Here is a 288,358-nt window from a genome sequence, read left to right on the forward strand (position 1 = left end):
CGACAGCGGTCGCTGTGGCGTTGGGTCAGGACAGCTGTGGCGCAGTCGGCAAGGACTGTGCAATAGAGCTGAAAAGGGCGATCGTATAAGGGTCGACCAAGGGCAGGGGCCTGGAGGAGGGCCGCCTTGAGACGGTCAAAGGCCAGTACGGCCTCCGGGGAAAGGGTAAAAGTATCGGGTTCATTGGTGTAAGGGGTAAGGAGGCGGGAATCCAAAGTGATATTCGGGATCCACTGACGGCAATAATTGACCATGCCCAGCCACTGACGGAGCTGCTTGGCAGTCGTCGGAGGTGGGAAATCGCAGATAGGGCGGATCCGATCTGGGTCTAAGGAACGAGAGGTGGCAGATATCCTAACACCAAGGAACTTAACAGTAGGTTGAGCAATCATAACTTTCGAGGGAGAGACAACGTAACCAAGGGAGGCCAGAAAATTGAGTAAAAGTTGAGTATCGGCCCGACATCCCTCCTCAGTAGGGTTAGCGATCAAGAGATCGTCGACGTACTGAACAAGAGTGGAGCCTTGGGAGAAGGAGAGGGATTGTAGTTGGTGTTGGAGACAGCGGGAGAAAAGAGTGGGAGAGTGAATAAACCCTTGAGGCAAACGTGTCCAAGTATACTGTTGGCCATTATAAGTGAATGCAAAAAGATATTGGCATGAGTGATCGAGTGGCAGAGCGAAAAAGGCATGTTGGAGGTCTACAAGGGAGAAAAATAGTGCATCTGCAGGAACCTGGGCTAGAATATCTAATTGTTCTCCCAACTGTTCCTTCAACTGGACCAATTGCATGAATGGTCCCCCTCCTCCCCTTGTTCTCGACCTTGTACTCATGACCGGGGGTTTATATGCTGGTTGGGGTGGCGGTGGTGCATAAGGTGGTGGATTCTGACTTGGGAGGGGTATAATAAATTGGATAGGTGCATTAGGGAGGGGTGGTAGAGGCGGTGGCTGTGGTGGCTGTGGGGGCTGTGGTGGCTGTGGGGGCTGTGGTGGGTGTGGTGGCTTTCGATGTCCCCCATAATTGAACAGATGTTCCCCGTCCCCATCGTCCCCGTCCTCCCAACCTTGCTTCACATTGCTGACCGGCGCCTGGGTAGGAGTAGCATTCTTTCGATCTTTACATTCCTTTTTTAAGACCTCTACTGTTTTAACAATTCCCCCTTTGGTGAGGCCAATGCCCAATTTCGAGGCATTAGCCTGCCAGCTAGCCAGTGTAGATGCATCTTTCAATGACTGACAGTATTCCCTCCATAAAGCAATTAATTTCTTTGCGGTGGAACCGCGATTGTTTTTCCAGATCACCTGTTGGGCCTCTAGGACAGGACCCAAGTCTTTAGGTCCCCCCAGAGGCCATTTATCCTTGCCTAGGTTTTTATGGAGGGCCCCCGACAATTGTCGGAGTTGCTTTGAGTGTTTGGGGTATTGTTCACAGAGAGTCCGGAGAGCACTGCCCGGGTCATCACAAATATCTACGGTATTACCCATGGTGGAATTCTAATTCCACTCTCGTTTCCTAGTAGTCCAGAGAGCACTGCCCAGAAATTACCTAGTAGTCCAGAGAACACTGCCTGGAATTACGGCGGCAGTCCCAGACCGCCCCAGTGACGATTACTGTAGGGGTCACTCACCCTCCCTTAAACGGGTTCGCTGGACTGACCTGGATCTCGCAGAGGCTTCTCGGTAAACCAACGGCAAGGCTGAGCAACGATCAAACTAGTAGTAGGCGAATACCAAGGTGGAAAATTTTTTTTTTACTCACGTTGGTGGCCAAATTCGTCCTCTACCTTGAAAGAGCTCAGTCGATTATGCCGGTTGGGTAGCGCAGACACCTCTGAAGATCCCACCGCTGCCACCAAATGTGAATTGCGCTTTCACATAAACGTTCGTCAGTCCAGAAGTAAAACACTCGAACACGTCAGTAGCGAATATTCGTTTATTCACGGCCGGGACAAATCTCTAAGCAGTGGGGGAACCACCTTCGAGAAGTGCCAAAATCCGAGAGGGCGGGCTGTCCCTATATACAATTACAACTTAGAGGTGGTCCCCTTGAATCCCTGAATACACCAATGATTTGGAAAACATGTACTTATATGGAGTGGTTATATCTCGAGGTATGGCAGTTATTCTTCGTAATCTTTAACACAGTTTGTTGCTACTCCTGCTGCTGAGGGTTGCCCTATCCCTATTCGGCCATCTGGTCCAATTTCCTTATCTCCTTCTCTCCCATGCTCCTGAGTCAGCTTTTTCACCTTCCAATGCCCATTGTCTCGGTTGACAAGGTTTTACACACTCATCTTTGCTGTCTCTGCACTAACAGATACAGAGATCTGTTCTCATTCCATTCCCTTAACCCTTTAACATCCTTTTACTTGACTATCACAGATATATTTCAGAACCTTAATATTAAGTACAGACAGCAAGGTTAAAACAAGACAATAAATGTAATCCACTTCCACAGATGGGCTGGACTAGAAGTGGAGCGACCAGAAAATCAACTTTGCAGCAGAAGAAGGTGCGAGGCAGAAAGGACAAGATGGCAGCAGGTGGGGAACCGGCAGCGTGGCAGCAGTGGGCCAGGGTGCAGCAGGAGCTGCTGCTGTGCTCCTTTCAGGAACTAAAGGCTGAGATCCTGGAGCCGTTGAGGGCATCGCTGGACAGGCTCTGGGCGACTCAGACGGCTCAGGCTGCGGAGATTCGGGAGCTGCAGCAGGAGGCTTCGGAGAACGAGGACAAACTCCTGGGCCTGGCGGTGAAGGTGGAGTCGCACGAGGCGCTTCACAAGAAATGGTTGGCAAGGATGGAGGAGATGGAGAATCGCTCCTGCCGGAAGAACCTGCAGATTTTGGGCCTCCCGGAGGGGCTGGAAGGTTCAGATTTGGGGGCCTATGTGGTCCTGATGCTGAACTCGCTGATGGGCGTGGGGTCGTTCCGGGGACCCCTGGAGCAGGAGGGTGCCCATCGGGTGCTGCTGCGGAAGCCCAGGCCGAACGAGCCACCCAGGGCGGTGCTGGTCCGCTTTCAACGCTTGGTCGACCGTGAGTGTGTGCTTCGTTGGGTGAAGAGGGAGAGGAGTAGCAAGTGGGAGAATACGGAGATCAGGATCTACCAGGACTGGAGTGCGGAGGTGGTGAAGAGAAGGGCTGAGTTTAACCGGGAAGCAGGGTAGCATGGTGGTTAGCATAAATGCTTCACAGCTCCAGGGTCCCAGGTTCGATTCCCGGCTGGGTCACTGTCTGTGTGGAGTCTGCACGTCCTCCCCCTGTGTGCGTGGGTTTCCTCCGGGTGCTCCGGTTTCCTCCCACAGTCCAAAGATGTGCGGGTTAGGTGGATTGGCCATGCTAAATTGCCCGTAGTGTCCTAATAAAAAGTAAGGTTAAGGGGTGGGTTGTTGGGTTACGGGTATAGGGTGGATACGTGGGTTTGAGTGGGGTGATCATGGCTTGGCACAACATTGAGGGCCGAAGGGCCTGTTCTGTGCTGTACTGTTCTATGTTCTATGTTCTATGAAGGCAGTGCTCCACAAGAAGGGGGTCAGGTTTAGCCTGTTGCAGCCGGCACGTCTGTGGGTCACTTATAAAGACCGCCAACTTTACTTTGACTCCCCGGGGGAGGCCTGGACTTTTGTCAAGGCAGAGAAGCTGGACTTGAGAAGCTGGACTTGAACTGAAGACTAGGGCTGGGGAACGTTGTACGCAGCCCGGAAGCTTTGCCCTCCTTGATATCCTTTCGCTTTTTTTGGTTCTATTGGACAATGTTTTTTTGCCGTTCTGTTTTTTCTTTTCTGCTTTTCGGGACTGTTATCTGTGTACTTGGGTGTTTTATCAAAAACAAACCTTCCTCTCTTCTGGCCCATCTACTCTTCCTGGGCATGGTTCTATTGACAGGCTGAAGGATTCCCCATAACGTGGCATTAATGTTATTGGCTTCACAGTGTTTGAATACTAATTAGGTCCCCAAATGCCTTTAGCTTCATTTATGGCACGTGTCACCATCATAGAAATCATAGTGGCCAAGAACTACTATAGCAGGTTGGAGCTGAGAAATTTCAAATGTGAACCTCTCCCACTTGCCATTCACATTGGGCCAGTTGATTGTTTCTTGAACTAATTTCTTCTCTGTTTACTTACGTCATTACTTTATTGTTGAGAGGGTCCTTCTTACCTTTTCTTTACCTGAGACGTCCCCTTGACGTCCCCTGAGGTTAGAACCATTCACCACAGGGAAGAATCCGTTTGGAATTGAATCATTTTTTTGTCAACCCTTTCAGAATTTTTCAGAGCCTTTCCCCGAGAAAATTTCTTAATCTTCTCTTCTAAATTGTCGTTATGTTAGGAGCCCCTATAGAGCCGTGATGGCATGATGCTGAGTATTATTAAGCATATTCAGTGTTCTTCAGACCAGATTTAAATTGGGTCAGATTCACTAATATCTCAACCCAGGATATCATGGCAATTCATCCTGTCAAATATAAACCGAGGAATTATTCACAGATCATCTATTTCAGTATGAGCTGCAAAGAGAGAGAGTGAATAACACCAGGAGAATTAATTCCAGGTTAACAGTGAAGATTGTTGATAAGGTTTCCTCACAGTTACAGGTACAAGTAGATAAATTTAAAACAAATCACTGAATATTTAAGACATCAGTATTTCCAGTTCCGTTCCATTCAATCCACCGAAGAGCTCCAAGAGATTCCACCTTCTCTCCTGCAGGTATTACTTCATGCAGTGTTACTCCGACACCTGAGCTGGCAATATCCTGGACCAAAAGCCCATTGGCCATGCTCCTATTATTTTTTTAAAATATTTTTATCAAAGACGTTTTGCCTATAAACATAGAAATATCAGAAAATATCAAGCCCTCAGCTCTCCCTGCCCCCTTAGTTTTGCCCACCTCATCTCTACCCCCACCCCCAAAACAGCAACAGAATCAGAAACAAACATCTAACCACGACCACCCCCCCCCCCCCCCCTCTCCTGCTGATGTCTTTATTCATCTTAGAGAAATCAATATACGGCTTCCACTTCCGGGTGAACCCCTCCTCCACTCCCCGTAACGTGAACATGACCTTCTCTAAGTGCATGACTTCTGCCAGGTTTCTCACCCACACCCCCATCTTTGGGAGTTCCGAGTCCCACTAGCTCACCAAAGCTTTGGCCTATTCGAGAGGCAAAGGCCAGGACATCGGCCCCTCTCCCCACCTGGACTCATCAATCTTCCGACACTTCAAATATCGCCACCTCTGGTCTCGGGGCCACCCCTATACCCAGAATCTCGGACATGACATCCGAGAACCTCTGCCAGAACCCTCTCAGCTTTGGACATGCCCAGAACATGTGAGTGTGATTTGCGGGCCTCCCCATACATTGCCCACACTTATCCTCCACCCCTACAAAGAACCGGCTCATCCTCGCAACTGCCATGTGTGTCCAATGCACCACCTTAAACTGGATGAGGCTTTAACTCGCACACAATGAGGATGCGTTCACTCTCCGCAGAACTTCCAACCACGTCCCAGCTCTCACCTCTCCACTCAGCTCCTCCTCCCACTTGCACTTGATGTCCTCCCCCAGAGCACCCTCCCTCTCCATCAATTCTCTATAAATGTCTGACACTCTACCCAAAGTGTTGCCTGCACTAGTTTCGAACTCACAACACTGAGACCACCATCGGACACATGGAATACGGCAAGAAGGAGCGCCAATAAAAGTGCCCTCAAACTCATCCCCCTACACGATGCAACTTCCATCCACTCCCACACCAAAACCTCCACCACCACCCATTTCCTAACCATTCGATAGTCACTGCCCTGTAACAGTTAACCAAACTCGGCAATGCCAGAGCCTCCCATTGCCGCCTTTCCAGAAACATCCTCCTCACCCGTAGGGTCTTCCCTGCCCACACAAACCTTGAAATTATCCCTTTGACATTTCTAATAAAGGAATTGGGAACAAAGATGGTGATGTTCTAGAACTCGAACAAAAACCTGGATAGCTCCATCATTTTAACTGCCTGCAAATGCCCAGCCAGTGACAGTGGCAACACATCCCAACTCTTAATGTCCACCTTCATTCCCTCTGTCAGTCATGCCAAATTCAATTTATTCAGCTGTGCCCAGCTCTGTGCCCCCTATAACCTGAGATAACCTGGCCCACCATCTGGAATGGCAACCCTCCTAGCCTCCTCTCTTGCCCTCTAGCATTAATCAGGAACACCTCGCTTTTCCCCCATGTTCAATTTTACTCTGAAAAATGGCCATATTCCCTCAAGGTCTCCATGATCCTATCAAAGCTGCCCATCTGGCCCGAAATGTCTTTATCAGAAGATCGTACACATATAATGAGACTGTGTTCCCCACCCCGCCCCGCTCAATCCCTCTCCAACCTCTCGACCCCTAAGCGTCGTCCCCACCGGCTCTATCGGCAGAGTAAAAAGCAACTGGGAGAGCGGGCGCCCCTGCCTCATCCCCCAATTTAGCCCGAAGTATACCAAACTCATTCTATTCACCCGGACACTAGCCATCGGTCCCCTATACAGCAGCTGGCCTAACCCGAACCGACCCAGCACCTCCAACAAATACGCCCACTCCCTCCGAGGGCATCATAATGGCATTGAGCAACCTGCGCACATTTATCAACTGCAGCTGCCCCTTTACAAGCCCCACCTGGTCCTCTCCCATCACCCCCTGCACACAGTCCTCCTGAAAATCAATCTGGGAGTACACCTGGTGCATATGTGGGAAGATAACACCTTCACAAACAACTTTGCATCCACATTTAGCAGTGAAATCGAGCGATACGACCAACACTGCTCCGGGTCCTTAGCTTTCTTTAAGGTCAGCAAAATGGACGCCTGCAACAAGTTGGGGGGGGAGGGGCTCACCCGTTCCTCTCGCCTCATTAGATATCCCCACAGGGGCCCCAACTCCATCCCAAATGTCTATCCATGGCTGTGCTGCCCTGTCCCGTGTTCTGACTGCAAGACGCGTTCTCATCAGAGGAGTGGAACTCAGGGGAGTTGGTGGCCACAATCCCCACTCCATGGGACGGTCCGGGTTGGCATCCAGCGCCTTCTCCTCCCATTCGGTGCTAATGGGACCCTGGGGTTCACATCGGGATGAAGGGATAGCTGGTTTGAGCTCCAACTACCCCTGTGTCACCTGCCTCTGCCAACCCTAGCGGTTCCCCAGTGTCTGCACTATTGTGTCGAGACCCTCGACGATGCTCCTCAGTGACTGGAGACACAGAGAGGGCATCGTTAGCCACAGGTGTGGTTCACAGTGGTGGGGAGGGTGGGTGGAAGAAGGTTGGGTGGGGTTGAAGGGAGGGGGGTATGAAGTTAGGTGTGGGGGCGGAGAATCAATTTTCACACCGGAATCGGGCCCTGCGCCGGTCCAGCGATTCTCCAGGACCCGGGAATCGGTGTGTTCGCGGTATACTCCGCGGCTGACGGGCCCATTGTCAGAGGCCCGCCCAGCGGTCCTCTCACCCAACCAGCCGAGTCCCCAACACCGTGGAACAAACCACCTATTGCCGTTCAGGACACTCGCGTGGTGGCTCCGAACTCAGGGGGCGGGAGGATCTGGCACCGGGGGGGGGGGGGGGGGGGGGGCCCTATGGGTGGTGAGGGGACAGATTCGCGTGCACGGCCAATGGGGGGCGGGCCTACATTCTGCAGATGCCTCCGCGGTCTGAGTCTGCCATGGCGCTCGGTGCGGCTGCTGGAGGCCGCCACCACGCGCATGCGCAAACCTGGAACCGGAAGTGCGGGGGCCCGTATCCGCCGCTAAAGCTGCGTGAATCACTCTGGGTCGCTGCTAGCCCCCTGAAGGTGAGAGAATTATCTGATCTATTTTATCGGTGATGCACCATCAATTGGACTCGAGTCGTAGTAAAGTTCCAAACAACAGGCTTTAATACGCTAGATGTGAGCCCGGTAGTGTTCGTACAGAGAAAGGCCGACTACCAGCCAGTACGAGCTCTTATACCCCGCCTTGTAGGCGGAGCTACCAACCTCTCAGCCAATCGGCGGGGAGTCACATGACCAGCCACAACCAATTGGCCGAGAGGCACGTGACTTGCCTGGGCCAATGGGCAGCGAGGCTGCTGTACCAATGGCAGCTTGGTTCTTTGGTAATAAGGTCTCTCTAGCCATACTACCACATTCACCCCTTGTTGAGAAAGAAGCGAGGTGGGGGGTGAAAAGGAGTGGCGGGAGAAACGGGGGGGGGGGGGGGCTGTAAAACTGGTAGTATGACTAGAGACCTTCTCGGGTAGTACTGAGGTAACTATGGCTGCCCACTGGCCCGCGACGAACGTGTAAGAAAACCATGCTGTATACAGTGTACAAGAGAAAACAACAATAACCATCGTAATAACAATGAGAACAAAACAAAAAGACACAGCCAAGGAACATATGCAGAACGTGAAAAAAAGTCCATTACGTCCATCAAATTGACTCGATCAGCCGGATGGGTGCCTTCGGTGTCCTGCCGGACCTGCGCAGCAGCGTCGGTGACGTTGGAGCGGTGGTCGTCCGTGACTCCGGGAGCTGTGGTCGTGGTCCTGTTTCCGTATCCCTGGTCGGAGCTGGTGGTAGCCAGGCCGGGGGGAGGGGTTCCTGTGCGCTGGGTTGTGGGGGTGCTGGGGGCGGTCGGGAGTGGGGGAAGGGTGTTGGTGTTGGGGGGTGTGGCCGCACTCCGGCCACGTCCCGAAGGGAGACCGTGTCCCGTTGTCGGTCGGGATACTCCACGTACGCGTACTGCGGGTTCGCGTGGAGTAACTGGACTCTTTCAACCAACGGATCAGTCTTGTGCATCTGCACATGCTTCCGGATCAGGATGGGCCCGGGGGTGGCCAGCCAGGTCGGGAGTGGGGTCCCAGAGGAAGTCTTCCTGGGGAAAACAAGAAGACGTTCATGAGGTGTTTGATTCGTGGTAGTACAGAGGAGAGACCGAATAGAGTGGAGGGCGTCTGGGAGAACCTCTTGCCAGTGGGAGACTGGGAGACACCTGGACCGTAGGGCCAGTAGGACGATCTTCCAGACTGTACCGTTCTCCCTCTCGATCTGACCGTTACCCCGGGGGTTATAACTGGTCATCCTGCTAGAGGCGATGCCCCTGCCGAGCAGGAATTGACGCAGTTCGTCACTCATAAAGGAGGACCCCCGGTCGCTGTGGATGTACGCGGGATAACCGAACAGGGAGAAAATGGAGTGTAGGGCCTTGATGATAGTTGAAGTGGTCATTTCGGGGCAGGGGATAGCGAACGGGAAGCGGGAGTACTCGTCAATCACATTTAAGAAATATGTGTTGCGGTTGTTGGGGGGAGGGGACCCTTGAAGTCCATGCTAAGACGTTCGAAAGGGCGGGACGCCTTTATCAGATGTGCCTGCTCAGGGCGGTAGAAGTGTGGCTTGCACTCCGCGCAAATGTGGTATTCCCTGGTTACAGTCCTGACCTCCTCGATGGAGTAGGGCAGGTTGCGGGTCTTGATAAAATGAAAAAAACGGGTGACCCCTGGATGGCCAAGGTCTGCGTGGAGGGAGCGGAGGCGGTCCACCTGCGCATTAGCGCAGGTACCGCGGGACAGGGCATCAGGAGGCTCGTTGAGCTTCCCAGGACGATACAAGATATCGTAGTTGTACGCGGACAACTCGATCCGCCACCGCAAGAACTTGTCGTTCTTGATCTTGTCCGTCTGTGCATTATCGAACATGAAGGCTACTGACCGTTGGTCTGAGAGGAGGGTAAACCTCCTGCCGGCCAGATAGTGCCTCCAATGTTGCACAGCTTCGACAATAGCCTGTGCCTCCTTTTCCACCGACGCATGGCGGATTTCGGAAGCGTGTAGGGTCCGGGAGAAAAAGGCCACGGGTCTGCCCGCTTGGTTGAGGGTGGCCGCCAGAGCTACATCGGACGCATCGCTCTCGACCTGGAATGGGAGGGACTCGTCGATAGCACGCATCGTGGCCTTTGCAATGTCAGTTTTGATGCGGCTAAAGGCCTGGCGGGCCTCCATGGACAGGGGGAATGTGGTGGATTGGATTAGGGGGCGGGCTTTGTCGGCGTAGTTAGGGACTCACTGGGCATAATAAGAAAAGAAGCCCAGTCAGCGTTTGAGGGCTTTGAGGGAGTTGGGAAGGGGGAGTTCCATTCGGGGGCGCATGATCGGGGCCTATCACTCCGTTACGCACTACGTAACCGGGGATGGCTAGACGGTCGGTGCTAAACACGCACTTATCCTTATTATACATGAGGTTAAGGAGTTTTGCGGTTCGGAGGAATTTACGGAGGTTGGTGTCGTGGTCCTGCTGGTCATGGCCGCAGATGGTGACATTGTCGAGATACTTGTAAATCGTATTGGTCAACCATTCGGTCCATCTCCCTTTGGAAGACCGAGACCCCATTCGTGACACCAAAGGGAACCCTTAAAAAGTGGTAGAGTCGCCCATCCGCTTCGAACGCAGTGTACCTTTGGTCACTCGTGCGGATGGTGAGCTGGTGGTAGGCGGACTTAAGGTCCACCGTGGAAAAAACTTTGTACTGCGCGATCCTGTTAACCAGGTTGGAGATACGGGGGAGAGGATACGTGTCCAGTTGCGTAAACCTGTTGATGGTCTGACTGTAATCGATGACCATACGGTTTTTCTCCCCAGTCTTAACCACCAGCACTTGTGCTCGCCAGGGGCTGTTGCTAGCCGCTATGACCCCTTCCTTCTGGAGCCTTTGGACCTCGGACCTGATGAAGGCCCGGTCCTGGGCACTGTACCGTCTGCTCCTGGTGGCGACGGGTTTGCAATCCGGGGTGAGGTTCGCAAGCAAGGAAGTGGGGTCGACCTTGAGGGGCGCGAGGCTGCAGACAGTAAGGGGGGGAATAGGGCCGCCAAATTTAAATGTTAGGCTCTGCAGGTTTCACTGAAAATCCAGTCCAAGAAGTGCCAGTGCGTGGAGGCGGGGAGGATGAGGAATTTATAATTTTTTAAAACCCTCCCCTGGACCGTGAGGTCCGCTACGCAGCACCCGGTGATTTGGACGGAGAGCGAACCAGATGCCAGAGCGATTTTGTGCTTTACGGGGTGAACGGGGAGCGCGCAGCGTCTTACTGTGTCGGGGTGGGCGAAACTCTCTGTGCTCCCGGAGTCCAGTAGGCAGCTTGTTTCGCGACCATTGAGGTGGATCTGTGTGGTCGCCGTGGAAAGTGTGCGGGGCCGTGTCTGGTCCAGTGTCACAGAGGCGAGTCGTGGCAGGAACGCAGAGTCGTCATCCAGGACGGAGTAATCGCTTGCGGGATCCTCCGTGCTGATCCAAGATGGCGGCGCCCGTCGGCCGCACATGGTGGGGGTTGAACAAGATGGCGGCGCCCTGGGGTCACACGTGGAGTCGGGGGCCTACAATGGTGGCGCCCGGGGCTCGCACGTGGCGTCGGGGGCCCAAAATGGCGGCTGTGGATCACTCGTGGCGGTGGGGGGTGGAGGCAGCGAGGTCTGCGGGCGCACGGGGCCCCAGAGGAGTGCGGGGGGGCCCCGCGGTCGCTGTCTGGAACGGCAGCGACCGACTTGGAGAGGCAGACAGCCGCGAAATGGCCCTTGTTGCCGCAGATCTTGCAGACTGCGGTGCGAGCCGGGCAGTGCGGGTGCTTGGCCTGCCGGCAGAAATAACAGCGAGGGCCCGTGGGCTTGTCTGGGCGTCCTGCAGCGCAGGTCTGGGGGTCCGAGTCGGCGGGGGTGAGGGGGCTGTGCCACGCTGCCCAAGGGGCTGCCGCGCGGCTGGGGGCATACACGCGCGCGTTGCGGTCAGCGACCTCCAAAGAGGATGCAAGGGTCCGTGCCTCAGCGAGGCTGAGAGCATCCTTCTCTAAAAGTCTCTACCGTATTTGGGGTGACTGCATGCCTGCCACGAAGGCGTCCCTAATCAAGAGTTCGGTGTGCTCCGCAGCAGTGACCTGCGGGCAGGCGCAGTTTCTCCCTAGGACAATGAGGGCCCAATAGAATTCATCGAGGGACTCACCGGGGAATTGTTGCCTTGTTGCCAGGAGGTGCCGTGCGTAAACTTGGTTTACTGGCCTGATGAAGTGTCCTTTTAGGAGATCCATGGTGACATCATAGTCCAGTTCGTCCTCTATCATCGAGTAAACGGCGGTGCCCACACACGAGTGGAGGATGTGGAGTTTTTGCTCCTTTGTTGGTCAATTTTCTGTAGTAGTGAGATAGCTGTTGAAGCACGCCAGCCAATGTTTAAAAGTTGCTGACTCGTTTGCAGCATGCGGGCTGATCCGGAGGCATTCTGGCTTAATCCGTAGTTCCATTTTCAAAGTCTAGCATATTAAATTGATGCACCATCAATTGGACTCGAGTCGTAGTGAAGTTCCAAACAACAGGCTTTAATACGCTAGATGTGAGCCCGGCAGTGATCGTACAGAGAAAGGCCGACCGTCAGCCAGTACGAGCTCTTATACCCCGCCTTGCAGGCGGAGCTACCAACCTCTCAGCCAATCGGCGGAGAGTCACATGACCAGCCACAACCAATTGGCAGAGAGGCACATGACTTGCCTGGGCCAATGGGCAGCGAGGCTGCTGTATCAGTGGCAGCTTGGTTCATTGGTAATATGATCTCTCTAGCCATACTACCACAATCGGAAACTCGGGAGTGAAATGCCAGCATTTTTACACCGGCGTGGGAACATAGTCCCATATTGGGAGAATCCAGCTTTTACAATCTATATTCATGATTTGATGAAAAGACAAAGGGCAGAATTCCCCGTTAACCAATGCCGAAATGAGGCGTGCAATCGGGTGGAGAATAGCTCCCAATGACAAAATCACAGCAGGCGTTGGTTAGACGCCGAATTGCAATGCTCCGTCACCTCGGAAACGGCATCAATGAGATGCACGCCACATGTATTCTAATCACTGTTTGCATGTCATTGATGGGCCCATCGCGATTCTCCGTTTCCGATGGACTGAGTTCCCAATAGTGCAGTCCACGTGTGCTCTCAAACATCGTGAACCTGGTGTGATGGCTGCTGAAAGAGAGAGGGGACATACAGACAGTGTCCAGCACCACCATTCTTCGCCGACAGTCGTGCCGCTGGCCGGGGGGGGGGGGCTTCTGCCAGGACCGTGAAGTGTCGTGGGGGGTGGCCAGGAGGTCGGCTATGGGGTCGGTGTGGACGGGTATGCAACACCATTACCGCAACCAGCAAGGCAGCCATGCAGCTGCGCATGCTGCTGACATCCCGCTTTAGACATGGTGCTCTGGATCGTATAGGTGCCCTCTGGCCCCAGCCGACCCATCAGCTGACTGGGCATTCCAGCACAACCTGTCCCATGTTTCTGACCGTGATCAGTGTGCGTGTGTGTGGGGGTGTATCTGTATGGGCGGCTGCAACTTGTCAGCCATGCGAGTGTCCATCACCGACCTGCCGCACCGTATTTCATGAGATTCGATGGTGCTATCCCCTGACCGGTGGGCGGAATTGGTGCAGGTGTGGCGCCGATTTTCCATGGACTCTCAGTTGGTGTCAACATTGAATCGCAGAAACGGAGAATCCGGCCCAATGTATTCAGATTTGCTGTTCATACAAAGCCAGCTGGGAATAAGGAGGACAAAAACAAAGTTGCGAAGAGATACACATAGATTAAGTGAAACAAAAGCAGAAACTACTGGACAATTTCAGAAGGTCTGACAGCATCTGTGGAGATAAAAGGGAGATAATGGGTTGGATTCTCCGTTGCCCGACGCCGATATCATAAACAGCGGTCGGGCGGAGAATCCCTTTTGACGCCGAAATCGGGGGGCGCCTGTTTTCGGATGCTTCGTCCTCTCCAAAATCGCAACATCGGTGAGTACGCCGCACGCCGTTGGGACGGATTCAGGACGTCACCTGAACGCCTTCCCCCGATGGCTCCACCCCCGATAGGCCGAGTTCCCGACGGCGTTGGTCATGTGTGCTCTGAGTTTTTGTCAACCTGGCTTGTTGGCGCCGCCACAGTCGGTGGGGAGGGGTAGCCGTTTCACTGGCCAGGGGGGCTTTGGCGGATGCTGGGGGACTGGTGGGGGGTGGTCTGGGGGTGGCAAGGGAGACTAAAGGGGGGGTACTATCTGGCAGGCCGGGTCCACGTGTGGCCGGCGCCGTGTTGTACGACACGACCGCAGCAGGTCATCACCGTGCGCATGCGCGGCCACGGACCCGGCAATTTTCCAGCTGTTTATGTATGGATTGGCAGGTATTTAAGTTGCGTGGCTGCTAGGCCCCCCCCCCCCCCCCCCCCCCCCACTGGGCAGAGCATCGGTGCGGGGACGCCACCGAGTTTTTCATTGTAAAACTGGACACTTCCTCCAGCCATAGCCTCAAAATCGGAGAATCCAGTCCAATGTTTCAAGTCTGGATGACTCTTTGTTAAAACTAGGAGAGAACTAGAAATGGCACAATTAAGTGAATGTGGAAGAAGGTGAGTTTTATGTTGGGAAGTGCGAGTTTATTCAATTTGGTAGCAGAAAAACAAAAGCAGAATATTTTTTAAAGATGTGAAACTTATAAATGTTGATGTTCAAAGGGACTTGAATGCACAATGAACACAAAGTTATCATGCTGCTACCTCAAGGTATTAGGAAGGCAAATAGCATGTTGCCCTTTATTGTAAGGGATTATAACAAGATTGAGGCAGTTTTTGTTACGATTGTACAGGGCCAGGGTTTTCCGTGATGGGTCCTGCCATGGGGGACTTGGCGGGCCAGCTAAAAATCCATTAACTTTCAGGATGACTGGTCACTCCCAGGCACGGTAGCACAGTGGCTAGCACTGTTGCTTCACAGCTCCAGGGTCCCAGGTTCAATTCCCGGCTTGGGTCACTGTCTGTGTGGAGTTTGCACTTTCCGTGTCTGTGTGGGTTTTCTCCGGGTGCTCCAGTTTCCTCCCACAGTCAAAAGACGTGCAGGTTAGGCGGATTGGCCATGCTAAATTGCCCTTAGTGTTGTAAAAGGTTAGGTGAGGTTACGCGGATAGGGTGGAGGTGTGTGCTTAAGTGGGTGCTCTTTCCAAGGGCTGGTGCAGACACGATGGGTTGAATGGCCTCCTTCTGCACTGTAAATTCTATGATTGTATGATCCCAGCGGTGGTTGGGATTGGAAACTCCCACCCCAGCTCTTTGGTGAGACCACACCTGGAATACCTTGTGCATTTTGGTCTCCAAAGCCAAGAAAGGATTGCATTGGAGGCGTTACAGCGAGGATTCACTCGATTGGCCCCTGGGATGAGAGGAAACATTCCTAGAATGGGAGGCTGAGCAAATTGGGCCTGTGCACTTTGGAGTTTAATCGAATGAGAGCAGATTTCTTTGAAACACAAAATACTCTGAAAGGGCCTTACGGAATAGACACTGAAGATGTTGGGCACAATCTAACCAAATGAGAACAGAGTCCCGTAATGAGCGCATTTGGTCGGGTGTTATGAATCTTTGGAATTACAAACCTCAGAGGGGTGTGCGTGCTCCACCATTAAATTTATTTAAGGCTGAGATAGGCAGATTTTTAGCCTCTCTAGAAATCAGCAGGCAGCAATTGGATTGCAGGTAGAGGATCAACCATGATTGTATTGAATGACAGAACGTGCTCCAGAGGCCCTATGGTCTGCTCTTGCTCCTTTTCTTAAGTTATTGAGTAGGTGATGAATGCTTATTTAAGTCTTAAAGGTATTTCTGAAAAGTGTGATTTAAATCCCAAACTTCGGATGGTTCTGACTGGGTTACATCAAGAGTTACTCAGAAAAGATTAGAAGAATTAAAACCTCTTCTAACTTCTGGGTAACTATGGTACAAACCCATGGGACTCTGCCTCCCCCCCCCCCCCCCCCCCCCCACCCCCCCACCCACACCCATAGAAACATAGAAAATTGAAGCAGGAGGAGGCCATTCAGCTCCTCTTCGAGCCTGCTCCTCCATTCATTATGATCATGGTTAATTATCAAGTTCAAACCCGGATGCTGCCTCCCCCCCCCCCCCTCGCAATATCCCTTGATCACTTTAGCCCCAAGAGCTATATCTAATTTCTTCTTCAAATTATACAACGTTTCGGCCTCAACTACTTTCTGTGGTAGCAAATTCCACAGATTCACCACTCTCTGCCCGAAGAAATTTCTCCTCACCTCAGTCCTAAACTTCAAACTATGACCCCTAGTTCTGGACTCATCCACAATCAGGAACATTCTTTCTGAATCTACCCTGTCTAATCCTGTTGGAATGTTGTAAGTTTCTATGAGATCTCCTCTCACTCTTCCAAACGCCATATGAATATAATCCGAACTGACTTAGTCTCTCCTCATATGACCTGGTAAACCTTTGCTGCACTCCCTCCATAGCAAGAACATCCTTCCTCAGATAAGGGCATCAAATCTGCACACAATACTGCAGGTGTGGCTTCACCAGTGCCCTATACAATTGCAGAAAAACATTTGTATTCCTATGCGCAAAAGCCCCTGTCTCTCTCCTCTCCCCCCCCCCCCCGGGGTCTGGCCAGCACATCATACGCGATTCTCCCAATGGCATATAAGCTCATTTGATCTTTGTTATCTTTACTCACAAGTCTTGACATTTTCTCTTTGCCCATGCTGTTTGGTTCTCTAGTTGCTGGGCTGCCCTTGTTATTTGATCAACTTTGCACTGTTTCTGGGTTTCACATGAGGCTGCTGCCATTTCTACTATTTATCTGTGGGTGTAGTCATCGCTGCCACCATCTGTTATCATGGGTTCAACTTGTAATTTGTTGGCTTCTTACTCTACAAGAGGTCTTGTTGGAGGCAATGGTCTTTTGTTCAAAAACTTTTATTTACATGTTAACTATTTACAAAAGTTAAATGAGAGCAGGGCATCATCCGGAAATAATCTCTGAAATGTTTCACACTCATCGCCTTTCAGTGAATGACATCGTCAAGACATAGTTCCATACATGCTCGGTAGTTATCATTAGAATTAATCACTTTGCTGATGATCAAGAGTAGACATGTGTTGAAAGCACATCGTGTTTAACTAATTTGATTGAGTTTTTTGATAAGGTTACATGAGGTTGATGAGAGTAATGTGATTGATGTAGTCTACACAAGCTGCTTGATAAAGTGCCAGATAACAGGCTTACCCGCAAAGTTGAAGTCTATGGAATAAAAGGAAAAAAATGGCAGCATGGGTACAAAGTTGTCTGAGTGACTGAGTTAGTAGTGAAAGGTTGATTTTAGGGCTGGTGAAAAGTATACAACGGTGTTCCCGAGGGCCCAGCACTAGGCCCTTTAAATTTATAGATGTATTATAAAGACTTAGGCTAGAATTTTACATGGCTTTGAGAACCTTGTCCCCTGGATGAAAAGTTGGAGGTGAGTAGATCTTTGCTTGACAGGGTCATACTGCATCAATTTAATGGCTATTGTGCCTTTTATTAGCTTGGGATAAGACTGCCACTCCTTTTTTGGGAGGAAATCTCACCTCAGCGAGCTGCCAGCCAACCAAGTGGCTGGCTGCAGTCTCCGCAGAGTCACCGAGCACCTGAAGATGGGATGCCATGGATCTGATCTTAAAGGTAAGTTTGGGGTTGTGCCAGAGTCAGGTTGGCAGGCCGCAGTGGGGTGGCCAGAGAATCCGGTTCACCAAGACAGGGAGAGGGGGGAGATGCAGGTTTGGTAACTACTTTGGAGGGGGCAGCCTCAATTGGGCACAGGTGCCAAACAGGAGGTACCATTCTGCTGCTCGCAACAAGGCCTCTTGACCATGGCATCTGCTACTGTGGGTAAATTTCCTGTGGTAGCAGGAGGAGGCCCTTAAGTAGCCATTAATTCTCCCTTTAAGATCCTCACTTGGCTCACGGGCAAGCTGGCTGCTTGATGCCTTCCCCACTGTAGGTAAAATCCCAGCAGGCGGTGGGTACGCATCAAACACATCCATTAGGGTGCTCAATTTTACACCCTACCTTGCCTGCCAGGCAGTCCCCATTTCCAATGTGTCCCCAGGGTGCAGGGGGTGCCTGGGTGGGTGAGTGTGTGAGGCAAGAGTATGAGTAAAACTTAGACTTGGGTGTTTAAGGCACCATTTCAACATGTATGGATAACACACAGCTGAGTAGCATTATAAAATGTGAGGAGTATAGTGTTAGGCCTGATGGCAGGATGACCAAAGAAGAGTGGAATAGACAGACACATAGCAGATGGAAATTAATGCAGAGACGTGTGAAATGATATATTTTGGAGGTAGAACGCAGAGAGATAAAACAACGGATACAACTCCAAAATAAGTGCACGGACATAAGGTATGCATGCCACAAATTATTGAAAGTGGCAGGACAGGTTGAACTTTATCAATAGAAGTGTAAACAAGGAAGGTGTGGTGAATCTTTATAAAACTCTGATTTATCCTCAACTAGAGCATTGTGTCCAATTCTGGGTACCAGACTTTAGGAATGATGTGAAGGCTTCAGAGGGGATGCAGAAGAGATTTATGAGACTGGTTCCCGGGATGATGAAGATGAGGCTTTCAAGGGGATCAGCCATGATCATAATGAATAGAGGAGCAGGCTTGAAGCTACTCTTGCCCCTATTTTCTATGTTTCTAAAAGATAATTGGATTAGCACCTGAAGAGAGAAATATTGTAGGTATATTGGGAACGAGCAACAAGACTGGGACTGAATTAATTGCTCTTTCAGAGAGATAGCACAGACCAGGGCCGGGATTCTCCCCTACCCGACGGGGCGGGGTTCCCGGCGTGATGGAGTGGCGTGAACCACTCCGGCGTCGGGCCGCCCCAATATCCCCTCACCTTGAGGGGCTAGGCCCGCGCCGGAGTGGTTGGCGCTCCGCTGGCTGGCATGGACGGCCTTTGGCGCCACGCCAGCCGGTGCCGAAGGGACTTCAGCGGCCGGCATAGGTCCGCGCATGCGCCGGAGCGCCAGTGGCTGCTGACGTCGGGGATGGGGTCACTTCCACCTCTGCCATGGTGATGACCATGGCGAAAGCGAAAGGAAAAGAGTGCCCCCACGGCACAGGCCCGCCCGCTGATTGGTGGGCCCCGATCGCCGGCCAGGCCACCATGGGGGCACCCCCCCGGGGCCAGATTGCCCCATGCCCCCCCCCCCCTCCAGCCAGGACCCCGGAGACGGCCCACGCCACCTGCTCCCGCCGGTAAGGTAGGTGGTTTGATCCACGCCGGCAGGAAAGGATTGACAGCGGCGGGACTTCGGCCCATCGCGGGCCGGAGAATCGCCGGGGGTGGGGGTGGGGGGGGGGGGGGGGTGGGGCGCCGAACCGCATGGCGCGATTCCCGTCCCCGCCGAATCTCTGGTGGCGGAGAATTCGGGACACGGCGGGTGCGGGATTGACGCCGGCCCCCGGCGATTCTCCGACCCGGCCGGGTGTCGGAGAATCCCGCCCCAGATGCGCAAAATGGCCTCCTTCTGTCCTATAGCCATTCTATGATACTATTCTATCATTCATTCACACAATCACATTGTATGTCTTGCAAGCTAATTTCACTTGGGCAAAATATAGACCAGAGTGGAGAGAACAGGAACCTTTTATTAAAAAATACATTACAAAAACAACTCGGTATGCTCCGATTGAAATCTCTAGTTCCAAAAGTGCTATATTCCTGGCCAGTATAGCGTGAAGCCTGCACGATTTTTCTTGAAGTCTGGCACTGTTTGTTCAATTCTCTCCTCCACTACCACTGTACGTTTTTTGCCGCGCATGTGACAATGGATCGAGTTGCTGACGTTGACCTGCAGGGGAAGGCTTTTCCTGGAAGGATAAAAAAATGAATAGCAAATGGTTAGAAAGAACTTCCATGATTATTATATTTTGGAAGGCAAGTTAAGGTGAAGTTTGAGTTCCCAGTGCCATATGTGGGGAAGAAAGGGTGAGGAAGATGCAAAAGGGCTGCAGATGTACATAGACAGGTTTCTGGGCAAGAACATGGCAGATGGAATACAATGTGGGAAAGTGTGAAGTTGTCCATTTTGGTGGGAAAAATAATAAAACAGAACATTTTTTGAATGTTGGAGAGACAGGGAAATGGATGCAGTTAGAGGGACCTGAATGTCCTTGTACATGAATCACAGAAAATTAACAGGAAAGTACAGCAGGAGCCTCAGAGAGCTATGTAAAATATCTCATGGAATAGAAAAGGTTCATGCCAGGTGCGACTTGAAATCAGACCATGATTTGAGTGCAAAGGGACAACAGGGGTATATGTTGATAAAAGGTGGGCTTCTCAAACAGAAAGGTGGTAATTTTCACTGATTTCACTTCATGCTAATTACCTCAAAATAGTGTCATAGACCTTTTTATTCTTCAGTTCTCTTCCTGAAGACATGGTCCTTGGTGATTATTTGTCAAACAACAGCCAAAATTCCATGATTTGTTTCCCTACAGATAGGGCTAGGAGGCTGGCCCCAAGCCTACGCAGCCAGAATGGGGATCAAACTCCATGCTGTCAACATCAATATAATCCACACGCTAATTGTCTAAGAAACTGAGTCAATCCCGTCGGTAGACGTATAATTCAATTAGCACTGGCGATGCGGCTGGCTCGATCTTGAAAGAGGCCTACTGTGGGTATTCAAAGAGACTTCATGTTTTATCAGAGAGACCCTCTTTAATATGGAAATTAATCTCAGACTGCTCCTTTGGGTACCGCTAAAATCTAACGGGTAACTGCCGTCCCAAGATCCTTACTCTACATTATGTTAATGCTCCCTGTGACATTATCTTGTTGGCAGTGACAAGCTCAGTCCTATCTTGAGGCTTCCATTTAGCAAGCCACATCAGAGGCACCTGTTTGGCAACCTGCAGTTAGTCTGCCAAATTTGAAGGAAGCCAGGGCCTCAAATTCACAGCGACCTCTTCACTGATGTAACAGGCAGCCGAGCTCGTATGCTTGTCAGTCGGTCACCTAAAAGTCCAAATCAAACCGAGCTGACAAATAACTGGAACTAGATTCAGTTAGAGGAGCGAAGTTACGGATTCTGAAGCCAAGGATTTGAGAACATAATTTTGAAGGGCATTGTTATAGCCTGCCTGCTTGCCACTGGCTGGGGACTAATGACAATCCCACAATCCTATGGGAGAATGAGCTTCCCCAATGAGTGGGGCGGAGAAATCATTAGCAGACTCCCTGCATAAATGCAGCTGGCCAGCTTGGAACCAGCAGAGAGAGAGAGGAGTGAGCAGCAAGCAGCAAGGGAAGCAGCTGCTGCTGCTGCTGCTGCTGCTGCTGCTGCTGCTGCTGCTGCTGCTGCTGCTGCTGCTGCTGCTGCTGCTGCTGCTGCTGCTATATGTTATTGTAAATAAATGTTATTTCTTTGTATCCTGAAAACTCGTGCTGGATTCTTCGTGGCCCTCACAAAAGGGATCATAGGTGTCTACTGAAGGAGGAGCTGGAGGGGCCGAATGATCTCCCTCATCTCCACATAGCTCTATGAAAATATGAGTTTGAAAGCAACAGCAGCTAAGGGCAGAAACAGAGAAAGAGTCAAAGACCTGGCTGTTTTCCTGCTAGAATGTGCCGGAGAATAGGTTCATTCAAACATTCGCCAAGCCTCTTGATCAAATTATCCACTGGGTTCACCCAAGGCTGCCTTTGCACAATAGGAGTGCTGTGGCATTCTGACTCTTCCACTACAGTGCACCCAGCCTGCTTCTGTTTGTCTGAGAAAAATACTTTGCTTCTGTGTGGTCATGCTGAGGCGTGATCGGACGCTACTGCCACAGACAACTCTTGACTTCAACAGGATCCTAGTATCTGCAGGGGCTTTGGTTAATGCATCATTGCAGAATGTGTCCCAAGGTTCACAGCCTGGCTGGATCTTTGCCTGACTACAGGAGCAACAATCAACATTAAAGATACCGGGCAGAGAATGGGTCCTTTTGTGCCTGTTTTAGTCACTGATCGCTCAGTTCTATATTGTAAGCATAACCTCACAAAAGAAACTCCCCAAATTTCTCTAATTTTCTCTTGAAGGCAGTGAGTCTTGTCAACGTGTTGTTCCACTCGCACTGGTTCAAACAAGCTAACACTGACAACAAATTCTGGGTGGGGGAGGGGGCGCACAGTTAATGTGTCAGTGTTTCTAATGAGAATCAGCTCAGACCAGGTTTCCCTACAAAAATGTTAGGAAAACAAAGTTCATTTTAAGGGAATTAGATTTTATAGTATTTCCTGTTGACTATTTAGATGAATAACAACAGCAAAGTTTATTTACAGATAATTACATGGCAGAGCTTTGCAGCGTTGTGGCTTCAAGTCAGCATCCAGGATTGAACTGATACAGAAACCCAGGCTTCCTGGAGTGATCCCCCCACCCTCGTCCCTGACTGGCTTCTCGGGCCATGTGACCCTCTCGGCAGATCGCCTCATAAAGGGGACAAATACACAGATTATTTACTGGTAAACCTTAGAAATAAGACAGAGCTTTAAGTGTGTTTAATTTAATATTTTTATGCCTGGAATGGAAAATCTACAGTTAGTTTCATACTGGACAAAGGTGTTGTATGTGTGAGGGTTTGTTAACTTCCAACTGTGTTTCTATTGTGTTTAAAGAGGCCTATGCCTTGAATAATAAATAAAAAAACATAAACGTGCGGATGATGCTGAACAACTGAGGCATTGTAAGGTCGAGAAGCTTTTACATTTTAATTTAGCTAATTTGATTGCAGTTGAAGAAAGGCAGTGAGAGAAAGAGCAGCTCTAACAGCACTGCTGGAAGCAGTTGATTTAGAAGGCTAGAGAGGGAACATCTCTCTCTCGGCTTTGTCAGAAGAAAAGCCATACCATGGAATAATGGATAAGAATACAAGTGCAGGGATCTGATGAATAGATAGTTAAGAAAACTAGAGAAATTAAGGGACATTGCCAGGAAATCTGAGGTTAAAGGTACTAGAACTAGAACAGAGTAAGTTCAGTAAGGGCAGACCAAGCTGTGAAGAAGGCTGGGACACCAGAAAGATATCTAAGTAGTTTTTAGGATTGTGGGATTTTCCTACAGACCCTTGGAATGCAAATTGAAATAACTATGGAAATCCGTGGCTGGATCTCAGAGTTTGTATAAAAACAATTAGATAAGGGCAGCACGGTAGCCTTGTGGATAGCACAATTGCTTCACAGCTCCTGGGTCCCAGGTTCGATTCCGGCTTGGGTCACTGTCTGTGTGGAGTCTGCACATCCTCCCCATGTGTGCGTGGGTTTCCTCCAGGTGCTCCGGTTTCCTCCCACAGTCCAAAGATGTGCAGGTTAGGTGGATTGGCCATGATAAATTGCCCTTAGTGTCCAAAATTGCCCATAGTGTTGGGTGGGGTTATTGGGTTATGGGGATAAGGTGGAGGTGTTCACCTTGGGTAGGGTGCTCTTTCCAAGAGCCGGTGCAGACTCGATGGGCCGAATGGCCTCCTTCTGATCTGCAAATTCTATGATATCTATGACAAAGGAAACCTAAAGGGATTGAAGTAAAATCCTGGAGTGGATTTTCTGTTAAAAGTGGAGCAGGAGCTTTGTTTAAAATTCTCATTTGGAAAACCTGGTCTGGATTTCAGAATGCAAACTGCCAAGGGAAAGCGTACTTATGATAGACGAGTTTAAAACACGATTTTGGGAGTGGTGTTTGGAAACTCTCACGTGACAATCATCTGGGGGGATTTCTGAGGAGACATCGACAAACATTTATTTGGAGTTCAGAATGTATTTGCCCACAGTCATCTTGTGTGCTTAAAAAGGACTTTGTGTGAATGAGACCATTGTAGGTGAAGATAAAAGCAAATTACTTCAGGTGCTGGAATCTGAAACAAATACAGAAAATACTGGACAATCTCAGGTCTGAAAGCAGCATCTGTGGAGAGAGAAGGGAGCAAACATTTCAAGTCTGGATGACTCTTTGCAAAGCTTTGCTGTTCAGTATTTTCTGTTTTTGTTATTGTAAATTGATGTACTTTATAATCTGTGTTCATCCTAAAACCTGTGCGTGATTATTCAAATAAAAGGAAGAGGAGTGGCACGGTGGTAGTGGTGGTGGGGGGTGGCATTGCTGCCTCAGGGCACCGAGGACCTGACTTCGATCACTGTCCGTGAGGAGTTGCACATTCTCCGGGTGTCTGTGTGGGCCTCACCCCCACAACCCAAAGATATGCAGGGTAGTGGATTGGCCATGTTAAATTGCCCCTTAATTGGAAAAAAAATAAGGGGGAAGCAAAGGCACATTGTATCATAATCCAATATTTTTGAGAAATGTTTTTTCTTATTGTTGAAACTAACCAATCTGTTCCTCCACATTTCATTTAAAAAAGTAAATGTTACGGCCTTTTCAGCAGGGATTCCATTTTTGATCTTCCTGTCCAGTTAATAACATCAACTGGGATTGTAACACAAGACAAAGTCTCAGGGCATGATCTACCGGCTGCGTTGCACTCTTGCTTGAACGCAAATTGGCAAGTAGATGCCCAATGAGGCCTCTCGCTGGCTTCCCTTGCATGACCTCCATGAAAGAATATCTTATTGAAACACCTTATTGAACTCTGGAACTCACGTGATCCAATATTTATTTTTCTCTGTGGTCTCCATACTATAAAACATTCTATTCTCTATCCCTCTCTTTACTGAGTGCGGAAGTTAACATTGTGAACTCTCCTTCCTGTGTTTTGAGTGTGTGCAAATAAACTAACCCTTTGAGTTCATCCTATCTTGAGTTATTAACAGAAAATCAGATCACACTAAAAACCGAGGGATTGGGAAATATGCCACTGCTTATAAAGAGAGAGACAAATCAAAAATCTTTTCCCTTTACAGACGGGCATTTAAGATGAGGAATTAACGTTGGCTAAATTAAAGCCTCTTCTGTCTCTAATAGTGGGCAAGATCCAGAACAAGGTGGCATAATCAAAGAATGTAGCCAGGAGCAAAATCTGGAAGCACTTCTTCCCCCAAAGGTCATAGAAATTTGGCACATTCTCCTCAAAAGACAGCCGCTGCTGGATCATGATCCATATGAAGATCGATAAATTGTGTGAGGGTATTGAAAGATTTAAGTAAGTGGAATTAAGGTACAGATCAGCCAAGGAGAGTTGAACATCCTTCAAGGCCTTAATTTCTTTCTCCTTTTCTTTTGTCCAATCCCTATCATTAGTGCTGGGACACGTGCTGAACAGAGGGATTCAGGTAGAAGTGGTTGTGGAGAAGGGAAGTGAAAGGGTAAAATATTCCACAGGATTTACACCCAATGAGATTAATTAACCAAGCCAAATGAATTGAAGCTGTGACACGTCAGCCTTCTGTTGTAACCTGCCTGATTACTACTGGCTGGGGACTATTTCCTAACCCACAATCCATAATGGGATGAGCTCCCCCAATGAGGAGGGCGGAGAAATCATTAGCAGAGTCACCTGCATAAACAGAGCTGGCCAATGTGGAACCAGCTAGAGAGGAGAGAGAAGTGGTGGAGTACTGCTGCTGTTGTATATATGTAATTGTTGATAAAGTTATTTATTTGATTCTACAAACTCGTGCTGGATTCTTTGTGGCCCTCACAAAACCTTCCATATTGAGGAGCGCACTCACTAATTGACCAATGGGAAAGCCCATGGTTTTCCCATTTATATCGGGCAAAGAGAAAAAAAAAAATCTTGCATTCGTACAGTGCCTTTCAAAATCTCAGAATGCAAGTGCTTTATAGTCAATGAAGTGATTCAGAATAGTCACTGCTGTAAGCCAGTTTATCTCACGACAAAGTCTCAAAAGGTCAGCAATCAGATAATGACCCTTGAGAATGTTTATTAAAGAATAAACATTGGCCAAGACACTGGAGAGATCTTTCAAAGAGTTTTGCAAAATGTTTCCTGCCAAGAGTCGGGGTAAATTTCCTTTACTTTGGCCTTCTGGATTTGTCACCCAACCTGGTTTTTGGTCCATTGAAAATAAATGGACTGAAACTCTTGGGAGCAGTTAACAGGGCCTGTGAATTGTCAACATATCAAAACTTGATTCTAGTGCACCGACCTCTGTGCTGGCAGGTTGCAGGAGAAAATTAAATGGCTCAGTAGCTCTTTGAATTATCACATTCTCGGGGGAATTGGATGGTGAATTGTGTGTGCATACCTTTGTTTTGCCACTGGGCTCTGGGTCCAAATCCATTGATTGTAAGAGCATCGTGCAAGTTAAGTTTGGCAAATTTCACTCTGAGCCAACAGAAGAAGATCTCTGTTACCTTGGCAGTAATTGGAATGCTCACTCAGCAGGGTATCTAAAAAATGCTAAACGTCGCTAGGAAAATTCGATAGGACAGTTTAAAGGGAGATTTGCTCTGTACATTGTTCCTGTTGTACCTACCCTGGGACTGTTGGGTGGGACAGTCTGGAGGGATTGAGGTGACTTGATCAAAATCTTGAGGATTTTGAGCACTATTTGACAGTGTGGATGTAGCGAGAATGTTTCCTCTTGCTGGAGAATCTAGAACTATGGCTTACTGTTTAAAAGTAAACAGATGTGGCAAATATACGTTCTCTGAGGATCACAAGTCGCTGAAACTCATCCTCAGAAGGCTGTGGAGTCTTTCAAGACAGATCTACATACGTTCTTGATTAGCAAGGGGTGAAAGGTTATCCGGGTTAGGCAGGAATGTGGGTTACAAACAGATTAGCCATGGAGCAGGATTCTCCCATTCGGCGGCAGAGTGTCCACGCCGTCAGAAATGCCGTCGTGTTTCACGATGGCATGAACGGACCCCTAGGAGTACCGATTCTGGCCCCTACAGGGGGCCAGCCCGCGCTGGAGCGGTTCATGCTGCTCCAGCCTCCCATCCCGGTGCGAACTATGCACCGTGCCAACCCGTGCGTGCGCGGTGGCCTCCCTCACAGTGCCGTCCCCCCCCCCCTCCCCCACCCTGCGCGCAGAGTTCCTGCTGGCTGCGACTGGGTGTGGACAGCGCCAGTGGGACTTTTTAGATAGGCCGCTCGGCCCATCCTGGCCGGAGAATCGGCAGCCCGGCCGCGGAGAGCGGCCCGTGACAGGCGCCGTGCCAAACGCCGATTGAATCGCGTGCCGGCATGAGGGCGGAGTGGCGCGGTTGCAGGGATTCTCCGGCCCGGCGCGGGGCTGGGAGAATCCCGCCCTCAGTCTAATTGAATGGGCGAGCATGTATGAGGGCTGAATGGCCTAATCTAGCTCCTAATTCATATGAATTTGCTTTGCTCTGTACCTAATGTGTTTGCCTTGAGTGTGTTTAATTGGTCACTGTAAATGGAGCTTTTCTCTGTAACTAACTTATTCAGTACTTGATGGTAATCATTGATTATACAGTAAGTGCTGCGAGTAGGAATGCATCCCATTGCCAAGCGCTAACACCTTGACATGCACCAAGGAAATACATTTAATTAATAAATAAATAAATTAATTAATTGGTGAAGTTGTGGAACTCGCTACCCCATAGTGCGGTGGAATCTGAGTCATTAAATGTTTTAAAGTGTGGGTTTCACCCCCACAACCCAAAGACGTGCAGGTTAGGTGGATTGGCCACACTAAATTGCCCCTTAATTGGAAATAAAAATTGGGTACTCTAAATATTTAAAAATAAATGTTTCAATGAATGAGATCCGCCCCCCACGACGGGTCGGAGAATAGCGGGAGGGCCTTCCCGACATTTTTCCCGCCCTCCCGCTATTCTCCCCCCCCGCCCAACTCCCGACACGAATCGCTGCCGCCGTTTTTTTACGGCCGGCAGCGATTCACAGCTGATAGATGGGCCGAAGTCCCAGCCCTTTACGCTGTTTTTACGAACGGCAAACAGACCTGGTCTGGCCGTTTGTAAAAACGGCGGGAACAACTCGCTTTTTATAACCATGGCACTGATTGGCACGGCAGTACCACGGCCGTGCCAAGGGTGCCATGGGCCCGCGATCGATGGGCACCGATCGCGGGCAGCGGGCCCGATGCCCGCGCACTATTTCTCCTTCCGCCGCCCCGCAGTATCCATTCGCGGGGCGGCTGAGGGGCATCCCGGCCCGCGCATGCGCGGGTTTCGCGCAAATACGCAATGACGTCATCCGCGCATGCGCGGGTTGGAGTCTTCCAATCCGCGCATGCGCGGCTGATGTCATATGATGCGTCAGCCGGTGCTAACTCCGGCAAGCGGGCTTAACGAAATTCGTTAAGCCCGTGATGCCGGAGCTTACGGCGTCGGGCTGCTAGCCCCGACCGGGGACCAGAATCGGTTCCCGGTCGGGAAGGGGCGCGCTGGCGTCAAACCCGCCCGAGTTTGACGCCAGCCTTACGATTTCTCCCGTTTTGGGAGAATCGCGCCCATAGATTTCTGATTTTAAAAAATGGGTTCAAGGGATATGGGCAACTGGTGGGCAACAGGATTTGAGACCAGGAAGAGATCAGCCACGATCTTGATTGAATGGCGGAGCAGACTCGAAGGACTGAATTGCCTACTTCTGCTCCTAATTCCTATGTTCCTATTAAGGAAATTGCTATGTATCCTGGATACTTAAATAAGCATGAATAAATTAAAAGGGATGCTGGGCCATTACGACGTTCCCTCACAAATGTCTCTCTATGTCTCAAATGAGTTATTGGTTTATTTAAACAGCTTATTAAAGAAGATCGATCCTGTTCAACAGGAAACTTTTCAATACAACACGCTGGTTTTGGCAATAAAGGGATGAACAAATTGCAGTTCCCACCCAATTATTCTCCAGTCTGGATGTGGTAATATGGTAGTAACCAATCAAGCAAGATGTGAGTTTGAATTTTGGTCTGGGAAATCTGCCCATTTCTAGACAAATGGCAGGAAATTACCACAACGGCTGCTAGATTTCTTCAAAAACAAAATCGTGGATCACAAAAGTTCTTGAGCGAAGTCAAGATGTTATTACCTATTGCTGTGGACTGTTTATGAACACAACCTGTGACAATGTGTTTGAGTTCTTGGGGCAACATGGAACATTGACATGGTTTCCTATATCTCAAGAACCAATAAAAAAGAATCACTGTTGTTACGCAGGAGGCAGTTTTTGCGCACTTGAGATCCCATTAACAGCAAAATAACCTTTATTTTTGTTTGCAAATGTTGGCTGAAGGAAAAATTTGGGACAGGTTAGGGTTCTGTTTCTTGAAAATTGTTTACAACTAATGACCTTAACCTGAAAAGAGAGATTGCCTCTTGGGTCTGGACTTTCATCTTGAGTCAGGAATTGTGAGTTGGGCCAATTCTGAGTGTTGTGATCCCGTATGCCCAGCATTGTGCATCTACACTATTTTCATGGCAGGGTGGAGGGGACCGTCTGGAATCGGGGCCGCCACCTCCCAAAGCAGGTTGAGGTGGAAATGGAGGCAGGTGATGACAAGGTGGGCAGGTTAGAAGACCAGCCTCTGTTCCCTAGGACATCGGAACAGTTCTGTAAATGAGTGCTGGCACGTTACGCTTCAGATCCTCAACCCCAACCCACCCACATGTTCCTTCCATAGTCTCCTTCATGAAAGACCTCATGAGCCGTATAATAATGTTTATATGTTTTTGAGATACTCATAAAACTGTCAAAATATACAGCCATTCAAAAACCTCTTGAAAATGTTCTCATAGAATTGTCAACAAAAGCAAAGCACACAGTTCCCTTGCAGAACTGAATCCATTCGTGGAGTTTAAAGCTGAGTCAAGTATTCATAATGGGATTACAAAGCGCAGCTATGTCAATAAAGCCTCTAGAGCTGAATACATTTTTAAAAATTGTGTTAGTAGAATGTATGGCGATCTACTCCACTACTTTAAAAGACTGAACAGATGACTAGACTGTGAATAAAAGATTAAACCATGGTGTACATTGTCATATTAAAATCTTAATCTCAATAATCCTGAATACAGAAAAGCATTTTATCCACTGGATCAAGTATTCAAATGAATCTGAAGACTTTCACAATGCAGGTCAAGTTAATGGTTGCTTACCTTTTCTTAATAAAGTCCTGTCACCAATCATTGTATTGAAAATAAAATCAACTTATCATACACCATTACATTATGACATGTGAAGTTGACAACAACCTTTGAACTTAACTGTTTAAAGGTACACAACTCGAGATCAGTGGTTCCCCATAGTTAACAATTTATGTGAGGTGCTGTAAACCATATTCTTCTAACAAAGTTGACCCAACTCCATGGAAATAATAAGGGGGTCTAAAATGCCCACCCTCTGAAATAGATTGCTGTGTGCAGGCTTGCTTCCTGTACCCATATCTGGGGTTATAAAAATCCCACATATCAGAAATGAGAGTGGGAATCCTGGAATCAGGTCTCCCCCAACATTTTTAAATCACACTTATTCTGACACAGATCGAGGCAAGAAAATCTAGGCCTTGGTTTAATGGCTCATCTAAAAGACAGATTCTCCTGCAACCCAAAATTTCTTTAAATGTCAGTGTATGTGTTCAAGTCAGTACTGTGACTTGAATCCATTAACTACTGACACAGAAGTGAGTGTATTGCCAACAAAGCCGACCCAGGGTACTATAACACTTGATAAGCTACCAGGAGAAGTTCAACGTCTGCCCAAATCAGGCAGCAAGTCAGTGGAGTGATTTTCTGTGTACCAGTCCATGCTAGCCTTAGGCCTGAGCTACTTGAATAAAAGTAGCAGGCCAGAGAACTGAACAGGCGTCATAATGAAGCTAGCTAGTCACGGCCTGGCAAATTTTGGTTGGTGCTGATGCCAAGCCATTCTGCAGGTAGGTCCTGGGGATATTGGGAGCAGTTGAAACCAAGGTGCAGAGATAAGCTGTGCCAAGCCGGGATACATGGTCTGGAGCCACGTCAAGCACAATTGCTGTTAGTTTCCTCCTGTGTGTGTGAAATCCTTTAAAAGCGTGACATGAATGTGGTTGTTATTCAACGTTGGTGTTGTTGCTGGTGAGTGAAGCTGTCACCTAAGGTTTAATACACCCCATACAATCCCATACACCCCACATCAACCCCCCCCCCCCACCCCCCACCCCCAATCTAACCACCAATTCCATAATGGTGAACGTGATTTTCCTCAATTGATTTTCAATACCTGAGAGGTTTGGAGAAGGATTGTTTTCCCCTATTATCTCTGGGGTTATATCTCATTCTTTTTCCTCTCCCCAGGAGATTACATGGCTGTGGCAATGGGTGGGTTGGGAGGTGGTTATGAAGTGGATAATCATGATACTCCAGGCATCATGAACAGGCTTGAGGCATCCAACTGGTCTTTCTGTGCCAATCACACTCGGATATTTAAAAAAAACCCTCATTCAGCCTGTTGGCTGCAATCTTTCTCTAAAAATATGGCAGTGAAAGTACGATTTTAATATTTGGAAGGCTTTGGAAAAGGGGCCTAAGGTTTTCATATCTTCAGAATGAGATAGAGGAGTGAGTGAGAATGAGAGACTGAGGTGCCAGCACTTCTACACACAAGCCCCTATCTCTTGAAACCCTCTCCGTACGCCTCACTTGAACCAAGTCTATTGCTTCAGCTTTTTAAATGAGCTTACCTCTGTTGCCTAGCAACTGTTGCCTAGGTGCGGAGAAAGGAGACAACCTCGTCCCTGACAGGCTGCTGATGTTGAATAAAATTTGCAGCTATCTGTGAGAGACCCAGAAGTGGGAAAAATGTATTTTCGACTATGAGGAGGAGAGAAGTGATGGACTAGGAAAATCACAGTCCTACTCTTGCAGTTGCCGTTATTTTTCTCCAGTCACTTTCCTGAAGGGGCAGGGGGCTCTCAAGTGTGATCCCAGATTGTGGTACTGATGGGGAACTCAACTACATGGGGCATCACAAATGAACAAACATGCAAAAAAAAAAAATGGACAGAGAAGACCAGCTGTCCCATTCAACAAATTTGCAACCAGCCAAATAATGTCCACTGCTCCCCGCAAACCAGCGGTTTTGTAATTTAGGAGAGGCAAAATTAATAGATTTTTAAAAAATCTAGGCCACAGCTGCAGCCCTCACCTGGAGCCTGCCTATGCACAGATAGAGTCTGCAGCCAGTGATTGACAGAGGAAGTTCCGGCTAAGTTAATTCCTCCTTAATTCAGGGGCATAAAGTCAACTGAAACATTCTTAGTGGCTGAGATTGTCTAACTTAGCTTCAATGCATTGGGACTTCAAGGGAGTTCTAAGGATATATATATTCTTGGGAATTAGGCATCATTTATTCTGCCGGCATTTATTCCCTGTCTTTATTAATAGTCCTGAACAGGTGGCGGGGTCTTCTCCTTGAACTGTAACTGTCCTCAATGGGAAGGGGGTCTACCAACAGTGCCCTTAGGTTGGGAATTGCAGCAACATAGTCCATTCAATTTTATTTTTGGTAATCTTTGTAATGGACTGGAGCCACAGAGTCCACACTGCACAAGATTTTTAAAATAATTCCAGTTTTCTAAAGTTTGATTCAAATATCATGTTGAGATTTGAACAAATTTTATGCTCTCTCAGCTAAGCCAGGCACCTAAGCTGTATATAGTGCATTTGTATTATAATGGAGTGACTTCTCACTGACCTCACAAAGTCAGCAGGAGGCTGGCTGGATGTCAGCATGATTTGCCAGGATTGCTGCCCGAAGGAATTTCTGACTGAGAGTAATATCTTCGTTGCCATCTTTCCCTGCATCATGCATCACTCTTGTCAATCACATTGCTAGATTCTTTGTCAATCATAATGATAGCTATGTGTAACTTTTGTGAATGGAGGTCAGTCATACAAGGCTCCTGTTAACTTCCCATCACTTAACAGCTGAACAGAGTGGAGTCAAAAGTATTAATTACCTGGACCCTCCAGTTGGAAGCCTAACTAGTCAATTGCTAGTTCCTATAAGCCTTCCATCACCACTGTTCTATAATTGCCTAAAAACTGGTGATCTGGTCATTATTTCATTGTATTTGCGGGCTCTTGCTCTGCACAAACAAGGTGCTGTGTTTCAGTCTGAAAATGTCTGATCTCAGAAGCTAAGCAGACTCAAGACTTGGTTAATACTTCTATCAGTTTGGTTGATTAATGGCTTTAATCAAAGCACCATTGAGAAAGATGCCCTTGTATGAGCAATGTTTCCCGTCACAACAACAGTGACCATGTGTCCAAAATTATTCATTTCTCTGTGAGACACTCTGGGATGTCACAGAGGCTGATTATGAGTGTAAGTTTGTTCATCATTTCTCCTGGAGTCCTGTTCAACATTCCTCCTTCATCTAAAACAGCCAAGAAAAAAACATAAGGAACAGTCAATGATCGGGGCAGAATTTGGTGTTTTGATGCAGTACGGGTTAAATGTGGGTCCCGACCCTGCACTGTGTCGGGAGCAGTCACCCTGATGTGACCAGCAATTCACTAGAGACACGATTGGAAGTAAACTGTGGTTTTAATAGTCTTACAACTGAGCCAGCCTGCGACCAGAGGAACTGAGAGCAGGGCTTATGGCTGCAGCACTTTATGCTTCCGGTGGTGGGAGGGGCCATGGGCGGAGCCAACGGTGGAGCCCTGTACAAGCTCCTCATCTCCCTCTATGGGCAGAGCCGCACAACGGCTCACATACAGAGCCCACAAGGACATAATACAATGCAATGCAATACAGTGTGAATTACAATACAGTATAATTCACCACACACCCGACATGGATTTTGTCTGCATTGGCAAATGGACAGAGGGCAAGCTCGTCGTCAAATTAAGGAGAGTGGGCATGGTCAATGACAGACCCTCCAACATGAGTAAGATATACCCTGCTATTGACAGAGAGAGAGGGAGCCTCCATTTTGGGTCTCAGCAACTTTAAAACATTTTTCATAAAAAAAAGTAGTTGCAGCTACCTGGCCACCATTGTGGGCCAGAGAGGGGGTGGGGGGGGGACCTCAAAGGCATCATGGGATGGTGACCCCACACCGCCATCAGCCTCTGACAGTTGGTCTTAACTGGCCTTTAAACCATCTTGACAAATGACCAGCCACTTAGCCATACTGCCCCTGGGTTGGCCTCTTGAAAAATGGCTCGGGGAAGAGGATGGGGTGAGGGTGGGGGAGTGGGATGGCATAGGCAAGCTGACATACCAACCAGTGGCATGATACTATGTGCCAGCCTGCCTCCATTCCTGCCCCCCATATTGGAGCGAAGACCCTGCCTGGGGTTTGTACTTGTGGATCCACATTGGTGCAAAATGTCTGCCGTCCCCTTCCCAGCAATTACCACTGCACTTCCAAAAGTAATTCATTGTGTGAAATTCTCTGGCATGTTCTTCAAGATGATACTATTTTGCTGGCAGTTGGCTAAACCAAGGGAAACCTGCGCTCTACGCCTTTGTTGGGCCGATGATTGTAGTCATCCTCCCTCCCGGCCCTCACAATGAGATTGAGGAATACTCTGCTTGTGCCCATTTAAGTAACCAGAAGCTTTCATTGTGTTTTTATTTCTGATTATTAGAGTGAGTTTTGATGGGAGCTCCTACCTCTAGGCTTGTCTGGAATGTCGTCTCACACTCTTGATGTTTGCCTCGCCACACTGACAGTACAATTCATGTCTGACTCAGGAGGACCATGAACTGCAATAAAAACAGGCATTCGCTGTCCGCAGGCTCATTTAACCCTTAGACTGTCCGTGATTCACCACCCTGCGCACTATGGGCTGACCTACAATGACTCCTGGAGTCAGCAAGAGTGGTGATATTCGGATGCCGATGTTTCCTGCCCTGTCACTTGAAGAGTTGGTGAGGTGTTAATTGACCTAAGGGCAAGACTTCCACTCCCATCCGGGAAGGAGTCCTGCCTAAGAGAGTTGCTGGCCTATCGGATGTCTGGCAGCTCTGTTGCCCCTGCAGTGCCAGATTCAAGCAGTGGCCACTGCTGGATCTACAGACAATCCCCAAAGAAGAGGAGGAGATGAATTCTCCGCTTCCCCAACAGAATGTTTCTCAGCGGCAAGCCATCACTAGCAGCAGGATTCTCCATTCCGCCTGCTGGCCATTGGGATTTCCCATTGTAGCCACCCCATGCCGCCAAGAAACCTGCAGGCGGAGTGCATTGCTGGTGGAATGGAGAATCCCGCCAGCGAATAATTCACCCCAAGATTATGGAGATTGGATTGAAGCTAAATCTTGGGTATAGGTGGGGCCTGGCAGGCCCCAGCAAGGAGAGTGAGAGTGTTGGAGAGCTCGGTTTGGAGTTGGGGGAGAGGGTTAAAAGGGCCTGTGACTTTTGCCGATTGCCTCCAATCGGCACAGGGGACCCCCCAAATGAAGTATTCATTTGACACCAGCCAACCCAGTAAACGCTATGTGACTACTCGCATAGCCTGAGCCTCACTAATCAGGCATATTTTATCATGAGGTGCGTTTGGAGACAGGGGAGTGAACAATCTCATAGAGAAATGTATTGTGCAGGTTCCCTGATGTGGTTCCCCTTCCTTCTGGTTTTACTGGTGATAACTCCTGTGTAACCCACCTGGCAGTGGTAGGAAGCCAACCAAGCTGATTAAATGGGTAATTGGCACCAATTTTCCAACAGCAATGCAACTTGGATAACATCACACAGGCCCCATGCTATGTCAGAACCTTGATGACTCAGAGGTGGTGGCTATTCAACAGAAGGTCAGGGAGACATGAAAACACAATGCAATTTGACCATTCAATTCTGCAAGTGGCAAACCTGATGTTATTTTTAAAAATTCATTTTGCGGGATGTGGGTTTTGCTGGCTAGGTCAACATTTATTACTCGTCTGCAGCCAGAAGCTTGCCATTGAAAAAGCAGCTCCTGTTAATTTCGTTCATAGACAACGCTCAGGATGCAGAGATGGCGACTGGGTTCCCTCAATCTTTTCTCACAGCCAATCTGTTCTCAGTTCCTTTTGTGAAGGCTGCCTACGCATTGATTGGCTCTCCCTCCCCTTAACCCACCCGATTATGGACGCATAAATGATCCAGAAGTCAAAAACAACTCAACGTCCAGCAAACCCAGTCCTGTTCGTCCCTGGAGAGGCAGGATACTACACTGTAATATTCAAATCACGTTCCCACAGTGTTGCTGGGATGCAACTAGCAGAATAAAATGAAGCATCTGCCCTGTTTGCAATGGCTGTCCCACGTGGGAACAGTGCAGTCTTGGCCACGCGAGAGTAACGCAGCCTTAGCCATGAGGTAGCAGTGCAGTCTTGACCATGACGGAGCAGTGCAGTCTTGGCCACGTGGGAGTAATGCAGCCTTGGCCATGAGGGAGCAGTGCAGTCTTGGTCACATGGGAGTAATGCAGCCTCGGCCATGAGGGAGCAGTGCAGTCTTGGCCACGTGGGAGTAATGCAGCCTTGGCCATGAGGGAGCAGTGCAGACTTGGCCATGAGGGAGCAGTGCAGCCTTGGCCATGAGGGAGGTGTGCAGTCTTGGCCATGAGAGAGCAGTGTAGCCTTGGCCACGAGGGAGCAGAGCAGCCTTGGCCATGAGGGACCAAAGCAGCCTTGGTCATGAGGGAGCAGAGCAGCCTTGGCCATGAGGGAGCAGTGCAGCATTGGCCATGAGGGAGCAGTGCATCCTTGGTCATGAAGGAGCAGTGCATCCTTGGTCATGAGGCAGCAGTGCAGCCTTGGCCATGAGGGAGCAGTGCATCCTTGGTCATGAAGGAGCAGTGCAGTCTTGGGCATGAGGGAGCAGTGCAGCCTTGGCCATGAGGGAGCAGTGCATCCTTGGTCATGAAGGAGCAGTGCATCCTTGGTCATGAAGGAGCAGTGCAGTCTTGGCCATGAGGGAGCAGTGCAGCCTTGGCCATGAAGGAGCAGTGCAGCCTTGGTCATGAAGGAGCAGTGCATCCTTGGTCATGAAGGAGCAGTGCAGTCTTGGCCATGAGGGAGCAGTGCGGCCTTGGCCATGAGGGAGCAGTGCAGCCTTGGTCATGAGGGAGCAGTGCAGTCTTGGCAATGAGGGAGCAGTGCAGCCTTGGTCATGAGGGAGCAGTGCAGCCTTGGCCATGAGGGAGCAGTGCAGCCTTGGCCATGAGGGAGCAGTGCAGCCTTGGCCATGAGGGAGCAGTGTAGCCTTGGTCATGAGGGAGCAGTAAAGTCTTGGCCATGAGGGAGCAGTGTAGCCTTAGCCATGAGGGAGTTGTTCAGCCTTGGTCATGAGGGAGCAGTGCAGTATTGGCCATGAGGGAGCAGTGCAGCCTTGGTCATGAGGGAGGAGTGCAGTCTTGGCCATGAGGGAGTAGTGCAGCCTTGGCCATGAGGGAGTTGTTCAGCCCTGGCCATGAGGGAGCAGTGCGGCCTTGGCCATGAGGGAGTAGTGCAGTCTTGGCAATGAGGGAGCAGTGCAGTCTAGGGGATGAGAGAGGTGTGCAGCCTTGGCCATGAGGGAGCAGTGCAGCCTTGGCCATGAGGGAGCAGTGCAGCCTTGGTCATGAGGGAGCAGTGCAGCCTTGGCCATGAGAGAGCAGTGCAGTTTTTGGCCACGAGACAGCAGTGTAGCCTTGGACATGAGGGAGATATGCAGCCTTGGCCATGAGGGAGTAGTGCAGCCATGGCCAGATGGGAGTAGTGAAGCCTTGGTCAGGTGGGAGCAGTGCAGTATTGGCCATGAGGGAGTAGTGCAGCCTTGGCCATGAGGGAGTTGTTCAGCCTTGGTCATGAGGGAGCAGTGCAGTCTTGGCCATGAGGGAGCAGAGCAGCATTGGCCATGAGGGAGCAGTGCAGCCTTGGCCATCAGAGAGCAGTGTAGCCTTGGCCATGAGGGAGCAGTGCAGCCTTGGCCATCAGAGAGCAGTGTAGCCTTGGCCATGAGGGAGCAGTGTAGCCTTGGCCATGAGGGAGCAGTGCAGCCTTGGCCATGAGGGAGCAGTGCAGACTTGGCCATGAGGGAGCAGTGCAGCCTTGGCCATGAGGGAGCAGAGGAGCTTTGGCCATGAGGGAGCAGTGCAGTCTTGGCCATGAATGAGCAGTACAGCCTTGGCCATGAGGGAGCAGTGCAGCCTTGGCCATGAGGGACTAGTGCAGCCTTGGCCATGAGGGAGCAGTGCAGCCTTGGCCATGAGGGACTAGTGCAGCCTTGGCCATGAGGGAGTAGTGCAGCCATGGCCAGATGGGAGTAGTGAAGCCTTGGTCAGGTGGGAGCAGTGCAGCCTTGGCCAGGAAGGAGTTGTTCAGCCTTGGCCATGAGGGAGCAGTGCAGCCTTGGCCATGAGGGAGCAGTGCAGTCTTGGTCATGAAGGAGCAGTGCAGTCTTGGCCATGAGGGAGCAGTGCAGCTTTGGCCATGAGTGAGCAGAGCAGCCTCGGCCATGAGGGAGCAGTGCAGCCTTTGCCATGAGGGAGCAGTGCAGTCTTGGCCATGAGGGAGCAGTGTAGCCTTGGCCATGAGGGAGCAGTGCAGCCTTGGTCATGAGGTAGCAGTGCAGTCTTGACCATGAGGGAGCAGTGCAGTCTTGGCCATGAGGGAGCAATGCAGTCTTGGCCATGAGGGAGCAGTGCAGTCTTGGCCATGAGGGAGCAGTGCAGCCTTGGTCATGAGTGAGCAGAGCAGTCTTGGCAATGAGGGAGCAGTGCAGCCTTGGTCATGAGGGAGCACTGCAGCCTTGGCAATGAGGGAGCAGTGCAGTCTTGGCCATGAGGGAGCAGTGCAGTCTTTGCCATGAGAGAGCAGTGCGGCCTTGGCCATGAGGCAGCAGCGCAGCCTTGGCCATGAAGGAGCAGTGCAGCCTTGGCCATGAGGGAGCAGTGCAGTCTTGGCCATGAGGGAGCAGTGCAGCCTTGGCCATGAGGCAGCAGTGCAGCCTTGGCCATGAAGGAGCAGTGCAGCCTTGGCCATGAGGGAGCAGTGCAGTCTTGGCCATGAGGGAGCAGTGCAGCCTTGGCCATGAAGGAGCAGAGCAGCCTTGGCCATGAAGGAGCAGTGCAGCCTTGGCCATGAGGGAGCACTGCAGCCTTGGCAATGAGGGAGCAGTGCAGTCTTGGCCATGAGGGAGCAGTGCAGTCTTGGCAATGAGGGAGCAGTGCAGCCTTGGCCATGAAGGAGCAGTGCAGTCATGGCCATGAAGGAGCAGTGCAGCCTTGGCCATGAAGGAGCAGTGCAGTTTTGGCCACGAGACAGCAGTGCAGCTTTGGCCATGAGGGAGCAGTGCAGCCTTGTCCATGAGGGAGATATGCAGCCTTGGCCATGAGGGAGCAGTGCAGTCTTGGCCATGAAGGAGTAGTGCAGTCATGGCCATGAGGGAGCAGTGCAGCCTTGGCCATGAGTGAGCAGAGCTGCCTTGGCCATGAGGGAGCATTGCAGCCTTAGCAATGAGGGAGCAGTGCGGCCTTGGCCATGAGGGAGCAGTGCAGCCTTGGCCATGAGGGAGCAGTGCAGTCTTGGCCATGAGGGAGCAGTGCAGCCTTGGTCATGAGGGAGCAGTGCAGTCTTGGCCATGAGGGAGCAGTGCAGTCTTGGCCATGAGGGAGCAGTGCAGTCTTGGTCATGAGGGAGCAGTGCAGCCTTGGCCATGAGGGAGCAGTGCAGTCTTGGTCATGAGGGAGCAGTGCAGTCTTGGCCATGAGGGAGCAGTGCAGACTTGGCCATGAGGAGGAGAGCAGCCTTGGCCATGAGGGAGCAGTGCAGTCTTGGCCATGTGAGAGCAGTGCAGCCTTGGCCGTGAGGGAGCAGAGCAGCCTTGGCCATGTGAGAGCAGTGCATCCTTGGCCATGAGGCAGCAGAGCAGCCTTGGCCATGAGGGAGCAGTGCAGCCTTGGCCGTGAGGGAGCAGAGCAGCCTTGGCCACAAGTGAGCAGTGCAGCCTTGGCCATGAGGGAGCAGTGCAGTCTTGGCCATGAATGAGCAGTGCAGCCTTGGCCATGAGGGAGTAGTGCAGCCTTGGCCATGAGGGAGTAGTGCAGCCTTGGCCATGAGGGAGCAGTGCAGTCTTGGCCACGAGGGAGCAGTGCAGCTTTGCCCATGATGGAGTAGTGCAGGTTTGGCCATGAGGGAGCATTGCAGCCTTAGATATGAGGTACAGAGCAGTTTTGGCTATGAGGGAGCAGTGCAGTCTTGGCCATGAGGGAGCAGTGCAACCTTGGCCATGGGGCAGGAGCGCAGCCTTGGCCATGAGGGAGTAGTGCAGCCTTGGCCATGAGGGAGCAGTGCAGCCTTGGCCATGAGGGAGCAGTGCAGCCTTGGCCATGAAGGAGCAGTGCAGTCTTGGCCATGAGGGAGCAGTGCAGTCTTGGCCATGAGGGAGCAGTGCAGTCTTGGCCATGAAGGAGCAGTGCAGCCTTGGCCATGAGAGAGCAGTGCAGCCTTGGCCATGAGGGAGTAGTGCAGCCTTGGCCATGAGGGAGCAGTGCAGCCTTGGCCATGAAGGAGCAGTGCAGTCTTGGCCATGAGGGAGCAGTGCAGCCTTGGCCATGAGGGAGCAGTGCAGCCTTGGCCATGAAGGAGCAGTGCAGTCTTGGCCATGTGGGAGCAGTGCAGTCTTGGCCATGAGGGAGCAGTGCAGTCTTGGCCATGAGGGAGCAGTGCAGCCTTGGCCATGAAGGAGCAGAGCAGCCTTGGCCATGAGGGAGCAGTGCAGCCTTGGCCATGAAGGAGCAGTGCAGTCTTGGCCATGAGGGAGCAGTGCAGTCTTGGCCATGAGTGAGCAGAGCAGCCTTGGCCATGAGAGAGCAGTGCAGCCTTGGCCATGAGAGAGCAGTGCAGCCTTGGCCATGAGGGAGTAGTGCAGCCTTGGCCATGAGGGAGCAGCGCAGTCTTGGCCAAGTGAGAGCAGTGTAGCTTTGGCCATAAGGGAGCAGAGGAGCTTTGGCCATGAAGGAACAGTGCAGCCTTGGCCATAAGGGAGCAGAGGAGCTTTGGCCATGAAGGAGCAGTGCAGTCTTGGCCATGAGGGAGCAGCGCAGCCTTGGCCATGAGGGAGCAGCGCAGTCTTGGCCATGGGGGAGCAGTGCAGCCTTGGCCATAAGGGAGCAGAGCAGCTTTGACCATGAGTGAGCAGTGCAGCCTTGGCCATAAGGGAGCAGAGCAGCTTTGACCATGAGTGAGCAGTGCAGTCTTGTCCATGAGCGAGCAGAGGAGCCTTGGCTATGAGGGAGCAGTGCAGTCTTGGCCATCAATGAGTAGAGCAGCCTTGGCCATGAAGGAGCAGTGCAGCATTGGCCATGAGGGAGCAGTGCAGCCTTGGCCATCAATGAGCAGAGCAGCCTTGGCCATGAAGGAGCAGTGCAGCATTGGCCATGAGGGAGTAGTGCAGCCTTGGCCATGATGGAGTAGTGCAGCGTTGAGCATGAAGGAGCAGTGGCGCCTTGGCCATGAGAGAGCAGTGCAGGCTTGGCCATGAGGGAGTAGTGCAGCCTTGGCCATGAGGAAGCAGTCCAGTCTTGGCCACGTGGTAGTAGTGCAGTCTTGGCCACGGGGGAGTAGTGCAGTCTTGGCCATGAGGGAGCAGTGCAGTCTTGGCCATGAAGGAGTAGTGCAGTCTTGGCCAGTGCAGCCACGGCCATGAGGGAGCAGTGCAGCCTTGGCCATGACCGAGTAGTCCAGCCTTGGCCATGAAGGAGCAGTGCCACCTTTGCCATGAGGGAGCAGTGCAGTCTTGGCCATGAGGCAGCAGTGCAGCCTTGGCCATGAATGAGCAGTGCAGCCATGGCCATGAGGGAGCAGTGCAGCCTTGGCCATGAGGCAGTAGTGCAGCCTTGGCCATGAGGGAGCAGTGCAGTCTTGGCCATGAGGCAGCAGTGCAGCCTTGGCCATGAATGAGCAGTGCAGTCTTGGCCATGAGGGAGCAGTGCAGCCTTGGCCATGAGAGAGCAGTGCAGCCTTGGCCATGAGGGAGCAGTGCAGCCTTGTACATGAGAGAGGAGAACAGTCTTTACCATGAAGGAGCAGTGCAGCCTTGGCCATGAGGGAGCAGTGCAGCCTTGACAATGAGGGAGCAGTGCAGCCTTGGCCATGAAGGAGCAGTGCAGCCTTGGCCATGAGGGAGTACTGCAGTTTTGACCATGAGGGAGCAGTGCAGCCTTGGCCATGAGGGAGTTGTGCAGTCTTGGCCATGATGGAGTAGTGCAGCCTTGGCCATGGGGGAGCAGTGCAGTCTTGGCCATGAAGGAGCAGTGCAGCCTTGGCCATGAGGGAGTTGTGCAGTCTTGCCCATGGGGAGTAGTGCAGCCATGGCCATGAGGGAGCAGAGCAGCCTTGGCCACGTGGGAGCAGTGCAGTCTTGACCATGGGGGAGTAGTGCAGCCTTGGCCATGAGGGAGCAGAGCAGCCTTGGCCACATGGGAGCAGTGCAGTCTTGACCATGGGGGAGTAGTGCAGCCATGGCCACGTGGGAGCAGTGCAGTCTTGTCCCCGTGGGAGCAGTGCAGTCTTGGCCATGAGGGAGCAGTGCAGTCTTGGCCACGTGGGAGTAATGCATTCTTGGCCATGTGGGAGTAATGCAGTATTGGCCTTGAGGGAGCAGTACAGTCTTGACCATGAGGGCGCAGTGCAGACTTGGCCATGAGGGAGTAGTGCAGTCTTGGCCATGAGGGAGTAGTGCAGTCTTGGCCATGAGGGAGTAGTGCAGTCTTGGCCATGAGGGAGTAGTGCAGTCTTGGCCATGAGGGAGTAGTGCAGCCTTGGCCATGAAGGAGCATTGCAGCCTTAGCCATGAGGGAGCAGAGCTGCCTTGGCCATGAGGGAGTAGTGCAGCCTTGGCCATGAGGAAGCAGTCCAGTCTTGGCCACGTGGTAGTAGTGCAGTCTTGGCCACGGGGGTGTAGTGCAGTCTTGGCCATGAGGGAACAGTGTAGCCTTGGCTAAGAAGCAGAGGTGCAGTCTTGGCCATGAGGGAGTTGTGCAGCCTTGGCCATGAGGGAGTTGTGCAGCCTTGGCCATGAGGGAGCAGTGCAGTCTTGGCCATGCGGGAGCAGTGCAGCCATGGCCATGAGGGAGCAGTGCAGTGTTGGCCATGAGGGAGCAGTGCAGCCTTTGCCATGAGGGAGCAGTGCAGCCTTTGCCATGAGGGAGCAGTGCAGCCTTTGCCATGAGGGAGCAGTGCAGTCTTGGCCATGAGGGAGCAGTGCAGCCTTGGCCATGAGGGAGCAGTGCAGTCTTGGCCATGAGGGAGGAATGCAGCTTTGGCCATGAGAGAGCAGTGCTGCCTTGGCCGTGAGGGAGCAGTGCAGCCTTGGCCATGAGGGAGCAGTACAGCCTTGGCCATGAGAGAGCAGTGCAGTCTTGGCCATGAGGGAGCAGTGCAGTCTTGGCCATGGGGGAGCAGTGCAGCCTTGGCCATGAGGGAGCAGTCCAGCCTTGGCCATGAGGCTGCAGTGCAGCCTTGGCCATGAGGGAGCAGAGCTGCTTTGGCCATGGAGGAGCAGTGCAGTCGTGGTCATGAGGGAGCAGTGCAGTCTTGGCCATGAGGGAGCAGTGCAGCCTTGGCCATGAGGTAACAGTGCAGCCTTGGCCATGAGGCTGCAGTGCAGCCTTAACCATGAGGGAGAAGTGCAGCCTTGGCCAGATGGGAGTAGTGCAGCCTTGACCATGAGGGAGCAGTGCAGCCTTTGCCATGAGGGAGCAGTGCAGCCTTGGCCATGAGGGAGCAGTGCAGCCTTGTCCATGAGGGAGCAGTGCAGCCTTGGCCATGAGGGAGCAGTGCAGCCTTGGCCATGAGGGAGCAGTGCAGTCTTTGCCATGAGGGAGCACTGCAGCCTTGGCCATGAGGGAACAGTGCAGCCTTGGCCATGAGGGAGCAGTGCAGCCTTGGCCACGAGAGAGTAGTGCAGTCTTGGCCATGAGGGAGTAGTGCAGTCTTGGCCCGTGGGAGTAGTGCAGACTTGGCCATGAATGATCAGTGCCGCCTTGGCCTTGAGGGAGCAGTGCAGCCTTGGCCTTGAGGGAGCAGTGCAGCCTTGGCCATGAAGGATGAGTGCAGCCTCTGCCACGAGGGAGCAGTGCAGTCTTGGCCACGTGGGCTTAATGCAGTCTTGGCCATGGGGCAGGAGCGCAGACTTGGCCATGAGGGAGTAGTGCAGTCTTGACCATGAGGGAGCAGCGCAGTCTTGACCATGAGGGAGCAGCGCAGCCTTGGCCATGAGGGAGTAGTGCAGTCTTGGCCACGTGGGTGTAATGCAGTCTTGAACATGAGGGAGCAGTGCAGCTTGGCCATGAGGGAGTAGTGCAGTCTTGGCCACGTGGGTGTAATGCAGTCTTGACCATGAGGGAGCAGTGCAGCTTGGCCACGTGAGAGCTGTGATTCCTTGGCCAGGCTGGGGCAGTGCGGCCTTGGTCAGGCGGGAGCAGTGCGGCCTTGGCTAGGCAGGAGCAGTGAGGCCTTGGCCAGGGAGAAGCAGTGGGGCCTTAGCCAGGTGGGAGCAGTGAGGCCTTGGCTATGCGGGAGCAGTGGGGCCTTGGCCAGGCGGGAGCAGTGAGGCCTTGGCTATGCGGGAGCAGTGGGGCCTTGGCCAGGGAGAAGCAGTGGGGCCTTAGCCAGGTGGGAACATTGGAGCCTTGGTCAGGCGGGAGCAGTGGGGCCTTTGCCGGGTGGAAGCTGTGCAGCCTTGGTCAGGTGGGAGCAGTGGGGCCTTGACCAGATGGGAGCAGTGGGGCCTTGGCCTGGTGGGAGCAGTTGGGCCTTGGCCAGGTGGGAACAGTGGGCCTTTGCCAGGTGGGAGCTGTGGGGCCTTGGCCAGATGGGAGCAGTGGGGCCTTGGCCTGGTGGGAGCTGTGGGGCCTTGGCCAGGTGGGAGCAGTGAGACCTTGGCCAAGTGGGAGCAGTGGGGCCTTGGCCAGGTTGGAGCAGTGCGGCCTTGGCCAGGTGGGAGCAGTGAGGCCTTGGCTATGCGGGAGCAGTGGGGCCTTGGCCAGGCGGGGGCAGTGAGGCCTTGGCTATGCGGGAGCAGTGGGGCCTTGGCCAGGGAGAAGCAGTGGGGCCTTAGCCAGGTGGGAACATTGGAGCCTTGGTCAGGCGGGAGCAGTGGGGCCTTTGCCGGGTGGAAGCTGTGCAGCCTTGGTCAGGTGGGAGCAGTGGGGCCTTGACCAGATGGGAGCAGTGGGGCCTTGGCCTGGTGGGAGCAGTTGGGCCTTGGCCAGGTGGGAACAGTGGGCCTTTGCCAGGTGGGAGCTGTGGGGCCTTGGCCAGGTGGGAGCTGTGGGGCCTTGGCCAGGTGGGAGCTGTGGGGCCTTGGCCAGGTGGGAGCAGTGAGACCTTGGCCAAGTGGGAGCAGTGGGGCCTTGGCCAGGTTGGAGCAGTGCGGCCTTGGCCAGGTGGGAGCAGTGGGGCCTTGGCCAGGTGGGAGCAGTGGGGCCTAGGCCAGCTGGGAGCAGTGGGGCCTTGGCCAGGTGCGCGCAGTGGGGCCTTGGCCAGGGAGAAGCAGTGGGGCCTTAGCCAGGGGGGAGCAGTGGGGCCTTAGCCAGGTGGGAGCAGTGGGCCCTTGGCCAGGTGGGAGCAGTGGGGCCTTGGCCAGGTGGGAGCAGTGGGGCCTTGGCCAGGTGGGAGCAGTGCGGCTTTGGCCAGGTGGGAGCAGTGCGGCCTTGGCCGGGGAGAAGCAGTGGGGCCTTGGCCAGGTGGGAGCAGTGGGGCCTTGGCCAGGTGGGAGCAGTGGGGCCTTGGCCAGGTGGGAGCAGTGCAGCCTTGGCCAGGGAGAAGCAGTGCGGCCTTAGCCAGGTGGGAGCAGTGAGGCTTTGGCCAGGTGGGAGCAGTGGGGCCTTGGCCAGGTGGGAGCAGTGCAGCCTTGGCCAGGGAGAAGCAGTGCGGCCTTAGCCAGGTGGGAGCAGTGAGGCTTTGGCCAGGTGGGAGCAGTGGGGCCTTGGCCAGGGAGAAGCAGTGGGGCCTTAGCCAGGTGGGAGCAGTGCGGCCTTAGCCAGGTGGGAGCAGTGTCGGCCTTGGCCAGGTGGGAGCAGTGGGGCCCAGGCCAGCTGGGAGCAGTGCGGCCTTAGCCAGGTGGGAGCAGTGCTGTCTTGGCCAGGTGGGAGCAGTGCGGCCTTAGCCAGGTGGGAGCAGTGAGGCTTTGGCCAGGTGGGAGCAGTGAGGCTTTGGCCAGGTGGGAGCAGTGGGGCTTTGGCCAGGTGGGAGCAGTGCGGCTTTGGCCAGGTGGGAGCAGTGGGGCTTTGGCCAGGTGGGAGCAGTGGGGCCTTGGCCAGGTGGGAGCAGTGCGGCTTTGGCCAGGTGGGAGCAGTGGGGCCTTGGCCGGGGAGAAGCAGTGGGGCCTTGGCCAGGTGGGAGCTGTGGGGCCTTGGTCAGGCGGGAGCAGTGGGGCCTTGGCCAGGTGGGAGCAGTGCGGCTTTGGCCAGGTGGGAGCAATGTGGCCTTGGCCGGGGAGAAGCAGTGGGGCCTTAGCCAGGTGGGAGCAGTGGGGCCTTAGCCAGGTGGGAGCAGTGGGGCCTTGGCCAGGTGGGAGCAGTGGGGCCTTAGCCAGGTGGGAGCAGTGGGGCCTTGGCCAGGTGGGAGCAGTGGGGCCTTGGCCAGGTGGGAGCAGTGGGGCCTTAGCCAGGTGGGAGCAGTGGGGCTTTGGCCAGGTGGGAGCAGTGCGGCTTTGGCCAGGTGGGAGCAATGTGGCCTTGGCCAGGTGGGGGCAGTGGGGCCTTGGCCAGGTGGGAGCAGTGGGGCCTTGGTCAGGTGGGAGCAATGGGGCTTTGGCCAGGTGGGAGCAGTGGGGCCTTGGTCAGGTGGGAGCAGTGCGGCTTTGGCCAGGTGGGAGCAGTGCGGCTTTGGCCAGGTGGGAGCAGTGGGGCCTTAGCCAGGTGGGAGCAGTGGGGCCTTGGCCAGGTGGGAGCAGTGGGGCCTTGGCCAGGTGGGAGCAATGGGGCTTTGGCCAGGTGGGAGCAGTGCGGCTTTGGCCAGGTGGGAGCAGTGGGGCCTTAGCTACGTGGGTGCAGAGCAGCTTTGGGTTGTTCAGTGGATCAGGCTGACTTTATTTCTTCCCACTCAGTAAAGCCATCGGGCATGTTAAAATGAAAGCTTTTAGCTTCGGGATGGTTGCAGAAAATGAGGCAGCTGAAGTTCTGCAGCAGGCTGGCAATGGATAACTTAAGCTTCCCTGTTGGCACAAACATGATGGACTGACTAGCCTACTTCTGTTATTGAATTACTCCATTGGGAGTCCCATGAAATGTTACCCCATGTGAAATGTGCATAGCTCTGCAAGTTATAGATGATATAATAATCAGTCTGAGAGTATGCCAACACACCACAGACACATACCCAGTTTGGAATTCTTGAGAATTTTCAGCCCAGCACTGAATGTAATTCACTGTGAGACCAGTGATGACCCATAGCTTGCCACTGTCAGCCTCACTATCTGGTTCTCCCTTCACACAAATCCATTTTGACTGAGATGTGATCTTGCTGCAGGGACATTTAGAACTGGAAGCAGTACACCATACACCAATGACAGGGTGCCATTGATACAATGAGCATGTTTCTGATGTAGGCCATGCGGATTCAGACTGTTACCTCTGCTCCCATTCCCTACAGCGATCCATCCTCCTTCCGGCCCTCCATCCCTCCATCTCTCTGTCCCTCCATCTCATCTCATCTAGCTCCTTGCTGTGTGCAAATTCACAACAATCTTCAGCCAGAAGTCCTAAGTGGATGATTCAACACAACCTCCACCAGAGGTCCCCAGCATCACATGCCAATCTTCAGCCAATTCAATGAACTCCACATGATATCAAGAAACAGTTGAAGACATTGGACATTGCAAAGGCTATGGGCCCTGGCAATAGTACTTGTGCTTCAGAACTTGCTGCATCCCTAGTCAAGCTGTTCCAATACAGCTACAACATTGGCATCTACCCAGAAATGCGGAACATTGCCCAAGTATACCCTGGACACAAAAGGCAGGAAAAATCCAACCTGGTCAATTACCGTCTCATCAGTCTACTATCAATCATCAGTAAAGTGATGAAACAGCTCATCAACAAGGCTATTATTATGTGGCACTTGCTTACCAATAATCTACTCCGATGCTCAATTTGGGTTCTGTCAGGGCCATTCAGTTCCTGACATCATTACAGCCTTAGTTCAAATATGGACAAAAGATCTAAATGCTAGAGGTGAGTAAAAGTGACGTCAAGGCAGCATTTGACTGAGTGTAGCAACAAGAAACCCTAGCAAAACTGGAGTCAATGGGGATCATGGGGAAAACGCTCAGCTGGTTGGAGGCATACCTGGCACCAAGGAAAAAGGATATGGTTGTTGGAAGTCAATTATCTCAGTGCCAAGACATCACTGCAGGAGTTCCTCAGGATTGTGCCCTAGTCCCAGCCACCTTCAGCTGTTTCATCAATGACCTTCCTCCATCATAAGGTTAGAAGTGAGGATGTTTGATGATGTTTGCATAATGTTCACCATGATTCACAACTCCTCAGATACTGAAGCAGTCCATGTCCAAATGCAGCAGGACCTGGACAATATTCAGACTTAGGCTGACAAGTGGCAAGTAATATTCATGCTACACAAGTGGCAGGCAATGACCATCTCCAACACGAGAGAATCTAACCATCGCCCCTTAACATTCAATGGTATTACCATGACTATCAACATCCTGGGATTACCATTGACAAGAAACTAAACTGGACTAGGCATATAAATACTGTGGCTACAAGAGCAGGTCAGAAGCTAGGAATCCTGTGGTGAGTAAATCACCTCCTGATTCCCCAAAGCCTACCCACCACTGACAAGGCACAAGTCAGGAGTGTGATGAAATACTCTCCACTTGCCTGGATGAGTGCAGCTCCATCAACACTCAAGAAGCTTGACACCATCCAGGACAAAGCAGTCCACTAGATTGGCACCCATCCACAAACATTCACTCCCTCCATTTATGCACAGTCGCAGCAGTGTGCACCATCTACAAGGTACACTGCAGGAACTCACCAATGTTCCTTAGACATCATCTTCCAAACCCAGGACCACACCATCTGTGGTGATATGCATCACTCTAGATACACAAGGCGTTAATGTAAGTACACGTGGACTAGCTAGACACTAGAGGGAGCACCAGAAATATGACACACAGACACTCAACCAATAGGTCAGTAAGATAGGACACGACCAATGGGCATTTACGATATACACAGAGGTGACACTACCACAGGTGGCATTACACTACCCCATATATAAAGGACACAGCACACCTGGGGCAGGATTCTCCCCTACCCAGCTGGGCGGGGGGGGTCCCGGCGTAGCGGAGTGGCGCCAACCACTCCGGCGTCGGGCCTCCCCAAAGGTGCGGAATTCTCCGCACCTTTAGGAGCCAAGCCCTCACATTGAGGGGCTAGGCCCCTGCCGGAGCGGTTGGTACCACACCGACTGGTGCCCAAACCGGCTCCAGCGGCCTTTGACGCCCACTGCCCGGTGCTGGGGCTGGCCGAAAGGCCTTCGCCGGTTCGCGCATGCGCCGGTGCGTGAGCTGCCGCTGATGTCACCACCGGCGCATGCGCGCTGGGGGATTCTCTTCCGCCTCCACCATGGTGGAGGCCTTGGCAGCGGCGGAAGAAAAAGAGTGCCCCCACTGCACTGGCCCGCGCACCGATCGGTGAGCCCCGATCGCGGGCCTGACCACCGTGGGGGCACCCCCCGGGGTCCGATCGCCCCGCGCCCCCCCAAGACCCTGGGGACCCGCTCCCGCCGCCGATCCCGCCGCCACCAGAGGTGGTTCAAATCACGGCGGCGGGAGAGGCCTCGCAGCGGCGGGACTTTGGCCCATTGCGGGCCGGAGAATCGCCGCAGGGGGCTCGCCGATCGGCGCGGAGGGCATGCCGATCGGGGGGGGGGGGGTGATTCCCGCCCCCGCCAATTCCCGGGTGGCGGAGAATTCCGGCCACGGTGGGGGCGGGATTTTCGGCTGCCCCGGGCGATTCTCCGACCCTGCGGGGTTGGGGGGGGGGGGGGGGGGGAGGTCGGAGAATTTCGTCCCTGATCTTCCTTTTTCCAGTGGAGACACTCAGTGAGTACAGACACAGGGTTGATTCAACATCACACCTACCACCTGGATTGTAGCAGACTGGTTCGTCAGTCTGAGTAGCTATAGAAGGATTAACAGTAGAGGCAAATCCGAGTAGGAGAATTGTAATTAGTTTAATAAACATGTTGAAGTTATCTCCACGTCTGAACCTTCCTTTGTCAGAGTGCACATCAAGGAAGCAGCTTATGCTACGCCAAGAGCATAACAAGACACCATCCAGGAGGACAAGAGTAGCAGAAAGCTGGGAACACCATTACCTGGGGGTCCCCTTCTGACGTGGAAATATATCACTGTTCCTTAGCTGTCGCTGGGTCAAAATCCTGGAACTCCATCCCTAACAGCACAGTGCATGTACCTACACTTCAGGGACTGCAGCAGTCCAAGAAGAAGCTCACCACCACTTCTTCAAGTGAAATTCGGGATAAGCAATAATTGCTGACCTAGCCAGGAATGAATAAAAAAGAAACTAGCTGCTGCCCTCCATTCAAAAGTGTTTAATTGATTGCGAAGGGCTTTGGGACTTCCTAAGGTTGTGAAAGGTGCTTTTTAAATGTAAGTTCTTTCTAATATTCAATAAATTTTCCTGGTTGCTAGCAGTTTGAGAAAATGTTCTCATTTTCCACCTATGAACTGCGAGAGGTGATGTGGCAGCATGTGATCTAGTTCAGTCAACTGGAGACAGTTTTTCAGGGCTCCCCCCCCCCCCCCCCCCTCGCCCCACCTGTCTTCTTCATCCCCCCCCCCCCCCCCCCCCCCCAAGTCACAAAACACTTGTTAGATGTTGGGCATACTTTTTTTCATGGGAAATGCAAGGTATTTTGATGCACGTGGATGGTGATGGAGAATATACCTGGTGTTGTTATTGTGGATATCAATGTTGAGTCTAACTTGTCTTCAGTTGACATCCATCCACAGACGCACCCATTCCACTGGGTTTCAATAATGATCAGAAGTGAAAATTGTAATTGAATGTATCTCTGGAGTCATTGAGACTAGCTTTAATACCTCAAACTTAAAGGCTGGTTGAGATGAAGCTGATTTCACACAGGCTGAGAATCACCTCTGGTATTCTGCTGCTAAGTTTTACGCACAATTTCATGGCGTTCAGTGGTATAAGCACAATCACATAACAGCCTTAATCAAATACTTGATGGAGGTTCCATAAAAATGTGATCATGCATGAATTATTGCTCCTCTGTTCTGGAAGTCAGGACTGTTGTCTAAACCCTAACAGAATGTTCAACTCCTTGTTCGTTCTTCCCTCCATTCGCAGCTCCCCCCCCATCCCCCTCCTCCACAGCCAGTCTAGGCCCCTATTCAGTGTGCCACAGTGCAAAGGTTGTCCTGTGCAACAATGCCACTAGCAGGTGGCAGGCCCTCACCAGCCCCTCCCATGGCCTCTTAGAAGCCAGCCAGACGCGTGCTGACAGCTGCCTGCAACAGATGGTGCTGGTCAATTCTTTTATGCCCGGAACTGCAGGGGAGGGTAGGAGAAGAATAGGGTTAGGCCCCAGAGCAAGCCTTCTGTCACCTGTCAGAGTTCGATTCCGAGACAGAAAATCTATTTCCACCACATATCTCCTAGCTGTTCAATAATGGGATTACACAGGACCAATGACCAGATTAAATTCAATGTTCCTAACCAAGTCATAGAATTCTGATCCAGGCCCATGGTTGTCAAATATGGCAGAGTCAAGTAGTGAGGCTTTAAAGTGTCAGCTTTGTACTCAGTACAAGGACTCAAATTGTTGATTAAAATGAGCAAACCGTATCTGACACAGAACACAAATGAATGCCATCAAATTCTTCCCTCCTCTACCCTTTCTCACTTACATTTTCCCTCTGTAATCCCCCCCCCCCCCCCCCCCTCTCTCTCTCTCTCTCTCTCTCTGTCTCTCTCTCACCCCCCACTATGATTGTGAGATTTGTGTATGTTTTAGAGTGACTCTTGCTGGAATCTGTTAGCATGAGTGATGCTTCAGTCCTGAGGTAGGAAGGTGGAAAATTGGGTCATCAACCCTCCGGATTATCCTACAGTTCCGAGGAAACTTTTGATTAATACATAGATACATAGAAGATAGGAGCAGGTGGAGGCCTTTAGGCCCTTCGAGCATGCTCTGCCATTTATCACAATCATGGCTGATCATCCAACTCAATAGCCTAATCCTGCTTTCTCCCCATAACCTTTGATCCCATTCACCCCAAGTGCTATATCCAGCCGCCTCTTGAATATATTCAATGTTTCAGCATCAACTACTTCCTGTGGTAATGAATTCCACAGGCTCACCACTCTTTATGTGAAGAAATGTCTCCTCATAAGACCATAAAACCATAAGACATAGAAGCAGAATTCAACCATTCGACTCATCAAGTCTGCTCCACCATTCAATCATTGCTGATATTTTCTCATCCCCATTCTCCTGCCTTCTCCCCGTAACCCCTGATCCCCTTATTAATCAAGAACCTATCTATCTCTGTCTTAAAAACACTCAGTAATTTGGCCTCCACAGCCTTCTGCGGCAAAGAGGTCCACACATTCACCATGCTCTGGCTGCAGAAATTCCTCCTCATCTCTGTTTTAAAGGATCCTCCCTTTAGTCTGAGATTGTGTCCTCTGCTTCAAGTTTTTCCTACAAGTGGTAACATCCTCTCTCCGTCCACTCTATCCAGGCCTCTTATCTCTGTCCAAAATGGTTTAGTCTGAATCCTCAGACTGTGACCTCTGGTTCTGGACACATCCACCATTGGGAAAATCTTCCCTGCATCTACCCTGTCTAGTCCTGTTAGAATTTTATAAGTCTCTGTGAGATTCCCCCTCATTCTTCTGAACTCTAGCGAGAACAATCCTAACCTAATCAATCTCTCCTCATATGACAGTCCCGCCATCCCTGGAATCAGTCTGGTAAACCTTTGCTGCACTCCCTCGAGAGTAAGAACATCCTTCCTCAGAAAAGGAGACCAAAACTGCACACAATATTCTAGGTATAGCCTCACCGAGGCCCTGTATAATTGCAACAACACATCCCTGCTCCTGTACGCGAAACCTCTCACAATGAAGGCCGACATATCATTAGCCTTCTTTACCGCCTGCTGCAACTGCATGCTTACCTTCAGCGACTGGTGCACAAAGACACCTAGGTCCTGCTGTACACTCCCCTCTCCCAATTTACAACCATTCAGGTAGTAATCCGCCTTCCTGTTTTTGCTTCCAAAGTGAATAACCTCACACTTATGCAAATTATACTGCATCTGCCATTGATTTGCCCACTCACCCAACCTGTCCAGATCATGCTGTAGGATCTCTGCACCTTCTTTACAGATCACCCTCCCACCCAACTTGGTATCCTCTGCAAACTTTGAGATGTTACATTTTGTTCCATCGTCCAAATCATTAATATATATTGTGAATAGTTGGGGTCCCAGCACCAATCCCTGTGGCGCCCCACTAGTTACTGCCTGCCAATTTGAAAAGGACCCATTAATTCCTACTCTTTTTTTCCTGTCTGCCAACCAGTTTTCTATCCACCTCAATACACTTCCCCCAATCCTACCAACTTTAATCTTGCACAATAATCTCTTATGCGGGACTTTGTCAAACGTCTTCTGAAATTCCAAATATATCACATTGACTGGCTCCCCCTTGTCGACTGTACTGGCTACATCTTCAAAGAATTCCAACAGATTTGTCAAGCATGATTTTCCCTTCATAAATCCATGTCACTGATCCTGCCACTGTTTTCTAAATGTTCCGCTATAAAGTCCTTGATAATGGATTCAAGAATTTTCACACTACCGATGTTAGGCTTACTGGTCTATAATTCCCTGTTTTCTCTCTACCTCCCTTTTTGAATATTGGAGTAACGTGAGCTACCCTCCAATCTGCAATCTAATCTCACTGAAAACCTGAGAGAAAAGTGTTTTGCTAGACTTCCATCAACCACAAGGGTTGCAAGGCACCCAAGATGCAATGAAGCATATTCACGCTACAATAAAACCAAGCAATGCATAGATCGGATTTTAGAGCGCAGGGAGTTGTGGGTACTGTAGCAGCCATTATTGACCAATTGTCACAAGGATTAAAGTGTCAAGGTAGCCTATGGCATAGCATGGGGCAGGATGGTCAGAGACGGTGAAATCTCCGAGAATATAATTCAGCAGACTCCAGCATCTGCAGTAATTTTCTTTTATTTTTTTATAGAATATAATTCAATTGTGCTCGGGAACTATTTGGAATTTCAGAACACATACCCCATTGTTTTGTACTAAGTGAATGACAGAATGGGGAAGAGAAAGAGAGAGAGAGCTGTTTTAGTTATAAAGCTACATCAAACAGAGGCTGTAATCACAGATCACTCAGATCTCTTAATGCTCCATGGCATTAATTCCTGAACCGAGCTGACTTTAAATAATTAGAAAGCACATGCCTGAGGAGATAAACAGTCTCACATCGTGGCCTGAGAACAATCCACCCACACAAGCCTTCAGGAAAGGTTTACTGAACTGTTAAAACGCTGTCTAAATATTGGATATCTTTTCCTGATTTAGCAACTGATCTGCCTGTCAAGTGAGAGTTTAATTTGGAGGACAGCATGGTGCAAGGTTAGACACACAATAGCCTTGCATTCTGTTCCTTTCCGATAGCAATTTGAACATGAATTTTTAATTTTCTTAAGTTGTATTCACTGCTCACAATGCGGTGTTCTCTACAGTGGACAAACCATATGCATCCTGGGTGATTGCTTCATTGCTTCATGAATATGATAAATTTTAAAATGTTTGCGGTCCCACTCTCCTTCTGGGCTGTGCTCCATTGCATAAATGTGTGTAAAGTAAACGTACCAAGATGGAGTGAAAGAAAGACTTGCATTTATGCAGTGACTATCACAACCTCAGCCCCACAGGTACAGCCAAGCGAGAACGTTTTAATATAAAAAATGAGGAGTAGGCTAGATGATCCCTTAAGCCTGATTCACCGTTTGATTAGATCATGACTGAGCTACCACCTCAACTTCACTTTCCCAAAATGTCCCTTGATTCCCTCAGTTTCAAAATAACAATCAAAGATTCACAACCCAATGTGTCTACAAATTTCTTCTCATTTTAGTACTAAATGGTCCTCTCTTTTTCCTGGGACTATGGCCCCTCATTCTAGTCTCTAGCCAGGGGAAATAGGCTCTTAACAACCACCCTGTCAAACCTTCGAAGAATATTACACATTTCAATGAGACTATCTCTCACTCTTATAAACTCCAGAGAATATGAGCACATTCTACATTAATCTGCCCCATAAGATGACCTTTCCATCCCAGATATTATTTATGCCGGCACGGTAGCACAGTGGTTATAGCCCTGTTGCTTCACAGCACCAGGGTCCTAGGTTCGATTCCCGGCTTGGGTCACTGTCTGTGCACATTCTCCCCATGTCTTTGTTGGTTTCCTCCGGGTGCTCCGGTTTCCTCCCACAAGCCCTGTGTACCTGAACAGCACCGGAATAGAACATAGAACATAGAACAGTACAGCACAGAACAGGCCCTTCGGCCCTCGATGTTGTGCCGAGCAATGATCACCCTACTCAAACCCACGTATCCACCCTATACCCGTAACACAACAACTCCCCCCCTTAACCTTACTATTAGGACACTACGGGCAATTTAGCATGGCCAATCCACCTAACCCGCACATCTTTGGACTGTGGGAGGAAACCGGAGCACCCGGAGGAAACCCACGCACACACGGGGAGGACGTGCAGACTCCACACAGACAGTGACCCAGCTGGGAATCGAACCTGGGACCCTGGAGCTGTGAAGCATTTATGCTAACCACCATGCTACCGTGCTCCCGTGGAATGTGGCGACTCTCGGCTTTTGACAATAACTTCATTGCAGTGTTAATGTAAGACTACTTGTGACAATAAAGATTATTATTATATTATTATGAAGCTTCACGGTAGCCCTTCCAAAGCAAGTGTAAGGAGACCACATCTGTATCGAGTATGCTTTCACTAAAGCCCTATATAGTTATAGCAAGACTTCCTTAACCTGTAGTTCAATCAAATCCAAGAAAGGTTAACACATCATTCACCTTACTAATGGCTTGCTGCATATTAACATCTTGTAGTTTGTGCACAAGAACACGATCGAACGGCCTCATCGCACCCGACTCGGTGATGCAACGATGTTATTAAAGTCTCGAGAGGTCTCTCGTGAAATTTGCAAATCTTGGAACACCTTGCGAGATCGAACGAGATCTCGTGGGAAGTCACGATCTGGATCTCGTCTTTGCTGGGCGAGATCCAGATTAACATATTTAAATGAACTATTAGGCTCATTTAAATATGTTGTCGCCCGATTCTCCTGAGGCCCGGGAATGAACGGCCACGCCTGGGAGACCTCATCATGCCCCATTTTGCACTGGCTCACACAAACGTGGCTCAGGTGTAATGGCAGCTGGGGGGTTTTCTCAGGCCATTGAAGGCCCCTGGGTGGTCGGGCGCTGGGCAGGGTGGTACCCTTGCATGCCCTGGCACTGCCAGGGTATCCAGGTGCCACTGCTTGGCTGGCAGGGGCACTTCCAGGGCGCCAGGCTGGCAGTGCAAGGTGCCCATGCATCAGGTTGCCTGTGCCAGGGATTGGGCTCAGAGGTGCCTTGCCCTTCGCAGATGGGGTGAGGGACCCCCTGAAAGGTATGTTGGGGCGGTTCCGAAGGCTATGGTGGGAAGTCTGAACGGGGTTGGAAAATCAGGGCGGCATTTAAAAATGGAAGTGAGGTAAATGGCAGGGCGCTCCTCGCCAAGGTCAAAAAAACCCCATAGTCATGTTTGATGCCGAGGTGGCTCTCGGTGCTACAGGGCCTGAGAAACACCTCGCTAGAGGAGCCCAAAATGGGACTCCTTTTGGGTGTTAAATCAAGCCCTTGATTTCCTCTTCCTTATTCTTTCATTGGATGTGGGCATCGCTGGCAAGGCCAACATTTCTTTCCGATCCTTAATTGCCCTTGAACTAAATGGTTTGCGAGGCCATTTCGCAGTCAACCACATTGCTATGAGTTTGTAGTCACACGTGGACACGGATGGGAAACTTCCTTCTTTAAAGGGCGTTCGTGAGCCAGGCAAGTTTTTGTGATGATTCATGGTAGTTTCACAATTACTGAAACTCATTTTCAGAGTCAGTAACCGAATTTAAATTCCCCCAGCTGCCATAGTGGGATTTGAACCCATGTCCCCAGAGAATGATCCTGAGCTTCTGGATTTCTAGTCCAGTGACATTATCACTACTTTCCCCAGATATTCCAACATTCGTCTCACCTTTTAAAAAAATTCTATTTTTTTATTCTTCCTATCAAAGTGGATAATATGACATTTCCCCATATTATACTCTATCCACCATCTTCTTGTCCACTCAAGCTAACCTATCTTTTGAAGTGTAATCAGTGTTAAAATGTAGGAAATGTGGCAGCCAATTTATCCACAGCAAAGTCCCACAAACAGAGAAGAGATACATAACCAAACAAAAATCTATTTTTATGCTGTTGGTTAAGGGATGAATATTGGTGATGTGACCATCAATTCACACGACACGTGGTTGGAAGTGAACAGTGGGTTTAATAGTCTTACAACAGAGCCTGCCTGAGGCGAGATGAACTGGCAGGCAGGCTCACGACTGCCAAGCTTTATACTTCCGGTTAGTGGGAGAAGCCATGGGCAGGGCCAAGGGTGGAGCCCAGTACAAACTCCTCATCTCCCCCTATAGGCAGAGCTGCGCAACTGCTCGTATACCGAGCTTACATAGACACAGTACATCATATATAATAACAGTGTGAATTACACGGACTGTGATTCACCATAATTGGCCAAGAGACAAAGGAGTATGGCCCCCGGCCTGACTTTATGCTCAAGTAGTGGAGTAGTGGTATTGTCAGTGGACTTGTAACCCCGAGACCCAGGACAAGATTAGCTTACACCTAATCAGTGCCCTAAATGAGCTATACGTGTTTGATGGGATAGAATTGATGAAGTTTTATTCTGAGCCCTTTCAGTTACTGAGCTGGGACTGTTTGATGCTAATACGGAATGGAAAAAAAAACACAGAATGTTCCGTTCCCTATTACAGACTGACATCCTCAAATAGACAAGATTAACTTTGAGTAGGTTAGATGGCCTTTAGTTTTTTTTTCCATGTCGGTGCAACATCGAGGGCCGAAGGGCCTGTACTGCGCTGTATCGTTCTATGTTCTCTGTTCTAAGATGCATGACAGATGGGGAACGTTGAATTCAATTTTAAAAAATGAAATAAAAAAATGTTTAATGACGACCATATGGTCCACTAACATCCATTGGGGAAGGAAATCTGCCACCCCTACCTTTTGGCCTACATGCAGCTCCAGATCCACAGCAATGTGGTTGGCTCTCAAATGGAGTTGAGGCTGAGAGGAGATCAGTCATAATCGTATTGAATGGCAAAGCAGGCTCGATGGGTGGTATTTCATACTACTGCTCCTAGTTCTATGTTCATACGTTTTAATGCTCTCTGAAATGGAAGACTGTTAGGGAAAGGCAATAAATGCTGGCCCAGCCAGTGACGCCTTCATTCCCTGACCGAATAACAGAAGTATGGTAATTAAACTCACCGCCTTCTGACCTAGAGGCAGGAGTACTACCAACTGACACAGATAGTTTAACAACTGGATGTTAGCAAGGTCCTGTCCAACCGGCAAACTACAGGGAAAAAAAAGGAGAAGTACAACTCGCAGAGGTTGGCTCTCATTAGATAGGAACAGTTAAAAAAAAGCGGCAACAAAATCACCCACAGGATTGTTCACCAACAGCCTCCTTACAGAAACAATCAGATAGGCCGCTGAGCTGCTTCCACACTATCTGTTGCCATGGTACCAGAGATGCTGTCTACAGAAGAGATCCTGATGGTCAAATTCATTCAGTCATTTATCCTGCCCCGAGCACTTTTTATAGGATTAGTACAAATGGTAGACAACAATAATCTTATTAAAGGAGACTCACAAGCAGATAAACCAGCCACATATCAGGTAATCAGTGTCAAAAGGGTGTTAGTCAAAGTTAATCTTGTCTATTTGAGGATGTCAGTCTGTAATAGGGAACGGAACATTCTGTGTTTTTTTTTCCATTTCGTATTAGCATCAAACAGTCCCAGCTCAGTAACTGAAAGGGCTCAGAATAAAACTTCATCAATTCTATCCCATCAAATACGTATAGCTCATTTAGGGCACTGATTAGGTGTAAGCTCTGCATTGTCCCATCAAAATACCCCAGCTAAAAAGGCAAGCAGAATGTTGGCGCACCAGCTCAGGAAAAGAGAGGCGGCCAGGGAGATAGGTAAAGTGAAGAGTAGAGATGGCAATACTGCCCTGGACCCAGCGGGGGTGAACAAGGTATTTAAGGACTTTTACAGTAAATTATATGAGTCGGAACCCCCGGCTGGGGTGGAGGGGATGAGGCAATTTCTGGATCAATTGAGATTCCCGAGGGTGGAGGGGGACCTGGTGGAGAGGCTGGGTGCCCCACCTGAGATTGAGGAAATAATCAAGGGGCTGGAGGAAATGCAGTCGGGCAAGGCCCCGGGGCCTGACGGCTACCCGGTGGAATTCTATAAGAAGTTTTCAGAGATATTGAGCCCACTGCTCGTGAGGACATTTGACGAAGGAAGAGAGAAGGGAGTCCTCTCCCCAACAATGTCGCAGCAATGCAGGACATACAGGCCGATTTATCTACTGAATGTGGATGCCAAACTGTTGGCTAAGATACTGGCCACAAGGATAGAGGACTGTGTCCCGGGCGTGATAGGGGAAGACCAGACAGGATTTGTTAAGGGCAGGAAACTCAAGGCCAATGTTCGAAGGCTTCTAAATGTTATTATGATGCCCTCAGAAGGAGAGGAGGCGGAGGTGGTGGTAGCAATGGATGCGGAGAAGGCTTTTGATTGGGAGGAGTGGAATGACCTGTGGGAGGTGCTGGGAAGGTTTGGGTTTGGTGAGGGCTTTATTAACTGGGTGTGGTTGCTCTATCAGGCACCAGTAGTGAGTGTGCGTACGAACCGGCTGAGGTTGGGGTATTTTAAACTACACCGAGGGTCGAGGCAAGGGTGCCCCTGCTCCCCGTTACTGTTTGCTCTGGCCATAGAGCAATTGGCCATGGCATTAAGAGCCTCTAGGAACTGTAAAGAGCTGGTTTGGGAGGGGGGGGGGGGGAAGGGGAGTGGAGCACCGGGTCTCCCTCTATGCAGTTGACCTCCTCTTGTACATTGCGGACCCATTGGAGGAGATGGGGGAAGTAATGCGAATCTTGGAGGAATTGTGCAATTTTCCGGTGTATAAATTGAACATGGGGAAAAACGAGATGTTTGCGATCCAGGCAAGAGGTGTAGCCATCTCAGATGGCCACCTGCAAAGGACCATGGGAATTATGGCCAACCCAGAACAACTCAGACAGACTCAGGGCTTGTGTGCATATTTGCAACCCAGATAGCTAGACGCGATCGAAACCCCTGCTCGTTTGTATTCTAATGGCCCATTTCCCCAGAACTAAAGAACTGTACTCAGGTAACCGATACAGATACAGACTAATCGGCGCCACTCCCTTTACTCAGGGAACCCAAACAGCCACGGTCAATGACCGCTAAGGACCTGCCCAGCCATCAAGGCACCCACCCCTTTATTGGCCAAAATCGAAGGCAGTGATCGAAGCCTGTCGAATTATTGGGTCCAAGTTAAGGACCGCCCCAAAAAGTGCGAAATCCCAGAGGGATAAGAAGAGGCACAGCCATGTGCTTGGTCTCTCTTGGATCTGGCCTACGCCAACCCATGTGCAACATAACGACCAGACAGACAAGTTCAAGACCAACGATCGCTACCAGACGGATGAGCCCAGCAGAAACAGAGCCACTTCTTCCACCCAGCCATGCAAGATCTGGACAAAGGCATTGTTCATCTGCATAGAGCCGGCTGCCCTGACGTTAAGTATAGGTTATTGTAATTGTTAGGTGTAGTTTAACTTGTAGTGTTTCGTATTGCATGTTGAAGTAATCCTTGTGTGTAAATAAACTATCTTTGAACTTGAACTGACTAACTGGTTGTGTGGTCCTTTGATCGATATCCGGTAAAGCCTTGTGGTGGTATCATTTGATACGTGGCGACTCTAAGGAGCATCATTATTAATTGGCAACATTATTGGTGACTCCGGTGCCGATTGGCAACAGAGGACAGAAGAAATTACTGGGAGAGCTGCCGCTTAGAATGGTAGGGAAGAGCTTTCGATATCTGGGAATCCAGGTGGCTCGGAAATGGGAGGTACTAGTTAAACCTATCCTGGTTGGTAGAACAAATGTAAGGGGACTTTAAGAGATGGGACATGCTCCCGCTGTCACGGGCGGGGAGGGTACAGACTGTGAAAATGACTGTCCTCCCCAGATTTCTGTTTGTCTTTCAGTGCTTTCCCCTCTTCATCTTATGTTCTTATGTTCTAACATCTTATGAACATCTTATGTTCTACTCAAGGTAGTTTGAGTCATCGGTTAGCTGAGGTCTGTATAAAAGACAGACAGAAAGCGCACTCAGTAAGCTTGCGCAAGTCAAGGAGACACAGCCGGAGTGAGGCACATCCAGTGGGAATTGCAACTTGATAATTTGGTGCAGTGAGGCAATTTGGTGCAGAGTGGGAGAAGGTGCTTTTTCTCTACTGTTTTGTTCTCTTTCTTCTGGCCTGTAACTTTTAATCTGCAGGGAGAGAACCAGGGGGCATCTGAGCCCCTGGGTGAGTTCTCCCAGTGAGCCAGAGAAAAGACAGCCAGAGTGAGGCACAACTAAGAATGAGTTTAGGAATTCGAAGCTTGGTGGGGAGGAGGTGCTTTTTAACCCTGGTAAGTGACTGGTAAGTAGTTTTTCTTTTTGTTTTTTAACTTTTCATTGTCTAATTTATTTATTTTTCTTTCGTTTTTTGAAATTGTAGTTCTACAAGTTTACCTAAGTTTTAAGACATGGCAGGAGACCCCAGACCCGTGTCATACTCCTCGTGTGCGATGTGGGAGCGTGGGAAAAGTCCACTGTCCCTGGCTCTTTCACGTGCAAGAAGTGTGTTCAGTTGCAGCTCCTGTTAGACCGCTTGACAGCTCTGGAGCTGCGGATGGACTCACTTTGGTGCATCCGCGATGCTGAGGAGGTCGTGGATAGCACATTTAGCTAGTTGGTCACACCGCAGGTGAAAGTTACTGAGGGAGATAGAAAATGGGTGACCAAAAGAAAGAGCAAGAGTAGGAAGGCAGTGCAGGTGTCCCCTGCGGTCATCTCCCTGAAAAACAGATATACCGCTTTGGATACTGTTGGGGGAGATGGCTCACCAGGGGAAGGCAACAGCAGCCAGGTTCATGGCACCATGGCTGGCTCTGCTGCGCAGCAGGGCAGGAAGAAAAATGGCAGGGCTATAGTGATAGGGGACTCGATCGTAAGGGGAATAGACAGGCGGTTCTGTGGACGCAATCGAGACTCCAGGATGGTATGTTGCCTCCCTGGTGCAAGGGTCAAGGATGTCTCGGAGCGGCTGCAGGACATTCTGGAGGGGGGGGGGGTGAACAGACAGCTGTCGTAGTACACATAGGCACCAACGATATAGGTAAAAAACGGGATGAGGTCCTACAAGCTGAATTCAGGGAGTTAGGAGTTAAACTAAAAAGCAGGACCTCAAAGGTAGTAATCTCAGGTTTGCAACCAGTGCCATGAGCTAGTCAGAGTGGGCATGTCAGGATAGATAGGATGAATGCATGGCTCAAGAGATGGTGCAAGAGGGAGGGATTCAAATTCCTGGGGCATTGGGACCGGTTCTGGGGGAGGTGGAACCAGTACAAACTGGACGGTCTACACCTGGGCAGGACTGGAGCAAATGTCCTAGTGGGGGTGTTTGCTAGAGCTGTTGAGGAGGGTTTAAACTAATGTGGCAGGGGGATGGGAACCGATGCAGGAAGTTGGAAGGTAGTAAAACAGGGACAGAAGCAAAAGGAAGTAAGGGGGAAAGTGCAAAGCAGAGAAGACATAGTCAAAAATCAAAAAGAGTGAGAGTACAAGGTACAGTGACTGAGGGGAGCTCAGTGAATAGGCCCAGTAATACTAAAAGGAATAAAACTGGAGATGTTAAGATTGAAAACAGAGGTAAAAAAACCAACATAAGTGTACTTTACTTGAATGCTCGTAGTATTCGGAATAAAGTAAATGAGTTGATGGCGCAAATCATCATGAATGACTATGATTTAGTGGCCATTACTGAAACATGGTTAAAGGATGGTCACGACTGGGAGTTAAATATCCGAGGGTATCAAACTATTCGGAAGGACAGAGTGGATGGTAAGGGAGGTGGTGTAGCTCTGTTATTTAAGGATGACATCCGGGCAATAGTAAGGGATGACATCGGTGCTATGGAGGATAAGGTTGAATGCATTTGGGTGGAAATCAGGAAATAGTAAGGCGAAAAAGTCACTGATAGGAGTAGTCTATCGGCCACCAAATAGTAACGTTATGGTGGGGCAGGCAATAAACAAAGAAATAACTGATCCATGTAGAAATGGTACAGCAGTTATCATGGGGGATTTTAATCTACATGTCGATTGGTTTAACCAGGTCGGTCAAGGCAACCTTGAGGAGGCGTTTATAGAATGTATCCGCGATAGTTTCCTAGAACATTATGTAATGGAACCGACGAGGGAACAAGCGGTCCTAGATCTGGTCCTGTGTAATGAGACAGGATTGATTCATGATCTCATAGTTAGAGATCCTCTTGGAAGGAGCGATCACAATATAGTGGAATTTAAAATACAGATGGAGGGTGAGAAGGTAAAATCAAATACTAGTGTTTTGTGTTTAAACAAAGGAGATTACAATGGGATGAGAGAAGAACTAGCTAAGGTAGACTGGGAGCAAAGACTTTATGGTGGAACAGTTGAGGAACAGTGGAGAACCTTCCCAGCGATTTTTCACAGTGCTCAGCAAAGGTTTATACCAACAAAAAGGAAGGACGGTAGAAAGAGGGAAAATCGACCGTGGATATCTAAGGAAATTTTAGAACAGTACAGCACAGAACAGGCCCTTCGGCCCTCAATGTTGTGCCGAGCAATGATCACCCTACTCAAACTCACATATCCACCCGATACCCGTAACCCAACAACTCCCCCTTAACCTTACTTTTTAGGACACTACGGGCAATTTAGCATGGCCAATCCACCTAACCCGCACATCTTTGGACTGTGGGAGGAAACCGGAGCACCCGGAGGAAACCCACGCACACACGGGGAGGACGTGCAGACTCCGCACAGACAGTGACCCAGCCGGGAACCGAACCTGGGACCCTGGAGCTGTGAAGCATTGATGCTAACCACTATGCTACCGTGCTGCCCCAATAAGGGAGAGTATCAAATTGAAGGAAAAAGCATACAAAGTGGCAAAGATTGGTGGGAGACTAGAGGACTGGGTAATCTTTAGGGGGCAACAGAAAGCTACTGAAAAAGCTATAAAGAAGAGTAAGATAGAGTATGAGAGTAAACTTGCTCAGAATATAAAAACAGACAGTAAAATTTTTTACAAATATATCAAACAAAAAAGAGTGGCTAAGGTAAATATTGGTCCTTTAGAGGATGAGAAGGGAGTTTTAATAATGGGAGATGAGGAAATAGCTGAGGAACTGAACAGGTTTTTTGGGTCGGTCTTCACAGTGGAAGACACAAATAACATGCCAGTGACTGATAGAAATGAGGCTATGACAGGTGAGGACCTTGAGAGGATTGTTATCACTAAGGAGGTAGTGATGGGCAAGCTAATGGGGCTAAAGGTAGACAAGTCTCCTGGCCCTGATGGAATGCACCCCAGAGTGCTAAAAGAGATGGCTAGGGAAATTGCAGATGCACTAGTGATGATTTACCAAAATTCACTAGACTCGGAGGTGGTCCCGGTGGATTGGAAATTAGCAAACGTGACACCACTGTTTAAAAAAGGAGGTAGGCAGAGAGAGGAAAATTATAGGCCAGTGAGCTTAACTTCGGTAGTAGGAAAGATGCTGGAATCTATCATCAAGGAAGAAATAGCGAGGCATCTGGATGGAAATTGTCCCATTGGACAGACGCAGCATGGGTTCATAAAGATCAGGTTGTGCCTAACTAATTTAGTGGAATTTTTTGAGGACATTACCAGTGCAGTAGATAACGGGGAGCCAATGGATGTGGTATATCTGGATTTCCAGAAAGCCTTTGACAAGGTGCCACACAAAAGGTTGCTGCATAAGATAAAGATGCATGGCAGTAAGGGTAAAGTAGTAGCATGGATAGAGGATTGGTTAATTAATAGAAAGCAAAGAGTGGGGATTAATGGGTGTTTCTCTGGTTGGCAATCAGTAGCTAGTGGTGTCCCTCAGGGATCCGTGTTGGGCCCACAATTGTTCACAATTTACATAGATGATTTGGAGTTGGGGACCAAGGGCAATGTGTCCAAGTTTGCAGATGACACTAAGATGAGTGGTAAAGCGAAAAGTGCAGAGGATACTGGAAGTCTGCAGAGGGATTTGGATAGGTTAAGTGAATGGGCTAGGGTCTGGCAGATGGAATACAATGTTGACAAATGTGAGGTTATCCATTTTGGTAGTATTAAGAGCAAACGGGATTATTATTTAAACGGTAAAATATTAAAGCATGCTGCTGTGCAGAGAGACCTGGGTGTGCTAGTGCATGAGTCACAGAAAGTTGGTTTACAGGTGCAACAGGTGATTAAGAAGGCAAATGGAATTGTGTCCTTCATTGCTAGAGGGATGGAGTTTAAGACTAGGGAGGTTATGTTGCAATTGTATAAGGTGCTAGCGAGGCCACACCTGGAGTATTGTGTTCAGTTTTGGTCTCCTTACTTGAGAAAGGACATAATGGCACTGGAGGGTGTGCAGAGGAGATTCACTAGGTTAATCCCAGAGCTGAAGGGGTTGCATTACGAGGAGAGGTTGAGTAGACAGGGACTGTACTCGTTGGAATTTAGAAGGATGAGGGGGGATCTTATAGAAACATATAAAATTATGAAGGGAATAGATAGGATAGGTGCGGGCAGGTTATTTCCACTGGCGGGTGAAAGCAGAACTAGGGAGCATAGCCTCAAAATAAGGGGAAGTAGATTTAGGACTGAGTTTAGGAGGAACTTCTTCACCCAAAGGGTTGTGAATCTATGGAATTCCGTGTCCAGTGAAGCAGTTGAGGCTCCTTCATTAAATGTTTTTACGGTAAAGATAGATAGTTTTTTTGAAGAATAAAGGGATTAAGGGTTATGGTGTTCGGGCCGGAAAGTGGAGCTGAGTCCACAAAAGATCAGCCATGATCTCGTTGAATGGTGGAGTAGGCTCGAGGGGCCAGATGGCCTACTCCTGCTCCTAGTTCTTATGTTCTTATGTTCTTATCCCTAAGGCCTTTTTTAAGCAGGTAAATAAGATTATTTTGGGCTTTGTGTGGGCGAATAAAACCCCGCGAGTGAAGAAAGTGTTGCTGGAGTGCAGTCGGGGGGAGGGTGGGATGGCGCTGCCGAACTTCTGCAATTACTACTGGGCGGCTAATATAGCCATGATTAGGACGTGGGTAGTGGGGGAGGGGTCGGCATGGGAGCAGATGGAGGCAGCGTCCTGTAAAGACACCAGTCTGGAAGCATTGGTAACGGCACCTCTGCCATTCTCGCCAGCCCGATACTCCACAAGTCCGGTGGTAGTGGCGGCTCTGAGGATCTGGGGGCAATGGAGGAGATATAAGAGAGTGGGGGGAGCATCGATTTGTACACCGATTTATAATAACCACAGGTTTGTATGAGGTAGGCTAGATGGCGGGTTCCGGAGTTGGCAGAGGGCAGGAATTCGAAGGATGGGGGATCTATTTATAGACGGGAGCATTCCCAGCTTGAAAGCTGTGGAGGATAAATTTAAATTGCAAGCAGGGAATGATTTTAGGTATTTGCAGGTGCGAGACTTCCTGAAAAAACAGGTGCTGGCCTTTCCGCTGCTGCCGCCACGGGGGATGCAGGATGGAGTAATTTCCACGACCTTGGTGGGGGAGGGGAAGGTGTCGGATATTTACTAGGAGCTTTTGGAGGCGGAGGAAACTCCGGTGGAGGAGCTTTAGGGCAAGTGGGAGGAAGAGCTAGGAGGAGAGATAGAGGCGGGGCTATGGGCGGATGCCCTAAGCAGGGTTAATACCTCCTCATCATGTGCCAGGCTTAGCCTGATACAATTTAAGGTAGTCCACCAGGCACACATGACAGTGGCTGGGATGAGCAAGTTTTTCAGGGTAGAGGATAGGTGTGCGAAGTGTGTGAGAAGCCCAGCAAATCATGTCCACATGTTTTGGGTATGCCCGAAGATTAGAGGGTTTTGGCAAGATTTTGCGAAGGCAATGTCCACGGTGCTAAAAACACGGGTGGTGCCGAGTCCGGAGGTAGCAATCTTTGGAGTGTCGGAAGATCCGGGAGTTCAGGGGGCGAAAGAGGCCAACGTCTTGGCCTTTGCCTCCCTGGTAGCCCGGAGACGGATCTGGTTAATGTGGAGGGACTCAAAGCCCCCGAGTGTAGAGACCTGGGTTAGTGACATGGCTGGGGTTCTCAGTCTCGAGAAAATAAAGTTTGCCTTAAGAGGGTCAATGTTAGGGTTCTCCCGGAGGTGGCAGCCGTTTGTCGACTTTCTCGACTTTCAGATGCAGTATTCCAAAGGGGGGAGGGGGGGGGGGGATTGTTGTTATATGGTTGAGGTGCATGAAGATTCGGCTGTGGGGAGGGAAATGTTTATTTTACCATGTGGATGTCTTTGTTTATGTTACTATTATAAAAATTTTCAAATACCATAATAAAATATTATTTAAAAAAATACCCCAGCGAACAATCCCTTCTGGCCGTAGTTCTAAAACAGATTACCTGGCCTGGTTTTTTGAACTAAAGGCCGGAGTTCTCCATCCGTTCAGCAGGATTCCCGCTACAGTGAATGGGGTTTTGGCTGAGCGCCAAATTCTCCGTTCTAGTTGGCGGCAGTGGTGGGGCGAACCCGAATCGGAGAATGCCAGTCAAAGTGTATTTAGTGGCCACAGAGGAGTCCAACGGAGAGACGTAAAGAAAACAATTTTATTATAAAGTAAACTATATGCACATTATGCTTCAGGTCCCTGCCGGCACAATCCATGCTCGGCCCTCATCTGGGCTGGCTATTAAGCTAGAGTCCATTTACTTTGCTGATGGGCCCCCGCCCCTCAGTGCGGAAACTCGTATTCAACGAGGCTCAGGAAGAGGCCAATTGGTCCATCCCCGTAGGTCTTGTGTGGGTTATAACAATGTATCTTTTTTGTAACTTATTCTGTACTTTATGAAGTGGAGCATTTGTTATGAGAATGAAATCCAATCAACAATTGTCTACCTCCCTCTTTTCAGAATTCTTTTTAACGCTGACAATTTATATCAGAAGTTTAGTTTAAATTTACGAGCGACAATCCTTTCCTGCCCTGGCACTGTTGTATTTCTTGCTGTTGCTGTTCCAGGACCTAATTCCACTGTTCCACCTCGAGCTGCATTACCCCATCACTTGGTTCTTACTCATAGACACATAGAATCCCACCTTGTGCTGTCCCATCCTCACCTCCATTGCTCTAACCCATCCCTTGTCATCCCAGCTATCAGAAACTGTCCCACTATCAGACCCAGATTCTATCCCCAATTCCGCTATCCCTACCAGAGATAGGGATCTCTGCTATCCCTATACCAACTCAAGTTGCCAAATTTCAGATTCAGTCTTTCCAAACTTGGCAAGAGTTGGCATCCCAAAACTCATCTTAAAGAATCTATTGCACCAGTGTGACCATTACATTTCCCACAAAAAACAACTTATGGTCTTGGAGTGTGATTGACTATTTAGTGTCAATGTGGACTAAGCCAGCATTTATTGCATGTCCCTAAATGCCCTTGAATGGTGGTTGTGCATCGCAAATGCATATCATTAATTTTTACACAGGTGGAAACAAACCAGTGCGCTGGATTACCAGGACCAATGCCTGAGGCCAAAACACAACTTTAAGAAGCAGCTGATGATGTCATGGGGAGAAAGTATGGTTGGTATGTCAAACAGATCCCTCAGTCCAGAAGGCCTAGTATTCTTGAAGGGGGAGATCGAATGCACAAAACACCTTCATTTGACCCTAGTTTGTAATATCGCAATCACAAAACTGTGGAACTATAGCTTCCTTGGGATAGCTTTTCTTCAACTTTAATATCAACTTTAATATCATTAAGACTGTATTTACCTCGTTTTTTGTCACCTTCTCAGTCTGGAAGTGTCTTACATTATGAGCTATGGTTCTTCCATGTAATTAAACACAACTAATTTCTCTGTTATGTTGACAGTGTTAAGGTGTTCAGTATTTCAGCTGAACATGCAGCATATAGTCTACCCCCAAGGTGGTTGTCACAGAAATCCATGAACGTGTGAATTTCTTTAGTCGGATTGTGTTTACATTTATTTGACAATATACTGTTGTGTGCGTCACTCACTTGTTGAACTGATGCACCAAGACACCAACAACCTCTCCGATCCTATTATCATTCCCATGCTGCATCTTGTCCAGGCAAACCACGAGGTCATCATTTGTCTTGGTGTGAAAGATGATCAATTGATCCATGCCGTCGGTGACACTGACTCCAGTCACCTAAAGGAACAAATGGAGGTGTCAGAACGGCCTCTAGTTCATGTCATGGGTGACCTTAGTGTCTGGAGTGTCCAAGCAGAAACATCTCAGTACAACATCATGTTTTTAGTCAGGACATTTTAGATAAAATTGCTGGATTGCTGATCCTCACAGAGGTCCACAGCTGACAGAGCTGGTTGCACAATTCCCCAAACCTGTGATTTTTTTTCTTTACCCATGTGCCGGCATTTCAGTCAATCAGCTGCTTGACCAGCCGCTGTAGTTGTGCAAGAGGGGCTTGTGATATGTAACAAACACAAGGACAAAAGGAGGCATATATGTGTTTCACATTGAAAAAGGCAGGCATGCTGCTTGCTCATTTACAAATCTGCCCGGAATCACAACAGACAGGCTTTGGTTGAGGTATCACCCGAATCATTCTGCATTCTCAACCAGTCCCACCAACTGTGTGCAGTCAGTGCAAGAGGTGGGCAGATCCAGAGTTTAACTGTGAAGAATGAAATCTATAGACTATTTTGGCCTTCTCCCTTTAGAGGGTTTTTGAAGGTGAGGTCCCATCTTTCAAGGGGGTGCTCAATGGTGATATTCTTTCCTATCTATCAGGAAGTAAGCTGTCTCCAGCTGTTGCTCACATGTGTGCTATGATGCATGGCTGGATACTCACGTTGCTGAGTGGCAGTGCCTTCATGTTCTTGTAGCGTTTGGCTGGCTCCAATTTGTATAGGTGTTGGTCGGTGATGAGAATAGCTCGATCCTCAGACTTGTTAAATCTATTGATCTAAATTGAGAAAGTAAAAAACAAATCAACATTTCTGCCACGGGATCTACAAATATTTTAGACAAACTAGCAAACAAACAATTGATAAAAGTACACACACGCACCTACACACTAATGGGACAGGGTAAAATGCTCAAATTTTTCTTCAGTTCATTTTCATCACCCACTCCCACAAGCTTTATGTCCTCCCAGATATTACATTACAGCTTTACTTTTCTGATATCCAGACATTTGAAATGAGACTTAGGAGTCAAATAGAGAGCCCTTGTCACTGAGGTTTGTGTTATGATAGGTATAATCTAAGGGAAGTAAAGGGTTAACAAGATGATGTTCATGTATATCAACACTAGATGGCGTGACTGGGTTGTCTTATAAAAGGCTGCGTCTCTAAGCATTCTGGGAGAAGCTGTTGGAGAAGTTGATGAAGAAGGATAGTGTGAGGTTTAGTTAGAGTGTAGGTTGTATTAGAGAGAGATAATTAATTACTGTAACATAGATTAAATTATTTTGTTAGCTGTTACTCAGTAGAGTGTGCAAACCATTTCAAGTAGTGTAAAATAAATTAGCTTTGGTTTAAGCATATAGCTTTATGTTCTTCGTAAACACTAAGAGCGGGATTCTCCCAATGAGAGACTAAGGGCGCGATTCTCCGCAAATGCGGAGAGTCGTAAAGGCTGCCGTGAAACCGGCCGTGTTTCACGGCAGCCTCCGCGCCCCCTCCCGTGACCCGATTCACCCCCCCCCCGGTCGGTGCTAGCATTGCGGCCCCGGGAAGAACGGCAGCGTGGGCTTAGCGAACGTTCGCTAAATCCGGCTGCCAAGACTCACGGCGGCTGACACGCACGGTGATGTCAGCCGCGCATGCGCGGGTTGGACGGCTCCAACCCGCGCATGCGCGGATGACGTCATCGCGCCGAGAATGACGCGGCCGGCGGCGCCTAAGTGATGGCCTCTGGAGGGAGGGCGGCCTCTGGAGGGGGGGAGGGGGAATCGAGCAACGGGGGAGCACTCAAAAGGGGTCTGCCGCTCGATCGGTGCACACCGATCGGTGGGCCGGCCTCTCTGAAAGATGCACTCCTTTCCTCCGCCACCCCGCAAGATCACTCCGATATTTCTTGCGGGACTCCCGCGGTTGCCGTCTTCCCCTCCGCTGCCCCGCAAGACATGGCGGCTTGATCTTGCGGGGCGGTGGAGGGCCAGAGCGGCCCTCCCGCGATTCTCCCACCCGGCGTGGGGAGCGGAGAATCGCGCCCTAAGTGCCGACGCCAGAGTGAAAACCGGAGTGTTTGACTCCGGCGTCGGAGGCCGCTCCTCGCCCCCTATTCTCGCCCCCGCGATTCTCCCACCCGGCGTGGGGGGTGGGGGGGGGGAGAGAATTGCGTCCTAAGACTTTGGCTATCTTGGAGAACAATACAAGGAACATAACATAATACCATAGTGGAAATTCATAAGTTTGCTTTTTTGAAATATATCACATGATTTCTTTGAGCTAAGTAGGTAAATAAATAACTACGCTATTTCAGGGTATAAACCAATGAACAAATTTACTGAATATTGAACAGGTAAATTCTGTACATACCCAGTGTCAGGGTTTCGGACATTTGCACAGGGACGGAGAGAAACCTGCAGTCGGAGGGAAAGGATCCAGTGGTCATGGTCCATGTTGGTACCAATGACATAGGGAGGATGAGCAAGCGGTATTCTCCCCTACCCGGCGGGGCGGGGGGTCCCGCCATAGCGGAGTGGGCGTTGGGCCTCCCCAAAGGTGAAGAATTCTCCACACCTTTAGGGGCTAAGCCCGCGCCGGAGGGGTTGGCGCCCCGCCGAATGGCACAAGCGGCCTTTGGCTCCCTGCCAGCCGGCGCGAACGGCTGGCCGAAAGGCCTTCGCCCGCCAGCGTGAGGGCGCGCATGCGCAGGAGCGTCAGTGGCCGCTGACGTCATCACGGCGCATGCGCGGTAGGGTGGGTCTCTTTCGCTTCCGCCATGGTGGACGCCGTGGTGGCGGCTGAAGAAAAAGAATGCCCCCACGGCACTGGCCCGCCCGCCGATCGGTGGGCCCCGATCGTGGGCCAGGCCACCGTGGGGGCACCCCCTGGGGTCTGTTCCCCCCGTGCCCCCCCCAGGAACCTGGGGCCCGCTCGCACCGCCTGCTCCCGCCGGCACAGCCTTCCTGAACAGGCGCCGGAATGTGGCGACTAGGGGCTTTTCACAGTTTAGCGGGTCTGTTTAGCACACTGGGCTAAATTGCTGACTTTGAACGCAGACCAAGGCAGGCCAGCTGCACGGTTCGATTCCCGTAACAGCCTTCCCGAACAGGTGCCGGAATGTGGCGACTAGGGGCTTTTCACAGTAACTTAATTGAAGCCTATTCTTGACAATAAGCGATTTTCATTTAATTTCAGAGGTGGTTTAAACCACGTTGGCGGGAGAGGCCTTACAGCGGTGGGACTTCGGCCCATTGCGGGCCGGAGAATCGCCGTGGGGGGCCCGCCGATTGGCGCGGGGGGCCTGCCGAACGGTGGGGCGCAATTCCCGCCCCCGACGATTCCCGGGTGGCGGAGAATTCCGGCCACGGTGGGCATGGGATTTACAAAGGCCCCGGGCAATTCCCCGACCTTGCGGGGGTTCGGAGAATTCTGCCCGGTTCTGCATAGTCAGAATGACGAGTTAGGTGTCAAATTAAGAAGCAGAGCTTCGAAGGTTATAATGTCTGGATTATTACTTGAACCACTTGCAAATTGGCAGAGGACAAATAGGATTAGAGAAATAAATGCATGGCTCAAAGACATGGGTCCAGTTTGTGGTGAACTGGTACCAGTACTGGGGAAAGTGGGATCTGTACTATTAGGACAGTCTGCACCTGAGCCATGCTGGGACTAATGGTCTAGCCAGCTGCATAACTAGGGAAGTGGAGAGAGTTTTGAACTATATAGTAAGTGCAAGGCTCAAATTTAAGAAGATATGGTAAACCAAAGAAATTATAAACAGACCTTGATAAGAAGACAGGGAGTACAAATCTAAGGGTAAATCAACAGATAAGGCTAGACACTACAAAAATAATAATATTTCAAAACTAAAGACTCTGGGCGTGATCCAAAGTTTTGGACATACTGTTATGGCCACACTGCGCCCGAAAAGCAGCTCGCCACTCCAAAGCATGGCCGATAGAAACTAGGAGACCTCATTCCCGGGATATACCCGGCTCGAAAGCTTCACAAGATCTATTGCGATGTCGTAAGACATTGTAATGGGGCAGGATCGCTTTTGGCAAATCTGCATATTAAAATGAGACAGCCAGTCTCACTTTAATGTGCAGATTCTCGAGATACCCGAGGCGTGGGGTCTATCTCCTTCATCTCAGAGACCTTGGGTGAGTGCCGTTCAGTATTGGTCTCCACAAGCGGGGACCAGACGGAACGGCAGTGGGGAGTCTCCACATGCGCAGACCGGCCTGCGTATTTTGCCGCATGCATGGGGGGGGGTTCTCTTCTCCGCGCCGGCCATGGCGGAGCCCGACAGGCACCGGTATGGAAGAAAGAAGGCCCCCCCATGGAACCAGCCCGTCCGCAGATCAGTGGACCCCGATCGCGGGCTAGGCCATCGTGGGGGATTGTGGGCCCTCAGGCACATGCCCTTTTGGCAGGGTAGCACCTTGGTGCTGCTAGTTCCACCTGTGCACTGTGACACCACCAACCTGGCACCCTGGCTGTGCCACCTGTGTGCCAGTCTGGTATTGACATTTTTAGCACTCTGGCTATCAGACTGGGGATGTCCTGTGTATGTGTTGGAGGGTGAGGGGAGAGCCTGGGGACCCTCCCATACTGCGTTGGGGTTTGAGGGGGGGTCGGGGGTCACATCAGAGGCGTCAGAGATTGGGACGTCAACTCATGTACCGGCGGGGGCGGTCCTTGGGGGACGCGGGAATCCGACCTGTGGGGGCCCCCACGATGGCCTAGCCCGCGATCGGGGTCCACTGATCTGCGGACGGGCTGGTTCCATGGGGGGGCCTTCTTTCTTCCATACCGGTGCCTGTCGGGCTCCGCCATGGCCGGCGCGGAGAAGAGAACCCCCCCCCATGCATGCGGCAAAATACGCAGGCCGGTCTGCGCATGTGCGTAATCACGGCAGCAGTTCCGCGCATGCGCGAGATCACGCCGGCCATTCGATGCATGCGCGAATTGCATCGTCCCTTTGGCGCCGGCTGGAGCGGTGCCAACCCCTCCGGCGTCCACCTAGCCCCGAACGTGCGGAGAAGTCCGCACTTTCGGGGGCTGTTGACGTTGGAGTGGTTGGCGCTGGTTCTCCCGTCGGCGCGGGGACTTAGTCCCCAGAAGGGATAATCCTGGCCCATGTCTTGGCTAGATTTCCAAAATGCATATCGGAATGCATGTCTCACTCAAATATGCAGATTTGGCAGAAAATGATCCTGCCCACAAATCATTGTAGATCTTGCGAGGCGAGGTGAGTTGGGTAGATCCCGGAAGAGGGATCTCCCGACCATTCCTGGCCATACCACGATGCTGTTCGGGCGCATGCGGCCGCTACATCTTGACCAATAAGTATGGGCGGCACGGTAGCACAGTGGCTAGCACTGTTGCTCCACAGTGCCAGGGTCCCAGGTTCGATTCCTGCTTAGGTCACTGTCTGTGCGGAGTCTACACGTTCTCCCCGTGTCTGCGTGGGTTTCCTCCAGGTGCTCTGGTTTCCTCCCACGAGTCTTGAAAGACGTGAACAGGCTCCAGAGTGTGGCAACTGGGGGCTTTTCACAGTTACTTATATTTTGTTAATGTAAGCCTACTTGTGATAATAATAAAGATTATAAAGATTATTATATAATTTGATAGCCATTACAGAGACATTGCCTCAGGATAACATAGAGTGGGACCTGAATATCGAAGGTTATGTGACATTCAGGAAGCTAGGAAAAGGTGGAGGGGTGGCTCTGTTAATTAATGATAGGTTTAGCACATTGTAGAGGGATGACCCAAGTTCAGAAAATCAGGATGTAGAAGAGGTTTTGGTTGAGGTGATAAATAATAAAGGCAAGAAGTCACTTCTAGGAAAATCAAGAAAATCGACGTCTGCATCATTGTGGCCGACAATGTTCTCCAGGACATGGAAACGGTAAACATCTTTGACAAAAATTTGATTGGGAACCAGTCTGGGCCTGACTCCATACTGGACTGCATCAAACCCATGCTTTTCATGAGCTCCTCCAGGCTCAACGGCATCTCCAACTCTCCCCTTCTTTCTAATTCTACAACTGTGATAGACAAACTCTCCAAAGATTCTATCATAGACAACCCATCCTCCAGGGGCTCTGACTTATAAAGGCTACGATAAAAAGCCTGAAAAGTCTCACTGACCTTACCTGGGATGGAGACCAACCTGTTACTCGAGTCCCTCACCTGTATTATTTCCCAAGAAGCTGCCTGCTGCCTCAGCTGGTGCGCTAACAGGCAACTGACACCGATATCAAATCCACAAAATGTGGAGCAGGATCTGAAATCATTATTGCCGAATACTCTGCCCCCACCACTCCAGGAAGCAGAGGCCTACCCACCATAAAAAAGTCGATCCGACAGTAGACCTGATGCACCTGAGAAAGACATGAGAAAAAAGAAAAATCTTTCTCATTTGGATGTAAACATCTCCACAGGTCTGCTTCCCCATGTGCTCCATAAAGGCCAAGAGTGCCTTTGCCACCCCTGAAGGTTTCAAAGACTTAGGCCTCGATCTATCAAGCTCAGCGTCCAGTACACTGTTAAAGTCCCCTCCCAGAATTAGGTGGTGCAAGTCCATATTGGGAATCGAAGCCAGCAACTTGTTGACAAAAGCTGTTTAATCCCAATTTGTGCACATAAATGAACTAAGACCACCCGGATACCAGCCAAGTCAATGACCCACTAACCAGTACACACGCCTCTTTTGAATCTAACAAAATCATAGTCAACAAAATATATATGTTCTTGTTAGTCAAAATCGCAGCTCCCCGGGCCCTACTGATAAATCGCAAATTAAATACTTGCCCTACCCAACCCTTCCAAAGCCTTGTTTGATCTTTAATCCGCAACTGCACCACTTCAGCCTTCAAACTCCTAAGGTACGCAAACACCCTAGATATTTTTACCGGGTAGTTTAACCCCCTTATTTCCACATAACCAGCCGAATAGAGGGTCGTCTAACCCTCCCCCCCGACCCAGAGTCAGCAATTCCCACCCTGTGGGGCAGTCCAACAACCACTGAAAGTGAGCCAACACTAGGCCCACCCAAGGTGGCCACCAAATGCCCCACCAAAACAGAAAAAAAATAAAGTTTACAGCCACCGCTGGAGAACTAACCCCACCCCAGCCCCATTAATCATCATTGATTCATAGAATTTACAGTGCAGAAGGAGGCCATTCGACCCATCGAGTCGCCACCGGCTCTTACAAAGAGCACCCTACTGAAGCCCATGTGTCTACCCTATCCCCGTAATCCAGTAACCCCCACTTAACCTTTTTTTGGACACTAAGGGCAATTTAGCCTGGCCAATCCACCTAACCTGCACATCTTTGGACTGTGGGAGGAAACCGGAGCACCCGGAGGAAACCTACACAGACACGAGGAGAACGTGCTGGCTCTGCACAGACGGTGACCCAACGGGGAATTGAACCTGGGAGCCTGGAGCTGTGAAACAACTGTTCTACCGTGCTGCCCATTGCTACCGTGCTGCCCATAATACCACACCCAAACAATCCAGCAAACAACAAGGTAAACAAAGATTCCCATTATCCTCCACTCCCTCCCAACCCCAAAATGAAAATAAAAATCCTAAATTCATGCTTAAACCTCCCTCCCCCCACAACAGTATGAGCTGCAGATACCCCCATCCCCCCACTCCCATTAACTAAATATATAGCTAGCAGGACAGCCCTCCACACAGAGCAATAAACATAACAAAAAAAAAATAATGCCACCCAGCCCCCTGCCCAAACCCAACTTTAATCATTCCAAGATAAAAGAAATAAACAAGAGCAGCCCACAAAACCCACATTAAAAATCCAAGTACGAAACTCAAAACGCCCAGTAAACACCCCAACAAATCCCAAAATTCACACTGACCCCCAGGCAGACATCTCTCAACCAATATAATTCACCGTTATCTCAATCCCAACCAATGTTTCTGCACAAACGCCTCTGCCTCTTCCACAGTCTCAAAGTAATAATCTTTCGATTTATAAGTCAGTGGGAGGCATGCAGGGTAAACCACGTCAGATCAAACCCTATTCTGATAAAACGCGGCCTTGGCCTTGTTGAATACTGTACGTCTCTTGGCCAGCACCGCTCAAACATCCTGGTAGATCCTCACAACGTGGTCCTCCCATCTGGAGTCTCACCACAGAACTCTTTCCTTTTCTTGATAACTGTGAAAGCGCACAATGATTGTACATGGTGGCTCATCAGCCTCAGCGACCTGTGGGCCCGATCCTGCCCCAGAGTGGACGCCATTTTCCCCTCCCCCACCATCTTTTAAAATAACAGCGACATAAACTTTGTTGGATTCGGACCCTCCGAGCCCTCCATCAACCCAACAACCCTCAAGTTCTGCCTTCTGGAGTAATTTTCCAAATCGCCCACCTTGGATCTCAATGCCTTGTTGTCACTGGCCACCCACGCCATCTCAACTTCCAGAGAGGTGATCTGGTCACTTTGCCTTGCAAAAGCCACCTCCACCTTCCCTTAGCTCCGTGCTCTGCACCTTTATGGGGCTGAAGTTATAACGAGATCTGCCGAGATCTCATTAAACGGTGGAGCTACCTCGAGGGGTCGAGTAACCTCCTCCTGCCCCTGATTCCTATGTTCATATGTTTGTTTATATGGAAGATTTCTCCCAGACTTGAGGCAAGTGCTGGAATTTTGGTTGGGCATGGCTGTGAGACCCCATGAGCAGGGTAAAGGGAGTCAGGTTAGAGAAATCACGGGGCAGGAGGTATGATCTTGAGGGGGGGGGATAGGATGTGGGAGAGCAACTGCCCTCATTGGGCACAGCATACCCCTTTTCTTCAGCCCGCGTAGTCCAAGCCGCCAAGTTGCTCGTTCTCGCTTTCCCCCACGCCCCAAAACATTATCGTAGAATTAGATTGAGGCCTTTAAATGTCAGGTGATTAGCCGCTTAAGAGCCTCGATATACCTAAGGGCAGGTTGGTTGTCTTATGCCTCACCCACTCTAATAATATGGTGGACAGGTCTGCAGTGTGGGGGAAGTCCACAGGCTAGCTATCTTCAAATATGTCAATCAGGGCACTGAAAATTCAGGCCACTTCCTGCCCATGTGGCTACTTGTTAACAGGGAATCCTCTGAGCTAATTCGTGCCCTGTTCACCAGATTGCTGCCCAGATGCTTCACAGCCAGGATATCACTTCAAATTGTTTTTTCAAACTATCCCAGAGCAAAAGGAATCAAAACTGCCTTTTGCTTAGCAACATTAGATAATCCACAGTTCAAAGACTTAAAATAGCTCCTTAACTGACTTAAACAGCCCCTTATGGTGCTTGCTAATGAGTGAAATGGTCTGATCCATTCATCATTTTCAAACAGTTTGACAGGCCTGTGAGAAAGGTAATCATTGTAGCTCGAAAGGAAGCAATTAAACAGGCTGAAGCTTGCAGAAACACTGAACAATAACCCATTTTAACCTTTCGCTTGTGATTTGGTCAACAAGAATGATCCCAATAAATTGTCAATCATAAAACGCTGAAGCACAAATATGCATATATATGTATACACTCATATGGTGATTTAAATGAGCACACACACATATACACACTCACACAGTTACACATTTATGAACGTGATCTACCAGCCACGTTGCCGGGTGAATGCTGGGTGAAGCCTCCTGCGGGCTTTCCGACAGCCAGGATGTTTGTTTATATGGAAGGATCCACCCAGGTCCTGCAAGGGGTCGGGATCAAGAACCCACCCACAATGGACAGGACCCAGCCGTGCTTAGATAAGTGTGCCTTAAACCTTCTTAAGGCCTACTTATCCAGTAACTACCAGCCTCCTGGGATCTACCAGCCTCCCCAGGGAGGCCGCAGGGTGGACCAGGGTGGAATGGCACCCTGGAGGCCTCCCTGGCCATTGGAGGTCCCTGGGTGGTCAGGGATAGTGCAGGGTGATCCCTGGCTCTCCCCCTGGAATGCAGGTACATTTGCACTGCAAGGATGGCACCTTGGCAGTGCCAAGATGCCTAGGTGGCACTGCAAAGCCAGAATGAGCACTGCCAGGGTGGCAAAAATGTGGGTTTCCTCCGGGTGCTCCGGTTTCCTCCCACAGTCCAAAGATGTGCAGGCTAGGTGGATTGATCATGCTAAATTGCCCGTAGTGTCCAAAATTGCCCTTAGTGTAGGCTTGGGTAGGGTGCTCTTTCAAAGAGCCGGTGCAGACTCGATGGGACGAATGGCCTCCTTCTGCACTGTAAATTCTATGATCTATGATCTATGACCTATGTATCTACAACCAGAATTTTTTTTATGTCAAAGCAAGGATGCCCATATGCCAGGGGCACTGCCGAGTGTCAGGGCCCGAGGGGAGCCATGCCCATGAAAGAAGGGTGTGTTTTGTCATGCTCTTGACGTAGCATAAGCTGCTTCCTTGATGTGCACTCTGACAAAGGAAGGTTCAGACTTGGAGATAGCTTCAACACATTTATTAAACTGTTAACGATTCTCCTACTTGGTTTCGACTCTCCTGTTAATCCTGCTGTAGCTACTCAGACTAACTAACCAGTCTGCTACAATCCATGTGGTGGGTGTGATGCGTTTCAATCAACCCTATGTACTCACTAAGTGTCTCCACTGGAAAGAGGAAGATCATGTGTGCTGTGTCCTTATATACGGGTTGGTGTAATGCCCCCATGTGGTAGTGTCACCTCTGTGTGTATCTTGAATGCCCATTGGTCGTGTCCTATCTTACTGGCCTATTGGTTGAATGCCTGTGTGTCATGTCTCTGGTGCTCCCTCTAGTGTCTATCTAGTCTACGTGTATTTACATTAACCCCTTGTGTATTTACAGTGATGCATATCACCACAGGGTGGGGGGTATGAAGGGTGGGTGCAGTACAGGTAAGAAGGGGCCTCTGGGAGGTTGGGTGGTGATGGGTTGGGGTCGTGGAAAGGGGTCGTCTGTAAGGGTGTGTGGGGGGGGGGGGGCTGAAGATAGGAGGCCCCCAGGGACCCCAGATTGTGTTGGCCTGACTTGTGGGGCATGTGGGATAATGCCCATGTGTATGGTGCGTGACATTGCCAATGGATGGAGGGAACCCACAAACTCATTGAGGGATCCGGGTACCTTTTCAAAATGGCGGGCCAATCTCTGAGTTGAGCTCCCCAGTACTGAGAAACAAATTCTACGGGCTCAATTTAACTAAACGGAAACAAAGTCCCAACGCGAGCGACTTTAGCCGCTTTTTTCCCTTCGCACCAAGCTCACAGCACCAAGAAACACAGCGCTATTAAACGGCACTCGGGATCGATAGGGGGTCTCAGTGGGGAACGTGTGGTTGAGGCTGCACATAGCCCCATTCTCTACACTGAGGAGCTCCGCTCGCTGGAACTCCTCAGTGTAGCGAGAAATCGGGGCGCCGTTTTAAATGGTGTTCTAACCCCTGGAGCCTTCCACTCCCACCTAATCCAATGCACTAAGGGAGGGTCCCAAGGCCCCCCTCACCCCTCCAACGCCTGCACAGGGCACTCCTGCCTGATCGCCACTGTGCAGAAAGTGCCCCTTCCAGTAGGCAGTGCCACCTGGGCATCTTGGCAGTGCCAGAACAGCACCCAGGTGTCACTGTCAGGGTGCCAGACTGTCAGTGCTCAGGTGAAGCCAACAGTGCCCGGGAACCACCTTGCCCAAAGGGCAAGCACCTGTAGGCCTCTGATCCCCTGGGAGACCCCCACGAGTGCCATTCCAACTGGTTCCCATTTGTGGAGACCAGTACAGAACGGTGGTCACCCAAGGTTGTTGAGGCAAAAGGGATAGATCCCAGCGCCTCAGGTACCTCGGGAAACTGCATATTAAAGTGAGACTAGCTGTCAGATTTGCCAAAAATTGTGTTAGATCTCGCGAGGCATTGTGAGCTGAGTAGATTCAGGGAGTGGGGTCTCCTGGCTTCTATCGGCCTCTCTGTGCCACGTCGGGCTGCTTTTCAGATGCAGCGTGGCCATTTGATCTGTGGAATTCTTTAGAGCTGTAGAGGCTGGTCATTATGTTCAAGGCTGAGATAGACAGATTTATAATCAGTAAGGGTAATCAAGAGTTATGGGGATAATGCGGGAAAGTGGAGTTGAGGATTACCATATCAGTCATGCTTTCATTGAATGGTGGAGCAGACTCGATGGGCCGACTGGCCTACTTCTGCTCCCACGTCTTATGGTCTTATGGTCCTCACTAGGGCCTTCCATCTCAGCACCCAGCGAAACACCCAAACATACTTAAATGATCTGGTGCTGCACGTCCAAAGTGCTAGGGAGCTGCCAGTCTCTGATTGCAGTATGAAGTCTTACAACACCAGGTTAAAGTCCAACAGGTTTGTTTCAAATCACTAGCTTTCGGAGCACTGCTCCTGCCTCAGGTGAATGAAGAGGTATTTTCCAGAAACATATATATAGACAAAGTTAAAGATGCTTTGAATGCGAGCATTAGCAGCTAATTAAGTCTTTACAGGTCCAGAGATAGGAGTAACCCCAGGTTAAAGAGGTGTGAATTGTCTCAAGCCAGGTCAGTTGGTAGGATTTTGCCCAGGCCAGATGGTGGGGGGTGAATGTTATGCAACATGAATCCAAGGTCCCGGTTGGGGCCGTACTCATGTGTGCAGAACTTGTCTATAAGTTTCTGCTCGGCGATTTTGCGTTGTCGCGTGTCCTGAAGGCCGCCTTGGAGAACACTTACCCAGAGATCAGAGGCTGAATGCCCTTGACTGCTGAAGTGTTCCCCTCGTCATTCACCTGAGGAAGGAGCAGTGCTCTGAAAGCTAATGTTTGAATCAAACCTGTTGAACTTTAACCTGGTGTTGTAAGACTTCTTACTGTGCTCACCCCAGTCCAACGCCGGCATCTCCACATCATAGAGTCTGATTGGCCAGCATATCTCTGAGGCAGGACTTACTGGTACAGAAGGATGCAAGTCCTGCCTCCAGCCTACCAAACGCCAATTGGCTGGCAAATGTGGGGCAGTCAGAGGTCACCTTGACAAGGTCCACCCGATCTTTTAACTGGAGTGGGGGGAGGCGAGGTAGTTGGTGCCTCGTATCATTCAGCCCAAAGACAAACATATTTGTGAAATTCAGTCACATGATTACTAATGTAGCATCTATGTATTTATACAGAATTCTTGTATCTACACGTATACCATTATAAACTGCACAGACACACACAAGCACATGTCTACCAAAGAATGTGTTAATATGGTTGTACGAGATCCCGTCGCTTTTAGTATGAACCCATTTTTACCAACGGGATTTCCTATTGAAGTCAACCCCTGTTGCCGGGAAACCCGTAGGCAGGGTTGCGTTGCCAACGGGAACAAATAATCCCAGTGGCCACAGAATTCCGGCACACATTTTGTTAATGTTGATTGGAGAAGAACTTTGAATAAAAGATGTCCAGACCTGGAAGTGACTTCGCCATGAACAATCGCACTTCCAAAATTAATAAAAGAAGGAGGGGGTGAAGGGCAGTTTTACAAATATGGGTCTGGAGACATTTGCTGAGGGGAATCAGCAAACAGAATGTCAATGCATTGCTGAGGTGGCAAAAGAACCAGCGGAGAGATGATGGGAAACATTTTATGCAGAGAGTTTTTAATGATCTGGAAATCACTGCCTGAAAGGGTGTTGGAAGTGGGTTCTGTTGTAAATTTCAATAGGCAATTGAATAAATACGTGGAAAGGCAAAATATTCAGGGCAATGAGGAACAGCAAATAGTGGGGTGAACTGAATATCTCTTTCAAAAAGCCAACAATGGCATGATGGGCTGAATGGCCTCGTTCTGTGCTGTATGGTACTATGACAGCATTACTTTCTTGACTAGGGCGCTGCTGCCTCACAGCACAAGGGACCCGGGTTCAATACTGGCCTTGGGTGACTGTCTGTGTGGAGTTTGCACTTTCTCCCTGTGTCTGCGTGTGTTTCCTCGTGGTGCTCTGGTTTTCTCCCACAGCCCAAAGATGTGCAGGTTAAGTGGATTGGCCATGCTAAATTTCCCCTTTGTGTCCAGGGATGTGCAGGTTAGACAGGGTTACGGGGATAGGGCAGGGAAGTGGGCCTAGGTAGGGCTCTCTTTCGAAGGGTCGGTGCAGACTCAAAGGGCCAAAAGGCCTCCTTCTGCACTGTAGAGATTCTGTAATTTCTATGACTATTTGAAATGAAAAATGAAATGAAAATCGCTTATTATCACAAGTAGGCTTCAATGAAGTTACTGTGAAAAGCTCCTAGTCGCCACATTCTGGCGCCTGTCCGGGGAGGCTGGTACGGGAATCGAACCGTGCTGCTGGCCTGCTTGGTCTGCTTTAAAAGACAGCGATTTAGCTGAGTGAGCTAAACCAGCCCCTCTATTTAGCACAGTGGGTAGCACTGATGCTTCATAGATCCAGGGTCCCAGGTCCCACTCCCCACTCCCAATTTACAACCATTCAGGTTCAATTCCTGGCTTGGGTCACTGTCTGTGTGGAGTCTGCATGTTCTCCCTGTATCTGCGTGGGTTTCCTCTGGGTGCTCCAGTTTCCTCCCACAAGTCTCAAAAGACGTGCTGTTAGGTCACTTTGACATTCTGAATTCTCCCTCCGTGCCCCCGAACAGGTGCCGGAATGTGGCGACGAGGGGTTTTTCACAGTAACTTCAGCGTTAATGTAAGCCTACTTGTGACAATAAAGCTTATTATTATTATTTGAACAGAGAGATATGTTCTAACAGATTTAAAATAGCAGGTGGGGCGAATTCTTTATGAACATGCTTTGAGTATTCATCTGCTCATATTTTCCAGTTATAATGAGGGTGTGTTCGCTCTTTGTCCTTACCTTTCGCACATGTGCAGAGAACAGTACATTGCTGAAATGCTGCCTGGACTTCAGGTCCTTCATGGTCGTGGCAAACTGGGACATCATCCCTGGGTTGTCCCTGGACTGAAGGAACAGAGATTCACTGTCAGATGTTCTGATGCTCAATTGCACCATGGTTACCATGTACTTAAACTCCATTTCCAGCCTTTACTCCATATACCTTGATATTTTTATTGAACAAAATTCAATCCATCTCAGACTTGAAAGAAATTGTGGAACAGGAACATAGAGGAGGGAGGGGTTTAACAACAATCAGAATAAGGAGCATTTCTATAGCACCTTTAACATAGTTTAAAAAAACCCTCTGTTTCACAGGAGCATAAGCTGAAAAAAACTCAGAACAATAAACAGTGTGGGAAAGAAGAAAGACTAAAGACTTGGTCAAAGGGTTAGGTTTAACAGAGAGAGAGAGAGAGAGTGAGGTGGATAGACATAGAGATTTCGAGAGGGAATTCCTGAGGATGAGGCACAGACAGGTGGAGGTATGGCTGCCAATTGTGGCACAAAGGAAATGGCAAAGGAAATGGGGAATGCACAAAAGGACTATTACAATGTACATAAACAAAGCAAGGGAGCAAAATCTTGACTACCGAGCTATAGAGTTGTTTCAGACATTGTGACCTGGATTTACACCCTCGAGGCAAAGCGGGAACAATTCCCAGCTCGGCCATCTGCCTGGGAAGAAAGTACCTGAAAAGACGTGATATTCATTGATAGGGGTGGGTGTGGCCTGGAGTTGGGCCAGTCGACCCAGGAAGAAGTTGGATGAGCTATGGGGCTGCCAGGTATGGAGGCAGGCGATTTAAAAGATCATAGATACATACATAGATACGTAGAAGATAGGAGCAGGAGGCCTTTTGGCCCTTCGAGCCTGCTCCACCATTCATCACAAGCATGGCTGATACTCTAATTAAATAGCCTAATCCTGCTTTCTCCCCATAGCCTTTGATCCCATTCTCCCCAAGTGCTATATCTAGCCGCCTCTTGAATATGTTCAAAGTTTTAGCATCAACTACTTCCTGTGGTAATGAATTCCAGAGGCTCACCACTCTTTGTGTGAAGAAATATCTCCTTATATCTGTCCGAAATGGTTTATCCTGAATCCTCAGACTGTGATCCCTGGTTCTGGACACACCAATTATTGGTAACATCTTCCCTGCATCTACCCTGTCTAGACCCGTTAAAATGTTATAAGTCTCTATGAGATCCCCCCTCATTCTTCGGAACTCTAGCGAGAACAATCCCAACCTAGTCAATCGCTCCTCATATGACAGTCCCCCCGTCCCTGGAATCAGTCTGGTAAACCTTTGTTGCACTCCTTTGAGAGCAAGAACATCCTTCCTCAGAGAAGGAGACCAACACTGCACACAGTACTCCAGGTGTGGCCTCACCGAGGCCCTGTATAATTGCAGCAGCACATCCCTGCTTCTATACTCGAAACATTTCACAATGAAGGCCAACATACCATTAGCCTTCTTTACCGCCTGCTGCACCTGCATGCTTATCTTCAGCAACTGGTGCACAAGGGCACCTAGGTCCTGCTGCACACTCCCCACTCCCAATTTACAACCATTCAGGTAGTAATCTGCCTTCCTGTTTTTGCTTCCAAAGTGAATAACCTTACACTTATCCAAATTATACTGCATCTGCCACTGATTTGCCCACTCGCCCAACCTGTCCAGATCATGCTGTAGGATCCCTGCATCTACGTCACAATTCACCCTCCTGCCTAACTTGGTATCATCTGCAACTTTGAGATGTTACATTTTAATCCCTCATCCAAATCACTTATATATACTGTGAATAGCTGCGGTCCCAGCACCGATCCCTGTGGCACCCCACTAGTTACTGCCTGCTAATTTGAAAAGGACCCATTAATCCCTACTCTTTGTTTCCTCTCTGCCAACCAAGTTTCTATACACCTCAGTTAATTTCTCCCAATCCCATGCGCTTTAATTTTGCACAATAATCTCTTATTCGGGACTTTGTCAAACACCTTCTGAAAGGCCAAATTTACCACATCGACTGGCTCTCCCTTGTCAACTGTACTAGTAACATCTTCAAAAATTCCAACAGATTTGTCAAGCATGATTTTCCCTTCATAAATCTATGCAGACTCTGACTGATCCTGCCATTGCTTTCTTTTTTTTTTTTAAATAATTTTTATTGAAATTTTTCGATACAAACATTTACCCCTATTACATTTTAAATTATAACACCACAAGTCCCCCCCGGAAAAACCTCCCCACGCCCTCCCCCGCGCGCACCCCCCCACCCTCCCTCCCCCCCCCCCCCCCGCGCTATCAGTCTAGCAACCAAACCGTTTTTCCCTTTCTGCCGATGGCCTCGGGCAATCCTTGCCCGCGACCCCCCGCTGACGTGCTCCCTTCGTTGCTATCCCCCCCCCCCCCTCCCTTCCCCCCCCCCCCCCTTTTCTCCCCGGGTTGCTGCTGTTTCGGCCTCCGGTTCCTATCTCTGATCCAGAAAGTCAAGGAAGGGCTGCCACCGCCGGAAGAACCCCTGTACCGACCCTCTCAGGGCGAATTTGATTCTTTCCAATTGGATGAAGCTTGCCATGTCGTTTAACCAGGTGTTAACGCTTGGTGGCCTTGTGTCCCTCCACTGAATCAAGATCCTTCTCCGAGCTACCAAGGACGCAAAGGCCAATATTCCGGCCTCCCTTGCCTCCTGTACTCCTGGCTCCACCCCAACCCCAAAAATCGCTAGCCCCCACCCTGGTTTGACCCTGGTTCCCACCACTCTCGATACCGTCCCCGCCACCCCCTCCCAGAACTCTTCCAGTGCCGGACACATCCAGAACATATGTACATGGTTCGCAGGGCTTCCCGAACACCTAACACACCTGTCCTCCCCCCCGAAGAACCGACTCATCCTAGTCCCCGTCATATGGGCTCTGTGCAGCACCTTAAATTGGATGAGGCCCAACCTTGCGCACGACGACGACGAATTGACCCTCTCTAGGGCATCCGCCCATGTCCCATCTTCTATCTGCTCTCCCAGCTCCGCTTCCCACTTGTCTTTCAGCTCCTCTATCGGTACCTCCTCCACCTCCTGCATTATTTTGTAGATGTCCGAGACCTTCCCTTCTCCGACCCAGGCCCCTGACAGCACCCTATCACTCGCCCCTCCATCGGGAAGCAAGGGGAATCCTTCCACCTGTCGTCTGGCAAATGCCTTCACCTGCAGGTATCTAAACGTGTTCCCCGGGGGGAGCTCAAATTTCTCCTCCAGCTCTCCCAGGCTCGCAAACCTCCCCTCTATAAACATGTCCCTCAGTTGCCTGATGCCCGCCCTGTGCCAGCTCTGGAATCCCCCGCCAGTGTTCCCCGGGACAAATCTGTGGTTCCCTCTCAGTGGCGCCGCCATCAGACCCCCCACTTCCCCCCTGTGTCGCCTCCACTGCCCCCAGATTTTAAGGGTGGCCGCCACTACCGGACTCGTGGTATACCTTGTGGGGGGGAGCGGCCATGGTGCCGTTACTAGCGCCCCCAGGCTTGTATTGCCGCAGGACGCCCTCTCCATCCGTTTCCAAGCTGCCCCCTCCCCCTCCATCACCCACTTGCGCACCATCGATGCGTTCGCCGCCCAGTAGTATCCGGAAAGATTGGGTAGCGCTAATCTTCCACTGTCCCTACTCCGTTCCAAGAAAATCCTTCTCACTCTAGGGGTGCCATGCGCCCACACATAGCCCATAATGCTGCTAGTTACCTTCTTGAAGAAGGCCCTGGGGAGGAAGATGGGCAAGCACTGGAACAGAAACAAGAACCTCGGGAGGACCGTCATTTTGACTGACTGCACCCTCCCTGCTAGCGACAGCGGTACCATGTCCCACCTCTTGAACTCCTCCTCCATCTGCTCCACCAGCCTTGAAAAGTTCAGCTTGTGGAGGGTCCCCCAGTTCCTTGCCACCTGCACCCCCAAGTACCTGAAGCTCTTTACTGCTCTCCTAAAGGGGAGCCGCCCAATTCCCTCCCCCTGATCTCCCGGGTGTATCACAAAGACCTCACTTTTACCCACATTTAATTTATATCCCGAAAAGTCCCCAAACTCCGCTAGTATTTCCATTACCTCCGGCATTCCCCCTTCCGGATCCGCCACATACAACAACAAATCATCCGCATAGAGTGATACCCGATGCTCCTCCCCTCCCCTTGTCAGTCCTCTCCAACCCCCTGAACCCCTCAGTGCCATCGGCAACGGTTCGATCGCTAATGCAAATAGTAAGGGGGATAGGGGGCATCCCTGCCTGGTACCACGATGGAGCCCAAAATACTCCGACCTCCTCCCGTTTGTAACCACACTCGCCATCGGGGCCGAATACAGCAGCTTCACCCACTTGATAAATCCCTCCCCAAACCCAAACCGTTCCAGCGTCTCCCACAGGTATTCCCACTCCACCCTATCGAATGCCTTCTCCGCATCCAGTGCTACCACTATCTCAGCCTCCCCCTCCACTGCTGGCATCATAATTACATTCAACAGCCTCCGGACATTTGTATTAAGTTGTCGTCCCTTTACGAAACCCGTCTGGTCCTCATGGATTACCCCTGGCACACAATCCTCTATTCTGGTTGCCAGGGCCTTTGCCAACAGTTTGGCATCTACATTCAAGAGGGAGATAGGCCTATAGGACCCGCACTGTACAGGGTCTTTGTCCCGCTTCAGGATCAAGGAGATCAGGGCCTGTGACATTGTCGGGGGCAGAGCCCCCCCCTCTCGCGCCTCATTGAAGGCTCGCACCAGCACTGGACCCACCAAGTCCACATACTTCTTATAAAATTCCACCGGGAACCCATCCGGCCCCGGCGCCTTCCCCGCCTGCATCTGGCCTATCCCTTTAACTAGTTCCTGCAGCTCTATCGGCGCCCCCAGCCCCTCCACCCGTTCCTCCTGGACCTTTGGGAACCTCAATCTATCGAGGAAGTTCTCCATTCCCCCCCTCCTCCTGGGCGGCTCAGACCGGTACAATTCCCTGTAGAAATCCCTGAAGACCCCGTTCACCTCTTGCCCCTTCTGCACTACGTTCCCTCCCTTCTCTCTCACTCCCCCAATCTCTCTGGCTGCATCTCGCTTGCGCAGCTGGTGTGCTAGCATCCTGCTCGCCTTTTCCCCGTACTCATAGACCGCACCCTGTGCCCTTCTCCATTGCGTCTCCGCCTTCCTAGTGGTCAGTAGGTCAAACTGGGCCTGTAAACTGCGCCGCTCCCTCAACAGCCCCTCCTCTGGTGTCTCCGCATATCTCCTGTCCACTTCTATAAGTTCCCCCACCAGTCTCTCCCTCTCCTGCCTCTCCTTCCTTTCTCTGTGTGCCCTTATGGAGATCAGCTCTCCTCTGATCACTGCTTTCAGGGCCTCCCATACTACCCCCACCTTCACCTCGCCCGTGTCGTTCGTGCCCAGATATCTCTCAATGCCCTTCCGGACCCTTCCGCACACCTCATTGTCCGCCAGCAGCCCCACATCCAGGCGCCACAGCGGGCGCTGGTCCCGTGCTTCCCCCAGTTCTACCTCTACCCAGTGTGGTGCATGGTCCGAAATCGCAATGGCCGAGTACTCCGTGTCCTGCACTCTCGAAATCAGCCCCCTGCTCAGTACAAAAAAGTCTATTCTGGAGTACACCCTGTGGACGTGGGAGAAAAAAGAATACTCCCTCGCCCTTGGCCTGCCAAATCTCCAAGGGTCTACCCCCCCCATCTGCTCCATGAACCCCCTTAGCACCTCCGCCGCTGCCGGCCTCCTATTCGTCCTGGAACTCGATCTGTCCAGCCCAGGGTCGAGCACTGTGTTGAAGTCCCCCCCCCATGATCAGGCCTCCTGCCTCCAGACCCGGAATGAGGCCCAACAGGCGCCTCATAAAACCCGCGTCATCCCAATTCGGGGCATATACATTTACCAGCACCACATTCTCTCCCTGCAGCCTACCCTTCACCATCACGTACCTACCCTCCTTATCTGCTACCACCTGCGCCGCCACGAACGACACCCTCTTTCCCACCAAAATCGCCACCCCCCCGGTTCTTTGCGTCCAAGCCTGAGTGGAACACCTGTCCCACCCACCCCCTTCTCAGGCGCACCTGGTCTACTACTCTCAAGTGAGTCTCCTGCAACATTGCCACATCCGCCTGCAGTCCCTTTAGGTGTGAAAAAACCCTTGATCTCTTGACCGGTCCGTTCAGCCCCCTCACATTCCAAGTAATCAACCGGGTCGCGGAGCGACCCGTCCCTTTCCCCTGTCTATTAGCCATGTTCTGTCCCCTGTTCGCCCCGGGTCGACCCTCCCCTTCTGACCCGTTCCCCATGGCGATGGCCCCCCCCCCCTCTCTCCTCCCGTTCTTCCCTTCCCGTCCTCAGCCTTTCCAGCAGCAACCCGGTATCCCCCCCTAACCCCCCCTCCCCCCCCCCCCCCCCCCCCCCTGGCTAGGACCCCTCCTAGCCGCAGTGTATCCACCATCGTACTCCCGAGAGTCAGCTGGTTTTCGCTGACCCGGCTGCCCCTGCCACACTCCGACTCCTCCCGATGTGGGGGGGGGAGGGGCCTCCCCCCCCCCCTTGCCATCCCTCTCTGACTCCGCTTCAGCGCGGGAAAAGCCGCCATTGCTGGCCACACCCCACTCTTCTCTCCTCCCCCTTCCTCCGTCCCGCGCGCGGGAAACAGGGGAGAGCCCGCGCTTTCGCCCGGCCACACCCTACCCCGCCATCTTCAATTCCACCCCCGTCCCCATCCACACCGATAACAAAGCCCCTTAAAACGAGAGGAAGAAAAAAGAGAAAAAGAAAACACGCATAACCCACTTGCTCCCCCCCCGTCCCGCCTCCCCAACTTAACAATATAACAATATAAATAACCAATCGCAAATAAATACATAAATACATAACTATGCCTGCATAACTAAATAACTAAATAACTACCCAATAATAACGTACTTAACCAACAGTAACCATAACCCTTAAAGAACAGATCAAAAAACAGTAAAAAAGCCCCCCCTACAACAACAATAATTAAGGGAAGTTGGCAACGGGAAGAGACACACAAAAAGGAACAAAGAAACCCCCCATAACACAAGTTTCAAAGAAACCAAACGATCCATCAACTTTAACCAAGTTCCGACCTGGCCTAAGAAAGACATGGGCCACTTGATCAGTCAAGGGTACTCGGGCGGCCTCGACCGCCGGCGTTCCCAAGTTCTAGTTCAGGTCCAGCTTTTCCTCCCGAACAAAAGTCCATGCCTCCTCTGGGGTCTCAAAGTAATGGTGCTGGTCCTTGTAGGTGACCCACAAGCGCGCTGGCTGCAGCATTCCAAACTTGATCCTTTTTGCGTGCAGCACCGCCTTCGTTCGGTTAAACCGGGCTCGCCGCTTTGCCACCTCCGCACTCCAGTCCTGATATATCCGCACCGTCGAATTCTCCCATTTGCTGCTTTTCTCCCTTTTGGCCCACCTCAGCACTTTCTCCCGATCGCAGAGACGCTGGAACCGCACCAGCACCGCCCTCGGGGGCTCGTTTGCCCTAGGCCGCCTAGCCATGACCCGATATGCTTCTTCCAGCTCCAGGGGCGATGGACCGGCCCCCTCTCCCATCAGGGAGCTCAACATCTCCGCTACATATTTCGGGAGATCAGGCCCCTCCAGGCCTTCTGCTAGGCCCAGGATCCTCAAGTTCTTCCGCCTCATTCGCGTGTCCAGCTCCTCAAAGCGGCTCTGCCATTTCAGGTGGAGTGCCTCGTGCACCTCCACCTTTCCCACGAGGACCGTGGCTTCCTCCTCCCTCACCGCCATCTCCTGCTGCAGCTCTCTTATCGACGCCTCTTGGGTCGCCTGGGCCCCCATCAGCCTTGTGGTCGTCGCGTTCATGGACTCTAAGAGTTCCACTTTCAGCTCCGTAAAACACCGGAGGAGAGCGGCCTGCTGCTCCTCCGCCCATTTTCTCCAATCTTCTAGTGCGCCACCGGCCGCCATTTTGGTCCTCTTCCCCCGCTTTTTTTGGGGAGCTGCTGCCGCTTTTTTTGTCGCCCCTCTCCGAGTACCGACCATAAAGTTGGTCTCACTCTCCTCAGGGAGCCTTCCCCCACCGGGATTCGTCTTTACAGTACCGTCGGGGCCCTCCAATCGGCCCTTAAACACCTTTGTCGCAGGAGCTGCCAAATGTGCGACTTAGCTGGTCATAGCCGCAACCGGAAGTCCTGCCATTGCTTTCTAAATGTTCCACTATAAAGTCCTTGATAATGGATTCAAGCATTTTCCCCACTATGTTAGGCTTACTGGTCTATAATTCCCTGCTTTCTCTCTACCTCCCTTTTTGAATATCGGAGTGACGTGAGCTACCCTCCAATTTGCAGGGACAGTTCCAGAGTCTCTAGAATCCCAGAAGATGACCACCAATGCATCCACTATTTCCAGAGCCACCTCCTTCAGCACTCTGGGATGCAGATTCTCAGGCCCTGGGGATTTATTTGCTTTCAATTCCATCAATTCTCCCAGCACTATTTCTCTACTAATGTTGATATGCCTCAATTCTTCTCTCTCACTAAACCTTTCATTCTCCAACATTTCTGGGATCTGATTTGTGGCCTCTTTTGTGAAGACAGAACCAAAGTTTGTATCGGTGCTGTGTTAAAAATAAAAGGCCTTCCGTCCCTCACCTCTCACACTCTCTCGCCCTCCAAACACTCCCCATGCACCATCCAAGCTACCGCACAATCCCTGTGGTCCCTGATGCCACCTATGCCGAGCTATGGCACTTCGATATGGCTGAGAACCCAGGCAACGATCAGAGTACAAAATGCTGTGCCCCAGAGAACATATTGTTTTATTGACAACACAGACTTCTGATCGCTGCAGTTAATTTCATAGTGTTTATTTACACAACGATAAATGGTTTCAAGGATTTGTGGTTTTTGTTATTGATATTTTAAAGGGTCTGGTGATTGACATTTATATTAGGTTGTAGTGAAATGACTTTTTCAACATAGTAGAAAGTTATGAATGAATTACTTTTAAGTGTCATGTGAGAGTGCCTTTAAGAATTGGATGTTTGAGCAATGTACCTTTAAGAAATGCAGTGATGTCAGAGTGTGGGTGGAGTTGGGCTTCCGATCCGCCATTTTAAAGTTTTTAGTTTCAGTTTGAGGAGAAAGCTGGGCTTGTTTTGCTGAGAGCAGCTGAAAAGTGCCTGGCTGGTTTGCTGAGAGCTACTTGAAATGGGAAAGTCAGTTTGAGGAGAAAGCTGGGTGTGTCTGTGTGTTTTGCAAAGAGCTGCAGGAAAAAAACACAGAGCTGGTCTGTGGATGTCTGCAAATCCAAAGACTATAAATATATTGAATGTAACCTCATGTCTGTTGTTAAAGGTGAAGTCTTTTGGATGTTTAAAGGAACATTTTGAGGGATTATTTAGTGTTGTATTATTGTCAGGGTTATCTTTGAAATAAGGGGTGTTAAGTGATCCAATGTTTATTTAAAAGGTTAAGTTGAGTTCATGGAATAAACATTGTTTTGTGTTAAAAACCACGTGTCCATAATTGTAATACCACACCTGGGGAACAAGCCGTGTGCTTCAAAAGCAACAATCCATTAAAGGGGGGGGGGGGTTGGTTGAACTCCATGATACATTTGGGGGTTCTGAAAACACCTCACCCATAACACAAGAGTTTTTTTTATACATCCTACTGTTACTACAGGGTTCATTGGTCATCGACAATATATAGTGGTTCAATGGGCAAGAGAATGCTATAGTTTAGCATGAGGACAATGGAGTGATACAGTTTGGCATTGGGGACATGACAGATCATAGAGAGTGGGTGGAAAGGCAGAGCTGGACTTAAGCAGCAAGAGGGGCCATGGGGCGCGGGTGGAAAGGTAGAACATTGTCTGGGTAGTCATGTGGGTGGGTTGAAGGGCAAAGTTTGGAATGGGGACATGAGGGGGACCTTTTGAACTACCTTTTAAAAGGTCACGTCATGCAGACTAGGGTTCAAGCTCGTCTGAGGGGCTGTGAGCCATGACTCTTTAAAAAGCTGACCCGACTCCATGAAGAATGCAGAGTTGCAGGACATACCTATTTCGTCAATGGAGGGTGTGCCAAGTGCAGACATTGGACAGGAACCAGCCCGCACCCTTTGAAGGCACTCCCAAAAATCAGACAGCCCGGGAATGAGGTCGGGAATCCTGGAATTGGGACTCATCTGCCATTTTTAAAGGGCTCCTGAGTCATCTTGACTTGGTGAAACTCCAGCCTGTGTTCCTGACAGAGTCCCTTAGTCATGGCCTTGGATATTTCATTATGCAGCCTGTGTGATCTTTCAGAAAACCATGTGCAGTATGTGCCAGAATTTGCCAGACTTCAACCACGACTTTCATCACCTTTTCTCCTGCTGTTTCTTTGTAAATGATCTTGAGATGAATGCAATGCGAAAGGCATTGTAAGTATTCAAGTTATTCATTCTACCCAGGGACAGATGTAGCATACAGGCAAAGTCCGGAACGAACGGAATATGAGTGAAGTTTAAACGAGACTTACAGATGAGAGGTAGTCCTGTTCCCAGGTTCTCTGCACACCCCAATCTTTCCTTCGCCCCAGCAGTGCATCCATGGCAGCAATCTTTAACTTGATCTGTGGCATGTCAGAGGGTGGGATGTTTTTCACAATCTGCCGTGCCCGCCACCTGCAAGAGAGCAGCACAGGACAACAGGTAGATCAAGCGGCAGAAGAGTGCTGATTTGTATCCGTTTTTAACAGTTGGGAGATGGAAGTCTGCATTTCTCTATTAAATTTCACTTTCTCTGAGTGAATTTTCCAATCTTGTGCTGTACCTTCGGTGAAGAATGGAGGCAGCCCGCAGGAAACTCATGTTATATCAAAATACATCTTTTAAAGATCATTGCTAACGTTTCGAGTCCGATGACTCTTTGTCAAAGCTAACAGACAGAGAGAGTGGGAAATATTTATACTGTGGAGTGAGAATGACCAAGGGGAGAATGATCAAGGGGAAAGAGTGTTATTGGGCCCCTTGGTCATTCTCCCCTTGGTCATTCTCACTCCACAGTATCAATATTTCCCACTCTCTCGCTGTCTGTTAGCTTTGACAAAGAGTCATCGGACTCGAAACGTTAGCTCTTCTCTCTCCCTACAGATGCTGCCAGACTTGCTGAGATTTTCCAACATTTTCCCTTTCGTTTCAGATTCCAGCATCTGTAGTAATTTGCTTTTATTATTATTTTAAAGATAATTATTGTCTGCGGTCAATGAAAGATTAAGTAAACTGCCTTGTGATGTGACTTCTTGCAGTGGGTTTTTCTGTTACCAGGAGCCATTGAAAGATGGGGGGCGGAATTCTCCGCTCCCGCGCGTAATCGGGAAGGCCGTCGTGAACTCGGCCGAGTTTCACGACGGCCTCGGAGGCCGCTCCTCGCACCTTATTCACCCCCACCCGGGGGGCTAGGAGCGGTGCTCTGTAACTCTCGGCCGCCGGGCCTTGACGCTTGCCGAGAATGACGCGACAGCAGCGCCTAAGTGATGGCAGCCGCGCATGCGCAGGTTGGCCGGCTCCAACCCGCGCATGCGCGGTTGCCGTCTTCCCCTCCGCTGCCCCGCAAGACGTGGCGGCTTGATCTTGCGGGGCGGCGGAGGGGAAAGAGTGCGTCGCTTGGAGATGCCGGCTCGACGGTCAGTGGGCACCGATCGTGGGCCAGTCCCCTCCCGAGCACGGCCGTGGTGCTCACTCCTCTCTCCGCTCCCCACAAGCCATAAAAGAGCATTTGGCGCCCATGTTCACGACGGCAGTGACCAGGTGTGGTTGCTGCCGCCGTGCACCGGTCGGGAACGTCAGGCCGCTCGGCCCATTCGGGCCGGAGAATCACCGGTTGCCATGAAATAAGGCGAGCGGCGATTCATCCAAGCGGGGGGTGGGAGAATCACGGGGGCTGCCAGGGGGGTGTGTCGTGAGTCGCCCGGCCCTCCCGCGATTCTCCCACCCGGCGTGGGGAGCGGAGAATCGCGCCCAGGATTTTTGAGCCAACTGGATTCTGTGGCCCAACCAGAGCAGTTGAAAAAAGAGATTGCTCAAAGATAACGCTTATGAAAAGTATGTTCACACAAAAACTATAGACAAATGAGTTTGCTAGATCGTGACATTAACGTTTGGAACAGTTATGTGATTGGTCCTGACCAATAAAAAAGGTCAATATTTAAAATCATTTCTTAAATTTATTTATCTACGTTAACTGCTTTGCATTATTCAATAGATGGCGAATTTAACCTGTTTCTCACCCATGCTACACCTGGGAATGTTTGACAGGAGAGTGCTGAGGGATCTTTACTTTTCTCATGCACCCTATACCTGCCTTGTCAGTGTTTGATCGGACTGTGCAGAGGAAGTTTTTAATCTAAATCTGATTAATCTAAATCTCAATCTAATCTGATGTACCTTTAATTTTAATAATAATCTTTATTGTCACAAGTAGGCTTACATTAGCACTGCAACGAAGTTATTGTGAAAATCCCCTAGTCGCCACACTCCGGTGCCTGTTCGGGTACACGGAGAGAGAATTCAGAATGTCCAATTCACCTAACAAGCACGTCATTCGGGACTTGTGAGAGGAAACCGGAGCACCCGGAGGAAACCCACGCAGACACGCGGAGAACGTGCAGACCCCGCACAGACAGTTACCCAAGCCGGGAATCGAACCTGCAACCCTGGCGCTGTGAAGCAATAGTGCTAACCACTGTTCTACCGTGCTGCCAGGCTACCTGACTGGCAGTGTGTAATAGGCTGGTTTAGAGTGAACTATACTCTGTTGGCTGTGATTCTCTGATCCAGGTGCTGCAGTTTACACCATGGCGGATGTGGCGAGCCATTCAAAAGACCATTCACTTCAGTGGAACCGGAAGATTCTACCAGTGGCAGGGGCCGGAATGTTCCGGCCAAGCTATAACCATGCTTTACTTGCTTTAGGCATGCTTGATAGGAATGTGCAAAGGCAACTGTGTTTGTGACACATTTGCAGCTGCCCAGTATTTGGTGTCAAGGAAGTTTGACTGCATTGTTTTATGTGAGCACAATATGTTTACAATGTTCCTTAAAGAAAATATACCATACCTTCTGAACAGATACTTCATGTTCTCCTCAAATTTGACTAAGACCGTGGGAGGTATTGGCCATGTCACACTCTTTCCATAGTCGCTCATGCCCCGTACGTTCTGGAAGCGCTTCATTACGTCTATGAGGTATGCCTTGACCTTGAAAGTCTTGTAATAAGTTATGATTTTATAGACAGCTCTCATGCCTCGACAACGTTTCCTGGCAAGGGTTCCCCTCCAGATCTGTTGAGGGAAAAGAGGAAACAACTCACTGAGCGTGAGAATTCTTAGAATTTTGTTGCAGACGTCTTGTTACCAAATATTAAATATCACCGAAGCGAGGAGCCAACATTAGTTATTAATCTCCGGTACCAGGATTTAAATCCACCTCTTAACAACAGGGTGCCAGTTTCCCCTTTCTGCAATTTGTCTATTTTGGCCCTTAGTCTCAAATCAGCACAAGACCCCAGCATCAAAACTATACTTTACCACAGATTAGCAATGTTGCTCTGGAGCAGTATTCAATGTCCAGAAGACAAATGAAAAGGTATTGGGCTGGATTCTCTGGTTCAGAGACTAAGGGCTGGATTCTCCGATTCTGAGGCTATGTCAAGTTTAACGATGAAAATGTCGGCGCCACCTCTGCACCGATGCTCCGCTCGGTAGAGAGCTAGCAGCCGCGCCACGTAAAACCCCCAATATAAATTGCTGGAGAATTGCTGCATCCGTGGCCGCGCATGTGCACGGCAATGACCTGCGCCGGTTGCGTGCCGAACCGGCCTGCCAGATAGTACCCCCATGGACTGGCGCTCGCCCCCGGGCAGTAGATTGGCTACCCGCCGCTCTCCCCCCCCCCCCCCCCACATACACCCCCCCGCCGACTGTGGCGGTCCTGGACACAGTTCGCAGCCGCCACGCGAGGTTGACGGAACCGCAGAGTACACGTGTCCAGCGCCTTCGGGAACTCGGCCCATCGGGGGCGGAGCATTGGGGGAGGGCCTTCAGGTGGTGTCCTGAGGCCGTCCCAACGGCGTGCAACGTACTCCCTGATGACGCTGTTTTGGAGGGGGCAGAGAATCCAAAAACAGGCGCCGCCCCCCGATTCCAGTGTCAAATGGGATTCGCAGCCTCATCGCTGATGACGATATTGGCATCGGGCCACGGAGAATCCCGCCCTAAGTGCTGACACCTGGGACTGAATCGGTGGTGTTCTATGACCACAAAAGCACAGCCAGACCCGAGCAATTCAGAAAGCGTTAATGGGCTAGCACAGGCGCCATGCAGAGCAAAGAAAAACGGTATCCGATTCACATGGGAAGGGATTGGCATTTGAGAGGCTGCAGCCACATATCAACACTCCACTTCCCACACACACAATCATTCCAACCAACAAGATGGCAATCCCAAGAGTGACATCCCGATTCGCAGATGCGGAACCCGAGACCCTGACGGACGCCATGGAGGAGAGGTGGGACACCCTGTTCCCCAGCGTGGGATGGAGGCTGCCACCCGCCGCTGTACACCCGGCCTGGGTGCAGGGAACAGAGGCCGTGAGCCCCACCACCAGGACCGGCCAGCAGTGCAGCAAGAACTGAACAACCTCCTCAGGGCGGTCAGGGTGAGTAGCCAGCACAACGTCCCTGCCACTCACCTCCCATCGCACACACCCGTAACACATTCCCCCTACCCAGAGGGTGACCGAACCCCAACCGCTGGCAGTCTGCTCGCACCCCATCTGCACCACATGCCAACAACCATACCTCCCGCCATGGCTGGATGCCCTGTTCACAAAGGCCACCAGCTGTCCACCCCCTGTACTGCTCACGTCCGACTGCCTAACACTACATTTTCTGTTCCCTCGCCAACATTCCCCACCCTCCCCCCACAAGAGAAGGCGGTGCATAACCGCAGCGAGAGAGCGCGGCAGGCACTGGACCTGGTCGGTGGGCCCAGGGATAGGGCACAAACCGAGGTGGAGGTTGACTTCGTGGAACCAAGTGAGCCCAGCTGAGATGCGGTGTCCCTATGGCACGCGTGGCTGCATCCCCACGCCAGCCCAGCCGCAGCACCCCACACCCCCACCACCATCCCAGAGACATTCAGCTCAGTTAGGCATGTCAGTGAAGAAGCGCCCATCTAGTACGCATCGCACACGTGCAGCGGTACATCAGGTGGAGTTAGGAACCCCCGAGGGGGTAGACGGTTGGAGGGCGGTCTGACTCCAGGGACTAGCTGCCTCCCAAACGGCACTTGGGTCTCTGGAAACGGCGGGCCCATCAATGCTGGAGATGAAGACACAAAGCCGGGGACTACATGAAGGATCGTCAGCAAGCATCCAGTGCCTGCAGGTGCAGCTGGAGGAGTCCAATCCACCTGCACGGCAGGAGGCGGTGCTGAACATGCATCCTACCCAAGCCGCACCGCATGGATGGTGTCTGCGGTAGAGGCCCTGGCAGCAAAGGTTTCATCCATGGATCAAGATGTCCAAGACCTGAGGCACACTGTGTGGCAGCGACTGAGGCACAGGACAGGGCTGGCAGCACCAGGTTGGGGGGGGGGGGGGGGGGGAAGCTCCCAGAGCCCACTCTAACTGCAACCCGGTCCCAAGGAGTAGACTGGGGGTCATTGAGCACGCCAAGGGGGGAGGAGGTGATGGGGCCTGCGCTAGTGACACCCTCAGGGGAGGTGCAGGAACACCGCAGTTCCTTGCACCACGCCACCTGGGATGCCCGAGAGAACCAGTCGGGTCATTCAAAGGCAGTGTCATGAGAATGTCACTTTAAGAAATGTTTGTCTGCTCATGTTACTGCAGTGAGGTCAGAGTGTGGGTGGAGCTGAGCTCTGGCTCGGCTTTTTAGTTTCACTTTGAGAAAAGCTTGGGTGTGTCTGTGTTTTTTTGGTTTCGTTTCAGTGTTGGAGCTGCAGCCAGCCAAAGAATGTGTAATGTTGTTCTCTCTGCCATGTAAAGACTATCTCTTGATCATTTGGAGAATTCAGAGTGATAACTGTTCTCAGTAGTGAATTTAAACCTGATGTGCTTCTGTTAAAAGGTTTTTTTAAATGTCTTATGGATGTTAAAAGGAAAGTAAGGATTACTTAGTGTTGCTTTCTTTGGGAGTTATATTTGAATTAATGGTTGCTAAGATGTTCACCAAATGTTTTAAAAAGGTTAACTTGAGTTCATAGAATAAACATTGTTTTGCTTTAAAAATTACTTTTTGATTTCTGCTGTACCACACCTGTAAAGTGGGCTGTGTGCTCCCCATACCACAATCTATTAAAAGTTGTAGGCCAGGTGAACTCCATGATACACTTTGGGGTTCTCTAAACCCTGGCCCACAACAGCAGTCTATGCCTGATTCAGGGACACTGCATCGGAAAAGTGGGACAGATCTACCGATATCTCTCCTCAGTGACTCCCTTCTCGAAATCTTCCTCCCATCCCTCACTCAGTTCTGGCCTGGGATCCAGAGACGACCCTAGGCCTTGAACGGATGTTGTACCGGCAGCAGCCACCGCCTAAACAGTGGCACTGCCATTCAATAGAGCTACCGGCATTGGATTCTGCCCCAGCAACCTTCACTTCGGGAGAAGGCCAGCTGCTGGCCTTTCAAGTGCCTGACTGGCACATGATACGGGCCTTCCTGAGAAGAGGCAAAGCAGGGCTTTCCAGCCAGTAACCGAGACCCCCATCGCCTCCACAAGATTCGATCCATCGTCTCAGAATGTTTGATGGGCAATGTAAACAGAGCTTTCCTGCAGTTTATGTTGTACCTGCTGTGGCAGTCTTTGCCGGGAAAATGCAGAGAGAATTTCATTCTAAGATAATATAAAATAAAAACGGAAAGTGCTGGAAAAACTCAGCAGGTCTTTCAGCATCTGTGAGAGAAACTGAGTGAATGAATGACTGTTCTATTACCCTATTATTATTTCCATTGAAGTCAACAGAAATAAAAATCATTCGAGATATAAAATAGGCTGCAGACTTACTATTATTTTGCGCTCCGACACAAAATCGCGGCTATCCCACATCTCCAGGTGTAAATCCCAAAGTGAGTTCTCTGAACATATATCATAATAAGCAGTTCTGATAGTTTGGGTGTTGTTTTGCTGTTGGTGATCATCTGGTCATTTTAATCTGGTTAAACCTTTGCTAACATAGCGAACAGAGAACCCAAGCGTGTTCAGTATACATATGAGAAGAGTATTGATCAGAAGATATGCCCCATATTTGGAAAAGAAGACTGCTGAGGCTGCTCAATGTATCCTCTGTGGAATTCATGTTTGAGCTTCAACTGCTTGATTGAGAACTTTTTTATGAATAATTAATTTAAAAATAATAAATCACTGTGAGCAGCTGCATCTGAAGCTTGCAGGTTTTAAAATATCCTAGCTGCTTCTCTACTGATGAGAATCGGTTGCTCTGTGTCCTATTTTTAGCTAGCAGGTCAACCCCTCTATGTTACATTCTGAGCTGCACTATTTCATCACGGTTGTTATCTATACCAAGGACAGAGAGGAAACAAAACCCCTTTGGTTTCTGGGAGAATGAAAGAGGAACAAAAGTAAAATACAACAGGCATTTCAACATCATTTTAACTAGGCCTATTCTCCATGGCCTTTGTGCTGCAATGATTTCTGAATGCCTGACGCTCCAACAACAACTTATTTTTATATAGTGCCGTTAGCATAATCAAACTTCCCAGGGGCTTCACAGGAACGTTGTTAACTTTCACATTAAGGTACTTATGGAGATATTGAGGAAGATGAACAAAAGTTTGATCAAATAAGTAGATTAACGCCTGTAAATAACTCTTACCGGGAACTATCGGGTCTCACAACGGGGGTTGTATTTGCTGAGTCTGGGTCGATGCAATTTGAGCGTCACCAGAAACGTGTCTACCCAAGAAACAGAATTACACCATTTCCTGGAAGGCTTTGCAACTACAGTATACCTGCTTCCCTGCATGAAGCCACGTTTAAAAACCTCAGCCAATAGGAGAGAAAATCTGAGGTCGAGGAAAAATTAGTTTGTGATTCAGACATGGCATGCAGAATCCACTGACTTTCGATGTGTGCACACATGGCAGCAGTGGTTAGCACTTTTGCTTCACAGTTCCAGGGTCCCAGATTCGATTCCCGGCTTGGGTCACTGTCTGTGTGGAGTCTGTACCTTATCCCTGTGTCTGTGTGGGCTTCCTCCGGGTGCTCCGGCTTCCTCCCACAAATCCCAAAAGACGTGTTTGCTAGGTGAATTGGACATTCTGAATTCTCCCTCTATGTACCCGAATAGGCCCTGGAGTGTGGCGACTAGGGGCTTTTCACAATAACTTCATTGCAGTGTTAATGTAAGCCTACTTGTGACAATAAAGATTGTTTTTATTATTATTATTATTATGTGTATCTGGGGATATTATGTGTCTGCATTTTTGTGTTTTTTTATGAATGTGGGTGCTTATTTACTTGTATGTCTGCCCATCTGTCTGCCTATATATGTGACTGGGCACTGCATCTCTGCCAGCCTGCACAGCTCCACTTTTCCAAGTATTATTCAGGTTATTCAGCTGCCTCAGTTTCACTGCTCCAATTTCTAAAAGGGGAAGAATCTAATAATTTCAAATCCTCCCCCTCGGGCCAGCTAAATGGCATCTCTATAAAAGAACTGGACATTTATCAAACCTGGCATTAAAGGGACAAGGTCCTGAAAGTAGGCCAGACATCTTCATGTGAGCTATAAAGAGCTGACAATGAGGAACGGTTTAAGGCACTCGATCCCACTTTCCATTAATCACTGCTAGTTGTAGCATCTACAGGACCAAATAATTCTTCAGCAAGGCTGTAACCAAATCTGAGAGGTTTTATGGAGTGTACTGTAAATGTAGAATATTGAAACAATGACGGGGACTTGGTGCTGCTGTACCCAGTCACTTTATTTTTCAGACATTAAATCAGGTCAATACATTAAAAGAGAAATGCTCCTTGAACAGTAGTGTTGTAAAGAAAACACTGCATAAACACGCTTCACGTCTGAGCATCTTGGCAGTATTGAGACGGTGGGCAGGACTCTCCATTTTCGAGACTATGGGCTGGATTCTCCATCCCGTGATGCCTGGATCGCATTTCCCGATAGGACGGAGAATCGGGCATCAGGGGGACATCAGGAGTGGAATCGGACGCCGGGTAAACGCAATGCCCCGACCCCTTCTGGTGCGGGGCTCGAGGTCAGTGGGGGGATGTAAATGAATGCAAGTGGCTCTTAATGACCCATTTGCATCTATTTAGTAGGCCCAGCACCCTGTGCTCTGGCCCTCATGTGGGCGCACATCACTTGTGGTCTCTACCAGCGTGGCCCTGGCGTGGTGGACCGCGTGGTGGGCCAATGGGGCAACTCCCCTAAGGAGTCCATCTGAGGGCCACTCTCTCCCCCCCCCCATAATGCATTACCTGCCCACCCCACCATTTCAGAACCCCACACCTCCCACACACCTTCCCCGACACACACACACTACAGCTGTAGTGCTAAACCTGTAATTTGTTTTCACTGCTCCTGTCTGGTCTGCTCTCCAGCTTCCCAACAGGGGTCTCTTTTCTGGAAGGGCCACTGTGGGGGGGAGGGCCTTCAGTTCGGGGTCTATGTGGGGGAGGGGGTTCCTTTATTTAGGAAGTTTCTGCGGGGGGGGGGGGGGTTCCTTCTGTTAGTGGATCTCTGTGATGGGTGCCTTTAGTTAGGGGGTCTCTGCAGGGGGTTTCCTGTAGTTAGGGGTCACTGTGGGGTTCCTTTAGTTAGGGGGTCTCTGTGGGGGGTTCCTTTAGTTAGGGGGTCACTGTTGGGGGGTTCCTTTAGTTAGGGGGTCTCTGCAGGAGCTTCCTTTAGTTAGGGGGTCTCTGTGGGGGGTTCCTTTAGTTAGGGGGTCTCTGTGGGGGGGTTCCTTTAGTTAGGGGGTCACCGTTGGGGGGTTCCTTTAGTTAGGGGGTCACTGTGGGGGTTCCTTTAGTTAGGGGGTCTCTGCAGGAGATTCCTTTAGTTAGGGGGTCAATGTTGGGGGAGATTACAGGGATCACCCGTAGGGGGGTTCCTCTGTTAGGGTGTCTCTGTGGCAGGTTCCTTTAGTTAGGGGGTCTCTGCAGGAGATTCCTTTAGTTAGGGGGTCTCTGTGGCAGGTTCCTTTAGTTAGGGGGTCACTGTGGGAGATTCCTATAGTTATGGAATCTCTGCAGGAAATTCCTTTAGTTAGGGGGGTCTCTGCAGGAGATTCCTTTAGTTAGGGGGTCTCTGCAGGAGATTCCTTTAGTTAGGGGGTCTCTGTGGGGGGTTTCCTTTAGTTAATGGTCACTGTGGGGATTTCCTTTAGTCAGGGGGTCACTGCGGGGGGTTTCCTTTAGTTAGGGGGGTCTCTGCAGGGGATTCCTTTAGTTAGGGGGTCTCTGTGGGGAGTTTCCTTTAGTTAGTGGTCACTGTGGGGGATTTCTTTAGTTAGGGGGTCTCTGCACGAGATTCCTTTAGTTAGGGGGTCTCTGCAGGAGATTCCTTTAGTTAGGGGGTCTCTGCAGGAGATTCCTTTAGTTAGGGGGTCTCTGCAGGAGATTCCTTTAGTTAGGGGGACTCTGCAGGAGATTCCTTTAGTTAGGGAATCTCTGCAGTAGCTTCATTTAGTTAGGGGGTCTCCGTGGTGGGTTCCTTCAGTTAGCGGGTCAATGTTGGGGTGTTCCTTTAGTTAGTGATTCACACTCGGGGGTTCGTTTAGTTAGGGAGTTCTGGGGGTCTCCCTATTAAGAGGGTCTCTGCAAGGGTTCACCTATTTTGGGGGTTTCTGGGGTTGTGGTGTGGAGTAGAGGAGGGGTGGGCAGCTAGTGCAATGTGGTGGGGGGAGGGTGGCCATCGGACGGACTTTGGGGTCAACTCCCTTAAAGAGTTACCCCCTTGGCCCATCACGAGGGCCACTCACCTGATGAAGGAGCAGTGCTCCGAAAGCTAGTGATTCCAAACAAACCTGTTGGACTTTAACCTGGTGTTGTAAGACTTCTTACTGTTCCTTTTATAAACGAGAATTCTCCGAAATCCCGGCTAAGTGTTGGCGCCGGCATAAACACGGGAGTGGTGTACGTCAGCGTCAATGGGCCACCTGGCCCAGCAATTCACCGCAGATCAGGGGGCTAGCACGGTACCGGAGAGCTTCGCGCTGCTCCGGTGCCAAAAGGCGGCCCTGCACGGCCGGCGTGGGTCCGCGCATGTGCCCACCAGCCGCCTCCATGCCGGCGCATGCGCGTGGTTGCCGTCTCCACGCCGGTGCGGAGCAACATGTCGGGGACTTTACAGTGGGCCGCGCAGAAGGAGGTAGGCCCCCTCCAGATCATGGTCGCTCGTTGATCGGATGCCCCCGATTGCGTACCTGGACCCACTGGAAGCCCAGCCCGGAGTCAGATCCCCCCGCCCTCCCCAACCAGGACGTCCATAGCCGCTGCGGGCCCGAGCGCCCGCCGGGTGGTACCAGGTTAGAACCACGGTGGTGGGACTCGGCGGAACTCATCGGGAGTTCGGCCCATCACCCGCAGAGAATCGCCGTGGGGACCTATTTCAGCGGCCCCCGACCGGCGCCGTGGCGACCGCGCGGGTGCAATTGCTGCCGATTCTCCGGTCGCCGGAGAATCGGCGGCCTGGCGTCGGAGTGGCGTGGCGGGAATTTCCCGCCCCTGTTTTCCAATAAACAGATGATGGATGTTAGCACTTCCTGTTTAAAGCACACTTTGTTAGAATGAAGCACCAGGTCGAGAACAGCACAGCTCCAGTTATGCATTATATCAGACCCTAGAAAAATGTTTCCCATTATACTAAGCTGCACTAATTCCTATTTCCCACGCCAAAGTGCTCCCAAAGTGCTTTTCAGCCAAATGTTTTGAATTGGAGGCGCTATTGCAATGGAGGATAAACAGTGGCCAATTTTCACAAAGCAAGCTACTGCAAATAACAATGAGATATGCTGCTTTAGTGATGCTGGTTGAAGGCTAAATATTAAACAAGACACCAGCGAGTATCATGGGACCTGTGGTGATTAATTTGCCTCAGGTTAGAGTCTCATCTAAAAATTGGCACCAGTGACAGCAGAACACTCCCTGTACCTAAGAGTGTTTAAAGAAATGATGGATTCAGGAAGGGTGAATGGAAAACCATTACTTCTCCTGGTTGGGGTGTCAGTCAGACAGTTATGTATTTATAATTGTCACTGAGGAAGTGAGGGTAGCGTAAAGAAAAACTTATTTGTTCAGGAAGGTAAAGAAGCAGAAAATATTTTGCCACAGGTGGGGTCAATTTTAATGACCTTTACCTGGCAGGAAAAGAGGCAGCAAACCTGTAAAATGAGGTTAGTCACCTTACCTCAGAGAGTGGCTGACTCGGTTGTGAAAAGCTGTACAATCAGGTGCCCACAGCCTTGATAACCTGAATTCAATATGGAAATTGAGGTCCTATCACATAAATAGCACTTTGGTTAGCTTTTTAGGTCACAACCGGAACCTGTGGAGTGCAAACTCCAAACACTTGCACTGACAAGGTGATGTGACCATCAATTCACAAGACACGAGATTGGAAGTGAACAGTGGTTTTAATAGTCTTACAACAGACCCTGCCTGCGACGAGATGAACTGTCAGCCAGGCTCACAACTGCAAAGCTTTATACTTCCGGTTAGTGGGAGGAGCCATGGGCGGAACCATGGGCGGAGCCCAGTACAAACTCCTCATCTCCCCCTATGGGCAGAGCCGCGCAACTGCTCGTATACTGAGCTTACAAGAACACAACACATACAATATAACACAGTGTGAATTACTAGATTGTGATTCACCACATTCACCCCCTGTAAAAAAATCAAGTCCAGTGGGGGTGATGGGGCTACAAATTCGGTCGGTCCGGCGGTCGAGTCGTCCTCAGAGATCTGCGAAGTACCGGGGTTGCAGGCACTTCTGGTGGCTAGGTGGTGGCGGTCAGCAAGGGTACCATGGCGGACTCCGGGGGTGATTCGGTCTGAACTTCGTACCCGACTAGTTCGACTGGTGACGGGGAGTGCTGGAAAACCATAGGCGCGGGGGCGCGGAGCACGGGCAGTGAACCTACAGGTGTGGGGGCGCCGGGCGCAGGGGGTTGGCTGTGATGTCGTGTGAGGGGTACCTCGGCGGTAGTAGTGTCGGAGCTGGAATGTGCAGACGCCAGGTCCCGGAGGGAAACAGTGTCCTGACGGCCGTCAGGGTATTTGATGAACGCATATTGGGGGTTCGAATGGAGTAGGAGCACTCTCTCCACGAGTGGGTCAGTTTTGTGGGTCCGGACCTGCTTCCGGAGAAGAATCGGGCCCAGTATCTTCAACCATGCTGGGAGCGAAACCCCATGGTAGTGCCCCTGGAAAAAACAAATAGCCGCTCGTGAGGGGTCTGATTGGTGGCTGTGCATAGGAGGGACCTAATAGCATGGAGCGCATCAGGGAGGACCTCCTGCCAATAGGAGGTCGGCAGCTTCCTGGACCGGAGGGTCAGTAGGACGGTTTTCCAGGCCGTCGCGTTCTCCCTCTCCACCTCCCCGTTCCCCCTGGGGTTGTAGCTGGTAGTCCTGCTCGAGGCAATGCCCTTGTCGAGCAGGTATTGACGCAGATCGTCGCTCATAAAGGATGAACCCCTGTCGCTGTGTACATAGCTGGGGAAACCAAACAGGGTGAAGGTGCTGTGCAGGGCCCTAATGACTGTGTGGGAGGTCATATCGGGGCATGGGATAGCAAAGGGGAAGCGGGAGAACTCGTCTATTATGTTTAGAAAGTACACATTCCGATTGGTCAAGGGGAGTGACCCTTTGAAATCGATTGCGAGGCGTTCAAAGGGCCAGGAGGCCTTTACCAGGTGGGCCCTGTCTGGTCTATAGAAGTGCGGTTTGCACTCCGCACAGATTGGGCAATCCTTGGTGATGGCTTTTACCTCCTCGGTGGAGAAAGGCAGATTTCGGGCCTTGACGTAGTGGGCGAGCCGGGTGACCCCCGGGTGGCAGAGGTCATTGTGGATAGCTTTCAGGTGGTCGTCTTGTGCGCTGGCGCAGTGCCGCGGGACAGGGCATCTGGGGGCTCGTTGAGCTTCCCCGGTCGGTACATGATATTGTACTTATAGGTGGAGAGTTCGATCCTCTACCGTAGGATCTTATCATTTTTAATTTTGCCCCTTTGTGAGTTGTCAAACATAAAGGCAACCGATCTTTGGTCGGTGATGAGGGTAAACCTCCTACCTACGAGGTAGTGCCTCCAGTGACGTATAGCTTCCAGGATGGCTTGTGCTTGCTTTTCGACCGAGGAGTGTCGAAGTTCCGAAGCGGAGAGGGTTCGGGAGAAAAAGGCGACTGGTCTCCCTGCCTGATTTAATGTGGCTGCGAGAGCTACCTCTGAGACGTCGCTCTCTACCTGAAAAGGGACGGATTCATCCACCACCCGCATGGCCGCTTTGGCGATGTCCTCCTTGATGCAGGTGAAGGCCTGGCAAGCCTCATCTGATAGAGGAAAGCGTGTGGCCTTAAATAGTGGGCGGGCTTTGTCCGCATACTGAGGGACCCACTGGGCATAATATGAGAAAAACCCCAGGCAGCTTTTGAGGCCCCTGGGTCAATGAGGGAGAGGGAGTTGCAAGAGGGGGCGCATATGGTCCGGGTCGGGGCCCAGGACTCCGTTTTCCACGACATAGCCGAGGATGGCTAGCCTGGTCGTGCGGAAAACGCATTTCTCCATGTTGTAAGTGAGGTTGAGTTTCTGGGCAGTCTGGAGAAATTGATGGAGGTTAGCGTCGTGGTCCTGCTGATCATGGCCACAGATGGTGACATTGTCCAAGTACGGAAACGTGGCCCGCAGCCCGTACTGGTCTACCATTCGGTCCATTGCTCATTGGAACACCGAGACCCCATTCGTGACGCCAAAGGGAACCCGGAGGAAGTGGAAGAGGCGGCCGTCGACCTCGAACGCCGTGTAGTGGCGGTCCTCCGGGCGGATTGGGAGCTGGTGGTATGCAGACTTCAGATCCACCGTGGAGAAGACTTTATAATGGGCAATCTGATTCACCATGTCTGCAATCCTGGGGAGGGGGTACGCATCGAGGAGCGTGAACCGATTAATGGTTTGGCTATAGTCCACAACCATTCGGAATTTTCCCCCGGTCTTGACGACCACCACCTGAGCTCTCCAGGGGCTATTACTGGCCTCTATGATCTCCTCATGTAGAAACCTATGGACCTCGGTTCTGATAAACACCCTGTCCTGCAGGCTGTATCGCCTGCTGCGAGTGGCTACGGGTTTGCAGTCCGGCGTGAGATTGGCAAAGAGTGGAGGGGGGTCAATTTTTAGCGTAGCGAGGCTGCAGATAGTGAGTGGGGGCAAGGGCCCGCCAAAGAGGAGTGTGAGGCTTTTGAGGTTGCACTGGAAGTCGAGTCCCAGTAAGAGTGGGGCGCAGAGTTCAGGGAGCACGTATAGTTGGAAGTTAGCGTAGCTAGTGCCCTGGATTGTTAGGGTCGCGGCGGTGCGCCCTTGGAGGTGAACGGAGTGGGAGCCCGAAGCGAGGGAGATAGTTTGCCGTGCAGGGAAAATAGGGAGCGAACAGCGATCTAGGTGTATGAAGCTCTCGGTGCTCCCGGAGTCAAAGAGGCACGGTGTCCTGTACCCGTTGATTTTAACGGTCATCATTGAGTTGCGGAGGTGCTTTGGACGCGACTGGTCCAACGTGACCGCGCTGAGTTGCGGGTAGTCGGCGGCTCGGTCAGCTGTGCTGGAGTGGCCCTGTGAAGACTGCCCTCTGAGTTCGTAGTCTTCGAGGTTAGTTTCTGAGTTTGAAGAGGATGTATCCCAAGATGGCCGCCCCCGTGGGTCGCACATGGCGGGCGGCGAGGAAGATGGCACCCAAGATGGCGGTCCCCATGAGTCGCACGTGTCGGGTGGGGGCGGAATCGGAGTACAGGCCGCAGCATTTCGGGGCCTGCGGGCCTGTGAGTTTTGGAAAATGTGTGCTCTGGGCTGTGGGAGAGTTAGGAGAGTGGGATTTCTTCACCAGGCAAACCCGGTCCTTTGCAACCGCAGCTGCTGCAGGTCGCGTTGCGGGCCGGGCAGTACTGCCGTGGGTGCTGGGGCTGTCCGCAAAAATGGCACACTGGGGCTGCGTAGTGGGTGGGTGGCCGTGCGGCGCAGGCCTGGGGCAGTCGCTGGTCTGGGGCCCAGGATGGGGTCGCTTTGTCCGCAGGGAACGAGGTGAGGCTGCGGACTGAGACCTCCATGGTAGTAGCCAATTCTACCGTGTCCTCTAAATTCTGGGCCCCTTTTTCAAGTAACCGCTGGCACACATAGTTTGACCTGAGCCCTGCCACGTACACATCTCTGACGGCGAGCTCCATATGCTGTTCGGTTGATACAGCTTGGTAATTACAGTCCCGAGCTAAAGTCTTTAATTCCCGCAGGAATTCATCCAACGACTCCGCGGGGCGCTGGCGGCGGGTCGTAAAAATGTGGCGCACGTAGACCTCGTTGATGGGCCTCACGTACATTCGATCTAGCATGGCTAGGGCCCCCGTATACGAGGTAGTACTGTTAAGTTGAGTAGATATACGGTGGCTCACCCTTGTGTGCAGTAGACTGAGTTTCTGCTCCTCTATAGTTTCTGATGTGCTTGATTCAGCCAGGTAGGCCTTGAAACATCGGAGCCAGTGTTGAAAAATTTATTTCGCCTCTGCAGCCTGCGGGTCGAGTTCTAGTCGATCAGGTTTGAGGGCTGATTCCATAGTCGTTTTCTTCACGTTTCCTTAGACTATTAAATTGATGTGACCATCAATTCACAAGACATGAAATTGGAAGTGAACAGTGGTTTTAATAGTCTTACAACAGAGCCTGTCTGCGACGAGATGAACTAGCAGGTAGGCTCACGACTGCAAAGCTTTATACTTCCGGTTAGTGGGAGGAGCCATGGGCGGAACCATGGGCAGAGCCAAGGGTGGAGCCCAGTACAAACTCCTCATCTTCCCCTATGGGCAGAGCCGCGCAACTGCTCGTATACCGAGCCCACAAGGACACAATACATATAATATGGCAGCACGGTAGCATGGTGGTATGGCAGCACGGTAGCAAGGTGGTATGGCAGCACGGTAGCATGGTGGTTAGCATAAATGCTTCACAGCTCCAGGGTCCCAGGTTCGATTCCCGGTTGGGTCACTGTCTGTGCGGAGTCTGCACGTCCTCCCCGTGTGTGCGTGGGTTTCCTCCGGGTGCTCCGGTTTCCTCCCACAGTCCAAAGATGTGCGGGTTAGGTGGATTGGCCATGCTAAATTGCCCGTAGTGTCCTAAAAAGTAAGGTTAAGGGAGGGGGAGGGGGGGGGGTTGTTGGGTTATGGGTATAGGGTGGATACGTGGGTTTGAGTAGGGTGATCATTGCTCGGCACAACATCGAGGGCCGAAGGGCCTGTTCTGTGCTGTACTGTTCTATGTTCTATAATATAACACAGTGTGAATTACTAGATTATGATTCACCACACAGGGGCCCCTGAAGATTTATTTAATTATTTTTGCGAGCTTTGCAGGAGCACGAGCGCTGGGCTGCTGCTGCCCCAGGATCCCCATCCTCCTCAACAATGACCCGCACCGCCCTCTCCCCACGTCAGCTTACCTGGCAGGCAGCCACCCTGGCCCAATCTTAGGTCTCAATCTGGAGAGCTGTTTGTTGGCACCACACAATTCGCCGACCAAATTTGGAGCCAATCAACACCCCCTAGCTCATCCCCCAAGAGTCAAATCAACCACAGGGAGGCAGAGACCATTGAATCTCCTGCGAGAAACCTGAATGGATATTAAAGGCAAAGAGAGATACAGAAGGCCTATGGGGAAATAGAATTAAGCTTTAGATTGCACTGGCAAAGAGCTGTATCAGACAAGATGGGCGGGATTCACCGACCCCCCGCCGGGTTGGAGAATCGCCGGGGGTTGGCGTGAATCCCGCCCCCCGCCGTCCTCCAAATTCTGCGGCCCCCCAAAAATCGGCTCGCCGTGAATCCCGCCGCCCGCCTTGGAGAATAGCGGGGATGGCGCGACTCAATGGGCCCCGGGGCTGCCCGAATTCTCTGGCCTGCAATGGGCCGAAGTCCTGCCCGCTCTTTGTTAGTCCCGCTGGCATAGACTAGGTCCCTTACCGGCGGAACCTGGCGGCGTGGGCGGGCTCCGGGGTCCTGGGGGGGCGCGGGGCGATCTGGCCCTGGGGGGTGTCCCCACGGTGGTCTGGCCCACGATCGGGGCCCACCGGTCTGCGGGTGGGCCTGTGCCGTGGGGGCACTCTTTTCCTACGCTTCAGCCGTGTCAGCCTCCGTGATGGCCGACGCGTAGGTGAACCTCCCCCCCCGCACATGCGCGGACTCTCGCCGGCTGGTGGAATCCCTTTGGCGCAAACCACTCCAGCGCCTTTGGGGCGGGCTGACGCCGGATTGGTTCACGCCACTACATCCCGCCGGGACCCCCTGCCCTGCCGGTTACGGGAGAATCCCACCCGATGAGTCTCATGGCCTCTCTCTGTGCTATAAAGCTTGACCGTTTACCCTGAGTGGCTGGTTTAGCACAGGGCTAAATCACTGGCTTTGAAAGCAGACCAAGGCAGGCCAGCAGCGCGGGTTCAATTCCCGTACCAGCCTCCCCGAACAGGTGCCGGAATGTGGCGACTAGGGGCTTTTCCCAGTAACTTAATTTGAAGCCTACTTGTGACAATAAGCGATTTTCATTTCATTTCATTTACTAGGTCACTCCAATCTAACATAATAACTTTACCTTTTGCAGGAAGAGCACAATGAAAGGAAGTGTTCCTGCTCGGACTGACTCCAGTCCAAACAGTGTCTGCGGCGTTCGAATGAATAGCTTTGTCTTCCCATAGGCGACATCCTGCTGGAAGCCATGCTGGTCTATAATCATACGGGTGGCTTCCAGATCTGTTGACATGAGGTGATTGGGCCAAGTGTACTCACAAATCATCTTATACCTGAAATGAGATATACATATTAAAGCATGCTCAATTGATTAACATACCTGATAGGACATACATTTCTAAATAACAAGGAGTACCTTCACTACTGGGGCCAAAAAGCTAATGTAATTGTTAGAAAGAATCGCAGGAATTTGAGGAGGAATTTTCTGACCCATATAGTAGGGGTTTGGAATTCACTGCCTGATAGGGCGGTAGAGGCAAAATTCCTCATCATATTTAAAATGTGCTTGGATATGCACTTCAAGTGTCATGACCTACCAGGCTATAGACCAAGAGTTGGAAAGTGGGATGAAGCAGGATAGCCTTTTCCCGGTCAGCATGGATAAATGGGCGGAATGGCCTCCTTCTGTGCCATAATTTTCTCAGACTTTTTAATGTGGCTGATGATGAAGGATTGCAATCCCTCTGTGGAAACCTCAGTAACCCTGTACCTTGAACTAGGCTGAATCCTACTACTGATTGACCAGGCAACCACGTTCGCGAATGGAATCTGGAGAGGGTAGCTCTGCCACTCCTGTTTCTCTCAGCTTCAAAGAAGTTTAGGGGAGATGGATGTTAGCTACCAGGTCCTCTAGAATGCATTTAATAAGGTTCCACACAAGATTATATTGGCATCAATGACGGCCCATAGAACTGGAGTTTACCTCATAATAAGGGTTGATAATTTGTTACAAGGTAGGAAAGAATAGAGATAAATGGTTGTTCTCTGCTTGATGGCTTGTGATGAGTGGATTTGTATTGGAACCACAGCTTTTCATTGTATATATTTTAATGGCTTGGAAGAAGAAGTAGAGAGTTATTTACTCTCTTATAGATAACATTAAGTTAGGAGGCACATTAACTTCCGTAGCTGGTAGCACAGTGTTACAAAGAAACATGGACAGACTACATGAATGGGGAAAACTGTGATGGATGAGTTCAACATGGAGAAGAGGGCCTGAGCAAGACTTATTGGATAGGGTAATAAAAACAGAAGATGCTGGAATTACTCAGTAGTTCTGGCAGCATCTGAAACATCATTAACACTTCAGGTCGGGCAGCACGGTGGCACAGTGGTTAGCATTGCTGCCTACGGCGCTGAGGACCCAGGTTCGAATCCCGGCCCTGGGTCACTGTCCGTGTGGAGTTTGCACATTCTCCCCGTGTTTGCGTGGGTTTCACCCCCACAACCCAAAAAAGATGTGCAGGATAGGTGGATTGGCCATGCTAAATTGCCCCTTAATTGGAAAAAATTGGGCACTCTAAATTAAAAAAAAAAAACACTTCAGGTCAAAGATCGAGGTTGGCTTGCTTCCACTCCAGTTGGAAGGGCTCTGAAATGGCTAAGTCCAATGCATGTTCTGCAGACTTTATCACATGCAGTTTAGGTGGTGTTGGCGAATTGGGTAGGTGGGTAGTTTGGATGTTCGTGTGCACTGGCTTTGCCTCTGAATTTTCCCACCAAATCTCTTGATGTGTTCAGTGGCTTCCCAAAAGAGTCTTCTCCATTTTGGACGGTCACAAGTCAGAGTCTCCCAGGAGTTGGTGGGAATGCTGGACCTCTTCATAGATGCTTTGAGGACATCCCTAAAGTGTTTCTGCTGTCCTCCTGCGAGTTTCCTGCACCGACCAAGTAGAGCAGTTGCTTCGGGAATGTGTCAGGAAAATGAAGCCAACGGATCTGGCTTTGAGTGATTAGTGCTTTGGTGCTGGGCATATTGGATTGGGAGAGGTTGCTTATGTTGGACAACCTTTCTTACGACTGGTTATGGTGGCACCACTGGTCATACTTTTCATGTGTTTTGGAGGCATCTGCTGTCGATCGTTCAAGTCGCCACAGCAAATAGGAGCAGGGGGACACTAAATGGCAATTTATCAAGGCCAATCCACCTAACCCATTCATCTTTAGACTGTGGGAGGAAAGCGGAGCATCCGGAGAAAGCCTATACAGACACGGGGAGAAAGTACAAACACCACAGAGACAAAACCCCCTAGTTGGTAAGTTGGGGTATTGCGGGGGTCCAGAGATCACAATGGGCGGTTGATAAATCAGGGCGGTATTTTAAAATGTCTCAGCTTGTCAATTCAGGAAATTAGGCTAAGTGAGGCCTCGGTAGGACGTTCCTTGACAAAGGCCAAAAAAGCTCCAGAGTCCTGTTCAATAGCGGGGTCATTGAGCACAAGAATCGGCAGGTCATGTTACAGTTGTATAGGACTTTGGTTAGGCCACATTTGGAATACTGCGTGCAGTTCTGATCGCCACATTACCAGAAGGATGTAGATGCTTTCGAGAGGGTGCAGAGGAGGTTCACCAGGATGTTGCCTGGTAAGGAGGGTGCTAGCTATGAAGAAAGGTTACATAGATTAGGACTGTTTTCGTTGGAGAGACGGAGGTTGAGGGGGGACCTGATTGTGGTCTACAAAATTATGAGAGGTATTGACAGGGTGGATAGCAACAAGCTTTTTCCAAGAGTGGGGGTGTCAATTACAAGCTGTTGTTGAAAATACAGAAAAATGTGTCATTTGAAACATGGAAGTCTGGCAATATCTGGTCTGAGAGAAACCTGAGATGATATAGGGAAATATCCCATAAAGGGTTAATAGCAGCTGCAAAGGACAGGATTATAAAATGCAGATTCTTTCTCTCAAGCAGGCTTAGCAAACACACAGGATTCTTGTATTAAGCTAAAAACAATGGTTCACACATTCATTGAAAGTAACTATCTTAGGAAGCATCTGGAAAAGGAAAGGATTAGGTTCAGTTGAATTTGGTGTCAATTCTAAGTGTGAAATTCTACTAACATCAAGTAAATGAAAGAAAATTGGAGACAACCTGTCTACGAGAAACATAATTTAAAGTCAAATCAAAGGCAAAGTTATGAGCTGGGGACAATTGGAAAATTAAACTATTGAAATGACAAGAATTAAAAGTGACACTCTTGAAACCAAAGCACTTTTGGATATCACAAAGGAACTTTAAACATCACAAAGGACAATGTAATCAGATCTGAGAGGTGAGGTTATGTCCAAAATGAATACTTAGTTGTATTATAATGTTTAGATCAAAGATACTTTTTAAAATCAAAGTGAAATAAGTTAATTTGTAATAAGGTCATAAAAACTGAACAACTACTAGAAAGAGAATATAAACCCAGAGCAGAAGCAGAGCAGAACTACAACTCAGAGAGAGAAGGAGCAAGAGAAGCAGATTTAGCTTTCACAGCTCGGTCATGGGAAAGACAAGACACACAGCCAAGCTTAAACAGCTATACATCTAAGGAAGACTAGAATTTAAACAGGAGTCAGAGTCAGCTGAGAGATAGCCAGCAGAGCCAGCTCTTATAGCTCAGTATATGGGATCGATAAGACATAACAACGAAGCTAACCAGCGAATACATCTCAAGAAGACCAGACTTTAAAGAAGATTGATTGTCAAGGTGGGCCTGTAGGTCCCTTCAACCAACCAGAAGGATCCAGAAGCAAGATCTTTTTACCTTTCTGTAAAGAAAGTGTTTGCAACTTTTAAAAGAAAAAATATAATATAAAATAACTTAACTTAACCTGAAAAAGTGGTTATTCCTAAAGTCTACTTTACTTACTTAGCAATGCAGGACCCAGGACATCGATGCTACTAAGTGGTAAGTGTGGTAGTATGACTAGGGGTATTGCGGTACCTGGAAGTGTGAGCTGCCATTGGTGCAGAGGACTCGCTGCCCATTGGCCCGGGTAAGTTATGTGCCTCTCAGCCGATTGGTGAGAGGTAGGTAGCTCCGCCTACGAGGCGGGATATAAGAACCCGTGCTTCCCGGCAGTCGGCCTTTCTTCTGTACGTCTGCTGCCCGGTACACTTCTTGTGTATTAAAACCTATCGTTCAGACTTCATCTACGTTTCGTGTCCATTGATTGTGCATCAATTTAATACACAAGATTTTAAAGAATGGAGCTTTGCATCAAGCCAGAGTGCCTTCGACTCAGCCCGCACGCAGCAAATGCAACAGTAGCATTTAAACACTGGCTGGCTTGCTTCAATAGCTACTTGGGTACAACCGAAAACGTCCTGACGAGGGAACAGAAATTGCACATCCTCCATTCGTGCATCGGCACCGCCGTGTACACGCTCATAGAGGACACAACAGACTATGATGCGGCCATGGACTTGCTTAAAGGACATTTCATCCGGCCGGTGAACCAGGTCTACGCTCGGCACTTACTGGCCACGAGGCAGCAATTTCCTGGTGAGTCTCTAGACGAATTTTACCAGGCCCTCCTCGTTCTGGGGAGGAATTGCGGCTGCCCACAAGTTTCTGCGGCCGAGCACATCGAACTTTTAATCAGAGACGCTTTCGTTGCGGGTATGCAATCTTCGCAGGTCCGGCAAAGACTTTTAGAGAAAGAGACTTTAAGCCTCACCGAGGCACGGGCCCTCTCCTCCTCCCTAGATGTTGCGAATCATAACGCCCGCGTGTACGCCTCCAACCGCGCGGCGGCCTCCGACCGCGCGGCGGCCCCCTGGGCAGCGTGGAATGCGACCCCCCTCACGTCCGCATACTCGGACCCCCGCCAGGCCTGCGCTGCAGGGCGCCCTGATAAACCCACGGGGTCCCACTGCTACTTTTGCGGCCAGGCAAAGCACCCATGCCAGCGCTGCCCGGCCCACTGTAAAGGCTGCGGCAAGAAGGGCCACTTTACGGCCGTCTGCCAATCAAAGATGGTCGCTGCGGGTCTCCCCCCTGCTCTCCTCAGGGGCTCCGTGCGGCCTGCGGACCTCGCTGCCCCCACCCCCACCGCCATGAGTGATTCCCGGGCGCCGCTATTTTGGGCCCCCGACTCCACGTGTGAGCCCTGGGCGCGGCCATTTTGTTCACCCTCCACCACTTGCGGCCAACGAGCGCCGCCATCTTGGATCGGCACCGAGGACCCCGCAGGCGAATGCTTTCTGCCAGATGAGGACTCGGAGCTCCTGCCACGACTTTCCTCAGTCACATTGGACCAGTCGCAGCCTCGCACGCTATCCACGGCAACTGCGAAGATCCTTCTCAATGTCCACGAGACAAGCTGCCTGCTGGAGTTTCGTCCACCCCGCCACGGTAAGACACTGCACGTCCCGTTTGCCCGGTAAAACAAAAAATCGCTCTGGCCTCCGGTTCGCACTCGGTCCAGATCACAGGGTGCTGCACAACAGACCTCACGGCCCAGGGGAGGGAGTTTAAAAACTACAAGCTCCTCGTCCTTCCCCACCTCTGCGCGGCAGCACTCCTGGGGTTAGATTTCCAGTGCAACCTGCAGAGCTTAACGTTCAAATTTGGCGGCCCAATGCCCCCCCTTACTGTCTGTAGCCTCGCTTGCCTCACGGCCAATCCCCCGTCCTTGTTTGCAAACCTCACCCCGGATTGCAAACCCGTCGCCACCAGGAGCAGACGGTACAGTGCCCAGGACCGGACCTTTATCAGGTCCGAAGGCCAAAGGCTTCTGAAGGAAGGGGTTATCGAGGCTAGCAACAGCCCCTGGCGAGCACAAGTGCTGGTGGTCAAGACCGGGGAGAAAAATAGGATGGTCATAGACTACAGTCAGACCATCAACAGGTTTACGCAGCTGGACGCGTACCCTCTCCCACGTATCTCCGACCTGGTCAACAGGATCGCGCAGTACAAGGTCTTCCAAACGGTGGACCTTAAGTCCACCAACCATGAGCTCCCCATCCGCGCGAGTGACCAAACGTACACTGCATTAGAAGCGGATGGGCGACTCTACCACTTTCTAAGGGTTCCCTTTGGTGTCACGAACGGGGTCTTGGTCTTCCAATGGGAGATGGACCGAATGGTCGACCAATACGGTTTACGGGCAACCTTCCCGTATCTCGATAATGTCACCATCTGCGGCCACGAGCAGCAGGACCATGACACCAACCTCCGAAAATTCCTCCGTACCGCAAAACTCCTTAATCTGACCTAGAACAAGGATAAATGCGTATTTAGCACCGACCGTCTAGCCATCCTCAGTACTGCGTAATGCAGTAATAGGCCCCGACCCCGAACGCATGCGCCCTCTAATTGAGCTTCCCCTCCCCTACTCCCTCAAAAGCCCTCAAGCGCTGTTTGGGCTTCTTTTCATATTACGCCCAGTGGATCCCCAATTACGCCGACAAAGCCCGTCCACTCATCCAATCCACCACGTTTCCCCTGTCGATGGAGGCCCGCCAGGCCTTTAGCCACATCAAAGCAGACATTGCAAAGGACACGATGCGTGCTATCAAAGAGTCCCTCCCCTTCCAAGTCGAGAGCGAAGCGTCTGATGTAGCCCTGGCGGCCACAATCAATCAAGCGGGCAGACCCGTGGCCTTCTTCTCCCGTACCCTCCACGCTTCCGAAATCCGCCACTCATCAGTCGAGAAGAAAGCACAGGCCATAGTCGAAGCTGTGCGACATTGGAGGCATTGTCTGGCCGGCAGGAGGTTTACCCTCCTCACAGACCAACGGTCAGTGGCTTTCATGTTCGACAACGCACAGAGGGGCAAGATAAAGAACGACAAGATCTTGCGGTGGAGGATTGAGTTGTCCACCTGCAACTATGACATCTTGTATCATCCTGGGAAGTTAAACGAGCCTCCCGATGCCCTGTCCCGCGGCACCTGTGCCAACGCACAAGTGGACCGCCTCCGAACCCTCCATGCGGACCACTGCCACCCGGGGGTCACCCACCTTTTGCACTTCATAAAGACCCGAAACCTGCCCTACTCCATCGAGAAGGTCAGGACAGTGACCAGGGAATGCCACATCTGCGCAGAGTGCAAGCCGCACTTCTACCGCCATGAGCAAGCGCATCTGATAAAGGCTTCCTGCCCCTTTGAACGTCTCAGCATGGACTTCAAAGGTCCCCTCCCCTCCGACCACCGAAACACGTACTTCCTCAACGTGATTGACGAGTGCTCCCGCTTCCCCTTCGCCATCCCCTGCCCTGACATGACCATGACCACCATTATTAAAGCTCTACACACCATCTTCTCCCTGTTCGGTTTACCCGCTTTCATCCATAGCGATAGGGGGTCCTCCTTTATGAGTGACGAGCTGCGTCAATTCCTGCTCAGCAGGGGCATCGCCTCCAGCAGGATGACCAGTTACAACCACCATGCAGCACGGTAGCATGGTGGTTAGCATAAATGCTTCACAGCTCCAGGGTCCCAGGTTCGATTCCCGGCTGGGTCATTGTCTGTGCGAAGTCTGCACGTCCTCCCCGTGTGTGCGTGGGTTTCCTCCGGGTGCTCCGGTTTCCTCCCACAATCCAAAGATGTGCAGGTTAGGTGGATTGGCCATGCTAAATTGCCCGTAGTGTCCTAAAAAGTAAGGTTAAGGGGGGGGGGGGGTTGTTGGGTTACGGGTATAGGGTGGATACGTGGGTTTGAGTAGGGTGATCATGGCTCGGCACAACATAGAGGGCCGAAGGGCCTGTTCTGTGCTGTACTGTTCTATGTTCTATAACCCCCGGGGTAACGGTCAGGTCGCGAGGGAGAACGGGGCGGTCTGGAAGACCGTCCTGCTGGCCCTATGGTCCAGAAATCTCCCAGTCTTCCATTGGCAAGAGGTCCTCCCAGACGTCCTCCATTCTATCCGGTCACTTCTCTGTACCCCCACTGACCAAACACCTCACGAACGCCTTCTTGTTTTTCCCAGGAAGTCTTCCTCAGGGACCCCACTCACGACCTGGCCCATCCTGCTCCAGAAGCACGTGCGGGAGCACAAGTCGGACCCGCGGGTCGAAAGAGTCCAGCTACTCCACGCGTACCCGCAATACGCGTACACGGTCTCCCTTCAGTACCTGGCACTGCCCCCCCCGGATCCCGGTCACACCCCCCGGCACCAGCACCCCCCCCCCCCCGACCCCAACTGCCCCCAGCACGCCCGGCCTGGCCCCCGCTAGCTCCGACCAGGGGTACGGACACAGGAACAGGATCATCGCTCCCGGAGTCACGGACGACCACCACTCCAACGTCGTCGGCACAGCTACGCAGGTCAAGCAGGACATCCAAAGCGCCCGATCGACTGATTGAATCGATGTTGCGGGCCAGTGGGCAGCCATCAATGCAATGGTACGACCTAAACATCTCTAGTCATACTATCAGTCTCTCACGTACTCACGGGACACGCCCCCCCCCCATGTCCGCGTTTCCCGTAACAACAACCCCCCCCCCCGGTTCTTTTTCAACAAGGGGTGAATGTGGTAGAATGACTAGGGGTATTACGATACCTGGAATTGTGAGCTGCTGTTGGTGCAGAGGACTCGCTGCCTATTGGCCCAGGTAAGTCATGTGCCTCTCAGCCGATTGGCTAAGAGGTAGGTAGCTCCTCCTATGAGGCGGGATATAAGAACCCGTGCTTCCCGGCAGTCGGCCTTTCTTCTGTACGTCTGCTGCCAGGTACACTTCTTGTGTATTAAAGCCTATCATTCAGACTTCATCTACTTTTCGTGTCCATTAATTGTGCATCAGTAAGTAAATCTTCGATGAATGTATGGGTTATACCGGGGGATATCTTGAAAATATAGTTTGACCTGAATAGCACCCACTGAAGCCTGCATCAGAGTCAACGAGTGAGAATCCCTGTTCAACATTTAGAATTTTGGTATAGGGGGAATTCTAAGAATAGCGGTGAGTTTTCAAAAACAAAGGGGTCACGAATTCAAGGTGAGAGTGGGAAAGTTTAAGGGAGATGTCCGTGGAAAGTGTTTTACGCAGAGGGTGATGGGTGCCTGGAACGCTTTGCCAGCGGAGGTGGTAGAGGCGGGCATGATAGCGGGGAACAGAGGGAAGTAGATCTTTGGAAAATAGGTAACAGGTTTAGATAAAGGATCTGGATCGGCGCAGGCTGGGAGGGCCGAAGGGCCTGTTCCTGTGCTGTAATTTTCTTTGTTCTTTTTGTTCTTTGTTCTCGTCGCAGCAGACACTGACAAACACCCCGCTAAATGTGCCCAAAACAGGACTCTATGTTTCTTTTATGTTAAATTGCACCCCATGATGATCATAGCATCCTTGAGATGCCTTGACAAGCACTCACTCTTCTTCCCAGATAAAGGTTATTGTGCAGCTGTGCCAGGAGTGTAACTCTGCCACATTTCAGAATTTCAATAAGGATTTCAGCTGCCTCAGGGGCTTCTTGTTTTTCAGCTGTTCAATTGCATTTTCAGCTTTGCGCTGGACCGGGGATGCACTGAGACCAAGCTGGACGTGATATTTTATTCATTTTTTCCGTGGATGTGTACCTCATTGGCTGGGCCTAATTGTCCTTAAGGGGATGGTGGTGAACCGCATTCTTTTTTTAATATAAATTTAGTGTACCCAATTCATTTTTACCAACTAAGGGGCAATTTAGCGTGGCCAATCCACCTCAACTACTGCACATCTTTGGGATGTGGGGGAAAAACCCACGGGGAGAATGTGCAAACTCCACACAGACAGTGATCCAGAGCCGGGATCGAATCTGGGACCTTGGTGCCATGAGCCTGCAGGGCTAACCCACTGCGCCACCATGCTGCCCGGTGAACCGCATTCTTGAACCCCTGCAGTTTATGTGGTGTAGGTGTGCCCGGAGTGTTGTAGATGAGGTAAGGATAACTGATAACTGAAGGAAGACAGAACTGTAATAGACTGAGTAAGTGGAAGGGGGGGGGGGGGGAAGGGGAAAGCGGGAAGGGGGGAGGAAAACATCTACAAGATACGTTGCAGCAACTCACCAAGGCTCCTTCAACAACATCCTCCCAAAACTGGAACGTCTACCTCCCAGAGTTATGACACATAGGAACACCATTATTTGAATGTTCCCCTACATGCCTGACTTGGAACGATATCGCCATACCTTCACTATTGCTGAGTCAAAATCCTGGAACATCCTTCCTATCAGCACTGTGGGTATATCTACACCACAGAGACTGCAGTGGTTGACCACCACCTTCTCAAGGGCAATTAGTGATGGGCAATAAATGCTCGCCTAGCCAATGACACGCTAAAAAAAAACCATCAGAAAATAGGGAAAGTAGACTGAAGAGGAGAAGAGATTAACTAACAAAAGATTTCATGGTTCAAAAGGCAAAGTGAGTGGCAATGGTTGTAGTAAAGAAGCAAAGGGTCTGTCCAGAGTGAGTGTGAATGGCAGAATGATGAACATGATATCCAAAAGCAAAAACATGAAAAATAAGATTAAGACTGCCACATGCCAAAAAGACAACCAGAACAAAATGGGGGACAGAGTTTACAGTCTGAAATTATTGAACTCAGTGTTGATTTTGAAGGCCATCAAGTGCTTAATCAAAAATGAGCTGCTGAGCCTCAAGTTTTTGTTCTTTGGGACAGTGTAGCAGACGGAAGTGTCAGCATGAGGCTGGAGAATCGAAATGACAGGTAACCAGAAGTGTGGGGTCATACTTGCAGACTAAAAGGTGCTGTTGTGCAAAGCGGTTACCCAGTCTGCATTTGGTCTCCTCAGTATAGAGGTGAAAGCATTGTGAGCAGCGAAAACGGTATACCAAATTGAAAGAAGAACATGTAAATCGCTGCTTCACTTGGAAGGGCATAATGACAGGGGAGAGGAGAGGTGGAGATGTGTTTGGTGGTGGCATCACGCTGGAGGTGGCAAGATGATTGATTGGAGGCCGATGAGGTGAAGGGTGAGGACAAGTGTATCCCTATCGCAGTTGTTGAAGGGATGGGAAGGTGTGAGAGCAGAAGTGGAAGAAAGTACTGGACACAGTTGAGGACCCTGTCACCCATAGCGGAAGAATCTTTAGTTGAGGAAAAAGGAAGACATATCAGACGCACTGTTATGGAAGGTTGTATCATTGGACTAGATAGAGATAGAGAAACTGGGAGAATGGAATGTAGACCTGACAAGAATGGGGTTTAAGGAACTTGGGTCGAATGATTGATACTAACTGAACAATAAGAAGTAACTTTGCAAAGCTCCACAGTTTTACATTACATAGAATTTACAGTGCAGAAGGAGGCCATTCAGCCCATCGAGTCTGCACCGGCTCTTGGAAAGAGCACCCTACCCAAGGTCAACACCTCCACCCTATCCCCATAACCCAGTAACCCCACCCAACACTAAGGGCAATTTTGGACACTAAGGGCAATTTATCATGGCCAATCCGCCTAACCTGCACATCTTTGGACTGTGGGAGGAAACCGGAGCACCCGGAGGAAACCCACGCACACACGGGGAGGATGTGCAGACTCCACACAGACAGTGACCCAAGCCGGAATCGAACCTGGGATCCTGGAGCTGTGAAGCGATTGTGCTATCCACAATGCTACCGTGCTGCCCGTTGTAGATAGCAGTTCCATTCTGGGAACATAGAAAGATTAGAACCAGCAATAGGTTATCAACTCCTTCGGCCTGTTCCATCATTCAATGATTTGATTTGATTTGATATGTACCTGAGCTCCATACACCTTTCTTTGCTCCATATTCTTTTGTACCCTTGCCAAACAAAAATCCATTTTTCAGTGATGAAATGAAAATCACTTATTGTCACGAGTAGGCTTCAATTAAGTTACTGTGAAAAACCCCTAGTCGCCACATTCTGGCGCCTGTTCGGGGAGGCTGATACGGGAATTGAACCGTGCTGCTGGCCTGCCTTGGTCTGCTTTAAAAGCCAGCGATTTAGCCCGGTGTGCTAGAATGCTGTAACTGACCACGCCTCCAGAGCCTTTCTGGGAGAGTTCCCGATTTCTATCACCTTTGTGTATTTCCTGATCTCATTCCTGAATGATCGACCTTCTGCTTTAAGATGATGCCCTCTTGTTCTTGATTCCCAGCAAATGAAATAGTTTCTTCCTGGATGCCCCAAAATCTCACCTCTGCCAATCTGCATCTAATCTCTGTGCACATCAATTACATCCTCAAATTGACATAGAAACCCTACATGTGGCGGTAGCTCGCTCAATTGTTTGCTTTAGGTTGATCATCAGCATGTTAGGCCTCAACAAACATCTAAATATATTAAAGGGTGGTATGTATTTGTTGTATACCCGAATCTGGAAAAGAGAGTGAGAATCTGAATGAGAGTGGAACAAGGTTATGAGAGATTTGGAAAATGAGAAATATAAGGTTAAACATGTTGGAGGACAGGAAGTTGGAAGAGGTGATTGGTTATAGTGGTTTTGGTTATAAGGAAACAACATAGCATATAGGGCGGGATTCTCTGACCCCGCACTGGGTCGGAGAATCGCCGGGGGACTGCACTAATCGCGCCACACCACCCCAACGCCGGGACGTGATTCTCCGCAGAACGGAGAATCGGCGCCATTGGGGCTGGCGTGGTTGGCGCAGCGCCGGTTGGGGGCCGCTCTACGTGGCCCCCACACGATTCTTCGGCCCGGATGGGCCAAGCCGTTAAAAAAACCCCCCCCGCCATTCTACCATGCTCTGAGCCGGCGGGACATCGGCGTTGAAGGATCCGGGACAGCCTGTGGGGGGGAGGAGTGGTCTGACCCTGGGGGTGCCTCCGATGTGGCCTGGCCCGCGATCGGGACCCACTGATCAGCGGGCCGGCCTCTCTGTCTCCCGGCCTCCTTTCTTCTGTGCCAGCACCTGTACTCCTGCGCCATGTTGGGTAGGGGCCAGCGCAGACAAGGGAGACAGAGAGGCGCCGGTTGGACTGCGCATGCGCGGGTTCGCGCCGGACCCACTGCTCAGGCGCGCATCCCCCGGTGCCCATTCCACGGCCGGATCAGCAGCTGGAATGTGTGAACCGCTCCAGTGCCCTGCTGGCCCCCTGTAGGGGCCAGAATTGCTGATCCTGGGGCCGCGTTGACGCCGTCGAGAAACGCAACAACATTTCTGACGGCGTCAACACTTAGCCTCAGGATCAGAGAATCCCGCCCATGATGCTTGTAAACAAAATGGTGTATTTAGCTGAATGGGATTGCAATTAGAGATCTCTGTCTTATTGATATGAACTGGGCAGATGGGATGATCTCTATTAATTGCAAATGAATTGTGTTTACATTTTTGCAGATGGTGGGCATTAACTGGGGATTCACTTGTGCTTCTATAAATAGGAACTGATTGAAGTTGTGATGGCTAGATAAGGAGAAGCTTGGGTAATATGAATCTCTGCAAATAAAAGCTTATTATAGTTGTGTAGATTGGCTCAATTTTTATTTTTCACTACCCATCTTTCTGGAAAAGGGACAATCTCGACACTGGTCAGGTATGGCCGGGATACAACCAAAATTGGGTCTTGTGCCTCATTTAAATTAAACCAGCAAGCTGCAAAGTTCCCTATATTACAACAGCAATGATACTTTAAAAGTACCTAAATTGGCATATTCTGTCAGTCGTAAAAGACGCTATTTGAATGAAAGTTCCTAATTTCTTTTAAAAGCAATCAACATTGTATATTGACCTTTATCTATAAAATCCTACAGGATTTCCTTAAACTATCATCACAGCCAAAAGATAGATTTACCAATGTACTGAGGAGTAGAACTAGACAGAAACTGCAGATTCAGTCTCATTCCCTTTAAATGGATGCCCAATATTCCACTGCTATGCCTGTAAACATCGTGACATACCAGAATAGGACTTACCTTAGCAGGAAGCGCTCATACGGCTGTCGGTAAGCAAATCCTGCTCGCCTCACGCGTACATTTTCCAGCAGTCCCAAATATTCCACCTGGTGTCTGCAACGCTCATAATCAAAGATTACAGGAGATTTCTGGTCATTGGGTTTGATGCATCGCACATAGTAGGGTTCCTGGAAAGGGGCAAGAGGCAGATTATTAGAATATCATTGCAAGGATTGCTGCTTACATGTATTACCAACTTAATTCATGTCCATCATCGCAATGGTCCAAATACCTTCCCACTCACCATCTTAGTATAGAACCTCAGTAAGCCAAGCCATCCCTATTGTATAAAGCCTGAAGAGACCAAACCCTTTCCTATCCACTAGATAATACTCCTTCCTGTTTACTTGCATTGTCTAGAGTCCCAATATGTTCAGAGCATTCCCAGTCACTCAAATCCAAATAGACCATACTCCTTCTGTTCACTCCATTGTATGCAACCAAATGGAACAAAATGTTTCCTACTCACCCCCACCGTCACCAGCACATCAAACTGCTTTCTATTGAATTCATAACACAGAATCCAAGTTAACCACAACAAAATATCCTTCCATCTCCACACCAGGAAACACAGGAAGAGAACAAACAGCCAACAACGTAAGACTGCTTTTATTGTTCCATGTACTAATTATTAATGCTTCCAAAAGTTGAGGAGTCTGGGAAGCTTATATGTTTGCATTGCCTCACCACATTTCCTGAACAATGGTGCACATTCTTTCAAAATGAATGTTGGTCTTTTCAGTCTCCTCATATGAAAGTAAAAAATAAGCTAGCATGGGACAAGAAAAGGCCATTTGGTCAGTTAGCCAACTCCTTCCAAAAGATCATGTAAACCTAAACTATTTTGAACTGTACCCTGCCAATTTTGTTTGCTCCCAAAGATGCGGGACGCGATATAACCAAATTTGTTCCAAGTGTGGTAGCGAGCAGGAAATGCCAAGAGTTTCCCAACAGTTAATTAGGCCACTTCATGGAACCTCACCGGCTTCATGCTGCAAATGACTGTCCCGCTGGCTAATTTGCCACTAACAGGGGGGAGCAGCACTTAAATCAATCCCACAGAGCAAACATCAGACAGCACGCAGCCATGCCTCCACGCAGACCAGCTCCACAATTTGGGGTTGTTGACCTGGCCAGACTAATGGACACAATGGAGTCAAGACTGGACAGCCTGTTCCCCTGAGGGGGTTGGAGGGCCAGCCACAGGGCAGTCAGTGCTGCCTGGGATGCAGTGGCAGGGACTGTCAGCTCTGGTAGTGTGATAAGGAGGACCGCCGCCAGTACTGCAAGAAGCTCAACGACCTCCACCGTGCCACACGGTGAGTTGGAATCAGCCCCCTGGCATCGGTCATGCTGGCCACCCCTGGGGGGGGGAGGGGGGGATGAAGGGATTGGGGAAATGGAGGGATTGGGTGAGGGGTAGATTTGGGGGGGGAGGAGAGATTGTCGGGGAAAGGAGGGATGAGGGAGAAGGAGGGCTGGGGGAGAAGGAGGGATGGGGAAGGAGGGATTGGGAGGATGAGGGATGGGGGGAAGAGCAGTGAGCTGACAGACAATGCCTCCTCCTTTGAGAAAGGGGCGATGATGAGAGCCTCCTTGTCCTTCCGGGCATGACGGACCTCTCCTTCCTCCGGCTGTTCCCGCAGGTCCTCACCAGTCTCGTCCAGCCCGTCCTCATCCTCCTCAGATGAGGCCACATGTCCCTTCTCTTCCTCCTCCAGCATGTCACCCCGCTGCTGTGCCAGGTTGTGGAGGGCACAACAGACCACCACAAAGCGCAAAACCCTCTGGAGAGTGTACTGCAGTGCACCACCAGAGTGGTCCAGGCATTGAACAAAGAACAATGAGAACAAAGAATATTACAGCACAGGAACAGGCCCTTCTACCCGGCAGGGCGGGGGGTCCTGGCGTACCGGAGTGGCGACAACCACTCCGGCGTCGGGCCTCCCCAAAGGTGCGGAATTCTCTGGTTTGAGACAGATAGAGTTGTCATCGCTGGTTTGTTGCCAGTGCCACATGATAGCGAGGTTAGGAATAGGGAGAGAGTGCAGTTGAACATGTGGCTGCAGGAATGGTGTAGGAGGGAGGGCTTCAGGTATTTGGATAATTGGAGCGCATTCTGGGGAAGGTGGGACCTGTACAAACAGGACGGGTTGCATCTGAACCAGAGGGGCACCAATATCCTGGGAGGGAGGTTTTCTAGTACTCTTCGGGAGGGTTTAAACTAATTTGGTTGGGGAATGGGAACCGGATTTGTAGTCCAGCAACTAAGGAAGCCGATATTCAGGACGCCAAAGCACGTAGTGACGCAGTGGGGAAGATAACACTGACAAAGGAGAGTACTTGCAGGCACGAAGATGGGTCGAAGTGTGTATACTTCAATGCAAGAAGCATCAGGAATAAGGTGGGTGAACTTAAGGCATGGATCGGTACTTGGGACTACGATGTGATGGCCATCATGGAAACTTGGATAGAAGAGGGGCAGAAATGGTTGTTGGAGGTCCCTGATTATAGATGTTTCAACAAGATTAGGGAGGATGGAAAAAGACATGGGGGGGGGCATTGTTAATTAGAGATAGTATTGAGGAAATGAACTGAAAGGCATAATGGGTAGTTAGGCCAAGTTAGGAGTAACATTTTACTGCAGTAGAATAAGGAGGTAGGTTGGGGACTTTTAAACAGCAACTGGGATTCAAGGCAGGAAGAGGGGGATGGGCAGCCACTAAGAGCATTTCTTTGTTGCCAAGGATACTGGGAAAAGGGGCCTCAGGCCAAGTTGAGGAATGTGGGGAGAGCTTTGCATTTGTTGCATTCCGTTGCCTTATTTGGTCGTATGTATGTGAAATTTGATGCAACTTGAATGTATCGGTACAGAAATGTTTTGCCCCGTTGTTCACTCTGGCTGTTAAAGATCCAGGAGACATGGTTGTGTCCTGCTCTCCCAATAGACTGAGTCACCCAGCTAGCTGGTTAAAATAAACAATAATTAATACCTGCAAATTTGTCTCAAATTTTATTGAGCGCAGACTGGCAGCAAAAGAATCAGGATTGTCAGTATAACAGCTGCAGAAAGGCAGTTCGAGGAGGATCTGCCTACTGAGGTAGTATGGGTTGAAGTCAGAAATAGGAAAGGAGCAGTCACCTTGTTGGGAGTTTTCTATAGGCCCCCCAATAGCAGCAGAGATGTGGAGGAATAGATTGGGAAACAGATTTTGGAAAGGTGCAGAAGTCACAGGGTAGTAGTTATGGGTGACTTCAACTTCCCAAACATTGAGTGGAAACTCTTTCGATCAAATAGTTTGGATGGGGTGGTGTCTGTGCAGTGTGTCCAGGAAGCTTTTCTAACACAGTATGCAGATTGTCCGACCAGAGGGGAGGCCATATTGGATTTGATACTTGGTAATTAACCAGGGCAAGTGATAGATTTGTTAGTGGGGGAGAATTTTGGAGGTAGTGACCACAATTCTGTGACTTTCACTTTAGTAATGGAGAGGGATAGGTGCGTGCAACAGGGCAAGGTATACAATTGGGGGAAGAGTAAATACAATGCTGTCAGGCAAGAATTGAAGTGCATAAGTTGGGAACATAGGCTATCAGGGAAGGACACAAGTGAAATGTGGAACTTGTTCAACGAACAGGCACTACGTGTCTTTGATATGTATATGCCTGTCAGGCAGGGAAGAGATGGTCACGTGAAGGAACCATGGTGGACAAGAGATGCTGAATGTCTTGTTAACAGGAAGAAAGAGACTTATATAAGGCTGAGGAAACAAGGTTCAGACAGGGACCTGGAGGGATACAATATAGCCAGGAGGGAACTGAAGAAAGGGATTAGGAGAGTGAAGAGATGGCATGAAAAATCTTTGGCGGGTAGGATCAAGGAACCCCAAGGCCTTTTACACATATGTGAGAAATATGAGAATGACTAGAGCAAGGGTAGGTTCGATCAAGGACAGTAGCGGGAGAGTGTGTATTGAGTCTGAAGAGATAGGAGAGGTCTTGAACGAGTACTTTTCTTCAGTATGTACAAACGAGAGGGGCTATATTGTTGGGTAGGACAGTGTGAAACAGACTGATAAGCTCGAGGAGATACTTGTTAGGAAGAAAGATGTGTTGGGCATTTTGAAAAACCTGCCGATAGACAAGTCCCGCAGGCCTGACGGGATATATCCAAGGATTCTATGGGAAGCAAGAAATGAAATTGCAGAGCCGTTGGCAATGATCTTTTCGTCCTCACTGTCAACAGGGGTGGTACCAGGGGATTGGAGAGTGGCGAATGTCATGCCCCTGTTCAAAAAAGGGAATAGGGATAACCCTGGGAATTACAGGCCAGTTAGTCTTACTTCAGTGGTAGGCAAAGTAATGGAAAGGGTACTGAGGGATAGGATTTCTGAGCATCTGGAAAAACACTGCTTGATTAGGGATAGTCAGCACGGATTTGTGAGGGGTAGGTCTTGCCTTACAAGTCTTATTGAATTCTTTGAGGAGGTGACCAAGCATGTGGATGAAGGTAAAGCAGTGGATGTCGTGTACATGAATTTTAGTAAGGCATTTGATAAGGTTCCCCATGGTAGGCTTATGCAGAAAGTAAGGAGGCATGGGGTAGTGGGAAGTTTGGCCAGTTGGATAACGAACTGGCTAACCAATAGAAGTCAGAGAGTGGTGGTGGATGGCAAATATTCAGCCTGGAGCCCAGTTATCAGTGGTGTACCGCAGGGATCAGTTCTGGGTCCTCTGCTGTTTGTGATTTTCATTAATGACTTGGATGAGGGAGTTGAAGGGTGGGTCAGTAAATTTGCAGATGATACAAAGACTGGTGGAGTTGTGGATAGTGAGGAGGGCTGTTTTCGGCTGCAAAGAGACATAGATAGGATGCAGAGCTGGGCTGAGAAGTGGCAGATGGAGTTTAACCCTGACAAGTGTGAGGTTGTCCATTTTGGAAGGACAAATATGAATGCGGAATACAGGGTTAATGCTAGGGTTCTTGGCAATGTGGAGGAGTAGAGAGATCTTGGGGTCTATGTTCATAGATCTTTGAAAGTTGCCACTCAAGTGGATAGAGCTGTGAAGAAAGCCTACGGTGTGCTAGCGTTCATTAGCAGAGGGATTGAATTTAAGAGCCGTGAGGTGATGATGCAGCTGTACAAAACCTTGGTAAGGCCACATTTGGAGTACTGTGTGCAGTTCTGGTCGCCTCATTTTAGGAAGGATGTGGAAGCTTTGGAAAAGGTGCAAAGGAGATTTACCAAGATGTTGCCTGGAATGGAGAGTAGGTCTTACGAGGAAAGGTTGAGGGTGCTAGGCCTTTTCTCATTAGAACGGAGAAGGATGAGAGGCGACTTAATAGAGGTTTATAAGATGATCAGGGGAATAGATAGAGTAGACAGTCAGAGACTTTTTCCCCGGGTGAACAAACCATTACAAGGGGACATAAATTTCAGGTGAATGGTAGAAAATATAGGGGGGACAGGCGCCGGAATGTGGCGACTAGGGGCTTTTCACAGTAACTTCATTGAAGCCTACTCGTGACAATAAGCGATTTTCATTTTTCATTTTCATTTTTCAGGTAGGTTCTTTACCCAGAGAGTAGTGGGGGCATGGAATGCACTGCCTGTGGAAGTAGTTGAGTTGGAAACATTAGGGACCTTCAAGCGGCTATTGGATAGGTACATGGATTATGGTAGAATAATGGAGTGTAGATTAATTTGTTCTTAAGGGCAGCACGGTAGCATTGTGAATAGCACAATTGCTTCACAGCTCCAGGGTCCCAGGTTCGATTCCGGCTTGGGTCACTGTCTGTGCGGAGTCTGCACATCCACCCCGTGTGTGCGTGAGTTTCCTCCAGGTGCTCCGGTTTCCTCCCACAGTCCAAAGATGTGGAGGTTAGGTGGATTGGCCATGATAAATTGCCCTGAGTGTCCAAAATTGCCCTTAGTCTTAGGTGGTGTTACTGGGTTATGGGAATAGGGTGGAGGTGTTGACCTCGGGTAGGGTGCTCTTTCTAAGAGCCGGTGCAGACTCGATGGGCCGAATAGCCTCCTTCTGCACTGTAAATTCTATGATAATCTATGATTAATCTAGGACAAAGGTTCGACACAACATCGTGGGCCGAAGGGCCTGTTCTGTGCTGTATTTTTCTATGTTCTACCAGCACGAGCGGCCTTTGGCTCCCTGCCGGCCGCCGCAAATGGCCTTTCCGCCCCGCCAGCCGGCGCGAATGGCTGGTCGAAAGGCCTTCGTTGGCCGGTGTGTGGTCGCGCATGCGCCGGAGCATCAGTGGCTGCTAACATCATCCCGGCGCATGCGCGGTGGGGGGGGGGTCTCTTCCGCCTCTGCCATGTGGAGGCCGTGGTGGCGGCGGAAGAAAAAGAGTGCCTCCACGGCACTGGCATGCCCGCCGATCGGTGGGCCCTGATCGCGGGCCAGGCCACTGTGGGGGCACCCCCCGGGGTCCGATCACCCCGCCCCCCCCCCCCCCCCCCCAGGACCCCAGGGCCCGCTCCCGCCGCCTGCTCCCGCCGCACCAGAGGTGATTTAAACCACGTCGGCGGGAGAGGTCTGACAGCGGCGAGACTTCGGCCCATCGCGGGCCGGAGAATCGCCGCGGGGGGCACGCCGACCAGCGCAGCGTGATTCCCGCCCCCGCCGATTCCCGGGTGGCGGAGAATTCCAGCCATGGCGGGGGCGGGATTTACGAAGGCCCCAGGCGATTCCCCGACCCTGCGGAGGCTCGGAGAATTCCGCCCCAGATTCCTCATTTGGACCTACTACTTATTGCCCAAATGATCTGTATCCCTCCATTTCCCACCCGTTCATGTGTCTATCAAGATACATCTTAAACGTTGCTATCGTGCCTGCCTCCACCACCTCCACTGGCAATGCGCTCCAGGCATCTATCACCCTCTGTGCAAAAAACTTCCCCCGCACATCCCCCTTAAACTTTCCCCCTCTCACCTTGAACCTGTTCCGCCTTGTAATTGAGTCTTCCACCCTGGTAAAAAGCTTCTCACTATCCACCCTGTCTATACCTCTCATAATTTTGTAGACATCAATCAGGTCTCCCCTCAGCCTCCATCTTTCTAATGAAAACAATCGGAGTTTATTCAACCTCTCCTCATAGCTAACACCCTCTAGACCAGGCAGCATCCTTGTAAACCTTCTTTGCACTCACTCCAAAGCATCTGCATCGTTCTGGTAGTGTAGCCACCAGAACTGCACGCAATATTCCAAATGTGGCATAACTAAAGTTTTATAAAACTCAATTGGAACCGTATTTTGAGCAGTCCGATGCCCCGCTCAATGACAGCACAGGTGGTAACATGGGCCTCATTAGAAAATAGAATATAGAACATACGGTGCAGAAGGAGGCCATTCGGCCCATCGAGTCTGCACCGACCCACTTCAGCCCTCACTTACACCCTATCCCCGTAACGCAATAACCCCTCTTAACCCTTTTGGTCACAAAGGGCAATTTATCATGGCCAATCCACCTAACGCGCACGTCATTGGACTGTGGGAGGAAACTGGAGCACCCGGAGGAAACCCATGTAGACACGTGGAGAACGTGCAAACTCCGCACATAAAGTGACCCAGCGGGGAATCGAACCTGGGACCCTGGCGCTGTGACACCACAGTGCTTTCCACTTGTGCTACCGTGCTGCCCTAAACATATATCGTTGTATCGGGTCTCTGCATCGGTCACCAGCCAGCTCCTCAGCAGGTACCACTTATCCCCCAAGAGCCAATCCATCATTCTGGGGCAGTCTTCGAGGATGCCAGGGATCTCCCAGTGTCCAAGTATGTAGCTGTCATGCACAAATCCTGCAGACGGGCACCTTGATGGGCTTCGTCCAGCTCAATTTTTTTTAAAGTCAGCAGCCTGGGCATACAGGGCATTGTAACTTAACAAATGCACTTGTGTGCTGTGGCTTGTGATATGTTGCACAATTCCCTGCTTGAGTCCTGGAGTCAACCTGTTGCATAAAAGTTCAGGACTGCAGTGGCCTGCACTATCGATGGGAATGGGTTTCCTCCTCCTTCTCCATTGGGTGCCAAGCCTGCATGACCTCTCGCTGGAGACCCGGATAGTTCCCGGGAAGCTGTTAGATTGGTCTTCCATCTCGTTAATGAGATGGAGATTGCCCTTAATTGGTCTTAATTCCACATCTAGGCGGGATCCAGAACCTGCCAACGGGAGCAGGCTGGTTAGATCAAGAACTAATCCTGCGACCCCCCGAGTTTGGCCTCTGTCGGATTTAACCGGCACACACAGATATGGACTGGATGCAATGCAGCCGTTAAATCGCACCCTATAACCTTCTGCATGACATCCCCATGTCCCAACAGCAGGCAATGATCTTCCAATGTTTTTAGATTAGCCCCATGGATTATGTCTCACCTGAATGAAAATCTCTTATTGCTACAAGTAGGCTTCAAATAAAGTTATTGTGAAAAGCCCCTAGTCGCCACATTAGGGCGCCTGTTCGGGGAGTCTGGTACGGGAAGTGAACCCGCGCTGCTAGCCTTGGTCTGCTGTACAAGCCAGCTATTTAGCTCACTGTGCTAAACCAGCCCCTGGCAGCATTGGCAGAAAGGGATTACTGTCTTGGATTCTACTCAGATGGGAACAGCTGATTAATTGTGATGACAGGAAAACATGACAACTGTCCCAGGAAGGACAAGAAAGAAGTGAAAGTGGAATCATTTGTCTTATACTACCTTGGTAAAAGAGAGACTGTGAAAGGGATAGGGACAGCAGGCCAGAGCCTGCATCACAGTTAAACTGAGGCTGTTTTTGTTAGAACAGAGGGAACTTTGAGGTTATTTGAAAGGAGTGTTTTAAAATAATGAAAGGGTAGAACATGATGAACAGAAACAGATTATTTCATGTGATTATGGATTCTAGAACAAGGCGGTTTGATATATATGATTAAATGTCAGAGATTTAGGACAGATCTGGATGTACAGATAGGTTGTTTGTAATTGAGACTTGCGAATGAATGTTATATGAGTGAGACTGATTTTGTGTGCGCGTGTGTGTGTGTATTTGTGCTGAGTGTGTCTGTGTGTACCCATGTGTGCACTGGTGAGGCATGCGAGTGAGGCAAGTGAATGAGTATTATTGAGATAAATTAATGATTTGTGACTGTGATGTGTATAGATGAAATGAAATGAAATAAAAATTGCTTTTTGTCACAAGTAGATTTCAAATGAAGCTACTGTGAAAAGCCCCTAGTCGCCACATTCCGGCACCTGTTTGGGGAGGCTGGTACGGGAATTAAACCCGTGCTGCTGGCCTGCCTTAGATAGAACAGTACAGCACAGAACAGGACCTTCGGCCCTCAATGTTGTGCCGAGCAATGATCACCCTACTCAAACCCACGTATCCACCCTATACCCGTATACCCTATACCCGTAACCCAACAACCCCCCCCCCTTAACCTTACTTTTTACACTACGGGCAATTTAGCATGGCCAATCCACCTAACCCGCACATCTTTGGACTGTGGGAGGAAACCGGAGCACCCGGAGGAAACCCACGCACACACGGGGAGGACGTGCAGACTCCGCACAGCGCACAGACAGTGACCCAGCCGGGAATCGAACCTGGGACCCTGGAGCTGTGAAGCAGTTATGCTAACCACCATGCTACCGTGCTGCTGTACCTTGCTACCTTGGTCTGCTTTAAAAGCCAGGTATTTAGCCCTGCGCTAAACCAGCCCCAAATTGTGTGTATGTGAATGAACTGTCTGTGCGCGTGTGTTTGAATAAGTTCTGTATCTGTGTACAGGCTAAGTGTGTAAGTAAACAATGCATGAGACATGAGATGAATTGTCTGTGTGTATGTGAATGCGTTTTGTGTGTGCATCTAAATCAGCTGTGAACCTGTGTGAATGAGATGTGTACCCAAGTGAAAGAATTGTGTGCGTGTGAGACGTGTATGGGCTGTGCATGTATGCGAATGAATTGTATTTAAGGTATGTGTATGAGCAGTTACTCTATGTGAATTGGTTGTGTGTATGAGAATGAATTGTGTACCTGTGTGAATGAGTTGTATGTGAATGAGACATGCATGAGTTATTTGTATGTGTGAATCAGTTGTGTTTACAATATGTGTTTATGATGTGGAGATGCCAGCGTTGGACTGGGGTGAGCACAGTAAGAAGTTTTACACCAGGTTAAAGTCCAACAGGTTTGTTTTGAATCACTAGCTTTTGGAGCACTGCTCCTTCCTCAAGTGAATGAAGAGGTAGGTTCCAGAAACATATATATAGACAAAGTTAAAGATGCAAGACAATACTTTGAATATAAAAGACTCACATTTAAAGTATCATCTTGCATCTTTGACTTTGTCTATATGTATGTTTCTGGAACCCACCTCTTCATTCACTTGAGGAAGGAGCAGTGCTCCAAAGGCTAGTGATTCAAAACAAACCTGCTGGACTTTAACCTGGTGTTGTAAGGCTTCTTAATATGTATTTAAGTTGTATCTGGGGGCAGAATATTCTGAGCCCACTAACAACCGGAAGCTTGGCGGATGGGGGAACTTAATTTGACACAAGGCCAAAAATAACTTTCCCGCTAGCGGGATGAAATTTAGCAATTAAATTCTATGGACTTTGAAGTGGGTTAAAAGCAGGTAGAGCTCCCTGACAAACAATGTCAGGAAGCCCTTTTGCATATATTAGCAAGTCATGTATGATTATTAAAAGGTCACCTCACCAGAAACAAGTTATCCCACCGAACTAAATTCTCTGCCAGCACAATATTAGAACATTCACATATTAGACTGCACCTAGTGAGGTAGGCTTCTTCCGTAATTAATGCTGCATTGTCCTCTTTGGGGAGGGTCTGTAAAATGGCAGCCTTTGCTTGAGACCGGGTGCTGACAGTGCAAGTTGCTTGGGGGATGACCAAGGAAGGGTTAGCAGGGAAGGGTGGGGCAGTGACCGAGCAAAGGAGAGAGGGTTAGTGCAGGCTGTCTGGGTGTGTTTTATAAATGGCACCCGGACTTTCAATTCTGTGAGGTAATAGCAGGGACGCCAACGTGCTGCTTGCCCTCTTACGAGAATCAGCGAGCTCCTTGTGGATGCACATGTAATAGCTGAACGGATGGGGCCTGATAGAATGGGGTCAGGCATCCCGCCCTCAGTGGAAATCATTCCCATTTCCACACCTGCCACCAAACATAGGCTCCAGAATGGAAGATCCGGGGCAGGATTCTCTCAGCCTGGGACCGGGACCGGCGCGAATCGTGCCACGCTGCCCCGGCGCCATTGGCGCCCGGGTGGTTGGCGCAGCCCGGGATGGGCCGAGTGGCCGTGGTAAAAACGCCGAGTCCCACCGGCGCTGTCCACACCTGTTCTCAGCCGGCGGGAACTCGGCGTGGAAGGGGAGGGGGGGTCCGACCCTAGGGGGGGGGCCTCCGATGTGTCCTGGCCCACAATCGGGGCCCACTGATCGGCGGGCCGGTCTCTCTGGCTGGGGGCCTCGCTTCCTCCACGTCGGCCCCTGTAGTCCTGCGCCATATTGCGTCGGGGACGGAGCGTTGAAGGAAGCCACTGTTGAGTTATTTGTGAGTGAGATGCGAGAATGAGTTGTGAGCGAAATGTATGTATGGACTACACTTCTGTGTGAATGAGCTGTCAGTCTGGGCTGTGCATGCATGCAATCAGGTTTTGTGTGAGTGGTAATGACTGCCAGTATCCTGCCCCTGACTAAACGCTCCTTGGAGCTGGTAACTGGCCAATGGTCAGTAAAAGCTGTGCCCTAACCTGGAGCTGCACCATATGGGTGGTGATGGGTTCCAGTTCCCTCTGGGAATCGGAACTCCTGTGGCAACATGCACTTTTACAAACATGTTACAGTCTGGAGCTGCTGACAGTGATTGGAGAAGCACCAATTTCTTTCCATTATATTGTTGATCAGGAATTTCTTAGCTACCATTGGCATGTGTTGAAAGGATTTACAAGTTAATGCTCGTCCTGTTCACCTGCATTACGAACACACCTTTCTTGGGTGGGACTAAAAACCAAAGCTTCTGGGCGGGATTCTCCGACCCCCCGCTGGGTCGGAGAATCCCTGGGGGGCGGCGTGAATCCCGCCCCGCCGCTCCGACGCTGGATGCCGTATTCTCCGGCGCCGGATTTTGGGCGGGGGCAGGGTTTACGTCGCACAGGTCGGGGGCCGTTGGCAGCGGTCCACCTGGCAATTCTCCGGGCCCCGATGGGCCAAGCGGCCGTCGTTTCCTGCCCAGTCCCACCAGCGTGAAATGGTCCATCACGGCGGGACCGGCTTTTCGGCCGGCTAGGTGAGTCCTCGGGGGGGGGATCCAGCCCCGGGGAGGGCCCACACGATGGCCTGGCCCGCGATCGGGGCCCACCAATCTGCGGGCGGGCCTGTGCTGTGGGGGCACTCTTTCCTTCCACGCTGGCCTCTGTAGGGCTCCGCCATGGCTGGCATGGAGAAGAACCCCCTGGCGCATGCGCAGGAACCCGCTAGTCGGAGAACCACGCCAGCGGTTCTGCGCTTGTGCCAACTCATGCCGGTCCTTCGCGCCGGTTGCCGTGGCTCCAACCCCTCCGCCGCTGGCCTAGCCCCCGGAAGTGCAGAGGATTCCGCACTTCCAGTCGGTCCGACGCTGGAGTGGTTCGCGCCGCTCTTGACACCATCATCGGGCCATCCGGCCAGTCGCGGGAAAATCCCGCCCTCTGTCTCAGAGGCAGGGACCCCAAATACTGCACCACAAGACTCCCTGCGGCATAGAAATGGGTGGGAAAACATTTGGAGTAGGTGAATAATGAAAGAATTGAGCTCTTAACATTGAAGATGATTTGCACTTGGCTGTAATCGTGATATGTGAAATGTGGATGGCTGTATGACTCAGATAGAGACAGGTTCAATTGAGGCATTCAAGAGGGAATTAGGTTATTATCTGAAAAGGAAGAATGTTCATTTGGAGAGATGGCAAAGACAAGACAGGCTGAACGGCCTCATTCTGCACTGCAACAATTCTGTAATTCTGTGGTAAACTCTCTTTACCTTACATTCCAAGTTAACAACAAGTGCAATCATGGAGCTCCTGAAGAGGGTTGCAGCCGTCAGTGGTCGTTTGGTGACTTCTGTGATACTTAGTTGCCCGTCTGGCCACATGTCTTTCAACACAGGGTTAGAACTAGAAATAGAAAGAAACACATTTCAGTTAGTTATGCTACCGATTTTTCACTAATTAAGGCTGGCTATGTAAGTACAAGGAATGTGGGGTGTTGTGCCTTTATAATGATGTAAAGGCACCAATCGGTTAGAAAGAAATGGGTCAGCGCGTGTGTGTTCATTTATTGAGTCTAGACACATGTGAACATTTATACATGGACAGAAAACTTGAATACATATCAGAGTTGCAAAGAGGTGCCTGTGCTCTGCTGAAAACAAAAGTGAAACTAAAACTGGATTGCATGGTACATTTCCTTCCGAGCATGTCATGTTCCTATTTATTAAAGGCGGATTACAACATAAGATTTCTCTCTTTCTCATCCAAGTGTTGGGATCATGAATCTCTGGGGCAGAAATAATGCAGATTACATACAGAGTAAAGTTCCCTCGATACTCAAACTATTAATCCCAGAATTAGTACAGCAGACACTAGATAAAGAATACACCTCCCATTACTCTTCCAACTCAATTCATATCAATTAAGATGCAATTAAGTGCCCCCTACATGTATCAGTACCATTTCCGTTCCACATGCTGCAAATGTTCTTACCTCTGTGAATGGAGGTAACAACTCTGAGATTGAAATTTGATCGTGTATTTTCAATGCTAGCTTTGGGTGCTATTTTGGGTCTGAAATAGCTGCCGTGCAGAGTATGACCAATTCTGATTCAGGCTATTTGAAACGCCAATCTCTGGCTAGGTTTTTAGTGCAAGTGCTGGGAGGGTGCACTGGAAGTATTTATAATATCAGTCAACTTGTAGAACAGATATGCTATTTTCCAGCTGAACATTCTTATCCAATCCATAAGCACCCAAGCTCTTCAGGAATCAATTCTCCTACTAAACCTAAGCAAGGAACAGTGTGTGTGTGAATTCCACACTTCAGTAAGGTAGAGCTTACTGAAATCTACCACCGATTTGCAACTGTAACTGTAGCCACGTAATGTCCAGTTGATGTGCGATCACACTCAATGTATCACACTTGTCCATTATCCTGGCACAAGTCATGCCGGGGCAGCATGCTGACACAGTGATAAGCACTGCTGCTTCACAGCTCCAGGGTCCCAGGTTCAATTCCACCCTCGGGTCACTGTCTGTGCAGAATCTGCATGTTCACCCCTTGGCTGCTTGGGTTTCCTCCGGGTGCTCCGGTTTCCTCTCACAGTCCAAAGATGTTCAGGTTAGATGGGTTGGCTGTGATACATTGCCCCTTGCTGTCCAAAAGATTAGGTGGGGTTATTGGATTACGGCGATAAGGTGGGGGCATGGGATTAAGTAGGGTGCTCTTTCCAAGGGTTGGTACAGACTTGATGGGCCAAATGGCCTCCTTCTGCACTGTAAATTCTATGATACCTATATCCTGCACCAGAGTCACAGAGGTTGGCTACTATACAAGAAACCAGAGGTTAGCTACTAGGCAATGCGGGCTGTCTGCTGATCCCCCAGTTCACAATCATAGTGTATATTGATCCAGTTTTAGTTTCATTTTGCTTTCAGCAGAGTGGGCACGCAGCTGTGCACACATGGACAACAATTCATATAACAAGAGCCATGTTGCCAGCCAAACTGTCATTGAGCAGATCACTGGAATGCTGAATCTTGCAGTCCTCTCTTAAGTTACCTGAGAATTCCTCATGCTCTGCTATGTCCTGCACAATCTTGCCAACATGAGGGCACAGCCTTTACCAACAGATAGACTGTTGGTAAAGGCTGTTTTTTGTAGTGATTTTTCAACAAAAATCACTACAAAACAAACATTCCAACAAGCTTTATGAATTAACATCCAATTGTTCATAGAAAAGTCAACTAATCAACTATGTGCATTCCCTTAATAACTGCCGTCCACCTGCCTTTGTCTATCCTAGTGCGACACCAGGGTCTGCTGGACGGCTGCTGACTTTGAGTTGGGGTGAGTACAGTTGACCTTGCAGGATGGCTCCAAACAGTTCTGGGCCTAGAAGGCCTGACTTTAGGCTGCATCACCTTGGTGAGGACGGCAGCAGTTTGGACTGCTGGCTGATAGCTAGAGCACTGGAGGAGTGACAATGGTAGGAGAATGAACTATGTCACCCTGAGAGCAGAACCACTATCACTGCCCCAGGAGGAACCTGAGCAATCCTATCTTTATCAGGCCATGAAGGAGTCCCACACCATGTAGTTCAAAGAAAATTAGTTTGTTTACAATATCTATTATATACATCACATGTAGATCCCAACTGGCTCTGCCTTGCCATGCCTAACTGGCTGGCTTTCTATATCATACAACTATACATTGTTTAGAGGTTCCCCACCCCCTTACCGGGGGAAGCTCTTATTCTGCAAGGTTACTGGAAGTTAGTTTATCCCACCTTGTAAGATACTTGTGAATTCTAACACCTATCAATTTGATGGAGGACACCCATTGGAACATTGACACCTGTAGCCAGATGACAGCAGTCTGGGCATGTACATAACAAGTCGAGATTGTGTGAGTTTAACCTGGGCTTTTGCTGCAGCACCAAGATATTGAGTTTCTTTAGCTTGTGCTGCAATGAAAGCTGAGGCACTAGCCATTAGACACTGTATCGTGGTAGGTGCAGAGTTTGGTAAAGGAGTTGGTCACCAGTGCCACACCAGAAAGGACATGTTCAGAGCTTTGCAAAAAGCCACGCACAAAGTTGTGTTGGACTCCTCCCTGTTCCTTGCACATAGGTTTGCCGGTAGGCCAGTCCAGATACCATACATTTCTGCTTGCATACACATCAGTCTTTTTTGTTCATTGCCGCCAACTGCTTTCCTATCTGAAACCTCTGCAGTAACACCAACACCTTCTATCAAGCTAATATCCATGGGGCGGGATTCTCCATCCCGCCTCCCCGCCAGCAGTGGGATCCTTCGGCTCGGCAGCCGGTCAATGGGTTTCCCATTGTGGGCACCCCCACGCCGTCGGGAAATCCGTGGGCGTGAGTGCGCTGTCGGCAAAGTGGATCTCGACAATGGAGAATCCAGCTCATGATCTTTCCCACTTCCCTGGCAACAGGTCACTTTGTCTGGTGTTAACCACATGCTGATACAGTCGCTTAGCACTTCGCTAAGGTGGGAAGGTGAGAGCTGCATGCTTATGCCATCTGCAGCTTGTAAATGAGAAGTTTTGGGATGAGGACAACAGGGATGTGAGAAGGAGGATTAGGTTTGTTGATGGTGTCAGCCCCTCTGTGGTCATGGCCTCAGTCATGGTTACACCAATGATGGCCATCACCATGTAGAACATAGAACATAGAACGATACAGCGCAGTACAGGCCCTTCGGCCCACGATGTTGCACCGACATGGGAAGTCAAAAACTAAAGGCCATCTAACATACACTATGCCATTATCATCCATATGCTTATCCAATAAACTTTTAAATGCCCTCAATGTTGGCGAGTTCACTACTGTTGCAGGTAGGGCATTCCACGGCCTCACCACTCTTTGCGTAAAAAACCTACCTCTGACCTCTGTCCTATATCTATTACCCCTCAATTTAAGGCTATGTCCCCTCGTGCTAGCCACCTCCATCCGCGGGAGAAGGCTCTCGCTGTCCACCCTATCTAACCCTCTGATCATTTTGTATGCCTCTGTTAAGTCACCTCTTAACCTTCTTCTCTCTAACGAAAACAACCACAAGTCCATCAGCCTTTCCTCATAAGATTTTCCCTCCATACCAGGCAACATCCTGGTAAATCTCCTCTGCACCCGTTCCAAAGCTTCCACGTCCTTCCTATAATGAGGGGACCAGAACTGTACGCAATACTCCAAATGCGGCCGTACCAGAGTTTTGTACAGCTGCAACATGACCTCATGGCTCCGGAACTCAATCCCTCTACCAATAAAGGCCAACACACCATAGGCCTTCTTCACAACCCTATCAACCTGGGTGGCAACTTTCAGGGATCTATGTACATGGACACCGAGACCCCTCTGCTCATCCACACTACCAATAATTTTATCACCTCACACTTCTCTACATTAAACTCCATTTGCCACCTCTCAGCCCAGCTCTGCAGCTTATCTATGTCCCTCTGTAACCTGCAACATCCTTCCACACTGTCTACAACTCCACCGACTTTAGTGTCGTCTGCAAATTTACTCACCCAACCTTCTGTGCCCTCCTCTAGGTCATTTATAAAAATGACAAACAGCAATGGCCCCAGAACAGATCCTTGTGGTACGCCACTCGTAACTGAACTCCATTCTGAACATTTGCCATCAACTACCACCCTCTGTCTTCTTTCAACTAGCCAATTCTGATCCACATCTCTAAATCACCCTCAATCCCCAGCCTCCGTATTTTCTGCAATAGCCGACCGTGGGGTACCTTATCAAACGCTTTACTGAAATCCATATACACCACATCAACTGCTCTACCCTTGTCTACCTGTTCAGTCACCTTCTCAAAGAACTCGATAAGGTTTGTGAGGCATGACCTACCCTTCACAAAACCATGCTGACTATCCCTAATCATATTAATCCTATCTAGATGATTATAAATCGTATCTCTTATAATCTTCTCCAAGACTTTACCCACAACAGACTTGAGGCTCACTGGCCTATAGTTACCGGGGTTATCTCTACTCCCCTTCTTGAACAAAGGGACCACATTTGCTATCCTCCAGTCCTCTGGCACTATTCCTGTAGCCAATGATGACCTAAAAATCAAAGCCAAAGGCTCAGCAATCTCTTCCCTGGCTTCCCAGAGAATCCTAGGATAAATCCCATCAGGCCCCGGGGACTTATCTATTTTCACCTTGTCCAGAATTGCCAACACTTCTTCCCTACGCACCTCAATGCCATCTATTCTAACAGCCTGGGTCTCAGCATTCTCCTCCACAACATTATCTTTTTCCTGAGTGAATACTGACGAAACGTATTCATTTAGTATCTCACTTATCTCCTCAGCCTCCACACACAACTTCCCACCACTGTCCTTGACTGGCCCTACTCTTACCCTAGTCATTCTTTTATTCCTGACATACCTATAGAAAGCTTTTGGGTTTTCCTTGATCCTACCTGCCAAATACTTCTCATGTCCCCTCCTTGCTCGTCTTAGCTCTCTCTTTAGATCCTTCCTCGCTACCTTGTAACTATCAAGCGCCCCAACTGAAACTTCACGCCTCATCTTCACATAGGCCTCCTTCTTCCTCTTAACAAGAGATTCCACTTCTTTGGTAAACCACGGTTCCCTCGCTCAACCCCTTCCTCCCTGCCTGACTGGTACGTACTTATCAAGAACACGCAATAGCTGTTCCTTGAACAAGCTCCACATATCCAGTGTGCCCAACCCTTGCAGCCTACTTCTCCAACCTACACATCCTAAGTCATGTCTAATGGCATCATAATTGCCCTTCCCCCAGCTATACCTCTTGCCCTGCGGGGTATACTTATCCCTTTCCATCACTAACGTTAAGGTCACCGAATTGTGGTCACTGTCTCCAAAGTGCTCACCTACCTCCAGATCTAACACCTGGCCTGGTTCATTACCCAAAACCAAATCCAATGTGGCCTCGCCTCTTGTTGGCCTGTCAACATATTGTGTCAGGAAACCCTCCTGCACATATTGTACAAAGAACGACCCATCTAATGTACTCGAACTATATCTTTTCCAGTCAATATTTGGAAAGTTAAAGTCTCCCATAACAACTACCCTGTTACTTTCGCTCTTTTCCAGAATCATCTTCGCCATCCTGTCCTCTACATCCCTAGAACTATTAGGTGGCCTATAAAAAACTCCCAACAGGGTGACCTCTCCTTTCCTGTTTCTAACCTCAGCCCATACTACCTCGGAAGAAGAGTCCCCATCTAGCATCCTTTCCGCCACCGTAATACTGTCCTTGACTAGCAGCGCCACACCTCCCCCTCTTTTGCCCCCTTCTCTGAGCTTACTAAAACACCTAAACCCCGGAGCCTGCAACAACCATTCCTATCCCTGCTCTATCCATGTCTCTGAAATGGCCACAACATCGAAGTCCCAGGTACCAACCCATGCTGCCAGTTCCCCTACCTTATTTCGTATCCTCCTGGCATTGAAGTAGACACACTTCAAACCACCTACCTGAACACTGGCACCCTCCTGCAAAGTCAAATCTGTGCTCCTGACCTCTTTACTCTCAATCTCCCGTACCCCAAAACTACAATCCAGGTTCCCATGCCCCTGCTGAATTAGTTTAAACCCCCCCAAAGAGCACTAACAAATCTCCCCCCCCAGGATATTGGTGCCCCTCAGGTTCAGATGTAGACCATCCTGTCTATAGAGGTCCCACCTTCCCCAGAAAGAGCCCCAGTTGTCCAGAAATCTGAATCCCTCCCACCTGCACCATTCCTGTAGCCACGTGTTTAATTGCTCTCTCTCCCTATTCCTCGTCTCACTATCACGTGGCACGGGCAACAACCCAGAGATAACAACTCTGTTTGTTCTCGCTCTGAGCTTCCATCCTAGCTCCCTAAAGGCCTGCCTGACATCCTTGTCCCCTTTCCTACCTATGTCGTTAGTGCCAATGTGGACTACGACTTGGGGCTGCTCCCCCTCCCCCTTAAGGACCCGGAAAACACGATCCGAGACATTACGTACCCTTGCACCTGGGAGGCAACATACCAAACGTGAGTCTCTCTCGCTCCCACAAAATCTCCTATCTGTGCCCCTGACTATTGAGTCCCCAATTACTAATGTTCTACTCCTTTCCCCCTTCCCTTCTGAGCAACAGGGACAGACTCCGTGCCAGAGGCCCATACCCCATGGCTTACCCCTGGTAAGTCGTCCCCCCACAAGAATCCAAAATGGTATACTTGTTACTAAGGGGAATGACCACAGGGGATCCCTGTACTGACTGCTTACCCCCAGCCCCTCTCACCGTCACCCATCTATCTTTATTCTTTATTCTTAACTGTCACTTGACAACAGCCTCTCCACAAACCACCTTCAAATTAGGCTGACCGCACTGCACGTATGCAAATTTCCCCAGAACAGCTGATCAGTAGCTCTGCTCTGCTGCCCTCTGCTGGACGCTTGCCTTCACTCAAACTCCTTGGGTCTCCTTCGCAGGTACACCTTCAAATTAGGCTGACCGCACTGCACGTCTTCAAATTTCCCCAGAACAGCTGATCAGTAGCTCTGCTATGCTGCCCTCTGCTGGATGTTACTGGCTGCACAGGTCCTGCTTCCTCCGGTTGGATAGCACCTTGGGCGATGTGCCCGTATGGTTGAATAGCTGGCAATGTGTGCGATGTACATATGAGGGTTTCAGCAATGCTAAGTGTGTGAGGGTGAGGTAAAGCTGTGAATGTGAAGTATGTGTGGTTGGTAGAAATTCTTGTCAGTGAGTGAAGGTGGCATGGTGAATTGAGCAGTGTGTAGGCTAACCTGCCTGAGGCCATTGAACTTCTTCTGTATCCAGGTTCTTGAGGCTAAACTCCCAGCAGTGACTGCCTTTATAGTATCTGTCTGGATGGCCGCTTGGACCCCATGGGCAGCCTGTTTTTCTTGTTGCCTGCCTGCACCAAGATTTTTGGTACTTGATCAGAGAACATTAAAAAAAATGGTTGCACCATTGTTCTGTGTTCTTTCTGCTCATACACTCGACTCCAGGCACTTTCTGCTGCAGCCAAAATGCACCTTTGGTTTGGGAGATGCAGACTGCCTTTAAGTAGAACAGGCTAGTTTTAAGTGATGCCAGCCTCGCACAAATTTGCGACCCCTGCCGAGACATGCAGCCGCTCAACAGCGTAGTTAGCACTGACTGTTCACTGCAATCATGTTAACATGCAGGCAGTAGGTTTGCATGCTGCCTGCCTCGGGAAGGAACGGCCCAGGTTAATTGGCTATTGCAATCTGCGGTCCCATTGTCTGGGGCTATCCAATTTTATCCCCTAATAATTTGCCATAAATGTTTCATAGTCTCAGTGTCGTCTGTTGGATGTTGTCAGTATAGATCTCTCAGCTGGAACCTATTTTACGAACCATGTAACTACTACAGTAGCACAGTGGTTAGCACAATTGCTTCACAGCTTCAGCGTCCCAGGTTCGATTCCCGGCTTGGGTCACTGTCTGTGCTGAGTCTGCACGTTCTCCCTGTGTCTGCGTGTGATTCCTCCGGGTGCTCTGGTTTCCTCCCACAAGTCCTGAAATACGTGCTGTTAGGTGAATTGGACATTCTGAATTCTCCCTCTGTGCACTCGAACAGGCGACTAGGGCTTTTCACAGTAACATCATTGCAGTGTTAATGTGAGCCTACTTGTAGGCTTACATTAAACAATAAAGATTATTATTATTATTACATAGGTAAATACCTCGCATAGGAGAAAATAATTCTTATCACATTCATCTCATCCCACATCTTTTCAATTCCTTTTCCTCCTTTTCTGAATGTTGAAATAGTTTCTGCCTTAATAACTAATCCTGGAAGTAAATTCAACAGCCTCACAACTCCTCGTGAAAATGTTTATTGATCCTCTGTTCTAAATCTTCATGTCTATTGTTCCTCAGTCTTGACCCTTCAATTACTGAAACCATTCTGCTTCTATGGATTCAGTCTCATCCTTCCATTATTTCTTTCATATCTTCACATGAAAAATGTGCTAAATTATAAACACATCCTTTGTATTTTCTTTCCACATCATGGGCAGCAACCTAGTGAACTTGTGTACTATTCACTTTGAAGTCTCATTATCATTCCCATCATATGGAATCTAATATTGCAAACACTGTAATGGAGGGTTTTCCAAAGGTTTTATAGAGGTTCATCAATACCTCTTTGCTTTTCTATTCTTTAGTTCTTGTGATAAAACCTAGAATTTTATTTGTGTTTCTTGTAACTTTATCGACCTGAGCTGCCTCAAACATCCTGTGAACATGTATCCCTAGATCTGTCTGCTCTGCGCTATATGAAGCCTCCATACATTCAAAGAATAATTGCTGCCTTGTTTTTTTAATAGAAACGTACAAATTCGGAACAGGAATAGACCACTCAGCCCCTTGAGCCTGTTCTGCCATTCAATAAGATCATGGCTGATCTAATTTGGGCAGCACGGTAGCACGAGTGGATAGCACTGTGGTTTCACAGCTCCAGGGTCCCAGGTTCGATTCCCAGCTGGGTCACCGTCTGTGCGGAGTCTGCAATTTCTCCCCGTGTCTGCGTGGGTTTCCTCCGGGTGCTCCGGTTTCCTCCCACAGTCCAAAGACGTGCAGGTTAGATGGATTGGCCATGATAAATTGCCCTTAGTGTCCAAAGAGGTTCAGAGGGGTTATTGGGTTCCACGGATAGGGTGGAAGTGAGAGCTTGAGTGGGTCGGTGCAGACTCGATGGGCCTCCTTCTGCACTGTATGTTCTATGTTCTATTTATAACCTCAACTCCACATTCCTGCCTACCCCCAGTAACCTTTCACCGCTTGTTAATCAAAAATAAATCTAGCTATGCCTTAAAAAATATTCAAAGACTCTGCTTCCGCTAATTTTTGAGGAAGAGAGTTCCAGAGACTCTCAACTCTTTGAGAGAAAAAAAATTCTCCTCATCTCGGTCATATTTTTAAAAAGTAATCCCCTGGTTCTGGGTTCTCCCACAAGAGGAAACATGCTTTCCACAACCACCCTGTCAATATCCCTTAGATTCTGATATGTTTCAATCAGGTTGCCTCTCACTGTTCTCAACTCCACGAATACAAGTCCAGCCTGTCCAATCTTCCCTTATAAGACAACCCACCCATTCCAGCAAACAGTCTCGTAAACCTTCTCTGAACTGCTTCCAACGCATTTACATCCTTCCCCAAATAGAATGACCAGCCAAACCTTCAGTCCCTTCAATGAAGTCATTTACATAATTGTAAAGAGTTGAGACCCCAGCACTGATCCCTGTGGCACCCAATTCCTTACAACCTGCCAACCAGAAAATGACCCATTTATGCCTACCCTCTGTTTACTGTTAACCAGCCAATCTTCAATCCATGCCAATGCGTTATACCCCCACTCACACTCACACACTGTGAACTTTGAATTTCCGTATTAAGCTTTGACGTGGCACCTTATCAAACGCTTATGGAAATCTAAGAACAGTACATCCGCTGGTTCCCCTCTACCCACAGCACATGTTATTTCTTCAAAGAATTCCAATAAATTGGTTAAGCATGATTTCCCTGTCTCAAATCCATGTTACTCAGCCTGATTACCCTGAATTTATCAAAGAGCCCTGCTATTACGTTTTTAACAATAGCTTTTAACATTTGCCCGATGACAGAGCTTAAGCTAGCTGGCCACTAGTTTCCTTCTTTCTGTCTCCCTCTCCTTTTTGATAAGGGAGTTAAATTTCCTCTTTCCAATTCCATGAAATCTTCCAGGGAATTTTGGAAAATTAAAACCAACGCTTCAACTATCTCACCAATCACTTATTTTAAAACCATAGGATGAAGTTCATCAGGACCTGGGGACTTGTCAACCCGCAGTCCAACAATTTGCTCAATACCATTTTAGTGGTGGTTGTAATTTTTTTGAGTTCCTCCCTTCCTTCTATTACCTGCTTTTATTGACAACACCTACTAACAATGAGGCCCAGATGTTCATCCCTGATCAGATTCGTCGACTTGGTTGATTCTCCAGCTCGGTGAATCCAACCTTTAAAAATGCCCTACCTACTGCCGAGGGAGTGGAGGGGAGAGCGGTTGGTCATGAGGGCTCAAATAGAATTTGGGTTGGCTGACCCCAAGAAGAATGGGGAGGCTGCCAGTTATGCAGACAGGCTGGGGGCAAGGCCTGCCTCTATACTCTGGCACTCTGTTTAAATAAATAAATGTAATAATAAAACAAAAAAAAACCTCCGGCTCTCACCCTCACACACATCCTATGCCCAATCCATGCCAACCTCTGGCAAACCATGCCCACTTAAACCCTCATGACCCCTCGTACCCCTATGTCAACTCTGTGACCCTCTACCAACCCTTGTTGACCCATATCAACTTAGTGCCAATGCATGCCAACCCATGATCCCCACCCACCGTAATTTGCCCTTACTCTCTTTGTGCCAACTCTGCTCGTACCTTGGACAGTTCCTTGACAAATTTGGCACTTCATGAACAACTTTGGCATGTTTCGGGGGGGGGGGGGGGAGGGGGTCACTGCTTACAAATAAGGGGTCACCCATTTAAAACAGAGATGAGGATTTTCTTTTTCCTCTCAGAAGGTTATGAGACTCTTGAATTATCTTCATAAGAAGGCAATAGAGGCAGTAGTCTTAGAATATTTTAAGGTAGAGGTAGATTAATTATTGATAAGCAAGGGTGTGAATGTTTATCTTGGGTAAGTGGAATTGAGTTAAAATCAGATCAGCCATGATCTGATTGAATGGCAGAACAGACTCAGAGAGCCAAGTGGCTTACTTCTGTTCATATGTATGTATGTTTGACAATTCCGAGAAAAGTTGGACAGGTTTGACAACTGGACAGCTCTTTGACAGCTCCTGTTAGTCAGACAATCCCTTGACAGCTAGAAATCTCTTTGCCACTTCCTTGACAGCTGGACAGCTCTTTAATACTTCCTTGACAACTGGACAGTTCCTTGACAGCTGAACAGCACAGCACTTTGATAGCTTGACAGTTCTAATGCATTTGTATGTAAAAATTGCATTATCATGCTCACTTTTAATAATCCTAAAAGGTGCTTACGTCTGCCAAAGGTGTCCCAGGACCCTTTGCAAATGGTTACTTTATCACTGCAAAGGGATGCCTGAATGCATGACAAATGCATGAACTAAATTCAGCCCTCTAACCTGTTCTAATCTGCACACTCCAGATTCCACACTCATGTTCTTCCAAAATCAAACTCCATGAATCTCACATGTGAGATTCCCAGCCCACCTCCACTCCTCCCTCCATGAAGATGAGAAATGCCAGGTTCGGGGGAGGGACTTAGAATTTCATCCATTTCTGGGATTTTCCCCATGACAGCCAGCTTCTCTGATGTGGTGAAAATGTGGGCCTGAATTTATCTGCTACTTTATCAATGCCTCCTTGATGTTCCTTTAGGTTTGAAATAATTGACTACACTTCCTATTTTAGGAATACCTGCAATCATCCACATTATTTCCATTAATCCTCCACACAAAATCATTGACATACACAGTGCGTCCCAGAACTCCACAAAACACTGATCTTGTGAAAAACTATTATCTGCTCCCAAACAGCCCTTTTCTCCAATTCTGGTTTATCCTTTCCAATTATTTTTTTATTCAGTTTGCTAGCCTCCCTTTAGTTCCATACTTTTTTAAGCTTCTCTAATAGTCTCATATTGTAGTACCTTGTTAAAGGCTTTCCAAAGATCAATGAACGCTACATTGACTGCATTTCCCATATCTACGTTTGTTACCTCCATAAACAATTCTATAGGTTTCTCAAGAACAGTTGCCCATTCTAAATCTGTGCTGGCAACTTCTCACTTTCTTTTTACCTGGATATTTAGTAATTTTATCCTTAACTAGATAGTAAAAATTTCCCTAACTGACAAGCAATTATCCATATTAGCCATTTTCCATGATTAAATTGGTCCTTCTCCAGTCCTCCAGCACACAATCACACTTACAGAAATTCATCTCCACAATTTTCCTTCTCACCTCTCTCAGAATGTTAGGATGTATACCACCGAGGGCTGGCACTCTGTCTTCTGTTAACAAAATGTCACTTTTATCCATCATCTTATTTATCTCAATCTCAACAGCATCAGAATATACCTCCTCTCCAATTTTAATGCTTTTACCCTGTTATTAAACTCTTTTTGTGTTTTCTCTTGTTCTCCTTTCGATTTTTCATCATTATTCTTGTCGACCTTACTCAATCTGAAAGGCCTTCCAGGGGCTTGACTTACCAATGGCTTCTTGATATTGCTGCTAACTTCCTTTATTAATTCAATATTTCATTATATCAAATTGAACATCTGAAGGTTTGCAAACAATGAATTACTTTAAAGTGCAGTGACTATAGTTACTATAGTGGCAACAGCAGTGGTTCTCAACACAGGAAGGTTCCATAAAATGCGAGTCCAATTAATCTCTTTTTGGCAAGAGTAAATGGATCCATTTTATCTCCTGTGCACTATACATGTACAGGAGCTGCTAATGGCTGTACAGTCTGTGACGGAGATGCACACTTCTCTTTACAGGAGCTGACACATGAGCCATACAGTGCCAGTTGGGTTGAATTATGACTGAACTTTATATCACCAATGAAAGCTAAAGGGACACTGTAGTGATTAAGACTCTGCGAGTTGTTCTCACCTGTTGTACATCAAACGTTTGAAGTCCTGATAGAGTGTGTCCTTGTTCTTATCGATGAAGCCCTCCACTGAGTACCTGAATCCAAGCACAAAATAGAACTTTAGATTAAATGTCCATTCTTACCCCTCTCTGGATATCACTGACAGCTGATGGGCACAGATCCAATAGCACCAACTGCCCCCCACTCTAACCTCTTTCAAGAAGCTGGGCCGGGATTCCTCATTCCTGAGACTAAGGATTAATGGACTTTTATGACAGAAAAACCGGCGCTGCATCTGGACCAATTCATCGACCGATAAGGGGGTAGCCACGTGGAACACAATTGATTCCAATGAGAAACTGTGCCAGATTTGACGGGTTCAGGATTGACACTCAGGAGGCTGACAATCTGCAGCCGCAGATACACACTTCACTCCCCGCACACACTCAACCCACCCAGCATGATGGCAGCAAAAAGAGCGGCACCCCGTTGCACGGACGTAGAACCCGAGACCCTACAAGACGCCGTGGAGGAGCGGTCAGGGTCGGAAAAAGGCTGCCAGCCGCCACCGTTCGCCGTCCGTGGACGCAGGTGGCAGAGGTCGTGAGCAAAGTGGGAACACCGCTGGGACTGGTCAGAAGTGCTGGAAAAAACTGCATGACCAGCTCGAGGCAGCCAGGGTGAGTAGGCAGCACTGTGCCCCTGGAACCAACACCCATCCCACACACCTGTAACCCTACTGCCCCCCACCAGGAGAAAGGTGGTACCCCCACGCTGTCTCACATGCAGGTACCCATACCGGCCGCAATGGAGGGTGCCCTGGCCGCTGAAGCCACATGGTACCTACCCTGGGCTGCATGCATCGGACTGCCTAACACTGTGCACTTTCCCCCCCACCTCGGCCCCCAGGAGAAGGCCATGTGGTGATCTTTGTGAGGGGTTTCCAGGATGGAAGGCGCAGTGATCACAAAGATACACTACTAAATTTGAGTTCGACAATTATTCTGAATAGCAAACATACATGTAAGAATTAAACTACATTCACTATCGCTATCTCTATCTACTAATTATAACTATTATATCTTAACTAACTGCCTGGAGGAAGGGTACTCGCCGAAGCGGAGGTTGGATCTGGTGAGGACGTGAGACCCCACTGAATTACGGTTCGCCATAGCATGTGTGTCACCCACCCCACCGCCATGCCCACCACCACCCCACAGCTGTCCCCACACCCCAGCTCCACAGCCATTACCAGCCTCACTGTCCCTCTCCACCACCTCCACCCTCACCCCCCCCCCCCCCTCTCCTCACACCCCATTCCCTCCACACACCACCACCACCCCCACTCCCCCACTGGCCCGCGGTCAAATCATGCACCTTGTCTTGTGTCTTGCAGGAGCTCCTAGTGATAGGGAGAGATCTTCTGGTGTCCCCCGCCCCTGATCCAACCACAACCACAAGTGGAGAGCAGCGACAATGAGTTCACAGATAGCGACGGGAGCCCTCCACCCTATCCCGTGACATCACGGAGCTTGAGTCTGGGGAAGGCACTGACTTCCTATCGCAGCTGTCTCCAAAACCCTCCACCATACCAGAGACACTCACCTCGGATGGGCACTTCAGTGAAGAGGCTCCAGGAGTACTATCTGGTGCGCACCACACAGGTGCTGCGGTACATCAGGTGGAGGTAGGAACCTCCGAGGGGGCGGACTGTCGGAGGGCGTGCTGACCCCAGGCACTAGCTGTCATCTAGACAGATTTCAAGCTTCTGGAACAAAGGTCCCAACGATTGTGGAGATGCAGTCTCAGAGCCAGGGACTGCTTGAGGTGTTGTCAGCAAGTGTCCAGTGCCTGCAGGTGCTGATGGAGGAGTCCCATGAAATAGCCTGGGGCCATCGGGCACCCCAAGGGAGGAGGTTGCATTGGGGCCCGTCCCGGTGACTCTCGAAGGGGACGTGCTGGAACACCACAGTGCCACGGACCCTCCTCTCTCAAGTCCCTGGTGCATCCCATGGGCAGAACAGGTTGGCGCCACACCACCTGGGGCCAGTTGACTAAGAGGACAGCTGCCAAAGGAGACACTGTTCACAGGGTGGGAATCGCAGCAGGCCTCCTCCTGATGTACCACCTGGGAATTCATCTGGAAATCGCTTTAGTGCCATAAGGCCAGAAAGTTGGACACCAGTTAGGTTGGCACAGGTGCAGCATGTAAGATAGCAATATAGGGGCTGGGGTACTAACCTGTATATATTTGTTCACAATAAACACTGGTTCACTACGTTACAACCTGCCTCAGTGCTCTGTCAGAACGGTGTGAGGGGCCTTTGGGGGGTGGCTGGGTGGAGAGTCAGGGGCGCTGGACCACAGACCCCAGTACAGCCAGCGCTCACCGCTCCCGTGTCCCAGCCCCATCACCCCCACCACCCCCATGTCCGCCAGCCTAGGGGTTCGGTGGGACCGTGTGAAGGAATGGCTAGCTTTCATGTGGGGATCACTCAGGTGGACAGTGGAAAGAATAACCGTGGGCCAGAGATCATCACAGAGTACAGCAGGTTTAGCACCGGGCTAAATCGCTGGCTTTTAAAGCAGATCAAGGCAGGCGAGCAGCATGGTTCATTTCCCGTACCAGCCTCCCCGAACAGGCGCCGGAATGTGGCGACCAGGGGCTTTTCACAGTAACTTCATTGAAGCCTACTTGTGACAGTAAGCGATTTTCATTTCATTTCATCTAACCTGTGTTATGCCTCATCTCGGAGTGTTTGTCATTTTCTTGTGGCGCAAAAAACATTCTGTTTTGCCATTGAAGGTGTCCATCCCAAAGTATTTTTAAAGTTAAAAGGAGGGGACCTATGTGACTTGTAGATAATATTGCTTTATCCTAAAGTTTAAAGAAGGGGACTTACGTGACTTGTCCAGCGTAGTGCTTTATCCTGAAGTGTTTGCTAAACTCCATATTCTTTTCAGTCGGACACAGCTGAAGATAAAACAAAAGTGTTCAGTGCTGAAGGCTTTTGTGGAGCTGGCAGATCACCCACTGCCTAAGATCAACTAAAATCTCCAGGATAGGAGGGTACAGGTGTCAACCTGTGCTCACATTGCTCCTCTCAGTGGGACCATCGTTTGGGTGTTTCGGGTTGAATCTGAATACCCTCAGACTGGAGAATCGATAAATCAACTATGATTCCTGCTCCTTGTTGTAATGTAGGTAACGTGGCAACAAACTTATGTATATCAAGGTGTCAAAAACAGCAAAGTGAGAATGACCCAGATTCTTTATTTCTCGGTGATGTTGGTCAAGGAATTAGTGTTGGACAGGACATACGATGAGATCTTTTCCAGTGACTGAAAGGGACAGGCATGCCAGCATTATGATGCCCCAATGCCACGACAAACACTAAATAAAAGTCAATTCTTTCATTCAACCACGTTTCGAGAAGTGTGAGAATAGGGGTTTTGACAGTAATGTGGCTGATGGAGCATGAGAAATGGGTTTTTCAAGCTGATAAAGAGGACACCATGGTTTTCCACTGAATTAGGCCTGAACTACAATCTAACTACTTATCTAGAATTTGATTTAGCTGTGCCTTGCTTCTTATTGGTCAGAAGAACCATGGGTATCAATTGTGATCTAAAGAACATATAACATTGGTGAAATGCTTGTGACAACAGCATTAACTCTGACTGATTTTAGGTAATTTGTGTATGGATAGCAGGAGCCCAGGTCAATATTGAGCTACCCCAGCGGGAAGGGTGAGAAGATAGGAGGAGCCAAGAAAGTTCAGGACTGACTGGCAGGTGTGACGGGGCTGAGAACTTTAGTCAGAAGGCCAGTTCATTGCCTTGGCTCTTGTCTTTCACTGCATTTTTGTTGCTGTGAGTTTCAGGCCATTATACTGGCCAGAGATTCTCTTGCGCTTTTGTTAGTGGGAGAGACTGGAGGCAGGAATAGTCATGCCACCAGTTCCATTTCTACTTCTGACATCAGCCTACAAGGATCAGCGACACAATAGCTGTGCACCTGATCTCCCCACAGGATATCATAGCTACAAGTTTAACGGGGAAAAGACTTGGCGTAACATGGCCGACCTCAAATCTCCTCTTGCCTTAATGATTTGAGGCTTATGTTAGTCACTGCATGTCACAATTTTCCTGAAGTGTCCCTCGCTGTTTGCAACTGCTGGTTTTGTTCTACCTTTCGGCTGGTGTAGTGGGCATGCTTTCCCAGCTTGGAATCCATGGTGTCCACCAGTATGGCATCTGTCACCTTCCCAACATTCATACAAGCCTCATCCAAGACGGCGATGATTCCTTTGTGTGGTTGTTCCACAAGATCCACAATGATTTGATTGTTGAAGTAGTCAATCTGAGTAATGAAAAGACAGAGAGAAAATAAACTTTCAGCAATCAGATATTAACCTCTCCTTTTTGGGACATTTAGAACCTATAAAAATCCCACAGTGCAGAAACGGGCCATTTAGCCCATTGAGTCTATACTGAGCCTCTGAAAGAGCAGTCTACCTAGGATACCCCCCCCTCCCCCCCCACCACCCCCCCCCCCCCCCCCCACACACACACACCTTATCCCCGCAACCTCGCACATTGATCATGGTTAATCCCCCTAACCTGCACATGTTTGGACTGTGGGAGGAAACTGGAGCACCCGGAGGAAACCCCGCAGACACGGGGAGAACGTGCAAACTCCTCACAGTCAGTCTCCCAACACCGGAATCGAACCCGGCTCTGGCACTGTGAGGCAGCAGTGCTAACCACTGTGCCACTATGCTGCCCCATGTGCAGTGCCGATCCATGAAACTAAGCTGGACATAGTAGATGGGAGGAAATGCAGTGGATATAGTACACATAGTATACAAAATATTTAGGGGAACTTTTCAGAGAGGATTGAGGGGTATGGAATTATGGGGAGGGTCACAAATTGGATTAGACATGAGTTAGAAGTAATAAAACAGGGTAGACATTAATGACAACTTTACTGAATGGTTCAAAGTGGATAATAATGTTCAGACGGATCATGTCCAGGACTAATTATGTGCCTCCTTTATATCAATGATTTGGCTATCCAAAAGAGGAGGTACATTAATCCTTTAGAAGACCAAAGGAAACTGCTAAGGGATATCAAGGGAATGAGTTAAAAAGTGGCAAAGGGAAATAAAAGTTAGGAATTAAAAGCTGCATGTACACACAAGTGTGCCAACAAGCATGAGGGTGAGGGGTGAATGGCATTCAGTGTGAGATACGTTAGAAGCAACAGTGATTTGGATAAGCTGAAGTTGATAGAGAGTGGAAGATGAGAGAGTTTGTTAGAGAACTTGTTGAGTTTGGAGGTAACAACAGTGTCACAGCCAACGAGATGGCATTGGTTGCGCTGGAACACTTCCATCCCATTGATGGGTCTGCTGGGGCCAGAGGGCAAGAGGGGGGGTAGCTTGGGAGGGTCAGCCCAATAGCGGGTCAGCCCAACAGAGTTTACTGTACGTGCGTTCTGGAAAGCATTGACGCCGCTGTCGAGGAACCGGAGAATTGTGATTTGGCATGAAAACAGCGGTGGCCACAAATTCAGCGTCAAAACCGATTCTCCGAGTTCTGGGATTCCGGCATTGGCCGACAGAGAATCCTGCCCGGGTGTTTGAGTGTAACCACGGTTAAGGACTGGGTCATAATAGACTGATCTTGTATAACCTTGGTTCACCAACAGACAGGTAACATTCTGTAACATTTAACAATTGTCTATCTTGTTTTTAATGTACTCATAAGCAGATATATTTTGCGAACGGGCTTGGACCCATGATGAAGGCAATGGTGATGGAAGATTGTATAAGGCTTTGGTGAGACTGCATCTGGAGTACTGCCTCAGGTTTGAGCCCCATATTTAAGGAACAATATGCCTTTGGTGCAGTACAGCAAAGGTTCACAAGATTGGTTTCTGGGTTGGGAGGGTTGACTGATGATGAGAGACTGAATAAATTGAGCCCTCTCAAGTTGAGAACAATGAGAGGTGATCACATTGAAACATACAAGCTGAAAGGGTTTGACAGGCTAGACACAGAGAGGTTACTTTATTGGTTGGGGTATCTGGAACATGGGACACAGTTTCCGGATAAGGGAGACTGAGATGAGGAAAATTCCTTTACTTAAAGGATTGTTAATCTCTGGAAATCTCCATGCCGGAGAGCTGTGGATTCTTCATTGTTAAGTACATTCAAGGCCAAGATTTTTGATCTTTTAGGGAGACTGCGTGTGTCCATCAAGGGATGTGGAGAACAGTTGGGAAAGTGAGTTGAGGTAGAAGATCAACAATGATCATATTAAATAGCATATTAAATGATCATATTAAACACCACTTGGGATACGTTGGGATTACGTTTTCCAATCAATTATTTCCTGGTTACCCTCTCAGAACCCTTTATAAACTTGAGGACTTTCATCAAGTCTACACTGAACCTTCTCAGCACTGCATCCTGCAGATAGACTAGCCCATTGTGCAGTGACTTACATGTTGCCACGTGATGCCCTCCCTCTGGTATTCTGCTTGCTCCTGTCTCAGGATCAGCTCGATGAAGAGTTGTTGAAGCTTCTCATTGCAGTAATTAATACAGAACTGTTCAAAACTGTGGACAAATCATACCAAACTGTTAACGCTTTGTTTCATATCTTGCACTTAACAACCTTCCCTCATGGAGATCGATATCTCGGAACAGCAACATCCTGCAAATGATAGGAAGCCTCAGGAGGATGATGCAGAGGGATGGGTGATGAGGTGAAAAACTTCCAAGACAACCTATTTCTGACTTCATTATGTCATCCATTTCGGATCTGTTTTTGCACATCTGCTGCTAAAACGTTCACACTGTTGTTACCTCCAAACTCAACAAGTTCTCTAACAAACTCTCCCATCTTCCACTCTCTATCAACTTCAGCTTATCCAAATCGCAGCTGCTTCTAACGTAACTCACACTGAGTGCCATTCACCCCTCACCCTCATGCTTGTTGGCACACTTTGGCTCCTGGTTGAGAATGCCTCCATTTTAAAATTGTCATCTTAACATTCAAAGTTCATAACAGGGTCAAATTTCAGCGACCCACTCCTGAAGAATGTCTGACCAGGAATTGAGTCACTTAATTTTTCCAAGTGGCAGGGGCAGCATGGTGTCACAGTGGGTTAGCCCTGCTGCCTCATGGCACTAAGGTCCCAGGTTCGATCCCGGCTCTTGGTCACAGTCCGTGTGGAGTTTGCACATTCTTCCCGTGTTTGCGTGGGTTTTGCCCCCACAACCCAAAGATGTGCAGGGTAGGTGGATTGGCCACGCTAAATTGCCCCTTAATTGGAAAAATAAATTGGGGACTCTAAATTTATTTTTAAAAAATTTCCAAGTGTTCAGAATGTCTGACTAAGACAGGTGTTTAGCCCTCAGCGCCATCGTTCCTTAACATTGTTATGGAAACCACGATAAAAGAAGCACAGAAATGTGTCAAAGTAGAATGTCAACTGGTGAAGATCGTGAATTTTGCAAGTGGCTAGGCCACTAGCACAGCAAATGATCTACAGATACTAATGGATGGAGTGAATGAAGAGGTGAAAAACAACAGAATGAAAACTATAATAAAAAAGGCAGAAGTTATGTAGATTTGAAGAAATGATGGAAAGTAGATGCCAGCAACTGGAACCGGTATCACAAATTATGTACCTGAGAAGCATCTTGTCAGAAGATGGCTACTGTTCATGGAATCATAGAATCTCTATAGTGCAGAACGAGGCCATTCGTCCCATCAGGTCTGCATCAACCTTCCGAAAGAGCACCCGACCTAGGCTCACTACCCGCCCTATCCCCATAACCTGCACATCTTTAGACACCGAGGGGAAATTGATCATCGCCAATCCACCTAACCTGCACATCTTTGGACTGTGGGAGGAAACCAGAGCACCCAGAGGAAACCCACTCAGACACGGAGAGAATGTACAAACTCCACACAGAAATTGGGGAACCACCAGGGCTGGCAGAGTCAGATGATGCAGCGGCTTCCGGGGCCCGAGCTAGCTGCCCCTCCGTCCCAAGGTGAACCCCAGGGCCCTATGGACACCGACCGGGAGGAGGGGGCGCTGAGTGCCAACCCGGACCCATTCCATAGAGCGGCGACGGTGGCCACCAGCATTCCCTGGTTCCAACCCTCTGATGAGGCCGCGTCTCGGAGTCAGCACATGGGACAGCGAGGCACGGCTGTGCATACGCCGTTGACAAGTGAGCCGGGGCCCTCCCGCCCCAGAACCGCCAGAGGATGCCGCCAGGGGCATCAAAGGTTATGGGATGAGGTAGGAAGCTGGCTGCCTCCACCTCAGATGTGCATTCTTGGGAAACACGTAGTAGTGGTAGAGCTATGAGGGCCAGGCACGTTGAGGGCACTGGGGTAGAGGAGAGGGGGTAGGGCTGGGTGCAGAGGGTGTTTGGGGGGGGCGGCACATTCAGAAATGGGGTTTTGTACGGCACATTAAACAACTTTTTGCACAATCATTATGATGCCTCTGTAACTTTCGTCCGCAAAGCAGGCTGACCCCGGAACCTTTGTCTATCTCTCCAGGTAATTCCCCCCTCTCCTTGGCACCCACCCACCCTCCGGCCGTGGTCGTGTCCCGGGAGCTGTGTTCCATTGCCTGGGCGTTCAGATGCTGCAACTGTGATGTTGACTCCCACACTGTGTCCAGGCATCGAGGTTTGATTGGAATGCTAGGTAATGACTCCTATAAATTACATGGCCCACCTATGCAGGGGAACCTACTTGGCATGTGTCAAGTGCTCACGTAACCATGATTGACAATTCCCTATTAGCCTTCAGCAGTCAGTGGGGGTTATGGGTGATCGATGGGGCAGACAGGCAGGGACAAGGGATACTCCCGGAATGGCGTAGGGATCCAAGGGTGACCTGGTGTTGCCGCAAGCGATTGCACCCTCATTGTCCCTGTACCTCCCCCACCCACCCCCCCCCCCCCCCCATGGCAGCCCACCCCTGTGGAAGGTCCCCCTCCTTCCGCCGAGCACTGGGGCAGCAAGCTGAGCACCCCCCAACCTCTTTACCTGTGAGCAAAAATTGCTACTCACCTCCTCGTCTTCCCACAGAAGCCCTTCCATCAGGTTCACGTTTTTAAAAAGGAATATTAATCGGCGCCAGCGTGACCACTTGCTGGGGAGGCCAATGAATGACAGGAGGCCATTGGATATGGGGTGGCTCTCGTTAATTGTATGGAAATCGGGCTTAAGTGGTGATAATTGGTTTCTAGCCACGCGAGGGCGAGATTACGAATTCGCCTACGGGAGTGGACCTGTTGCATCACAAACTGTTTGGCACCTGGCGCCGTTCATATTTTTGGCCTCTCCCACTATTCACCGGCCTCATTATGCTTGAGCGTGAGTGTAACGAGGCTGGAAGATCACACCCTACACACTAGGTTCTGTATAAATGGTTTCCCACTTGTGAACTTTAATACCCTTGTAAAAAAGGTAGAGATTTCCTTAGCCTGCTTGATTAACTTTTGTTCCTGTGCACTAACCTTTAGTGAGCTGTGTGCACAGATATCCAAATTTCTTTGTTGTTTCTCAGCCCCTAGCCCCATCGTAAAAAGGAAACATTCTGATCTGTCCTTCTCCGAACCAATGCAGATGAACTCGCATGGCCCTACACGTTTTGTCCACTTATTTAGAATCATACATACAAAGGGAGGCTATTCAGTTGGGCCTATACCAGCTCTTTCAAAGACCTACCCAACTAGTCGAACTCTTCCACTCTTTCCTCATTGCCCTGTGAAAGTTCCTATTTCAAGTACACAATTCTCTATTCTCGCTTGCTTAGTATTATCTGCAAACTGGGAGATTTTATCCAATTTCTTGGAGGTGGTCTCACAGGGACAGACCAAGGGATCCAGAAACTCAAGGCAGGCTTTGAGGCCTTCCCCACCTGTCCTCATTGTCATAACCTGCATGGCACACACTGGGCAGGGTCAATTGTTTTCCCATGTGGCTCGAGGATTATGAGCTCCCTCGCTACCCACCGGGCTGATAACTATGGTGTAAAAAATCTCTCTGTGTTGGCTATTCAGGAACCAACCGACACAGAGAGAAGTCCTGGTGAGGTATAACGGGGCTTTGTGTAAATAGTTGTTCTTATATATAAACATCTTCTTTTGTTTACTTGCAGACGCCCCTTGTCTTTATTAAACTCATGGCCACAGGTTCAAATGCAAGCTGCCCTGTAGATGGGTTCCATCTCTACAATGGTGGCCTGGCTGCTGAAAACACTGTTAAATTAAGAGGTTAATTTGGAGAAAGGGTGCCTTGATCAAAATGGAGACACGCTCTCTCTTTCACTTCCCTGAACTGAAAGCTGCTGCTTCTTCAGAGTTGGAGGGCCTCTGATTGCCCCTAAGCTTTGACAGCCAACTTGTCATGGTGAGCCCGCCCTCTGGCCGTTAATTGGCCAATTATGGAAAACTCACTGCCTGGTGACTGTTCGTCATACGTTATGGGTTGTGACCCTCATTTGTCTTTGACATCGGGTCCTGACCTAAAAGGCAAAAATCCGTTTCCCTATTAAATGTCCCTTAACACGGCTTTTTCCAAATGAACAACCCCAGCTTCTCTAATCTCTACATGTAAGTAAATTTCCTTATCACTGGTACCATTCTGGTAAATCTCTGGACCTTGTGGTGAACAGAATTGGATGCAATGCTCAAATTGATATTTCATGTGGGTTTACCATAGCTTCAAATTGCTTTTGCACTCTTCTTTGCTCTCCAGCTAGCACCCTTGGAAATATCATGGTGCTGGAACATAGTTTATGCTGTGATTTTACTACAGGGAGGCAGACCCAAAGTCTGCTTCAACCAGAATGAGGATAAAACCCTGCACTGTTGGCATTATTATAAACCCCACACTAGCTATTGAGTCAACTGAGCTAACTGGCCCCCATTTCTACTCTATGCCTCTGTTTATAAAGATTCTGAATGGATTTTTAAGAAGCTATCAACTAGTCCTTTCTAAGTAGGCATGAGCAGTAGATTTCTGTTTAACTTGATAATTGTAGGGAAGTTTTTACCGTTGCGTTCACTGTCGAAGTTAACAAGGTCATTTGTACTAACATTGAGCCAAAGAAGCCATTTTGCTCTCATGTGTTATCTGGCCTGTTCTCATCATGTGATATCTGCAAGTGTCTGATTGTAGTCAGTGCTAATAGGCTCTGCCTTACCTCTGGTAGTGTTATGAAGTTGTTATAATGCCCATTTCAATATGTTATGGATAATTCCTTTGTGCTCTGTACCTGTTGCTTTCAAAGATCTCAAATCCATAGATATCCAGCACGCCAATCACAGTGTTCTTGCCGTGAATGCGCGGGTCATAATCCTTTACCTCAATGACACCATTGATGCGGTTCACAATCCAACAAAAAAGACGCTCGTAAATGGCCTGTGAAGGGAAGGAAAGTGGAACAAGAGTAGCACTTGTTTCTTAATAGAGGAAACACATCTTATCTTCTTTCATATCAAGCTGGTCTGATACACAATAAATCCTCCTCTACATTTTCCAGCCAAATACCCCTAGGTTAAATACAGTACCTGATAGATACAGAGTAAAGCTACATCTACATTGACCCATCAAAGGTGAAAGATCAGATACCATGTGATAGCTGGCCTGTTCTCACCATATGATATCAAGTTTGCACATCATTGTTTGCCTGTTGATATGTTTTATATTTTATTTATAACAAAGACAGAGCAGTAACATAGGCAAGCATTCATTTCAAATTCTCAAAACTCCTCCTGTCTTTTCTCTTCAATGGTGCTGATAATATTGTAGACGGATGAAGTTGATGACTGAGGACATTGTACTGCAAAGGTAGACATATGTAGATTATTAAATAACTAAGATGGGTCATTAATATTGAGCTTAAAATGTTATTATAATTGGCCCAACTCAGGCCAACAGAGCATGGTTAACTGAAAGAGGCTTGAGATATGGTGAGTAGTATGTTTGAATATTGAGCCTAGGACCAGCCAGCCTGAAGTTGGTAAGTAGTAGAAGTGGTAAAGTTGTTCATCTTTAATACTGTACTAATGATTACATTTGAAGAGTATGTGGCCCAGAATCTTGTGCAATATTGGAGATTTTGTGGGTAAACAAGCACCCTCAGCAAGCTGTTGGTAATACTTGATAAGGATTTTTGTGCAAACCCAAGCAGGAACAAACTAAGTCTGTTGTAATAAAATATTATTTACTCACTGTGGTTAGTACACCATCTGATACAAATAAATACTTTACAAAATAACATAGACGGTTGAAAGATTTTTAAAAAATTAAATTAATTTATGTGATGTGAGTGTCGCTGGTCAGGCCAGCATTTACTGCCCATCCCTAATTGCCTTCTTGAACCGCTGCAGTCCCTTGGGTGTAGGTGTATCACTGTGCTGTTAGGGAGGGAGTTCCAGGATGTTGCTCCAGCGACAGTGAAGGAATGGAGATATACTTCCAAGTCAGGGTGGTGAGTGACTTGGAGGGAAACCTCCAGGTGGTGGTGTTCCCAGGCATCTGCTGCTCTTATCCTTCGAGATGGTAGTGGTCGTGGGTTTGGAAGGTGCTGCCTAAGGAAACTTGGTGAGTTACTGCAGTGCAAAGATGTGTTGCAGATAGACAAGACTGAGCCTGCTGTCATACCCGGAATGTTTCCTGTAGTTAAAACTCTGTTTCTCAGAATTATGTCTATTTTTCACGGAACTCCATGTTTAAACCCCCCCCCCCCAGTCACGTTTCTGCCCCTGCCACAAATTATATCCTGTGTGATTGTGACAAAGAGAAATGATCCTTCTCAACCTGCCTGCAGCCTTTCACACTGTTGACCACAGCATACTCCTCCAAAGCCTCTCCACTGGTGTCGGACTGGGCTGGCTGGCACTCATGTGCTTCCCATTCTTATCAATCTAATCGTAACCGGGATCGAACCTGGGACCTCGGCTACGTGAGGCGGCAGTGCTAACCCATTTGCTACCTTAAACATTCACTCCCTCCACCACCAGTGTTCAATGTGCATCATCTACAAAATGAACTGCAGTAACTCACCAAGACTCCTTCAACAATACATTTCAAACCTGCAACCTCTACTACCTAGAAGGACCAGAGCAGCAGATGCAAGGGAACATCACCACCTATTAATTTTCCTCCAATTCAGGTGGGGCTCTCAGTACTCCCCATCAGGAGTGTTCCAGTTCATTATTATCTGGTGTGGCCTGTACAACCTCGCACTCCAGTAGGTGGAATGTCTTAGCTCAGGGTGACAGGATGGACCGCCGATGATGAGGACGGTAAAGGGATGGAGCTGATGAGGGTCAGGATGTCACTGAGCTACATGCAGAGACCATTGCAAGTGTACAGTGTGGCAGACAGGCCCATCACAATCGAGTAACTAACAGATCCCAGGCAGAGTAAACTGCCAAGACATTTCCTTTACTATTTGGTTTTCTATCCTCTGCTGGCTTGAAGGCCCCAGCTTCTTTTAGGTTACAGGCATTGGCCAAAATCTGTTCTAGTTCACGACTGGAATTTCCTGGTGCAGCTGAAAGTTAACAGAGTTTTACTGGAATGCCAAATTTTCCATTCTCGCTTGTAACAGGTCCCGCCTCGGACGAGACCGAAAATCCGGCTGACCATTCTTTCCTCTAATAGTTCCTGATTCTGACAGCGGAATTAAATTGCACTACTTAACATCTGCCCTACAGGATTTGATCCTTTGCTTGCACCAAACTGTGCTGATATACAGAAGCCTGGCACTAAATACACACAGTAGATCTTGCTCTGCACTCTCTTCTGCTGCAACCCTGGGCACCCAGGTAGAATTGAGATTTTACCCATGTCTTCACAAAGTCCAAGTGACAATATCATAGATACATAGAACAGTACAGCACAGAACAGGCCCTTCGGCCCTCAATGTTGTGCCGAGCAATGATCACCCTACTCAAGCCCACATATCCACCCTATACCCGTAACCCAACAACCCCCCCTTAGCCTTACATTTTAGGACACTACGGGCAATTTATCATGGCCAATCCACCTAACCCGCACATCTTTGGACTGTGGGAGGAAACCGGAGCACCCGGAGGAAATCCACGCACACACGGGGAGGACGTGCAGACTCCGCACAGACAGTGACCCAGCCGGGAATCGAACCTGGGACCCTGGAGCTGTGACGCATTTATGCTAACCACCATGCTACCGTGCTGCCCAAATCTAGTGGAGAATGTGGGCATCGATCCCACTACCTCTCACATGCGAAGCAAGCGCTCTACCACTTGAGCTAATTCCCCCTAGTGATCTGACCTCAGCAGGGGTGCACTCATTTCACCCTCACACCTGCTCCCAAAGTGGGGCAGACCTGATAGAGAGCTCTGCAGAATAGGATAGATCGGTCCTGAGGGGGAAGCAACATTAGAACATACTTTTGTCCCTCGAGATCGCTTCTCCATGCAGATTGATGAGGAAAGATCATGGACTGGCTTCTCCGGTCCGCCAGCCACATTTTCCTACGCGGTGTGCCCTTGCCGGCAGCGGGATCCTCCATTCTGGCAGCTGGCTAATGGGATTTCCCATTTACCCTGTCACACCATGTTGGCATTTTGTAATTTTCAATTAGGCCACCCCTCACTTTTCGAACCTCCAGGGAATTCAGTTCCAGCTTCCTCAATCTCTCCTTATCAGACAAAAACATAGGGACTGGTTTAGCACAGTGGGCTAAGACAGCTGGCTTGTAATGCAGAACAAGACTAGCATCGCGGATTCAATTCCCGTTCCAGCCTCCCCGAACAGATGCCGGAATGTGGCGACTAGGGTCTTTTCACAGTAACTTCATTGAAGCCTGATGCACCATCAATTGGACACGAGACGAAGATGAGAATCGAGATGAGATCCAAACAAAAGGCTTTAATGCACAAGATGTGTGCCCGGCAGCAGACGTACAGAAGAATGGCCGACTGCCAGGGAACACGGGTTCTTATATCCCGCCTTGTAGGAGGAGCTACCTGTAAGAGGCACATGACTTACCCGGGCCAATGGGCAGCGAGTCCTCTGCACCAATAGCAGCTCACCTCTGAGGTACCATAATACCCCTAGTCGTACTACCACAAAGCCTACTTGCGACAATAAGAGATTATTATTATTATCCACTGCCATCTCAGGGATTAATCTGGTGAGCTTCCATTGCGCTCTCTCTATGGCAAGTATATCCCTTCTTAGATAAGACAGTACATAATACTCTGGGTGAGGCCCCACCAAGGCAGCAAGACATCTTTGCTCCTGTACTCAAATCCCCTTGCTATGAAGGCCAACATACCATTTACCTTCTTAACTCCTTGTATACCTGCATGCTAAACTTTAGTGACTCATGAACAAAGGTCCATTTAGATGCCTGCACTTCCCAACCTCTCTCCATTCAAGAAATATTCTGGGCGGAATTCTCTGCTCCCGGGAAAAATCGGGTGGGCCGTCGTGAACTCGGCCGAGTTTCACGACGGCTTCGGAGGCCGCTCCTAGCCCCCTATTCTCCCCTCCCGGAGGGGCTAGGAGCGGCGCTCCGTAACTCTTGGCCGCCGGGCGGCGCGCCGAGAGTGACGCAACGGCGGGGCCTTTGTGACGTCAGCCGCGCATGCGTAGGTTGGCCGGCTCCAACCCGCGCATGCGCGGCTGACGTCACGACGACTGACAGCTCGAACCCGCGCATGCGCGGTGGCCGTCTTTCCCCTCAGCCTCCCCGCAAGACGTGGCGGCTTGATCTTGCGGGGCGGCGGAGGGGAAATAGTGCGTCCGATTGAGACGCTGGCCCAACGATTGGTGGGTACCAATCGTGGGCCTGTCCCCTCCCGAGCTCAGTCGTGGTGCTCATTTCCCACCAGGCCCCCTACAAGCCCCAAAACGGGTATCTCACGGTGATTTCACAACGGCAGCGAACAGGTGTGGTTGCCGCTGTCGTGAAACGGTCGCGAACGGCAGGCCGCTTGAATCGCCAGTCGCCGTGAAAAACGGCGAGCGGCGATCCTTCCGACCGGGGGGTGGGAGAATTGCAGGGGGCGCCAGGGAGTTGTGAAATTAGTCGGGGGGGGGGGGGGGGGGGGGCCTCCGGCGATTCTCCCACCCGGCGTGGGGAGCGGCAAATCGTGCCCTCTGCCTTTCTGTTTTTTCTACTAAAGTGAATAATTTAATACTGAGTCACATTATATTCCATCTACCATGTTCTAGCCCATTTACTTAGCCTGTCCAAGTCATCTAGCAGTCTCCCTGAATCATCCTCACAACTTTTGTTCCCATCCAGTTTGGTGTCATCAGAAAATTTAGAAATATTATAATTGGTCCCACGTGCAAATTACTTATATAGGTTGTGAACAGCTGTGGACCTAGCACTGATCCTTGCGGTACCCCAATAGTAACAGCCTGCCTTTCTGAGAATGATCCATTTATTTCTACACATGGATAGCCTTGTAGTCTTCAGCTAGATTCATTACATCGACCCATTCTACTGTCTCTCACCTCATGGATTACGACCTATGTCCTTCATTATGTCCAATATACTTTGGTTACAAACCCTTTATGCAGCATCGACTGCCACCCTTGATAAGGAGGCCACTCAGATCTCCATGTAAGGTCTGACAAAGCTTTTGTCAGACTACACGTACACTTATAATATTTCATACTCAAATCCTTCTCGCGGTCAAAGGTAACCTGCCTGTTGCCTCCTTACTTGTAGCCTTCACCTACATGTTAGCTCAAAACGACAAATCACCGAGGAAGGACATTCACAATTTTATGTGCCCACCACAGCTTTCTCCAGACATGTCTGGCTTTCTACTGTTAAGAAGACTGTGTAGAGCTTCACTCTCTCAGTCTTGAAACTGCATCTACAGTGTTCCTTGCCACTCACACGGCAGGTTTAACTCCCCTTGAGTACTTGAGGCATCCACCCAGATCTCCTCATCAGAACAACGGAAGGAGCCGCAAAGATCTCCCTGAACACGTTTTTAGTGGCCAGAACATGGTGAGCTGTAAGTAATGGTTTGCAGGATACATGGCCAAGCAGCACACTGACAAATGACAGTTACTTCTTAATCATGTAAATGTGGGATTATTGAATAAGAGAACTGAATCGACAAGGGTCCATTATTGGACTCTAATGAAAACACTCTCCGTCATATTCTGTGGAACTACCACTGTGCTAAATGGGATAGACTCAGTAGGGCTCCAACAGCTCAAATATTGGTATCTGAGAGGCACTGAGTTATCAGCAACTGCAGAATTGTATTCCACCACAACCCATAACCTGTTGGCTGAGCATAAATCTCAGGTGCAATCCTGTTCTTGTCAGCTTGGATCTTGTATGTCTCTCTTGTAGGAACGTGAATTGGATTCAATTTGAATTGGATTTTGGAGCAAGAAAGGAGATGGATTAATGGCTTGCCCTTACCTCTAAAAAACAAATTTAAAAAAAAATCTCAGTGACACCCATACCCATAAACAAATATCCCGTCTGAAAGATTGGCCTGTCAGCCAATCTTTGTTGTTAATTCTCAGAATTGGGTCTTGATCCCACAATGTTCTGATTTAGAGTGCTACACTTTAACTTGTAAGGGAGGGTGTGGTTCCAACATCATCCAAAAAAGAGAAGCCGCGGTTTCACTAGAGCATTTGTTTACCTTAGCAAAGGCGTCTCTGCCATAAGCAGCTTCCTGTACTGTGTGGCCCTTCTCAATCACATCACCCCCTCCTGTAGCTACGGTGCGATGAAGAAGTGTCTTTGTGACGGTGTCTGGCTCCGTCATGATGATCTCTGCAATCTGTGACACCAAGGGGCCATTGCTGATGGAAACAGTGTCACTCTCAGTGATAAACATAAGGTTCCCCTGCGAAAGAAAACACAATCAGGAATCAACAAAGCCAGTGAGGATACCCTGAGGAGCTGTGCTATATATTCTCTTTATTCATTTGATCAAAGTGTACGCACAGAGAAATCATGGGATATGTCCATCTCACACATACACGTAAAAGTATGCAATATACGATGTGATCATTAGGTACACACAAATAAATCATTGGATAGTCCACATGAACAGTGGATACACACCAAGGAATCATAGGATGCATTAGTCATATTCACAAATAGCATGAATACACTGAGGAATAATGGGATTTGAGGAATAATGGGATTTGTTCATACTCTCACACAACAAATAAATAACAAGGAGTCACAAGCTATGTAATTTTTACCTATGAGTATGCACTGAGGAATTCTGACATACCATAGCCATGCACCTGAGCAGCGTATACACATCAAATAATTATGTGATTGGTTGCTTATCCCCTTACACAGCACCTAACTGGTATGGGCCATTTGTATTATAAAACGCAGGTGTACGCGGGAACAGTGGGAGTGGGACCCTATATACTTGTAGGTAACAGATGCAGAATAACCATGAGATGAACTTCTATACTATGCACTGACCACAGAATTAAATCTAGCTCAGTACAGCCAGCACATCATAATTATTGATCACAGTCTATAAAAGCACAGTTCCGATGAGGAAGAGACTATCATGTCAGTGTGACAACCAGAGATCAATTCCAGAACTGAACACGTTCTTCAAGTAATTTAATCTCAGAAAGGACGCAAAGGGAAAGGAAGTGTTGTGAAGGCAGCTTGTCGGACCATTTCTTTTCATTCTAAGGATGCAGTGAATCCTGTCAAGGCCATATTTATTGCCCAACCAGAACTACTCTGACAAGATGGCGGTAGAACTTTTTGAACTCCAGCAATTTGATACAACTAATTATCTTGCAAGGCAACTTCAGAGGACATTTAAGAATCAGCTATGGTAATGAGGACCGGAGTGACAAATAGGACAGGCTATGTAAGAACCCAAGATTCCAATTCCCTAAGGGACGTGAGTGAACTTTTCAGGGTTTTACTCAGTTGGTTGGATGGCTGATTAGTGGTGCAGAGAGACACCAATAGGAGGTTCAATTCCCGTACATGCTGAGGAGATTCATGAACACCCCACCTTCTCAACCTTGCCCCTCACCTGAGGTGTGCTGAACCTCACCTCAGGTTAAATCACCACCAATCAGCTCTCAAAGGTGGAGCAGTCTCTGGAACTGTGGTAAGATAAAGGTAACGTCGCCATAGTCTCAGAATCACTGGACTGCAAAAGGAGGCCATTCAGCCCATCGGGTATTCACAGACCCTCTGAGAGAACACCACCCAAGCCTACTTCCCCACCCTAGTCAATAATTCCTTAACCTAATCTATACATCCCTGGACATTAAGGGGCAATTTAGCATTGCAAATTCACCTAACTCTCACATCTTTGGACGGTGGGAGGAAACCGAAGCACCCGGAGGAAACCCACGCAGATATGGGGAAAACGGGCAAACTCCAGACAGACAGAGAACAAAGCCCAACATTGAACCCGGGGCCCTGGTGCTGTGAGGCAGCAGTGCTAACCACTGTGCCACCATGCCTCCCAGTGACTGTTTGGGGTTTGGGGTTTTAAAAAAATCCAACAGTTTCATGGTCACTTTTATTGATCCCAGCTTTTCATTTGAAGACCTTTTAAAAATTGAATTCAATGTCTCGAGCGTCAAGCCCCTTCCGCGCCGGCCGGCGGGGCACAAACCACTCCAGCCTATCCCTGAAGGTGCGGAGGATACCGCACCTTCGGGGCGGCCCGACACCGGAGTGGTTCACGCCGTTCCTTTGCGCCCGGGTTGCCCGCCCCGCCGGTTCATGGAGAATCCCGCCCATGTTCTCTGAATCAGTAGAGCAGACCCCTAGATTACTAGCCCAGCAGCATCACCAATATGCTACCATGTCCCTAACTGGTAGGAAGTTGGACAAGTATCCATCCCTTAAGTATGAAATAATAATGTCTGCATCACGTGGGACTTTGGCCAATTTTAGTGTAATATATCCATTCGGCCTATAATGCCTATGTCAGTTCTTTCAGAGAGCTATCTAATTAGTTCCACTCCCCTGATCATTTCCAATAGCCCTGTAAACATTTCCACTTACAAATATTTATCTAATTCCCTTTTGAAAGTTATTACCAAATCTATTTTCGCCACCTTTCAGACAGTGCACGATAGATCACTACAGCTTGCCATGTCGCTGTATTGTTCTTTTGTGTATTACCTTCAATCTCTGTCCTCTGGTTACTAAACCTCTTTGCTGCTGGAAACACATTCTCTTTAGTTACTCTATCAAAAACCTTTGAACACCTCTATCAAATTTCCTACTCACCTTCTGCGTTAGAAGAATAACTATAGTCTCTCCGTCTTTACGGAACTGAAGCTTTTCATACCTGGTAACACTTAAACAAGCTTCTTTTCTGCACCCTCTCTAAGCCTTGACATCCTTCTTAATGTGTGGCACTCAATGATCCCACAATCGTCCCACTGGGGTCCAACCAATATGTTATGACAGGTTTTGCACAACCTACTTGATATTGTGCTCTATTAAAATTCCTCCCACCTTTTAACAACCTGCTGAACTGGTCCTGTTACTTTCAAAGATTTATAAACATTATGCCCCTGCTGGTCTCTCTGTACCTGCAATCCCGTGAAAATTGTATAATTTAAATTGCTTCTCTTCATTCTTCCCACCAAAAGAAATGACAGGATGTCACAATTCTGTGTGTTAAATTTCAGCTTCCCATTTGATGGGAAATCTGCATATTTGTCCACATCATCCTGAAGTCTGGTACTGTGCTCATCACTACTCCTTACGTTTCTGACTTTTGTGCCATTTGTAAACTTTGAAGTTAGTCCTCTGCACATCCAATTTGGGTCATTAATTTATATCAAAAGAACAGTAGTCCCAACAGCAACACCCGGGGAGCATGAATGCTTCTTTCCAGTTTGAAAAACAACTGTTTAGCACTATACTCTTGGTGGCATCCATGCAGACACTGCCCCTTTAATCCAATAGGCATCAATTTCGCCAACAAGTTGAATATGTGGTACTCTGGCAAACACCTTTGTGAATTCCAAATACACAGCATTAACTGTACTATATCCATTAACCATTTCCATTGCTTCATCAAATTAATTAATCTGATTGAACATGATTTGCCTTTAACAAATCTGTGCTGACTTTTATTTATTAAGCCAAGTGTATTGGCCACGAAAGAGAAAATGCTGGAAAATCTCAGCAAGTTGGACAGCATCTGTAGGGAGAGAAAAGAGCTACCGTTTAGAGTCCGATGACTCTTTGTCAAAGCTGAACTTTGTGTATTGGCAAGCCATTCAACTACAGTAGACAGCACTATTAAGGCTGATCCTTGGGCATCGTTAATAATATGGAGGCAGGAAGAAAGTGGTACTGTATTGAGGATTTTTGCTTAGGAAACTGGAAGTTGATTTCCTGCTAAATTCGGCAGACCCTCATCCACCCTCACCCCAACCCAACCCAACCCACTTTTTAAATTTTTGCGACAGGTATCTCCCCCCCCCCCCCCCCCCCCCCCCCCCCCCAACAGCCAACCAGGTTATCAAACTGGCTATCAGACAAGAAAACAACCAGGGAGCGGATTGCAGGTAAATCTACATCCGGGGGAGGAGAGAGTAATCGAGCATTTGGGGTGGGGTCGGAACAGTAGGATGGGTAGCCCTGTTGCAGGGGAAGCATGGTGAGTGGGGGGTGAAGTCCATAAGCGCCCCCACCCGGGAGCAGGTTGGTCACCTGATCCCTGACTTGACTCTGCTGAAACATAAAATGGGTGTGTTGGGGCTGGGCCGCAATTGGATTGTTCATTCTCACCAGTTTTCATTGTAACTTGATGGGAAACCACCAAGACTTCTCCCCGGACTCCTTCACTCCCAAAAAGGCAGGTGACTGGAAGGCCACTACTTTATTTTTAATGATATTGTTGTTAACTGGTTAAATATATTTATACAGCAAAGCGTAAAATGATAACAGGCTAGTTGCACAGCAACTATTTCCTCTATTGGGGGAATCCAGAACAACTGAATGCATTCTTAAAATTAGAACTAGAGAATTTGGGAGTGAAACCAGGTAGAATCTTTTCAGATAAAGGGTAGTGAAGATCTGGAACTCACTCATCCAAAAGCTTCTGGAAGCTGAGTAAATTAGAGCTTTCCAGCTCCCCCACCCCTTTTAAATTTTTGCGACTAGTATCTCCCCCCAACAGCCAACCAGGTTATCATCTGGCTATCAGACAGGAAAACAACCAGGGAGTGGATTGCAGGTAAATCTACATCATTGGGATGAGAATTCTGCTCAGTCAGGGTATTAGAGTTGTTACATTTTTTTGTCATTTTAAAGACCTATTCATTCTAAACCTTGCCGAAAAATGTACTTTTTATACATAGAACATACAGCGCAGAAGGAGACCATTCGGCCCATCGAGTCTGCACCGACCCATTTAAGCCCTCACTTCCACCCTATCCCCGTAACCCAATAACCCCTCCTAATGTTTTTGGACACTAAGGGCAAGTTAGCATGGCCAATCCACCTAACCTGCACGTGTTTGGACTGTGGGAGGAAACCGGAGCACCCGGAGGAAACCCACGCAGACACGGGGAGAACGTGCAGACTTCGCACAGTGACCCAGCATGGAATCGAACCAGAGACCCTGGCGCTGTGAAGCCACAGTGCTAGCCACGTGTGCTACTGTGCTGCCGTACTTAACAGATTACTAACAATATTATTAAAAATAGAACTAAGGCAGGTAAAAGGAATTGAGGTACAGATCAATTTGGATTTAATTGAATGGCCAAAGAGGCCGAATGGCCTATTTCTGTTCCTATATTCTTACATAAAACAATTAGCAATCAACATTTATCCTCACCAGATGCAAGATGGTGGCCAAGATTTTATAAATGGCATCAATTTCTTCCTCACTGAACCCGATAACTTTCATCGCATCCATTACAGCTTTGAAGTTTGCCTTGTCATTGATCGCAGACTGATCGAAGTGCATGTGAAGAAAATAAATAGACAGAGTTAACAACAAGTAATGTGGCTATGGGTTATACAGTATAGACATTGAAAGGTGCAAGTTATCAGGAACTTACCACCACTGAGCCAGAGGAAGGAGATTCAGCTGCCTCAGTCCTAAGAGGATTGATCTTGTAATAGGTACTTCATTACACTTGGGGTACTGGATATGTAGAATTCCTGACCCCAAAAATCAGTGGATGCTTTGAAAAACAAGCAGTTTTTGAAACTGCTTGAGAGGATTTTGTTTGTAAAAGCATCAAGGGACATGGATCAAAGTGTGGTAAATAGAATTGAGGTACAGATCAGTGATTATCTAATTGAATGGTGATACAGGGTACAGGCTTGAGGGGCTGAATGGTCTTCTCCTTTTCCTATGATCATTCAGTTTTGTTTGTTCTATGGGGTTGGAACCTTCACAAACATAGCTAATGAAACAAGGTTGGAGATTTTGGGGCCGGAATTCTCCGAAATCCCAGCCAAATGTTGACGCCAGCATCAAAACCTGCGCGAGTGACGCCGGCGTCAACAGGCTCCCAGGCCCAGTCATTCTCCCTGTCCTCGGGGACTAGAACGGCGCCGAAAGCCGACCCTACATGGGTTCCGCGCATGTGTGCCACGGCCGGCGCGGGTCCGCGCATGCGCGCCACCATCGCCTCCTCGCCGGCCCCCCGGGCAACATTGTGGAGCCCTACGGGGGCCCAGCGCGGAGGAACATAGGCCCCCCCTGGAATGAGCGTGCCCGCCAATCGGTTGCCCCCGATCACGGACCTGGCCAACGTGGAAGCCCCCCTCGGAGTTGGCTCCCCCCCCCCCCGCCAAGGTCGCGCCGGGTAGGATAATTCACGAACGACACCAACCGGACTTGGTGGAACTCGGTGGGCACTCGGCCTCGATGGGGCGTTCCTCGTCAAGGCCAAAAAGACATCAAAGTGCCGTTGAATAGCTAAATGCACTAAAAAGCGGACTCTGATTTTTTTTCCCCATTAAATTGCACCCATATAATCAGTACAGTGCAGAAGGAGACCATTTGGCCCATCAGGTCTGCACTGACCCTCTGAAAGAGCTCACTACCTTGGCACACACCCCATCCCATCCCATCCCCATAACCCACTTAACCTTCAGGACATTAAGCAGCAATTTAGCATGGCCAGTCCACTTAACCGGCACATCTTTGGACTGTGGGAAGAAACCGGACCAGACAAAGAAACCCAGACAGACACAGGGAGTATGTACAAACTCCACACAGGTGGAATACAAACTCTACCCTGTGAGGCAGCAGCCTAACTATTGTGCGACCATGCAATCTAATTCTGGGAAGATAAGCATCAATGGGCAAAGCCCTTGCTCGCAGTTTAAGATAACTGAGAAGGATCCCAAAAAATGCACATATTTACTTATTGTGCTAAGATGTCCCGTGAACCACATAAATATATGCTAGTTCTGAAATGTCATTAAAACTTTAAGAAATAGAAGCCAAAGTTTTTTGGGGGGGGAAAAGAGACATACTGATAATTTTGAAATTAAGAAGGCTCTTAGTCTCACATTAAAAATGATTTCTTGGGATTTATTGTCCATTGTTAGTTGCCTTTGAGAGGGTGATGCTGGGTTACCTTGAATCACTGCCATTGGTATAGAGAAGTTGGCCCCATAGTGCTGTTAGTAATGAGTTCCAGGGTTTTGATTCAGTGATATATATTCCCAAGTTTTGCTGCTGTAAATATTGAAAAGGAATTTGAAAGCAATATATTTCCCATTTTTCAGTTGATGACCTCTCGGAGTTCCAAAGAAGTATCATGACCTGAAATGTTGGTTGGATTTTCCTCCCACTAAGTCCTGTGGCTGCATGTTATATCTTTGGGGTGGACCTCTTCCAGCCCCACTACTTCCAGCCCCCGCCATCGCCTGCCTTTATTTCAGATTTCTGCAGTGATTTGCTCCTGCATAAGGAATGTGTTGGCCATGGTCAACTTGTTTCAATGGCGAAACATGTCGGCCGAGATTCCCCGCTTCTGAGACTGTGTTGATGCCGACACAGAATGCGTGGACTTTCGCGTCAGAGACTCCAAATGGAATTTGGGCTGCTTTCCACAGATAAGGCGGAACAAGGAACATTTGGGGAGAAGGCTAGCAGGATGCAGGCACATCAGCTGAGGAAGCAGGAGGCAGCGAGAGAAATAGGGAAAATAAAGGGTATGAGAGGAAAGGTAGTGATGGACCCGGTGGAGGTTAACGAATTCTATAGTCGACTATATGAGTCGGAACCCCCGGTCGGGGAGGAGGGTATGAATCAATTTCTGGAGAGGCTAGAGTTCCCGAAGCTAGATGAGGAGCTGGTGGATGTTCTGTTGGGCACAATTGGGCTCGGGGAGGTGATAGACAGATTGGGGGCGATGCAATCGGGTAAGGCCCCGGGACCTGATGGATTCCCAGTGGAATTTTATGAAACGTTTTCTGGGCTACTGGGGCCGCTTCTGGTCAAGGCTTTTAATGAGTCCAAGGAGCTGGCAGTGTTTCTCCCAACGCTATCACAGGCATCAGTCTCTCTCATCCTGAAGCGGGACAAGGACCCACAGAGCTGTGGATCGTACAGGCCAATTTCTCTTTTGAAGGTGGATGCTAAATTGCTGGTAAAGATCTTGGCCACTCGAATAGAGGATTGCGTCCCGGAGGTATCAGGGTGGATCAGACGGGATTTGTGAAGGGCAGGCACCTGACGTCCAATGTTAGACGGCTTCCTAATGTTATAATGATGCCAGCGGAGGGGCGCGATGTTGAGGTACAGTAGCCATGGACGAGGAGAAGGCTTTTGACCGGTTGGAGTGGAAGTACCTATGGGATATTCTAGGCAGGTTTGGGTCCGGGCAGGGATTTGTGGATTGGGTCCAGCTGTTATATCAGGCTCCGATGTCGAATGTAAGAACCAACCGAGTCCGGTCAGAATACTTTAGTCTCTGTAGGGGGACAAGGCAGGGATGCCCGCTCACCCCATTACTGTTTGCCCTGGCCATAGAGCCCTTAGCAATGGCCCTTAGATCATCAAATGCAGAGGAACAAGGCAGGATTGCCCACTCTCCCCATTACTGTTTTCCCTAGCCATAGAGCCCTTCACACTGGCCCTTAGATCATCGAATGCAGGGGAACAAGGCAGGGATGCCTGCTCTCCCCATTACTGTTTGCCCTGGCCATAGAGCCCTTCACACTGGCCCTTAGATCATCGAATGCCTGAAGGGGGATAGTGAGGAGGGGGTGGAGCACAGGATCACTCTCTATGTGGACGACTTGCTGCCCTATGTCACAGACCCGGTGGGGGGTGAGGCCGAAATCATGGAGATACTAGGAGAATTTGGGCGATTTTCAGGCTACAAGTTAAATATGGGAAAGAGCGAGATGTTCGTGATCCAGGCACGGGGGCAGGAAAGGAGAACCAAGGAGTTACCTCTTAAAGTGGCTGAGAGGAGTTTTAGATATCTGGGGATTCAAGTGGCTAAGAATTGGGGACAGCTTCATAAGTTAAATCTGGGCAAAGCGGTCGATCAAATGAAAAGGGACTTTCGCAGATGGGACTTGCTCCCGCTGACGCTGGCGCAGAGGGTCCAGACGGTGACGATGACGGTCCTTCTGAGACTGCTCTTCTTTTTTCAATGTCTTCCGATTTTGTTCCAAAGGCTTTTTTCAGGAAAATGAATGCGGTGATCTTAGGTTTTGTGTGGACGGGTAAAACCCCGAGAGTAAAGAAGGCACTTCTGGAACAGGGACGTGGAGAGATGGGGCTTGGCTCTCCCGGGCTATATTTACTTTTACTAGGCGGCCAACATATCGATGGTCAGGAAATGGGTAGTGGGGGAGGGGTCAGTTTGGGAGCGAGTGGAAGCGGCATCCTGCAAGAGTATGTGTGTGGAGGCTTTACTAACGTCACCTCTGCCATTTTCGCCGGCTCGGTACTCTACAAGCCCTGTGGTGATGGCAGCCCTAAGGGTGTGAGGGCAATGCAGGCAGCACATGACATTGGAGGGGCCTCACCGATTTGTGACAACCATCGGTTTGCCCCAGGGGGGGTGGATGGGGGCTTTAAGAGATGGCAGCGGGCAGGGATTGAGAGATTTGGGGACCTATTCATCCAGGAGGGCTTTCCGACCTTGGAGGCATTAGAGGAGGAGTTTGAGTTGCTGGGTCGGAACGGAGTCCAGTACCTTCAGGTGCGGGACTTTGTACGGAGGCAGGTTCCAAGCTTTCCTCTCCTCCTCCTGAGGGGACTACAGGACAAGGTGATGTCTAAAACAGGGGTTGGAGAGGAGAGGGTTTCGGAGATATACAAGGAGTTGATGGAGTGGGAAGGGGCCCCTATCAGAGAGGTGAAGAGGAAGTGGGAAGAAGAGCTGGGAGGAGAGCTGGAAATTGAACTCTGGGAAAAAGCCTTGAAGAGAGTCAATTCATCCTCGTCGTGTGCCAGACTTAGCTTGATCCAGTTCAAGGTGGTCCACAGGGCCCACAGGGTGGCAGCCCGGATGAGCAGGTTCTTTGAGGAGGTGGAGGACAGATGTGGGTAGTGTGGAGGTAGCCCGGCCAACCATTTACATATGTTCTGGCTTGTCCAAAATTATGGGGATTCTGGCAGGGATTCGCGGGCGTTTTGTCAGAAGTCCTGGAAGGGAGGGCAACTCCGAGTCCAGAACTGGCAATATTTGGGGTATCGGAAGATCCTGGGACCAAGAGGAGGAGGGAGGCCGATATCCTGGCCTTCTCCTCCTTGGTGGCCCAGAGATGGATTTTGCTGAGATGGAGGGACTCGGAGTCCCCGAAGTCAGGAGTGTGGGTCAATGATATGACAGGGTTTCTCAGTCTGGAGAAAATCAAGTTCGCCTTGAAAGGATCAATTCAGGGGTTCACCCAGAGATGGCAACCATTCATCGATTTCTTCAAGGAAAATTGAATGTCAGCAGTAAGGGGGGGCAAAAGGGAGGGGAAGGAAAACAGGAGGCATGGCAATGTTAGATAAGGATAGGGAACTTAGTATACAGGTAATTAAGGAATAGGGTGGGGGTAGTAGGGGGACGCTGTTTTCTGTTTTTTGTTCATTTAGGTGTTTTGTGTGTGTCGGCCCACGGGGTTGTTTAAGAAATGTTAATGTGTTAAACTGTGAAAATTACAAATGCTTCAATAAAATAATTTCTAAAAAAAAGAATATGTGGACTTTCATGACAGCAAAGCTTTGTGCCGAACCTGGATTGATTCATCAACTGTGGAGGGGCTAGTACCAGCGCCACGTGGAACACAATCGATGCCAATGGAAAACGGTGCGGGATTCGGCGGGTCCGTGATTGACAATCGGGAGGCTGACAAGCTGCAGCCGTATATACACTTCACTCCCCACACTCGCTCATCCCAGCCAACAAGATAGAACTGGTTGTGCTGGAGCGCATCCATATATCTGATGGGTCGGCTGGGGCCAGAGGGCACCTAGGGGAGTGGCCTGTGTGGACACCTATATGACCCGTGGCACTAAGTTCATAGTGGACTGTCAGCAGCATGTGCAGCTGCATGGCTGCCTTGCCAACTACAGGAATGATTGTTCCGTGCCCGGCAACCCCAACCCACAGCCCACTTCCTGGCCACCCCCACAAGTCCCCCCGACCCCGGCAGAAGCCCCCCGGCCAGTGACACAACTGTCAGCAAACCACGTTGGACACTTTCCGTCGCCACTCTCTCTCCCTCAGCAGCTGCGACACTGGTTTCACGATTTTTAAAAACACAAGTGAACCACGCCATCGGGAATTCGGCCCATCGGAGGCGGAGCACTGTGGAGGCCCCGGAGAATATGGGGTCAGGCACGCTAATGCCATGCAAACGGTGTTTACTGTACGTGCGTTCTGGACAGCATTGACGCTGTTGTCAAGGTGACGGAGAATTGCAATTTGGCGTCAAATCGGCAACCACCACAATTCTAATGTCGAAACCTATTCTCCGCCCAATAGTGTTTCATGATTTCGGCGTCAGCCAACGGAGAATCCCGCCCGTCATCTTTAAGCCAAATACCCAACCAGTGCCAGCTATAACATGACATTGCTCGCATCACATACTTGTTTGAGAAGTAATTTCAGTACGAATATAATTTACCCCATGTGGACTTACACTAACTGTGGCTCCATCTCTAATGAATGCATATTCCGCAGCATCTCTCTGCAGGTACAGGGACTGCAACAGGTCATCAGAGCCACCTGCAATCAGCTGAAAATTTACAGAAAAGGCAGAGAATTTAATATACAAGACTAATATGCACAAGTGATAATTTTTTGCAGTGTAACTTATTTTGTAGAGTTTTGAAACTCATAAATTGCTTAGACCCTGTCATTTATAGAACATCATTCCACATAAACCAGTCTCGGACGCCTTCATATTTCATGAAAACGTGACATCAAAAATTTTGCGCTATGAATTGTAAAGGGTTAATTATTATGTTAATTGGACAATGATGTTGTTGATGATGTTAGCATAATATCAACGTCAAAGGAGCAAGACGCAGAACAACCTGTGTCCAGAAAACAATGTACTTATCCTGAGGTCTTGAATGTAAATAGTTGTTAATAAATAGTTTTAAGAAAAGCTTCATACAGACTACTTCCAGGTCACTCATGGAGTAAAGAAGCCTTATCCAGCTGGAAGAAGACACAAGTCATGATAACGATCCAAACCATGGTGGCAGTGTTGGAGGCCGCATTTTAAGAAAATTGAGACCACAGACTGGTAACCCATGGGTGAAGACCTAGGAACAGCTTGAGTTTGCAAAGAAGCACAGAATAAAAGAACAAGGCTAAGCAACAGTAAGTGAAATATTGAAATATCTGCATCAATTGAAAAGCCATTACACTTTCTGTAGCCCTTCAGGAAGGGCAAGGGCAACATTGGGAGCACTGATGGCACCAATTTGAAAATTATCGAACAGCAAGACGAGGCACAAAAGTACCAGGTCAGGACACATCTCTATGCAATTGATGCCGGAACTGACAATCACTGACATGGAGTCGAGGAGATCTTAACATCCTACGAGGAGGCTTTGAGGGTCTTCGAAAATTGTTTGAGCCCCAAGAAAAATCTGTTAATCAAATGGGTGAGATTCAACCAAAGGAATCAAAGGCCAGGGGAGTCAAAAGATTCATTTATTAGCAACTTATACAGACTAGCCAGTAGTTGCAGCTACAGAGCTATAATGCACGAGTTAATCGGTGTGCCTGATGAGGTGCTTTGGACTTCTTGCAAGTGAAGTAGGATTTAATGTTAGAGAAGGCTGAATAGTTTGCAAGGAAGGCAGAGCTGGAATTGCAAAATTGGGGTGTACTTCGGGGGGATGCTGTGGCTTGGGAGATGTCGATGCAATATGTAGGCCCAAAGCCAGCAGCCCCGCCCACCTGAAAGTATGCGAGAAAGCCTGACAAACCTACCGAAAGGGTAGGATGAATCCTTTAAAGCATTTTGGAAAGCTCCAGATGCAGAGCCGTCACCACAAACAATGCCCAGCAGGGGGAGCCACATATTTTATCTGTGGTAACACCAGGGGCTGGATTCTCCGCACCCCGACGCTGAAATTGCATCCGGCGCAGGGGCGGATAATCCATTTCCACACATGGAATCGGGACCGGCGCTGGTTCCACGATTCTCCGGCCCCAGAAAAGCGGCCGTAGTCGGATAGTATCCCCTACCTGTGGCCATTACCAGAGGCTAGTCACATTATTCTCTGCCCTGACCAGCCGAAGTCCCGACGGCATTAATCTAACATGGTCCTGACGGTCGGGATACTCGCGTGGCGGCTGTGGACTCAGCGACGGCTGCCATGGTTGGGGGTGGGCCGATCGGAGGGCGGGGGGGGGGTCTCATATGGGACCAGGCTATTTCTGGGTGGGCGGTCCGGTTCTGGCACGCGGCCGATTGGGACGACTATTTAGGAGGACCAACTCCACGGTCTGAGTCCGCCGTGGAAATCAGCGGGCCGCTGGAGGCCACCGCCGTGCGCATGCGTGACCTCTGACCTGGAAGTGCAAGGGGGGGGGGGTATCTGTAGCTACAGCTGCTAGATTTATGATGGGTTCCTGCTATCCCCCTGCAGGGCGATGAATATGTGGCCTTTTCACGCCAGTTTTTCTTTTTTTTAATTTTGAGTACCCAATTCATTTTTTTATCCAATTAACGGGCAATTTAGCGTGGCCAATCCACTTAACCTGCACATCTTTGGGTTGTGGGGGCGAAACCCTCAAAAACACAGGGAGAACGTGCAAACTGCACACGGACAGGGGCCCAGTGCTGGGATCGAACTTGGGACCTTGGTCTTGTGAGGCAGCAATGCTACCCAATGCGCCACCATGCTGCCCTCTACGCCAGTTTTTCTTGTGTGAAAGGCCACAGCTTTTACGACGGCGAGGAGACGTAGTCCCCGAAATGGAAAATCCAGCCCCAGGGCTGCAATTCTTCGTCCGTTCATGCCGGCGGGGTGCCCAAGGTGGCCTGGCCCGTGATCGGGGCCCACCAATCTGCAGGCGGGCCTGTGATGTGAGGGCACTCTTTCCTGCGCGCCGGCCTCTGTAGGGCTCCGCCAAGGCCGGCACGGAGACGAAACCCCCTGCGCATGCGCAGGAAACACACCGGCGGTTCTACGCATGCGCCAACTCATGGCGGCCCTTCGGTGCCGGTTGGCACATCGCCAACCCCTCCGGCGGCGACCTAGCCCCCAGAAGTGCGGAGGATTTTGCAACTTCCGGGCGGCCCGACGCCGGAGTGGTTTACGCCGCTCTTGGCGCCGGCGTCAGGCCATCCGGCTAGTTGCGGGAGAATCCGGAGTTTTGACTGAGCACCAAGTTCTCCATTCTCACTGGCAGTGGTGGTGGGGCGAACTCGGATTGGAGAATCTTGGCACCGACATTTTAAACAATTCTGCCGACCTAAAGCACAATTCAAAAGAAGAAAACTGGAATAAGCTTCTTATGATTGTAAAGTCCAGAAAATTGAAAATAGATAATCTCAACAGGATTATTTCCTGGGAGAAATAAAAGATCCCAATAAGCAGTTCTGGCCTGTAAAGCTGGAAGTCAAAGGTTACAGAACAGAAGTTAAACTGGACACTGGGGCCTGGGTCACAGCCTTATCAGCCAAATTGGACTGGATTAATGTTGAAATCCATCAAAAATAAAGTTACGAAAGGCAGGAGGCATAGACCTCAAAGCCTAGTGTGAGATCACTGCAACCCTTTGACATAAAGATAAATAAATTCATGAACTCTTTATATCTCACAGAATCAGCAAATTTGTCTGCTCAGCAGGCAGATTGCTCATGCCTGGGTCTTCGACAAAAGGTTGATGAGGTAAAACTAGATGACAGTGGAGCAAGACTCTGACACAAATTTGCAAATTTGTTCCGAGGACTGGGAAAGGTAAAAATGCAGCAGAAATCGAAGTTGACTCATTACACAGTGAGCCCGTCATTATTGCAGAAACACTGTCCACTGGTCCACAGGAGGAGATTGCAGATCTTTTACTTCTCTTTGCTGACAGTCAAGACAAAGCAGAAAGAGGATGTCCATCAATGACAGTGACCATCTGCTCAACAAGCTTCTTGACCTTGGTTGGCTCTTATGGGACAGAGTCGAAGAGAATGAAGTGGCAGCAGTGTCAGATGATCTGTTGGAGGAAGAGGACTTCGACCTTACGGCACTCTTTGACCGTGAAGTCCTTGTTATCTCTTTTGAGGAGACTCATCCTTTTGTTAGCAAAGGTAATAAAGAGTAGAATTTGTCTATTTATTCCACTGAGCCCATCCATGACATGCAACAACAATCGCAAACAGCCAGCAAAAAATGATCCAGCGAAAATGAGACACTCAACTCCAAATTGGAGCAAACTAATAGGGGAAGTTTTGGGGTTATTAATTTGTACAAGTGTAAGCTGGAACCTGCACAAGGGTTTTATCAGCGAGTCATGGAAAGAGTCAAACTTCTTTTTATTAAAAAGCCGAGCTCAAACGACAGGGTTTCTACAGTTGAAGAGCACTTTAGAGAAACTTAATGGCGAACACCAAATGGACCTTGAACATATTAAAATCAAGCAAGATTTGGAGAAGTCTAACTACCTAAAATGGAATGCTGAATTCTAAAAGGGAGTGATGCGAAGCATGTATAGAGTGGATAACTTTAAGGTGATTGAGAGAAGGTATAGAGGAGATGTCAGAGGTAGGTTCTTTATACAGAGTGGTGGGTGTGTGGAATGCATTACCAGCAGAAGGGCCTGTACGGTGCTATACCGTTCTATGTTCTAACTACAAACTGAGTTATTAGCAGTCACAGAACACTACCAAGTCACAGAGAGGGATTTATATGTTAGAAATGGTGTAACGCAACGAAGGAAATGGTCACAACATCAGACAATAGAGCTGCTACATGAAGAAGTCTTTCCTATTATTACTGAAACTCCTCAATGCTGATGTTGAACTTTCAAGTAAGTCTGTAGATCAGATTACAACGCAGGAACTTCTTATAGATCCTGGTTTTGAAGTTTATTCCATTGTTGATGATGGTACAATCCTACATTCTGAAGCTGACCCTGAAATTCATTATCTGCAGTAGAACTGCCTCACCCTGACACAGAGGTAGAAATGATACCATTACCTACAGAAAGAGAAATTCCTACCCTAAGAGTATTTGGAAACCCTCCTTTCCTCACATCCAGCTTGTCTTCAGGATGCTCTTTGTCATTCTTTTTGTCTATCAGATTCATTCATGGCTCAGTTTTGAATGTCTCTTGATGTCATAGCAGCAGTTAATAGAACATAGAACATTACAGCGTGATGCAGCTGCAAAGTTCTTCATGGGAACTCAGTATGTCTCGTTTTCTCAAACCGGTGCTTTCAACTTTCTCCAGTGTGTGATGTAGAAGATGATAAGAAAGATAATTCCATTTTGTTGCCTGTCTTTGCAAGGGATTGTGATCGTTCAAGTCCTGAAGTTTCTATCAGTTTTTGCTTGATTGGTTTTCACTACCTTTACATTCAGGTCATCCTAAGAGTCACTGCCCAGGAGCCAGCTGTCATGAGAAGTTGATATCCCACTCCATCAATGTGTTTGTCTTCCAAGGAGAAGATAACATCTTCAAGGGGCTGGTTTAGCAAACAGGGCTAAATCACTGGCTTTGAAAGCGGACCAAGGCAGGCCAGCAGCATGGTTCAATTCCCATACCAGCCTCCCCGAACAGGCGCGGAATGTGGCGACTAGGGGCTTTTCACAGTAACTTCATTTGAAGCCTACTTGTGACAATAAGCAATTTTCATTTCAATTTCACATAACACTACATGTCCTCCAAGAGAGCCGAGAACACTGTTGGGGATTAATACCTTTGGCGAGAGTGACTAGGAGAGGTGGAGTGAAAGAAAATGTTGGATGGAAACTGGAAACAGTACATGAGGTTAACAGATAGTGACAATGCAACGTTAATAGGTCAATAGTCTTTTGAGATTGTACTTGGCCGCGATGTAGAGTAAAGGGTTAATAGAATAGATAGAATCTACGGTGCAGAAGGAGGCCATTCGGCCCATCGAGTCTGCACTGGCTCTTGGAAAGAGCACCCTACCCAAACCCACACCTCCACCCTGTCCCCATAACCCAGTAACCCCATCGAACGCTAAGGGCAATTTTGGACACTAAGGGCAATTTAGCATGGCTAATCCACCTAACCTGCACATCTTTGGACTGTGGGAGGAAACCGGAGCACCCGGAGGAAACCCATGCACACACGGGGAGAACGTGCAGACTCCACACAGACAGCGGCCCAAGCCGGGAATCGAACCTGGGACCCTGCAGCTGTGAAGCAATTGTGCTAACCACTACGCTACCGTGCTGCCAATGATTATGATAATTGGACAATGATGTTAATGATGATATAAGCATGACCTCAGGGTGAGATGACCAAGAGACTCCACAGGAGCAAGACACAGAACAGTCTCTGTTCAGAATACAATGAGGTCTTGGATGTAAATAGTGCATATAAATAGTTTGAAGAGAAACTTAATAAAGACTATGTCCAAATCACTTACAGGATAAGAGAAACTTTGTGGAGCAAGAAGACAATACAAGCAAAGGGAAATGATCTAACCATGAACTAGCTCCAATATTCTTTCAATGTGACTCTTGAAATGTGAGCAAGCGGTTGCATTTATCACCCATCCTCAGGTGCTCTAAGAAACAGTTGGCTTGTTGGACCATTTTGGAGGCCATGAAGAATCACCACATTATGTGTAACTGGACTATATGCACTTCAGGCGAGCTCGAGATATCTTCTTGAAGGACATTTGTGAATGAATTGTATTTTTAGGGTAATCTGGTTGCTTTCAAGGTCACTTTTCTGGTACCAGCACACAATTGAATTGAACCAGTGCTGATAAAGAGCCCTGATAGTTTTGACACACTCCGCAATAAGGTAAAGAGCAGATGATTATACAAAGTAGGCCTGTTTTCGCTAGAATTTAGGAGGTTAACTGGCGAGCTGATAGAAGTCTTCAAGATATTAACAGGAAAAGACAGGGTTGATAAAGATAAACAATTTCCACTGGTTGGAGATTCTAAAACTAGGGGACGTAGTCTAAAATTTAGGGCCAGAACGTTCAGGAGCGATGTTAGAAAGCATTTCTTCATGCAAAGAGTGGTAGAGGTTTGAAATTCTCTCCCACAAATAAGACTTGAAGCTAGATCAGTTGTTAATTTTAAGTCTGAGATTGATAGATTTTTGTTAAGCAAAGGTATTAAGGGATTATGGGCCAAAGCCAGGCATATGGAGTTAGGCCACAGTTCAAACATGTTCTCATTGAATGGTGGGACAGGCTTTATGGGCTGAATGGCCTACTCCTGTTCTTATGTTCCAATGAGATTCAGAGGGGATTTGAGGGAAAACCTTTTTACCCAGAGGATAGTGGGAATCTGGCAGTCACTGACTGAAAGGGTGGTCGAAGCGGAAACTCTCACAGCATTTAAGAAGCGTTTATATGAGCACTTGAAATGCCATAGCACACAAGCCTTCAGACCAAGTCCTGGAAAAAGGAATTAGAATTGCGAGGTGTTTGATGCCTGGCATAGGCACGATGGGCTGAAGGGCCTCTTTCAGTTCCGTGAAACCCTTTGCAGCGCCCGGTGGTTTCCCGACGGTCAATGGGAAACCCCATTGACCGGCCGACGTAATGGAGAATCCCGCCAGCGGGTCAGGGGCAAAATGTGGCGCAGCGGAGAATCCAGCCCTATAACTCTATGACTCAATTTATTTAGAATTTACTTATTTATTAATAAATTTAGAGTACCCAATTCTTTTTTTCCAATTAAGGAGGCATTTAGCATGGCCAATCCACCTACCCTGCACATCTTTGGGTTGTGGGGATGAGATCCACGCAGACACGGGGAGAATGTGCAAACTCCACACAGGTAGTGGCCCGGGAGAATGTGCAAACTGCACACAGGTAGTGGCCATTCCGAGGTTCCCACCTGTTTTAAGAAGATCACTATCCTGGTGCCAAAGAGGAACCAGGCAATGTGCCTCAACGATTACCGACTAATGGCCCTGACGTCTATCATTATGAAGTTCTTTGAGAGGTTAGTCATGAGACACATCAGCTCCAAGCTTCCAGAGTGTCTTGATCCACTGTAATTTGTATATCACAGCAGACGCTATCTCCCTGGCCCAACACTCAACCCTGGAGCATCTCGACAACAAGAACTCCTACATCAAACTCCTGTTCAATGACTACAGCTCCGCCTTCAACACCAGAATCCCAGCCAAGCTTATATCCAAACTCCTAAACCTAGGACTCGGCACCTCACTCTGCAACTAGATCCTCGACTTCCTGACCGCAGTCAGTAAGGATAAACAACGACATTGCCTCCATGATAGTCCTCAATACCAGGACACCGCAAGGCTGTGTACTTAAACCCCTACTATAATCCCTATACACACATGACTGTGTAGCAAAATTCGACTCCAACTCCATCTACCAGTTTGCTGATGACACAGCAGTAGTGGGTCAGATCTAAAACAACGAATGAAATGAAAATCACTTATTGTCACGAGTAGGCTTCAATGAAGTTACTGTGAAAAGCCCCGAGTCACCACATTCCGGTGCCTGTTCAGGGAGGCTGGTACGGGAATTGAACCGTGCTGCTGGCCTGCCTTGGTCTGCTTTAAAAGCCAGCGATTTAGCCCATTGTGCTGATTTAGAGTACAGGGTGCAGATAGAGAACTTAGTACTGTGGTGCAATGACAACAAGCTCTCCCTCAACATCGGCAAAACTAAGGAGCTGGTCATCAACTTCAGGAATGTCTTTATCAATAGTGCCGACGTGGAGATGGTGGACAGTTTCGAATTCCTAGGTGTAAACATCACCAACAATCTGTACTGGTCCACCCACGTCGCTGTTACGAGCAAGAAAGCACAACAGTGCCTATCCTGCCTAAGGAAATTAAGGAAATACGGCATGTCCACGTTGCCTCTTGTCGAGTTGTGAACACAGCCTAGTCTGTCACATGTAGCACGGTGGTTAGCACAGTTGCTTCACAGCTCCCGGGTCTCAAATTCGATTCCCGGCTTGGGCCACTGTCTGTGAGGAGTCTGCACATTCTCCTTGTATTTGCTCCGATTTCCTCCGGGTGCTCCGGTTTTCTCCCACAGTCCAAAGATGTGCAGGTTAGGTGGATTGGCCATGATAAATTGCCCTTAGTGTCCAAAAATGTTACGTAGGGTACGGGGATAGGGTGGAGGCGTGGGGTTAAGTAGGGTGCTCTATCCAAGAGCGGGCGCAGACTCGATGGGCCGATTGACCTCCTTCTGCACTGTAAGTTCTATGATTCTATGACCGGCTTTTAAATTGAGAATGTGGCTGTGACCGGCTTTTACATGGAATGATGCAGTCATCCAGCCAGAAGCGGCAGCAGAGAGCAGGTCAGGCGCCGAGCATATACCATGTTGTCACACGCCCTGTACGTCCATACTTTTGGCGCAAAATGATGAGATTCCTCCATTTTCGAGCCGAGAGCAAGCAAGGAAACAAGACTGTGAAGAACTGAAGATGGATCGTTTGAAACAAAGAAATCAGGAACAAAGCAGTATTACTTGATGTATGGCTTTATTAGCTGATGTATGACTTCAGGAAGCAAAGTACTGTATGCACCCTTGTCAGCATCAAGGTGGAGATGCTTAGCAGTTTCAAATTCCTAGGGGTGCACATCTCCAAAAATCCTGGTCCACCCACATCTACGCTACCACCAAAAAAGCACAACAACGCCTATACTTCCTCAGGAAACTAAGGAAATTTGGCATGTCCACATGAACTCTTACCAACTTTTACATATGCACCATAGAAAGCATCCTATCTGGCTGCATCACAGCCTGGTATAGCAACTGCTCGGCCCAGGACCACAAGAAACTTCAGAGAGTTGTGAACACCGCCCAGTCCATCACAAAAACCTGCCTCCCATCCATTGACTCTATCTACACCTCCCGCTGCCTGGGGAAAGCGGGCAGCATAATCAAAGATCCCTCCCACCCGGCTTACTCACTCTTCCAATTTCTTCCATCGGGCAGGAGATACAGAAGTCTGAAAACACACACAAACAGACTCAAAAACAGCTTCTTCCCCGCTGTTACCAGACTCCTAAGTGACCCTTTTATGGCTGACCTCATTAACACTACACCCCTGTATGCTTCACCCGATGCCGGTGCTTATGTAGTTACATTGAATATCTTGTGTTGTCCTATTATGCATTTTCTTTTATTCCCTTTTCTTTGCATGTACTTAATGATCTGTTGAGCTGCTCGCAGAAAAATACTTTTCACTGTACCTCGGTACACGTGACAATAAACAAATCAAATTAATTATGTCAATGTAAATTATGATTCAATGGCCATGTGTGTCTCATGCAGGGAAGTACTGGGAAATTAAGGTTTAAAACCCTCAGAACTTCAAAGGCATTTGTTGACTAAGCACGGCAAGTTCGAGGACAAACCTCTTCATTTTTGTCAAAGGATGCAGCAAGAACGCAAATCATCAGCTGAGCCCTGAGCAGAAATGTAACACTGAATGACAAAGCAAGTGAGATCATGAGGACCAAACAGGTTCACCTATCTCATTAAAGATAAGCAGAAATGCTGTCACGAAGGTTGGCTGGCGTCACTCCCTCCACCAGTGAAGCACAGTAGCGGCAGTCACATAGAGCATAGAACAATACAGCACAGCACAGGCCCTTCGGTGCATGATGTTGTGCTGACCAGTTATCCTAATCTAAAATCAACCTAAACTACACCCCTTTAATTTACTGCTGTCCATGTGCCTGTCCAAGTGTCACTTAAATGTCCCTAATGACTCTGACTCCACCACCTCTGCTGGCAGTGCATTCCACTCACCCACCACTCTCTATGTAAAGAACCTACCTCTGACATCTCCCCTATACCTTCCTCCAATCACCTTAAAATGATGTCCCCTCATGACAGCCATTTCCACCCTGGGGAAAAGTCTCTGGCTATCCACTCTATCCATGCCTCTCATCACCTTGTACTCCTCTATCAAGTCACCTCTCTTCCTTCTTTGCTCCAGTGTGAAAAGCCCGAGCTCCCTTAAACTTTTTTCATAAGACATGCTCTCCAGTCCAGGCAGCACCAATTGTTCATACCATGTACAAGCCTGAGATGAGGAGAAACTTCTTCACTCAAGAGGTTGTGGTTCATTAGAATTCTCTACCCTTGAAGATTATGGTTGCTCCATTGGAGAATATACTTAAAGCTGAATTAGATTGAATTTGGGACATTGGAGCTGGTGGGGAAGTGTTGTGGAAGCCTAAGAACAGCAATGATAGTATTTGTGGTGAACGCGTTGCTGCTACAATTCACCACTGTATTGTATTGTGTTATGTTGATGCCCCTGTGGGCTCTGCCTGTGGCTCCGTCCCCTCGGGGGAGGTATATAGATCTGCAACCTGTAGGCGGCACTCAGTACAGAGCAGTCGCAGGCAGGCACAGATCTAATTTATTAAAACTACTGTTCGCTTCTACTAATCGTCTCATGTGAATTGATGGTCGCATCAGTATTGAATGGTGGTGCAGGCTTGTTGGGCCCTATGTATGGTCCACTCCTGCTCCTATTTCTTGCGTTCTTGTTGTGCTTCCATGTTTGCCTACATTGCTTAAAACCTATTCACTAGTCATGAATATCCAAGGATGTAAAGCATTTTGTATAAATGCATGAACTTTCTTTCTAACACACTTTGATACCTGGAGTTGTACTCAGTTGACCCCTGCTTTATTACTGAAAAAGAGTCCCTCAAATAAAGGAGACAGACAATAATAAAGAATTGTTACCTGATAAAATGAATGGAAATTTCTCTCTCCTCCTTGTTGAACAATCACTCGTGACTTAAGAGAAAAAAAATATACAACTCAAGAACAGGCACCATGAATGTTAGCAATAAAAAACACTCTCCAGAAAATGCTGAAAGTACACATCAAGTCCACTAGGATAAAACAGGGAAAAACATGGTCACATTGCAGACTAAGTGTCTGTGTTAGAAAAGCAATATATTTGTTTCTAACCGTCCAAAGTTCCTGAACTCAGAACGTAAGCAAAAATGGAGAGTAGTCAGAACAACAGCTTGTATTTATATAGCAGCTTAAACATAATGAAACATTCCAAATCACTTCACAAGAACATAGTCAGACAAAAACAGAAAGAGAGGCAGAGATATGTAGGATGATCAATCCAGAGCCTACGGCCTAGGCAGCTGAAAACAAAGCCACCAAAGATGGAGCAATTAAAATCAGAATGCTCCAGAGACCATGAATTAGAGAAGCACAGATATCTTGTAGGGTTGAAGGGCTGGTGGAGATTACAGAGATAGTGAGGGGCAGAGACATGGCGAGATTTGAATGCAAGGATGAGAATTTTAAAATCAAGGCATTTCTTAATTGGGAGCCATGTACTTTGGTAACCACAGGGGTGATATGTGAATGGGAATGTGCAGGTAAGGCCACGGGCAGCTGAGTTTTGGATGGGCAGAGAGTGGGAGGGGTGCACTGGGCTGGTCAAGTTTAGTGGTGACAAAGAAAAGGATGATGTTATCGGTAGCAAATGAGCTGAGAGCAGTTGCCAAGTGGGGGCAGTTACGGAAGTAGGAATTAGGTGATGGTGCGGATATGTGGTTGGACACTCATCTCAGTGTCAAATCTGACACCAAAGGTTTGTGAATGGCTTGGTTCAGTCTCAGGACAGAGTCAGAGGCTCAGGATGAATTTTCGGCCCCGTGGTGGTGGGACCCACCCCAGGGGGTGCGGCAGCCCAGCTAAAGGCCCATTGGAAGATCCTGGTCGTGGGCGGGGCCAAAGCATTTGTGGTGGGGACCAAAAGGGCTTTGGACTTCCCAATATTTAGTTGGATGAAATTTCTGCTCATTTAGCAGTGGATGTCAGAGAAGCAGGCAAACAATTTAGAGACACTTAGGGGTTGAGTGAGATGGTGGCGTGGTACAGCTCATAAGGAATGGTAGAACTGCAGATATGTTCCTGGGATAGTCACCCATAGACATGGGGGATTTCCCATTGAAGCCACCCATGCTACCAGGAAGCCCGTGGGCATGAGTACACTGCCAGTGGGAACAGAGAATCCCAGTGGCTGGAGAATTCTGGCCATGTTCTATTGATTTAGAGCCATGAGTTCAAACCTAATCACATGAACGGAAAATATAAATTTAATTTAACATTCTGGAAATAACAATTTATCAGGAATTAGAAGGAAGGGAGGAACTAAATAAAATTACAATCACCAGGGAAATGGTACTTGAAAATTGTTGGAACTGCGAGTTGACAAGTCCTGAAGGATTTCATCCCAGAGTCTTAAAATAAGTGACTAGTGAGATAGTTGCCCCATTGGTTTTGATTTTCCAAAATTACATAGATTCATGGAAGTTTCCATTAGATTTAAAAAGGAAGATGGGAAGTGGGAAACTACAAGCCAGGTAGCTTAATTTCTGACATAGAGAAAATGTTAAAAGCTATTATTAAAGACGTCAAGACACGGCACTTCAATAAAATTCAACCATATCAGGCAGAGTCAACATGGTTTTGTGAAAGGGAAATCATGTTTAACCAATTTATTGGAGATCTTTGAAGAAAGAATATGGGCGCGATTCTCCCAAAACGGGAGAAATTGTAAAGCTGCCGTAAAACCCGGGCGGGTTTTACGGCAGCGCGCCCCTTCCCGACCGGGGACCGATTCTGGTCCCCGGTCGGGGCTAGCAGCCCGACGCCGTAGGCTCCGGCAAGACGGGCTTAACGAAAATCGTTAAGCCCGCTTGCCGGAGTTAGCGCCGGCTGACGCGTCATATGACGTCAGCCGCGCATGCGCAGTTTGGAAGACTCCAACCCGCGCATGCGCGGGTGACGTCATCGCGTTTTTGCGCGAAACCCGCGCATTCGCGGGCCGGGTTGCCCCTCAGCCGCCCCGCGAATGGATACTGCGGGGCGGCGGAAGGACAAGTAGTGCGCGGGCATCGGGCCCGCGATCGGTGGGCACCGATCGCGGGCCCATGGCACCCTTGGCACGGCCGTGGTACGGCCGTGCCAATCGGTGCCATGGTTATTAATAGCGAGTTTGTGACGCCGTTTTTACGAACGGCAAGACCAGGTGTGTTTGCCGTTCGTAAAAACGGCGGAAAGGGCTGGGACTTCGGCCCATCTAACAGCTGAGAATCGCTGCCGGCCGTAAAAAAACGGCGGCAGCGATTCGGGTCGGGACTTCGGCGGGGGGGTGGGAGAATAGCGGGAGGGCGGCAAAAATGTCGGGAAGGCCCTCCCGCTATTCTCCCACCCGTCGTGGGGGGCGGAGAATTTCGCCCTATGTGTGGTAAATAAAGTGGATGTATGGTACTTAGATTTCCAGAAGGCATTTGACATCAATGGTTATTGTAGAAATGAAAAGCTCATTGTGTAAGGGCTAACATTCTGGAATTTTCAACCAAGGCAAGCAGGCCAAGGTGGGAATTTTCCTGATTCCTGCTATGCGTATCAAAGATAACAGCCCAAGTAGAGAGGACAATGCAGAAAGACAAAGGCAGAGAGTGAGTGAAAAACAGAGTGATAAAGTAAGTGTAGAGAGAAAAGAGACCAGCACAGATATATTTCTGGAGCTTTCCACCATGGGTGGAATACACGAGAAGGGAAAATTCAGGGGCTGTGACTTTAAGAAAACAAAGGTCAATTGTTTTACCTTCTCGAGCAAGTAGTTATTGATGTGTCCACCAGTGGTATCCCCTTTAAAGTCGAAGTTGATGTCCATGTACTTCCCAAAGCGACTGGAGTTGTCATTTCGATTTGTCTTTGCATTCCCAAAAGCCTCCAGGACACAGTTTGACTTCAGCAAAGTATTTTTAACACTTGAGGGAAAAGTGGGTGAATGTATGAAATAAATTGTCAGAATGAAGCTTTCTGTTAGCCAGCAGGCAGCACAGTGGAAATATCAGCATCTAGAGCTGAGGGTAAAGCTCCAAATATTTCCCGCCCCCACTCCAAGAGAATTTACTCTGCAGTGGGAAGCTATTCAGTTCATTGAGTCTCTGCCCAAGAAAAATAATCATTTTAAGTCCCGGAATTCTTGGGTTAAATATTTACTTTCACTGCCCAAACATCAATCTTATGAAGTGCACCCCCCAGGGAATTTTCATCGAATTGCTTTTGTCACTGCCAACGCTAACAACAACTTATATTTATATGGTTCCATTAACATTCCAAAATATTCCACCACATTTCATCAAAGTGTAATCAGACAAAATATGACACAGAGCCAAAATACACATCAGGACAGGTGACAAAGGCTTGGTCAAAGATTTTAAGGAGGGTTTTGAATTTGGAGAGGGTGATGGAAACATTTATGGAGGGAACCCCAGAGGGTATTGAGGTAAGGCTATTAATGATGGGAAAGAGGGAATTGCCAGAGTTAGAGGAATGCAGAAGTTAGGGAGGGTGATGTGTGGCAGTGGTTAACACTTTGCTTCAGAGAGCCAGGGACCCAGGTTCGATTCCCGGCTTAGGTAAGTGTCTGTGAGGGGCAGCACGGTGGTGCAGTGGTTAGCACTGCTGCCTCATGGCGCTGAGGTCCCAGGTCCGATCCTGGCTCTGGGTCACTGTCCGTGTGGAGTTTGCATATTCTCCCCATGTTTGTGTGGGTTTCACCCCCACACCCAAAAGATGTGCCGGGTAGGTGGATTGGCCACGGTAAATTGCCCCTTAATTGGAAAAAATTAATTGGGTACTTTAAATTTATCAAAATAAAAGGTTAGTGTCTGTGCAGAGTCTGTATGTTCTCCGCGTGTCTGCATTAGTTTCCTCCGGGTGCTCCAGTTTCTTCCCACCAAAAGACGTGCTAATTCTCCCTCAGTGTACCCGAACAGGTGCTGGGTTGTGGCGACTAGGGGGCTTTTCACAGAAACTTCATTTCAGTGTTAATATAAACATACTCGTGACGCTAATAAAGATTATTATTATTATATGGTACCCAGTCAGAAGATTGAAAAGTGTTTCAGATCAACTCAATAATAGATTCAAATTTTATACAATCTCTCGGGATAGGAAGGTCAATGGCTATGCTTACCCAACTTTAGTTGCCCTGAGAAGTTGCAGGTGGACCTGCTTCTTCAGTCCCTGATAGCAGTGTATTATAGCTGAGTGACTAGAGGATGCTGAGAATCATTTCTCAATTATTTATCAGCAGGATTTAGGCTTCTTTCTAATGCACAAACATCATTTATCAGAGATCTTATTGCAGGATTTACAGCTTACAAGCACCTCTTTCTTCCCAAGGAATATATAAACATCCATTTATCATCATCCATTCACCCATCATCCCCATGCATCAATTGAAAATTCTCATACATGCATCATTCATATCCTTCCATGACCTTGCTTCTTCCTGTCTTGGTAACCTCCCTCAGCCATAGAACCCCTGGCGAACTAACTCTGGCCTTTGGTTCCTGTTCGCTCGACCATTGGTACATTTATCAATCTTGACACTATGGGCGGGATTCTCTCAGCCCTGAGCCGTGCCAGAGAATCCCCGCGACCGGACCACGCCGCCATTGGCTGTACTCAGCGGCCCGCTGATTCTCGTGTCGGGGTAGGCCGAGCAGCCGTCGTGGAAACACTGAGTCCCACCGGCGCCGTCCACACCTGCTCTCAGCCGGCGGGAACTCAGCGTGGAAGGGTTGGGTGGCAGCCTGGTGGGGTGGGGGGGGGGGGAGGGGGGCTCCGACCCCGGGGGGGCCTCCGATGCGGCCTGGCCTGCAATCAGGGCCCACCGATCGGCGGCCCGTCCTCTCTGGCTGGGGGATTCATTCCCTACGCGCCAGCCCCAGTCGTCCTGCGCCATGTTGTCTCGGGCCCGGCGCGTTGAAGGAAGCCACTGCACATATGCGCGTTGGCGCCGGCGCCACTGCGCATGTGCGGATCCCACGATGCCCAGTTCATGCTGGGATCGGCAGCTGGAGCCACATGAACTGCTCCAGCACCGTGCTGGCCCCCTGTAGGGGCCTGAATTAGTCCTGGGAGTGTCCCATTCATGCCGTCGCATGGACACTCTGCCGCAGGATGAGAGAATCCCGCCCTATGTTCTGGAACTCCTTCCATGAATCTCCCCCTCTTAGTCCTCCCTCTCTGTTTCTCTCTCTTGACCTCCTCCTTTAAGTCATTCCTTCAAGCTTACACCTCTTTGATCAAGGTTTTAACTTGTTGCCCTTCTTCGGCTCATTGTCAAATTTTGTCTGATGATGATGATCTTGTGAAGTGCCTTGGGAGATTTTATTGCAGAACTTCCTAATTTCCACTTGTTGTTGTATTGGATCCAGACATGGGTTTGGATAAACTTGACGTACCATGCAACACGATGTGCAGAACTAACTCTTACCTCTCAACCTCCACCCTTTGGCTGGGATTTGTTATGGCTGCAATATACTGCATTATATATTTGCTCGCCTCTGTCTTGCCAGCACCACTCTCACCTGAAAATATAAATAAAGAGACACCCTGCTTTAATTTGTGACTGTCACTTTTATTTACAGGTTGGCATCATACCTGGCACAAAGGAAGATGGTTATGGTTGTTGGATATCAATCTCCTCAGTCCCAAGACTTCACTGCAGGAGTTCCTCAGGGAAATGTCCCAGGCCTAACCACCTTTAGCTGCTTCATCAATTACTTCCTCTCCATCATTTGTTTTTTAATTTAAAGTAACCAATTCGTTTTTTTTCCAATTAAGGGGTAATTTAGTGTGACCAATCCGCCTACCCAGTACATCTTTGGGTTGTGGGGGTGAGACCCACGCAGACACGGGGAGCATGTGCAAACTCCACACGGACAGTGACCCGGGCCAGGATCAAACCCGGGTCCACGACGCTGTGAAGCAGCAGTGCTCACCACTGTGCCACCGTGCCCCCCACCCCCTCCTCTCGAGCACGAGGTCAAAAGTGGGGATGTTCACTGAAGATTGCATAATGTTCAGTATCATTCATGACTCATCAGATACTGAAGCAATCCTTGTCGAAATGCAACAAGAAACAACATTTAAGCTTGGGCTGTTAAGTGGCAAGTAACATTCGCTGCACACAAGTGCTATGCAATGACCATCACTAAAAAGAGAGAATTTAATTATCCCCCCCTTGACATTCAATGGCATTACCATCATTGAATTCCCACTATCGACCCTAGGGTTACCATTGACTAGAAATTGAACTGGATCAGTCATATAAATACTGTAACTTTTATTTATTCATCCATGGGATATGGGCGTTGCTGGTTGGACCAGCATTTATTGCCTATCCCTGAGGGAATTTAAGACTCAACCACATTACTGTGGATCTGGAGTAACATGTAGGCCAGACCAGGATGGCAGATTTCCTTCCCTAAAGGACATTAATGAACCAAATGGGTTTTTTACGACAATCAACAATGGTCACCTTTTAGCCTTAAATTCACATTTCACCATCTGCCATGGTGGGATTCGAACCCAGGTCCCCAAGACCATGATTCTGGGCATCTGGATTACTAGTCCAGCGATAATACCACTACACCACTGTCTCCCCGAGGGCATGTCAAAGACTAGGAATTCTGCAGTGAGTAACTCACCTTCTCCAAAGCCTGCATGACAGAAGTCAAGAATTTGGTGGAACTCTCTCCACTTGGCTAGATGAGTGCGTCTCCAACACTCGGCACCATCCAAGATAAAGCGGCCCGCTTGATTGGCACCCTATCCACCATATTAAACATTCACTCTCTCCACCACTAACACATTGTTTATCATTAACAAGTAGCACTGCAGCAACCTGCCAAGGTTCCTTCAAACCACCTTCCAAACCTGCAACCTCTACCACTTAGAAGGAAAAAGGCAGCAGATGCATGGGTATATCAGCAGGTGAATGTTCCCCTTCACCTCACTCATCATCGTGACTTCATTGTCGCTGGGTCAAAATTCCAAAACTCTCTTCCTAACAACACTGTGGGTGTAACTATGTCACATGGACTTGAGTGGTTCAAGAAGGGGACTCACCACCTCTTTCTCAAGAGCACTGAGGGATGGACAATAGATTCTGGCCTATCCAGTCACACCAGATTCCCTGAACAAATTCAAATAAAATATCAGGAAATGACAATACAAAAGATAGTAAAGCTGGCCATTCTGTCAGCCTGGGTTCAATCAGTCACATTTTAACCTCTGTGTAAGGTTCATGCCCGAGTCCGAGGGCAGTATTTTCTGGCGCCTCCCGCTGGTGGGATCTTGCGTCCCGCTGAAGTCGATGGGGACTTAAATGGTTTGTTGCATCCATCATGGGAAAACCAGCTGCAGGAGTGCCGGAAAGTTCCAGCGCATGGATTAAGCTCATAATCCAAGGCAACACTTTGTGCAGTATTGAACAAGACACTTTCTGCCCTCTCAGGTGTGTGTGAAAGGTTCAAGTCATTGAGTTGTCTAGACCTTCAAATATTTATTTTTTTGTTAGTCCTTGAGATGGAGAATCATAGAATTTACAGTGCAGACGGAGGCCATTCGGCTCATCGAGTCTGCACCGGTCCTTGGAAAGAGCACCCTATCCAAGCCCACATCTCCACCCTATCCCCGTAACCAGAAACCCCGTCTAACGTAAGGGCAATTTAGCATGGCCAATTCACCTAACCTGCACATCTTTGGACTGTGGGAGTAAACCGGAGCACCCGGAGGAAACCCACGCACATACGGGGAGAACGTGCAGACTCCACACAGACAGTGACCAAACGGGAATTGAACCTGGGACCCTGGTGCTGTGAAGCCATAGTTCTAACTACTATGCTACCGTGCTGCCCCAAGGATGTGCACATTGCTGTCAAGGAAGACATTTATTGTCCATCCCTGTTTAACCTTGAAAAGATGGTGGTGGTGGGCCTTTGTCTGCAGCTGTTTGAAAACATTATGCAGTTCACTGAGCCACCTCAGAGGGTAGTTAAGATTCAAACTAAGTGTGGGAGCAGATTTGCAAATGGTTCAGACCAGATAGAGACAGCAGGTCTCCCCATGTACATGTTTCCCCTCAGCAGCATCACAGACAACACCAAGTCCTGCCTCACCACCATCCCTCTCAACCACTGAACTGCATCTGTGCTGAAAGGATCTGTGCAGGGTGCTTATGCAACACCCAGTACTGAATGAGCAAAAATGTCCTCCAATCAATTCTGGGAAATCAGAAGCCATTCCCTTTGGACACTGCCACATACTATGTTCCCCAACCATGGATTCCACCCCATCCTTATGACCATTGTCTCATGCTATTTAGATGGTTTATAAGCTGCATTTCTGATCAAATGTCCATTAACAGACTGTTTACTTTCACCAGTGTAAATATCACCCATATCTGTCTCTATCCCTGCTCAGTCCATCTGCTGCTAAAACACTCATTCTTGCTTTTGTTACCAACTATTCCAATGATCAGCCTCCCATCTTCCATAAGCTTGAGCTTACCAAAAACATTGTTGCCTGTATCCTAACTCACATGTGTTGTGTTATGTACTCTGGGATAACACAGGCTGCAACTTGATGCAGCTTTGACCAAAAGATACTCCAGATTTTGAAGTAAGTTCAATGTGATTTATTGAACCATGAGCACAGTTCACTATGAGTTCGACTCTTCTGTTAATCTTGCTATAGTAACTCAGTCTAACTAACCAGTCTGCTCTAATCCACGTGGCGAGTGTGATGCTTCTGATCTGCCTCTGTCCTACTCTCTAAATGTTGCCTGTGGAAAGAGTCAGAGCATGTGTGCCCTGTCCTTATATATGGGTTGTGTAATGCCCCCTTGTGGTAGTGTCACCTCTGGGTGTCTTGACTGCCCATTGGTTGTGTACTATTCTCTTTGTTCATTAGCTGTATGTCTGCATGTCATGACGTCTCTGGTGCTCCCTCTAATGTTTACTTAGTCATACTATATTTACATTAACCCCTTGTGTATTTACAGTGATGAATATCACCACAACATGATGTCCCATTCATCCAATACCCTTGTGCCCATGGCCTTCATTGGCTCCTGGTTTGGTGGCAAGCTGAACCGGAGAATCTAGCGGGAACCAAAAAGTCAAATTACTGCCCATTTAATCTTGTTACAATTTCCCAGCAGTGGGTCAAAGGTGGTTGGTCTTCCTGCTGGCTGGTAGTGTGACTGCCACTTGTATTCATTTGTATATCATGAATGCTCATTTAAACATCAGGCCGCTGGAATCCCATCAGGCCTTTCAACCTGCGTCACTCCAGCAGGAAATTACGGTGGTCCAAAACCCGATTGATAAAGAGTGGCATGGACAAGGCAATGCTCAGTTCACAATAGACTTTGGGGTGAGCACAACAACTTTCTGCCATTGTGCTGCGCTGCTCCTGATGTGCTGTACATCACTCTGCTGGAGCAGACTGGTTCCTACCTCTGTCTCCATGACGAACTGCTCTTCATGGACAACACCGTGCTGCTAGACCCATGAACTCTCCTGTGTCTCCAAGTCGGATCAGTACAGCACCTGGGGTTGGGAATTATAGGGGTCTCCTTCCCCCTGGTGCACACCAGTCTCTATCTGGACAGCACTCTGCTGTGGGACTCAGATAGCCATCGCAACACAGGTCTGAAGCTCGACCAGTGTGATATGAGCCCGTGAGTGGGAGGAGGGATTGAGGGGGGTAGTTGGGGGAAGGGGGGGGGGGGGTGGTGAGGGCTCACAATGGAAGGCAGAGGGGCAAGGAGGTGGATGGAGATGAACAATGAAAGGCAGATGGAAGAGCGAAGGTGGGGCAGCTGGACCCTGACAAGGGTGCATGAAAACTGCACAAACAATTGCAGGGACTGGTTTAGCACAGGGCTAAATCGCTGGCTTCGAAAGCAGAACAAGGCAGGCCAGCAGCACAGTGCAATTCCAGTACCAGCCTCCCCGAACAGGCGCCGGAATGTGGCGAATAGGGGCTTTTCACAGTAACTTCATTTGAAGCCGAATTGTGACAATAAGTGATTTTCATTTAATTTCATTTCAATTGGATCGAAGGGATACCATATTGTTCACTGGAAGGGAATACACAAAGACTCCAGATATGTTGGTTAGAGGTCCAGAGGGGGCATGGGCACCTCGCAGGTGATGGGTTGAGGGGGAGGGTGGTTGCATCGAGGAGCAGACTTCCCCTTGAGACTGCTAGCCTTTTGCCTCTGTGGCATGGTCTGGTAAACACATGTGGGCAGGAGAGAATGGTATGAGTGTGCGAGACTGCTGTTTAAATATGGCTCCAGGACTTTTGAAGCTGACAGCAGATGGACTAATCAGCAGCTGGCCCACCACGTGACTCAGAGGGCAACACACCTGTGCATAATTAATGAGCTTCCAAGCGCTGAATCGCGCCACTCTGGCCAATGTGAAAGGTGCAACCAGAGCCACCTGCCACCACACAGTCTCAAAGCTGAAGATTTCTGTCCACCAGCTTTTCAGTCTTGTGCCTCTATTGCATAGACAATTGACCATCTTTCTATAAAAATTAATGAAGTCACTTTCAAATGATGTGAATGTCATAATTTAAAGTCTGTACTTTCAAAACCACTTTGGCTTTTGTCTCTCTCCATATATTCAAAAGTATGTTTTATTTACTGTGCCTTTGGTCTGACACCCAAGTTCATTCTGCCAATACTGAATGACCTTTCCCACCTATTTTCCATGTACCTGATATTACAATGCACGTGTCCTTGGCCCTCCTCTTCATGGCCTTGTAAGCTGAGTCGGCAATGGCATACAAATGTGGTGGTCTTTCATACAGCTCCCTTCCCCTGTAGTACTCAATCATGTCGCTTCCATATAAATCAATTTGCTGGTACGGATTCACTGAGATAACCACCTCTCCAATGTAGGTATAGTTCCTATTCTTATCAAACCTGTAGGGAAGAAAATAAGTGTTAATATGTTTTAGATACCATCAGTACCTGGCAAGATATTCCTTTGACCATGCCACATGTTGTACTTCATCTATTAGCATTTTTAACCTAATTGAATTTCTTGATCCCAACCAGAATTACTCAGGGTCCATCCATCTTCAGCTGCTTCATCGATGACGATACAAGGTCAGAAGTGGAGATCTTTTCTGATGATTGCACAATGCTCAGCATGACTTGCGACTCCTCAGATACTGAAGCAGCCCATGTCCAATGCAGCAAGAACTGGAAAATATTCAGGTTTGTCTGACAAGTGGCAAGTAACATTCATGACACACAAGTGCCATAGAGGATCTAATCATCGCCCTTGACAGTCAATGGCATTGCCGTTGCCAGTATCAACATCCTAGGGGTTACCATTGACCAGAAACTGAACTGGATTAGCCATATAAATACAGTGGCTGCCAGAGCAAGCCAGAGGCTGGAAATTCTGCAGACAATGACCCACCTCCTAACTTCCCAAAGTCTGCACACCATCTGCAAGTCACGATAATAATAATATAATAATCACTTATTGTCACAAGTAGGCTTCAATGAAGGTACTGTGAAAACCCCAGGTCGCCACATTCCAACACCTATTCGGGGAATGTGGTGGAATACTCTCCACTTGCCTGGATGAGTGCAGCTCCAACAACACTCAAGGAGCCCAACACCATCCAGGGCAAAGCAGCCTACTTTATTGGCACCCAATCCACCATTTGAAACATTCATTGCTTCTACCAGTGATGTACCATGAGTGATGAATGTAAGAAATTGGTGTATATATTGTATTTTATGTATCTGGTGCAGTAATGCTTTTAAAAGCCTGAGTTAGGGTGCGTATATATCTGCTGCAGTAATTTATCTTTGAAATCCTGGTTTGATAAACAGCAAAACGTTGTGGCTGCAAACGGTGTAATTAAGATGTCATAAATGTGAGGTCATTCTTCTTTCTGACCTGTATATGTTTACAACGAGAAGGCTAGTGGGTTTTTGTTATGATTTCTGGGGATTTCCTTGGAATAGATAATTAGAAACATTGTAATTAATCTTAATCAAGTAGGTCATGAGTAGAATGGGGATGATACAATTAATGGGAGGAGCTAGGGCTGTAGCAGGCAGAGTTTGAGTTTAGTTTTGGCTGTGAGCTGAATAGCAGCTTCTACAGAAGGCTGTCAGAGATTCAGCATTAATCTGACAGGATCTCTTTCTCTTCAAGCAGTCTTTCAAAATATATCTCTATCCAAAGATTGTCAAGTAATCCTATGTTTGCTAACTCTATTTGAAAGTGTTTTTTGACTTATGATGGGTTTTGCTTGATTGGAGATAAAGCAAGTATCACTTAGAAGTTACATTTTCCGTTTTGTTGTTAAACTTGTAACTGTAAGCTATATTTCTGTGATTTTAAGGTAGTTATGTGTTAATAATAAAGATTGTTTCAATACACCAGATCCCTATTTTTGCGTGGAATCATTTCTGGAGCGGAGTATCCTTTCCTCACAGTATTACAAATCTAGAAAACTTCACTGGGGTTCCAATCGGGTATCCTAGCAAATGTTAGGATCTGGTCCGAGAACGTAATAAGTGGCAACAAGATGCACTTCAGGAGCTCATTGCGGCTCCTTCAACAGCACCTTTCAAACATATGACCTCTATCACCGAAAAGGATTAGGGCAGCAGATGCCTGGAAACAACACCACCTGCAAGCTCCCACCCAAGCCGCTCCCTATCCTGACTTGGAAATATACCGCCATTCCTTCATTGTCACTGGATCAAAATCCTGGAATTACCTCCTTAACAGCACTGTTGGTGTACTTATAACACGTGGATTGCAGTGGTTTAAGAAGGCAGCTCACCATTACCTTCTCCAGGGCAAATAGGGATGGGCACAAATGCTGGCTTTGCCAGAGATGGCTACATTCCATGAACGAATAAAATAAACTGGACCTTAATATTTCCTCCATTGCTTAAGCGGCATCCAATAAGCCATGTGTTGTATTTTATGGATAATGTCTTTTCTAATTCCCAATATTCTATTCTACATTCTCTTTCCCCTCCCTACATTGAAATCAGCACCACTCCTTATTCAAACTCCTTCTTTCTCAGGATGGTGAAACATGTGGTTTGGATATGCTGCCTGCTGGTTGAGATATTGGACTATAGAAGTCACTCGCACAAATCCCACCATAATATGTTGTGGGCTGGTACCAGAACATGAACATGAAAACTGGCAGAGTGTTACTTAAAACCAAATGAGTTCAATAATGTCTGTCCATGAAGGGGATCTACCATCCAGTCCAGGTTTGGTCTATATGCCATTCTGTTACCATACCCTGTACACGTCTGTTTGACAAACCAGATTAAAATCAATATTGTTTTTAAAGGTACAACATAGACTTAAACTATTTTGGTTTATTATCAATTCGCACAACATTGGCTTAAATCTGCTTGTAATTAAAATAAACTTTCTTCATATTCTCTGCAGGCTTTTAAAACCCAAGTTTGTCATTGCTTAAATATTCTGGGCACAAAGGGTGCATGGATCACAATGTGTGATTACCCTGCACCCCTTGAATGTAATGCAGTCACCATGTGAACTTTGTGCTGCTGCTCATTTGAATTCTTTCTGCATCCAGAAAGCACTGCCCACACTATTCTCTGGCTGAATGCTTCAGCCGTGGACCAATCCTTTGATGTTTAGCACCATTTAAAGTTAGCTTACATTGCTTTAAGCTAGACTGTACTTTCTAAAGGGGCAGGTGCAGGTGCTGGGAATCATGATTGAAGAGAAACTGACCTGGAAAAGGGAGAGGTATTGCACAACACGGGAGAACGAGTTGGCTACAAAGTTTTCAGATGCTGCACTGGAGGTCTTGGTGGAGGAAGTAGAAAGAAAGAGACATATGGACTTCCGGTGGCGGTTATGAAGTAGCAGGTCGCACATTTGGTGGCTCCCGTTTCGGTCGGACTTTTGAACCTTTTCCCCCGACTATTTTGCGCTTTTGAGCGTGGAACTGGAAAGCAATAGTACTCAGGCATAAGACCCATACAGAATTGTATGGATCTAAGAAGCCGGAGGGACCGTAAACAGCAGAAGAAGTGGTTGAGTAAGGGCACAGTGGAGGCTGTGAGAGAGACCAGCATGGCTGGTGTTCAGAGCAAGGAGCCGACAGCCCAGCCCACAATGGAGCAGCTGCTGCAGACTATGCAGCAGGGTTTTTTGGCTCTGAAGCGAGAACTTGGAGCAGCTACAGAAGCCGATTGACCGGATGGGAAAAAGGCTGAATGATTAGGCTGAGAAGCTCCAGCAGTTGGAGAAGTCCGTGGAGCAGCAGGCTGACTTTCAAACGGTAGCAGATGTGGAGATTCTGAGGCTGAGGGACAATACCACCCTGCGTGTTTACCAAGATTTGAGCGCTGAGGTGGCCAGGAGGAGGGGAGGCTACAGGCAGGTGAAGGAGATAGTGTATAAAAACAAGGTGAAATTCGGGCTGCTTTTACCAGCGCGACTGTGGATTACGTATGAGGGTCAGCACCACTATTTCAAGGAACCCGATGAGGCGATGGACTTCGTTAAGAAGCAAGGGCTGGCCCTGAGCTGAGGACATTTGGACTCATGTTAGAACTTTTAAGTATATGTGGTGTCTCTCCCGTTTTGGAAAGTGCCTGCATGTTTGGATCCGTTTTTGTTGTTTCTTTTTTTGACCTTTTTAGGGGGTTGGAAGGTGGTAGGGATGTGTTTTTGTCTTGCGTGCTTTTTGCGTGGTTAACCTGAATGTTTCCTGTTTGGGCTCTTTGATTAGTTGGAGTTTGGCTGGGGGGAAAATAATAAAGAAAACAGTTCAAAGGCTTGGGTTAAAATGGATGCCTGGGGAACTTTGCACAGTCTTTTTCTGTGTCTGTATGGGAAGGACTGAGAGTACTTGTTATTTTTTATCTCTTTTTTTCTTGTTTAACTTGAATCGTACTATTGTGGGGGTTGTTTATGACTTGTCTAGAGTGTTTGCTTAAGTAGGGCTGATCTGGGGAAGTGGTATGGAGGGGTCAGGGGGAGGGGTGACTGTGAACAATGGGTGGGAGACGTGCTGACGCCGAGGCTGGGAGCCCCAGGCTAGCTGAGTGCAGCTAGTCAACGGTAGCCGAGGTGGGGGGTGTGCATATAGTTAGATTAGAGCAGGGGTTAGGTGATAGGATGGTGTTGCTACGGGGTGGGGGGGTGGGGAGTCGTTCTGCTGTCGGGATGGAAATTGGGCATGGCAACAATGAGGAGGTCATGTGTGGAGCCGGCCAGGAGGCAGGCCAGATGAAGCGCGACCCATGGCTGGGGGGCTGGCCAAGGAAAGGGATGGCTTATCGGCAAAGGGGGGGGAGGGGTGGTGGCGAAGTGCCCCCCATCCAGGCTGATCACCTGGAATGTTAGAGGGTTAAACGGGCCAGTAAAGAGAGTGCGTGTGTTTGCGCATCTGCAGGTTCTGAAGGCGGACATAGTCTTACTGCAGAAGACGCACCTGAAAGTGGCAGACCAGGTTATGTTAAGGAAGGGCTGGGTCAGTCAGGTCTTTCATTTGGGGCTTGATTCTCAGATGAAGGGGGTTGCGATCCTGATTAATAAAAGGGTACAATTTGAGGTGGAGGGCACAGTCGTGGATGGCGGTGGCAGGTTTGTTATGGTGAGGGGTAAGCTCGAAGGGGTGAGAGTAGTCCTGGTCAGTGTGTCTGCCCCTAATTGAGACAATGTGGATTTTATTAGGAGGATGCTAGGGAAGATCCCCGACTTGGGCTCATAAGAACATTAGAACATAAGAACTAGGAGAAGGAGTAGGCCATCTGGCCCCTCGAGCCTGCTCCGCCATTCAATTAGATCATGGCTGATCTTTTGTGAACTCAGCTCCACTTTCCGGCCCGAACACCATAACCCTTAATCCCTTTATTCTTCAAAAAACTATCTATCTTTACCTTAAAAACATGTAATGAAGGAGCCTCAACTGCTTCACTGGGCAAGGAATTCCATAGATTCACAACCCTTTGGGTGAAGAAGTTCCTCCTAAACTCAGTCCTAAATCTACTTCCCCTTATTTTGAGGCTATGCCCCCTAGTTCTGCTGTCACCCGCCAGTGGAAACAACCTGCCCGCATCTATCCTATCTATTCTCTTCATAATTTTAAATGTTTCTATAAGATCCCCCCTCATCCTTCTAAATTCCAACGAGTACAGTCCCAGTCTACTCAACCTCTCCTCATAATCCAACCCCTTCAGCTCTGGGATTAACCTAGTGAATCTCCTCTGCACACCCTCCAGCGCCAGTACGTCCTTTCTCAAGTAAGGAGACCAAAACTGAACACAATACTCCAGGTGTGGCCGCACTAACACCTTATACAATTGCAACATAACCTCCCTAGTCTTAAACTCCATCCCTCTAGCAATGAAGGACAAAATTCCATTTGCCTTCTTAATCACCTGTTGCACTTGTAAACCAACCTTCTGTGACTCATGCACTAGCACACCCAAGTCTCTCTGAACAGCGGCATGCTTTAATATTTTATCGTTTAAATAATAATCCCGTTTGCTGTTATTCCTACCAAAATGGATAACCTCACATTTGTCAACATTGTATTCCATCTGCCAGACCCTAGCCCATTCACTTAACCTATCCAAATCCCTCTGCAGACTTCCAGTATCCTCTGCACTTTTCGCTAAGCTGATCATGGGCAGGGTCTTTAATACAGTCATGGACCCGAGCCTGGACCGGTCATGTTCAAGAATGGGCAGGTTGCCAGCATTGGCAAAGGAATTGAGAGGGTTCATGGAGCAAACGGGGGGAGCAGATCCGTGGAGATTTAGCCAGCCGATGGCGAGGGAGTTCTCGTACTACTCCCACGTCCACAAGGTGTATCTCCCAAATTGACTACTTTGTTGTGAGTAGGGACCTGCTGGCCGGAATGGTGGGGACAGAATATTCAGCAATTGCCATATCGGACCCTGCTCCGCACTGGGTAGACCTGCAGTTTTGTAAGGACAGCTTTCAGTGCCCACCATGGAGGCTGGGAGTTTGTCTACTCACGGACGAGGCAGTGTGTGAGAGGCTGAGGAAATGCATGCAGAATTACCTGCAGATGAACGATACTGGAGAAGTCTCGGCAGCGGGAGGCACTGAAGGCAGTGGTGAGAGGGGAGCTGATTTCAATCGGGGCGTTATAGGGACAGGACAGACAGGGCAGAGACGGACCTACTGATTAAGGAAATTCTACGGCTGGACAAGAGTTACGCGGAATCCCCGAGGCCAGAGTTACTCAGGAAACAACAGAGGCTGCAGGCCCAATTTGGGGTGCTGACTACAGGCAAGGCTGTAGAGCAGCTTAGAAAAATAAAAGGCCTTTATGAGCATGGGGAGAAGGCCAGTAGAATGCTTGTGCAACAACTAAGGAAGAGGGAAGCGGCTAGGGAAATGGGGAGGGTAGTGGATGGGGAAGGTGACCCGGCAGGGCTGAACAAGATCTTTAGGGACTTTTATAGGAAGCTGTACACTTCGGAACCACCCGGGGGACTGGGGGGGATGATGCGATTCCTGGACGGTCTGACCTTCCCAAGAGTGGGGATGGGGTCGGTGGACGGACTGGGGGCCCTGGTCAGGATCGAAGAGGTATTGGGGGGCCTGAAGGTCATGCAGTCGGGTAAAGCCCCGGGGCTGGACGGGTGTCTGGTGGAGTTTTACAAAAACGTTGCCGGGCTAGTGGGGCCGGTGCTGGTCAGGGTCTTTAACAAGGCAAGAGACAGAGGGAGTTTACCCCCAACGATGTCGCAGGCCACCATCTCGCTCATTCTGAAACGGGATAAGGACCCGGAGGCTTGTGGGTCATACAGGCCGATCTCTTTAATTAGTGTAGACGCCAAGTTACTATGTTATTCTCAAAGTCTGAATAAAGATTGTAGACTTCCAGTTAACACAAATACCTTATTCAATGGGTTCATTCTGTTTCCAGAGCTTAACTAGATATAATACAGTCAAGGGGTATGACCAGTGAAGCGAAGGTAAACTGCCTCTGCTGAGCTGTCTGTCTGCTGCTGCTCACCAGCCCTGTGCTTCTGAAAGAGGCGGATCCTCCCTTGGGCTGGACCCTTTATACCCGTCTCTGATGCTCTCTAGTGATGCTGTGGCTGTTACATCTGTCTGCAGTCCCTGGTGTATGTGCAGATGTATGTACAGATGTACAGATCATTACAGTTACTGGCCAAGATTTTGGCCACCAGAATTGAGGACTGTGTACCGGATGTAATTGTGGAGGACCAAACCGGGTTTGTAAAGAGGAGGTAGTTGGTGGCCAACCTAAGAAGGCTGTCCAATGTGATTATGATGCCCCTGGAGAGTAGGGAGGTAGAGATAGTGGTAGCCATGGATGCTGAAAAGACTTTTGACCGGGTCGAGTGGGATTATCAGTGGGAGGTACTAGGACGGTTCTGGTTCGGGGCGGGGTTCATCAACTGGGTTAGGCTATTGTATCAGGCCCCGGAGCCGTGTGTAAGGACGAACAGGACAACATTGGACTACTTTAGACTGCTCCGTGGGACAAGACAGGGCTGCCCTCTCTCCCCACTGCTGTTTGCGCTGTCCACAGAGCCACTGGCAATTGCACTGAGAGCTTCTAGGGGCTGGAAAGGGCTGGTCCCGGGGGGGGGGGGGGGGGCGGGGAGGGGGGGGGGAGTGGAACATAGTGTCTCGTTATATGCAGATGATCTGCTGTTATATGTGTTGGACCCAATGGTGGGGATGGACAGTATTATGGCAACCCTGAGGGAATTTGGCCGGTTCTTCGGATACAAATTGAACATGGCTAAGCAAGTTGTTTGTAATTCAGGCGAGGGAGCAGGAGAGTAGGGTGAAGGGGTTGCCATTCAGGCTAGTGCGGGAGAGTTTCCGATATTTGGGGATTCAGGTGGCATGGGACTGGGGCAAGTTGCATAAGCTCAACCTGTCCCGACTAGTGGAACGAGTGAGGGAGGAGGTCCGGAGGTGGGATGCGCTCCCGCTGTCATTGGCGGGGAGGGTGCAGACTATTGAGGTGACGATTCTCCCGCGGCTCGTGTTTGTTTTTCAGTGTCTCCCCATCTTTATCCTTCTTTAAGAAGCTGAATAAAATTATTCTGGGATTTGTGTGGGCAGGGAAGTCCCCGCGAGTGAAGAGGGTGATGCTTGAAAGGAACAGAGGAGAAGGGGGGCTGGCGTTGCCGAACTTCAGCAACTATTACTGGGTGGCCAACATCGCGATGATAAGGAAATGGATGGTGGGTGCGGGATCGGTTTGGGAGTGGATGGAGGCTGCTTCGTGCAGGGGCACTAGCTTGGCAGCCCTGGTCACGGCGCCTCTGCCGCTTTCGCCGGCACGGTACTCCACCAGCCCGATGGTGGTGGTGGCTCTTCGGATCTGGGGCCTGTGGAGGAGGCATGTAGGGGAGGTAAGAGCATCATGTGGACCCCAATCTGCGGCAACCACCGATTTGTCCCGGGGAACATGGACGGGGGGTATCGACTGTGGAGGAGGGCGGGGATTGTGAGGATGGGGGACCTGTTCCTGGAAGGGAGCTTTCCGAGCATGAGGGCGCTGGAGGAGGAATTTGGGCTGGCGAGAGGGAATGACTTTAGATACTTACAGTGCGGGATTTTGTACGCAGACTGGTGCCGTCCTTCCCACGTCTCCCGCCGAAGGGGAGGCAGGACAGGGTAGTTTCGAGGGGAGAGGTGGGAGAGGGTCGAGACTCGGACGTCTACAAGGAACTAATGGGAGCTGAGGATACGCAGACCAAGGACTTGAAGCTTAAGTGGGAGGAGGAGCTCGGGGGGGAGATGGAGGACGGTATCTGGGCAGAAGCTTTGAGCAGAATAAACATGACCACCACATGCGCCAGGCTCAGCCTGATCCAGTTTAAGGTCGTGCACCGGGCTCACATGACGGTGGCCTGGATGAGCAAATTCTTCGAGCTGGAGAATAAGTGTGCTAGATGCGCCGGAAGGCCAGCTAACCATGTACACATGTTCTGGTCGTGCCCTAAACTCAGGGGGTATTGGCAGGGATTGAAAACTGTGGTGGTAATGAGCCCTGAGGTGGCAATCTTTGGGGTTTCGGAGGACCCGGGAGTCCAGGAAGAGAGAGAGGACAACGTTCTGGCCTTTACTTTCCTGGTAGCCCGGCGACGAATACTGTTAGCATGGAGGGACTCAAGGCCCCCGAGGGCTGAGGTATGGCTATCGGACATGGCGAGCTTTCTTGGCCTGGAGAAAGTCAAGTTCACCTTGAGAGGTTCGCTACGAGGGTTCGCCCGAAGCTGGCAGCCATTTATTGACTTCATCGCAGAGGAGTAAGCGTCAGCAGAGGGGGGCTAGGGTAGAGTAGAGTAGAGTAGGGGGATATTGAGGCAGGTCCGTGCGTGAACAAAGCCTTGGTTTGCACTATGTTTAATTTTTGTCTTGACTTCTTTTTTTTGTGCTGTACAATGTCACTTTTTCTATATGCCTAAAATACCTCAATAAAATTGTTTGTTAAAAATAAAAGAAAGAGATATATCCCGTATCTACAATCATTGATCAAGATACATAGAATCATAGAATCATTGAATTTACAGTGCGGAAGGAGGCCATTCGACCCATTGAGTCTGAACCGGCTCTTGGAAAGAGCACCCCACTTAAGCCCATGCCTCCACCCTATCCCCGTAACTCAGTAGCCCCACCTAACACATTGTCAAAGGTAGTTGGGCAAGTCAATACCAGGAGTCAAGCCCTCACAATCTGGATGCAGTATTGCAAGAAGCACAATAACCACATACAAACCAGTGGCTACATCATATCCTCCTAACTAAAGAGGTCGCCTCACCCACTGCTCAATTCACCACACACCCATTCCTACTCCCACCGATCTATATTAATCAGCCGTCAAGTTTAACAGTCATGTGCGTCACCCCACGTTCACACACTGCAAACCTCACAAACTGGTGTTAAACAATGGCAACTGCATCAGCCAAACAGGTTGCATGACACACACTCTTCTCCATCCCGTGCAGGTCAAGTAACACACAATCACAGACGCTAACCAGAGAGAGATAGGTGTAATGATATGTATATAGGTATACCAGTGAAGGGTTAATTATTACATTTCAGTGTAATTCACCAGAGGGCACCACCAGTTCCCAGTATAAATATTAGAATTCAGAGAATCTTGGGTAGTCAGTTAGGTGTTAGCAGAGGAGAGAGATTGATCACAGCTCAAGGATCAGTTTAGATTAGAGAGAAGTAACACGAGGGCATCATTAGTTAATTCCAGATTATAGATTAATGTTTAACAAACTCAATCTTACTTTATTAATAGTTATAGCTCTGTAGAGTGTGCAAACTCTGTTTAATTTCACCGTTATTAAACAAATCAGTTTTGCTTCAAGTTAAAGATTGGTGATTTCTTTATAATCAACTCATCAGATCATTCTGGATCATATGGCAAAGAGTAACGACATATTACCACAAAGTGTAACATAACAACAGGAACAGAAAAACAGGAGAAGGTCATTCAGCCCGTTGAACCTGGTTCATCATTCAATGTGATCATGACTGATCATCCACTTCCATGCCTATATATTCCTTTATGTAATTGGTGGGCATATCCTTACCCCTGTGGAGGGGTTGGTGCTCGCTAGCCTCACCATGGAGGCTATGGCCAGGGACTGAGCTGAAATCATCAAAGAGGATGGTATCAAAGAACAAAGAACAGTACAGCACAGGAACAGGCCCTTCGACCCTCCAGGTCTACGCTGCTCATGATGCCTGTCTAAACTAAAACCTTCTGCACTTCCGGAGTCCATAACCCTCTATTCCCATCCTATTCATGCATTTGTCAAGGTGCCTCTTAAACATTGCTGCTTTCACCACCTCTCCCGGCAGCGAGTTCCAGGCACTCACCACCCTCTGTGTAAAAAGCTTGCCTCGCACATCTCCTCCAAACTTTGCCCCTCGCACTTTAAACCGATGTCCCCTAGCAATTGACTTTTCCACTTGGGAAAAAGCTGCTGACTATCCATTCTGACCATGCCACTCATAAATTTATAAACTTCTATCAGGTCGCTGCTCAACCTCCGTCGTTCCAGTGAAAGCAATCCATGTTTATCCAACCGCTCCTCATAGCTAATACCCTCCAGACCAGGCAACATCCTGGTAAGTCTCTTCCGTACCCTCGCCAAAGTCTCCATATATTTCTGTTGTGTGGCAATCAACATTGTACACAATATTCCAAGTGTGGTCTAACTAAGGTTTTGTATAGCTGAAGCATGACTTGCCAATTTTTATACTCAATGCCGTGTGCCTTCTTGACTACTTTCTCCACCTGCATTGTCACTTTCAGTGACCTGCGGACCTGTATGCCCAGATCTCTCTGCCTGTTAATACTCCTAAGGGTTCTGCCATTTAATGAATGCATCCCACCTGTATTACACCTTCCAAAATGCATTGCCTCACATTTGTCTAGATTAAACTCCATTTGCCATTTCTCAGTGCAAGTCTCCAACTGATCCTGCTGTATCCTCTGACAATCCTAATCGTTATTTGCAATTCCATCAACCTTTGAGCTGTCCTCAAACTTACGAATGAGATCAGATACATTTTCCTCCAAATCATTTATACATACTACAAACAGCAAAGGTCCCAGCACTGATTCCTGTGGAATACTGCTAGTCACACCGCTCCATTCAGAAAAGTACCCTTTCACTGCTACCCTCTGTCTTCTATGACTGAGCTAGTTCTGTATTCATCTTGCCAGCTCATCTCTGATCCTGTGTAACTTCACCTTTTGTAGCACTCTATCATGAGGGAAGTTGTCAAAGAGTTTACTGAAATCCATGCAGACAATATCCACTGCCCTATCTTCATCAATCATCTTTGTCACTTCCTCAAAAAACCCGATCAAGTTAGTGAGACACGACCTCCCCTTCACAAACCTCTGACTATCACTATCCTCTCACTATCATCATAGCATATCCATCTTCTCACTCCCAGTCCATCCTCATCCCACTTACTCTTCTGATTTACAAGCTGAAGATGGTATCAGGATAGATCTTACTTTCCCCACATAACAGACTTGTCCTTGTGCATTCCTCCTTTCAGATAGCCAAGAACTACAACCTGCCCAGGCAGTGGAGGGACACCAAGAAGACAGTGATGATGGAGATACAGTCCAGTCACTTTATTTCACACTCACAGCTACCGGCAATGTCAGGACAGGATCTGCACGTGGTGAGACACTAGGTACAAGTGAGCTGTAACTGGGGCATGAGTGAGAATGGCATAGGTGCCAGCTCCCTGGAGGGTGAGGTCATACAAAAGGTTCAGTGGCAGAGGACTCAGAAATTTGATGAGGCAACCGAGAGAAGAAATCTGATGGATGTGCATAACAAATTCCTTGGAAAGCCTCCATTAAAGCATGCGGTCAATTTCTATGAGCATGAAAGAATTCAACACTAACTTGTCTCAGGGCTTTGCACAGAGCTTGGGGCCCATCCATTCCAGCATAGAAATGGTGGACAACCCAGTTCCCACACTAATGGGCCTAACCATCATTCAATGTCTGATGACCAATGCTGCAATTTCCATTGCAGCAGAAGCTGCTACCCAATGTCTGACAGCTGCAGTGGAAGCTCAGACAATGCACAAACTCATGCACGTTCCCCTATTGCCATGCAAATGCAAGGGCAGCACAGTAGCACAGTAGTTAGCACTGTTACTTCACAGCGGTTCGATTCCCTGCTTGGGTCACTGTCTGCGCGCAGTCTGTACATTCTCCCTGTGTCTGCATGAGTTTCCTCCGGGTGCTCCGGTTTTCTCCTGAAAGCCGTGCTTGTGAGGTGAATTGGACATTCTGAATTCTCCCACTGTGTACCCGAACAGGTGCCGGAGTATGGTAACTAGGGGCTTTTCACAGTAACTTCATTGCAGTGTAATGTAAGCCTACTTGTGACACCAATGAAAATTATTATAACTGCTTCTATCATGGATGTGGATCACAGTGTTTAAAGGAGCTTGCAGTCTCTCCTAGTAGTCAAGGAATCTGACATCCAAGATTATTTCCAAGACTTCCAAGAAGTTTGGGATAAGAAATTTGGGAAGACAATACAGACTCAATGGTTCAACTTTGAGGAGAGTACAGGAGCAGAGGGACCTCGGGATTCAAGAGTATAGTTCTCTGAAGGTGGACAGGCAAGTTGAAACAGTTGTTAAGAAGGCTTATAGGATCCTTGGATTTATAAATAGAGGCATAGAGTGTAAAAGCAAGAAAGTGATGCTACATCTTACAAATCATTGGTCAGAACACATTTGGAGTATTGTGTTCAGTTCAGGGCACCTTATTTAAGGAACGATGTTAAAGCCCGGGAGAGAGTGCGGATGAGATTTACTAGATTGATATCAGGAATGAGGAATTTTCCATACAAGGAAAGATGGAGAAATTGGGTTTGCTCTCCTTAGAGCAGAGGATATTAATAAGTGACCTTATTGAGGTGTTCAAAAGCCTGAACAATTTTGACAGGGTAAAGAAGGATATTCTGTTTCCACTAGTTGGTATGTCAGTGACTAGGGGGTTACAATTTCAAGATGGTCAGCAAGAGAGCTCGGAGTGAGATGAGGAGAAACTCCTTTACTCAGAGAGTTGTTGGGGTTTGGAATGCGCTGCCTGGGAGAGTGGTGGAGGTGGATTCCATAGGAGGTTTCAAAGGAGAGCTGGATATATTTGAAAGTGATGAATTTAGAGGGCTGCAGAGATAGGGCTGGGGAATGGGACTAGCCAGGTTGCTCTTTCAGGAGTCGGTGCAGCCGAATGGCTTTCGTCTGTGCTGTAACATTCTATGATTCCATTACAAGGTTTGCTGAAGCACCCACTATGGGAGCACAAATGTGTTGTCCTCTCTCAGAGTCCTAACCACCAGCACCCTGCCAGCCAGACAGGACAAACTATTGCAGCTCCTGTCAAGATGCTGCAGTTTGCAGCTGCGTTTCCTAGGTCAGAGCGGCTTGGACTTGACCTCCAAGGCTTACCTCAGTGTCCTCCTTTTAAAGTCCTTCTATTAACCATGCCACAGGCACTACAAGCATGCTTTGGCGCACTGGACCAGGCAAAGGCATAGAAAAGGCAGGTGCTAAGAGAATGTACAAGTGTGATTTACTGGACTATTACAGACATTGTGGCCAAGTGCACACTGATATCAGTGACTGAGTGAAGGTAAGATGTGGGACCATTTGCGAAAGTGGAATTCAAGTTACATTTACTGGTATTTCAGTTGGGTGAGTTGCCCACAAACAAGTTTAGGTTGTCTCCCCTTTTCCTCTTCTTTCTCCACCTTCTCCTTATTTTTCTGCTCTTTAGCTTCTCACAGTGTAGCTGGTGGAAAGGGCTGTTATCTCATAAGAACAAGGCAGTGCAGCATGCAGTAGACAACAGTAAAACTTGGCACCTACTTCTCCAGGGCAGTCCAGGTAGAACAAGTGTTATTTCAGCATGCCATTTTCACAGTAACTTCATTTGAAGCCTACTTGTGACAATAAGCGATTATCTGTCTTATCATTTACCTGCTCTATCACATGATGCCTTGGTGTACATGGGTTACCCATCAGAAGGATCAATCACATTATTAGCAAATAGTCCTTGTCACCTGATTGGTTTGTTGTGGTGGCTCAAATGCAGCTGGTACAGCAGACTGCTACAGAATTAAGGCACCATGACAGCTGCCATGATAACTTACATTGATCATCATGAGTCGCTGCCCATGGCCACATGCGAACTGGAGAATGTGACATTCCTTTTGGTTCTGGCATTATGCAATGTTGACATCCCATTTGGAATGACAAGCTTTCAGAGCATAGCTCCTTCATCAGGTGAGTTTCTGATTCCAAATAAACCTTTTGGACTTTAACCTGGTGTTGTAAGTCATCTTACTGTGCCCACCCAGTCCAACTCCTGCATTTCCACATCATGGGTACAGCAAGTGATTAGGAAGGCAAATGGAATGTTGTTGCTTATTGCAAGGGGAATAAAATGTAAAAGGAGGGATGTTTTGCTACAGTTATACTTGGCTTTGGTTATACCATAGCTGAAGTATTGTGTGCAATTGTGGTCGCCTCAGTTAAAAAAGGACATAATTGCAGTTCAGAAAAGGTTCATCCAACTGAGGGTGATACAGTAGCACAGTGGTCAGCACTGCTGCCTCACAGCACCAGGGACACAATCCTGGGTGACTGTCTATGTGGAGTTTGCACTTTCTCCCTATGTCTACGTGGGTTTCCTCCGGGTGCTCCAGTTTCCTCCCACAGTCCAAAAGATATGAAGGTTAGGTGGATTGGGCATGCTAAATTGTCCCTTAGTGTCCAGGGATCTACAGGTTAGGTGGGGTTGTAGACATAGTGTACGGGAGTGGGCATTGGTCGGTGTCCTTTTAGAGGGTCAGTGCAGACTCGATGGGCCGAATGGCCTCCTGCGGCACTGTCTCTGGTTCAATGATTCCTGGAATGAAAGGGTTGTCTTATGAGGAAAGGCTGGACTTGTATCCATCAAAGATTAGGTGACCTTACTGAAGCATGTAAGATACTGAGGGGATTTGACAGGGTAAATGCTGAAAGGATGTTTCTCCTTGTGGGAGAGACTAGAATTTGAAGGCACGGTTTAAAAATAAGGGGTTTCCCATTTAAGAAGGAAATAAGAAGTAATGTTTTTTCTCAGAGGATCATGAGTATGTGGAACTCTCTTCCTAGAGCATGGTAGAGGTCGGGTCTGTCATAATATACACACAGGTATATGATGGTGCACAGACAGGCAGTGATTGACACACAGGATGACCAGTGAACACACAGAACACAGCAGCCAATCACCAGACAGGACACGACCACTATAAAGCCAGAGGGCACTAGTTTTCCCGCTCTCTTGGGATGCAGCCTCTGAGAGAGTCAGAGCTCGTGAGCAGCAACTAGAACATACACCATGTGGTAGTAAGATTGTCTGGTCAGGTTAGCCTCAGGTCTCCAGTCAAGTCAGCATAGTGTCAACCCACAGTTAAAGCATGTATGATAGTTAAGAGTTCAATAAAATCGAGTTGCATTTCTTCAAGTGTTGGAAGCCTGTCTCTCTCACTACTGTAGTAAACGCAGTCCTCTCAGACCCAGCTTACCCAACACATCAGGGTCATTGAATGTTATTAAGGCAGAGGTAGATATCCTCTTCACTAACAAGGAAATCAAAAGTATCGCGTGGCACTGAGGCAACAGTCAGTTCAGTCATGATAGTATTGAATGGCAGAGAGGGCTCAAAGGGCTGAATGGCCTACCCTTGCTTCTAATTATTACGTTCGTATGTATGATTGTGTGACACCCGTGAAGTAATGTGCATGCAGTCAATGGTACCCTGCACCATGGGAAAGCCTGCAATTTCGACTGAAGCCATGTGCTCACCCCAGCTGCTTGTCTCTTGGCAGGAGAGAATGAAATATAGATGGTTCTCTTTTAGTAATAAGTCACAATGACTTCCCATACACAACAGTAGCCAGCCAATTGAAACATGTTGCTAATGCCTCCAGCAGCAGGCTGGAAGCAGTCAGACATGTAAGAGTTCATAGGGTCATCTTCACATCCACTGGCAATGCAAATCTTGCTCAGCTCAGAGTTGCAATAGTGCTGCAGCATCTGACAGATTTTAGTTAAGTAATCTTAAACAAAACAAAATACCTCCTCCATCCTACCTTTATACAACTAATATCACCTTCTCCTGCCAGTAACGTTTACCCTGTCTAGTGATCTACACATCTTTGTTACAATCTCTCCTAGCTCCACCAATCACTGACCTTCTGCTCTGTTCCTGCTGCTACCCTACCTCTTCTACAGTATATGATCCAACACATTTCTCCCTCTCTTTAGCTCTGAAGAAGTGTGTATGTGCATAGATCATTGAAGCTGGCAGGAGAGGGCTGTTAATAAAGCATATAGTATTCTGGGCGTTATGAATAGGGGCATAGAGTGGTCGGATCCCGCACAACGACGAGTCAGAATACAGGAGGGAGATAGAGAACCTAGTGGAGTAGTGTAATGACAACAATCTATCCGTCAATGCCACCAAAACTAAAGAGCTGGTCATTGACTTCAGGAAGCAAAGTGCTGAACACACACCTGTCAGCATCAACAGGGCCGAGGTGGAGATGATTGATAGCTTCAAATTCCGAGGGGTGCACATCACCAAAAATCTGTCCTGGTCCACCCACGATGACGCTACGACCAAGAAAGCACAACAGCGCATGTACTTCTCAGGAAACTAAGGAAATTCGGCATGTCCACACTGACTCTTACCAACTTTTACAGGTGCACCATAGAATGCATCCTACCTGGCTGCATCACAGCCTGGTATGTCAACTGCTTGGCCCAGGACCGCAAGAAACTTCAGAGAGTCGTGAACACAGCCCAATCCATTACATGAACCCGCCTCCTATCCATTGACTCTATCTACACCTCCCACTGCCTTGGGAAAGTGGGCAGCATAATCAAAGACCCCTCCCACCCGGCTTACTCACTCTTCCAACTTCTCCCATCGGGCAGGAGATACAAAAGTCTGAGGACACGCACTAACAGATTCAAAAACAACTTCTTCCCCACTGTTACCAGACTCCTAAATGACTCTCTTATAGACTGATCTGATTAATACTACACTCCTGTATGCTTCACCCGATGCTGGTGTTCATGCATTTACATTGTGTACCTTGTGTTGCCCTATTACGTATTTTCTTTTCTTTTCATGTACTAAATGATCTGTTGAGCTGCACACAGAAAGATACTTTTCACTGTACCTCGGTACACGTGACAATAAACAAATCCAAATCCAAGAGCCAGGAGGCCATGCTGAACTTGTACAAGACACGAGTTAGACCGCAGCTGGAATATTGTGTCTAGTTCTGGGTGCCGCAATACAGGAAAGATGTAAACATAGTGGAGAGAGTGCAGAAGAGGATGACAAGGATGGTTCCGGGGATGAGAATCTTCAGTTATGAGGATAGATTGGAGAGGTTGGGACTGTTCTCCTTGGTGAGAAGAAAACTAAGAGGAGATTTGATAGATATATTCAAAATCATGAGTGGGCTGGACTGAATAGATAAGGAGAAAATGTTCCTGCTATAAAAGGATCAAGAGCGAGAAGGCACAGATTTAAAATGACTTGCAAAAGAAGCAGGTGGGATGTGAGAAAAAATCTTTTCACACAAAGGGTGTTTCGGGTATGGAATGCACTGCCTGGAAGTGTGATGGAGGCAGGTTCAGTAGAGGCATTCAAGAAGGTATTGGATGATTATTTGAATAGAAACAATGGGCTAGATTCTCCGGTCGCCGACGCCGAAATCGCGTTCAGCGAACAGCCGGAGAATCCAAGTTTTCAACCAAATCAGGGGCGGTGGCGCATTCGCAATGCTCCGCCCCTTCCAAACGCTGCCCACGTATCGACGGCCTCAGGACATTGCCTCAGGCCTGCCCCCCGATGCTCCGTCCCCGACCGGCCGATTTCCCAACGGCGTGGATCACGTGTGGTCTCACCCATCGGGAACTCAGCGTGGCAGCTGCGGACTCAATCCAGCCCCGCCAGTCGGGGGAGGGCCGATCCACGAAGAGGGGGGAGCATTATTCAGGGCTGGGAGCACTGTGGGGGTATGGTCCGGGGAGTGCGAACCAGCCAAAGGGAGGGACTATTTTGCGGGCTGGGTAAGCGGGCTGTGTCCACCATGAAGCACAACGCTGCCATTGCAGGCCGCCGCCGTGCGCGTGCACGGCCAAGGACCCGGTAATTCTCTGGGGCATTTAGGCAGCTAGAGCTGGGTGCTCTATGCTGCCTTCCTGCCAGCCCCCAGCAAAACAGGGAATCAATGGCCTTTTTGCGCCAGTTTTCCTGGTGTAAAACAGCACCGTTCCCACGCCGGCGTGGGATAGAGCCCCAGAAATGGAGAATCCAGCTCAATGTACAAAGGTATGGGGAAACGCCAGGGAAATGGCGCTCAGTCATAATGCTCATTTGGAGGGCCGGTGCAGACAGGATGGGTCAAATAGCTTCCCCTGCACCTGAACAATTCTGTGATTCTGTGAAGAACAGTCATGTGGACTTGAAACATGGGGCGGGATTCTCCCCTAGCCGGCGGGGTGGGGGGTTCCGGAGAGATGGAGTGGCGGGAACCACTCCGGCGTCGGGCCGCCCTCAAGGTGCGGAGCTCTGCACCTTCAGGGGCTAGGGCCAGTTGGGGCCGAAGGGAGTTCACCGGCTGACGGAAGTCCATGGATGTGCGGGAGCGTCAGTGGCTGCTGACGTCATCCCCGCCCATGCACAGGGGGGGGTCTCCTCCGCGTCGGCCATCGCGGAGGCTGATGGCCAAGGCGGAGGGGTAAGAGTGCACCCCACGGCAAAGACCCGCCCGCGGTTCGGTGGGCCCCGATTGCGGGCCAGGCCACCCTGGGGGCACCCCCTGGGGCCAGGCCGCCCCACGCCCCCTCAGGACACTGGAGCCCGGCGGTAAGGGAGGTGGTTTGATTCACACTGGCGGGACTGGCATTACAGCAGCAGGACTTTGGCCCGTCGCGGGCCGAAGAATCGGCGGGGGGGGGGGGGGGGGGGGGGGTGGTCCCCAGACCGGCGCGGCGCGATTCCCGCCCCCGCCGAATCTCCTGTGCTGGAGAGGTTGGCGGCCGGCGGGGGCGGGATTCACGTCGCCTCCCGGCGATTCTCTGACCCGGCGGGGGGTCGGGGAATCCCGTCCCTGAACTTTATTTCCTCACTTCGCAAATGCTGTCAGGCCTCCTGTGTTTTCCCAGAATTTTCTGTTTTTGCTTCTTCCAGATTGCTGTTCAGGTAGGAGATTTGCTCCCTGAAAAGCCTGAGCAAGTATGCCCTCTGGTTTAGAGCCCTTCTCCCCCGCTTTTTTCTTCTTCTTTCAGCAATTTGTACTGCCTGTGCAACCAGCATTCTCCAATTCATATTGTATTCAAAGAGGAATGTGAACCCATCACTGGGAACAACTGCTTAATGCCTTGAAATTGAATTGTTCAGAACATCCTGGGATTTCTGTAACCTGATACAGCTATAAAATAACTAAACACCTGTAGGCTCATAAAAAAAGCAAGAAGGCATCAACCAGTCACAAACCTATGTGTGGTTGCTGATGCCCTATAAATAGTACTGGTGAAGCATCCTTCCTACTGCTGAATGCACATTCAGTTGTGCAAGGCTAAATTGAGACTGAAGCATTGAACGTCAATTGTCAGCAGTGGAGACAAATCAGCTTTGCTCACAGATTGATGTCATGATCTACATACTCTCAATGAATGTTCTCTCTGCGCGTTAATACCTGCGTGGATTTTCACTCCCAAGGTGAGTTGTGAAATCTCCTCGGCTTGCTACCTCTGCCTGGGCAAAAGTATCCTGAATGGTGGGATTTTCATTCCAAGTGGCTAGGTGTGGAATGGAGTCGGACTCTCCAACTCCTAATGCAGATTGGAGGTGGCCGCGGGGGGCTGCCAAGGGCTGAGGCAGGCTATTTAAAAGGCCTGCATCGATTCCCTGGACTTCATTCCAATTGCTTTCTTAAACATTAGGCCCTTTAACCCTCATACCGCACACTTCCACTCATTCGTCATACATGTCAAAGGAGCCCCCCCCCCCCCCCCACCCTCTTGCCTCCTTATAACCCAAGGGTAGTGTCAACTCATGCAACTCATCCTCCCACTCCTTTTCCTTTGTACCCTCCATGCCACCACACCCAGTCTCCATCATATGCAGATCTCAGGAACCAGCCTGAGATGGAATAAAACAAAGTTCGAAAGGTCTATCACAGACTTCACAATATAAAAATATTCTGTTCAATGCATTTAAATCCCTCAAGCACTTATCCATCAAAAACAAACATTTGTATTTAGAACCCCATATGAAAGATAGTTATTGCTTTAATAACCTCTTGGAGCTGACAATCAAACTTACAGCCCCCAGTTTTGATAGTGACAGGTTGCGAAAAGCAGATAAGCTTTAATAATGCTATAATGATGGAACTTAGGATGTTGTCAACAAGCAACTATCGAAACTGCTAGAGTATACTTTTTTCAACTCACAGACACAGGTAGGCAGTATCTTTCTCAAATTTGGGGAATAAAATAACTTTACAGCTTGACAGTTATAGTGTAAGGATGTTTTGCATAGTTAATGTTGGGCTGGAGAACAGTACCGCCCACAGAGTGATGTAAAAGGTCATTTGACAAGAGACATACACAAAGCAAACAGGTTAAGACATGAAGCAGTCATGATCTAGAGTAAGTATGAAGTTAGCTCATAGTCTGGCATATACCTTGTACATATACATTACCAATAAGCAATTACTATTGAATCTTAGAAATATCTAATCCTCTTTAGACCTAATGAAAAAATCCTTGTAACATTCTACATTCTTTGCTTCCTATTCATTCATGAGATGTGGGTGTTTCTGGCAGGGCCAGCAATTATTGACTATACCCATTTGCCTTTGACTTGAGTGCGTTTCAAAGGGTGTTTTACTGGTCAACCACATTGCTGTGGACCTGGAGACATATGTAAATCGAACCAGATAAGGATGGTAGATTTTCTTCCCTTGTGAACCGATGAACTTTTACAATTTCACAGTCTTCGTTAGACTTTTAATTCCAGATTTTTCTACCGTAGTGAGATTCATACCTAGGTTCCCAAAACATTACGCTGGGTCTCTGGAATATTAGTCCACAGAAAATACCACTATGTCACCACATCCCCTACATTCCCTATTCACCCTTCAAAGACATTTATGTCTTCTGTGAAAACTTTTAACTCAGACACTGGAGGATAAGGCTCTTTCTCCAGTGACACTGGGCTATGTTTCCCACATGTGGGAGTAACATTCTGCTCCCATTGCATCCCCCTCACCACCCCACCTGCAGAATAAATGGCTCCTTCCAGATATGGGACAAGAATTCCTGATCCAGGATCTATCTGCCATTTTGGATACACTGCAGAAACTCCACAATTCTGTGAAAATCCATACCATAGACTCCAGCGTGATTTATCCCACAATTGTGTGCTTGTGCCACAGACTCCCATTTGGCCATTTGTAGAGCTCATAAAATCAGAGGACACGGATCTCCCATTTCAAAACTAAGTGCTCCCATAACAGGAATGGTTCCCAATGGCACTAGGAGCACCACAGAGGTGGGATCCCCTCACCTTTAATATCCTAAAATATTCATAGTGGGTAGTATATCGGCTTGCCTGCAATTATTGCTTTTGGGGCGCCCTCCGATCCCAGTGCCCCCCACACCCCGCTGACAAAGGAGCGCCCGCAACCTCTCAGTAAAGAAGAGGGGTATCCTACTGTCACCTCGTAAAATAATGGGTCCCTGCCCCCTTACCACACCACACTGGCATGAGAGTGACCCACCACCCCCCCCCCCCATCTCAGCCACCTGCCCTCTCCCCCCCACCCAGGCCGCTTGGCATTACAAATGGTGCACTGCCCCCAGCACCCTGGCACTGATATCCTGGCATTGACAGCCTGACCTGGCATGCTGGACCCCAAAGGGGCCAAGGTGGTATGTTCATTGCCCATGTTCTCCTCTGCCGCTACTACGCAGAGAGAAAATCCCCAATGTTCCTGGGGGTTGGGTGGGCTGGGGCTAAGGGGCTGACGTCCAGACCCTCCTCTGGGGTGGGGTGTCCATAGCTGGACTGCCCCTTCTAGCCCTGGGAAGCCTGATGATTATGCTTGTCATGGTGATTGCAGACAAGTCTCTGTTCAAAATGTTCATCCTTGTCTGTGTACTGTGACAACCTGGAAGTGACGTGCTCACTTTGAAATGTTATGCTTGACAGCTGATGACGTTCAAACAGTTCATTGTCGATGAAAACCAGGACGCCACATATCCTTTTCCTTTCTCCACATCTGTTCATTCAGCCCCAAACTTTTAACATTGCAGGTTTTTTTTTAAGTCTCTGAGTTTTCCGAGAATGCTCAAAACCTTTGAAAATCATAGACATAGGCAACCTGAGCGGCTGCCACCTACACGGGGGCCTCACGGTAGCATGGTGGTTAGCATCGATGCTTCACAGCTCCAGGGTCCCAGGTTCGATTCCCGGCTGGGTCACTGTCTGTGTGGAGTCTGCACGTCCTCCCCGTGTGTGCGTGGGTTTCCTCCGGGTGCTCCGGTTTCCTCCCACAGTCCAAAGATGTGCGGGTTAGGTGGATTGGCCATGCTAAATTGCCCATAGTGTAAGGTTAATGGGGGGATTGTTGGGTTACGGGTATACGGGTTACGTGGGTTTAAGTAGGGTGATCATTGCCGCCACAACATCGAGGGCCGAAGGGCCTGTTCTGTGCTGTACTGTTCTATAACCCTGTGAGCCTTTGAAATGCTTTGCTTTCATTCAATTTCATGGTCCAGCACCTTCCACTGCCCTTTGATTGATAGGTTAATGATTTATACACAGTAGCGGAGTTTTGTTTATTGATGCACCTGATGTACCTGCACCCACTATTGATCCTAATCGTAATGTTTATAAACATCCTTGTTTCGATTGACAGCTGCAGGCAACTTCAAAAATGCTAAGTGATTTCAGTTCCTCTTTTCTAACAATAGTGTTTGGGTGTTTGAGGAAGGCACCCCCCCAACTCCCACGCGGTGCCAGGTATGCCATCATGTGGCAGATCTGAGCGGCGGTTTCCCGGCTCATCCACAGTATCCGTCTGCATGCCCAGTTCGGTAGTTCCTGAAAGGACATGCGGAGCCGGTACACACTGGGCCTCATCAGGCACCACCATCTCCTCCCCCTCCTCCTCCTCCCCCTCATCCCGTTCCTCTCCGTTCTCCTCCTCGGCCTGTCGGGCAGGCGGCCCTCCAACCTGAGCGGCTGCCACCTACACCTCTGCGGCCGCTCCTTTGCTGCAGCCTCCGCTTCCTCTCTCAGCCGTCTGCACTGACTGTGCCACAGGACTGCATGCAGGGCAGCAGCCCCCAACACAGCGGCCAACATCGCTGGGTGGTTCCCAAACATTATGACATGTTTCAAATTCCTAGGGGTGCACATCACCAAAAATCTATCCTGGTCCACTCACGTCGACGCTACCACCAAGAAAGCACAACAGCGCCTGTACTTCCTCAGGAAACTAAGGAAATTCGGCATGTCCACATTAACCCTTACCAACTTTTACAGATGCACTATAGAAAGCATCCTATCCGGCTGCATCACAGCCTGGTATGGCAACTGCTCGGCCCAGGACCGCAAGGAACTTCAGAGAGTCGTGAATACCGCCCAGTCCATCACACGAACCTGCCTCCCATCCATTGATTCCATCTACACCTCCCGCTGCTGGGGGAAAGCGGGCAGCATAATCAAGGATCCCTCCCACCCGGCTTACTCACTTTTCCAACTTCTTCCATCGGGCAGGAGATTCAGAAGTCTGAGAACACGGACGAACAGACTCAAAAACAGCTTCTTCCCCACTGTCACCAGACTCCTAAATGACCCTCTTATTGACTGACCTCATTAACACTACACCCTGTATGCTTCAACCGATGCCAATGCTTATGTAGTACATTGTATATCTTGTGTTGCCCTATTATGTATTCTCATGTATTTTCTTGAATTTTGTTTAATTCCCTTTTCTAATGATCTGTTGAGCTGCTTGCAGAAAAATACTTTTCACTGTACCTCGGTACACGTAACAATAAACAAATCCAACAAATCCAATCCAATGTTATCATGGCGCATGGACCCGTGCACCACCAGGTGCCATTGGCTACATGGTTGGCTCTGCGTGCCCCAGTCACCCATGTCCCCCACCCCTGCCCCGCCGGTGTCCCCCACTCATGGCCCCGTCCCTGCTGCCATGGCCACCATTTGATGGCACTGCCCTCAACAGGGGCTGCCGTCGGAGTGGCCCTGTGTGCTCCCCCCAGTGGGTGTCGCTGGTTGAGTGGGGTGGCAGGGGAGGAGGGCGCAACCCACGCATATGGCCGTCAACCCTGCATTCACGCAAGGACCAGGGTGGGTGGCCAACAAGATGGCTGCCGTAATGGGGCTCAGTGCGTGGGCACCGCCCTGTCATGTCGGGGGCACTGACTGCTTGGCCTGTCCCCCCACTTCCCCTGCTCTCCACCGAGCTGGCAGGGCCTCCCCACTTGCACAAATCATGGACAGTGTCTATTTTGGGAGCCTGCAGTCCTCCCACGCCAACTCCTACCTCTTCCGTCAGCCGCTTTAGCCAGCACGCCTGCTTCACGATTGTTTATAGGTGGTTAGAACCACGCCATCGGGACTTCAGCCCATACGGGCCGCAGAATCGCTCAGGCCCCGGAGAATCGGTCGTTGGGGCACCCAATGCGATTCTACGGGCTGCGCGGTGGGCGCCGCGATTCAATCGCGTTGGGGGGTTGGAAAAATCTGTCATCGGCGCAAAACCGCCGTCAAATCCGATTTTGGCATCGGAACCGATTATTCGGCCGATTGCATTTCGCGATTTTGCCACGGAGCTGCGGAGAATCCCGCCCCATATATCCAATTCGGAAAACAGAGCAGGCAGACTGCTTCCAATTGAATAGAATAATGCATCAGAGGGCTGGTGTACACTTGATAGGCCGAATGGCCTCCTTCTTTGACCTAGCCAATAATGTTGAACAGATGGGCGCATCAGTCTGAATTTTTGGAAAAAGGGTTCCATGTGGTTCCACCACAAAGAGTGCTGTATTGTGATAAAGCTAAATGTTACTACTAAACATGTGAGAGTGATATAAAAATATTTGTCTAAAGTAAAATCAATTTAGGACACAACCAATACGTATGAATTAGAGAGGCTGAGGCAATATGGTATTGTATCACAGGTTGGATCAAAGGTTGGATAAATCTTGGATAATTTAACTTTGGATAGATGGATACGATGTGAAATTTTAAATTGTAGCAACCTATGTCATGCACAGATAGGTGAGGAATGTATGAGAGAGAATACACTCCTAATTAGACTCTAATAAGACTGAATCAAAATGAGGTATTAATGGGCAGCACGGTGGTTAGCATAAATGCTTCACAGCTCCAGGGTCCCAGGTTCGATTCCCAGCTGGGTCACTGTCTGTGCGGAGTCTGCACGTCCTCCCCGTGTGTGCGTGGGTTTCCTCCGGGTGCTCCGGTTTCCTCCCACAGTCCAAAGATGTGTGGGTTAGGTGGATTGGCCATGCTAAATTGCCCTTAGTGTCCAAAAAAAAAAGGTTACTGGGGGTTGTTGGGTTACGGGTATAGAGTGGATACGTGGGCTTGAGTAGGGTGATCATTGCTCGGCACAACATCGAGGGCCGAAGGGCCTGTTCTGTGCTGTACTGTTCTAAATTCTAAATTCTAAAATCTTGCTCCCATAGAGTTTTTAAGATAGAAAGTAAAGGGAACATCTTTGCCCACCTTAACTCTAGCATCTTGATTACAAGAATTTGAATGTGAGCCCCTACACTACTCCCAGTAACTTAGTGCACTATTCCAGGTTAACTTTTCCTCTACCGCTTCTAAACCTCCATAGGACCAGCTCTCAGACACCATTGGAAACTGACAGTTTACCCATCTCTCTGGCAGTAGGTCAGGTGGAATGCCCAGAGCTATTGAGGGGGGTGGGAGAGGGGTGGGGGGGGGGGGGGGGGGGGGGGACGGTGGCATGATCTCAGGTCACGATTAAGGTCATAGCTCAACACAAGGCAGGCCTAAGCTTTCCTTGTGAAGCCCAGAGGTACATTCTTCTTTTACCAGGCCTACAAGAAGACCAGAAAATACAGGTCAAACTTGCCTTGTGGGCCTTTTCTGGTTGAGGTTTGTTTCCCAACAGGTATTGCCTGTCAGGGAGCTGACACTATACACCACAAAGACTTCAGGTCGCTATTATGGGTTCTGATGATCTCATTAGAGCTGATCTGCATATTTCAAACAGGACCTCTCTTCCTGCTGATGAATGTCCTGCTCATTTACTGAAAAAATCAGGTCTGGAGGGAGATAACATTCAAAGGAAACCAGTTGGTGTAGGTCAGTGACTCCCATTATTCCAATTGCCCCCACTTACCCTCTGGTTTAGTTTCTGTTTTGTTACCTGTGTGCTGGGTAACAGGGTAATCCTTGGTTAGTGATGAGGTATTCTGGATCTCAATGAAGAAGATTCGAACTCGTCCAGTAGTAACAAAAGGTTTATTGAGTAACTACAACAATAATTGCATGAGTTCTTTACTTTAACTTTGATACTAGTGATAAGGTTAACAAGATCTATTTACGGTAACTATACGAAACTCCACTAGCCATCTGAACTAGTCTGCTATTGCTCTGGTCACAGTGCACCCAAGAGAGAGAGTGAGACCCAATGTGGCTGCCTTTTATACCCCTGTTGGTCCGGCCCCCTAGTGATCATGTGGTGCTACTGATTACACATTAACCCCTTGTGTACATGCACACATAGAGATCACTGCAGTTTCCACGGACAGAGGTAGTAAAAGTCACAGAACCTAACTGTAGAGAAGGAGGCTATTTGGCCCATTGCATCTGTGCTAGCTCTTTGAAGGAGCTGTCCAATTAGTCTCAGTCTCCTGTCAATTCCTCAGAGTTCTGAATATTTTGCTTTTCCATTTTTTGTTGTTGGTCAGCTCCAGCTCAGTTGATCGCACTTTGGTCTTTCAGTCCGAAGGTCATGGGTTCAAATCCTATTGCAGGATTATATTTTTGTATTCGGAGATGTGGGTGTCACCGGCTAAGCCAGCATTTTATTGATCATCCTCAAGTGCCGTTGGGGTGGTGGTGGTGAGCTGCCTTCTTGAACTGCTACATCTGTGTGCTGTAGGATCTGTCATAGTGCAGCGGGGAGGGAATTCCAGGATTTTGACCCAGCAACAGTGAAGAAACAGTGATATATTTCCAACCCAGGGTGGTGAGTGGCTTGAAGGGGAACCTCCAGGTGGTGGCATTCCTATGTATCTGCTGCACTTGTCCTTCTAGATGGTAGAGGTTGCAGGTTTGCAAGGTGCTGCCTGTGGAACCTTGGTAAGTTGCTTCAGGGAGCTGACAATATACCCCACTAAGACCACAGATCCCTATTACAGATCCATAGAAGGTGCTGCCAAGGATCCTGATCTACATATATAAAACAGGGCCACACTTCCTGCCAATGGGGATCCTGCTTGAACATGGTTTGCTCAAACAAAATCAAGAGTAGCAGGGAACCAGGTTGGCAAGAGGTGGGGGCAATAAAAATCAGGACCATAAGAACATACAAATTAGGAGCAAGGGTAGGCCACTCAGCCCCTTGGGCTGCTCTGAGATGCAATAAGAATACGGTTGATCTAATTTTAACGTCAGTTTCATATTCCCGATAACCTTTCACCCCTTGCTTATCTATTCCTGCCTTAAAGATATCCTTTGCGGAATAGAATTCCAAAGTCTCACAATCCTTTCAGAATTTTTTTTTCCTCATCTCTGTTTTAAATGGGCAACCCCTTATTTTTAAATTGTGGTCCCTAGCTCTAAATTCTCCCATAAGAGGAAACATTCTCTCCGCGTCAACCCTGTCAAGACCCCACAGCATCTTATATGTCTTAATCAAGTCTCTTCTTACTCTTCTAAACTCCAGTGGGTACAACAGGCCTAGCCTGGGACAATCCACCTGTTCCAGGTATTAATCTAGTAAATTATCTCTGAAATGATTCTAATGAAATTAAATCTTTCCTTAAATAAGAAGTTCACAATGCTCTCGATGTGATCTCACCAATGCCCTCTATAACTGGAGCATCACTTCCATACTTTTGTATTCAATTCCCCTTGCAATAAAAGATAACATTCTATTAATTTTACTAATTACTTGCAGTATCTGCATATTAATCTTTTGCAATTCATGCACTCGGACACCTAGATCCCTCTGCACCTCAGAGCTCTACAATCTCTTATCATTTAATAATATGCTTACATTTTAATTGGTCCTGCCAAAATGAAGAAACTTACATTTTCCCATATTATGCTCCATTATTGCATCATAATCAGCAAGCCTGGGCTGGGTTCTCTGATTCTGAGGCTAAGTGTTGATGCCGTCGTAAACGCCGTTGCGTTTTACGACGGCGTCAACAGACCCCCAGGATCAGCGATCCTGCACCGTACAGGGGGCCAGCATGGCACTGGAGCAACTCACCCAGCTCCAGCTGCCGATACCGCCATCAAACGGGCACTGTGGGTCTGCGCATGCGCGCTGCGGCCCGCGTGAACCCGCGCATGCGCGCTAGTTTCATTCTCTGCGCTGGCCCCGACGCCACATGGCATAGAGCTAATTACTTGCAGTGGCGCGGAGTAAAAGAGGCCCCCAGTAGGAGAAGCTGGCCCGCCAATCAGGAGGCCCCAAACGTGGGCCAGGCCACAGTGGAAGGCCCCCCCCCCCCCCCCCCCGGGGTCGAAACCCCCTCCCCCCCCCACCAGGCTTCCCCCCACAGGATGGACGCCAAGGTCCCGCTGAGTAGGACCACATGTGAACGGCGCCGGCGGGACTCGGCCTATCTCGGCGGCCACTCAGCCCATCCTGCGTGGAGAATTACCGGGGGAACCTGCCTAGAGCGGCCCCCGACCTGTGCTGCGCCGACCGCGGACCGGCATCAGCGTGGCGTCGCGTGAATCGCGCCCACTCCCGGCGAGTCTCCGATCTGGTCCAGGGTCAGTGAATCCTGCCCCCTATCTTTTAATTCCTGATTTATCAATTGAATTTAAATTCTGCACCAGCTGTTGAAATCAGATTTGAGCCCAAGTTCCCAGAGCATTGACCTGGGCCACTTGTTCAATGACATTACCACGACACCACCACCTCCACGATCAAGTCTTACTGCAGAGCAGGAGGTTATTTGGCTGAATCTGAATGCAAAAATGAAGGCAGACACACTTGTGGTGAGCTAGCGGGCCTAGTTTTCAGCCAGAATAAATTGGAAATCTTAAAGACTTGGGCACTTTAAATTAAACTACAGTCCGCTCCAGGCCGGCTGGCAATTCAGACTTGGCCAAGTTTAATTATACAGAGTTCTGACAGGTTGGCTGGCATATCCGGACCTGCACTGTCAATCGCCCATCAAGAGATGGTCGCACCCTATTGATGGTCTATTGTCCGCATCCTAGACCGAACCAGATTCCAAGGCACCCCAAGTTCCCGCCGCTATCTTATTTGGCACAAGGCCACACTATCAAATATGGACACATGGGGCGGGTCCAGGTGTCCTGTCAACGGGCCATCAGCCAGACCATTGGGCGCTGAGACCCCCTTCCCAGGCCTCATTGGCAGGAGGCCAAGCGAAGTGGCAAAAGGTGCAAAGGAAAAAAAGGATGAAAATAGACACCTGGGCAAATTGATAGCGAAGACTTGACGTAGGAGTCGACCTTGACCGACCAGAGCAGACCATAGCAGGAAGGAAGGAAGAAACTGCCAGTGAGAACTATCTTCATGACAGCAGGCCAGAGGGACTCAAGGATCAGATCCACTGTTCTACCAAGCCATCTTTGCGGGTAGTATAAACTAATCTTCGGTATCTATAGAGAATATTTTGTGGATAATATATGGGTAATCTTGTGTTTAATAAAGATTTCTGCACTTGTATTTGTGTTTGTCTTTTGTTCTCCACACTATTAAAATGTAAAACCTTTGAGTAAGGGAACTGGTCGAAAGTATCTGAATTGGACAGGTACAACACACCAGTACCGTAATGTGCTGTCCGGTTCTGCACTTCTCAAGATGCTTCATACAAGTATGAGCAAACAAAATTTGGCACTGAGATGTCAGGACAGATGAAAAGAATGTTAGGTCAAAGAGGTAAGTTTTATGGAGCATCTTAAAAGAGCACTTTGGTTGAGAGGCAGAGAGATTTAGGGAAGGAATTTCTGAGTTTGAAGCCTAAATGGAACGGTTAGAATCAGGATTCTAAGACAGTGCAGACACGATGGGCCGAATGGACTGCTTCTGTGCCGTAACACTTCTGTGATTCTATGATTAGCAAGACGCTAGAATTAGAGGATCCAGAGGACTGGTAGAAGTAGGATGGGGTGAGGCCATTGAGGGATTTGAAAATGGGGAGGAGAATATTAAAATCGACGCATTTAGTCCGAGAGTCCATGTCGGTCAGCAAGCACAAAAATAATGGGTGAGTGGTACTTTTTTTATTCTTCTTATAAATTTAGAGTACCCAATTCATTTTTTACAATTAAGGGGCAATTTAGCGTGGCCAATCCATCTAGCCTGCACATCTTTTAGGTTGTGGGGTCGAAACCCATGCAAACATGGGGAGAATGTGCAAACTCCACACAGACAGTGACCCAGAGCTGGGATCGAACCTGGGACCTCAGTGCCATGAGGCAACAGTGTTAAGCCACTGTGCCACCATGCTGCCCTAGGGTGAATGGTCCTTGATGTGTGTTCGGATACAAGCAGCAGAGTTTTGGAAGAGCTTGAGCCCATGCTGGGACAAAGATGCAGTGGGAGGACATTGGAATAGTCAAGCATGGAGGTAACAAAGGAATAGATGAGGGTTTTAGAAATAGATGAGCAGAGGTTACATGTTCAATTTGCTAGACTCGGGCGTGAACCAACAGGTTTCTTACTCAGAAACAAATGTGCTAATAATATGAGCCATAGCTAAAACAGAAAATAATAATAATAATCACTGTCTGTCTGTGCGGAGTCTGCACATCCTCCCCGTGTGTGCGTGGGTTTCCTCCGGGTACTCCGGTTTCCTCCCACAGTTCAAAGATGTGCGGGTTAGGTGGATTGGCTGTGATAAATTGCCCTTAATGTCCAAAATTGCCCTTAGTGTTGGGTGGGGTTACTGAGTTATGGGGATAGGGTGGAGGTGTTGACCTTGGGTAGGGTGCTCTTTCCAAGAGCTGGTGCAGGCTGGATGGACCAAATGGCCTCCTTCTGCACTGTAAATTCTATGTAAATCTTTATTAGTGTCACAAGTAGACTTACATTAACAATGCAATGAATTTACTGCGAAAATCCCCTAGTCGCCACACTCTGGCACCTTTTCGGGTACACGGAGGGGGAATTCAGAATTCAAATTATCCAACAGCACATCTTTTGGGACTTGTGGGAGGAAACCGGAGCATCCGGAAGAAACCCACGCAGACACAGGGAGAATGTATAGACTCCGCACAGACAGTGACCCAAGCCGGGAATCGAACCTGGGACCCTGGCGCTGTGAAACAACAGTGCTAACCATTGTGTTACCCTGCCGCCTGTATCATTTAATCCATCAACTTTGTCCTTTGGAATTCCATCCCCAGCTGAAATTCAACCACATTTTGGGCTCCACTACAGTCTTTGATTTCCTTATCTGATCAAGTCTTCCACAGGCTTAACAAGAGAACTACTTTTCTAAGGTTTAAGGTTTGAAATTTTCTGTCTCTCAAATGTTTTGCTATCTTTTTTACAGGTTTCACTGAAAATGTTGTGGTCACTCTGTACCATTTTATTTCATTTTCGTGTACAGCGCAGCGCTTGTTCTTTCGTCTTCCTATCCTCTGACTCAATACATACCAGTATGTCGTGTCGAGAGAGAAAAAAACATCAAACCCTTTCAGTTCTACTTCCTGCCTTCATTTTGTCTTCCAACCCCATCCCATCCAAGCACTCACCTCAATTTCAAATTTTCCAAGAACTCCTCGATGGTGAGGTTATCCAGCAACACAAAGTCGGCTTTGCCAAACTCCAAGCTCTCCTGTTCAGCCATTCTCTTTGATGGGCGTGGTGTGAGCCTGCCGGTGAGGAAGTGGTATGCGTTCAGCCCATACTTCTTCCTTCTAATATACTGACAAGCGTAGTTACATCCGGGAGGCATCAGTCAGCTGAGATACTTTGTTGCACAGTCACTATCTGTGGTTGCAGCCTGTTTCCCCCACCCCAGCTAAACCCTTCAGTCACTACTGCTAAACACGGCACAATACCTACAGAAGAAGGAAGTTCAGCCTGCCTTGGCAATGCAAGGATAAAAACATTTCGTTTTTGTACATATAAGGCTCCTATTTCGGAAAGTTTGACATTTAATCCCCCTCCTCTTCAATTATTTCATCACCTTCCAAACTCTCTTGCCTCTGAGTCAGAAGGTTGTGCGTTCAAGTCCCACTCCAGAGACTTACATAGAATTTTTGGGCAGCACGGTAGCATGGTGGTTAGCATAAATGCTTCACAGCTCCAGGGTCCCAGGTTCAATTCCCGGCTGGGTCACTGTCTGTGCGGAGTCTGCACGTCCTCCCCGTGTGTGCGTGGGTTTCCTCCAGGTGCTCCGGTTTCCTCCCACAGTCCAAAGATGTGCGGGTTAGGTGGATTGGCCATGCTAAATTGCCTGTAGTGTCCTAAAAAGTAAGGTTAAGGGGGGGGGGGGTTGTTGGGTTACGGGTATAGGGTGGATACGTGGGTTTGAGTAGGGTGATCATGGCTCGGCACAACATCGAGGGCCGAAGGGCCTGTTCTGTGCTGTACTGTTCTATGTTCTATGTTCTAGAATATATAGGATGTGATTTTCCACCATCCACACCTTCCCCCGCCCCCACCTCCACCCCCCTTCCCCCACACAGGGTGTGTTTTCTGGTGGTGGAGGCAACTCACCATTAGCCGCTGGTGGGATCTCCCAGTCCCGCTGCTCTCTATGGCATTTTACATAGCTGGCCCACCCCGCTGCTGGGGAACCTACCACTGGGGGGGGGGGGGGGGGGGGGGGGGGGGGGGGTTGCCTTTGGCACGGCCGGAAGATCCTGCTAGTGGGAAGATACGGAAAATCACATCCATAGTGCAGGCTAGGGCGATTTTACTCAACCAGTAGCTGCAGTGCAAGCAATTGTCTTGAGTGGGAGATCTGAAACGGGCACCTTCAAAATCCCAACTGGGCTCAAGCAAGCCTATGTGATAGCTCCCATACTATTAGCTGACTGAGAAATGCCACACGGGTCCCCAGTTGATCCCTGAAAAGAGACCCAGAGGCAAAGAAAATGACTGTTGCCATCACCTTCAGGGCCACTGGCAGGGAAAAGCTCCAAACTCACGCGATGTCAAGTCCTCTTGGAGCATGTGGCATATGTGGTGAACAGGATCTCTGAACAATCGCAGCTTTTCCCTGCACTGCATCTCACTCATTGGTAGCTCGGAGACTCAAGACAATAGACCCTTGGAGTGGTGAGTCATTTTTTCTGTCTGGCTCACTGTTCCTCAACCTCCCATTGATGCTCAGACTCCCCCTGACCATGTTCTATAGGCAGTGCCTCCTGCTAGAGCTGCACACACTAACATCCCCCCCCCCCCCCCCCCCCCCCTTCGCCTCCTGCATTAAGTGAGGATTCTGAGAAGAGATAATTGGACCACTGGTTCCATTTATCCAGTGGCTGGTTTAGCACAGGGCTAAATTGCTGGCTTTGAAAGCAGACCAAGGCAGGCCAGCAGCACAGTTCAATTCCTATACCAGCCTCCCCAAACAGGCACCAGAATGTGGCGACGAGGGGCTTTTCACAGTAACTTCATTTGAAGCCTACTTGTAACAATAAGCGATTTTCATTCATTTAATTGCTACTTTAGCCAAAGATTTATTGAAGACCTGAGTGGATAAAGGTGCAGAAAAGGAAGATATGAATGAAAGGCCTATGGGAGAAATGGAGCAGCTAAACTTTGCCAACCTTGATTGTATTGTTCCTCATGCTGCCTGTTGAAATCTACCATGTGGTTTAAGTGTAGTCTCGTATACACTTTTAACTCAGTAAAATTTAAACTACACGTCTCGGGTGCAAAATTAAATCTTTTATTGTGTCTATTGATTATAATTGAGAGTTTGATATCTTCTTGTGTTTACAAATCAAATGTTCTCAGAAAAGTCCCTGCCAGCAGAAGACTTTAAGATAAATAATTAACTTAGTGGTTTACAAACAAATTGAGCTTTCAAAATACAGTAATGGTTTCTTGCTCAAAGCAAAACAGCTTGCGCAGACTTTAGAGTTAGAGTAGAAATATGAAAATATGAAATTAGGATACCGAGTAGTTAGATAAATGGTATAGAGTGATCCCCGAATGGAAAATGGCTGCCCGGACCTCTATCTTTAAGGAAAATGTTATCAGTTTGACTCCATCTGTCCCTACCCCTGTGATTTGCTGATTGGCTTGTATGAGTCTCAAATGCTTTTGATTGGATGGTTAATTGTCAATCGTCAATGTGCAACATAGATGTGAATATGTTGCATCTTTGAGTGTTTGCTATGTATTGGAATGTGACTTACACTTTTAATCAGACCTGGTTTCTGCTAGTTTCTGCTGACTGCTATACTTCTTCACATTTTGAACAATGGCAGATTCATTTTATTCATGTTAACTTATTGTGACCTTCATTGAATTGTTTCATTTGCTTCTAGTTATACTGTAGATGTTTCAAATCCATGCTTTCATTATTGCTATACACTTTCTAATCTGAAGTTTGACTGTGTTTGCAGTCTTATGATGGAATTCATTTTAAAATTAATTTTGACATGGGCTTTAGTATTTACATCAAGGGCTAAATCAATGATCCTTTTACCTATCAGAAATAGCTGGTTCCCTTCACTACCATACCCATGGGGCTGCAGCACACACATAGAGGTGAGCAGCATTCTATTGCATAGATGTGACATCTGGAGCACTGAGGAGGGTGAGAACATGATTTACATGATTGAAGCAATGTGGCTTTGAACTCCAATCTTTGAATTGGCATAATTCTGCTAACTCATTTGCTCATGGTAAATAAATGGAATCTGTTTGGCTCTGATGAATGGCATCAATCATTAACCCGTGTCTCCCCTTCACTGAGGAGATGGAAGAATTGATGCAGCTCTATCCCCTTCACTATTGGCTTCACTGTCCAAGGCTGCAAGCCTCCCTTCTACTATATAGCTATTGAAACTTTGACGTGAGCTTCCCATGTATCTATCCTTTTAGAAGTGCAAAATTAGAAACCTGGGTTGCTGTTGCTTCCTGGGCAATTGGGTCTCTGTCCGGTGTAATTAAACTGGACCCTGTCCATTGTAGCAGTACTAATTCATGAGTATGCACCCCAAGAAGGGCCCCAGAGCCCAGCTTTGCCACTCTCTCACATTTCAGGACCCCTCCCAGGCAGAACCGAGCCTACTTTCAATTTTGGAAGATATCATTTTACCTGTGTGTTGAGATGGTAGTCCAATACCTCGAATACAGGGTGGAGTTCAATCTTCCCTCCCTGTCCGCTTGTCTCCCATTTACCTGAAGCCACAAGATGTGCAGGTAGGGATGGGCCCTGCTTTGTCCCCAGACCAGCCTAGGGCTCCAGTGGCCTCCAGGCTGCCTAGCACGGCCATCACATCTGGGCTGGAATTTTCCAGTCATTGTGATTCAATTTTCCCGCCGGCAGTGTGCACCCGCCTCCAGGTTCCCCAGTGGTGTGGGGTGGCTTCAATGGGAAATCCTATTGACAAGCGGTGGGAGTCTAGAATCCCACGGCCAGCGAATGGTGTCTGGTTTTTGCAAACCAGAGCTGATTTGCGCACATCCTGAAGTGAGTTTCCCCCACAGTCCATTGGAGGGTCACCCCCCCCCAATGCATTGCATTCCCATCCCTCCACTGCCAGATCCACCACCCATGCCTCCACCCCCAGCGACGCCCTAAAACTGGAGAGCCCCACCCAAGAGACCTCCTTAATAGGGAGACCCCTCAGGGATCCCTAACTGACGGAACCACACCACAGAGTCCCCTAACTGGACGGACTCACCACTGATTACCCCCTAACTAGAGGGATCTACCTAACTAGAAGGACCCCACAGAGATCCCTAACTAGAGGGACCCCCCACATGGAACCCCTAAATGGATGAATGACTCTAAGTGCTGAATCCCCAATGTTTACAAACATCAACCACATCAAAGAGCTGAAAGTGCATTGCAATTACACGCTTGAGTGAAGTGATTGGTATACACTTATCTTTGATGTGGATGATGTTTGTAAACATTTGAGTTTTAGCACTTAGAGTCACACACCCATGAAGGGAGGTGAATGAATCAAGCTGCAGCTGTTTTATGGAAGCTGTCAATCTCAGCCCACTACTAGAAATGAATGAATAAATTTGAAATAAATAAATAAATAATCTCTATTGTCACAAGTAGGTTCATATTAACATTGCAATGAAGTCACTGTGAAAAGTCCGTAGTCACCACATTCCGGCGCCTGTTCAGGTACGCAGAGGGAGAATTCAGAATGTCCAAATTACCTAACAGCACGTCTTTCGGGACTTGTGAGAGGAAACCTGAGCACCCGGAGAAAACCCACGCAGACACGGGGAGAACGTGCAGACTCCACACAGAAAGTGACCCAAGCCGGGAAACGAACCAGGGACACCGGAGCTGTGAAGCAACAGTGCTATCCACTGTGCTACCGTGCTGCCCAAACTTGCAGCTAATGGATCTGAGGGGTTTAAACACAGGTCACAGCTCTTTTCTTTCCAGGAAAGGACACACGGTGCTTCCAGGTAAGTGTTACAACCATGAGGGGGATCCTTTAGTTAGGAGGTGTCTGTGGGGTCTCGCTATTAAGGCGGTTCCTAGGTGTACACTAATTAAGGGGTCCCTGTGAGGGGATCTCCCAATTAAAGGGGTCCTTCTGGGCAGTCTCCCTGGTTAGGGAACCCCAGGGAGAGGGGGCAGGTAGGGTCACCCCCGTACGGGGAAGGGGGCGACACCCAGATATCCGGGGTGGGGGGCTGCTTTGCAATGTGAGGGGGGCTGATTTGCAATGTTTTACAATTTACAATAATCTTTATTGTCACAAGTAGGCTTACATTAACACTGCAATGAAGTCACTGTGAAACTCTCCTCGTCGCCACATTCCTGCGCCTGTTCGTGAACTCTGAGGGAGAATTCAGAATATCCAATTCACCGAAAAGCACATCTTTCGGGACTTGTGGGAGGAAACCGGAGCACCTGGAGGAAACCCATGCAGATACAGGAAGAACATGCAGACTCCGCACAGGCAGTGACCCAAGCTGGGATTCGAACCTGGGACCCTGGAGCTGTGAAGCAACAGTGATTACAATTCAAAAGTAATTAATTTATTGTAAAGGGATTTGGGATGTCCTTCTTTACTTGTACATATTCTTTAATTATAAATTCAACCTATAAAGAAAATAAGAAGATTACAGCCATAATAGAATTACAGTACAAGATGCACACACAGCTGGCTTACATGAAATGAAAATGAAATGAAATGAAAATCGCTTATTGTCACAAGTAGGCTTCAATGAAGTTACTGTGAAAAGCCCCTAGTCGCCACATTCCGGCGCCTGTCCGGGGAGGCTGGTACGGAAATTGAACCGTGCTGCTGGCCTGCTTGGTCTGCTTTAAAAGCCAGCGATTTAGCCCAGAGAGCTAAACCAACATCATCCATTACCAATCAAGCAATATTTTTTACAGTCTTCTACTTTGTCAGAAAATGGATGAGGTTTTTGTATAAAATTAACTCTTTCATGGCTCGTTGTAGAGAGACCATAAACTTATGCGTTGGTCTTTAGATCCTGCGGCAATAAGCCTTTCACTTGAAACAACATGATCTGAGAATGTGAAGCAGTGGATGCTTGCTGTTTGGTACAGTAGAACTGCCAGGGATTTCAACTTCTTCCAGCCAAAGACTCGGACCCAATGATCCCAACCAGCTGTGGCTAATATCTTCTTGTCTTGGTGAATGCAGGTGTCAGCTATCTCAGCATTTACTAGTGACATTGTTTGCTGCAACTTAAGGTTCTGTTGCTTGTCAAGTCCCCAGGAGCTGAGAACATTCCCGGAGGAGCCGGAGATACCCTTGACCTTCTCTGGGTCAAAGTCAAGGCACATGATTGGTTCATCGTGGCAGGCGAGATGGCTCAACATTTTCTTTTCCGATGGATCCCAGAGGGTCACAGGCCAATCCTTGTATCCAACCAATAATAATGACCGAGAACAGGAAAGAGGCTGCCATAATTTCAGACACATAGGCATGCCCAGTTTAGCATCTGCTGGCGGCTTTAGGATCCAGACTGGCATCTTCTTAGGTAGGCCGGAAATCTTCACCTCCGACAGGGTGCTGCCCGGTGAAGCTAAAAGGTAATGGTCAACATCTTTTTGCATTAGCGACGTGCGGGAAGCAGAGGATGGGGAATGGGGAATGGCTGGCTGCAGAACTCCGCCATCGGGCCACGTGCTCAAAATGGCGGCCCGATAGCAGGATTGCTCTCAAGAATAACACCTGTTCGTCGCTTTGCATAAATCTGCATGGTGAGGAATAGTGAATTGCATCCTGAATTACGCTCCCAGGAGGAACGTAAATAGACAGCAATTCTCCTCTGGCGGGAGAACATAGGGGTATGTTCCCCAGCAGTGTGTACATCGGAGGCACGCCGTCGCTGGCAGTGGGATTCTGCATTCCCACCGCCGGCCAATGGGATTTACCACTGTGGCCACCCCACTCTGCCAGGAAACCCGCAGGCGGAAGGGAGAATCGCGCTTGTGGAGAATTCACCTCATAGTCTTCAAATGGAGAATCTCGCCCCTTGAGTATTGCTGAAAAGAGACATTTTGGCCAAGATTTTCCGTTTTAAGTCCACCTTGCAAGGACGGAGAATTTGACGCTCAGCCAAATCCCCCTTGCATTGCAACAGGACCGGAGAATCCCACTGTCTTGAAGGGACTGAGAATTCCGTCCTTCGTTAAAGCATTTTCCTGAGGAATGAAATGAAATGAAATGAAAATGGCTTATTGTTACAAGTAGGCTTCAATGAAGTTACTGTGAAAAGCCCCTAGTCGCCACATTCCGGCGCCTGTTCGGGGAGGCTGGTACGGGAATTGAACCGTGCTGCTGGCCTGCCTTAGTCTGCTTTAAAAGCCAGCAATTTAGCCCAGCAAGCAAATAACTATCACTTAACTTGTTTAGCTGCAACAGGTGCAATATACGTATTATGCGAAGAATAACGGGCGAAATTCTCCGCCCCCCACGACGGGTGGGAGAATAGCGGGAGGGCCTTCCCGACATTTTTGCCAGCCCTCCCGCTATTCTCCCCCCCCCCCCCCCCCCCCCCCCCGCCGAAGTCCCGACCCGAATCGCTGCCGCCGTTTTTTTACGGCCGGCAGCGATTCTCAGCTGTTAGATGGGCCGAAGTCCCAGCCCTTTCCGCCGTTTTTACGAACGGCAAACACACCTGGTCTTGCCGTTCGTAAAACCGGCGTCACAAACTCGCTATTAATAACCATGGCACCGATTGGCACGGCAGTACCACGGCCGTGCCAAGGGTGCCATGGGCCCGCGATAGGTGGGCACCGATCGCGGGCAGCGGGCCCGATGCCCGCGCACTACTTGTCCTTCCGCCGCCCCGCAGTATCCATTCGCGGGGCGGCTGAGGGGCAACCCGGCCCGCGCATGCGCGGGTTTCGCGCAAAAACGCGATGACGTCACCCGCGCATGCGCGGGTTGGAGTCTTCCAAACTGCGCATGCGCGGCTGACGTCATATGACGCGTCAGCCGGCGCTAACTCCGGCAAGCGGGTTTAACGATTTTCGTTAAGCCCGTCTTGCCGGAGCCTACGGCGTCGGGCTGCTAGCCCCGAATCGGTCCCCCGTCGGGAAGGGGCGCGCTGCCGTAAAACCCGCCCGGGTTTTACGGCAGCTTTACGATTTCTCCCGTTTTGGGAGAATCTCGCCCAACAACTTGTATACACAAGTGTTGGGGTTCTAACAGTTTCACATGCTACACGAATGGCCTTATTCACAACCTTGTAAACAGGTCTCAAGTCATTTGCTTATGATACAAACTTGATGCTGAAAAAGGGACGGGGTTTCTCTGATCCTGAGGCTAAGGGTTGACGCCGTCGTAAACGCCGTCGCGTTTCTCGACGACGTCAACATGGCCACAGGAGCAGCGATTCTGACCCCTACAGGGGGCCAGCACGGCACTGGAGTGACCCACGCTGCTCCAGCTACCGATCCCCGAAGTCGAACGGGCTCCACGGGTCTGGGCAGTGGGTCCCTTTTCCGCGCCAGCCCTGCAACATGGCGTAGGTCTACAGGGGCTGGCGTGGAACAAAAGAGGCCCCCAGCCCGAGAGGCCGGCCCGCCAATCGGTGGGCCCCAACAACGGAGGCGCCCTCTGGGTTTGGACCCACCTTCCCCCCCCTCCCCACCAGGCCGCCCCTAGATGGATCCACGCCAAGGTCCCGCCGGGTAAGAGTAGGTGTGAACGGCGCCGGCGGGGCTCGGCTTTTTTTGCGAGACCGCTCAACCCATCCCAGGCAGAGAATCGGCAGAGGGGCCCCGGAGAGCAACCCCGACTGGCGCCATGCCAACCGCGCCGGCGCCAATGGCGCTGTTTCACCGCTCTCCGGAGAATCAGAGGACCAGCGTCGGGGCGGCGTGGCGCGATTCGCACCCATCCAGGCGATCCTCCGGCCTGGTCCCGGGGTGAGAGAATCCTGCCCAGGGCGCATTAAAGACATCGGGCGGGATTTTCTGACCCCGGGCCAGGTTGGCGAATCACTGGGTGGGGGGGGGGGGGGGTTCACGCGACACCGGTCCGCTGCTTCGCTGGTCACCGGAGAATCGGCGTCATTGCCGCTGGCCCGGTCTGCGCAGCATCGGTCAGAGCGGCCCCCATGGCGATTCTCTGAATGCTTTGGGCCGAATGACCACCGAGATAGGCCGAGTCCCGCCAGCGCCGTTCACATGTGGCCCTACCAGGCGGGACCTTGGCGTCCGTCCTGCGGGAGGCGGGGCAGCCTGGTGGGGGGGGAGGGGGTTCCATCCCTGGGGGGGCCTCTACCGTGGGCTGGCCCACGATCGGGGCCTACTGATCGGTGGGCCGGCTTCTCCTGGTGGGGGCCTATTGTACTCTGCGATGGGCCCCTGTAGCTCTCTGCCATATTGCTTCGGGGCCAGTGTGGGGAAGGAAACTAGCGCACATGTGCGAGTTTGAGCCGGTCGTAACGTGTACGCGCAAGTTTGCTCCGGCAGTAGCGTGCATACACAGACCCACGGCAACCGTTTGACACCGGTATGGGCAGCTGGGGCTGTGTGAGTCGCTCCAATGCCATGCTGGCCCCCTGTAGGACGCAGGATTGCTGAACCTGGGGGCCTGTTAATGCCGTTGTAAAACGCGACGCCGTTTATGATGGCGTCAACAATTAGCCTCAGGATCAGAGAATCCCGCCCATTATTTGGGATATGGCTACCCTGATCAGACCATTTTGCTCCAATCTACCTCGCATCACCCTGGAAGGGCATGATATCTCAAATGTTTGAGCTAGAGGTGAAGCTCGCAACATGAGTGATATTCAAGATGCTGCTGGCAAGTCAAAAAGATGTTCTGCCTATCACACAAATGAGTAATGTGGGATATGGATTTCAGTGAGTTGCTAGATATGCAGGCCATACGTCCCAAAGACTGGCAGATTATATCAAACAGCATCAATTGGTGCATAATCCATGGCAATGCCTTTCCCGATCAGAGTCCATTTGCTAACCAATCCACATTCTTTTCTTATACAGCACAAAGTTGTTGTTTCCCCCGACATTGGTACTCTTATAATTGTCCCGATGAGTGTAAGACAGAAAACTTTAACAAAATGGGCTGGATTCTCCACAGCCCCACGCCAAAATCGCGTTTGGCGCGGGTGCGGAGAATCAACTTTACCGATGGAACCGGGCCCGGCACCGCTCCGGCGATTCTCCGGGCCTCGAATATCCGCGCATCCGTGAATTACGGCGCACGGCTGGGGGGCCATTGTCAGAGGCCCTCCCAGCGATCCTCCGCTCCTGACCGGCCGAATTCCTGACGGCGTGGAACTAACATAGGCTGGCCGGTCGGGACACTCACATGGCGGCTGCGCACTCAGTCCACGGCTGCCCTGGTGGGGGGTGGGGGGATCGGGCACCAGGGTGGGCCTTATGGGCAGCCGGGGCACAGATCGGGCCAGTCCAATGGAGGGGCGCGCGGCCGATCGGGGGGTCCTATATTACGGAGCCACCTCCGTGGTCCAAGTCCGCCATGGCGCTCGGCGCGGTCACTGGAGGCTGCCGCCATTCACTGCGCGGAACCGAAACCAGAGGTGCGGGGGCCCGTATCCGCAGCCAAAGCTGCATGAAGCACTCTGGGTCCCTGCTAGCCACCTGAAGGTAAGTGAATCAATATTTATTTTTCTGAGGAAACTGGGGAGTGCGAGGCCAGCGTTTTTACACCGGCGTGGGGACATAGCCCCATTTTGGGAGAATCCAGCCCAATGTCTTTTTTCAGCAATTCCTCAGTAAATATTGAAGCACAATAATAAATTAATGTATCTTTATTGCACTATTGCTGCCTGTGATTATATTAATTACGAGCATTAGTCTGATCCAGACTTTCCATTTTTTTCCTTCATTTATTTGGAATATTTTACTGTTTTGCTTTATATTTCTTGATAATTTAATTTCAAAGTTCACTTTGCCTTCCTAATTGTTACTTGACTTCTCTCCCTGCTTCTTCATATTATTTTGTTTTAAAAAACATTTATTGAAGGTATTTTAAATGTATACATAATCACACAAACACAAAAGCCAACTGCGGCAACAGGTAACAAACCCCACTCTCCCTGCAACTCCCACAACCAACACCACCCACTCAACCTCACATCCAACCTCCATTGCGGGCCTCTGAACCTCCCCTACACCACCCGCAAATCCATCCAATACGGCCCATGGTCAGAGAGCACTATCGCCAAATACTCTGATCCGACCATCCCCACCAACAACGCCTTGTCTAAAACACAAAAAAATCAATCCTGCGGTACACCCGGTGCATGTGCGAGAAATATGAGAACTCTCTCGCCCTCGGCCTCTCAACTGCCAGGGGTCTGCCCACCCCACCCCCATACGCGCCATAAACCCGAACAACTACTTTGCTGGTGCTGAAACCCTCGGTGACCTAGGGTATGACTGATCCAACCCAGATCCAGAATCTTATTAAAATCTCCCCGTATAATCAGCCTGTGTGTGTTCATGTCTGAAATTTTCACTAAAACTCGCCTCATAAAATCTACATCATCCAAATTTGGGGCATATGCATTCACTAGCACTACAGGCATCCCCTCTAGCTATTCCCCATATCCCCTTCCCCCATATGACCCTTCCCCCATATCCCCCTTCTCCCATATCCCACCATATCCCCCTTCCCCATATCCCTCTTCCCCCATATGACCCATATCTCCCTCCCCATTTCCCCTTCCCCATATACCCACTTCCCCATATCCCCATATCCTCCCTTCCCCCATATCCCCCTTCCCCATTGCACCCTTCCACCATATCCCCCTTCCCCCATATCCCTCTCCCCATATCCCCTACTCCCATATCCCCCATATCCCCGCTTCCCCATATCCCTGACCCCAAATCCCCCATCCCCCATATCCCCCTTCCTCCATATCACCGTTCCCCCATATCTCCACCTTCCCCCATATCCAATCTTCCCCCATATCCCCGACCCCATATCCCCCCATCCCCCATATCCCCGTTCCGCCATATCATCGTTCCCCCATATCTCTACCTTCCCCCATATTCCCCTTCGGCCATATCCCCCTTCCCCCATATCCCCCTTATCCCCCTCCCCCATATCCCCCTTCCCCCATATCCCCCTCCCCCATACCTCTCTTCCTCCATATCCCCCCTTCCCCATATCCCCCTTCCCCCATATCCCCCTTCCCCATACCTCCCTTCCCCCATATCCCCCCTCCCCATATCCCCCTTTCCCCATATCCCCCTTCCCCCAATAACCCCATATCCCCTCCCCATAACCCCCATATCCCCTTTTTGCATCTCCCCCCATATCCCCCCTTCCTCCATATCCCGCTTCCCCATATCCCCATATCCCCTTCCCCCATATCCCCCCCATCCTCCATATCCCCATTCCCCCACATCCCCCTGGGTGCAGGGCACAGATCAGTTATAGGGGCTAGGGCACGTGTCTGAACCGTTTGTTGTTAAAATCACTTTCACACCTACAGAAGCTGCCTTCGTGCTCTGTCCGATGCGTGCGGGGTGTGGTGTGAGGTGAGCGCCAGTGTGTGTGTGAGGGGTGATAGAACGTCGGCCTCAGGTGAGTGCCCCCCTCCCTCTGGGTCGCCCTCGCCATCCCCCCGGTCAGACAACGAGACCGTGCGCTGCAGTGTCACGGGTGGAGGGTGGTACTGTGGCCATGGGTCAGACATTGTCCAACGATGTAGAGCCAGGAGCTCATCGCAGAGCGGGTTGTCATCATCCTCCATGGCATGCAATAGACACACTTCCACCGGGTGGCATCCCTCGAACATGGTGGGGATGAAAGATTGCGCCAATACGTCAAAGCTTTGACAAAGGGTCATCTGGACTCAAAACATTAGCACTTTTCTCTCCTTACAGATGCTGCCAGACCTGCGAAGATTTTCCAGCATTTTCTCTTTGGTTTTAGATTCCAGCATCTGCAGAAATTTGCTTTTATCCTTGGGAAAAGCGCCCTACCTAAGCCCATGCCTCCACCCTATCTGCTAACCCAGCAACCCCACCTCACCTTTTGGACACTGAGGGGCAATTTGGCATGGCCAGTCCACATAACCTGCAGATCTTGGTGCTGTGGGAGGAAACCAGAGCACCCGGAGGAAACCCACGCAGACTTGGGGAGAACGTGACTGTCCACACAGACAGTCACCCAAGGCCAGAATTGATCCCGGGTCCCTGGACCTGTGAGGCAGCAGTGCTAACCACTGTGCCATCATGCTGGCCATTTTCTCTGGACTTTGCCGTGCTCAGATTCTTTTCAATTATTATGCAAAACCTTGTTCTAATCATGCTTGTCTAAGTATTCTCCTACTTTTACTTCTCTTGTCTGCTCTGGTTTATTATCCATCATCAGATCTGGCAGCAAATTCACCCTTACGTATTGTGTTAGAAAGGAGTCATGTAGATATTGCAGGAAATCCATTCCCTTATCCCTTTATTAATTCTTCTGCCCAATTAATTTTGGAGTGTTAAAAACCCCATGGTTATTATTCCATATTTGCATGATTCTTCCTCTACCTCCCTTCCACTATTAGGTGGTTTGTAGGTCACACATGTTACTGCAATTGATCCTTTTTATTAACTTAACTCTAACCATGGATGCTCTTCCTGTCTTACTGTTGGTTGTTTCTTTTTACTGTACTAATGGAATCTCTAATAAGTGCAATCTGTTCCACTTCTCCAATTTCTGATTTTCCAAGTATGTTATACCCTACAGCAAGCATTTTCAAAGTGGGGGTCGCCACCTGCGGGTGGGTCGTGGGCGGGTGTCTGGTGGGTTGATCCATTGTGGCATTCCCAATAGTGGGATTTCAGGCACAACGGCCGCAGCGGCCAACTTTTTAAAATGCTGGCTGCGAGCGGCTTTAAAAATAACGTCCGTGACTTGAGTGCGCATGTTCAGAGCCCAGAGAGAAACACCGCCTCCTCCTGACGTCAGCACATTGACCCAGGAGAAGATTTTTTAAAAATTAAATTCAGTCTTCCTGCAACTCTCTTGAATATACTTGAATTTGGCTGACCCTGCAGAACTCTCTTTGATAGTGAATTTTAGACGTTAAAAAGATTCACAATATTTTGAGTTAAGTATTTCCTCCTCATCTATGTCTAAAATCGTTGCATTGTAATTTGCAGACTACATCCCCAGGCTGTAAACTACCCATCTCAGGAAAACTTACATTCTGCGCCTGCACTGTAGAGTCCTGAGAGAATAATGCCTGTTTCAATTAGGTTATTTCTCATTTTTCGCTACTCTAGACTACAAAATATAAGCCCAGGCTCACCTCTCGCATTAAAGGTAAGAGAAAATGGTGGGTCGCGAAGGTCGGTCGGTGTGGGTCGCGAAGGTTGATCGGCATGGCTCATGAAGGTCGGCCAGCGTGGGTCCCGAAGGACGGCTGGTTGGTAAAAGTGGGTCCATGGGAATAAAAGTTTGAAAAACACTGCTCCACAATGTTTATCATAGAATTTACATTGCAGAAGGAGGCCATCCGGCCCATCGAGTCGGCACCGGCTCTTGGAAAGAGCACCCTACCCAAGGTCAACACCTCCACCTTATCCCCATAACCCAGTAACCCCACCCAACACTAAGGGCAATTTTGGACACTAAGGGCAATTTATCATGGCCAATCCACCTAACCTGCACATCTTTGGACTGTGGGAGGAAACCGGAGCACCCGGAGGAAACCCACGCACACACGGGGAGGATGTGCAGACTCCACACAGACAGTGACTCAAGCTGGAATCGAACCTGGGACCCTAGAGCTGTGAAGCAATTGTGCTATCCACAAAGCTACCGTGCTTCCCAGTAACGATTTTTCGGTAGCCAAGTCTCAGATGTCCTGACTAAATCTGCTTCCTATCAACATCCAAGGGTTACCATTGAATAGAAATGGAACTGAACCAGCCATTTGGATATTGTGGCCAGAAGAGGTCAGAGGCTGGAAATTCTTCAGCGAGAAAGCCATCTCCTGATTCCCCACAGCTTGTCCACCATTTACAAGGCACAAGTCAGGAGTGTGATGAATACTCTCCATTTGCCTGGATGAGTACAGCTCCAAAAACACTCATGAAGCTTGATACCACTGAGGACAATGAAACGTGCTTGATGAGCACCCCATCCACCACCCTAAGCATTCACACTCTTCACCACTATGGTGGCAGCAGTGGGCATCATCTACAAGATGTGCAGCAACAAAGCACCCAAGGCTCCTTCAACGGCATCTTCTAAACTCACAACCTCTACCTTCGAGAAGGACAAGGACAGCAGATGCATGGGAATACTACCACCTGCAAGTTCCCCTCCAAGTCACACACCATCCTGAATTAGTACTGTGTTCCCATTCCAACACCGTCGCTAAATCAAAATCCTGGAATTCCTTTCCCAGTATGTATACTTGCACCAGATAGACTGCAGCTCCTCAATTAGCTCACCACCACCTTCTCAAGGACAACTAGGGATGGCAAAAAATGCTGGCCTTACCAGCAACATCCACATCCCGTGGAAGATTTTTAAAACCGTTCCACTGTTTCATTATTGACATTTTGCGCACTGCTTTGATGTAAGCCATCATTCCAGTACAGTACTGATGGAATACTATATTGTGGGAGGTGCTCGCTTTAAACTGAAGTCCTGTCTATCTTCTCAGGTGGACTTTAAAACCATGGGCAGGATTTTCCGGTACCCCAGCTGCGCGTTCTTGGCAGGGCGCCGTTTGCTGAGATTTCCCATTGAACTACTCCGCGCCTCTGGGAAACCTATGGCGCGGGTGCGCTGCCAGTGGGAAAAGAGAATCACAACGGTCGGAGAATTCTGGCCCTCATATCATTATTTCAATGAAGAACAGGAACATTCTCCTACTGGCCAATATTTATCCCTCAAACCATGGTGGTTACAATGGGAAATGCATTGGCTAGCTTCGGCAACGGAGCATCCCGCTGCCAACGATGGCCCGCCGCTGGCAAACAAAAACATGGGGATGAGGAGAATTCACCCCATTGTCTTTATTTCCTTTCTTGTTTTATTTCTTGCCCTCCAAAGGCACTTACCCACTGTGTAAATTAAACAGAGGTAAAGGTCTACAGCAGCAAATGCCACTGAACCAATAAATCCTAGTTGGAACCCCAGGGCAGGGTTCAGTCCCATCCTTACTGAATTGTACAGCGACAGGAATTGATACCCTGACATGTGAGCTGTCCTGTACCAGATGGGAATGAATCATTTTGTTTACCTCTGTGCACCGTACACGCACTAGGGCTAACACCAAGGTACTTGAGTCAGTTGCAACCGAGAAAAATTTGCCTTGAGGTCCTTGAATATTAAACTGTCCATCATTCCCCGGGAGTGTTTTATCTGAATGAGACAATCCCTTCCTCAGGATGTGCATCGCTCTGTGGTCTGCCGCTTTGCAATGTGTATATATAGCTAACCATTGGGTGTTGAACCACTCTAAAGGATGCTCTGGTTGTCAGTATCTGATCCCTAAACTGGAGTAGTATTCCAGTAGCTGGAGATATGGAGGAGAAAAGCGCAGTGAGTCCTTCAAAGCGCTGAAAGATTGCAGTTAAGCTGCCATTTGAATCCTCCCAGTGCAGTCAAGTATTTGTGTGTGAGAGAAGACCATTGGTTTATTCACTTAGAATCCCACATAAAGAAAGAACTTTATTTTAGAATCTTGCAATGCAAAAGGAGAACTTTCAGCCACTGTGCCTGTGCCAGCTCTTTGCGAGAGCTACACAATTAGCCCTGCTATTTTCCCATAGTCCTGGAAATATTTCCAATATCATTTATATCATTTCCATAGTGCCTTTCGCAATCTTCGGACATCCCAATGCGCTTTACAGCTGACTAAATAATTTTGAAACCTAGTCACTGTCGGAAACAAGGAAGCCAATACATGCACAATAAATTTCTGCCAACAGTATTGACAGTACCATCTACTTATTGAGGAGAGGTTAGACAACTTTCTACATAGGAAGAGTATTTTCAATTTCCTAATGTGGTGATGAAGGAAATTTCCAAATTTCTTCTCTAATTAGGCTGGGTTTTTAGTTGCCTTTTCGTCCCTTCCAAAAGAATACATGGGCTGGATCTGACCCCAGGGGGTGCCACCACGGTGGCCTGGCCTGCGATCGGGGCTCACCGATCGGTGGGCGGGCCTGTGCCGTGGGGGGCACTCTTTTTCTTCCGCCCCACCATGGCCTTCATCATGGCAGGGGCGGAAGAGACCCCCTCCCCTGCGCATGCGCCGGAATGACATCAGCAGCCGCTGATGCACCGGCGCATGCGCGGACTTCCGCTGGCTGGCGAAGGCCTTTCGGCCCCAGCTGGCGGGGCGTCAAAGGCCGTTCGCGCCGGTCGGCGGAGCGGCAACCACTCCGCCGCAGGCCTAGCCCCTCAATGTGAGGGCTTGGCCCCTAAAGGTGCGGAGAATTCCGCACCTTTGGGGAGGCCCGACGCCGGAGTGGTTGACGCCACTCCAATACGCTGGGACCCCCCGCCCTGCTGGGTAGCGGAGAATCCCGACCATGGTTCTGGGCGGCTTTTTGCATCATGAGACACATGACGGTTTGTAGCAGGCTAGATGGACCCGTCGGTCATTTCCTGCCCAATATCTGACGTAGACGTAGAACAGTTCAGCACAGAACAGGCCCTTCGGCCCTCGATGTTGTGCCGAGCAATGATCACCCTACTCAAACCCACGTATCCGCCCTATACCCGTAACCCAACAACCCCCCCACCCCTTAACCTTACTTTTAGGACACTACGGGCAATTTAGCATGGCCAATCCACCTAACCCGCACATCTTTGGACTGTGGGAGGAAACCGGAGCACCCGGAGGAAACCCACGCACACACGGGGAGGACATGCAGACTCCGCACAGACTCTTTTCAGTAAAATGCGGAATACTTTATCGCAAACCATTACTTTGAAAGGTCGTCAGATAGTTGGTTTGATTAAAGATGGATACTAGAGAAAATAGGAAATGAACTGGAAAATGGAGTTTGACTGAATGGCTCTGTGGAGAAATACAACCGGACAGCCCGGATGTGGGCCAACTGGCTTTATTCTGTGCTGTAACGTTCTATGATTCCAGAATTTTCCATGTTCCGAAAACAAAATGAGATCTCTGACAAACCCAAGATTCATCAATTAGAACGAAAGAGGTCAAGATTCCCCCAGGAAGATCTGTTGAAACTTTGGGTCTTCTCTGTTCCTGTGTGTTTTGATCTTGCCTTAGAAGTTGCAGGACCGACATTCCCATTAAGTTGGGTGGTCATAGAACACAGTAATGGTTCAACCAGGCCATGTTCAAGTCAAGCCCTTTAAGTTACCATTCAGAAGAGCCATGCACTTAAACAATGCGCACACTCCAAACAAAAAACAAGCACATCAGGCTGAACATTCGCCACATCTTATGACGCAAGTATCATCTAGGGGAGAGGGGAAAACACTGTGTTCAAATTTCAAACACCATTTTCTTTGTCTGGGTCCTTGCATCTATGCAGACCATTACAGCAAGTGAGTTGATGGCATGCTGGTCTTCAAATAGAACATATGAAAGTCAGGAGACAGATCCAGGGTGGGAAAATGGCCTGGAGTTGTAAAGAAATGCCCAAATTTCAAAGAAAATACAAGGGGTGGGATTCTCTGACCCGTCGCGTTTCCCGATGGTGACAAGATGGCCTCAGGAGCAGCAATTCTGGCCCCTACAGAGGGCCAGCACGGCACTGGAGTGACCCACAGCGCTCCAGCTGCCGATCCCAGCATCAGTTGGGCGCCACGAGTCTGCGCATGCGCAGTGGGACTGGTGTGATTTCCGCGCATGCGCGGTGTTTCCCTTCTCTGTGCCGGCCCCGACGCAACATGGCGTGGGGCTACAGGGGCCAGCGCAGAACAAAGGAGGCCCCCAGTCCGAGAGGCCAGCCCGGTGATCGATGGGCCCCGATCGCGGGACAGGCCACAGCAGAGGCCCTCCCCGGGGTCGGACCCTGCACCCCCCCCCCCCCCCCCCCCCCCACCGCCCCCACAGGCCACCCCCGGATCCTTCCACGTCGAGGTCCCGCCGGGTAAGACCAGGTTAGAACGGTGCCGCCGGGACTCGGGTTTTTTTGTACGGCCGCTCGCCCCATCCCGGGTGGAGAATCGCCGAGGGGGCCCCGTAGAGCGGCCCCCTACCGGCGCCGCACCGACCGCGCCTGTGCCAATGTCGCCGATTCTTTGCTCTCCGGCGATTCTCCGGCCCGGCCCCGGGGTGAGAGAATCCCGCCCAAAACCAGGTAATGAACCAGGCCAGGTGTTAGATCTGGAGGTAGGTGAGCACTTTGGAAACAGTGACCACAATTCGGTGACCTTTACGTTAGTGATGGAAAGGGATAAGTATACCCCGCAGGGCAAGAGTTATAGCTGGGGGAAGGGCAATTATGATGCCATTAGACATGACTTAGGATGTGTAGGTTGGAGAAGTAGGCTGCAAGGGTTGGGCACACTGGATATGTGGAGCTTGTTCAAGGAACAGCTATTGCATGTTCTTGATAAGTACGTACCAGTCAGGCAGGGAGGAAGGGGTCGAGCGAGGGAACCGTGGTTTACCAAAGAAGTGGAATCTCTTGTTAAGAGGAAGAAGGAGGCCTATGTGAAGATGAGGCGTGAAGTTTCAGTTGGGGCGCTTGATAGTTACAAGGATGCGAGGAAGGATCTAAAGAGAGAGCTGAGACGAGCAAGGAGGGGACATGAGAAGTCTTTGGCAGGTAGGATCAAGGAAAGCCCAAAAGCTTTCTATAGGTATGTCAGGAATAAAAGAATGACTAGGGTAAGAGTAGGGCCAGTCAAGGACAGTGGTGGGAAGTTGTGTGTGGAGGCTGAGGAGATAAGCGAGATACCAAATGAATACTTTTCGTCAGTATTCACTCAAGAAAAAGATAATATTGTGGAGGAGAATGCTGAGACCCAGGCGATTAGAATAGATGGCATTGAGGTGCGTAGGGAAGAAGTGTTGGCAATTCTGGACAAGGTGAAAATAGATAAGTCCCCGGGGCCGGATGGGATTTATCCTAGGATTCTCTGGGAAGCCAGGGAAGAGATTGCTGAGCCTTTGGCTATGATTTTTATGTCATCATTGGCTACAGGAATAGTGCCAGAGGACTGGAGGATAGCAAATGTGGTCCCTTTGCTCAAGAAGGGGAGTAGAGATAACCCCGGTAACTATAGGCCGGTGAGCCTAACGTCTGTAGTGGGTAAGGTCTTGGAGAGGATTATAAAAGATACGATTTATAATCATCTAGATAGGAATAATATGATTAGGGATAGTCAGCATGGTTTTGTGAAGGGTAGGTCATGCCTCACAAACCTTATCGAGTTCTTTGAGAAGGTGACTGAACAGGTAGATGAGGGTAGAGCAGTTGATGTGGTGTATATGGATTTCAGTAAAGCGTTTGATAAGGTTCCCCACGGTCGGCTATTGCAGAAAATACGGAGGCCGGGGATTGAGGGTGATTTAGAGATGTGGATCAGAAATTGGCTAGTTGAAAGAAGACAGAGAGTGGTAGTTGATGGCAAATGTTCAGAATGGAGTTCAGTTACGAGTGGCGTACCACAAGGATCTGTTCTGGGGCCGTTGCTGTTTGTCATTTTTATAAATGACCTAGAGGAGGGCGCAGAAGGATGGGTGAGTAAATTTGCAGACGACACTAAAGTCGGTGGAGTTGTAGACAGTGCGGAAGGATGTTGCAGGTTACAGAGGGACATAGATAAGCTGCAGACCTGGGCTGAGAGGTGGCAAATGGAGTTTAATGTGGAAACGTGTGAGGTGATTCACTTTGGAAAGAATAACAGGAATGCGGAATATTTGGCTAATGGTAAAATTCTTGGTAGTGTGGATGAGCAGAGGGATCTCGGTGTCCATGTACATAGATCCCTGAAAGTTGCCACCCAGGTTGATAGGGTTGTGAAGAAGGCCTATGGTGTGTTGGCCTTTATTGGTAGAGGGATTGAGTTCCGGAGCCATGAGGTCATGTTGCAGTTGTACAAAACTCTAGTACGGCCGCATTTGGAGTATTGCGTACAGTTCTAGTCGCCTCATTATAGGAAGGACGTGGAAGCTTTGGAACGGGTGCAGAGGAGATTTACCAGGATGTTGCCTGGTATGGAGGGAAAATCTTATGAGGAAAGGCTGATGGACTTGAGGTTGTTTTCGTTAGAGAGAAGAAGGTTAAGAGGTGACTTAATAGAGGCATACAAAATGATCAGAGGGTTAGATAGGGTGGACAGCGAGAGCCTTCTCCCGCGGATGGAAGTGGCTAGCACGAGGGGACATAGCCTTAAATTGAGGGGTAATAGATATAGGACAGAGGTCAGAGGTGGGTTTTTTACGCAAAGAGTGGTGAGGCCATGGAATGCCCTACCTGCAACAGTAGTGAACTCGCCAACATTGAGGGCATTTAAAAATTTATTGGATAAGCATATGGATGATAAGGGCATAGTGTAGGTTAGATGGCCTTTTGTTTTTTTTTCCATGTCGGTGCAACATCGAGGGCCGAAGGGCCTGTACTGCGCTGTATCGTTCTATGTTCTATGCTAGGCCTTTTCTCATTAGAACGGAGAAGGATGAGGTGAGACTTGATCGAGGTTTATAAGATGATCAGGGGAATAGATAGAGTAGACAGTCAGAGACTTTTTCCCCGGGTGGAACAAACCATTACAAGGGGACATAAATTAAGGTGAATGGTGGAAGATATAGGGGGGATGTCAGAGGTAGGTTCTTTACCCAGAGAGTAGTGGGGGCATGGAATGCACTGCCTGTGGAAGTAGTTGGGTCGGAAACATTAGGGACCTTCAAGCGGCTACTGGATAGATACATGGATTACGGTAGAATGATGGGGTGTAGATTAATTTGTTCTTAATCTAGGACAAAAATTCGGCACAACATTGTGGGCTGAAGGGCCTGTTCTGTACTGTATTTTTCTATGTTCTATGTTCTACGTTAAAACCTTGCACAGTCAGCCAAGGAAAACACCAGAAATGGGAGACAGAGGGCACGATTCTCCCAGACAGGGAGAAATCGTAAGGCTGGCGTCAAAACCGGGCGGGTTTGACGCCAGCCTCCCCCTCCCCGACCGGGAACCGATTCTGGTCCCCGGTCGGGGCTAGTATGCCGCGGCCGTGAACTCCGGCATCGCGGGCTTAACGAATTTCGTTAAGCCCGCTTGCCAGAGTTTGCACCGGCTGACGCGTCACATGACGTCAGCCGCGCATGCGCGGATTGGAAGACTCCAACCCGCGCATGCGCGGATGACGTCATCGCGCATTTGCGCGAAACCCGCGCATGCGCGGGCCAGGATGCCCCTCAGCCGCCCCGCGAAGTGATACAGCGGGGCGGCGGAAGGACAAAGAGTGCACGGGAATCGGACCCGCTGCCCGCGGTCTGTGCCCACCGATCGCGGGCCCATGGCACCCTTGGCACGGCCGTGGTACTGCCATGCCAATCGGTGCCATGGTTTTCAAAATCGGCACTTTACGGCCGTTTTTACGAACGGCCAGACCAGGTGTGTTTGCCGTTCGTAAAAACAGCCGTAAAGGGCTTGGACTTCGGCCCATCGGCCAGCTGAGAATCGCTGCTGGCCGTAAAAAAACGGCGGCAGCGATTCGTGTCGGGAGTCGGGCGTGGGGAGGGGGGAGAATAGCGGGAGGGCGTCAGACTAGTGTGGCCATAAAAATTTACGAACCCCGCTATTCTCCGCACCGTCGTGAGTGCGGAGAATTGCGCCCAGACTTTCTGGCTACATGAGAAATGCAGACAGGAATTCACCCATCGTGTGAAATACGCACATATCTGCTCACACAGATGAGATAATCTCTCACTGTGACAACTTCAGAATAATAATAATAATAATCTTTATTCTCATTAGTAGGCTTACATTGCAATGCAATGCAATGAAGTTACTGTGGACAGCCCCCAGTCACCACATTCCAGCGCCTGTTCGGGTACACAGAGGGAGAATTCAGAATGTCCAATTCACTAACAGCACGTCTTTGGGGACTTGTGGGAGGAAACCGGAGCTCCCAGAGGAAACCCACACAGACACGGGGAGAACTTACAGACTCCACACAGACAGTGACCCAAGCCGGGTGTACAACGCCCCCAGGACATGCCCGGGTCCCACAAGCCAGGGACAGACCCGGAGCACCAGGTGGACGCCGCCCCCATCTAGTGCGGGTGCGGCAAAGCTGCTGGGCCACACCCAGCGACGAGGAGGGCAGCCACAGCAACAGGCCCCCGTCGCAGTCGACCCAGGACACTGACGCACGGGACACAAGCACCCAAGAGACCCACATATCGGACACACCCACCCAGGACACACCCACCCAAGACACACCTGCCATAATATACATCTATGTATATAATGGAGTGCAGACAGGCAGTGATTGAAACACAGGATGACCAGTAAGCACACAGAACAGAGCAGCCAATCACCAGACAGGACACGACCACTATAAAGCCAGAGGGCACCAGGTTTCCCGTTCTCTCGGGACCCAGCCTCTGAGACAGTCAGAGCTCGTGAGCTAGTCAGTGCAAACACCATGCGGTAGCTAGTAAATCTGGTTAGGCTAGCATCAGGTCTCCAGTCAAGTCAGCATAGTGTCAACCCACAGTTGAATATGTAAAATAGTTAGATGTTAAATAAAATCATGTTGCATCTCATCAAGTGTTGGAAGTCTGTCTCTCTCTCTACACTGCATCAAGCGCAGTCCACATTGACCCAGCCTGCCCAACACATCAACACCCACCCAGGACACCGACACACAGGACACCGACACACTGGACACCGACACACAGGACCCCAACACAGGACACTAACACACAGGACACCGACGGCCAGGACACTGACGCACACGACACCCACACACAAGGGATGGATGGACAGGAATCACCACTCCAGGGGACCCCGAACATCGGGTTGGGTGAGGAGCATGGCACTACGCCACTGCCATCTCCTACACCCTCCACCATCTCAGAGACACTCACCTCGGTTGGACACTTTAGCGATGAGGCATCTGGGACACTAACTGGTGCGCACAACACAGCCGTCCCGGCACAGTAGGTAGAGGCACTAGCAGCCGAGGGGCTGGGCGGTTGGAGGGCAGCGCGGCGCAGGCAACCATCTGCCGCCCAGATGCTTCCGGGTTCCTGGAGTTACCACACGCACACATGGAACCAATGCAGTCACGGGCCGAGGGACGATCGAAGGGGGTGACGGCTGGCTTGCGGCAGCTGCAGACGCAGGTGGAGGATGCACCCGTGTCCAGGAGCAGGGAGCTGTGTCGGTCATGCTTGCCACCCAGGCTGGAACTGCACGCGTGGCGTCCGCAGTGGAGGCAATGGGGGCGATGGTGTCAGACATGGGGAACAGTATGCAAGGCCTGGGGCTTTCTGTGCAGGCAGCGTCCGTGGCCCAAGACATGGCTGCCCTCGCCCAGGAAGCCATGAGCCAGAGCCAGCAGCAGATCGCAGAGGCGCTCAACACCGTGGCCCAGTCTCAGCAGGCCATGGCCCAGTCTCAGCAGGCCATGGCCCAGGCTCAGCAGGCCATGGGCCAGCCTCAGCAGGCCATGGCCCAGCCTCAGCAGGCCATGGCCCAGTCTCAGCAGACCATGGCCCAGTCTCAGCAGGCCATGGCCCAGTCTCAGCAGGCCATGGCCCCGTCTCAGCAGGCCATGGCCCAGGCTCAGCAGGCCATGGGCCAGTCTCTGCAGGTCATGGCCTAGTCTCTGCAGGTCATGGCCTAGTCTCAGCAGGTCATGGCCCAGCCTCAGCAGGCCATGGCCCAGTCTCCTCAGGCCATGGGCCAGTCTCTGCAGGCCATGGCTCAGTTTCAGCAGGCCATGGCCCAGTCTCAGCAGGCCATGGCCCAGTCTCCTCAGGCCATGGCCCAGTCTCAGCAGGCCATGGCTCAGTTTCAGCAGGCCATGGCCCAGTCTCAGCAGGCCATGGCTCAGTTTCAGCAGGCCATGGCCCAGTCTCAGCAGACTATGGCCCAGTCTCAGCAGTCCATGACCCAGTCTCAGCAGGCCATGGCCCAGGCTCAGCAGGCCATGGCCCAGGCTCAGCAGGCCATGGGCCAGTCTCTGCAGGCCATGGCCCAGGCTCAGCAGACCATGAGCCAGTCTCTGCAGGCCATCGCTGAGGACATCGGCGCCATTGCCCAGGTGCTGGCCGGCGTCACTCAGACACAGACAGAGATGGTAAACTCCCTGAGCTCCATGGCTGCAAACCTGCAGACCCTTATTGATACCAGGGTGGGTCTCCAGGACTGGGAGCACCAGGTGTCGGGGCACGTTACTGCTCCAGCTCCCCCAGGGCAACATGTAGAAGTGCGGCTCCCACCACGGCAGCCAACATCGCTGGGGAATGACCAAACATCATAATGGCTTGCAGGTGGTGGGGGGTGGGGGGGGGGGGGGGGGGGGGAATAGATGACATGTCATCATTGGCCATACTCCCCCCCTCCCGCAGCCAGCAGGTGCCATGGGCTGCATGGTTGCGACTGTTGCTAGCTGGCACCTGGCCAGGTGGACACCCCCCCTCCCCGGCAAGCACCGTCCCCAAACCCCCCCCCCTTCTCCCCGGCACGCACCCTCCCCAATCCCCCCCCTCTCCTCCCCGGCACGTACACTCCCCAACCCCCCCCCCCCTTCCTCCCTGGAACACGCCCTCCCCAACCCCCACCCCTCTTCTCCCCAGCATGCACGCTCCCCAACCACCCCCTCCTCCCCGGCACACACCCTCCCCAACCACCCCCCTCCCCAGTGCCCCCTCCCCCCCCGGCACGCACACTCCAACTGCTCCTGTAACCTCCCCCACCAACTGCAACCATGCCGTCCCCTCTCCGGCGGCCGCCCCACGCCGACCCCTACCTCCGCGCCGGCTGGCGCCAACCAGCATGACTGGTTGATGCCGTTAAATAGGAGGTTTCATTTACGCCAGCGTGACCCGTGGTCACGTCATCGGGACTTTGGCCTATCTGGCCTGGAGAATTGGGGCGGGCCCGGGGCCTATTGCGTCGTGCCAGTCCTGGCCATTCTGCGAGGCGCGCGGCACGATTCATGTCAATGCGATATTTTGGGGGGGGAGGGGGGGGGGGGAGAATATCGAGGGCAGCGGCGGGGCAGGATTTACGCCGACCCCGGCTATTCCCCATCCCGGTGCGGGTCGGAGAATGCTGCCCACTATGAATGTGCTTCAAACACCCTTTCAGACCACGCATTCCAGGTAAAAGAGACTCAATCCCATGCTTCTCAAGAGGTATCCAGTCAACACCTTCTTCACTACCAAACTGACCATGTGACAGCCACTTTACCTTAGAATTTCTCAAATAATGTCATCCAAACTGCTCAATTCCCCAAACTAAATGAATTATAAACAATAACAAACAGCAAGAAAAGAGAAGTGAGCACCTTTGACTTCAACACATCTGCTCCATTTTCTCTTCCTCTTCCAACGTTAAATTAGTAGTACTCTGAGTGAGAAGATTGTGGGTTCATGTCCCACTGCAGAGACTTGCACACATGTCCCACTGCAGAGACTTTCACACATAATCTAGAATGGGACCTCAGTGCAGTACGGAGAGCATACATCACTGTTAGACTTTCTGGCTTTCGGTTCAAATGTAATACCACCTTTGGTGGGAGTAAAAGGTCTTTGCCACTATTTCAGTAAAGCAGAGGACTTCGCCCTGTGTCTTGACCAATACTTATACTCAATTAGTATCACTGGAATAGATTATGATTGTTGTTATCAACAAACTGGAATTACATTTCTCTACATTATGTAAAGAAATAGAGGTACGGTAGTTTAAACGTTATAAAAATGTATTGTGTGTGTTAGGAATAAGGGGCGAAATTCTCCCAAAACGGGAGAAATCGGCAAACTGCCGTAAAACCCGGGCGGGTTTTACGGCATCGCGCCCCTTCCCGACGGGGGACCGATTCTGGTCCCCCGTCGGGGCTAGCAGCCCGACGTCGGAGGCTCCGACAAGTCGGGCTTAACGAAAATCGTTAAACCCGCTTGTCGGACTTAGCGCCGGCTGACGCGTCATATGACGTCAGCCGCGCATGCGCAGGTGGGAAGACTCCACCCGCGCATGCGCGGATGACGTCATCGCGTTTTTGCGCGAACCCGCGCATGCGCGGTCCGGGTTGCCCCTCAGCCGCCCCGCGTATTGATACTGCGGGGCGGCGGAAGGACAAATAGTGCGCGGGCATCGGGCCCGCTGCCCGCGATCGGTGCCCACCGATCGCGGGCCCATGGCACCCTTGGCACGGCCGTGGTACTGCCGTGCCAATCGGTGCCATGGTTATTTTTTTCCAGGTGGTCACGACGTTTTTACGAACGGCAGGACCAGGTGTGTTTGCCGTTCGTAAAAAGGTCGTAAAGGGCTGGGACTTCGGCCCTTCTAACAGCTGTGAATCGCTGCCGGCCGTAAAAAAACGGCGGCAGCGATTCGTGTCGGGATTTCGGCGGGGGGGGGGAGAATAGCGGGAGGGCGTCAAAAAAGTCGGGAAGGCCCTCCCGCTATTCTCCCACCCGTCGTGGGGGGGGGAGAATTTCGCCCAAGGTTTACATTTAAGCTTAATTTGTGTTTCAATATTTGTGTGCTCAGAAAGAATTAAAACTTTAGTTTAGCTTCAGGGTAAACACAGGTGTCAGCAAATCTATGACAGCATGGTAGCACACTGGGTAACACTGTTGCTTCACAATTCTAGGGTCCCAGGTTCAATTCCCAGCTTGGGTCACTGCGGGTTTAAGAAAGCCCACCAACGACTCTACTTTCACAGAAGACTAAGGAAATTTGGCATGTCACCTACGCCTCTCACCAACTTCTACAGATGCACCATAGAAAGCATTCTTTCTGGTGGTATCACAGCTTGGCATGGATCCTGCTCTGCTCAAGACCACAGGAAACTACTAAAGGTTGTGAATCTACTCAATCAATGCCTCACATCCATTGACTCTATCTATAATTCCCGCTGTCTCGGAAAGGCAGCCAGCATAATTAGGCACCCTGGACAAACTCTCATCCACCTTCTTCCGCCAGGAAAAAGATACCAAAGTTTGAGGTCACTTACCGACTCGAGAAAAGGGACGGAATTCTCCGACCCCCCGCAGGGAATCGGCGGGAGCGGGAATCACGCCCCACCGGTCGGCGTGCCCCCCGCGTGGATCGGCGGGCCCCCCATGGCGATTCTCCGGCCCGTGATGGGCCAAAGTTCCGCCACTGACAGGCCAATCCCGCCTACCTGGCTTAAACCACCTCTGTGCCGGCGGGATTGGTGGTGTGAGCAGGCCCCCGGGGTCCTGAGGGGGTCGCGGTGCCATCGGACCCCGGGGGGGTGCCCCCATGGTGGCCTGGCCCACGATCGGGGCCCACCGATCGGCGGGTGGGCCAGTGCCGTGGGGGCACACTTTTTCTTCTGCCGTCGCCACGGCCTCCACCATGGCGGAGGCGGAAGAGCGCATGCGCCGGTGGTGACGTCAGCGGCCGCTGACACTCCGGCGCATGCGCGGACTCACGCCGGCCGGCGAAGGCCTTTCGGCCAGCCCCAACACCGTCCGGCGTAACGCCAAAGGCCGTTGCCAGCAGTCGGCGGAGCGGGAGCCACTCCGGCGCAGGCCTAGCCCCTAAAAGTGCAGAGAATTCCGCACCTTTGGGGAGGCCGGACGCCGGAGTGGTTGGCGCCACTCCGCTGTGCCAGGACCCCCGCCCAGCTGGGTAGGGGAGAAATTTGCCCCAGCTTCTTCCCTGCTGCCATCAGACTTTTGAATGGACCTCCCTCGTATTAAGTTGATCTTTTCTCTACACCTTGCTATAACTGTAACATTATATTCTGCAGTCTCTCCGTCCTTTCCTATGTACGGTATGCATTGTTTGTACAGCATGCAAGAAACAATACTTTTCACTGTATACTAATACATATGGCAATAATAAATCAAATCAAATCAAATCAAATATTCTGAATTCTCCCTCTCTGCACCTGAACAGGTTCTGGAATGTGGCGACTAGGGGCTTTTCATTGCTGTGTTAATGTAAGATCGCACTTGGGCAGCACGGTAGAATAGGGGTTAGCACAGTTGCCTCAAAACTCCAGGGTCCCAGGTTCGATTCCCGGATGGGTCAGTGTCTGTCTGGAGTCTGCACGTTCTCCCCGTGTGTGCGTGGGTTACCTCTGGGTGCTCCGGTTTCCTCCCATAGTCCAAAGATGTGCGGGTTAGGTGGATTGGCCATGCTAAATTGCCCTTAGTGTCCAAAAAGGTTAAGTGGGGGTTACTGGGTTACGGTTGATACGTTGGCTTGAGTAGGGTGCTCTTTGTAAGGGCTGGTGCAGACCCGATGGGCCAAATGGCCTCCTTCTGCACTGTAAATTAAACGTGTAAATCCAGATTTATATTGAATTCAAATTTCACCATCTGCAGTAGCGAGATTTGAACCTGGTACCCCAGAGCATTACTCTGGGCCTCTGGTTTATTAGTCCAGTAACAATACCAGTATGCCACTGCCTGCATTGTAATTAAGTGTTTACAACATAAAAACAATTACAGGCTTTAAAAAAAAAGCTGTTGCTAAGCAACCAGAGGCCCACACTGAGAAGCAGAAGCATTTGAGTTCAATTGGACCCAAGTAACTGAGAAACAAGGCACTTTCTACAGAAAGGGCCAGTACAGGTAGGACAATATGGAGGGGCAGACAGCAAGCCCCAAAAGCTAAAGAAAAGAAAATTCCAGAAACCAGGGAATAAAAAAAGAGAATGTTCCTGGGAAGATCCAAATCAAAGGGCCAAAGAACCAGAAGCTGAACAAGGTACTTTTCAAAGAAGTTAGGAGCAGAAAGAAAGGTTGCCAGTAAAAGACAGGGCTACAAAATGAATGAAATGAAAATACAGTCCTGGGAGACATCGAATGGCGAATGGTCGTGCTAAAGTTGGGGATACCTTGTAACGCCCCTGTCTGATGATTCCCTTATTTCCCCTTTATTTGTGTTGTTATAATTTTAATCCATGGATGCTTAAGTGTTAATGTAAGCCTACTTGTAACAATAATAAAGATTATTATTATTAATGGACATGCCTCTTTAATAATAATTGCTTTATTGTCACAAGTCGGCTTCAATGAAGTTACTGTGAAAAGCCCCTAGTCGCCTGTTCGGGGAGGCTGGTGCGCGAATTGAACCCGCGCTGCTGGCATTGTTCTGCATTACAAGCCAACTATTTAGCCCACTGTGCTAAACCAGCCAAGTCAAGCAGCAGAGCGAAGGAGGAATTTGTAACAGAGCATATGCTGTTGCTAGCTTTGGACAGCAAGACGCAGACTTTTCGGCATCCGAGAGATGGGGTGGGACTCACTTCTATTGATTGGTTGGTGGCCAATGAGTTGGCCAAAAGGCCATCAGCAGAATTCTCCATTGACAGGATCCTCTGGTCTGCCAGAAGCTCACACATGCGCATGGGTTTCCCGACGGCGTGTGGTGGCAACAGTGGCAAACCCCATTGGCTGGCTGCAGGAACAGAGAGCCCCATTGCTGGCGGGGACACACCACTCCGGAAAATGCGGCTGGCGGACTGCAGAATCCCGCCCCATATTTTCCTTGGAAATAGGTGGTGATTGGGTCCCGCTCCAGTGGAATGATTTTTAGAGACCCAAAGAGCTCAGTTTGAATCCTGGACACTCAGGGCAAAGGACTCTCTCTCTCTTTCCAGAAAGCCTGTAAGTTGCTGTATTTTTCAAACTGCAGAGACCTGAATGAATCTACAGTGAAGCCATTACAGGCTGTAAACAGAGATCTGGATCTGAAAGCTCACTTTGAAGGAAGGTCTGCTTAAAGACAACCATCTGAAACAAAGACTCTGGCCGGGATTCTCCGAGCCCGTGCTGGGTTGGAGAATCGCCGGTGGCGCGGGAAATTCCCACCACGCCGCTCTGACGCCGGCAATCATGCCCACGGGGTCAACGCAGTGACAGTCGGGGGGCACTGAAAGAGGCCCCTGCGGCGATTCTCTATGGTCGACCGGCCGAATTCCCGCCAAGTCCCGCCGGCGTGGTTCCAGACTGGTACCAACCAGCAGGAGCTCGGACTAGCGGCTGCGGTGGCCATTGGTGGGGGAGCGGGGGGATCAGACTCTGGGGGGTGCCTCTAGGGCCTTCAGACCCGCGATTAGGGGCTACCTCCTTCCTCGTGGGCCCGCTGTAGGGCTCTGCCATGTTGCTCGGTGCCGGCGTGGAAACGCCACCACACGCATGCGCCGGCATGTAACTTCATTGCAGTGTTAATGTAAGCCTACTTGTGACAATAAAGATTATTATTATTATATTTCATTATAGTTCTTGTTATAACTTAAAAGTAATTGTATTTAAATTTACAGACCTGGTGACTGCCATTATTGGGCAGCCACAGGACAAGGAGCATCGCAAAAGCGGCGCCACCCCCGATTTTGTCATCATCGGGAATTCTCCGCCCTGTCGCCGAATGCGATTTTGGCGTCAGGAATCGGAGGAGAATTCAGCCCAGGATCTATCGAGCCAGGTTCCATTCAGGAACTTGACTGTCCAGTAGTAACATCAGCTGATATCATAACAATAATAAGTGACTTCAGTTCAACGGAGGCAATTAATAGGTCATTATTCATGCTTAGGGACATCCTGAGCTTGTAAAAGTTGCAATATACATGTCAGTTATTTCTTTCTTTATTCAGAGGCATGCAATTAGCTGCAGAGAGAAGTTTCCTGTACACTGCTCCTATCTCAATGCTTAAATCAGTCATTTTTGAAATTTCCTATTTGTGAGTGATATAATAATTTGAGAGCAATTTCTACTTTGTTGGAACTATTTCCATTCACGATTGTGCAAAGACTGACCAAACCTATTTCACAATATTGGTCCTTCTAATTCTAGGAATTAAGTTGTTTCTGGAATTTGAGTCCCAGATATGAAAGGTCAGTTTACCCACTGTGCCACACACTCCCTTCATATTGGGATTGTCCCGAGCCGTGAGCACACATTTTCGAATTGCTGTAAAACAAATAGTGCAAACAGGAAGTTAACTCTACAGAGGAAAGCGATAGCATCTCATTCACCCCTCTTTCAAGGAGTGCCAGTTCAATGATCATCTTTCTCTTTGTTGATGAATGTGAGTGCAATAACTTTCCGATCCATAGAAATTCCGAGCAGAAAAGGAAGCTGCTCCTCCTTCATTCATCTATTGACTCTCTCTGAGAATTAATCACTTAGTCCCACTCCCCTGCATATTCCCCTGCCAAAATCTTTATTCCCATTTCCTTCCCCTTAAACATCAAATTCCTCCATTACAAAGAACAAAGAAAAGTACAGCACAGGAACAGGCCCTTCGGCCCTCCAAGCCTGCGCCGACCATGCTGTCCGTCTAAACTAAAATCTTCTACACTTCCGGGGTCCGTATCCCTCTATTCCCATCCTATTCATGTATTTGTCAAGATGCCCCTTAAACGTCACTGTCGTCCCTGCTTCCACCACCTCCTCCGGCAGCGAGTTCCAGGCACCCACTACCCTCTGTGTAAAAAAGTTACCTTGCACATCTCCTCTAAACCTTGCCCCTCGCACCTTAAACCTATGCCCCCTAGTAATTGACCCCTCTACCCTGGGAGAAAATCTCTGAATATCCACTCTGCCTATGCCCCTCATACTTTTGTAGACCTCTATCAGGTCGCCCCTCAACCTCCTTCATACAGTGAGAACAAACCACGTTTATTCAACCTCTCCTCATTGCCAAACAAACCAAATTTATTCAACCTCTCCTCATAGCCAAACAAACCAAATTTATTCAACCTCCCTTCATATCTCTGAAAGACTTAACCCCACAATTGTCTTCACGTCCCACTTTTCCCATTTGTAACCACTGTTCCTCTGTGTAATTCCACATCCTGACAACCTTCTTGGTAAACAGGATTTTGGTAATAATGTTACATTTATGTTCTTGAGATACCAACTCAGTGACCAAGGAGTGGAAAGATTTTATCCTCTTTGTATTGCTAGACCCTTTGTGATGTCACTCACCTCTCTCAGGTCTCCTTTTCATCCCTCGGAGCATTTTAGGTGTCAGTTTTGACTTAGAGGTAGCACTCTTGCCTCAAGTCAGAAATATTATAGGATCAAACCCTACTCCAGGACCATGGGCACATAATTGAGATTGATCCTTCAGTTCAATACTGTCAGGGATTTCTGCTTTCAAGGCAAGTTTAGGGCAAGGTTCAAAAAAGAGATCCCATGCCACAATGTGAAGAAAACCAGGTAAGTTCTCCACAGTACCCTGGTCAATATTTATCTCGACCAACATGTAAGATAGGCAATCTGGCTATTTATGAAAAGGTGCAGCAAAGATTTAAAATAATGGGTTCAGGAAAGAGGCACTTCATTTACATGGTGTTGGGAAATAGATAAAGGGGACAATGTTGAACCCACACTAGGCATGTGTGGGATCGGTGACGTGGGTACATAATCTATAGAGAATTGTAAAACACGAATCTCACGGTGAGATCAAACTCCCCCACCGGCGGAGTAATGCAAAAAACGCCGGGGATCCCGGGATCTCATTTTAATACATTAGCATGCCATTAGCGAGCACTCACTCCGGGACTCTCCACCCTAGCCCCCACCCCCCGACCCCTCACTGAATATTCAGCAGGCACCAGCGTAAAGTCTCAGCAGCAGCTTTACATTGGATTGGATTGGATTTGTTTATTGTCACGTGTACCGAGGGACAGTGAAAAGTATTTTTCTGCAAGCAGCTCAACAGATCATTCGGTACATGGAAGAAAAGGGAATTAAACAAAATTCAAGAAAATACAAGAAAATACATAATAGGGCAACACAAGATATATGTAATTACATAAGCATTGGCATCGGATGAAGCATACAGGGTGGAGTGTTAATGAGGTCAGTCAACAAGAGGGTCATTTAGGAGTCTGGTGACAGTGGGGAAGAAGCTGTTTTTGAGTCTGTTCGTGCATGTTCTCAGACTTCTGTATCTCCTGCCCGATGGAAGAAGTTAGAAAAGTGAGTAAGCCGGGTGGGAGGGATCCTTGATTATGCTGCCCGCTTTCCCCTGGCAGCGGGAGGTTTAGATGGAGTCAATGGATGGGAGGCAGGTTTGTGTGATGGACTGGGCGGTATTCACGACTCTCTGAAGTTCCTTGCGGTCCTGGGCCGAGCAGTTGCCATACCAGGCTGTGATGCAGCCCGATAGGATGCTTTCTATTGTGCATCTGTAAAAGTTGGTAAGGGTTAATGTGGACATGCCGAATTTCCTTAGTTTCCTGAGGAAGTATAGGCGCTGTTGTGCTTTCTTGGTGATAGCGTGACGTGAGTGGACCAGGACAGATTTTTGGTGATGTGCACCTCTAGGAATTTGAAACTGCTAGCCATCTCCACCTCAGCCCTGTTGATGCTGACAGGGGTGTGTACAGTACTTTGCTTCCTGAAGTCAATGACCAGCTCTTTAGTTTTGCTGGCATTGAGGGAGAGATTGTTGTCGTTACACCACTCCACTAGGTTCTCTATCTCCCTCCTGTATTCTGACTCGTCGTTATTCGAGATCCGGCCCACTATGGTCGTATCGTCAGCAAACTTGTAGATGGAGTTGGAACCAAGTTTTGCCATGCAGTCGTGTGTGTACAGGGAGTAGAGTAGGGGGCTAAGTACGCAGCCTTGCGGGGCACCGATATTGAGGACTATTGTGGAGGAGGTGTTGGTGTTCATTCTTACTGATTGTGGTCTGTTGGTCAGAAAATCAAGGATCCAGTTGCAGAGTGGAGAGACATGTCCTAGGTTTTGGAGCTTTGATATGAGCATGGCTGGGATTATGGTGTTGAAGGCGGAGCTATAGTCAATAAATAGGAGTCTGATGTAGGAGTCCTTGTTTTTGAGATGCTCTAGGGATGAGTGTAGGGCCAGGGAAACATAAACGTGAACCTCCGAGGGGGATTTCAGAGGTGAGCACTCAGGCACTGGAGAGGGCGCAGGGGGCACTGATAAGTTCAGCTCAGGGCTGGGGGTGGGGGTTCAGTGCCACAAACCGGGGTCAGGGGTCGTTTTCAGGCCTTACCTATTCTTCATGTCAGGGCGACTCTTGCTTTAAAGGGGTCTGAAGGCTGGCATGCAGCCAGCACTTTCCGTGTCCTCTTTGCTGGGTTTGTGCCAAATTGTTGCCGAGGGAGTGCCCTTCCATAGTGGGAGCTGGAAAGTGTGTGGGAGGAGGTGAAGACCGAGGATCAGCACTGGGGGTGACTCTGAGGTTCTTAGATGGGGTTCCATGAGAGGCCAGGCTGCAAGGGCAGAGTGGGGGACTCAGGAATGGATTGTATCTTTGCCTCATGAGGCATAAGGACCATCCTAGAAGGGAAAAAACACTTTGGACCAGTGATGCGACCATCAATTCACACGAGACGGAGAGTTGAAGTGAACAGTGGTTTTAATTAGCTAGAACTGTGCCTGCCTTCGACTGCTCTGTACTGAGAGCCGCCTACAGGCTGCAGATCTATATACCTCCCCCGAGGGGGTGGAGCCAGGGGCGGAGCCCACAAGGGCTCCAAAATAATACAATGTAATATGATGTAATACAATGGTGAGCCATAGGCAGAGCCCACAAGGACATCAACATAATACAATGTAATGTAATACAATGGTGAATGGTAGCAGTAATACATTCGCCACAACCAGTATTCCTATTTCCCCATTTTACTCATGTTCCATTTTAAAGTATGCACGACCAGTTCAGACCAGTATTCTTATTTCTCCATCTTACTGGTTTTTCTTATGGGCTCCCACTTCGGGGAGGATGACTGCAGTGTGAGTTGTACCCCGCACCCAAGGAGCACTGTGAAGACAAAGAAGTTAAGCTGCACAGAAGTTCAAATCCACTTGTCGGGGATGTTTGACTGTTAGAAATTAGTGTTGCAGTGGATAGCTATGGCTGATGGAAGACTTGTCAACTCCGTAACCTTTGTGGCCGAACAGAATGAGCATGCCCCCAAGGGACGTGCTTGTCAGGCTAATTGCAGGCTTCACTTGAATTAGCTGTGCCTCACCTGCCAAAAGGGGCAGTCATTTTCCTGATAGGCTACCTCACCTTTCTTTGACTAACCAATTGTATCAATCAAATCTGCAAAGCTTAACAACAGTGCCACTGAATTGATGAGAAATCTGTGGAAGCTGTTTTGAGTGGCATCTGCACTTGGTTTCAGGGTGTATCTGACCACATTTCACCTATTGGTTTACATTGACTGTGTATTTACTGTGAACATTAGAATATAAGATAGATTTTGAATTGTTTTATCCTTACAAATCTGTATATAACTGTAAAGGGATAGTTGAGGTGATGGAGTAGTGTAAAACAGTTCATCTTTTCTTGTTTAATGAATGTTTTATTCTTTTGTTCAAAGTACATCAGCTGACTCCTATGACTCTGCCCAGTAGTTACCCTAAATGTATCTGAACAAAAGAAAAGCTCCAGGGTCCCAGGTTTGATTCCCGGTTTGGGTCACTGTCTGTGCGGAGTCTGCCGTTCCTCCCTGTCTGCGTGGGTTTCCTCCGGGTGCTCCGGTTTCCTCCCACAGTTCAAAGATGTGCAGGATAGGTGGATTGGGCATGCTAAATTGTCCTTCGTGTCCAAAAAGGTTGGGTGGGGTTACTGAGTTACGGGGATAGGGTGGAGCGTGCTCTTTCCAAGGGCTGGTGCAGACTCGATGGGCCGAATGGCCTTCTTTTGCACTGTAAATTCTATGATTCTACGATTCTGTGATCTATTAAGCGAAGTTCCACCTTGAGATCTGACTTGGCCAATAGTAACATCATCGGGAATTGGAACAGTGGATAAATTGGAATAAAATGTGGTTTGGAGAAGAGAAGGTTGAGTGGAGATTTTATTGAGGTGATCAAAATCGTGAGCCGCCTAGACAGAGGAGCTGGAGTCTATCAGAATAGTTAGACCAAGGTCCCTCATCCCTGAAACCATCCAGCATTGGCACAGCACCTGTAGCAATTGTGAAATACTGGGCTCGGTGATGCAGAGGTGTAAGAACATAGGAACAGGAGTAGATCATTCAGCCCATCGAGACTGCTCCACCAATCAATACGATCATGGCTGATTGGACACTTCAATGACGTTTACACCCACTATTCCCATAACCCTTTACGTTATTGTTAATCAGAAATCTCTCCTTTAAATATGACTGAGCTTCCACAGCCCTCTGGGGTAGAGAATTCCAATGATTCACAACCCTCTGTGTAAAGAAATTTGTCCTCATCTCAGTCCTAATTGCTTTTCCCTTATTATGAAATTGTGCCACCTGGTCCTAGACTCCCCTTTCTATTTATTTCAGTATTTTGTAAGTTTCAATGAGATCACCTCTCATTCTTCGAAACTTTAGAGAATACAGGCCCAAATCTTGCTTTATGAGACAGTGCCACCATGCCATGGACAAGTCTGGTGAACCTATGTTACATTCCCTCTGTGGCAATAATATCCTTTCAGTAAGGGCACCAGAACTACACACATCACTCCAGGTGCAGTCTATCCAAGCTCCTATACAATTGAAGAAAGACGCACTACTATTGTACTCAAATCCTCTTGCGTTAAAGGCTAACTTTCCTTTAATCTTCCTAATAGCTGTCAACAGTCATTTCAGTGTGATTGGTGGTGGGGGAGGATAATAGAGTGTGCACCCGGGACTCTGAATACTCACATTCTGTGGCATCGCCGCAGTGTGGATGATATTAATCAATGCCATTTTGGAGGTGTTGCACGTTTTACTGTGGTTGTAAAACGCGTTTATTGGAGTGTATTAACACGCCTCCGAGTTCGACGTGTGCTTAACACTACTAGGCTCTGTTGTATGTAATTATTTAGCTCTGGAGTCGCCAGTTGCCGTATAGGCAACGTCACAAGTATTCCAAGGTCAAGGTCAAAGTAATAAAGACGATACACCGATTAGTAAAGTTCAAACGATCAATATTTATTATACAGTTATAATAAATACTCATGCACACACTAAGAGACTAAGCTATAACTAAACTTAAGTGAACAGAATACTTATCCTAACAGGAACAGGCAAGGTCAGAGAACGAGGCCTTCGTCCTGGTCTTGTACTGCAGCCTTCAGCAAGCGTTCTGGTACTTGGGAGTCTAGTGGGCTTGGATCGCGTAGCGAGCGTTGAACTTACGGTTTCGGCGGCTGGTGCTCAACGGCTGGAGTCAGGATGCAAGATGTCAGTCAGAGCCGGAGCACGAGTTTAACAGACCGGGCTCTGTGGGGAATTTGCTTTTATACCCCTCTCTAATGTCCTTGCCCCCTTCTAGGCGGGCTCTACCTTTCGGTACCAATTGGAACGTTTCCAAACGGCTACCTTCGAAATCCTCCAATGCGGGGGCTTCCCTCGATGTTGGGGGGTGGTTTCGATATTCGTTACTCTGGTGCCATCCTGTTTGCACAACCAATTAAGTGCTACATTGAGATGGAAATGTTGCCATTGTGTGTGCCTGGATCTGGGCTGCCTCATCAGAATGTTAAGCGCTTTGCCATTAACACCTTTGGCTTGGAGATCTGCACCTGGCCAGAAAACTGGTTTGCTGCTTGCAAAATGCTAATTAGTTGAGAGCAGGCTGTCTGTTCTCACTAAACAGGCTTTCCCTGCTGTCTTCCATTTTAGTTTGGCTCTGTGTCCATTTTGCGTGGCCAGCATGGCTACATTCCCTCCTTGTGATCCTCACAATCATACTATTGTGAAGGATCACCTATGTACTTTGCCTTCCTTGTGTTCTGACCTCTTGCCAGTTCCTGTTCTACTCTATCTTAAACTATGGGAAGAAGAAAAAAATTTTAACTAACATCTCTACTTGGCCCTATGTCAAAGGGACATGCATTACTACAACTGGGAACCTCTACCTATCACTATTAACCTTAACCTTAACTTAACATTTCATCACTCTAAAATCTTAACCATTCACACCACAACATCACACTTCCCAACTCGGCAGTCGAGTATGGAACAATATAATACATGGCTGAACCTTTTATTTACAGAGTGTTGTAATCAGTGAGGGGTTGAGGGGTTTGGTGGAATCCGAAGATGGGGGATTGAACTCTATAGATGGGTGAGGTGCTGGAACGAGAGGCTCTCCTCTTCCATTTCCTCAACCTGAGGGTCTGCACTAGTATGATGAGGATCGCGATCACCAACAGTGATTCGATTATATAGGACATGGAGTACCACGTCATGAATTTAGTGCACCAGGTCTGAACCTCGCTGATCAGAGCTGAGCACTGGGGGTTTGCTGTAATTGAAACATTTACGGTGGGGGTTGTGGGGGAAACGTGTCTTGTTTCCACACATATACATATGACATTAAACAGTAATAAGTGGGCTTCCATCATTTTGCTGTTCTTCTTCTTTCTCTTCCTTCTTCCTCCGGTATTGACAATCCTGGCTTCGACCTCTGTCTCGTCCTTTGAAACCTTTGGGATCAAGCACAGTATCTGTCAATACACAGTTTAAGACCTTTACTTGTTAGTGCATCTGTCTTTCAAAACCCAATTGACCCTTTAAAATGACTGGCTAAGTCACACCCTGTGACTCCCCTCATTTTTTTTTTTCAAAAAGCGAATTTAAAGACCAGCATACACCTAACAATCCTTCCTTCTGCGAGCCGTCTCGCAGGCTTTGCTGATTTACCATCCGAATGTTCCCGGATGTAAATAGCATGTGGGATGGTGGCCGAAGGGCTACCTAACGTAAAATGAAAACAAACTTTGAAACAAACATCCGAATGAGTTGCGTATGGGCCGCGACGGGTACGAGTTGGATGGGATCCCCGGGTAGGGCGTGCTGTGCCATACCCGAGCTTGGCTGACCAAGGGTTGGTTCTCAGACAGGGCGGGTCCTCAGTGCCGTTTGTCCACTGCCTGAGTAACCTGGAAAAAACGGGTACGAATGTGTTTACCATGACTTGCAGCCTCTATTTCGCCGAATAGAGGGGCACCTAAAAAAACCAAGGGAGCCAAGATGCTCCAACTGAGGACATCACTGAAGTTCTCAGAGATATCTGCAGATAAACTATTTGGCGTGTGGCCTTACAACTTTGGAAAAGATCTCCAATCAAACCGAAGTTCTCAAAGGTATCTGCGGACAAGCTAACGTGTATGTGAGGTGGTCACAATCTTTTCAGCTGAAAAGAAGATGTCCATCCTCCAGCTGAACAATGTACAATCCTGAGACAAACAAACATAAAACGAAGACAAACATACGTGCAGGTTCCATCAGAAAGGACATCGTTTCCCTCAAACGATTCCTATTTTACATCATCTGGACACCTCACTTTGATTCTGCCTCTGTGAACAGGGTCACAAAGGGGTTGCCGTGTCGGGATTCAGACATTGCGTCGTCCTGCTCTCCCGGATCCAACACCCTTGTGTGGATCAGGCATGAAACTTTGGAATTGTGTGACCGGGGGTCACTCTCGTCATTGCGGACAAGTCTGTAGGAATTGTCCCTGTGCCATTGTGTAGTGTCGAGTGTGTTGTCGGGGTAGTCGGGGTCGGGTGGTGGTTCTGGGTTTTTAAGGTAAGTGACTTCCATGGGGTCACTGGAGTCGGGGTCGTAGTTGGTGCAGTGTGGGCTGTATGGCTGTGTGCTGTCGCTGTCTTCAGAGTCAGTGTCAGTCCTGCTGTCTCTGCTGTGGCAGCTTGTGGGCGTGTCGGGGCGTGGTCTGTTGTGGTCTGGGGGCGGAGTCGTGGGCGAGTCCGTGGATGAACTGGTCTGTGAGGGGGATGGTGGAAAAGTGTCTCTGGTGGGCGGGGTGAAGTGTTCTGCTGCATCCAGCAGGACATGGTGAGCATGGTTGGCCTGTGTTCCATATGCCTTTAACTGGTTTATATGGAACCACGCGGTCTTCCCATTAGGATACTTTATCCTGTAAACGGAGGGGCTAATTTTGTCCGAAATTGAGTAGGGACCAGAATATTTTGGAGCCAAAAAACTGCTGGGGTTATAAACAGATAACATTACCTGTTGCCCAACCTGGAATTCTGTGGTGTGGACGGTCTTATTGAAACAGGCAGTACGTTGCTGTCGGCGTTTCCCTAGCTGGACAGCGGCTGCGATCTGTGCAGACCTCACAGTCTCAACTAGATCTTTAACTGCCTTTTCATGTGTGAGGGCCGTCACTTCGGGGCTTGTCATGTCCAGTCCTAAAAGGAATTCTGTACCTTTCATAGGGCGTCCGGTCATGAGTGTGTGTGGTGTGTATCCTGTCGATGTGGAGACAGTGTTCCTTATGAACATAAGTGCAAATGGGAGCACTGAATCCCATGTGGAATTGTTCTGTTGAACCATTTTCCTGAGGGTCGTTTTTAGGGTCCGATTCATGCGCTCCACAATCCCGCTGGACTGTGGATGATACGCAATGTGGAAGTTTTGTTTTATACCGAATATTGTCAGGACGTTCCTCATGACCCGTCCTGTGAAGTGAGATCCCTGGTCCGAATCGATACTTCGGGGTAAACCCCATCTCGTGAAGATGTGGTGGGTCAGGATCTTTGCAGCTGTCTTAGCTGTGTTTGTTCGTGAGGGAAATGCCTCTACCCATTTGGTAAAGGTGTCGATGACCACCAGAACGTATTTATAGCCATTCCTACAAGGGGGCAATGGACCTATAAAATCGATCTGGAGGTTTGTCCAAGGGCCGTTAACTGGGCGAGTATGCCGAAGTTGTGCCTTCTTAGAATACCTCTCCGGGTTATTCTGAGCACAAATCAGGCAATTCTCAATGTAGTGTGTGACATCAGTCCTGAGATTAGGCCACCAACAGAGTTGCCTGAGGTGCCTCGTTGTTGCATCAATTCCCTGATGCCCGTGTCCGTCATGGAACAAGGCAATCATCTGATTCCTGTCCTGCTTCGGGACCACATAAAGTTGGTCCTTAATGATCACACTCTCATGTGTGGTCAGTGTGTGTTTAAAGTGCTCGTACGCAGGCACAAAGTTTCCCTTGAAAACCTCCCTGAGGACTCCGTCCTGTTTCTGTGCTGCTACGAGATCTTTAACCTCTGTTTGTGAGACTTGTACTGCGCTCACAGGGGCGCTAGCTGGTGCGCTAGCTGGGGGGGGTCCATAAGTGTCCTCTCCTGGAACCTGCCTTAGCCAATGCGTCGGCTTTTACATTCCCAGGGGGTGATGACCTATGGTGGCTGCGAACTTTTATTATGCCGAAGGTCCTGTCCTTCGCTTTCTCTAGGATATGCTGGAGTAGAGGGGCTGATGGAAGGGGTTTTCCGTCTGCGGAGACAAAACCTCGTGTCCTCCACAGGGGCAGAAAATCGGTTAAACTGTTGCATACATATAAGCTGTCTGAATATATGTCTGCTGGGCTGGGGAAAGAAGCGGGGTGGTCCACTATATACGCTATGGCTGCTAGCTCTGCTGCCTGCGCGCCTAAGTGACCTGGTAACTTAAGAGCTATCTCTTCGAGAGCGCGCCCCTGCGCGTCCTCTACATAGATGCCGCATCCTGTGATACGCTCACCATTTAAAACTGTGGAGGAACCGTCTACATAAATCCTCAAGGGTCCACACGTGTCTGTGGGCTGGGGGCTTTGTTTTGGGTTCCCTATCTTCCTGGGGGGTGTTTTTGCTAAAAAGGGTCCTGTGTTATGCAGGGGAGCTACAATTTCACAGTCATGGGGCTGTCCGGGGTATTGGAGGTTGTCTGCTAAATATGTGTGTGTGCGTGTCCGTTTTACAGTAATGTCCCGTCCTTGTAAAAGTAGGGTCCACCTAGCTGCCCTAATCTGGCTAACTGAACCGTCCTTCAGTCGACCGTCTAGTAGTAGCTGTGTGGGTGTATGTTCGGTTAGAATGGTGATGGGGTTTAGTCCGGTTATGTATGAAAAATGCTGTACTGCCCAGAAGACAGCAAGGAGGTGCCTCTCACAGGCTGAAAATCCTTGTTCTACCGGGTCTAACAGTCGGGAGGCATAAGCCACTGGTCTTAGCTGCTCGTGCCGTTCCTGAAGCAACACGGCCGAGAGGGTCAGATCGGTGCTCGCTACCTCTATTGCGAAAGGGGAAAGTGGGTCTGGGACTAGCAGCGCGGGTGCTGCACTAAGGGCTCGTTTTAACTCCTCCACAGCCTCTGTATGCTGCGGAAGCCATTCCCAGGGGGCTCCTTTCTTAAGGAGGTCTGAAAGTGGGGCGGCTTTTGTCGCGAATCCGTCGATGTGGTTCCGACAATAACCAACCAGTCCTAAAAACGACCGGAGGGCTGAAACATTCTGGGGAAGGGGCAATTTGACAATCGAATCAATTCTTTTGAATTCGATCTCGCGTTTGCCGTGCGTGATGACTGATCCCAAATACATCACTTTACTTTCCAATATTTGGGCCTTTTTCGGGTTAACTTTACAGCCAATTTCAGTCAAGAGTTCCAGGAGTTCGGCCAGAAGCGAAATGTGCTCTGCCTTTGTGTCTGTCTGCAGTAGTAGGTCGTCTACATACTGTACCAGACATTCGGGTCGGGAAAATTTTTCTAATCCACTTGCCAGCTGTCGGTGGAAAATGGAGGGGGAATTGTGGAATCCTTGTGGGAGGCATGTCCACGTGTACTGCTGAGTTTTAAAAGTGAATGCGAATTTGTATTGGCACGCTTTTGCCAATGGTATGGACCAGAATCCGTTACTGATATCCAATACCGTGAAGTACTTGGCGTTGAGACCCTGCTTGAGCATGGTCTCGGGACTAGTAGCTACCGTTGGGGCTACTGCGGGGGTTACTTTGTTGAGTTCCCGATAATCGATGGTCAGACGCCATGATCCATCGGGCTTCCTCACTGGCCAAATAGGGGCATTGTTGGTGGAGGCTACCGTTCTCAGTACACCTTGGTCCAACAAGCTACCTATAACTTTTTCTATTTCCACCTCTGCTTCAAGGGGAAATCTATATTGCTTTTGCGGTCGGGGGTCCTGTCCGGTAACATGAACTTGTCCAGTCATTCTGCCACAGTCATGACGGTGACTTGCAAATGCTGTCCTGTGTTTGTTTTGTAGGGCCTTAATTTGTCGGTCGGTGTGGAGTGTAGTCAGGTCGAATGAGTACTCTCCCACTGCGCTAATCCGATTAGCGTAGTCTCCTACTGTGAGGGTGGCTGGTGCTCTGTCTGATCTAGCCATTCGCCAGACACACTGGTTCACTGGGTCGAACGATAAGCTGTGTGTGTTCATAAAATCTATCCCTAGGATGTGTTCTGCTGTCCTGGGAAGGTTTACTAGAACTACGGGGTGCCGTGTGCTAATGTTCCCTAGCTGGATCGCTACGGGTGCTGTGATATGTCCCTGCTGCGAGTGTCCAGTGAACCCGCTAAGTGTAATGGTGGAGGTGGTCGGCCACGTGTCTGCGTGTGCCGTGGTTGTGGAGTTAATGGTGGTGCGGGATCCTCCTGTGTCCCACAGTAACTCTATGGGCTTCCCTTTGACTTTCGCTGTGACTACGGGCCTCCCTGATGAGTCCCATAGTGTGTCACAGACCCAAGTGGGGGAGCCCGAACACCGTCAGTTCGTCTCGTCCACATCGGTGGGTCCTGACTGTACTATCACATTATGGATCGGTTTTGACTTATTGCGGTTCAGAGTGCCTGTCTGCTGGCCTCTCTGAGATCGCTGGGGTGCATTGCACTCTTTTGCCCAATGCCCTAACTGTCCACAGTTATAGCATTCCTGTCCTTTCTGTTGAGGGCTGCTCTTGCCTTCATTTACCCATGCGGGCTTCTGGTGCTCTCTGACTGCTTGGATATCTGCAGCAGCCTGAGCCTCTTCTGGGGATCTAACTTTTCCTTTTCCCTGAAGCGATTGCTCCCAAGCGCGGGACAATCTTTTCAGGACCCATTTCTCGTTATGGGCCTCTTCTGAGGGGTCATAGCTATTGCAAGCGCTCTGTCCTGCTTCTGTTGCGTGTGAGATAATTGTGCGCGTCCACTTAACCATGTTTTCACGGGTTAAATGCGCTCTATCTAACTGTCCGAAAACTGCGCTGAAATGAATCCACAGCCTTCCTGCGAATGCTGTGGGGTGTTCGGATCTTTTCTGCCTGCATTTGTTTAATCCTTCTACTGGGTCACCTCTATTGTACCCAATAGCATCTAAAATGGCGGTGTGCATCTCCTCTAGGCTGCCTCCTGCCACGTTCTGTGGGTCGGGGAGGGCTGCTACTACACTCTGGTCTAAACTCAGCACGGTGAGCTTAACCTGCTCTCTCTCATCCAGGCCGTACATGGTAGCCTGCTGTTTTACTTTAGCGAAAAACTGGTGGGGGTCTGCGGTGGGGAGGAACGGAGTGATCTTTTCACACGCGTCCCTTAGCTGGGTTACTGTTAAAGGGGTGGTGTAGGTTATGTCTGGGGCGCCTTCTGATTCGGCTTTTCTCTGCGTGGTTACGGGATTCATGGGTGCGGTTATGGTCTGAGCTGTGGGGGGTTGGGGTGCCTGTCGTTTCTGCTGAGCTGCGGGCGCACATGTTCCCTGAACATAACGCTGCGCTGTCTCACTTAATTCCTGCCAATCTGGGGCGTTTTCTCCATCTAACTGTGCTCCAAAGGTGCTTTGGAAGCCATTCTGCACCGAAAGCAGAGATTGCAGTTCCGCAATCTGTTTCCTGCATTTCGCGTGGTCAACTGTGCTTTGTCTTTGTTCGGTCGTTGCAGCATGGAGTGCTCTCAAAGCTGCTTTGAGATCAGAACATTGCCTCTGCAATGCCTCCACCTGCTTTTCCGATTCCTGTCTTATCAGAACGGCACGTTGCACGTCCTGATAGGCTTTCTCATACTGGGTCTGGGAACTGTTCAGATGAGCTAGACAAGACTGATGAGCCCTTTTGGCATCATCCACCTCTCTATCCTTCTCTGCCAACTTCCCTTTGAGATCCAGATTCTCCTTCTCGATGTCCCTGACATCGACCTTACTCATCCTATTCCTCTCTTCTAAATCTGTCCGGAGCGTCCTGATGACCTCCTCTGCGCCTCGCAACTGTGCCAAACAGGACACAATCGCCATCGGCTTGCGTGCTTTACCTAGGTTCTTTTTGTGTATTTGAGACAGGTTCTCCCACCAAGTATGACCTATACTCCCGGGACCTGTCTCCTCATTTGCACAAAACTCTTTCCAAAGGGGCCATCCCTTTCCCTGCAAATATTTGCGGAGTTCCAGCTCCCACGTGGGACACTGGCCTACTCTGCTACTGCTGCTGGTCGCTGCGACCACAAACTTTGCTGGATCCATCAGACGTTCCATTGCCTGCATGGCCATTTTCTCTGACTCTCTTTGTATAATTTGGAACAGGGGGTTGCTGGGGTGGTGTTTCGAGAAAAGGGTACGGCTTACGCTATTTTCCGATCACAAAACTACCGAAAGTTTGTCGCAACAAAAAGCTTTCAGTTTTACCTTACAGCCCTGTTAGTACGCATGCACTACACACACTTCCGAATTACGCTTATTATTTTGAACACCTTGAATACTTGTGATCTCTTTCTTTCTCTGCAATTTGGAGTTCTAATTCAAATTTCAGGGTCCTGGACGGTGTGGGGTTTCCACTTACAACCGTGTCCCGCCAGGAAGTCGCCACTAAATGTTGCACGTTTTACTGTGGTTGTAAAACGCGTTTATTGGAGTGTATTAACACGCCTCCGAGTTCGACGTGTGCTTAACACTACTAGGCTCTGTTGTATGTAATTATTTAGCTCTGGAGTCGCCAGTTGCCGTATAGGCAACGTCACAAGTATTCCAAGGTCAAGGTCAAAGTAATAAAGACGATACACCGATTAGTAAAGTTCAAACGATCAATATTTATTATACAGTTATAATAAATACTCATGCACACACTAAGAGACTAAGCTATAACTAAACTTAAGTGAACAGAATACTTATCCTAACAGGAACAGGCAAGGTCAGAGAACGAGGCCTTCGTCCTGGTCTTGTACTGCAGCCTTCAGCAAGCGTTCTGGTACTTGGGAGTCTAGTGGGCTTGGATCGCGTAGCGAGAGTTGAACTTACGGTTTCGGCGGCTGGTGCTCAACGGCTGGAGTCAGGATGCAAGATGTCAGTCAGAGCCGGAGCACGAGTTTAACAGACCGGGCTCTGTGGGGAATTTGCTTTTATACCCCTCTCTAATGTCCTTGCCCCCTTCTAGGCGGGCTCTACCTTTCGGTACCGATTGGAACGTTTCCAAACGGCTACCTTCGAAATCCTCCAATGCGGGGGCTTCCCTCGATGTTGGGGGGTGGTTTCGATATTCGTTACTCTGGTGCCATCCTGTTTGCACAACCAATTAAGTGCTACATTGAGATGGAAATGTTGCCATTGTGTGTGCCTGGATCTGGGCTGCCTCATCAGAATGTTAAGCGCTTTGCCATTAACACCTTTGGCTTGGAGATCTGCACCTGGCCAGAAAACTGGTTTGCTGCTTGCAAAATGCTAATTAGTTGAGAGCAGGCTGTCTGTTCTCACTAAACAGGCTTTCCCTGCTGTCTTCCATTTTAGTTTGGCTCTGTGTCCATTTTGCGTGGCCAGCATGGCTACAGAGGTGACCATTTACGCCCCAGCCATAGTACATGGCTGTTGCATGGAGGAACTGTTCACAAAATGAAAGGGATTCCACTATGAACATTCAGCTGGTGCATGACCATGAGCTGCACATCATGCATGTCTGTGCCCAATATCCGGGCAGCAGGGACGTTGCCTTCACCCTCGCACACTCGATAGGTTCCTGACCTCTTCAAGGTGCACCTCTGACACGGGGGTTGACTTCTGGGTGACAGGGGTTAACAGAGATCCACTATGGTCATGGTTGATGATGCCTATCCAGAAGCCACAGACCGACACGAAGGCCCACTGCAATGACACCGGCGTGATCAAGCAGTGCTTAGGCATCTTGAAGATGCGGTTCAGGTGCCTGTACTGCTCTGGAGAGGCCCTCCAGTATAGCGCGAGGAGGGTCTCCCACTTCATGGTGGCCTGCTGTGTCCTCCACAACATTGCACAGCAGAGTGTGAAGTGCTGGAGGAGGAGGATGAACGGCAGGCGTCATCCGACGAGGAGGATGTGGGGGAGGGTCAGGATGGGCAGGGCGTGTGCCCAGGCCGGTACATGAGGTTGCACAACATGAGTGCCTGGGCCGGCGCGAATGAACGCTGTAATTTCCTCCAGGTTCTCGAAGCCTGGCCAGCGGCATGAGCGCTGACTGAACTGGGGTCACTGGCTCATGCACCACCCCCAGCGCCCCCGCTACAGCCAGGCCAGACCAACCCATCCCTCACACCTTTCTGACAGAGGCAGGTTGTAACATTGTGAACACATGTTTATTGCGAACAAGTATGTATACAGGTTTGTGCCTTAGTCACTAACGCTATCCTATGTGCTGCACCCATGCCAACATAATGGTGCCTACCTTTCCAGCCTTACAGGCCCTAACTGTATCCGAGGTGGATCCCCAGGCAGTACATCAGGAGTGGAAGTGGCCTGCTGCGATTCCTGACCTCTTCTGGGGTGACCATGCCTGGACGGGCCCGGCTGGTGCTCGGGTGTCCCAGGTGGAGTGGTGCAGCCCTGCTGTACCCCCGGCCCTTCGGACTGCAGAAGTCACCGGCACGGGCCCCATCATCTCCTCCTCCATTGGGTTACTCCATTGGATGGGGGTGCGAGTGGAGCTAACCCCTGAGGCTTCCCCACCACCTAGCACTGCCAATCCTGGAGGCCTGCTCTGGTCTCGACCAGGATCGCGATACTTGTGACCATGGAGCACAGGAAGTGGACCACTTCCCTCTAGGTCTGTCCCACATCGGCCAGCACTGGGGCAATGCCGCTGACGCCCTCAGCCATGTCCCGTTGTGACTGGGCCAAGCTCTGGAGTGCTGCAGCAATGTCCAGGTGGCCCTAGTAGATGGCTGCCTGTGATGGCTTTCCCGCAGAGTGCCCCAGGCCTTGGACATCTTGACCCAGGCCGAAACCTTTGCACCAGACCCCACCCATGTGGTGTTGGCTTGGGTGGCATGTATGGTCGGCATGATCTTCTGTTCCTGCAGATGGTTGGACTCCACCAACTGCACAGCAGGCACTGGATGGTGCACCCTCCCATGTACTCTCTGCAACTGCGACTGCATCACCACTATGAATGGGACCACCCTTTCCAGAAGCCCAAAACACATCTGGATTGCAACTCATCCCTGGGGTAGGTCCTCCCTCCGACCGCACCCCCGCCCGCCCCCTCGGGGGTTTCTACCTCCACCTGATGTACTGCACCATGTGTGTGGTGAGCACCAGATAGTGCCCCAGGAGCCTCTTCGCTAACATGCCCAACGGAGATGAGTGTATCTGGGATGGTGCAGGGTGTTGGAGACAGCTGTGACGGGAAGTTAGTGTCGTCTCCGGACTGGTGCTCCGGGTGTCTCGGGCTGCGGGTCGAGGGCTCCCGTTGCTGTCCGTATCCTCTTCCTCATCGCTCTTCACCTGGGGCTGTGGTTGTGGTCGGGGGTGGAGGGGGGGGGCACCAGGAGGGTCCACCTGATCGCCACCAGATCCTGCAAGACATCAGACAGGTTGCATGATTGAATCGCAGTTTAGGGTGGCAGGTGGTGCTGGTTGTGGTGTGTTGGAGGTGGCGACACTGCTATGCAGAACCGCAACTCAGCAGGCTCTCACTTGCTCGCTCGATGCCGACCTTTGCCTTGGTGACTGCCCTCACTCCAGCTCAGCGACCAGGTCTCATGCCTGCTGATCTGCTATGGTGAGGGGCCGCAGGTCCGGTGGTCCCCCTCCGGTCTTTTCCATCTCTGGGTGGTTGTGGACCGCCTTCTCCTGGTGGGGTGGGAGACAGAAATCACACACAGGGCAGAATTCTCCGCTCCCCACGTGGCGTGGGAGAATCGTGGGAGGGCCTCCCGACATTTTTTACGCCCCCCTGGCGCCCCCAGCGATTCTCCCCCACCCACTCATAAAAATCGGCGCTCGCCGTTTTTCATGGCGAACGGCGATTCTCCGAGCCCGATGGGCCGAGCAGCCGGCCCTTCACGCCCGTTTCAGCATGGCAGCAACCACACCTGGTCGCTGCATTCGTGAAACGGGCACCCTGTTTGGGGCATCTAAGGGCCCGATTGGGACGGGAGAACCACGACTGTGCTCGGGAGGGGACAGGCCCGCGATCGGTGCCCACTGATCGTCGGGCCAGTGTCCAAAATGGACGCACTCATTCCCCTCCACCGCCCGGCAAGATCAAGCTGCCACGTCTTGCCGGGCGGCTGAGGAGAAAGACGGCCACCGCGTATGCGCGGGTTTGTGCCGTCTGCGTGATGAAGTCATCCGCGCATTCGCGGGTTGGAACCGGCAACCCGCGCATGCGCGGATGATTTCACATTCTCGGCGTGACGAGGTCGCTGCCGAGAAAGATGCAGACCTGCTCCTAGCCACACGGGTGGGGGTGAATTAGGTGCGGGGAGCGGGCTCCGAG

The 288,358-nt window shown here is 49.4% G+C and overlaps 2 protein-coding genes across 2 annotated transcripts; both read right to left on the bottom strand.

Annotated features, from left to right (window-relative positions):
- Window positions 1-19,530: 19,530 nt before the first annotated feature.
- On the bottom strand, window positions 19,531-237,978 carry LOC119972345 (unconventional myosin-Id-like). Its single transcript, XM_038808882.1, has 22 exons — window positions 237,884-237,978; window positions 204,949-205,157; window positions 199,647-199,740; window positions 196,959-197,124; window positions 194,060-194,113; window positions 182,825-182,920; window positions 176,544-176,660; window positions 171,375-171,581; window positions 164,969-165,114; window positions 160,158-160,272; window positions 157,839-158,009; window positions 156,550-156,620; window positions 153,667-153,741; window positions 140,231-140,363; window positions 127,151-127,317; window positions 113,379-113,586; window positions 97,597-97,820; window positions 95,019-95,163; window positions 84,443-84,547; window positions 70,273-70,386; window positions 69,454-69,608; window positions 19,531-19,772 (listed from the first exon to the last, which is right to left on the bottom strand). The coding sequence occupies exons 1-22, from the start codon at window positions 237,976-237,978 to the stop codon at window positions 19,616-19,618; spliced, it is 3,024 nt and encodes a 1,007-aa protein (XP_038664810.1). The 3' UTR covers window positions 19,531-19,615.
- Window positions 237,979-243,744: 5,766 nt separating this feature from the next.
- LOC119972126 (guanine nucleotide-binding protein subunit beta-like protein 1) lies at window positions 243,745-244,529 on the bottom strand. The gene has a single exon (XM_038808460.1). The coding sequence runs from the start codon at window positions 244,381-244,383 to the stop codon at window positions 243,745-243,747; it is 639 nt and encodes a 212-aa protein (XP_038664388.1). The 5' UTR covers window positions 244,384-244,529.
- Window positions 244,530-288,358: the final 43,829 nt, after the last annotated feature.

This window comes from Scyliorhinus canicula, chromosome 10, assembly GCF_902713615.1.
Source record: "Scyliorhinus canicula chromosome 10, sScyCan1.1, whole genome shotgun sequence".
In the NCBI taxonomy this organism is placed as follows: Eukaryota; Metazoa; Chordata; class Chondrichthyes; order Carcharhiniformes; family Scyliorhinidae; genus Scyliorhinus; species Scyliorhinus canicula.

Excerpts from the sequence above, each read along its gene's own strand:
- LOC119972345 (XM_038808882.1), bottom strand. The coding sequence starts at position 237,978 with ATGGCTGAACAGGAGAGCTTGGAGTTTGGCAAAGCCGACTTTGTGTTG. Across the intron at positions 153,742-156,549 it reads CACTACGCTGGACAAGTCAC|GTACTCAGTGGAGGGCTTCA; the intron begins GTAAGTCCCCTT and ends GCTTGGATTCAG. Across the intron at positions 70,387-84,442 it reads TCTCTGCACATGTGCGAAAG|ATCAATAGATTTAACAAGTC; the intron begins GTAAGGACAAAG and ends TTCTCAATTTAG.
- LOC119972126 (XM_038808460.1), bottom strand. The coding sequence starts at position 244,383 with ATGCAAAAAGATGTTGACCATTACCTTTTAGCTTCACCGGGCAGCACC.